At 43.4% G+C, this 288,358-nt stretch overlaps 2 protein-coding genes and 1 long non-coding RNA gene across 3 annotated transcripts; 2 read left to right on the top strand and 1 right to left on the bottom strand.

Moving 5' to 3' along the window:
• Positions 1-5,285: 5,285 nt before the first annotated feature.
• On the bottom strand, positions 5,286-36,978 carry GPRC6A (G protein-coupled receptor class C group 6 member A). The gene is made up of 6 exons (XM_063441790.1): positions 36,785-36,978; positions 33,290-33,593; positions 24,208-25,035; positions 21,100-21,315; positions 12,412-12,535; positions 5,286-6,400 (listed from the first exon to the last, which is right to left on the bottom strand). The coding sequence occupies exons 1-6, from the start codon at positions 36,976-36,978 to the stop codon at positions 5,286-5,288; spliced, it is 2,781 nt and encodes a 926-aa protein (XP_063297860.1).
• A 37,055-nt stretch (positions 36,979-74,033) lies between these two features.
• Positions 74,034-183,977, top strand: LOC134586309 (G-protein coupled receptor family C group 6 member A-like). The gene is made up of 9 exons (XM_063441789.1): positions 74,034-74,068; positions 74,194-74,488; positions 77,372-78,229; positions 102,477-102,692; positions 104,316-104,433; positions 110,996-112,002; positions 153,539-153,669; positions 183,361-183,655; positions 183,894-183,977. The coding sequence occupies exons 1-9, from the start codon at positions 74,034-74,036 to the stop codon at positions 183,975-183,977; spliced, it is 3,039 nt and encodes a 1,012-aa protein (XP_063297859.1).
• Positions 183,978-227,739: 43,762 nt separating this feature from the next.
• Positions 227,740-242,943, top strand: LOC134585804 (uncharacterized). The gene is made up of 3 exons (XR_010086546.1): positions 227,740-227,811; positions 241,077-241,194; positions 242,859-242,943. It is a non-coding gene; the product is annotated as an uncharacterized LOC134585804 (long non-coding RNA).
• The last annotated feature ends 45,415 nt before the right edge of the window (positions 242,944-288,358 follow it).

Here is a 288,358-nt window from a genome sequence, read left to right as displayed (position 1 = left end):
GAACTGAAATGTTGACTGTTACAATTTTTAGTAAAAGAAGTTCCTAAGAAAGCTACCTGGGAGTGCTGATTTTTTTATTTCATACATTTAGTGCAATCAAGCATCCGGTCAAATAACGTAGGAGTGCAAGGCTCTTTTTTTCAGTTTTTCATATATATATATATATATATATATATATATAGAGAGAGAGAGAGAGAGAGAGAGAGAGAGAGAGTTAATATAAAGTTCAACAAAAATCTACATACCAGTCAAGTCGTAAAACTTGATTTTCCCACAGAAATCACAAATCTGCAGTGATGTTACTACCGCAAAGGATTCTGGGTGGGAATATGCAAATTAGTTTAACAAAGATTCACATTTGCCACATTCCATTTTAAACATATATACAGGGCCGTCTATAATATGCATAGGCGAATTATAGACCCTAGGCGAAGCATTTTCTTGGGCCCATTGGGCCCTGCCCCTCCCACCCACCCCCTCACCATCCCCAATTACGCCCATCCCCCAATCACACAGACGGACATACTGACACATACACACACAGACAGACATATTAAAACATTCGCAGATACATGCTGACACACACATATATACTGGTAGACATATTGACACACATTCAGACATACTGACACACATAGATACACATACATTCATACATACACACACTGACACATACACTGACAGATATACTGACACACACAGAGACACATACACTGACAGAAATACTGAAACACACACAGACACATACACTGACAGACGTATTGACACATACACACAGACAGGCTGACACACACACAGGCATACTGACATACACACACACACACACACTAACACACACACAGAGGCATACTGACATACATACAGACAGACATACATACACACACACACACAGACACACTGACAATATACTGACACACACACAGACACATACACTGACAGAAATACTGAAACACGACACAGACACATACACTGACAGATGTATTGACACACACACACACACACAAACATACTGCCAGACATACTGACACACACACACAGACATACTGACATACTGACACACATACACACACACACATACTGACACACACGCACACGGGCATACTGACATACACACAGACATATTGACACACACACAGACATACTGACACACACTGACAGACATACTGACATAAGACAGACATACTGACATACACACACACAGACATACTGACATACACACACACACACCGCACACACAGACATACTGACATACATTTAGCCACCTCCCAGGTTCTTACCTTTTTCTGGAGGGTGGTTGTAAAGAATCCCTCTGTGTGAGAGATTTCCCTATATTTGCCTATGTGCATTCGGGTGTTTCCTGTCCCTGCTATTTAACTGACTTTACAGTATTCATTTTCTTATATGTTCGGCAAAATGGTTCGTTCTACCGAACGCAGACCACCCTGGGTAGCAATTAGAACTCAGAACACCAAGTATCCACACAAAATCGCAAGTAATTGAGTGCTCCTAGGTGGCTGCCATTCGGTAAACGAACACGTGGCGAGAACAATGGATGGTGGCCATCTTAAATCTCCCGAACACAGCCAGCGGGACTTAGTTGTTGAGTGCCTGGAACGGTTTTTGGCATGGCACTCACATGAACACCCGGTCTCTATGGAAGTCCCAGTTGACCTATTTCCAGGCACAGTACCAGACCGGCGTTCGGGAGTTTTAATCAACCGAACGAGGTCAGCATTCTCTGGTAACCAGCTGCATTATACCTATGGTGGTTTTCATGTAATTCTGCACGAACGGAGACCGGCTCTTGCTACCAATTTCATGGAACTCTAACTTGGATACAACCGCATGGCGAGCCAGTCAAACTTCCACACAATGCGACATGTAAACTACCAAACGGATTTTCGTGAAATTTGGATATGTTACTCCCAGTATCCTCAGCTACTGGCTTTATATTAATATGCCATGTATAAAGTATATTTCTGAAAATGTTGAAAATTGTGAATGTTTCTGGCCAGCAGATAATTGAGTTTAGTATGTTGCTGAAACTCAATTAGCTAGCCTGGCCCAGAGGAGGAATTTGTACTGTATATATTGAATGCCTGTTGCTTCTAGTAAATCAGTCTTGTTACAGCATTAAGCTTTGGCTCATGTGTGGATTATTTGGCGATACCAGCATTATTTTACCCTGTGCATTATTGTGGTTATTCTGCTATTGGAAGAAAGGGAATACTAGACGGTGATACAGATAACTACCGTCACAGTGGTTTCCCTGGGGTCCAGTGGCAGGCTGAGGCAGTTGGGAGTTATTCTTTGGAACTCCCCTCCTCCCTGCCTTCCTCCTCCGCGCGGCTCTTATCTCCGGTGGGAGGAGGTGACGTGTGGCACTCACTTCCTCCCAGCTGGCTGACGAACAGGAAGGGGCCCGGTCGCGCTGTTTAAGCACCACAGCGCCTGACTGGGCCCCTGCTGACACATATAGCAGCAAGTGAGATTTCGGGCGCTTGTTCCTTATGTGTACAGCAGCTAAAACTTTCCCAAACCAGAGTCTCTTCTTTCTGTTTGTTGATGCAAGTAAAACGGGGGATGTAGGGAAGCAGCGCTTAACAATTGAAGTCCTTGTGTGGAGTCCAATGGAGCCAATATAAGGGAGAAAACAAAATGGGACAGGGATACTAGTATTCCTGTCCCATTTTGTTTTCTCCTTTATATTGGCTCCATTGGACTCCACACAAGGACTTCAATTGTTAAGCACTGCTTCCCTACATCCCCCGTTTTCCCTGCTGACACATGCCCACTGGGTGGCCCTTGCATGGGTCACCCGGGGGCCTCCTTAGTGTGCAGCCCAGTACGGCTCTGGAGCCTGGTTATTGTAAATATAGTCATTCCACTTAAATCGGGTCTCGAACAGGTGCTTCCTAGGTGGATCTGTGTATGTGCCATGCATTCATAGTCCAAGTTCAAGGATATTTGACATTTTATGTCAACTAGTAGTGGTACATTAGTAGATTTCCACGCCCTTGCTAGGTTTGCTGCAATGAGGTTGTAGAAAAGGAGGCTAGAGTCAGTGAAAAGCCTGTCCAAGTCCATAAATAAAAGGCACACTTCAGGTGTGAGCATTATGGTCTCTCCTCGGAGATTCAATATGATTTCCACTAAAGGCCAAAAATGGCGGATGTTAGCACATGACCACCAACTGTGGTACATTGTTCCTCTCTTACTCAGGCACCTCCAGAATGTGCTAGACGTGTTAGGGTACATGCGGGCTAGTCGATCTGGTACCATGTACCACCAGTATTGTAATTTCTGAACTAGCTCCATGTGTTCTACCCTTATGGGCTAAGAAGGCTCTGGTCCATTGTGCTTTGTCAAACGTCTTACCTATGTCTGTTTGCCAGGCTACCATGTGAGAGTCATATGTAGTTGTTGTCGCTTTGTTTAGTAGGTTGTATGTCAAGGAGAATATCTTTTTTGGTGTAGTCAAGAAAGCCCATGTCCTTTCAAAGTGTGCCATTATTGGTGTCAAGTCTCACTGTAGTTTGGGTAGCAACATAGATTTAAGTTGTAATGTTTGGACCTTATTACAAATGGATGCATTCGCTCCCATCTACTTTTTAGGTGCCGAAGAATAGGCAAGAAGAAAACTAAGTTCAGGACAATTGACTAAGTAACCATGGATGTTATTTCTTTTTTTTATGGGAAATGGAAAATAGAAATTGAGTTTTGCTAAATTAAATCATTATACAAAATGTTTAAACCTATATTGCACTGATTGGAAAAACAAGACAAAAGTATAGTCAGGGTCTTAATTTAACAAGAAAGAAATCTGGAAATGACTAATCCAGTTAAAGAAACTATATTTCAACTTTTTTTGTTTTTGTTTTTTTGTTATAATAGGAAGACAGGTTCAGTTATCAATTAATTTATTATAACAACTATAAACAATCTAAATAGTGATAACCAGTGTACAATAAAACAGAATATGATACAATATATATTCATGACTAATATAATCAGTTGTCATATAGTAAATTACAAAAGAAGCTGTCATGTAAAGGTGTTTTTAGAGACATGCAGTTTTCAGTTACACACTGTATCTTTTATTTATACAATTACAGTATTGGGGATTCCAAAATGTGAGTGTTTAATGTTGAAAAAAAAAAAACGTATTTTCTCCAATCCAATACTTGTGGATATTTTGTTGGTAATTATTAGAATTAGTTGACAGCTTATCAGCAGGCATTAACACATCGATAAAAATCAAATATTTGATTTTAATTTAGAAAAAACATCAGGGAGGTAGAAAGAACCTTTTTAGGAGATCTTATTTTCTGATTTTTTTTATTAGTGCTTTTTAATATCAGTTCTTTTTACAGATCTGCCATTTTCGATTAAAAGCCATAACAAATCATGAAAAAATGTTGGGCTACTTCTGGCAGCAATTCTTGCAGCTTAATATTATTCCATACCCCATTTCCCAATATTTGCCAAAAAATCTATTTGCTTATTATAGACTTATAAAACATAAACTTTTTTTCCAGTGCAGTTATAAAACAATTTAGCATTAGAATTTAGCATTTTAACATGATATTTACATGCTTTTTATATGATAAGAGCTGAAGACTTCCCTGCAATGATAAAATGTAAGGAGACCTATAAGGGATACCATACAGTACCTAAAATAGGAAAATAATTGAACAGATGGGTACTTTGCACAAGAAAAACACACAATATACACAGGATGGACAAAATAATGGAAACACTGCGTGGATAAGGAGTTCGACTTCATAGTTACACAATCACATACATGTCTGAGTGCTGCCTGACGTTAATAGGTGTTACACTCCTGGGTGTCAGCTATTTCATTTGCTGTAGTTAATTCAGTTTGAGGACATTCTAAATTAAAATGTCAGCAAGCCTCATGGACCGTTGTAGTATATGGTGATATGCCGCATATTATTCACAGTGTATAATTGCAAAGCATGTCTTCATTTGTGCGCTATTGGATTCACATAATAGATGTGAAGATAATAAAGGTTATTACTATTTATTATTTTATATGATTACTATATTAACATAGTTATTCACTAAAGATGAGATTTCAAAACTAATTCAAGGTAAATATAACATTTTAGGTCAGAGTAGTCAGACCGAAGGCATAACTGGCTTAGATAATTTTTCTATTATTCTATTTTGATCTTAAATCTGAACTTCACTTTGAATTCACTTTCAATTCTCACTTTAGTAAATAACCCTGAAAGTATTTTCCTTTAACATTAATTATGCTATCAAATGCTTGATAACCTTTTTCGCACGAGACCCCTTTTCTCAGCAGAAAGCATATTAGCAGCTACAAGTCTCTCTTGAAAAGAGAAGCTGTTATTTACACAACTAACTGATGAAGACCTTCCACATATATCAGAAACAGAAGTAGGAGAGTGAGTAAGTGTAGAATTGGAAGAGACTTGGCTACTAACTGCCAGACTGCTAGCACTCTTGGAAGAATATTTATATATCATTTTAAGGAAGGCCGATTTTGTATTCGTATCTTGCTTGCATAAGATAATATAAGATTTTGGGAAAAATGTACATGCCAGTATTCCATAGCTTGATATTAATATTACAATCATTTCGACAGCTGGTAAATATATCCCAATGGTTGTGGCATAAACAGGGATAAACGTTATCCATGCTATGAAGTAAATTAGCATTCCAAAAGTAATAAATTTGCCTTCGTTGTAATTTTCTGGTAATTTCCTACCTCTAAATGCAAATATGAAACATACGAATGCCAGTAGGGCTATATAGCCTAACATTATGCCAAAAGCTACTGTGGAGCCTTCATCACATTCCAATATAATTGTCTTGGGCAGAGAGAAGTTTTCTCGAATACTTGGAGGCCAAAATACTAGCCACAGAGTGCAAATAATGACCTGGATCCCTGTACACACAAAGACTAAGGTGAAGGGTTTGTAAAGGCACTTCAGGAAGCATTGCACCCTTGGTTCAAAACTAAAGGCTAACAATATTTTTATGGACTTTAACAGGATACATGAAACCACCATGGTGAAACTAATGCCGAAGATAGCTTGACGTATTTTGCACTTGAAGTCTTCTGGTTTTCCAATAAAGAAGACGGCACTTACAAAGCTGAAAAATATGGATAGTAGAATAATATAGCAAAGGGTACCTCCAGATGCTTTTACAACGGGAGTATCAATATTTTTTGCAAATAACAAAGCTATCGCAACAATGACCGCTACTCCTGAAAAAGAAACAACGAGAAGAACTATAGCAAAACCATCTTTCCACCGTAGATATTCAATCTTCTTCTTGTAGCATGTAGAGCTGTTCACCGGAGCCCAATGAGTCTTGTTGTTGCAATGAATACAATAATCCATATCTAGAAAGCAATAATTAAACATTATTATAATAACAATAATAGAACAAATGCTACATGCTGTGAACTGAATAAAGCAGACATAGAAACTAAGCAGATATGGGAAAAAATACAATATATGTAACTGAAAATATTACAATCATTAATTAAAAAGAAAATAATTGCCTTAAACACAAGATGTCAAAGAACAGAGAATATGTCATAAGGTGTATAGAAAATGTTGCTGGTACTCTATTCTAAACATACATACATGTAGATTGTGGTGGAACCAAAAAAATATAAAACTCCCCATAATGAAAATTAGTGATGTGCATCATATGCATATTTCAACTTGGACTTTGATAAGTCCCTTTTGGGAACAAAAACTTAAGAAATTATGTTTCCACAACTATATACACAATATCATTCTGTATATATCTCTGACAAAGGTACCTCGTACAGTGAAACACGCATGAGGCATTTTTTATTTTATTTTTGCACTGTTATGCTGATGTAGTTTAGGGTGTTTAGACAGGTGGACTGGCTTAGCTTATCCACAGTAATGTAAGGAGTTCACTCTCAAGGGCTGAGGTAAAGGTAATATTAACTTGATCCAATAAGAATGATTGTTTTTTGAATACTGCCAGTGCCTGAAGATCTTCTTTTGTACTACTAAATTTTTCTGGATTTGCTGGTCCTGCTTCAGTTAAGGACACAGTGGTCATCTGTAATTGAGTGTAGTCCCCTTTGTCGCTTGAGGTAACATAAAGTTCTAAAAGTTGACCAATCTCCATTAAAAGAATTGTAATAATTCTACTGACTTATTGCTTTCTATACAGAACGCGCTACTTTATTACATGCCGGCTGGATCATTAATCAACACTAAATTAATGTTTTGCTTAGTCACCATTTTAAGAGTCCTCTTAGTAAATCTTAATCCTTATGGTAAATCTTAGGTATTTTTAATATATTTACATTTTTTAAAACTATTTTTAAAATCTTACCTTTTAAGCATGTTAACATTTTTACACATTTGTTTTTATAGTTGTATAGTTTTTATTATTTACATTAGTTCAGAATATTTGTTGTTACCATGTGATATGTGGCACTTTGTAAGTATAATTATTTGTAGATTTAGATCTATTATTCTTTCCACTTTCCATGGAAATTGAAGTATTTTTAGTTACATAATTACATAGTAAGCTAGTTCGAGACTTAATGTTTTTTTTTCCAATCCTATTTTTTTTAATTATGTGAATAATGCCCTACTGGCATTTTTGTTCAGAGTCCCCCCTTCCAAATGCTTAAAAAGCATTTGAAACCAAGTTTTTATTCACCTTAATCCAGTGTCGGGCAAAATTCCTGGTACTTCTCGACATGCTCCGTATGACGTCACAGGAGCTGCGCCGAGGTCCAATCAAAGGCTTCTCATAGAGAAGCCTTTGAGGGGACCATTTAACCAACTCAGAAAGCATGCATTTACTCTGAGTCAGCAAGGGGAGGGATAGAGGGAGGTTAAAGAAGGAGGAAGGAGAAAACACAAAATATCAGGTAAGATAGGGAGGTGAGAGGGCTATAATTAAGGAAGTTTGGAGGGAGAGGGAAGTAATCTTCCCCTTGGCAAGAAGAAGATTATTATGTCTGTCGGCAGTGTGCAATGTGTGCTGACGATAGATGAAAAATATGCACAGAATTTACATTTAGGCAGCTCAGAATGTCCTGGCTGCTGCTGCTGATGTGAAGTGTACTGGGGGTGCAACAAGCCCCCAGGACAGAAATAAATATAACTCTGTATGTGCAGTGAACTGCACATCCTGTCTACTACAACATGACCACTTCAAATCTTTTATGTGGTCATGGCGGTTGGAGTAACTCTTTAACTCCATCAAGTTTAAACATTAAAACATATTCCTCTATGCAAGGCATCCCTTCCAAACCAAAATTGTTCATTATATAATATTACTGATTGTAAAAAATAACAACAACATTTCAAACTTTGTGGTATCTAAGGAATTTTATATATTCAAGCATTAGATGCAAAACAAAGGGAAGCTTTAGGAAAAAGAACACTGAAATTAAATAAGTTATCCAGACTATCCATAACTTAATGTAAAAACGGAAAAGAAAGTATATACACTAAAAGTGAAAAACGTATAACTGGAAGTGATCCCAGGTGTACTTCACAACCACCTAAACAAATATACAGATATATAGGAAAAGTGGAAACCACCCAGAATATGTTAAAATGTATATGGAATAGAATAACCTGTATTCAGGTAGAATATCCAAAGGTATGCTCTGTATAAAAAAATCAAATAGCTAACATAGCGTAAAATAGTATAGCATTAATTGTGAATAAGTGAAGGTATGAATGCACTCACAAACGAATGGAAAAATCAGGCCTTTCACCCACTCAGGGGTACTGTGATGAGTATAAGTTGAGGTATCTTCCAACCAAGTATGTAAAATAAAGGAAATCAAATATGGTGAAGATTGTTATAAAATTGTATATGACACATTTATTGGTCTCACTTACACATAGAAGATATAAAAACAGCGTGTCTCCCAGTAATCATGGGACTCCTGGATGATGTTGTCAGAATATCCGTAGTGGGAGCCCAGGAGCAACGATCAGGATATAACAAAATACAAAATAAACAAATATCTGTATAAAAAGTACACAAGGAATTTTTATACAGATATTTGTTTATTTTGTATTTTGTTATATCCTGATCATTGCTCTTGGGCTCCCACTACGGATATTCTGACAACATCATCCAGGAGTCCCATGATTAACTGGGAGACACGCTGTTTTTATATCTTCTATGTGTAAGTGAGACCAATAAATGTGTCATATACAATTTTATAACAATCTTCACCATATTTGATTTCCTTTATTTTACATACTTGGTTGGAAGATACCTCAACTTATACTCATCACAGTACCCCTGAGTGGGTGAAAGGCCTGATTTTTCCATTCGTTTGTGAGTGCATTCATACCTTCACTTATTCACAATTAATGCTATACTATTTTACGCTATGTTAGCTATTTGATTTTTTTATACAGAGCATACCTTTGGATATTCTACCTGAATACAGGTTATTCTATTCCATATACATTTTAACGTATTCTGGGTGGTTTCCACTTTTCCTATATATCCATAACTTAAACATTAATACATCACTTGGCCCAGATGGCTTCTCTAATTATTTCTACACAAAAATGTCCCATATAATTTAATCTCATCTAACAAAAGTATTCAATGACATTTTGGAAAACAATTCATTCCCTAAATAAATGCTTCAAGCTGTAATCATTCTGATACCTAAACAAGGGAAATATATAAAACGTATCCAATTATAGAGCTATCTCCCTTATCAATAGTAATATCGAGATCTTTTCAGCAATATTGGCAGAAAATTCCATCTATAATTCATAAAGACCAAGTGGGGTTTGTCAGAGGCCGACAACCTTATGGTAATACAAGGAAGATCAAAGATATAACTGACTTTGCCATGACCAAATTAACCTCTCTGATCTCCCTCTCTCTAGATACGGAAAAGGCATTTGACTGGACATTTTAGACATTCAGACTAGACATTTTTGGAAGCAACCCTTAAAAGGCTTAACTTTGGCAAACATATAATGAAACTAATTATGACCCTGTATACAGACCTGTCGGCTAAGATAGTGGGGCAAGGTTTCTGATCCCAATGGTTTTGAGTTAGGACCGGAACTATACAGGGGTGCCCTCTGGCTTCCCTTCTCTATATCATGACTCTCGAACCATTGGCATCCAGAATGAGAAATAATAAAGAACTTACAGGGATATCTATTGTCAAAATTTAAAGCAAGGCTAGTCTCTATGCTAACAACATTCTGTTAATATTGACACATCCAGAGTCTTCATTAGAATCTCTTTTAAAGACGATAGAGTTATATAGGGAGTATTCTAATTATAAACTTAATATAACTAAATATCAAGCTGTGGCTATAGAAATCAATGAAAACAGAATGACAACACAAGTTCCCCTTTTATGTGGACGAACAATTTATTGACTATTTAGGTATTAAAATTACCAGGGACCCACTACAGATAATAGATTGGAACGATCAAAATCTAATAAACAAACAAATTAATAAATTGGGAGAATGGAAAAAACATCCTCTTTCATGGATGGGGAAAATGAATGTAACCAAATCTTATGTTTTACCCAGATGGCTATACTGTTTAACCCCTTAAGGACACATGACATGTGTGACATGTCATGATTCCCTTTTATTCCAGAAGTTTGGTCCTTAAGGGGTTAAGATTAATTCCACTTCAACTTACATCTTACCATGCCAAACAATTTCAATATATAGTAGAAAAATGTATATGGTCAAATAAGAAACCAAGAATTTCCCCAAAAAAATCGTATATAGAAGTCAATCTAATGGGGGCATGGGCTTTCCTAACTTAATGCAATATAGTCGAGTATGTGCATTGTTGCACGTATAAGCTATATATTCACATACTTCTAGAACTGAAGACTGGTTTTTGATTGAGCAAATACTCTTAGATATTAAGAATTGTTATAATACCTTATGGATAAACCAAGAAATAATAAAATAAAGAATAGCCCAATCTAAGGGGACTCTAATATTCCAGAGATGAAGAAGATGAAGTGGTACGGGAATAAGGATATAAAAGTGGCAGATTTCTTTGACTGATCTTATTTTATACCCTTTGAGCAATTAATATCAGACTTTGAAAAAACACGCAAAGATTATTACAACTTTATCCGTATTAAATATTATATAAGTGGTCACCTTTCAAACATGACAAATTTAAAGGTACTAGAAGCATTAGAAAATATCCTTGTTTCTCACTCCAATAGAAATATCCTGAAAAAATCCCAATGTTTCTTAAAAACATGAAACAGGGTAAATAAATCTAGAGCCCAAATTGTTTGGTCTAAAGACTATGGATTAGATATTGATATACCAGAATTGGGAAGAAGTTGGATACAGTTAGGGAAAGTCATGCATTTTCTAAATATTTAAGAGCTGCACTATAAAATAAAGCACAGTTGGCACTTTACCCCCACTAGATTACATAAAATAGATCCTATTCAACTCTCATTATGCTGGAGAAGCGGTATAAACGAAGGTACATATAAACATATATGGTGGTCATGCAGATTGGTTAAGAAAATTTGAAATAGAATTTTAAACATAATTTTGGACCTTTTAAAAGCAAATGTCTCTATATCTCCTGAAAAAAAAAAAAAAAATCTTACATTTACTTCTAGATAACATCAACAAAGAAATGGCAGATTTTTGACCATTCAAATTTGGCTATGAAATTAGTGATTGCAAGAATGTGGAAAAAAAAAATCAAGAAATTTCTTGGACAATGGTTATGAACCAAATAAAATTCCAATGGAAAATGGAAAAAGGTAACTTTTCCACTTTTCAAAGATTTGGATCCTTAATAGAAATTTGGAATCCCTGTTAACAAGCTATGCTAAAGAGGGTTAAAAAATTTAAAATTAGTTTTCTTTGTTTTTTTATTACAATGGGAGGGAGGAGACACACACTTTGGTTGCACAGACGTGCCTTTTGTTTATGTATCTGTTTTGTATATGGGGACTTAGAATAAGGTTTTAAATACATCCATAAATGGTAGAATTATTATATAGAATATATGTCCCTCAATTACTTGTAATATTTGTTTGTTGTGATTGAGGATGGGCGATAATGTCTTGCCTTTCACGAATTCCACATATACTGTGTCTTCTGACATGTGAAACAATACAAATTATTAAACAAACCCAAATGTAGTAATTTTCAATTATGTCATAAAAAGGGAAGAAAAACATTCTTGACTCCATAATGAAAAGCAGATTTATCCTTGGATGAACAACCTGTCCACATACATGTTAGTAACATTATTTTATATTCTATTTTACAAAAAAAGCTTCCAGGCAATATTTAAAAATATATCTATAGAACATATAGTTTTATGTCCATCTTTAAATATTGTCCTTACCTGGGATGTTAGTGTAGTGATTTTCTGGACAGCTAACACACTCATAGCAGCATGTATGAAGGCTTGCAGATGTTTTTTTCATTTGCCCTGGTTTGCATTCATCTGAACACTTGGACTTTATTTTCTGTATTTACACAATAACATAAACATACATTTATTGAACAAAATATTGTAAAATTTTGAAATTGTAAAACTACTAAAATATGCCAATGCCTTAAACAGGACACTCCACCAGTCATTGACAATATATAATGAGTATTCACTATTGCAAATATCCTATTAACCAGGATTCCAATATTCTATTATGTCTTCTTATTCTGTAAATGGCAGGGTGAGAACTCATTTTCTGTGAGATTATAGTTTCGCATGGGCAAGAAGGTCCTCTATCCCATGGTCCATAAATATGTCTATGCTAACCCCAATATAATCATTGTCATCCCCAATTTCTAGTGCCTTGACATGCCCTGTTCACCAGGAAAAAAATGTCAGATAATTAGACTTCTACTGCATTACCCATGGACCCCATTATATAAGGATATGGGATAACTGTCATAATATTTCTCTGTAAAATAAGATAATTTTATGTTTACACAGAAACTGAACCCATATACAATAAAATATATCTGATTTGCTTTAAAAGAAAAGCTAAAGAGGGGTTGGCGCCGGACTGCTCTGCTGACCGGTTGCACATCGGAGAGTCTCCTGTGAGAAATGTATTTTTTTTTTTTTATTATTCTTTATTTTTGTCGTGCAGGTGATTACAAAGCGTAGTCTTACACCACAACAGCGTGCATTCATAGTTAAACATAGGATAAAAAGTGGCATTAAGGGTTCGCACATTTTTGTTTTTAAAAGACACATAATAAGCCAGGTAAATATGTACAATCGAGTATAGATCAGTTGTAGTAACTGCAGTGGGTTAGCAACAATAGCTTCGTCAGGATGCCACAACAGTGTATTCATGCAGTCGTGTGCGGGTTAGTTAGTGGCATGTATTTTTATAAATTTTTTTATGTAAGTTAACAAGCTTAACCTCGTGAGTAGCCGGTATAGTTCCTGAGAGCCTATCTACTATGCTTATGGCACAGAAAGGCAATACAGGTCCGGTCGGTTACATTACAGGCAGAGACAAACACTAACAACATAAACAAACCAAATCATAACTGGTGGAACATACACAATAGATTGCTGTAAGTTACTGCTGACTAACCCTGCCCCCCTTTTATAGGTAGGGGGGGTCAATCAGCAGTATGATGTTGGTCAGGGCATATACATAAGGGGGTTAGTTACTATTCAGTACCTGACTTTGCTGTGGGAGATTACTGCGTGCCCTCCTTCCATCTCATAAGTTCTTTAGTTTGTGTAATGGCGATTAGACATCGCCACATCAGCTGGTGCGGTCTAAGCAAAGGCATACACAAACAGTTGCATGGCTTAAGAACATTGCTCTATTTTGTGTGTTTAATACAGGGGGATAATAACAGTTGATGATTGACAGGCTATGGTGGGTAATGTAGTCCAGGTTACCATTTAATTTGATGTTTCTACACATAGCCCTATAAAGTATGTGAGGGCCATAGTTTGCTGGAGGTATGGCCCACGTGGATGCTAGTGAGGTGTGCAGACAGTTTTTGTCCAACTTTCTGGGCTGGGAAAGGAGTGTTAACTGGGGAGAGATGGAGTAGTGTGTGACAAGAGGGTAGCTATACTGGCTGGTCATGTGGGGGGGGGGGGGTGCACGTACATGTTTTGTACTAGTGCCGGCATAAGGAGGTGCCCTATTGCATCTGCATCTGGTCATGGGACCAGCATCCAGGTAATGTCAGTACACATGCTGCTGTCTGGGGATGGGTGTCAGACCGTGAGCTGGTTAGCAGATGGTTAGTTTGCCCTTTAAACTAGTCTAAGTCAGTGTTGTTGGCACTCGAGAGCATGGCTTGTCTTGCGTGGGGAAGTTCCAGTAGCTATGTAGGTAGGAGCGGCTATTTGTGTTCATGTGTAGATCCCTAAGGGGTGCAGATAGCTAAAGTGTCCCCTGGGTTCCCATGTAATGTTGTGTGTAGGGGGGTGGGCGTCAAAGTGGACCTGGTAGGTCTATAGCTGGTATGGTGGAGAGTTCTGTTGAAGGCATGAGGACTAGTCCGCCTTTGTAGCTGTGGGAGTTCATGAGGTGGCTGCTTCGTAGGTATCGGCTGAGGTTCTCCGTGGAACAAACGGGGCCGTGTGTGCTGGGTCCCAGACATGTGTACCGGTCGTGGTTGGTCCTCTGCGGCTGAGGAATTCTCTCGGGAGACCTAAGGTCTCCAGGATAGTCTCTGCTCCGGCAAGGTTCCTGATCGGATAGGAGGTGTCTCCCTTCTGGACCACCAGTGTGCGGTTGGTCTTCCAGCGGTAAGTAATGTTGTTAGCTCGCAATACCTCTGTGAGTGGCTGTAGCGATTTCCTCCAGGCGAGGGTGCTCCCTGATAGATCGGCATAGAATGAGAGTGAGGAGCCTTCAAAGCTGTATGGGGAGTTTCCCCTGAGTGCACCCAACACCGCTGCCTTGTCTTGCCTGCTTTGGAATTTTGCTATCACATCCCGTGGAGCTGTGGCGGGTGCCTTGAGTGGTCGTGGGATCCGGAAGAGACCCACAGTTGTGATTGACTTGGCTTGTTTTGGGGTGAGTAGTGTGCCGAGTAGCCGCCTTAGAAAGTGCGGTAGCTCCTCATCGGGTACTGCCTCTGCTACCCCTCTGATCTTGAGGTTCCTACTGCATCTGGAGTCCTCAAGTATTGCAAACCTCTGTTCCATTGCGGTTTGTTGCTGGTGTAGTTAGGTAAATGTAGTTTACCTTTTAAAATGTAAATGCGGACTACAATATTTAGAAAAATCATCCAGAAGCTTAAAAACACGCATAAATGAACACATAGAAACATAAGAAAAGGGTTTTTAAATCATAGTGTGTCCAAACATTTTTTAGAGGTTCACCAATCTAATCCCAAAGAAATGGAATTCATGGCCATACAAAAAATAATAACCCACTTGAGGGGGGGAATGATGCTTTTAACTTAAGTAAAAGAGAGTGTTCTTGGATTTTTGAACTGCAGACTCTGCACCCTAAGGGACTTAATATAGATTTTGATATAGGTCCAATCTTGTAACCTCCCTATTTTAATATGGGTATTTGCATATCTCTCATTTTACTGTACTTTTCCTGGTAAAAACTTCTTCCTTTCTTTTTAAAACAATAACAAAAAAAGTTTTTTATTTATCAAATTGTTTTTATTAAGGTTTATTTATTTGAACTATAAAATGCCTTTTAGTAAAGTGGTTTGTTTATTTAATATATATGATGTAAACAGATAAAATAAGGTATACCACTTACTAACTCTATTATATTGTTTACTTGCCTTCAATTTTTCCCTCAATATATATGGCGATTGTTGAATTTCGCTTGAACTCAACACGCCCCCTTATTGATAGGGACGGCAAAGGGAAACCATACACCCTCCCCACATGACGCAAACCAGATATTACATCAGAAGCGAACAACGGAAGTGAGGCGAATACATGTGACCGACCGCAACGCGCAGCCATTTTGAGAAGGAAGTATCGCAAGTATCCACGCATAAGGAATCATTAACAGCCATCCATTAAAGTTGTGGCAATGAAAACCGTAACTCCATAAAAGGCAAAAAGGGGTGGGTTGTTTGGGAAATTGATAACATGTGCATTCTACTTGTACTAATTGTATATGCTATATATGTTTCTGGTATGTACCTGTTAAATATTGCACCTGAGGAAGACCGAATGGAATTGGTCGAAACGCATTGTGCTAATCTTTTAATGTAATAAAGAGTTATTTTATACTTTCAATTGGGTTCCTACAATTCTATCTAGAAGAGTATCGCCAAATCTCTGGGGGACCTCCATCATTTACAACACCTACAGTGGATGTTACTACATGCTGCCATAGTTTAGAGCCAACTTATATGGCTCTAAATATTGTGAGTGTTCCCTTTAACTCCGTATTGTCTTATTATACATTTTCATATTACACTATGATGTTTTTTTATGATTATACTTTCTAGATACCAGTTTCCATATCTACAATATACCATTGTGTGCGCAAGTACCCTGTAAGTGTTTTTTGGTGACTAAACACTGGAGTGTGTTCAGACACACTGGGATATATTATTTATTTTCCATATATCTTATTAGATTTCAAGCACCACTTATCCTTTTTGTGTATTTAAAAATTACTTAGTATTAGTAAATTCTGCCCCTACTCGCTATACCGCCAGTAGGGGCATGTCTAGTAAACAGTGAGCGGTGGGTGGGGACCCTAAATTACTTTAAGGGGGGGGGGACCTATTGTCCTCCCCCCTGGCCCCCACCCCCGAGCGGTGGGTGAGGGCTCTAAATTAGAATAAGGGGGGGACCTATTGTCCTCCCCCCGGCCACCACCCCTGAGCAGCGGGTGGGGGCCCTAAATTAGAATAAGGGCCTATTGTCCTCACCCCCAGCCCCCATTCCTGAGCGGTGGGTGGGGGCCCTAAATACCAATAAGGGGGGGACCTATTGTCCTCCCCCCTGGCCCCCACCCCCGAGCGGTGGGTGGGGGCTCTAAATTAGAATAAGGGGGGACCTATTGTCCTCCTCCCCGGCCCCCACCCCTGAGCAGCAGGTAGGGGCCCTAAATTAGAATAAGGGCCTATTGTCCTCACCCGCGGCCCCCATCCCTGAGCGGTGGGTGGGGGCCCCTCAAAACCAATAAGGGGGGACCTATTGTCCTCCCCCTTGGCCCCCACCCCTGAGCAGTGGGTGGGGGCCTTAAATACCAATAAGGGGGGGGGACCTATTGTCCTCACCCCTGGCCCCAACTCCTGAGTGGTGGGCAGAGCCAGATTAATATAGGGACTGATGGAGCTGCAGCTTCAGGTCCAGGCCCATGGAATAGGCCCATTTAAAAAAAGTAATATCGGCAATACAAATGCAAATATTTTTTTCAGTATAAACGGAGATTACTCTGCAATACCAGCACCAGCCAGTAGGGGTCACTGTGTATGGAGAGGGGCAGGGATAGGAAGTTACAGCATATCCCTCCCTGCCTCTCTTTACTCACTGATACGCAGGGGAGCATCTACACAGCACAGAGAGTTGAGACAGCAGCTACCAGCCTGCACAGACAGACTACAGCTCAGGGAAGTGAGAGATAAGGGGAAAGGCAGCAGGGAGACATGGGGACACTGAGACACTACGGGACACATGGGGACACTGATACACTATGGGAGACTGGGAGACGTGGGGACACTGAGACACATGGGGACACTGGGACACTGTGAGATGTGGGGACACTGAGACACATGGGGACGCTGTGAGACATAGGTAGAGATATTGGGACACGGAGAAACTAGAGACACAGTGTCCCCACGTCTCCGAACCAGCGTCCCACAGTCTCACAGTGTCCACTAAGGACACTGGCTGGGAGACATGGGGACACTGAGACACTGGCTGGGAGACATAGGGACACATAAATAAGAATAATAACAATAATAACAATTGAATTTGATTAGAATGATTGCTAAAGTTTAAATGTGTTTTTTTCTTCTTCAGAATTATAGATCACAGTAAAGACAAATTGAGATCTACTCTATGAAATGCACATCATGAGCTCTCTAACAAACTACTGAAAGAGAGGGAAAGTAAAGTTTACTTTGTCTCCCTGGTATCTCCAAAATCCTCACTATTGCCAGATAGTATGCTCAAAATGGGGACACTGTCATTCAGACAGACTAAGTGGAATGGGGAATAACATTTTGTTTGTAAATGTAGCAACTGCCAAAAAGACTGGAAGAAAAATATCCATGTATTTGCGAGCCCAGCACACAGTAAATAAAGACAATCTTAATTAGTGGATTTCAAGATCAGAGACAACATGGGTTTACTTCAGGGAGATCCTGCCAAACTAATCTCACTATTTTTTTTAATTGGGTAACAAAAATAATAGATCATGGTGGAGGAGGGGAGGGGGGGCAGTCCGTCCCTGGAGCACTTTTGTGGGGCAGCAAGAACTCTGCTCCCACCTTCTGAGGGAGACATGGCAGCGATCCTGCTTGGCATGTCTCTGTGTGGTGCAGAGAGAGAGAAAAAAGTGGGGCAGGAGGATGGGATATGAGGTCACTTCCTTTGCTTTCCTGTCCTCCGGAGTAACAAAGAAGTGCAGCCTGGTAGAGACACCAGGTAAGTTCTTCCCTGCACACAACCCCTCTCCCCCTCCCTCCCCTGAACAGATCCCCCTGCCTCCCTGACATCCCCCTACTAGTACAGATCCCCTCTCCCCCTGCCTCTCTAAAAAGCCCCCCCTCCCTGCACAGATCCCCTCTCCCCTGCCTCCTGTGCACAGATCCCCTCTCCCCCTCCTTCCCCTGCACAGATCCTTTCTCTCCCTGCCTCCTCTGCACATATCCCCTCTCCCTCCTCCCTCCCCTGCACAGATCTCCCTGCCTCCCTGACAACTCCCCTCCCTGTACAGATCCCCCTGCCTCCCTGACAGCGCTCCTACCATGTACAGATCCCCTCTTCCCCTGCACAGATCCCCTACCCCCCTCACCTGCACATATCCCCCTACTTACCTTACAGCCCCCTCCCTGCACAGGTCCACTCTTCCTGCCTGACCTGCACAGATCCCCTACCCCCGTCCTCCCCTGCATACATCTCCTCTCCCCCTGACAGCCTCCCTCCCTGTACATATCCCCTCTCCCCCTGCACAGATCCCCTGCCTCCTCCCTCCCCAGCACAGATCCCCCTGCCTCCCTAAGAGCTCCTCACTGTACAGATCCACTCTCCCCCTGCCTCCCTTGCACACAACCCCTCTCATCCCTCCATCCCCTCCCTGCACAGATCCCCTCGCCTCCTGCCTCTCCTGCACAGAACCATTCTCCCCTGCACCGCCCCCTTCCCTCCACAGATCCCACTCCATCCCTGCACCCTCCACACACACCCTCCCCCTCCAAAAAAGTATATATTTAAAAAAAGTGTAAAAAATGTAATTCAATAAGCTGCGTTTTATTTTCTCAGTGTTTCTTTCCTCACCAATAAAAAGTTAAATATACTGAAGCACTTCAGTAACAATACTTATTTAAAGGAACACTCTGTCCAAATGGGCAAACCCACCCTCCATAAAATCACTGTGTAGTAAATATGCCCCCAATTAATTACATGCATGCATTTATTTGGTGTATATATTTAAAAAGCTTGAAAAGGTTGTAAGGTGGCAACTGACATTTAACCCCTTAAGGACACATGACATGTGTGACATGTCATGATTCCCTTTTATTCCAGAAGTCTGGTCCTTAAGGGGTTAAAGGAACACTATAGTCACCTAAAATACTTTAGCTAAATAAAGCAGTTTTAATGTATAGATCATTCCCCTGCAATTTCACTGCTCAATTCACTGTCATTTAGGAGTTAAATCACTTTGTTTCTGTTTATGCAGCCCTAGCCACACCTCCCCTGGCTATGATTGACAGAGCCTGCATGAAAAAAAAAACTGGTTTCACTTTCAAACAGATGTAATTTTCCTTAAATAATTGTATCTCAATCTCTAAATTGAACTTTAATCACATACAGGAGGCTCTTACAGGGTATAGCAAGCTATTAACATAGCAGGGGATAAGAAAATCTTAATTAAACAGAACTTGTAATAAAGAAAGCCTAAATAGGGCTCTCTTTACAGGAAGTGTTTATGGAAGGCTGTGCAAGTCACATGCAGGGAGGTGTGACTAGGGTTCATAAACAAAGGGATTTAACTCCTAAATGGCAGAGGATTGAGCAGTGAGGCTGCAGGGGCATGTTCTATACACCAAAACTACTTCATTAAGCTAAAGTTGTTCAGGTGACTATAGTGTCCCTTTAATGTGGATAAGTACAAGATAATGCATCTTGGACATAAAAACCCAAGGGCAGAGTATATAATATTTGAGAGTCCTAACCTCAACATCTGAGGAAATGGATTTAGGGGTAATTATTTCAGATGACCTAAAGGTAGGCAGACAATGTAACAGAGCAGCAGGAAATGCTAGCAGAATGCTTGGTTGTATAGGGAGAGGTATTAGCAGTAGAAAGAGGGAAGTGCTCATGCCATTGTACAGAACACTGGTGAGACCTCACTTGGAGTATTGTACACAGTACTGGACACCGTATCTTCAGAAGGATATTGATACTTTAGAGAGAGTTCAGAAAAGAACTACTAAACTGGTTCATGGATTGCAGGATAAAACTTACCAGGAAAGGTTAAAGGATCTTAACATGTATAGCTTGGAGGAAAGACGAGACAGGGGGGATATTATAGAAACATTCAAATACATAAAAGGAATCAACACAGTTAAGGGGGAGACTATATTTAAAAGAAGAAAAACTACCACAACAACATAGTCTTAAATTAGGGGGGGCAACGGTTTAAATATAATATCAGAAAGTATTACTTTACTGAGAGGGTAGTGGATGCATGGAATCGGCTTCCAGCTGAAGTGGTAGAGGTTAACACAGTGAAGGAGTTTAAGCATGCGTGGGATAGGCATAAGGCTATCCTAGCTATAAGATAAGGCCAGGGACTAATGGGAGTATTTAGAAAATTGGGCCGAATGGTTCTTATCTGCGGTCACATTCTATGTCTATGTCTATGTGTTGAACATAGTACATTACCATCAAGAGTTTGAACTCATTCTCCTTTTCTTTATTGTGAAATATGAAAATGTCTTTCTGTGTATCATACTCTGCAATTGTTGTGATGTTAATGTTTCCAATTACACCCTCCTTCCAGAGTAACACGTCGTACCCAGTGTTTGCATCTCCATTGGAATCAAAATGAATATTTCTATCTCCGAAGGAGAAATTTACCTTTTTCAAAGCTTGTAAGAGCTGAAAACAAAACAAAACAATAATAATAGAAATATGTAATTACAATATACTTACAGTAAACTTTATAACTATATATATATTGTTTATCTTCAATTGGGTATAAGTCTAATCTATATGCTGTACTGGTGCAAACACTAAAAACTGTATAGCTTAAAATGCATATTTACTTGAAGGTAGATTACACTATCTTCTAAATTACATTGGAAAATAAAATTAAATTAGTGTATAGGACCCTTTGATAAAAAAAAACAAAACAAAAATAAAACTGCCACTCTGTTATCCATAAGTGAAGGACAAAATTGTCTGTGCTCGTTGATGCCATATTTATGTTATATATATGTTGTGTTAAAAATAAAGAACTTTTTTATTTACAAATTCATCTATATATTTCCTGTTATAAACTATGTATGTGTATATGTGCATACATCTCAGTATTCAAACACACTCCTGCATTAAACATTAATACTACATACAAACACACATCTGTGTTAAAAACACCCAAATTATATTCAAATGCCAGCACTACATACGAACACACCCCTACATTCACACAAACATACTCCATACAAAACATGCTTACATTCAAACACACAGACACTGCTCATTGCTAAACACAACGCTGCAAGCACGGGGCAATGATAGATCCCTAGGTGTCAAAGCATTCTTGGAATGGTATGACAGATGGGGATCTACCGTATGGCCACCCTTGCGATAGCAGGGCCCAAAATAAGCATTGCACCAGTACCCTTTCTAGTTCATTTCCTCCACTACATTGTGGTGGAGGGCGTGACTGCATGCCAGAGAGTGGGGTGGCGGGTAGGGGGCCCAAGTAAATGCTTGCCCAGGGTCCAATCAAAATTAAAGAGGACCCTGGCAAGGAGTGGTGCCTATCATTTAGTGGTTATAGTATTTACTTTGGTCCTTGAATTCATATACATTAAGAAACACAACATCTCTGTTTTATACAGGAATCGCTGCAGTAAACTCTGTGTACTCTGAGCCCTGCCCTTCTCTAGAATGCAGCCATAAAGTTTGACCTTCAAATGCTGCTGTAGAGTGACATTAATTTCCTTTTGCATGGAAGCAGAAGATCATAAAGAAGACCTGGCAGAAAGAAATAATTTCTTTTGCAGATCCAAAATTATTCACATCCTGTTAAATATTCACTTTGCATCCATATTTTCTCTTTAGCCCTATTCAGTTGTTTATTTTAGTTTAAGGCTCACTGACTTTACTCCAGGCAAAAGCTGTTCAAGTAGACAAGAGAATGCTTATATTGACAATTCTTTAGAGATAGTCTGATGCCTTCAGGGATTCAAGATCCTATAGTCCATGTCCAGAATACTCAATGTCTCAGCCCTTGAGAAGAGATAAATCCCATTTTGCAAGATGTTCCAGAGCTAATGGGTCTTATTCCTTGTATGGTTTTTTAGACAATTTTGGCTGTCATAAAACATGAGCAAGATTGCCATTAACAACGGGGCAGAATCCATATAGAATCAGGGGCCTTTCCATTTACAAATAAGATAGCATTTAGATGTCATCTTCCAAAACCAGAATACATCATGAAAACAAAAGGACAGCCTTGCTTGAATATGTATTCACACTCCTCAAAAGCAGACTTATTGATCTCTGGCTTGTATTCCTACTTGTTATTCTTCCCCAAGGGAACTAGAACTTGACACCTATCTTTTCAAAATTAACAAGTAACTTAATCTTACGAATTTTAAGTCATTGCAGATGCATGGCTCATCTTTAATTAGAAAGATACCTATTATCATATCCCTATCTTACAACTCCACCATAAAATTCACCAATGCAGGTTTGCATTTCCAGTTCAGGGTGATGCTATATAGAATAAATATAGCACCAGGAACCTACACCAACATTTGTCTCCTAGGTATAGATTTTTTTTTTCACTAGACAATATGCATATTAAACTCTCCAGAGCTTCTTAAAATTATTTTTTCTTGGTCAGCTTCATCAAGATCATTATCCTAAAAGCCAGGTTAAGGTTGCCCAGGGCACTAGGCATGATGCCAGATTGGGACCTCTCCCTAGAGCCTTGGGCTCTGATTCTGTGAGCGGTGTGATAGTGTCTAGCGGCGGATTCCTGTTTGCGTGTGGCAAGAGTTGCATGGTGGCTGACTGTCTGTGTACGCTGGTTGAGTGTTGTGTGTGTGTGTGGTTGCTGAATTTTGTTTGTGTGTGGCTGGTGGTCCAGTAAGGTATGAGCAGGATCCCTGGAGGTCCAGTGGAGGCTGAGTTCCATCATGGTTCCGCAACCGAGTCAATCACAAATGGGTTTCTGGCAACTTGCTACTTTTATTTCAGTAACACAGATAGAGAAATTATGTTTGCATACTTTTATTACAGCTGCTTTGAGCTGTTTCCCTTCTGTATACAAGGCTTGTTTACTGTCCTAAGGAAGGGAAAGATGCTTAGCATATGTAATCTATTTTATATTAATCTCCCTACCCCATCTTGGATGAGACACAAAATAGTGAAAAGGAGACAAAATATAAAATTTCAGGTGGCATCTCTCACAATTTTTCTCCTGTTGCCTCCTTATAATGTACCAATAATGCATTTCATTTCTCTCAGTTGCTTAATTCTGCAAACTCTCACAAGCTGCATGCATTTATATATGTTCAGCTATCTTGTATTCAAAATAACCACATATTTCTTGGTACCGTTACCCCAAGGCATAGCATAGAAAAGAGATTTACAAACAAATAATGTGTATGATGCTTTACAGTCTAAATGGAAATATGCATCACCATAAACCTTAAATTCCAAGATTTTGAATCAGTAAAGTGAAATCTAATTTTCTACTAATATATTTTAAATATGGCATTTGGTAAAATATAGCATTTAATGTAATCAGTTTACCTCCCAGGGAGCAAAAGCAGTTGGATTTGCGCAGTTTCGGTCCACACATATGTGTCGAATTGCATTTGCAATGGCAGTTACTGCTAGTTGAGTACTGTAAACCACCCCTGGCCGCACCATCGCAGTAAGAAAATCCTCCCTCAAAGTTTTGATTTTGTTCCTCTTTATGTTATATACTTGCTCCTTTGAATAATTGGTAATGCAGTTATATAATTCATTCAATTTTATTTTGGGGCAATCAGAAAGCAGTGCAGCATATTGGTCCAAAAGTCGATTCTCCTCAAACTGTTTGTGGTCTAGATCTCTGAGATACTTGTTAAATGATGAAGTGTCTCCACTTTTAAATATAAACCCAATCACTTGGCCAATTCGGTGGATGTTTGGAATAGAACTAATTCCAACAGCTGAAGACCAGCTGTCGCTCGCAATCCAGGTTTTTTGCATTCCCACTTCTAATACTTTTTTAAACAGTCTGATTAAAAGTGAAGGTTTCAAAAAGGCAACAATAACATTTACCCTGGTTTCTTGTTGTATTGTTTTGACTGTTTCGTCTATCTTAGATTGTATTGTACTATCAGATAAATGTGCAGGTATAACTTCTTTAAACGCAATGCATACATTGATGGTCATAGTCTGTGTTCCAAAGCTCTCTAAAGCTGAGCGGCCATATTCATCATCCATGACTATCATTCCAATCCAGTTCCAGCCAGATTTATCAATGAGTTTAGCCATTGCTCTGGTCTGATGGGCATCATTTGGTATCGTCCTCAGGAATGCAGGAAAGCGAAATTTGTCACTTAGAACTTCAGCGGATGAAGAATGGCTGATCTAGGAAGATTATAGTTAATGTTATTATATTTTAATGCAAATAGTTTCACCTGATAAGTCTGTGTAACTCTGATATAAAAAATAAAGTAAAAAAGAAATATATATATATATATATAATTGTATACATTAAATGAAAATCCTATCACATTTTCATTTGTTTAAACGTGTGAAAATTCGAAATTCTGAATCATTCTTAACTGTTGCCATGTAAACACAGAAAAGCATGTGACAGTGTCTGTGATATTTTTTATTTGACCACAATTGAGCACAGCGTTAATCGCACCTCAATTACCAATATTCACCCACTGACACCAGAATGTAGTGTAGTTTGTGTCAAAACAGTTTTGTTTTTTTTAAATAGTATAATACATTTGGGTGACCCATTCTTTCCATTCCATAATATATAATGAATAATATAAAACAATTGCTGCAAATTTGCCTTTCTTATGAGTCTTGACAATTTTGTTTATAACCCACTGCCAGGGTTATTTACTAAAATGAGAATTGTCCGGAATTCAAAGTGAATTTAAAAATTTAGGTCGCAATCAACAAAATGGAAACATGTCCAAGTCAATCTTGATTTACAACCCCAAAAGTTACAAGGTCCTTCCAACTGACCAATCAAAGTTTTAATTGGGCTACTTGAGAGATTAAGATGCAATGACATATACCCAGATATGTGAAATATCCCCAAATACTCAGTAAAATATTCTATAAAATGTCTAGCTGAACTGCAACTGAAGGGATGTGCCGTTTGTTTGTTTCATTTAAGATTTTACATTTCTCGAATAGAACCTGGATTACAAACCTAAATTATTGTGGTTGAATACAAGGCCATCGCTGCCATATATAATTAAATAATGTAGAGGAAAAAACTATTTTTTATAGAGAAGAAAACATGCAAAGATCTCAATCGATCACCTTGCAAGCATTGCAAAGGCATACGATCATAAGATGGCACCCTACTGTATACAAGTACAACTAAAGTCATTGAGTTTAGGGAAGAGCTAGTTTGTCCTTTGGCACTTTAACTTTTTATTCTAAGCAAAAATATATATACAATGTACTACTATAATAGATATATACACACACACACACACAGACACACTGTCAGGATCGGGACAGGGATCCAACACGCAGAGTACAAAGAGTGGAAAGGTACGTATACCGGGCCTTAGAATGGCCGGACTAACGTACCGAGAGTAATAGAGAATAGTCAGAGGCAAGCCGAGGTCGAGGGAACGAGAAGACAGATAAGCGAGAGACAAGCCGGGTCAAGGGATAACAGAGATAAGCAGGGTAGTACAACAAGCCGAGTCAAAACCAATAGAGCAAACTAGAATACCAGAGCACTGAGTGACTAGACAAGCTAGAACCACGACAGGGCAATGAGCTGAAGGGAGAAGTAAGCTTAAATACCCTGGCTCCGGATGGTAGACACGCCTCTGACAAGTACCGATTGGATATCGGACACTTGAGTGGCAGGTCGCTCGTGATAGCGTCATGACGTCACGTATTGAGCGTCCCGCTAGAAAAGGACGTGGATTCCTCGCGGTCGGTGTTTAAGTGACTGGATGAACCGCGAGGAACGAAGGAAACAGCTCGTTTGGAGGGATAAACTACTAAGTCTCTACCTCTTTTAGAGGTAGAGACCTCAGGTACCCTGACAGTACCCCCCCTCTCAGATACGCCCACCGGGCGGAAGGAACCGGGACGAGATGGGAAGCGGAGGTGAAATGCTCTGCGAAGGCGAGAAGCATGAACGTCCTCCTGAGGTACCCAACTCCTCTCCTCAGGACCATATCCCCTCCAGTTGACCAGATATTGCAATTTTCCCCTTGAAATTCTGGAATCAATGATGGAGCTGACCTCGTACTCCTCCCGACCCTCCACCTGAACAGGACGAGGTGAGGAAACCTTAGAGGAGAATTTGTTACAAATAAGAGGTTTCAACAAGGAGACATGAAAAGAGTTAGGAATGCGTAAGGCAGGTGGAAGAGCAAGGCGATACGCAACCGGGTTGATACGAGTGAGAACCCTGTAAGGACCTATGTAGCGAGGAGCAAATTTCATAGATGGAACCTTTAGGCGAATATTCTTAGTACTCAACCACACCCTATCCCCAGGAACAAAGACAGGAGCCGCTCTTCTATGCTTGTCAGCGTGTTTCTTGAACAACGAGGAGTTATGTAACAGAATTTGCCGAGTCTGATCCCATAATTTCCTCAGGTTGGCGACATGATCATCAACCGACGGTATCCCCTGAGAAGAGGAAACCGAAGGAAAAATTGAAGGATGAAAGCCATAGTTCATGAAGAAAGGGCTAGAGCGAGTTGAATCACAAACAAGGTTATTGTGTGCGAACTCCGCCCAAGGGATCAAACCGACCCAATCGTCCTGGTGTTCGGAAACAAAGCAACGTAGATACTGCTCGATCTTTTGATTGGTACGTTCAGCAGTTCCGTTAGACTGAGGGTGATAGGCAGAGGAGAAGTTCAATTTGATTCCCATTTGAGAACAAAAGGATCTCCAGAAACGTGAGACAAATTGAGAACCTCTATCAGAAACAATCTCCGAAGGAATCCCATGTAGGCGAAAAACTTCTCTCGCAAAAATCTCTGCCAATTCAGGAGAGGTCGGAAGTTTAGGTAATGGCACGAAATGGGCCATCTTAGTAAATCTATCCACCACCGTGAGAATAACAGTCTGTCTCTTGGAAGCAGGCAAATCTACGATAAAGTCTATGGACAAACAGGACCAAGGTTTCTCAGGAATGTCCAAGGGGTGTAACAGGCCACAAGGAGATGTATGAGGTTGTTTAGTCTTGGCACAAGTCTCACAAGCTGCGACGAACTCCTCAATATCTTTTCGTAGTGAAGGCCACCAGAAATCCTTGGATATCAGAGAGTATGTCTTGCGAATACCAGGATGGCCAGCTACTTTACTTTCGTGAAAACATTGTAAGAGCTCCAGTTGGAGTTCAGGAGGGACAAAGTTTCTTCCCTCAGGAGTGTTTCCGGGTGCCAGATGTTGTGACTTCAAGATCTGGTCAAGTAGCGGAGAATGGATTTTGAGACTGGTATTAGCAATAATATTGCATTTGGGTACAATGGAGGACAAAAGTGGTTCAACTGAAGCAGAAGGCTCATATTGGCGAGATAGCGCATCGGCTTTAGAATTTTTAGACCCAGGTCTGTAAGTCAGAACGTAATTGAAATGGGTAAGAAATAACGACCAACGAGCCTGCCTGGAGGACAAACGCTTGGCCTCTCTGATATAAGACAAATTTTTGTGGTCCGTTAGAATGGTAACAGGATGTAATGTACCCTCCAACAAATGTCTCCACTCTTTCAAAGCCTTGATAACCGCTAGTAATTCTCTGTCACCAATGTCATATCTGCTCTCTGTACCAGACAATTTTTTAGAGAAAAATCCACATGGATGTAATGGTTTATCAACACCCAACCTTTGAGATAGGACAGCCCCTAAACCAGTCTCTGATGCGTCTACCTCAAGTAGAAAAGGCAGGGAAGTGTCGGGGTGAACCAAAATTGGAGCGGAAGCGAAAAGCTCCTTAAGAGTTTTGAACGCAAGAAGAGCTTCAGTAGTCCAATTCTTAGTATCAGCCCCCTGTTTGGTCATATTAGTGATAGGTGCGATAATTGAAGAATAACCCTTAATAAAGCGCCTATAATAATTAGAAAAACCAATAAATCTCTGTACGGCTTTAAGACCCTTGGGCAAAGGCCACTCTAGAATGGACTGAAGCTTATCCGGATCCATCTTAAATCCCTCCCCAGAGATCACATAGCCGAGAAAGGTTACCTGGGTTTGATCAAAGCTACATTTCTCCAACTTGCAGTACAAGCCATGCTGGAGAAGCTTGTGCAAAACCCTCCTGACTTGCTTGTGATGAGTCTCAATCTCACTAGAATGTATGAGTATATCATCTAGGTATACAATGACGCAATCTTGCTGAAATTCCCTAAGAACCTCATTTATCAGATCCTGGAATACAGCTGGTGCATTGCATAACCCAAAAGGCATAACTGTATATTCATAGTGGCCATATCGAGTATTGAATGCCGTCATCCACTCATGTCCCTGCTGGATTCTCACCAAGTTATATGCCCCTCTGAGATCTAACTTGGTGAAAATTGTAGAGCCCTTCAAACGATCGAAGAGTTCGGTGATCAAGGGAATCGGGTAGGCATTTTTAATGGTTATCTTATTTAGGCCTCGGTAATCAATACAAGGTCTTAAAGAACCATCCTTCTTTTTAACAAAAAAAAATCCAGCCCCGGCAGGGGAGGAGGACCTCCTAATGAATCCCTTGTCTAAATTTTCGTGAATATACTCCTCTAGAACTGAGTTCTCTTTCGTAGATAACGGGTATACATGACCTCTGGGCGGCATGGTACCAGGGAGTAGGTTAATTTTGCAATCAAAGGACCTGTGTGGGGGTAAGGTATCGGCTTTCTTTTTGTCAAATACTGCCTTTAAATCTAGATACTGAGACGGAACTTGTGTCTCTGTAGGATTGTCAGAGTTAGCCGAGGTGTTGGTTAAGCAGAGAGGTGAGACCTTCCGCAAGCATTTCTCTTGACAATTCTGTCCCCATGAAACTATCTCCCCTGACTCCCAATTAATAATAGGGTTATGTCTCCTCAACCAGGAGTACCCCAGGACTATGGGAATAGACGGAGAAGAAATGAGCAGTAAGGATATGTCCTCTCTATGTAGGATGCCAGCAGTTAAGTTAATCGGTATGGTCTCACGGAAAATAACAGGCTCAAGTAACGGTCTACCATCGATGGCCTCAACAGCCAGTGGTGTCTCTTTTAACTGGGATGGAATAGCATGCTTGGCAGCAAAACCCTGATCTATAAAGCTCTCAGCAGCTCCAGAATCGATTAGTGCCATAGTCTTTACTACTCCCTTTTCCCACTTTAAAGAAACGGGTAACAGAAGCCTGAACTCTTTGTAGTTGTGAATAGAGGACAAAGTAGAAACACCCAAGGCCTGTCCTCTAGAGAAACTTAGGTGCGAGCGTTTCCCGAACGATTAGGACAATTTAGGCGTAAATGACCTCTGACTCCACAATACATACATAAACCCTCCCTTCTCCTGTACTGTCTCTCCCTCTCTGTGAGATGAGTACTGCCTATCTGCATAGGTTCAGAAATACGTAAGTCCTCGAACTCAGAATTTTGAAAGGTAGGCGCTAGTTTAAAGGAGGGTCTACGGGTCCTATCTCGAGTGTTCTGCCTCTCTCTTAGGCGTTCATCAATACGAGATATAAAAGAAATTAAATCCTCCAAATTCTCAGGGAGTTCTCTAGTAGCGACCTCGTCAAGAATTACATCTGATAACCCATTCAGAAACACATCTATATAAGCCTGTTCGTTCCACTTAACTTCTGCCGCCAAGGACCTGAACTCTAGTGCATAATCCACAAGTGTTCGATCGTCCTGTCTAAGGCGCAACAGTAATCTAGCTGCATTGACCTTTCTACCAGGAGGGTCAAAAGTTCTTCTAAACGCAGCTACAAAGGCATTATAATTATAGACTAGTGGATTATCATTCTCCCATAAAGGATTGGCCCATCTCAGAGCTTTCTCAATGAGTAAAGTAATAACAAATCCAACCTTCGCTCTATCTGTAGGATAAGAGCGGGGTTGTAATTCGAAATGGATGCTAATCTGGTTCAGAAAGCCACGGCACTTCTCCGGTGACCCGCCATAACGTACTGGTGGGGTAATACGGGAAGAAGCACCTACAGTGGCTACCTCTAGACCTGAGACTGCAGGAGAAATAGAAGGAGTACGTGTCTCCTCAGGTGGGTTACTAGCACGAGACAAAAGTGCCTGTAGTGCTAGGGCCATCTGATCCATCCTATGCTCCATGGCGTCAAACCTGGGATCAGAAGAACCAAGCTGACTGTTTGTACCTGCAGGATCCATTGGCCCTGTCGTAATGTCAGGATCGGGACAGGGATCCAACACGCAGAGTACAAAGAGTGGAAAGGTACGTATACCGGGCCTTAGAATGGCCGGACTAACGTACCGAGAGTAATAGAGAATAGTCAGAGGCAAGCCGAGGTCGAGGGAACGAGAAGACAGATAAGCGAGAGACAAGCCGGGTCAAGGGATAACAGAGATAAGCAGGGTAGTACAACAAGCCGAGTCAAAACCAATAGAGCAAACTAGAATACCAGAGCACTGAGTGACTAGACAAGCTAGAACCACGACAGGGCAATGAGCTGAAGGGAGAAGTAAGCTTAAATACCCTGGCTCCGGATGGTAGACACGCCTCTGACAAGTACCGATTGGATATCGGACACTTGAGTGGCAGGTCGCTCGTGATAGCGTCATGACGTCACGTATTGAGCGTCCCGCTAGAAAAGGACGTGGATTCCTCGCGGTCGGTGTTTAAGTGACTGGATGAACCGCGAGGAACGAAGGAAACAGCTCGTTTGGAGGGATAAACTACTAAGTCTCTACCTCTTTTAGAGGTAGAGACCTCAGGTACCCTGACACACACACACACACACACACACACACATATATATATATATATATATATATAAACAAGATTAACTTGGCACTCACCCTCTAATGTGGTAGGTAGTGGAAGTCTTGCCCAGGTGCATCCCCAGCATACAATATATAGGGGTCGAAACGTTAATCGATATCTTTTGCACAAATGTGATACAACAATAAAAGAAAATATAGAAAATAAGTCCTTTTGGGTGCTCCCACTACTCCTTGTTTGGATATATATAAATATAAATATATATATATATATATATATATATATATATATATATATATATATATATATATATATATATATATATATATATATATATAGGTGGGTGTGTGGATGTTGGATGTTACTTAAATAATTGTCATTAATGCCACTCATGGTATGTGAAATGAATTGACAGGTGTCATGTTTATGGTTCCTAACTATGGACTTATTTGTCATCCATGTCATACATTCTATATAATATGGAGTCATAAGTCCAACTATTGATGAGATAACTATTTCCTGTTCTGACCTCATGGTGTATACAGAGACAGAAAGTATAGACATGACAATTAAGTAGCATACATAATTATTTTTGCTGCAACAAATGAAGTCTACTGTGCAATAGACAGGTACCTTACCTAAAGCACATAGAATATGTTTGGACATGGCTTCCTACTATAAAACAGGGTGACATTCATAGAGTTCCCTCAGGTGAGTGCCAGGAACCTTAACCCCTTAAGGACCAAACTTCTGGAATAAAAGGGAATCATGACATGTCACACATGTCATGTGTCCTTAAGGGGTTAAAGGTGCCATAATGATAAACGGAGCTTCCCTTGAATCAAAGTGTTGCTTCTCTGTAAGGTGGCAAACCATTGTTACATTGCTTAACTTTTATTTAGCTTTTGTAATATAACAAATGGAGTCATATGTATTTAAGAAAATGACAGTATACATTTCCCAACATAAAAATATATATTATTTTTACTTTATTGAACACCCACATGTGGAATAAGTTGTGTGTTTAGCATTTTTGCAATAGTTATAGAAACTTCTGAACTAAATTTATGTGTGTGTTTATTTATACATAGTTTGTATATTGTATTTTTGCAATATTGTATCCTATTGTAACAATGCAATGCTTTGTGGACAAAGACCCAGGACATACTTGAAAACGAGAGAAACCTCAATGTATCCATCCTGGTGAAATATTTTATAAATAAATAAATATCACTGAGCCACTCTGGTGAGATTTCAAACGTGCGGTTTATGCAAGACGACCAAAGACTTTGCATGACCTGGAGGCATTTTGCCAAGACCAGTGGGCAGCTATACCGCCTGCAAGAATAAGGGGTCTCTTAGACAATTATTACTAAAGACTGCATGCTCTCATGCTAAAGAGGAAAATACACAGTATTAAGAACTAAGAGTATGCAGACTTTTGAACAGGAGTCATTTCATTTTTTTCTTTACCATATTTTCTTTTCTGAATGTGCCATTCTGTTATAACATACAGTAGAATATGAATCCCATAATAAATAAAATAAATTTGTTTTGCCTGCTCACTCATGTTTTCTTTGAAAATGGTACATCCATTAACAGTTCGCCAAGGGTATGCAAACGTTTGAGCACCACTGTACTACAGTTTAAATGCATTTAAGAAAATGACAGTATACATTTCCCAACATAAAAATAAACTATTACTTTATTGAACACCCACCTGTGGAATAAGTTGTGTGTTTAGCATTTTTGCAATAGTTATAGAAACTTCTGAATAACTGGCTCCAATGACGGCCTTAATTTTCGGTGTATTGTCCGTGTAGTTACATTGAAATTTTAAAGTGTCTTCCGTTGAATTAAATGTTGTAAGAAATCTCATTGTTGCCAATACACCCAGTCTAGTTTCAGAGCAAGTGTCATAAATTTCATACCCAAGTTTTATTCCTGGTATGAGTGAGGAATTGTTTATTGTCTCAATAGCATGAATCATAGCCAACATTTGCAGCAAGCCTTGTATTTCAAACCTAAAACAATAAAAAAGCAAAATAGTAAATGATCGTTCAAATGTCAAACATGCAAAGCAGAATTACACTGTTATTGAGATCATATTTTTAGTAAACAGTAATAATCCAAGCAGGAAAATGATGCCTTAACCCCTTAAGGACAGCGGGCGTACTATGCCGCCCTTGGGAATCGGGTCCTAAATGCGGTGGGCGGCATAGTACGTCCCTGACATCCTATGCACTTACAGTGCCTTGCAAAAGTATTCACCCCCCTTGGCACTTTTCGTGTTTTGTTGCCTCACAACCTGGAATTAACATGGATTGTTTGAGGATTTGCATCATTTAATTTACAGAACATGCCCACAACTTTGAAGATTTTTTTTTTTATTGTGAAGCAAACAATAGGACAAAATAACATAAAAAGTACATCTGCATTACTATTCACCCTCCTAAAGTCAATACTTTGTAGAGCCACCTTTTGCGGCAATCACAGCTCCAAGTCGCTTTGGATAAGTCTCTATGAGCTTGCTACATCTTACCACTGGGATTTTTGTCCATTCCTCCTTGCAAAACTGCTCCAGCTCCTTCAAGTTGGATGGTTTGTGCTTGTGAACAGCAATCTTTAAGTCTGAACACAGATTTCTATTGGATTGAGGTCTAGGCTTTGACTAGGCCATTCCAACACATTTACATGTTTCCCCTTAAACCACTCAGGTGTTGCTTTAGCAGTGTGTTTGGGGTCATTGTCCTGTTGGAAGGTGAACCCCCGTCCTAGCCTCAAATCAAGCAAAGAGTGGTACAGGTTTTGCTCAAGAATATCCCTGTATTTAGCACTATCCATCTTTCCCTCAACTCTGACCAATTCCCCAGTCCCGGCTGCGGGATGGTGTTCCTTGGGTGATGTGATGTGTTGGGTTTGAGACAGACATAGTGTTATCAATTTTAGTCTCATCAGGGCAGAGCACCTTCCTCCATACATTTTGAGAGTCTCCCACATGCCTTTTCGCGCCATTTAGTTTTTTGCTGAAAGTAATGGCTTTCTTCTGGCCACTCTGCCATAAAGCCCAACTCTATGGAGCGTACGGCTTATTGTCGACCTATGTACAGATACTCGAGTCTCTGCTGTGGAACTCTGCAGCTACTCCAGGGTTACCTTAGGTCTCTGTGCCGCCTCTCTGTTTAATGCCCTCCTTGCCCGGTCCGTGAGTTTTGGTGGGCGGCCGTCTCTTGGCAAGTTTGCTGTTGTGCCATGTTCTTTCCATTTGGTTATGATAGATTTGATGGTTCTCTTGGGGATCATCAAAGTTTTGGATATTTTTTTATAACCTAACGCTGACTTGTACTTCTCAACAACATTGTCCTTTACTTGTTTGGAGAGTTCCTTGGTCTTCATGGCAGTTTTTGGTTAGTGGTGCCTCTTGCTTAGGTGTTGCAGCCTCTGGGGCCTTTCAAAAAAGGTGTGTATATGTAATGACAGATTATGTGACACTTAGATCGCACACAGGTGGACATCCTTTCACTAATTATGTGACTTCTGAAGATAATTGGTTGCACCAGAGCTTTATATGGGCTTCATGACAAAGGGGGTGAATACATACGCACATGCTAATTTTCTGTTTTCTATTTCTAAAATATAGTTTATGTATATATTTTTCTCATTTCACTTCACCAACCTGGACTATTGTGTTCTGATCCATCAAATAAAATTCAAATTAATAAAACATTGAACTCAAGGCTTTTATGTAACAAACTAGGTAAAAAGTAAAGGGGGTGAATACTTTTGCAAGGCACTGTACTGGCTCACCGGCGATCCCCCATCGACGGTCGTGATGGGGGGGGCTTGCCTGGCATCCCAGGGAGTCCCCCTGCTGCTGATTGGCCCTCCCGGGCCATGTGATCACTATGAGGTCGCTATCACATGGACAGAATAGCCGTCCACAGCAGTGCCTGCAGGGGGCCTGTCTGGAATTACAGGCAATCCCCCTGATGCCTGGAACAAAGTTCAATAAAATTTTAAAACAGTGTAAAAGTAAATTATATATATGATCCTGACGAAAGTTCCATTAGTGAACTGAAACGTTGATCCACCTAGGCTGATGCCTGAATAAAGCTAAGTTTTTTCACCATATTTCTGAAGTCCTTGGAGTGCTATCTTTACACTACTTATTTTATATTTATTGCTGACCAGCACCAGGCAGATTATCTCTTAATAGGAGTGCAAGCATTGGATTATATATATACATACATACAAACATACATACACGTACACTATGTCTCTAAGTGTATGTTAATATTAATATATATATATATATATATATATATACACACACACATTTTAAAATACACTTAGAATGATACTAATTTAACATATATATATATATATATATATATATAAAATATACGTTTACGTTTTGATCACAACTTGTACAACTGCCTTAGCCCTTAAGGGGTTAAAAGACATGGGCTGCACCTTATTTATATTTTATTTATTTAGAAATAATCAGGATCAGTGGTATCTAATCATTATTAGTCAAATTGATTTGATTTTTGAAAAACTTTTTTACTACTGGGTTGTAACAAATATTTGAATAAAACCCATGATTATTTTTAAATTAAAAACAAATCTGATTTAAAAATATTTTTTAAAATTTATTTTGAAGGAGAAATCAATCTAAATATAGTTTTCTATTTATGACACATGATAGTCTAAATGTTACTCAGCATGAAATATTTAATAGTTATATAGCATGTATATTCAAATAATATTTACATATTCGTAATTGAATTCCATTAATCCAAGTTAATTACATTTGAGGTCAGCAGAGATACCATGCACTATTTCACAGCATAAATGTTATAATACCAAGATACAAAGTCAGAAAAGGATCTTAATCCAAATGTTTTTTTGCAAATCTATGTATACAATGAATACCTTTAATATAATTTGTTCTTTAAAAAGGAGTGATTAACTTGTCAAACTGGAAATCATTTACCTTGCAATAATTTCATCGTTATCTATTTATTTTTAATGCTAAAACAAAATCAGTCTTAATATAACTGTTAACCAATCTGAAAAGTAAATATTCTAAATGTGAAATCTTCGTCTGGTTGCAAATATTAAAAATTATTGAAACCAGCAAAAATGAGTATTTACGTTAAAAAATCCACATATCTATTCTACAACGCCACCCATGTCAGAAAATGATACTTACCCTGCACAACTCTCTATAACAGGTATTCTTGGATATCCTTTATGTGAAGTCATCATTCTACCATGTACGGCTAACAAGCCACCAATCATAATGTCCCCTCGAGATCTAGCTCCAACAAAATCATTTGGGGTCTTGCAGCAGAATATCCCATTACGAAATATCCCAATGATGATTAGTAGTCCGCACAGTGCCATGTCTATGTAGCATGCTCTTTTCTCTGGATACACAGCAAAGTATACAACTGTCTAGCTTAGTGCACTTAGTAAGTCACCTGCAAGCAAGCAGCAAAAGCCGGATACACCTTGCTTAAGTTAATACTCTTTGTATGGGGACAGCTGCTTCTGTATTCCTGTCATAGCTCTAAAACACTCTGATAAGGATTTTAGATTAAGATAACACCACATTGAATAGCTTTATTTACAAATAACAGTACACTGTACAAAATATTAAAATTGCTATTGAATAGTTGGCAGCTGTTCCATTGCTTGTATGCAGTGTCAAATGCACTAAATTGAACACGATAATTTTGCCTGTTATCTAACATTGATTTCGTTTACAGTCTTTCTTGTACTTATTACCAATGAAAGTACTTATTAGCTCCAAAGTAAATCTAGTGCAATAAAATGACATATCTTGTAAATCCCATAGCATGCATCGCTATTGACAACAGATCCATTATTTTTATTAAATAAACACTATAGTTGATAAGGTTATCTATGAGTGAGTCACTACACTAATACATATTTTAAGAAGCATCCTTGATCTATGTGATTTTAAATAGACAAGACAATAAAGAGAATATATCACTAACAAAACTTTAGCTTCTTTAAAGGAACGACATTTTTAATCTTTCCATGAACAAGGATTTTGAAAAGAAAATACAAACAGAAAATGGAAATAAAATTATATGCTTTATGTTTTATACCACATCTACCAGGACTCCAGTATTTTAGTGTTCTATTTTCTGTTTGTCAATACTGATGTCTTGGTAGACATGGTATGACACATAACGCATATAATTTAATTAATTTTTATTTTGTTTTTAATTTGGGCATTGGAGTGCCCAAATGTCATGTGTCCTTAAGGGGTTAAGCTCTGTTTCACAGAATGCACAATTAAAGTTTAGCTCTCCATTTCGATTTTCAGGATGGCATAAGAGGATAAAGTAATGCATGTTGCCTTTTGTCTCAATACATAAATGAGCACAGTTAAATAGCTAGATAAAAAAAAAAAATACTTCTAATAAATACTATATGTAATTTACTAATCATTTATGTTTTTGTGGATTTCCTTGAGCGGAATTTTAAAGGTCATTCAATGGATTTATGATTTGTTTACATTGCAATTTTTATTACAGTTTGATTAGTGGGTTTAGGGTTTGTTGCTGTCACAAGTCAGTCATAACAAGCAGTTTATGCTCATCGCTAGAAATAACTGGTTTTGTAGATCGTCTAAGAAATATATAAACTGTCAATGTTTTTGACTATTTACATGCCAAGAATGATCTAAAAAGTTAATTGTGTATTTCCTAGACATATTAATAAATACTTCCAATGTACACCAATGTTAAGCTGTCTGGCAGCATTTACTTTTTTTCAAATTGTTGATGCTTGGTAAAACCCACCAGATACTAAGCAGAGGTGCAGATGCAACCAGGTAAAGAACAACCCTAGCTACATACATAATGAATCCTTGTCAGAGAACCTTACCAGTAATTGTCCTGTGGCATGACACCTAAAGATATATATTTGTCTACCTCAACTGCTCATAGATATCAGCTAATAATAATAAACCCTACTCAGACTAACCATTATTTTAGAGCCACCATGTCACAGTCCTCAACATCACAGAAGTCAAACTCAACATAAACACGACAAGGAAGAAGATGATAGAATGGAAAAGTAAAGGAGAGAGAAGAAGGAAGGAGAAGGACAGAAAGGAAGGGGTGTGATGTATCTCTCTAAGAACCTTAAAGGTACACATAAAATAAAATAATAATCCAATTACTGTTCAGTAGATATACTCCCAATAAAACTACGCAAACAGCTACCAAAAGCTGACAATCTCTTGTCTGCAGCCTTTGCAAGCCCTCCCCTTCTAACCCCGCCCAAACTTTCTGTGGTTGTCCAATCACTTTCTTTCTAATGCAGTTCAATGAGAAGTTTTGCAAAGCAGGTGCTCTGAACATTTGCCGCCCCTTGATTCTAGCTCCACTCAGATAAGCAACCAAGAAGTACCAGGACTGGTTGTCTGATTGACATACAGGGGGTGAAACAAGATTAATTTATAAAACTGACCATTTCTATTGAAAACTGCATTTTTTGTAAAAAGAAAAAAAGAGGACATACTTTTCACACATAAAGCACATCAGCAAGCTCAAGTGCTTTAAGGGTCTCTAAGTGTCTTTCTAAATAGATAATTTATGGAAGCTGGTGATGAAAATGAATACGAGGATTATTATTATTATTATTGCCGTTTATATAGCGCCAACAGATTTTGGAGCGCTTTACAGTATTATGAGAGGGGAGATTTAACTATAAGAAAACTTACAGGAACAATAGGTTGAAGAGGACCCTACTCAAATGAGCTTAAGCTATAATTAAGCTATACCTATGGCTCTGTGAAGAGATATAAGAGGGGCTAGAATTGTTCAGTGCTTTATATGTATGGGTTAGCACTTTGAATTGACTCATATAGGATACAGAAAGCCAATGTAAGGACTGACAGAGGAGTGAGGTGTGAACGTACCGATTAGAGAGGGAAATCAGTCTGGCGGCAGCATTCATTACAGACTGTAGTGGGGCAATAAGGCTTTTGGGAAGACCATTCAGGAGAGGGTTACAATAGTCCATGCGGGAAATTACTAGAGCATGGACAAGATTCTTGGTAGCATCTTTGGTAAGAAAGGGGCAGATGCAGGCTATGTTTTTAAGTTGGAATCTACAGGATTTGGCAACATACTGGTGTGAGGCTCAAAGGTGAGGCCAGAGTCAAGTATGATGCCAAGACAGTGTGCGTGCAAGAATGGATACCACTGACTTGAAGGGAGAGCGATCATATCTTTAGTAGGATGCACATAGGATACGGTGTTAAATGCCAGCACTGCTTAGAAAAATACTTATCTTTGCCACTTCCACAATGTATATTCCTGGTATTGTGCCAATTTAGGATTCACTCTGGTTAAAAACACTGTAAGTAATATGTAGCACTCAGTCGACAGCCCTTGAATCATACTTAAAAAGCATAGTTTGTTTCTAAACATTGCTTATTTTATAAGCTGTATGCCAAATAGTAAATTAAGCAGAGAATGCCCATTTGTGATTATATATATAATATATAATATATATATTTAAATTCTTTATTTTTTTGTGCATTTTAGCTAGCAATGCCACAACAGCAGTGGCGTACACATGACCCATGGGGCCCCGGTGCGAAAATTGATCCGTGGGCCCCCCCCAACCCCCCGCGCTTACTCTGGCGGACCGGGGCCGCAACACATTGCGGCGGGCACCTGGTCGCAGGGGTTGCAGGGCTGCGAACCCTGCGACCGCGGTATGTACGCCAGTGCATACAGATGCACACACTTAAAGGACCACTACAGACACCCAGATCACATCAGCTCAATGAAGTGGTCTGGGTGTCAGGTCCCTCTGGTTTTAACCCTGCAGCTGAAAACATAGCAGTTTCAGAGAAACTGCTATGTTTCACTGAGGGTTAATCCAGCCTCTAGTGGCTGTCTCACTGACAGCCGCTAGAGGCGCTTCCGCGATTCTAAGACACTGAACGTCCATAGAAAAGCATTGAGTAATGCTTTCCTATGGGCGGTTTGAATGCGTGCGCGGCTCTTGCCGCGCATGCGCATTCGGAGCTGAGAGGCGGAGGGTTCCCCTGCGCCAAGGGAGTCCAGCGCTGGAGAAAGGTAAGTGCTGAAGACACACACACACTCTCACGAACAGACGCATACACACTAGCTAACAGACACACACATTTACTGACAGAGACACACTCAGCGACAGACATACATACACACTCACTTACAAAACATACACTCTCACTGACAAACACACACTCACTAACAGACATCAAACAGACTCACTAACACACACACAAACACACTCAGTAACAGACACACACAGTAACACAATCACTGACACTCACTAGCAGACACACACTCACTCACTGACACTAGCAGACACACACACTCTAACACACACACAAACACACACAGTAACAGACACACACAGTAACACACTCACTGACACTCACTAGCAGACACAAACACTAACACTAACACACACTAACACTCACACACACACTAACACTAACACTCACACTCACACTAACACACACTAACACTCACACTAACACTTACACACACACACACAGACACACTAACACTCACACACTAACACACACTAACGTTTTTTTGTATTTAATCCCCCCAGCCTCCTTACCTTTTGGAGTGCTGAGGGGATTCCCTGGGGTCCAGTGGTGCTGCTGGGCTCCTGGGGGTCCGGTCACCCGGCGGGCAGTCAGGCTGGCGGGCGCGCGAGGGAGCACTCTCCCCTGAGTGCTTCCTCTTCAGCTCCCTCGCGCGCCACGTACTGATACCGGCGCCAGAAGATGACGTCATCTTCCGGCGCCGGCATCCCTACGCGGTGCGCGAGGGAGCTGAAGAGGAAGCACTCAGGGGAGAGTGCTCCCTCGCGCGCCCGCAGGACCGGCCAGCCGGGTGGCAGCAGGGCCAGCCTCGGGGGGGCCCGGAGGTGGCCGGCTCTAGGGCCCCCCAGGAGAAGAGGCTGGTCCAGTGGCTACATACCGGGTCGCAGGGGCGGCCGGGCCCCCTGGTGGGCCGGGCCCGGTCGCAGCCGCGACCCCTGCGACCCTGGTATGTACGCCACTGCACAACAGCTATCACCCCAGATTCAATAGACAAATAAAAACAATTGCATGGCGTGAGTAACTGTGCACATTTTTAAAAGTAAGAAAAGTAGACAGTAGTGTGGTTTTGGGTCAAAGCATTTGTGTCAGAGGCTGTAATGCGTAATCAAGATTTTGTGTACAAGAGTTGTTTAGGCACGGTCTATCATGGCCTGTGTAAGTAATATGAAACAAGCTAGTACGGAAATATATATCACTATGTGATGATCGTTAACATGCTTAATTGTTGCTTCAAACTTCTGAACAGGTATTTTATCTAAACATTCAAGATTGTGTTAGCCTAATGAACGTAGATTGATAGTGGATTCAGGAGTTAAGCAGAGAGTATTACGTTAAATGAGAAGTTAGCTAGCAAGCAAACTAACAGATGATCAAATGTATAGTTCTCACGGTATGTATGTGGGCAAAGAATGTAAGTAGCTTGATAGGTCAGTCCACACATGTCTAGCCAATGCCCAATCTGGAGGCCTTGGCTGTAAGCCCAGGATGGTCGTCTGTTATGCTTCCTTGCTGAACTCAAGCACCCTGTGCCCATGCGTGTTCTTTGCAGCGCCGGCGTCGCAGTCGCCCCTCCCGCCTTGGGATCTACCAAGGGCCTGTGCCATTTTTCCCAGGACTCTGTGCCATCTTGTGGCCGAGGCCTTCCCCGATGGGGGTATGTGCAGGGTTGCATTCCACCGCTTCCGCCTGTGTCTTGGACTTTTCGGCAAGTGTGGGTGGACATTTGGGGTTGAGCCCTATGCGGCTTTGTTCCTGGGTGGGCCAGCATTCAAGACTGGTGTGGTTGTTGCTTTGCTCAGTTGGGGCCTTTCCAGCAGCACCTACATGTGTTGCCCTTTGCTGGATGATATTCTGGCCGGCAGTCGTGCAGTTGGTGCTTTAGGCTGGTTACTAATTGGTGTTAATGCAGGAGGCTGTCGCTTGCTCTCCAGACACTCCCAGAATCGCCTACATATAGCGTTGAATTTTGCCTGCAAGGCTGCTGTCCAATCGCTGGGTGTCAGTCGCTCTTTGTGGACCAGGGTGCTGTTGGCCATCTTTGCACGGTCTCGTGGGTCCCGTCCATCAGAGTTTCTCCCTGGGCCATTTTTAAGGTAAGTGCTTGCTATGTGGGGGTAGACCGGGATGTCCTCCACCGGTCCAGTGGGGGGGACAGGGAAAAGGGCCTTTGTTCAGATTTGCAGCTACCACGCGTGTAGGCCTCTGACACTTGTCTAGTGAGTAATGCTTGTAATGTCACTTGGGTGGTGTCATTTTGTTCTTCTCAGTGTCACCTCACGTCTGGTGGCCTGTTTGTCTCGATGGGTCGCCATGTGAGCAGCGAAAATCAGCTTTGTTTGTTAATCGCTGCAGGAGCTGCTGAGGAAAGCATCTTCTCGGCTCAGCGGTCAGGCCCTGCCCCCCACATTTGTGAATTTTGAAGAGTCAAACTATGTAAAATTATTTTCGGATTAGTTTCTTTTTATAAAGTAATATATTCGGTAAGAACAAAACCAAAACAAAATCATTAGAAAGCGAGTAATTGGTGGTAATACATTTAAAGTGCACATAACTTTGTGTAAAACATGCAATACAGTGATACAAATAACATGATTTTAGTACAAATATAAATTCTCATGCAGCACCATCTGTGTTTCAACATCCATAAAGGAATAGAAAGATAAATACAAGGTGTAATGAATAACAAATACTAAAAGTTGGCGGCTACATACATTCACAAGCGTCTGGACTTGAGTGATAGCTCAAAGAATAAAAGAGTATGTGCGCTCAGAAGTAGATACTTTGGATAACATATATGGTGTATTTATTGAGATAAAACTCATATACAATAAATCTAATAAAATAAATCAAAATAAACACTAAATAAATAAAAAAATAAAAATCACAATAAATACATGAACCCACTGTTATAAATGATACACCAATGAACTCTATATTATAGGTACATAGTGTGAAGTAAAACATCAAAGAAGCTGCCTAAAAAGTAACACAATATATGTAAAAAAGAAACAACAAAAAAATTATATATATTTATAAAAATGGGCCCCCCACCGAGGTATATGTGAATGGAAATCGGTACTTGAAGAAAGAACCACAAAAAAATGATGAAGGAGAGTGGGAGTTCTGTGCAGCAAGCCTTCGACACACTCCAAAGGGGATCCGTCAAAAAACGCTGATCTACACCGCGGTCGAGATCTTCAAAAAAGACCGCGGTGTAGTTGTGGCAGACCACCCACAGATGCAGCTGATAGATCACACACGAGCTGGGAGCATATACTAGATAGCTGCAAAAAAGACCTGATTTAAATACCTCCAAGGTAATGAGGTAATTAAACATGTAAGAGGAAAACACCCTAAAATAGGGATGTTAATCAAATATACTAAACAAAATAGCAAGGAATAATAATATACATATGTGAGTGAAAGGTAAAAATACACTTTCCACAAAAACAAAATAAAAATATATAACAGTTAGGCAATACAATATAGATAACTAAGGAACATAATAATCAAAAAATACAAAATTATATGTATATGCATAAAAACTCGATCACATCACCATTTAAAGGGACAGACTTCATTCTTACAACATATAATTGGAAACCCTTGATAGATCTTAGGATGTTACTACCAGTGACCAAAAACAATGTATACATTGATGAAATAAACGTGGGAATAATTCTCCCCACTAAACATAAATGTTAGGAAAACTCAGGGTGGACTTGGATACCTGTCACCCATGAAACAAAGAGGTAGAGTGGACATGGGTCCTCTTGGGATGTCACTACCAGTGACCAAAAACAATATATACATAACATCCATAAAACACAAATAATAAATGAAATAGTACACAATACTCTATTTTTGTATATTTCTTTACATCAAATCAAGCTTCCTTTTTATCTGAAACAAGAAATAGTGTAACTCTGTATTATTAAAAGCTTGTTTTGGTAAAACTCACAAATAATGAGTGGTTATGTGCCACATAAACAATCCAGCTCTGGGAGAAAAGGCCCCTAGAATGTGTGAAATGTGCTCGATATCGAAATGTGCTTGAAGAAATCCTTCTTCCAAGGATGGAAAATCGACAGGTGTCCAGATTTTTTTTTATTTCTGTGTAAGCATTAATACAAGTTTTTAATCTTTATTTGTAAAGCTTTGTATAGGTTTATAAAGTTTGTATGACAAGAAAGCTTCATTTGATGTATATGTATACACAAAGATAGAGATAAAGATAAAGATATTGTGCACCATTATTTTTATCAATTTTTTTCAAGTATTTTTCATAATACAACAAAAAGTTGCACTTTTACATATTTTACATAGCTATATCTTTACCTGTAAAATAAATTAATCATTAACAGATAGAGAAGTGCATTTTAATTAAAAGTAGAACAGGCCAGATATTTTCAGAAATTGTAAACCGGTAGTGGATCACGTCTTATTTTTCAGACCAGTTATTTCACAATCATAAAGCGTTCTGTAATTCCCTGAGGGCCAACAACATGTCATGACTGTCAAGAAAGGATTTCCCTAATCGTGCTCCTAAAGTAGGTAGGGGACTGCTAAGATTAGGGTTTGATACAACCCTCCTTCATTTTCAAAACAGAAATATTGTAGGAAGCAAAATGCATTATGTCGTAATGACTGGTCATAAATTTAAGTTGCAAAAATTTTGATTATTAAACATTCCATGCACCACAACCACTGTGCTAGGGGCTATGGTGCCCAGAGTGCCCTACTACTCCCCCAATGTAGCTAGTCCAAACATTTAGTAACAGTTTGACATCTTACCTGACGTCCACCTGCACCATTCTAAGCTTTCTCTCTAGTCGGAAGCTCTCTTCATTGAGCTAAGAAGTAGGACTTAGCTTATTTACAGAAGAATAAGATAGTCCTGTACGGCAAGGCTATAATGTTTAATTTTTATTTTCTGGATAATGAAATGGAGGGGAATGTGAAGTTGTTTGGGAATAATCATCTGATAAATGTGCTTCTGAAGCACATTTATCAGACTTTTTTTTAAATGACTAACCCTATTAGTTGTTAGAAACAAAATAAATAAAAGCATATAGTCCACCTGCTGCCCATGGTTGGTAGCTTGGGGGGGGGGGGGGAGGTATACAGTCACACACACAGGCGCAAGCAGACAGTCACACAAACAGTTACAAGCAGGCAGTCAGATACGCTCAGTTAGAGGCAGACAGTCACACACACACGTTACAGGCAGACAGTCACACATGCTCAGTTACAGGCAGACAGTCACAGAGTCAAACACACAGTTAAAGGCAGACAGTCACAAACAGTTACAGGCACACAGTCACTGGCAGACTGTCACTCACACAGTCACAAGCAGACAGTCACACATACTCCATTACAAGCAGACAGTCATACACACTCCGTTACAGGCATGCAGACACTCACGCATGGTGATAGGCACACACGCACTCAGTTAAAGGCAGATAGTCACACATTCAGGCACAGGCACGCACAACGACACAGCTACAGCGACACACACAATTGGAGTCTCACACAGGCAGACAGTCACACAAACACACATACAGGCAGAGAGTCACACACACACACACACAGGCAGAAAGTCACACACACACACACAAAGGCAGATAGACAGTCACACACACAGACAGTCAGACAGGCAGTCACACACATACACACACACACACACACAGGCCAGCAGTCACACAGGCAGGCCCCCTGACTACATATAGATACACACAAATACACTACCTAACACGCATGCAGATACACACTGACCGCATATAGATACACACAAGAACATACAGATACACACAGACTACATATAGATACCCTGACAAACACACAGACACACACAGATACACAACCTGACACACATGCAGATACACAGATACAAACACTGACATACATGCAGATACAAAAGTACACACACTGACTACATATAGATACACCGACACACACACTGACCTACATACAGACACAACCTGACACACATGCAGATATACAGATACAAACACTGATTATATACAGATACACACACATAAACACAAACGGGCAACATACAGATAGAGACACATTCTGACAGACTTACTGACACCGAGACACACACAGACAGCCATACACACATACATAAAGACCTACTGTTCCACACAGACACTGACAGACTCACACACACACAGACATACAGATACACTGACAGACATACTAGCACATATACACACAGACAGACGGGCATACTGAAACACACATACACACAGACACTGACAGACATATTGATAAACACAGACATACAGAACCACACGGACACTGACAGACTCACACAAATACTTACTGACACACTGACAGACATACACACAGACAGACATTCTGGCACACATACATACTGAAACACACATACACACAGACACTGACAGACACACACACATACAGACATTTTGACACACACAGACAGGCATACTGAAACACATATACATACTGGACCACACAGACACTGACAGACTCACACACAGACATATTGACACACTGACAGACATACTGAAACACACATACACTGACAGACTCTTGCACACACAGACATACAGATACACTGACAGACATACTGAAACACATACACACAGACACTGACAGACAAACACACATACAGACATTTTGAAACACACAGACAGCCATACTGAAACACACATACACACATACATACTGAATCACACAGACACTGACAGACACACACACACACACACACACACACACACTGATACACTGACAGACATACACACAGACAGACATACTGAAACACACATACACACATACAGACATATTGACACACACAGGCATACTGAACCACACAGACACTGACAGACACACACACAGAGACAGACATACTGACACACTGACAGACATACTGAAACACACATACACTGACTCACACACACAGACATACAGATACACTGACAGACATACTGGCACACTAACAGACATACACTGACAGACAGACATACACACATACAGATACACACTCATGCAAAATTTGATAACCACCCTCAGGTTTCTTACCTTTTCCTGGAGGGTGGCTTCCCTGGGGTCCAGTGGGCTGGCTGGGGTGGCTGGGAGTTAAGCTCTCACTCTCTCACGGCCTGGCCCCCTCCGGAACAGCTCCTTCCTCCCGCACGGCTCCTGTTTCTGTGTAAGGAAGTGACTGTCACTTCCTCCCAGCCGGCTGCCGAAAAGGCCCAGTCACACTGTAAAAGCGTCACTGCGCACTGCGACCGACCGGGCCCCTGCTAACACAGTCCCACCGGGTGGCCCTAAGTGCATGGGCCACCCAATGGGCCCCCATAGTTTGCGGGCAGAGGGCAAACGGGGCAGCTGCCTTGGGCCTCCGACAGGGCCGTTTGCCCCGCATTAAAGATGGCCCTGGTAGGAACAAAACAAAAATTGTTGAAGGCAGCACTTGTCATTGTTAAGTGGAAAGTTTAATACCCATCTATACCGTGTAAAGGAGAGCAAGGAATATCATGAAGTAGGTTTATGAACAATGTTTAGAAGCAGACCAGCATTCTACTTTATATTTGGCTTTAACCTTGGCATGGCATCAACATTGTGCAGTCCAAATTACATTGTTGCTAGGTTTCAAGGGGACATAATGATAGGAGGACTCTTTCCAATCCATAAAGAAATATCGAACTTGGAGAACTATACAATGCCACATGATATCCACTGTAAAGGGTAAGTAATAATTAGTTTTCACCTATTAAAATGTTGTTTAAATCAAACTTTAGGTTTAAGGGAACAGTTATGGCACCAGAACCACTACAGCCCTCTGTAGCTTTTATGGTGCAAGGAGTGCCCTTGCACCCCTGTTAAAACGAGTCAAACAGTTCTAGAATGGATTTACTTTTTACCTGGGGTCCGCTTGGAATATCGCTAGTATGTCCTTTGATATCAGCTTTAGTGGCAGGGGCTTCATCTCCTGGGGTTAGAGGGTGGGGTGGATAAACCCATTTGTTTGTTGGAGCTGGTAAGTCGTCTTCCAGGCTGTAGTCCTCTGAGGATGCTGAATAATAGGCCACATTGGTCCCCATTTTTGGTGGAGTAGGCCTCTGTGTCTGACAGTGCTATATTGCAGGACCCAGAGCTAGGCCGATGCTTCTGGGATTTTCTCCCCATGGTCTGTAGGTAAGAGCCAGCCATATAATGTGCAAGGAGGGAGTGCAATCTCGTTGTGACATGCTATACCAAGGCATAAAGCATGAAGCTCGGAAAAGACACACCGTCTCAGTTGAGTGCAGGTTCTGCCCCCTTAGAGAAAACATTGAGTGAGAGATTGTCAATTGGGATGACAGGCAATTTGTAATTGATCGTAGTGTGTGCCAATTTTCTCAATATACAGCTTGGAAGTAGAAAAATCTTCTTTTGGGGAGTATGGTTACAGAAAACAAAATTCTTAGCCTTGGTCATTGAGTCTAGCTAATAGATTACCAGTATTCTGTGGTTAAAAGTTATGTTTTGGAAATGTGTTCACTCCAGTGTGTGCTGTGCAAGTTTGTGAACACTGTGTACTGTTTTTAATGTCAAATACAACAACGTTACAGCAGTAAATCCACCAATCATTATCTAATTTTGTAACACAAGCACCAATTTTTGCTGAATAATGTGCTACGTTGCACAAAACACAATCATTCATATACATTACCAAAATTATTGAAATAATAAAATTAAATGTCACATACCACTCCCACGGTACAGGTAGTTAGGCCTAAAAGACCTCCATTAGAAAGTCAGCTTGTGTGTCCAATAATCTACTTAGTCCAGTGATCATGTATGGTTTCCTGATAGAGAGCCGAAACCTGATGTGGATATGGAGACTGCTTTGTCTCTGTATATCTCTTTATATAAAAAAACAAGCAAATATAGGCGCTAGTGATTCAGTAATACAATATTTACATATATATAGTGATGTCGCGAACCCGAAATTTTCGGTTCGCGAATGGCGAACGCGAACTTCCTCAAACGTTCGCGAACCGGCGAACCGGGCGAACCGCCATTGACTTCAATGGGCAGGCAAATTTTAAAACCCACAGGGACTCTTTCTGGCAACAAAAGTGATGGAAAAGTTGTTTCAAGGGGACTAACACCTGGACTGTGGCATGCCGGAGGGGGATCCATGTCAAAACTCCCATGGAAAATTACACAGTTGATGCAGAGTCTGGTTTTAATCCATAAAGGGCAGAAATCACCTAACATTCCTAAATCACAATGGATATGGATTGACACCTGACATATTGACACCTTGACATATGGATTGACACCTGTCCTCAGAGACCCTGATACACACTGACACAGAGCAGAATAGGGACTGTTCCCCTTACATAGGGTCACTTGGCAGGTATGGATTGACACCGGTCCTCAAAGCCCCTGATACACACTGACACAGAGCACAATAGAGACTGTTCCCCATCCTCAGAGACCATGATACACACTGACAAAGAGCAGAATAGAGACTGTTCCCCGTCCTCAAAGCCCCTGATACACACTGACAAAGAGCGGAATAGAGACTGTTCCCCCTACATAGGGTCACTTGGCAGGTATGGATTGACACCTATCCTAAGGACCCCTGAAAAACACTGACACAGAGCAGAATAGAGACTGTTCCCCCTACATAGGGTCACTTGGCAGATATGGATTGACACCTGTCCTCAGGGACCCTGATACACACTGGGGGGGGGGGGCTACTGTGGGGGCCATAAATCACAATGGGGGGACCTACTGTCCTCCCCCCCGGCCCCCACCCCTGCACGGTGGGTGGGGGGCATAAATCACAATGGGTGGGACCTACTGATAAAGAGTGGTGTACTATTCTGATCATTTTAATACCTTTCGTGTCTCCTATCAGTGGACGTGTATATAGCAGCCATTTTAGGAACCGCACACCTGGGACCCGAGCAAGGTCACCTCGTTCAACAGGCGACAACATTTGTCCCTGGAAAACTATCCTGGACATTATGTACAATTTGTATGGATATGGCAGTGATTCCTGTAACAGGGAGATGGAAGAAGATGCTTGGTCGGTCCTCTTACTTCAAATTTGGGGCACTGCGCGGGCAAGCTAATGTGCCACCAGATAGGAGTGGTGTGTTTAGTATTGTTCTGATCAGTTTAATACCTTTCGCGTCTCCTATCAGTGGACGTGTATATGGCAGCCATTTTAGGAACCGCACACCTGGGACCCGAGCAAGGTCACCTCGTTCAAGTTTCTCTGGTTCCTTGATGAGCCAGCTGCCCGTGAGTTAACATGTCCCGTGTTGAAGCACTCTGTCCTGTAAAGCCTCACCAAAAAAAATTAAAATAAATGGTTCTGCTCGTGGCCATGGTACCACTAGTGTGAGATGGGGGAAAACTCTAGTTCTCAACCCACTCCAAGTGCTGGAGTGGGTTGAGAACTAGAGTTTTCCCCCATCTCACACTAGTGGTACCAGGGCCGCGAGCAGAACCATAGAGTTTCCATATTGGAGGCGTATCTGAGGAAGGAGGAGGAGGGGGTCGTGTTAGAACAATAACATATACACGAAGGATGAATAGTACCACTCCTAAGACCTAACTGCTCTGACGCAGAGAGACGACGACTCCAAACACCATGGTACAACAGCCAACATTGAGGTATACCAAGCTGAGGTTAAACAATCTACAGGGCATAACGCAACAAACACCCACATTGTATATAGTTAAGTAGTTAGATAAGGGAATAGACCCGGTGACCGCACACAGCGTGCTAACTAAGAAGGAGACAAAGGGAGATGAGGGGCTTCTGACGTAGCCTGTCCCTAGGTTTCCCCCTTCCCATACCCCGGACCAAACCCAGGTTTAGGAGAGAAAAACAACCCTGACATGGTACTAGACCGAAGGCACAAGGGCAGCGGAAAAACTCCCACGAGAATGAATAACCAGTTTGCTCTTGAATGTACCTTAACCGCTTACCCTCCCTTTTTTCCTTTCTGTATCCCGAACAAGTTCTCTGATAAAATAGAAATTGTCAGATTCAAGTTCTTGTGCCCCACAGTTCAAATTAACATTCCAATGAAAATTCATGACAGATCACACAAGTGAATAGCCCTGCCAACGTCGTCTCAGAATTTTTTTGTTATCTAAGAAGAAATAGAAATGCAAGAGCAGAATAGAGACTGTTCCCCGTCCTCAGAGACCATGATACACACTGACACAGAGCAGAATAGGGACTGTTCCACCTACATAGGGTCACTATGTGCCTTTTTTTGGTTTGGTTTTTGAAGCCACAGTGCAGCACCAGTGGGCCTAAAAATTAGGCATGTACACATGCCTGAAAAATTTGGTATTGTTGCAGCCGCTGCTGTAGCAGCGGCCAGAAAAATTGATGTTTGTTTCACAGGCAGAAAGTGCCCTAAAACATGGCGGCTTGAACCCTAGTTGGTGGCGGATAAGTCACGCAAGTCAACCGGCATTCAGAGCTAAAATACAGCAGCGTGTGGACAATTTTTAGCCCAAGGCAGGTCATCTCATCAGGCCTTTTTAAATCGAATGTATCGCCCAGTGTCAGTCCCTTCGGGATCCATCCCTCATTCATCTTAATAAAGGTGAGGTAATCTAGACTTTTTTAACCTAGGCGACTTCTCTTCTCAGTGACAATACCTCCTGCTGCACTGAAGGTCCTTTCTGACAGGACACTTGAAGCGGGGCAGGCCAGAAGTTCTATCGCAAATTGGGATAGCTCAGGCCACAGGTCAAGCCTGCACACCCAGTAGTCAAGGGGTTCATCGCTCCTCAGAGTGTCGATATCTGCAGTTAAGGCGAGGTAGTCTGCTGCCTGTCGGTCAAGTCGCTCTCTGAGGGTGGATCCCGAAGGGCTGTGGCGATGCGTAGGACTTAAAAAAGGTCCGCATGTCCTCCATCAACAACACGTCTTTAAAGCATCCTGTCCTTGCCGGCGTGGTCGTGGGAGGAGGAGGATGACTTCCACCTCTCCCCTTGTTAGATTCCCGTTGTGCTGTGACATCACCCTTATACGCTGTGTAAAGCATACTTTTTAATTTATTTTGCAAATGCTGCATCCTTTCCGACTTGTTGTAATTCGGTAACATTTCCGCCACTTTCTGCTTATACCGGGGGTCTAGTAGCGCGGACACCCAGTACAGGTCGTTCTCCTTCAGCCTTTTTATACGAGGGTCCCTCAACAGGCACGACAGCATGAAAGACCCCATTTGCACAAGGTTGGATGCCGAGCTACTCATTTCCCGTTCCTCCTCCTCACTGATGTCAATGAAGGTATGTTCTTCCCCCCAGCCACGTACAACACCATGGGTACCAGATAGGTGACAACGAGCACCCTGGGATGCCTGTTGTGGTTGGTCTTGCTCCTCCTCCTCCTCAAAGCCACATTCCTCCTCTGACTCCTCTTCCTCACAATCCTCTTCCAGCGTTGCCGCAGGTCGAGCAAGCGATGCCGATAAGGCTGTTTCTGGTGGTGATGGTGACCACAACTCTTCCTCTTCCTCTTCACGCTCATCTATGGCCTGATCCAGCACTCTTCGCAGGGCACGCTCCAGGAAGAAAACAAATGGTATGATGTCGCTGATGGTGCCTTCGGTGCGACTGACTAGGGTTGCCACCTCCTCAAAAGGACGCATGAGCCTACAGGCATTGCGCATGAGCATCCAGTAACGTGGCAAAAAAATTCCCAGCTCCCCAGAGGCTGTCCTAGCACCCCAGTCATACAAATATTCATTAACAGCTTTTTCTTGTTGGAGCAGGTGGTCGAACATTAGGAGTGTTGAATTCCAACGTGTCGGGCTGTCGCAAATCAATCGCCTCACTGGCATGTTGTTTCGCCACTGGATATCGGCAAAGTGAGCCATGGCCGTGTAGGAACGCCTGAAATGGCCACACACCTTCCTGGCCTGCTTCAGGACGTCCTGTAAGCCTGTGTACTTATGCACAAAGCGTTGTGCGATCAGATTACACACATGTGCCATGCACGGCACATGTGTCAACTTGCCCAACTTCAATGCCGCTAACAAATTTGTTCCGTTGTCACAAACCACTTTGCCTATATCCAGTTGCTGCGGAGTCAGCCACTTTTCCACCTGTGTGTTCAGGGCGGACAGGAGTGCTTGTCCGGTGTGACTCTCTGCTTTCAAGCAAGTCAAACCCAAGACGGCGTGACACTGCCATATCCGGGATGTGGAATAGTACCTGGGGAGCTGGGGGGTGCCGTTGATGTGGAGCAAGACGCAGCAGCAGAAGAGGACTCAGCCGAGGAGGTTATGGAAGAGGATGGAGTAGGAGGAGTAGAAGAGATGGCAGCAGGACAGCCTGCAAGTTGTGGCGTGTCACCAACTCCTCTGCAGAGCCACGCATTCCATGCTTGTCAGCCATTAGCAGGTTTACCCAATGCGCAGTGTAGGTGATATACCTGCCCTGACCATGCTTTGCAGACCAGGTATCAGTGGTCAGATGGACACTTGCCCCAACACTGTGTGCCAGACATGCCACTACTTCCTTTTGCACAATTGGGGATTGCCTTTTGTGAAAAGAAATTTCGGGCGGGTACCTTCCACTGCGGTGTCCCAATAGCTACAAATTTTTTGAACGCCTCAGACTCCACCAGCTTGTATGGTAAAAGCTGGCGGGCTAATAGTTCGGACAAGCAAGCTGTCAGACGCTGGGAAAGGGGGTGACTTTGTGACATTGGCTTCTTACGCTCAAACATGTCCTTGACAGACACATGACTGTGGGCAGATGAGCGGGAACTGCTCAAGGCGGGAGACGGAGTGGCGGATGGTTGAGAGGGGGCAAGGAGGACAGCGGTGGTTGACGTGGCTGAAGATGCTGGACCAGGAGGAGGATGGCGGCTTAGAGTAGGCGTGCTGCTTGTACTCATGTGTTGATCCCATAGGCGTTTGTGATGTGAGATCATGTGCCTACGCAAAGTAGTTGTACCTAGTTGGTTGTTGGACTTCCCACGACTCAGTTTCCTTTGGCACAGGTTGCAAATGGCATCGCTGTTGTCAGAGGCAGACACACAAAAAAAATTCCACACTGCTGAACTTTCGCCCTGTTCTTCTTCTTGCCGAGCGGGCACCCACGTGACATCCATGGACGCATCGTCATCATCAACCGCTTCTGACAACTCAGAAAAGGAAGCAGCAGCGGGTACAACATCATCATCATCATCACACCGTACGTCCATGTGTGTAATGCTGCCTGCCTTAGACATATCCCTGTTATCTACATCCTCTGGCAATAATGGTTGCGCATCACTCATTTCTTCAAACAGATGTGTGAATAACTCCTCTGACATAGCAAGTAAAGCGGCTGTGGTGCTAGTTTTGGTGGTGGCGGCAGGCGGGTGAGTGGTATCTTGAGAGGTGCCTGAAGCTAAGCTGGAGGAGGATGGTGCGTCAAGGTTCCGAGCGGAGGCTGTAGAAGATTGGGTGTCCTGTGTTAGCCAGTCAACTATGTCCTCAGAACTTTTCAAGTTCAGGGTACGTGGCCTCTGAAAACTGGGCATTATTCTAGGGCCAAAGGGAATCACAGCACCACGACCACGATGGCCCCTGCGGGTTGGCCTGCCTCTGCCTGTCATTTTTTGGGGGATTAGTGGTACTATGCGTGCAAGCTACTGTGAGACCAGATATGAGTGGCAATGTGCACTGGCACAGGTCTGCAGAGCACAGGCTGTAGGCCTAACACAGCCGCTTAAAGGACACTGACTGGCTGCTATTAGCTTACACTGGAAGCCTTTTTTCTTTGTAAAAGCACGCTACAGAGACACCAGATATGAGTGGCAACTGTCAAAATACGCTGGCAGGGTTGTGCAGGGCACACGCTGAAGGAAAGCCTGACACAGCCGCTTGAAGGACACTGACTGGCTGCTATTAGCTTACACTGGAAACATTTTTTCTTTGTAAAAGCACGCTACAGAGACACCAGATATGAGTGGCAACTGTCAAAGTACGCTGGCAGGGTTGTGCAGGGCACACGCTGAAGGAAAGCCTGACACAGCCGCTTGAAGGACACTGACTGGCTGCTATTAGCTTACACTGGAAACCTTTTTTCTTTGTAAAAGCACGCTACAGAGACACCAGATATGAGTGGCAACTGTCAAAGTACGCTGGCAGGGTTGTGCAGGGCACGCGCTGAAGGAAAGCCTGACACAGCCACTTGAAGGACACTGACTGGCTGCTATTAGTTTACACTGGAAACCTTTTTTTCTTTGTAAAAGCACGCTACAGAGACACCAGATATGAGTGGCAATGTGCACTGGCACAGGTCTGCAGAGCACAGGCTGTAGGCCTGACACAGCCGCTTGAAGGACACTTACTGGCTGCTATTAGCTTACACTGGAAACATTTTTTCTTTGTAAAAGCACGCTACAGAGACACCAGATATGAGTGGCAACTGTCAAAGTACGCTGGCAGGGTTGTGCAGGGCACACGCTGAAGGAAAGCCTGACACAGCCGCTTGAAGGACACTGACTGGCTGCTATTAGCTTACACTGGAAACCTTTTTTCTTTGTAAAAGCACGCTACAGAGACACCAGATATGAGTGGCAACTGTCAAAGTACGCTGGCAGGGTTGTGCAGGACACACGCTGAAGGAAAGCCTGACACAGCCGCTTGAAGGACACTGACTGGCTGCTATTAGCTTACACTGGAAACATTTTTTCTTTGTAAAAGCACGCTACAGAGACACCAGATATGAGTGGCAACTGTCAAAGTACGCTGGCAGGGTTGTGCAGGGCACACGCTGAAGGAAAGCCTGACACAGCCGCTTGAAGGACACTGACTGGCTGCTATTAGCTTACACTGGAAACCTTTTTTCTTTGTAAAAGCACGCTACAGAGACACCAGATATGAGTGGCAACTGTCAAAGTACGCTGGCAGGGTTGTGCAGGACACACGCTGAAGGAAAGCCTGACACAGCCGCTTGAAGGACACTGACTGGCTGCTATTAGCTTACACTGGAAACCTTTTTTTCTTTGTAAAAGCACGCTACAGAGACACCAGATATGAGTGGCAACTGTCAAAGTACGCTGGCACAGGTCTGCAGAGCACACGCTGAAGGAGGCCTGACACCCAGACGCTTGCAGACAACTAACTGCATTTTTTTTTAAATGTAAAGCTTAAGCTATTGTGACAACAGATATGGTGGCACTGACTGTGCAAATGGGTACAGCATCCAGCCTGACACAGAAGCTGGCAGGCAGGCAACTGCTCTTCTATTACAGTGAAAAAAAAAAAATAATGTAAAGCTTAAGCTATTGTGACAACAGATATGAGTGGTGGCACTGACTGTGCAAATGGGCACAGCAGCCTGACACAGAAGCTGGCAGGCAGGCAACTGCAATTACATTACACAGAAAAAAAAAAGCGCAGACTGATGTTCTAGCCCTAAAAAGGGCTTTTTGGGGTGCTGTCCTTACAGCAGAGATCAGATGAGTCCTTCAGGACTGTAGTGGACACTGAATACCCTAGCCTAGCTATCAATTTCCCTATCTAATCAGCAGCAGCTACCCTTTCCCTCCTCTCGGTAAGCATGCAGCTTCAGAATGAATCGAAAATGGATGCTGGGAGGGAGGTGGGAGGGTGTGGAAGGGAGGGTGCGCTGCTGATTGCCTGGAATGTGTCTGCTGACCGAGAGGCACAGGGTCAAAGTTTGCTCAATGATGACGAATAGGGGACGGATCGAACCGTGCATGTGTCCGCCCGCCGTGGCGAACGCGAACACGCTATGTTCGCCGGGAACTATTCGCCGGCGAACAGTTCGGTACATCACTAATTGGCACTGTTGACTGGTCAGTAGTGGTAGGTCTATGTCTTTCAGGAAAGAGGTGATTTCGTCATGATTAGGTTTATATGTGCCTTTGTAAAGTCGTAAGTTGTAAAGTGTGTTGTAAAAGGAGGCGAGCTCTTTAACTATGTCTTGAGGATTGTACAATTTGGTGTTGTTAGCAGACGTCATGTAAGGTAATTTGGACTGTAGGTATTGGGATTTCAAATTCCTTGTGAGCATTCTGCCTGCTTTGTTTCCCTGCTCATAGCAGGATAGTTTGTTTTCTTTGTTGTCTCTCATTAATAGTTAGGGGCAACATCTGTAGTTCAGTTTTGATCCTATTGATTTGTTTTGTCAGTTTTTTTTTATGGATTTATTTTGATTTTAGATTCTGTTTTGTCAATGTCTTTAAGAGTCGCTTCCTGTCCTCGTTCAAATTTTTTATCAAATAACACTTGTTGAACATTCTAAAATATGAGGCTGAGCGGTCTCCCTTTCGGACTTGAGAATTTGAGGCACACGGTCCTCCCATTATCGTATATATAGTAGACTCTCAGGTCTCACATTCCTGTCGAGCATTTAATCCCACTGGGACGCGCAGGTCCCTGTCATTATGGTGAACAGTGAAGCCGTTGTCACCTATCTAGTGGTCGGGTGCAGTCAATGTCGTTGCCCTAGGTGTTTAGTGCCTGTAAGATGAAGCCGGTGGGCAGTAAGGGCAGTTCAAAGCTTAGGTTAGGGCAGGACTCTTGGGTCCGACCTATGATGTAACTCGGGTGAGGGCTCTCCAGCCTCTGTGGTTTCACATTGCACGTCATGGTAGACTCCCGGGTCTCAAGCGTTCAACGTGGCGTGCATCGTCTCGGGACCGAAAGTCCTGATGCGTCTCTATAGGGGTCTCATCAGATATCTGTGTATGTTTATGCGTTTGGTCTCGTTATGTCAGCTTTCGATGTTTACGGAGCAAGGTTGAGCGAAAGAACGGGTGTGATTCCGCCCATCGGTCGGTCAGGCGTTTGTCGGTGTTGGGTGGGGTGGGTAGAGGGGGGGAGGGAGGGGTGTTCCCTAGGGAGCCATCTGTCGGGGTACGGTAGGCCGGCATGGTTGCCTTGCGTGGATCTCTCTAGGGCTGTCAACCCATGCTTTCAGAGGTCTGGGGTCGTAGTGTTAACCAGTCTCCCCCAGTGCGTCCAGGAGTTTGTCTCCAGTCATCGTCAGAATCCAGTGTGTCGCTGTGCCCTGTCTGTAGCCGTCAAGTGTAGGTCTTCCGTCACCCTGAGGTCCTCCATTTTCGCAAACCATTCCCTAAGGGTAGGGGCCTCAGTGTCCCTCTAGTATAGGGGGATGAGTAATTTGGCGACGTTCAATATCCTAATAGTCATTGATCGTTTGTATATGTTGCTAGGCACCGTAGTATGGTGTAGGAGCATTGCTGCCGGTTCAAAAGGTGGGGGGTGGTCAGAGAATTTCTGTATCAATTTGTAAATCCCCCGCCAGAAAGGTTGTATCTTCTCGCAGAACCACCAGATGTGTATATGTGTCCCCGTTCCAGTCCCGCAACCCCAGCAGTGTGCGGCGTGAGCTGGTTGTATGTTGTGTAGTATGTTTGGAGTGCGATAGCATTGTGTGAGCAATGTATATGCGGCCTCCTGGTGTCTGCTGAAGGGCGCGCAGTGGTGTGTCAGTGTGCATATTTTGTCCCATTCCCCGTCGCTTAACTTCTGGTTCAGGGCCATTTCCCATTTTCCCTTAAATCTAGGTGTTTCTACGGGAATCTGGTTTTCTAGCAGGCCGTAGAGTTTGGATATCCCATGTGGGAGTGGTTCCGGGTCGAGGCACAGTCGCTCGAACTCCGTGGGGGTACGATGCAGGGCCCTACCTTGCGGCAGAGTCTGGAGATAGCTTGTCAATTGTGCGTGTGTGAATGTCTGTAAGAAGGTCGGGGGCCGATCACCCTGAGAGGGTCTTCCGGCCTGATGGTGTGCGGAGGTGGTGGAGCCTAGGTAGTTGGTCTGGGATAACGCTCCTGAGAATTAGCGGGTCAAGTCCCGGAGGGAAATCTTCATTATGTGACAAAGGAAGTAGGGGAGACGGGTACGGGGTCAAGCCGGCTCTGTCTGCTATACCGTACCATACCTGTAGGGTGTTCCCTACATATATGGGTGTCTCGACTCTCTCCCCTCTAGGTAACCATGGGGCCAGCGCTATGGGGATTCGCAGGTCTGACTCCTCCACAACCTTCCATTGTTTGTGGACGTTGAATTTTGACCATTCCAATATTCTAAGGAGATGGCACGCTAGATAGTAGAGGTGGAAGTCTGGCAATGCCATGCCTCCCCGCTCCCTCGGCTGGGTGAGTTGAGAGAATTTGAGCCTAGGCTTTTTCCCTTTCCACACGTATTCTCTTAGGGTCCTATGTAGGGTCGCAAAGTATGTCCTGGGGATACGTATGGGTATCGTCTGCATCAGGTACAGCAGTCGTGGCAGGAAATTCATTTTAATGACTTGGACCCGGCCAAACCAGGAGATGTGGGGGTATGACCATTCCCCGGCATCTCTCTTGAGCATGGCCAGCATCTGGGCAAAGTTTTCCTTAAAAAGGTCCGTGCTGTTTCGAGTGAGCCAAATTCCTAGATACCTGATTTTAGAGTCTGCCCATTGGAATGAGAAGCTCTGGCGGAGAGGTGTTTCCCTCTGTTGGGGTATGGAAATGTTAAGGATGTATGATTTGGCGAAGTTAATTTTCATATTTGAGATCTCTCCGTATTCTCTAAAGGCTTTAATAATATTGGGAAGCGAGAGTTCGGGTTTGGAAACAAAGAAGATAAGGTTGTTGGCGTAAGCCGCAACCTTGTGCTGTGTGCAGCCTCTAGTTACCCCTGTGATGTCCGGGTTGGTTCTGATTGCCTGTAAGAATGGCTCTAGTGCTAAAACGAAGAGAATCGGCGACAGGGGACATCCCTGTCGAGTGCCGTTCTGTATTGTGAAGTCGTCTGTGAGGGCCCCATTCACGAGTATCTGGGCTTTGGGTTGCCTGTAGAGCGCCTCTATCCATCTTCTCATGTGTGCCCCCATGCCCAGGTGTGTAAGGGCCTGGAATAGGAATGTCCATCCGATCCTGTCGAAGGCCTTCTCCGTGTCCGTGGATAGCAGGAGAATGCCCCCGACTCACCCCTGCTCCCCGTGTGCTATTGACAAAGCTCTGATCGTGTTGTCTCTGGCTTCCCGCGCCATCACGAACCCCACCTGGTCCGGGTGCACCAGGGTGGGGACGTGTGGTTGCAGGCGGGTCGCCAGTATTTTCGCTAAAAGCTTTGTATCGCTGTTTATGAGGGAAATAGTTATGGCAGTAGTCGCCGTCCCTCCCTTCTTTTGGGATGAGCGTGACGTGTGCCCTGGGGGACTGTGGGGGTAGGTGGTGTCCTTCCCTAATCGCGTTGAAGGAGGACAGCATCCGCGCGTATAGGGTCCCCGCGAAGCATTTGTAGTAGCGCAATGGGAGGCCATCGGGCCCCGGGCTTTTGCCCAGTTTGGATGTTTTGACAGCCATTGCTATCTCCTCCACAGCGATGGGTTCATCTAACGCTTCAGCTACCTCTGGTTCCAAGTGTGTGTGCGTGTTGGTTTGGTGGAAGTTAGTTATCCGTGTCATGAGGTTGGCTCGTGATTGTACGTCTTGTGGGGTCGGTAGGGAGTAGAGTTCTTTGTAATAGGAGCGTATGATTTTATGTATTTCGGTAGGGAGGCGATGCACCGTCCCCTTTCCGTCCTTGATTCTGTGTATATATGTCAGCTGTCTACGTTTGATCAGCATTCTTGCTAGCAGTGTTCCACTTTTGTTGCTGTTAGCCTCAAAAAATGCTTTTTGTCTGGCAGCCTCTCTATGGTGTATAGCGTTCAGGAGTGTGGACAGTTCCCTTCTCAGCTGGAGTAACTTGGCCTGGTGTGTGGGGAGGTTGTCCCTTTTGTTAGAGTCGTCTGTCGTCTGTATGTCTTGTATAAATGTCGTGATGCGTGCCTCTCTTTGTCGCTTTAACAACGACCCCTGTTGTATGAGCTGTCCCCTTATCACGCATTTATGTGCCTCCCAGATGTATGTGGGTGAGGTTTGGTCTGGTGTGTTAGTCGTGAAGTAATCTGTCAGTATCCTCTCCGTCTCAGTCCGGACTTCAGGTATGGAGAGCAGGTAGTCATTCAGTCTCCATTTGGTCACCCTTGGCCTATATAGTGGTGAGGAGAGTGTGAGTATTGCCGGCGCATGGTCCGACCACGTTGCTGTTCCCAGCCCCGTTGTCTTCACTAGGGTTAGGTGATGGTGTGTCGTGAAGAGATAGTCGAGTCGTGAATATGTGTTGTGTGGGTGGGACAGGAACGTATAGTCCCTTTCATCCGGGTGGTGTGCCCTCCAGCAGTCTATCAGTTGCGAGCGTTTGAGTAGGGCTTTTATGAGGGTTAGGTGCTGAGTCGGGACCCTGGATGACCCAGAGGACGAGTCCCATTTAGGGTCCAATGTCAAGTTAAAGTCCCCTCCTAGAATTAGTACACCCTCTGTGAAGGTTTGTAGTTTGCGTAAGGTGCGGTTGAGGAAACTATAGTGCCGTTGATTAGGGGCATATATGTTTGCGAATGTATATGTAGTTTCGGCTATGGTGCCCTTTAGGAACAGATATCGTCCGTCCGGGTCCGACTTGGCCTCCGTTTCACGGAGTGGTACCCGCTTGTGGATTAATATGGCGACCCCTCTCGATTTGCTTGTCTTATAATCACTATAGTACCCCCTGGTGTATCTGTGGACTGTCATTTTGGGCCGGAGTCCTTCTTTAAAGTGCGTTTCCTGGATATAGACCACGTCTATTCTGGATTTATGGAAGTCTCTCAGTGCGCTCGTGCGTTTCTCGGGTTTATTCAACCCCCTCGCGTTTATGGTGCTGATGTTGAGGTCTGCTTGGCGAAGCGCCATTTTAGGTCCCTTGGGGGACCCCATGGTGGCGGTCTAGGGAAGATAGTCTGAGGAAAAAAAGGGGGGAGGGGGAGAATAGGGGTGGATAGTCGGTCTGTGGTAAACCAGTGTCCGTCAGGTCGCTGTCTAGGATGTGGGTTGCCCGGGACGGGTTATTCACCCTCCCACCAGGGGCGTGGGGTGACCCCCTGCCCGGGGTCGGTTACCCCCTCCTGTTAGGAGTCGAGGGGGGTCGCAAGTCTCGTGGCAGCACTCGTGAGTGTGTGGACTAATGTGGCACCAGTCCCCTAAGTCCTGGGGTTCGTGGCCCATGTCGTCCCCTATCGGCTCATTGTGTGTCTTAGTAGCCTATGTGTTCCTCGCTGTCTAGAGCGCGGCCCTGGGCCGTGTAGCCTCCGTGCGTGTCAGATCTCTAGTGGGTCAAGAGATAGCGTGTGTGGGGGGTCTATAATAACCATTCAACATTTGAACATTTGAACATTAGCAGAAACAGAAATATAAATAATAAAGAAAGAAAACCTGCAGTATCTTGGGCCTTTTCGCAGCCCAGTAGTATGTGCCCAGTGCCCCCGTGAGGGGCCCACCCCACCCCCCCATCCCTGTCAGCCTTATCCTCCTGATCACATTAGCCTGTGTGTGTCAGCCGTCAAGGCCCGCAGCTCCCTCCCCGGGAGCCTGGGCCCCCCCCGGGCTCGGCCAGGGGCGTCCCCCTGCGCGCTCTCCTACACGGGTCGTCACGCAGCGGAGTGGGGGACCCCAACCCCGTTTGCCCCCAGTTCCCCCCCCTCCAACCCGGATCCCCCCCCCAGTGGCCTTGCGGCCCTCACCAGTCTAATTATCAAGAAAACTTTTACTGCTGGTGCGAGGTCCCTCCGGCCTCCCGGCTGGGCGGCCCATGTCAGTCCCCAGGGTGCCACTGTATAGCTCTGGTGGTCCGCTAGCATTGATAGTTCAGATAGAGTCGTTGGCGGACTGGTCGGGCCTGACCCTCCATCTTGTGCCAATTTGTCATCTGGGGTGCCTGGTGAGTGTTAGTGTCACGTCTAAACATTTGTTATGAAGGAACACAACTGCAGATTTCTTATAGTTTGAACATTTCTTATAAAAAGTAAAAGGTATTGACTTTAATTCCAATTTACAGGTACTGTAGCTTTAAGTAGTAAACGATAACTGAAGTCCACAATTATATGCACTGTAGCTTTTAGTAGTAAACGATAACTGAAGTCCACAATTATATGCACTGTAGCTTTAAGTAGTAAACGATAACTGAAGTCCACAATTAGATGCACTGTAGCTTTAAGTAGTAAACGGTGACTGAATCAGAAAGAGTCCTTTAGTAGTATTAATCAATTAGGTGATAAGAAGTTACAATAGCTGTTCCATAGACTTTAACTGAAGTAAGACAGATGCAGCTAACTGAGACAAAGTATGAGTTGAAGTTAGCTGTAACGGGTTGGCTTTAACGAAGGACTTTGGAGACAGGAAATAACAGCTTTGAGATGCAACGCTTATCACAGAGGTTTTACTTAGCTTCCGGCACATAGAACACTGGTTCCCGGGATTTCCTCAGAGGCGGTTTATCCTGAATGGTGAGAGTTCAGCTTCAGTCGTGGATGAGGAAAGGTGAAGGGAACTTGAAGGCTTCCAGTCCGGTCCGGTAACAGAGGGCTTTCACAACGATGTTGCAGCCGGTTCGTGAGTACGGAACGTAGTTCATTAATCCAGCCTCGATCAGCTGGTGCGGTCAGATTAAATAGGGAGACCGTGTCATAAAGAGGTGTGGCTAAGCTCCGTGGAACCAGGAAGTAAGAGGATATCATAATTAAGGCATGACAGTTAGGATGAACTGGGGCATGGTGTCTGGGTGCCAGTGGAAGGTCTTACCCGAGGTCGGGTGAGTAGGGCGTGGGCAGGCCCTGGACCCCAGCGGGGCTCGGGCGGCATACCTGGCGTTCTACACGGAGACCCCGAACGGGCGCATCGCCTGTTGTCGGCCCCGTCGTTGTCTTTGTGGTCTCTGCTGAAGCAATTGGGCATTATGGCAGGTAGGTAGAATGCCAGTGGGTCCGGCCATGGCATCTGGATCGGAGGGAGCTGCAGTTCCCGAATCAGCTCTGGTAGATCTGGTAGGGGCCTGTCGGTGTAAAAATTTGTAATCCGGTTGGGAATGTCCAGCGGTAGCGGTGTTTGTTGGATTGCAGGACATAGTTGTATCAGTGTTTCGTTCAGAGGTATTCGGTCCATCTCCCTGGCCCTTTGAAGGACCTCCTCTTTGAGTGGATAGCTGGCCAGACAGCATATAATGTCTCTAGGGGGATCTTCAGGAGTCCCCCTGGGGCAGAGAGCCCTGTGAGCTCTTATGAACTCTATAGTGGAGGCCTCTGGTCTTCCGAGGATCTTGTTAAAGAGGCCTGTCAGAATCTCCTTCACTGATTCTGAATTTGTCGTGCTCTCAGGGACACCCCTGACTCTGATATTTTGCCTTCTGCCTCTGTTGTCGAGGTCTTCGATGTGGTGGGCCATCTGCCAGAGTTGGGCCGCTTGTTTATTTATGGTGTCCGAGTTCGCCTTTTGCACTGATTGCACGTGGTCGGAGTCCGCCTCCAGTTGCGAGACTCTGTGGTTGAGGCCTTGCAGGTCCTCCCTCATGGCGTGCAATTACTCCGTGATGGAGCGTTGTAGGGCTTTGTTCGCCTCTCTTAAATCCGCCTTTGTCGGGATGTTGCTGAGCATTTGCATCCATTCCGGGGGCATCGCTGGCGCCCCATGTGGGGCAGGATCCCCCCCCAGGTAGGTGTTGGAGTGAGGTCCGTGGCCTCGGAGTCGTTAGAGGCCTGTGAAGTGAGGTCGGCCGGTGTGGTTCGGCCGGTGTGGTGAGGTATTGGAGGGAATGCACGCCTGCCAACGTCAAAGCAGACCCCCCTAGATGGGTCCTACTCTGACCCTTCACCTTGCTTCATGGAGCTTCTGGCAAAGATATCTCTAATGGCCATTGACGTTGGCAGGCGGGCATTCCCTCCAGTGGCCATTGGAGTAACTAAATAACCTCCATTTGTTTAAATATACATAGGGATTAAGGAGAGAGCGCAGGTAACCTTTTTTCCTTTGGTTTTTACTATATGTATTGGAGCTGATGTGTACTGTGGTCGTTGCTGCTGTCCAGGAATGATGGGAGTGAGTGCAGGACTTTTCTTTTTGAATTTGTAATCACTTTTTGTATCTCACAGCTAGGTTACAATGCTGCTGCCCATCCCATGTGTTCCCAAGGGTTAACAAGTATATATGGGTGTATATAAAAAATACCCCTTTTGTCTCATTAGAGATATCTTTGCCAGAAGCTCAAGAAAGCAAGGTGAATGGTCAGAGTAGGACCCGTCTAAGGGGGATCTGCCTTGACATTGGCAGGCGGGCATACCCTCCAGTGGCCATTGGAGTAACTAAATGACCTCCATTTGTTTAAATATGGGGATTCAGTTACACCATATGGCCATATTGTGTTAAGCCCACCACTACTTCACAATACCCCAATATCGGGGGGTCCTACACTAATCCCAGCATGGGAGACTCTGGCAAGTGGATTCTGGCAGTGGAGAGGGCAGGGCCATGCTGTGACATCCTATGCCTGCCTCTCTCCGCACATAGCACAGAGTACCAATGAGTCAGGCATGGTCTGAGAACACTACACACCCTTGTGGCTGGTGCTCGTAAAGCAAAACATTCTCCTGTCAGAAAAAAAAACTGGCACTGGCTACACTACCTCAGGAATGAGGTATGGGGGAAGGAATGAGACACATAGACACATAGAGGAGATGGGTGAAGAGAGTATGAGACACATGGAGGGACTGGAGGAAGGGAAAGATACACATGGAGGGGCCATGGGGAGGGAGGGAATGAGACATATGGAGGGGCTCGAGGAAATTAGACACTTGGGGGAGGCAGGGAATGAGGCTAGGAGGGGGAGGGAATGAGACACATGGAGGGGCATGGGGGAGGGACATTGAAGGGTTACAAGGAGGAAGGGAATGAGTCACATAGAGGGGCTGGGGGAGAAAGGTAATGAGACACATGGAGGGGTTGGGGTGGGGGGGAGTGAGTGAGACCCAAGGAGGGGCTGGGGGGAAGAGATGCATGGAGGGCCTGTAAAGGGAATGGAGGGGCTGGTGGAATTAAACACATGGGGGGGGAGCAGTGCATTTTTCGCTCCTGAGCCCGGTAGTTTCTAGTTACGCGTCTGAAATTGAATATGCAGTGCAATATTTGGCACTAGTTTTAAAGAAGGATATTACATATTTTAAAAAAATGCATTGGTAATCTACAAAAGAAACAAAGGGTATGGAAAACATTAGTGATAAAGAAAGGCTAGAAAATCAGCATTTGTTTTCTTAAGAAAAAAAAAGGCGCCTCAGATGGGATATGATAGCACTATACAAAAATTAGGATTCCTGCACCAAATGTCGATTAGTATTAGAGCCCATAGCATATTCCCCTGAGGCGAATTTCTGCTCACCATGGGGACTTCATTTCACTTTCACCTAAGGGTTAAGAATGGGCTAAGTGGTGGAGCAATATATATATGTATTATGTGTGTATATATATATGTGTGTGTGTGTGTGTGTAAACTGCTAGTTCCCTTTTTCTAATAAGAGGTTACAGGAGGCCTAATATTATTTACTTGATCCTCTTAAAATTTAGTATATTTGAGGGGCTATTTTGCCTTCATATGTTTTACCAATATGTTGTCAAATATACGAATGAAGTTGCAATTTGGAGTATTTGCTAACTGTCTGAATTTAGGGAAAAATATTAAATAGTCATTGTAATAAGGGGCAATCTTGATTTGAACACTAATTGCCTTTAATAAATTGCAGTTTAAATATAGATTTCTGGTCTTTTAGTGAATTTTCAAAATCAGATGTACAAGCACATTACATGTCGGCTAGAGCTCGGAGAACTACACCCGTGAATATAGGGTATTATTACAGTCCATGTCACATTTCTCTGGGGTGAATTTCTGAATCACCATGTTAATATGTATATTTACAGTTAAAAATAAGCATAAACAATTATTTAATTTGTATTTATTAATAATGAATTAAATAGTAAAACTACAAATGTACTGAATCATAATTACCTGCCATGTGGAATGTATGCTCTAGAATTTCATAATCATATTCATAATTTACTTACGCAATCAATTTGGCCTAGGTTGAAAGCACTTTGTTTTCACTCCTCCTGAGCATTGAGTAAAAATATTTTTAAGGAAGACAATCTCTGCATGCACAGCTACGATGAATATTTTCCAGAAACTCCTATTTTATATACTTTCTACATGTTTTCTTTGGAAGTATCTTTTGTTATGCGATATCAATGAGATTCCAGCAGCTCGGCTACCTGGGGATATTATGATAGGAGGAATTTTTCCCATTCATGAAGGATTTGCTAACTTGTCAAACCGTACAAACAATGATTTTAAATGTAGCAGGTATGTGATTTTTCTGTTTTGCAATTTAAGAATTGGATGCTTCAATGCTATCTGTCTGTCTGTGTCTGTCTGAACTTTGGATACACGGTTAGCATATGGACTTTTAACAAAGTAGCATTTATGTGTAAATATCAATCTTTCTCTCTTTCCATCCAACCATTTAAAATTTGGATGCATATGGAATTTGGACAAATCAGCAGTTTTGTGTAAAACATGTATTGTACTTAGTGGTTGTCAATGACAGTAATATAACTGTAATTGTTACTGCAATAATGTCACATTACATTCATTTTTATTTTTGCTTATTGTTCATGCATAGAAAAAAATCTGAAATCAGAAATCAATGTAATTAATTAAGTCTTAATGTGATTTAATCCCTTGTAAATATTTAATTAAATACAGCATTTATCCCTAAACAGAGCTAAAAAAAAATCCACTTTCCATGTGCCACTGGTGAGCAAACATTCAGCCTTGGCAAGTAGAAATGTATTCCTGATAAGTGACCCATGGACCCTACAGGCTTGCACTGTCAAGTACATTTTCAGCCTGGCTAGTAGATCATGGCTTGCAATTTTAATACCTGCCGAAAGTACATACTACTCAACTTGAGCTTCTATATTATGTGAAGTAACATTTGTATAGGCTTTAAAAGTATTTTTAATGTATTCACTTACTGTGTTTCAACATGCTTACAATTTAGCCACAAATATACAATCATGGGGAAAAAGTGCACTCTCTTTGAATTTGATGACTTTACATATCATGACATAATAAAAATCATCTGTTCCTCGTCAGGTTTTAAAATTAGGTAAATACAACATCAGATGAACAACAATACGTGATATATTACACTGTATCATGATTTATTTAACAAAAATAAAGCCAGAATGCCAAAAGTCACATGTGAAAATGAAATACACCCTTATTGCTTGCATAGGAATTAAGAGGCTAAGTAGCAGACAGGTGCTGCTAATCAAATGCCTTTGATTAATTTAGCAAATTAAAACTTACCAGTTTGCTGGTCTGCAGAATTCAGGTGTGTGTAAACACAATGCCAAGGAGGAAAAACATCAGAAGTGATCCAAACAATTTCAAGTCCATCATTCTACAGTGAGAAAGATTATTCAAAAGTGGAAAACAGTCAAGACACCTTCCAAGGAGTGGACGTCCCAGTGAATGCACCCCAAGGTCAGAACATGCAATGTTCAGAGAAATTGCAAAAATAAAAAAAAGGGTTACATGTTAGACTCTACAGGCCTCAGTTATCATGTTAAATGTTATGACAGTACAATTAGAAAAATACTTTATTAGTATGTGTTGTTTGGAAAAGTTGACAGAAGAAAGCCTCTTCTCTCTAAAAAGAATATGGCCGCATGGCTTAGGTTTGTAAAATTGCATCTGAACAAACCACAAGACTTCTGGAACAATGTCCTTTGGACAGACAGAACCAAAGTGGAGATGTTTGGCCATAATGCACAGCACCACGATCAGCAAAAACTAAAGCATATCTGCACAAACACCTCACACCAACTGTCAAGCACGGTGGTGGAGGGGTGATGATTTGGGATCGTTTTGAGCCACAGGATCTTGAAACCTTGAAGTCATTGAGTTGACCATAAACTCTTCTGTATATCAAAGTATTCTAATGTCAGATGTGAGGCAATCTGTCAGACAGCTAAAGCTTGGCAGAAATTGGGTCATGCAACAGGACAATAATCCCAAGCATACCAAATAATCTGCAACAGAATGGCTGAAAAAGAAACAGTGTTGCAACGGCCCAGTCAAAGTTCAAACCTGTGGCAAGAACTTAAAGAAACAAATGCCAGCAAACCTCAATGAATTAAAGCAACGTTGTGAAAGAGTGGGCCAAAATGCCTCCACAATGATGTGAGTGACTGATAAAGACATACAGAAAACAATAACTTCAAGTATGCTACTAAAGGTGGTTCTACAAGCTATTGAATCATAAGGTGTACTTAGTTTTTCCATCCATGGCTTCTCCATTTTGGTTTTATTTTTGTTAAATAAATTATGATTCAGTGTAATAGGTCATGTGTTGTTCATCTGAAGTAAGGACGTCCTGCTAAGGATGAGATAATTGTTATTATGTGTTATTATTATTAAAGAGGGTGTGCTTTCTTTTTCGCATGAATTTATAAAAGGAGAACTCTAAGAAAAATAACCACTAAATAGAATGTCAATGCTTTATGCGCTACGTGCCAACCTTAGTGAGAAATAAGTCATTTGGGAGTACCTTGAATACAAAAAATGTCACTCTAATTAAAATGACTTCAAGAGGAAAAAAGGCATATGTTTGCAATTATTACCCAGAAGTCATGAGCCTGCATGTGTCATGTGCCAGTTCCAATGAAGTTATACTTGACAAAGATATAGTATTTCAACTTTATAAAACTATAACAAATATCACTACTCATATTTCTAAAGCTTTGCCATATTTAAACTGACATAGCAAATATGTAAATTGAGCTTACCATAGATATAGAACACCTACAAAGTGTTCTCTTACAGAGAAAACAATACACATACAAAAATTCAAATTTAAATCAGATCTGTCACTTTTCAGTATTTCATGAAAAAGATCTTTATGAAATACAGATTAAGACTATGTTTTAATTTCACTGGAATGTCAATGTAAGTCAGTAGGGACAACTTTGTCTTATGGTAAAGCCTAAGGTTGACAAAAGTTAATGGCGGATTTCCGCTGTCAACTTTTGTCCAATAACAGGAGCTGTCACAAATGAGAGCTTTGGGATTCAGGCTCTATCGTGGGATCCTCCATAGACCTCAGTGTTTACTCTAGCTAGTTCTAGCTTGCAATAGTGGAGGTGTAATGCTGCACCTGGCGGTAAGAAGTCAAAGCACAGTTTGTCTCCTATTGAGGGTCAAACAGGGAGACTACCTCTTGCGCCAAAGACAACCAAACAAGCCAACATGTTGTAGTGGATAGTTATGGTCCTTGGAGTATCCCTGTTCCTTATCATATGTCTGCAGTGGACCAGTCAACCACTTTCTCTTCTTTGAAGCAAGCAGTGCTTGCAAGCTCATTGGCTGAGAGAGGGCACCCATTAAGTGACAGCAATGCTATTGGTCTGGCCTTGGCCTTGGCCTCTAGCCCTGTCGGGCCTGGCTCAAGGAAGTTAATGCTCTGTACATGACTGGTATCCAGCAGAAAGTATTAGTTTGACTAATTACACTGGGAGCCAGTGCTGGAATGCAACTCTCTGCTTTCACTAGATTAGATACAAATATTTAAGTGCAAAAGTGTAAGGTTACTCTTAGTAACCCCTTAAGGACACATGACATGTGTGAAATGTCATGATTCCCTTTTATTCCAGAAGTTTGGTCCTTAAGGGGTTAAATAAATGGGGGATAAAAAGACATAAAAAATCCCTAAAAAAGAGCAACCCAAAAATAAAACATAACGTTTATTAAAGTCCTTAAAAAACTATAAATCAAGTGATGATTATTATAAGTCCATTGTATTGAAAAAATGTAAAAATAAAATTGCAAGTATAGGCTATGATAATTATAGATGGAATGAAAACATTGTCTTGATACAAATCTGTCCAATCACACTGGTAAGTGTAAGAACAAAGTATCAAGCCGCTATTAGCCAATACCAGGTAAACAAAATATTCCCACAGTTACCCGAAAGTGTATGTTAACTATTGCAAAAAACATACTCCTGGGTTAATAATAAGGAGAGGGAAAGAGGTATGAGAAAAACATACATGGTCTATAAAGATAGTTAGGTACTGCCAGAAAGGGATAAATCTGAAAATAACCTAAAGCGGTAACTATACTGTTGTGCCTTCGAGGGCACCCCTTAAAAAGGTCTACCTCCAACCAGCTCTATATTAGAGTAGCTAAGTCTAAATATAGAAGAAAAACATTGGAAAGAATATAAACTAATATCCAACCCCTCCTGGAAAAACAAGGAATACAAATATTAATGTTAAAACCAAAAACAGAGATTGCAGCTAAAATATCTGAAAGAGTATATGATGTATATCTCTATAATAGTCAAATACTATAGCATCGTCCCGTGTCTACAGAACACCATAATATTGAACCGTCCCAACGCACGTTTCGCCACTAACTAACTCTTCCATGGGAACAGAGTATTACAAGGACGGAGGCTTATATCGGAAACCACCAACGTTGATAGGGTCAAGCCCTCCACCACTCCGGAGTGGTGTAATCCAGGGGTGGGCATGATATGTGTGAGAGGACCGACTAGAGTGGAAAATCAGTCTGGCGGAAGCATTCATTACAGACTGTAGAGGGGCAATATGGCTTTTGGGAAGACCAATTAGGAGACAGTTACAATAATCCATGCGGGAAATTACTAAAGCATGGACAAGCTCCTTAGTAGCATCTTGTATTAGAAAGGAGCGGATGTGGGCTATGCTTTTAAGATGGAATCTACAGGATTTGTCAACATACTGGATGTGAGGCTCAAAGGTGAGGCCAGAGTCAAGTATGACGCTAAGACAGAGCGCTTTGAAAGATGGACCTGATACCACTAACTTGGAGGGAGAGTGAAAGAGGAGGAAAGTAAGTAGGAGTAGGAAAGACAAGGAGCTCAGTTTTAGAGAGATTGAGTTTCAGAAAGAGGCAGGACATCCAGTCAGAGATGGAAGAAAAGCAAGCAGGATGGCAGGGGAGAGGTCCTGGGAGGAGAGATATATCTGGGTGTCATCAGCATACAGGTGGTAGTGGAATCCAAAAGTGGTAATAAGATAGGCAGTATAAAAAGAAAATAGGAGGGTACCAATGACAGAGCCTTGGGGGATTCCAACCGAGAAAGGACGAGGGGAGGAGGTATGATTAGGAAAGGAGACACTGAATGAGCGTTGGGAGAGATAAGAGGAAAACCACGAGAGGACAGATACCAAGTGATTGAAGAGTTTAAAGAAGGAGTGCATGATCAACAGTGTCAAAGGCAGCAAAGAGGTCAAGAAGAATTAGTATGGAGTAGTGGCCTTTGGATTTAGCTGCGATTAGGTCATTAATAACTTTGATAAGAGCAGTCTCAATAGAGTGGAGAGGGCGGAAGCCAGATTGAAGAGGGTCAAGGAGAGAATTAGAATTGAGGCAGTGAGACACACAGGCACAGGTTGTGAATCAATCTCAGTTGACAGTTGCTGAAGGTCAATAGAATTAAGGTTCCTCCTGAGTTTAGGGGGGTTAGGCTGAGGTTGTTGGGTGAGGGGGTACTCAAGAGAAAACGATAAGAGGTGGTGATCAGAGAGAGGAAATGGAGTGTTGCAGATATTAGATACTGTACATGCGTATGAGAAATTGAGGTTAAGGTTGTTGCCAGCTACATGGGTGGGAGAATTAGCCCACTGCATTAACCCGATTAAGGAAGTAATTGAAAGTAGTTAGAGGTTGCTGAGGTCAAAGGTGGATTAATCAGAATATTGAAGTCCCTGAGAATTAGGGATGGAATATTAGAAGAGAGGAAGTAGGTTAGCCAGGAAGCATGTTAGCAGAGAAAGGTTTGACAAGGCGATTGAATGAATTTCGATGTGTTTTTTTTGCAATAGTTAACACACTCTTTTGGGTAACTGTAGGAATATTGTTTACCTGGTATTGGCTAATAGCGTCTCAAGTTTTATTATTGGGTTGATTCTTTTTCTAAAGAGATTTTCTATGTCTTTTTACCCCTAACCTCCTTTTCCCTTTTCGCATGTCTCTGCTATCACTTTACCACTACAGTGAACTCAGTCAATGTAGGGGTTATGGTGCTTGGAGTATTCATAACTATATATATATATATATATACATACACATTTATACATGGAAAATGCATACACAGGCATATTGTAAAATACATGAAAAATATAAACATTTAAACATTATCCAAAAGTTTAACATAAAGGGAAAACCCATATCTAATGGTAGGGCAGTAGAAATTACTATAGTATTCATCAAATATATAGAACAAAAGCAAAAAGGTTACCTGTGCACTATTTACATATAAATAATTTAAATAACAGGTGGTTTTTAGTACCACTCCAATGTCCAAAATCCCATTAGAAATGTTGTATTCTAGAATAAAGCAGCAACGTGAATGGTTAGTGTAGGATGTACACTAATAATTTTAATGGTCATTGACATTTATGCTTTGATATTGACTTTAACTGTACAGTAATCAAACTATTATGTGTATTATTAAAGTTTAATTTATTTCTGTTTTAGGGTGACAATAGATGGAATGAGTCAAGCCCTAGCTATGATATACACAATAGAAAAAATTAACAATTCGTCATTGTTACCAGGGATCACTTTGGGCTATGAAATTTATGACTCGTGCGGTGATGTTTTGAAAGCCACTCAAGCAACATTGAGATTAATTCCAGAGACTGTTAGAAACAACTTTACTGAGAGTGGCAAAGCAGAGATGATACCTACTGTCAAAGCTATAATTGGAGCACAGTACTCAGACATTTCTATTGCAATTTCCAGAATTCTTAGCCTCAATTTTATTCCCCAGGTAATGTAACAAAGCTATTTGTATGAAAATAGTATGCATAGTCACAGTAATATAGGTTAATAGAAAAAAACAACAACAATATTTTCTGTTTGTGCAGGTTGAAGAAACACCTGAAAATGAAAAAACAAGAAATCAGGGAAATAGCCACTATAAAATAGCAACTTATAAAAGAGTACAGGGTTGTGGCATGTTGTTAAAGTAATTTAAACATTATTTAGGTCTAGTTCTTAAAAACAAACAAAAAAAAAAACATTTCAGCCACAAGGTCTTTAAATTATTTTAAAAAAATTATTACAATTATTACTTTAACCACATACTGTGTGAGTCTGTTGTTAACCTTATTACCTGGAAACTTTACTAATGTTAATTGCTCTTCTACCTATGTATTTCCATACTGTATGTTGTACATTAGTACCTATAAGAAATCCTAATCTTCAGGTTAGATATACCTTCACCAGAGTCTTTTCGCATTTAAGACTTCTTTGCCCTGGTGTTTTTCTTTTTAAGTAACAAGTTGATCCTTCTTCCCTTTACTTAATTATTGAGTTAATGTAAGCAGAGAGAATGTGTCAGGTTGCCAAAGGAAACAAGGGGAGGATCGGAGGTACAGACTATTTCAAACTTCAAACCTCACAAGCCTGACCTATAGAGATGGAAGAGCAACCCATAAGTAAATGATTAAAAAATATCCTTTAATAAGTATAATATATGTAAAAAAAAAAAAAACATGTGTGGGTTTGGAAAGTAGCTAAAAATAAGTCCTAAATGCTAAAAATAATAAATAGTTCTAACAAAAAGTAAAGTAACCAAAAAGTGGATATTGCTGAATAAAAGGGAGGGAGGGGGGAGGAAGAGTATGAGTACTGACTGCAAAGTCGCAGATAAAGAGTAAATGCTAGGAAGGTAGCAGTATGAACAGGGAAAAGGGACTGAAAGATAGCCAATATCTATACCCTAGCGTGCCTTCGAGGGCACCCCTTAAAAAAGTCTAAACCTCCAAGCCTCCCAGATACGTATAACATGAAGTGAAACAAACCCCTTTCCAGCTCACCCACAGCAACAAAAATTATAAAGGAAAATAAATATAAGTAAAGATCTTATACTAAAATCACAGCGTGGTGGCTTGTCTTAATCTTGTCTTAATCTTAGAAAATAGCTTCAGCATCATCCCTAGTCTCACTGCCAACCACTGCTAAATCTGTCCCGACACGCATTTCACCAAATAGTGGCTCTTCCCTTTACTTGTTGCTTTTCTCCATAGTCCTTTCCCATCTGTCTTTTTGCTTCTGCTGAGTTATTTTTCATTTTTATATGATATAGGTTTACCTATTTCCATTCTCCAACTCTTTCTTTCTTAATTTCACTATTTCTTTCTTTCTTTCTCTTTCTTTCAATCTTTATTTCCCCCTTTACTCTTTCTTTCACTCTTTCTTTCCTTTCTTTCTCTTTCTTTCCCTCCTTTTCCAATTCCTTTCCAGACGAGGAAGATAGAAATGATTCCAATATATATATATATATATATATATATATTATAAAACAATGAGTGAGAGAGATTTTTTTTCTTTCCCTTTCCTTCTTTTTCTAGTTCCTTTCAAGAGGAGGATGATAGACATTATTTCAATATTATTTATATAAATAAAACAATGAGTGAGGGATCATTCTAAAACATAATTAGCAGCCACAAGAGACCTGATGTATAGAACTTACAGGAAAAATTGCCCTTGATATTTGCCTTAAAAGGGTGGGGGGCAAATAGGTAATTTGCCTAAACCCTGTGCAATCTTAATCATTTTCTGCTCTTTCCATCTCTTGCACCATGAAGTAGGAAAATTGGCTTTGATTTAATAAGCTTTCAAAAGGATTCAATACTATTAAAAAAACTTTCCAATGTTTCATGAAAAATGCAAAAAAAAAAAATATGAACGCTAACTTTGGCCAGTGTTTGTGAGTAAGTGGCTACTAAGAACAAAATGATATGTAAAAAGTGTTTAATTTGAAAGATAAATTATGGTTGAACAGACATGTAGCGCAAATTAAAGTATTTGTTTACTTTATTTTTTTATCAGAACTTTTACAATTGCCTCCATCCTTAAGGGGTTAATTGAGGGCTTCTGTAGATAAATACATTGGAAAGTTTGCCTAACAGCATTGAGTCATTTGGAAGCTTATTAAATCAAGGCCATATTGTTCATTAGGCTAAAATGTTTTTCCTTGACCAATAGGTGAGACAATTCTTCCTAATAAAGATAACCAAAGACCAAAATATAATGTTAAGGGTTTTACAATCTAATATTGCTTATATTGCCCTCCAAATACAATTCCAGTGTAAGGATACATTCCCTTATGCTGTGCGATCACATAGTGCTCCAATCCCCCTCCCCCAAGTTGACTCCAAACCCTTTTTTAACCCTTTGGCTTCTTTGCTGGCTTTTCCTAATCTGTACACTCTAACTCCACCCCTTTTTTTTACACCGACTGCGTGCGGATATCATGACATCATCAACACAGAATTGTATAATTGTCGATATGTTTTGGGGTATGGCTACCAAGTCTACTCCCCAAATCTATAAATACTTGGATTTTGCATTTGTTCAGTGCTCTGTTGTGGTTTCCTTGTGTTCCTTGTTCCTGGGCTTGTTTTAACATTTTCTTTTGAAATGAACATTTGGATAGTAAATTAGACAGTAGAACTGCAATTGGATTATTCCATTAATTTAGTTAATATTCCACTATACTTGGATTTATGCATCAATGCTGTATTAATTTAAATAATGATCTAATGAATAAACCCCAAAAAGACACAAATTGTAATGTATACTATCCATCCTTCATAAAATAATGTATATTTATTTTTCTGCACTGTTTTTTTTTTTTTTTTTTAAGATAAGTCATGCATCAAGTGAGGATCTACTTAGCGACATGGTAAAATTTTCAACTTTTTTGCGGACTGTTCCAAGTGATATACATAAGATGGAAGCAATTGCTAAACTGATCAAAGCATTGGATTGGAACTGGATTGGAGTCATTTCAAGTAATAGTGTCCATGGGGAGTCTGCGTTACATTTCCTGAACACTTTTCTTGAACAGCAAAGGATATGTGTGAATTTTTCTAAATCCTTGCCTTTGTATGTTGATGATCCTTCACTGGATGAAAAACTTAATGATATTATTGATACCATTAACCGTTCTACTGCAAATGTAGTGGTTGTTTTTGCAAAAGTACCGATTGTCAAAAAACTTTTTGAAAAAGCTATCAGTAGGAATATAAACAGGACCTGGATTTCAGGTGACAGCAGGATTTATTCCAAAGAAATTTCAAATATTAAAAACATTGAGAAAGTTGGTACAATTTTAGGATTCAGTATAAAGGTCGGTGCCATTCCAGGATTTAATGAATATTTGGAAAACCTACAGCCACCAGAATATGGAACAATAAATAACTTTCTTAAAGAGTATAAGGAATTACGATTTGGATGTTCTGACCAGTACAGAAAATATATTGAATGCATTAATTCATCTTCAACAAACTGTGGATACAATGATTCTGTGCTGCAGAAATCCCCTTTAGCATGCAGATTGGACAATGTATCTACTGCCAATGATGACTATTTATCGAAGAATTTTGATTGCAATTTAGCATATACCACAGCTCTGGCTGTAACGGCTGCAGCTCAAGCTCTAAAACATATTGTGTGCAAAAATATAACTTGTGAAAAGGATATGATCGTGTCACCACGTCAGGTAAGGCAAAACATTTTGAAGAACAATTAACTGCTATAAAGCAACTTTAGCTAATTAAGTGTGTTTTTTTGTGTTTAGATCATGCATAGCTGCTCAATTCTCTGCCATTCAGGAGTTAAATATGTTTGTTTATGCAGTCCTAGCCATACCTACTGTTGAAGACTCACACAGCCTCCCTACAGACATCCTTAAAAAAAATAAAAATAAAATAGTCTAAATTATTTTAGCTTTCTTGTTGTATAGTGTGCTATCTTCTCCTGCTTGGTTAATTGACTGCTCAAGCCTGTACCAGCCACCTGTGTGTAGTTAAAGTACCATTAACAGAACACGAAAAAATAACTTTGAAAAGAAACACAGTATGCTGTAAAAAAAATACAAAAAAAAACTATATTTCTTCATGGAGGCTGTGTGAGGTGTAGCTAGGAGTACATAAATTAACAGGGTCATATTGGAAAATTTCTCTAAGTCAATTATGCTTCCAATTCAGCTACTTTGGCCCTAAAACCAAAATTTAATGAATAAACGTGTAGATGATTTAACCCTGAAAATGCAGAGAACTGAGCTATAAGACTGCAGAGGTATGATCTAATCACTGTTGCATTACGCTTAGAGTTATTTATTATTATTAGCAGATAATTAATAATAGTAGTTGTAAACAAAAGCTTACTGCAAGCCATGTAATTTTAACAGAGGTGAATATTATGTTAAAGGGACATTGTAGGCACTTAAACAACTTCACCTAATTAAATTTATTATAGCATCTTGAGTCCTGCCCCCCCATCCTATCCCCAAAACCCAATATTAAACCAATTAGAAGGTTTGGAAGCATGGTTTCAAGTCATGCCAATAGGCTCTCTGGGTATGAGAACTGGGACTCTTACTTCCTGGTTCTCATACTGTAACATACTGTGACGTGCTGTCACGGTCGGCCATAGAGAATTGTTGAGTACAATGATTCTCTGTGGAGGAATTGTAGGTACATCACGGTGCTGGTGTTCCCTAATGCTCCTCTATGAGGAGCATTGGATTGGTCCTTCATCCTGGAGAATGTTTACATAGGCAATATTAGTCAGAATTACCAGAAACAATTAGAAACAATAAGGATTACTATGACATGACTCAAGAAAGGGTTATTAAGAAGAGCTATCTCTCACTCTAAGACATTCTGCCAGGTATTCACTAAAATAAAGATGTTGGGAACTCAAAGTGAATTTTAAATATAAGTCCCAAATAGCTGAGCTGGAATCATAGCTGTCTTGGTGGATTTTTTTGAGTTAAGAATTTAGCCTTAAATTTGAAATTCACTTTGAATTCCCACAATTCTCTCTGTAAAGTATTGACAGAGGTCAGGGAAAAATATGTCAGATAGAGCATGTCTAGCACTGTTATTTTTAAAGTAAAACATATCTCCCTGACAGACAATAAAAAAGACAGCTTAAAAAGTTTGTTGTTACTTTTGTTTTCACAATTTCGCAGTATATACATACTTTTTAATTTAGGCACATACACATTCTCTGATATGTTACATATATAGTTGCATAGATACAGTTATATAGGCTGGAAAAAGACCTGTGTCCAGTTCAGCCTTTCTCACATCTACTTTTGCTGTGATCCAAAAGAAGGAAAAAAAACCCCAGTATAAAGTACTTTCCAATTTTACAACAAACTAGAGGAAAATTCCTTCTTAACCCCAGAATAGCAGTCAGATTTTTTCCTTGGAAGAAGCTGTTACCCACATATTAAAAAAATATATGATTATAATTATATCAATATACATATCTGCTCTTACAGTGAAAGGCCCTTGCCTTTGCCTTATACTAAATTTCCTTTCTTCCAGTCTAGATGGGCGACCTCGTGTCCTACGTATAGTCTTGTTTATGAACCAAAAGATGGTTTGTATTGGCCCTGAATATAGTTGTATAATTCTACAATAGCCTCTCTGGGCACTGTTTTTCTATTCTAAACAAATTAAAAAATGTTAAGCGTTCTTCATAACTAAAATCTTCCATTCCTCTTATTAGTTTTGTATGCCAGCACTGCACTTTTTCTAGTGCTATTATATCCTTTTTTTAGACCAAATGACCAAAATTGCATGGGATTTTTAATGTGTGTCTTGATTTATAAAGAGGTATTGTTCTTTTTTTCATCTCAATAATTAATGTCCTTTTTATGGATTCAAATATCTTACTGGCCTGAGCAACAGCTGATTGACATTGCACATTGTTGCCTAGTTTACTGTCTATAAGAATTCCTAAATCCTTCTCATGTGTTGCTATCCCTAATTCACTACCATTTAGGGTTTACGTTGCTTGTGCATTCTTCACACAGAAATGCATTACTTTGCTTTTATCAAAATTAAAATGAATCTGCCGTGTGAATGCCCAGTTGCCTAATCTATCTAAATCCCTCTGCAGCAAATAATAACCTGCTCACATTGTATTATTTTACAGAGCTTTGTGTAATTGGCAAAACACTGAAACATGACTTTCAATGCCTATTTCAAGATAATTTTTTTAAATATGTTGAATGGAAGTGATCCCAGAATAGACCCATGGAGGATACAACTTACCATGTTTGTCCAGTTTTAAAATTTACTATTATTATTATTATTATTATTATTGCCATTTATATAGCGCCAACAGATTCCGTAGCGCTTTACAATATTTTGAGAGGGGGGGATGTAACAATAAATAAGACAATTACAAGAAAACTTACAGGAATAATAGGTTGAAGAGGACCCTGCTCAAATGAGCTTACAGTCTATAGGAGGTGGGGTATTAGAAACATTAGGATAGGAAATATCAAGTAGGAGTGAAGCAGAGCTGGAGGAGAGAGCAAAGCACTATCCCATAGGGACAGGTATGTAAGGGAGAGATTACTCTGGGAGGCCATACGCTTTCCTGAAGAGATGGGATTTAAGGCCCTTCTTAAATGATTGAAGACTAGGGGAGAGTCTGATGGCAGTAGGCAAGTTATTCCATAGGAGAGGAGCCGCCCGTGAGAAGTCCTGCAAGCGTGAGTTGGCCGTACGGGTGCGAGCAGCGGTCAGGAGGTGGTCGCGGGCAGAGCGGAGGGTCCGAGGAGGGGCATACCTCTGGATCAGTGAAGAGATATAAGAGGGGCTGGAATTGTTCAGTGCTTTAAATGTATGGGTTAGCACTTTGAATTGACTCCTATAGGATACAGGGAGCCAATGTAAGGACTGGCAGAGGGGCGAGGTGTGAGAGGACCGACTGGATAGGAAAATCAGTCTAGCTGCAGCATTCATTACAGACTGTAGCGGGGCAGTACGGCTTTTGGGGAGACCAATCAGGAGAGGGTTACAGTAATCCATGCGGGAAATTACTAGAGCATGGACAAGCTCCTTGGTAGCATCTTGCGTAAGAAAGGGGCGGATGCGGGCTATGTTTTTGAGTTGGAACCTACAGGACTTGGCAACAAACTGGATGTGAGACTCAAAGGTGAGACCAGAGTCAAGTATGACTTTAACAACTATTAATTAACTTTTTGTATTCTATCTTTAAGTCAATGTTCTACCCCAAAACAAGAAATTTCATCTAGACTCCTAAGTTGTTTTAGTTTGAACACTATACTATCATGTGGAACTGAATCAAATACCTTGCAAAATCCAAGTAGATCACATCTACTGCAACAGCCTGATCTATATTTCTACGTAGAATGCAATTAAGTTTGTTTGACATCCTTGTTTTATGAATCTATGTTTCATGAAACCATGCTGATTTCTGCTAATACTAACCCATTATCCAACCTTCAAATACTTTATAAGTCACAGAAGTCAAGCTCACAGGTCTATAATTTCCAGGAAAAAAGTTGAACCTTTTTGAATATAGAAACCACATCTGCCTTCCTTCAATCTTCTGGTACAATTCCTGAATGAAAAGAATCCTGAAAGAATTAAAAAGAGAGGTTAGCCTTTCCCCCCGTGCCCCAATCCTTATGTGCTCATGGGTGAATACTATCAGGCCCTGTAAATTTGTTTCTATTAACTTTCTTTAGTTGCACCTTGTCTTGAGTCATCCAATAACTATTTCTTAGCAAGTTTTTTCTTTCTTTTTTGGCTTACCTTACCACTAAGCCACATTGGTTTCAATTTGTTCCTTTTACATTTTCTACCCAATGGCATATACTGATAATTGTTCATTTCTAATATTTGTTTGAATTATTTTTTTTTTTACAATGTTTGTAAGTGCATCAGTAGGGGCAATAAGATAGGCAGAGAAGACAGACCAAATGGGGACAGGACTAGGACAAAGGGGATCAGACACGATGCTAGGAAGGGATAGTAGAAGGTCCAGGAGCCTAAATTAACACAGCCAAAATCAGCATAGATAGAGCTACAGAGCACACAGATTTATATTGTTGAAGAGCCGGACAATGGGTGGCTGAACCCACAAATACTATTTTGCAATGTTAAGACTGTACTAGAGAGCTAAAGTTACTTATTTCACAAAAATAATTCTAAACGGCCAGCAAACTGCTTCAAGTGACGCATTGAAAGAAGGTTAAGAATGTGTCAGTAGTGTAGGAATTAACAAGAGGACAGTTGAATCCCACACGACAATGTTGGAATGACTTCAGAAGAACCATTTAAACAAAATGGAAAAGTGAGCCTGCATATGAAAGCAACGAGAAGAGGAGCACCAGTAGAAATAATGTTTCACACTTAAGCTGAGATTATTTACTGACAGAGGATCATGCAAGCTTTGGAAGAGCTTCCTGGTGTCATGGATACGAGTACAACCCATAGAAGCAGTAAGTTCACTATAAAACATCACTTACATTAAATCTTTCTCATTTCAAGCTGTCCTTCACTTTTACACTTAGAATGTTCTCTCTTTCTGCTCCCAAACCTTCAAATCTTTTCTTCTTTGTTGCATAAAACCACTAAGGATGTCGTCATATGTGTTAGGACAAGGAAAATGTACTCACGATTACCATAACTGGTAGAATGTGCAATTTAGTTGCATGTCATACACACACTATATAGGACAGAAAAAGCAAAAGAAGGCAAAAAAAATAAGCTTTTGTCAAGGTTCCAAAGCTCCAAATGTAAAGGCAAGCCTAAATTAGGAGCCATATATTGCCATAAGTAACTATTTACGAATACACTTATATATAAATAAGTATAAATTCCATTCTCAAGATTGACGTAACTAGAAGTGAGATGTCTGTAAAAAGTGACATTCTCAGGATACACATATAAACATTCTGTTGCTTTGAAAATATATAGAGCAGATCATAAAATAAATACCGGTAATAATTGCCAACCAAAGCACTCTCACAGCAGGGTGCAAAAATATCCATCCTTTAATGTTCAGCTTTCCTTGAAAAAAATATGGTATATGTAAAGTAAAATAAAAATTACAAACTAGGCAGATACAGAAGATACACTAGCACCTAATGACTAATAGGGAAAAACAGGAAAGACTACATACCAAACCCGAATATCACATCTCCCTGGATACTTCATCAGCACCTATATATCACCAACTCAAAATTTGAGCGTAAATACATTCAAACACACACAAAACATAATTAAAGAACAAATTAACCTTGTGTTAAGGGTTTAATACAGTTGCATTCAGCATCGATTAAAAAGAATGTTACAAAGGAAAACATTACCAAATTCACATTGATTCCTAAAATTGGAATGTCTCTTTGTTGCCATGATTGACGGTCAGGGCCGGCCCAAGACATTGTGCTGCCTGGGTCAAAGGATGAAATGTTGCCCCCCCCCCCCCCACACCACCCTTGCACACATCCAGGAAATGCAGTGTGTATTGTATGCAGTGTGTATAGGGAATGCAGATAACAGGATAACGAGTGTGTGTGTGTAGTGAATGCAGTGTTTAGTGGATGCAGTGTATGTCTGAGTGCAGTGTAGTGGGTGCAGTGTCATTTTTTGTGCAGTGGATGCAGTATAGTGTGTGCAGTGTCTGTGTAGTGAGTGCATTGTCTGTGATAGTGTAGTGGGTGCATTGTCTGTGTAGTTCATGCAGTGTAGTGTGTGCAGTGTAGTGCAAAGAGTGTGTGTAGTGTAGTAGATGCAGTGTATGTGTGTAGTGTATATATTGTGTATAGTGAATGTAGTGTGTGTAGTGGATGCAATGCATGTGTGTAGTGTTTGTAGTGGATGCAGTTTTTTGTCTTCGTGTAGTGTATGTAGTGTGTGTAGTGGATGCAGGTTTTTTTAAATGTAGTTCCCTCTCCCTGCCTCGTACCTGTGGTCAGGGAGGGGGCCACTAGTTTCCATGGTGGTCCAGTGGCCCATTTTGCTGTGTCCTGTGGAGAGGGGGCCCAGAAGTATGATCTTTCCCTCCTGCAGCTTCATGTCGCCTCCTCTCACGAGCCGAGTGAGCAGCATGTTGCCATGGCAACCTGCAGAAACTATCTTGCGGTTTGTGAGAGGAGCAGATATGAAGCTGCAGGAGGGGAATGTTAGACTTCTGGGCCCCCTCTCCACAGGACAATGTAGCAGGGGCCCATAACTGCACATATATATAGCCGTAATCATTATATATATATATACATACCTAGGCAGCCCAGGCCCCACAGCAGGCACACTACAGTGTACAGAGGTGGCACAATGACGTAATTGTAAAAGTGCCACCTGGAGCCATACCTGCAAAAAAGCAACATGTATGGAATAAATGATTTATCGACATTGCCAGCAAAGGGATTATTTATCTAATAACATTTTATTATTGTAAATCACGATATGTTGGTAGAACAAAGTGAAAATTAAAAACGAGAATTGCTGAGCACACTTATAGCATTTAAAGTAATGTCAACAAAACACCAGTTTCAAGGCAAAGAATATGTAGATGGAGATTTATCTAATTTTGTTGTGCAAGGTATTGAAAAATGTAGACTTGGACTCAGATCTTCCCCTTATAGAGCAGAGGAATTTAGATTGGATTTGTGTCCATCAATTAGGTTGAATTTATAAAATAAAATAAAGTGAATTTATATAATTTGTGATTATATAAATGTGGAGATCTATTTGGATTTGGTGTATTTCTAGTACATGGATTTTGATTTTAAATGTATTACATTGGTTGATTTTCAATTTTCACATAAGTAATCTTAATACTAGAAATTTAACCAGTTTACCATAAAAAAAGTGCATTATAATGATAAAGTAAAGGCAGTTCGTCCAAAACATTTACACATTTAGGACATAATATATTAAGGTATTATTGATTAGAATAGTTATATTTGAAATATTGTCCATGCAATTGGGATCTGGGCGCTTGGGTGCTTCTTATAGAGAAACAATTAATCCTAGACAGTTTGTGTCATCATATCATTGTTTTAAAGCAAGGGTGTCCACATGGTAGATCCCCAGATGTTTTAAAACTACAGCTTACATGATCCTTTGTCATTCTAAGGGAATTCTAAAGGCTTGCAAAGCATCAGGGGAATTGTAGTACTACAACATCTAAGGATCTACCTTTTGTGCACCACTATTTTGAAGGGTCAGTCTAAAGACCAGAACCACTACTGCACCAATTTTAATCAATACTTTGAATTAATTTGGGTAATTGTTGCAGATTTGTTTGGGTCGACCATATTCCAAACACATTTAGCTTTTGTAAATATGAATATAAGAATTGCCAATGATTTGAATTTAAACAAGATGTTATTAAGACAAATCAATATGGACACGTCTGAATACTCATTGTAATATTATAAACTTATAAAGGTTTAGCGATCTCTTCTTCCCTCCCGGGCACCCACGGTGCTCTAATTTGAACTTATAAATTATGGAACATATTATACCCATGACATCTTCTGTTGTTGATTACTGTAGGTTGATTTTGTTGTTATGTAAGTCTATGGCACTGTGAAATAGAATGTAAAGTTACTGACTAAAACTTTCTTCGGCTACATGAGATTGAAGGGAAATTGGAAGTACTACACATATTAATGTGAATGAAATGAAAATAAATTCAGAGTTCTTCCTCTCGCTCTTCTTAAGAATTGCCAATATGTGTATGTATGTATGTATGTATGTTATACTTTGTCTTTTATCAGGACTTTCAAGAAACTTTTCCCACATTGATATTTCTGATTGTATTTGTTATATATTTAAAATTAATAAAAAAATATTTAAGAAAGAAAAAAATTGCCAATGATGTTGGAATTTGGTCATTTTTACCCGATTTTGTCTATCTGGACAAAATACCATGTTCACTGATGAATGCCGACATTATTGAGATTGTTATATAAACACAAAATATAAATAAGCTAAACTCATCACATGTTTTTTGGGACTACTTTATGTAAACTTATGTTCTTTAGCGAGCAAAAAGAGGAATTAAAACAGTAGTTCGCAACATTTGCACAGACCCAAAGGCTTAATAACAAAATGTACTAAACAAGAGCAAAAGAGAAATAACAGCCTCTAGCATGGAGGTTCATGTCTCTGCCACACTTTGAGACTTGGCAAGTTAACACTCCAAATGCTTTGATGAGCATTTTCATCTCTAGATGGGAGATGTTGGTCAAACCATTGTCAATGAATACATTTTCCCAGATGACAGGCACCTAAACATGGATTTAATACCAGAATCCAGAATACAGAATCAAAGGGCAATATTTCTTAGTTGGATCTTTTGAAAAAGAGGCCTGATAAGTATAAAATACTTTATACTTTAAATATATTAAATATATTAAATATATTTCATGCAGTAAACAGGAAATACAGTGAGTGAGTGGAGCTGCTCAATTGCTCATGCTGTCAGGGAACTTAATTTAAAGCATTGTTACGTGGCTTTGCAATATAAGGCATATAATTAAGTATCAATATGTATGTTTAGCAAGCTCAGTAGACATTTTAAACGTTAAGATACTGATATATCAATCTATAATGTATAGATTAGGGCTATAAGGATAGAAGTTAAGCAATAATAGTGTAGTAATATCTCCTTTTCTTTTTGTTTCCCCAATAGAAAAATCTCAACACAAACTATTTCCATCCATGATATATAGATCAGAAAATTGTAGCAGTAGCCAGTACAGTTCAGCTGGTGCTCACTCACTGATACTGACATGGTCTTCCTGTCCTTCCACAAGCATGGCCTGGCAGGAAGAACAGAGAACTACAAGAGAGATGCTGTAACATCAACAAATTGCTCAAGGATGGCTGCAAAGTTATGAGGCAAGTACTGAATGGATGCAGCTATAGCTTAGAGCAGTTTTGAGTCAAGAATGGATAATGATACCAAGCCATGTGATGTCTCTTATCTCTCCTTACCACTCTGTGCCTATGGAGTCAAGTTCAGCCTACATCAAGCAGCTCCTTCCAGCAGATATGTAATTAGCCACCACAGTCTACATATGGCAGATACCAAGGCAACAAAAGCCTCAAACTGTAGCATATGTTTCCTCTCTTGCCCATACTCCTACAGTGCCTTCATCTGTGGCAGAGGGTGAATGAAGCATAGACCTGATAGGAGGAGATGGTGACAATGTTATCTTATCTTCAACCACATCTCATTCATATCTCAACTCTCTCATGAACATAATGAACATGAACTAAATCACCACATCATCAGATAAAACAGGAGAAAGGAAGTGATATCAATGACTGGCTCACCAACAAAACAACAATGCTGGGACATATTAATTTCACCATGATGGATTATCTGCTAAAGTTCTAGAATGGAATATATGAACAGTGGTGGTTCTAGACTTTGTGATGCCTTAGGCAAAACTCAACATTCTTTCACCCAAAGTGAAAACATATTGTAGTTGCATTGTGTGTATATAAGGAGCTGCAGTTATATTGAAGGGCGGCATGCAGTGCTGGATACAGAGAGAAAGTCTCTGTATTCATCATTCAGAGGCTTGCAGTGTTGCGGCTCCCTGTGCCGCTGTGTTGTCAGCTATCTGATTGTAGTTATGGCATAATTTATTTGCAATAAACAAATTCAATTTTCAATTATGCTAATCATTTATACATGATTGCAGGGTATGGCATAACCTGATAGTCATGTATACATAAATGCTGGTGTGAAGGGTTTATTGGAAACAAAAATGAAAAAAATAATTTACCAAATAACAAAGTTACAGACAAGAAAACAGTGTCATAGGCATTTCCCTCACATATTCTATAATCATTTTACATATTTTATCCTATATAACAGTGATTCCCACACTTTTATATTCAAGGCTCCTTTAATATTTCAATATTTTTCAAAGGCAACCCAAGTCAAAACAAGGTTCTAAGTTGTATATCTTTATAGTGCTGCGGCATATACAGGTGCTATAATATAATGTATAGTGTTGGTGTTTGATTGAAGGGGTACTTGTATATAATTTTAGTGTTTTAAAACAGGGGTGTGTTTGCATGTAATGCTTGCATTTGACCGCAGGTGTGCTTAAATGTAATGTTCGCTTTTAAATGCTGATGTACATTTGTGTGTAGTATTGGTGTTTGAGTGAAGGGGTGTGTTTGTATATAATTTGGGAGTTTGATGGCAGGGGTGTGTTTGTATGTAATATTAGAGTGTTAGATTTCAGGAGTGTGTTTGTATGTTGTGCTGGTGTTTGATTGCTTGGATGTATGCACATACACTGCCACATACATGCTTGCACAGATATACATAGACATTAACACACAGAAACATATAAATACACTGACACATACACACAAATTCATATTGACACTGACACACACACACATAGATACACACACACACCTTGACATACGCATACACCAACATACACACACATACAAAGGCACACCCTGACACACAGATACATATACACAGATGCACATCCTGACAAACAGATACACACACTGACACACAGATACATATACACAGATGCACATCCTGACACACAGATGTGTGCGCACACACACTGGCACATAGATACATACGCTGACATATATACACAAAAACACACTTGCACACACCCTGACAAACAGATACACACATTAACATATACACACAGATTATATACACACACAAACAGATGCGCACACACACAGGTGCATACCTTGAGACACACACACACACACACAATCTGACATACATTTAAGCACAAATATGTGATATTGTTTTATATCTACATCCATCCTCCTGTTAGCTTACCTTGTGTGTCCAGGAGGGTGGCTTGCTTGTAGTTCTGTTCCTGCTGCTGGCTGGTGAAAGTGAGACGTCTGGAGCAGCTCTTCTTGCTCCTTCTCATCTCCCATTCCGACATGCTGCCTGTCAGGATTGCAAGTTGATCAGGCACATAGAACTGTATCACACCTAGGACTAACAGGTAACGTTTTACCGGGCCTTAGAATGGCTGGACTTAACGTACCAGAGAATAGTCAGAATACTTGCCGAGGTTGGGGACACAGAATGAGACACTACGATGAGGGAAAGCCAATAGTTAGGGATACCAGAAAACAGGGAAGTCAAATGAAGCCAAAGTCAGTAACCAGAAATAAACTCCTGGACAACCACTAGGGAAACCATGACAGGACAATGAGGAAAAGTAGAAATGTGTTTAAATAAGCCTTTTACACTTCTGATTGAAATCAGCCTTTGACCCCAGAATGTGCCCGCGTGATGTCACACACATGCCAATGCCATTATTACGGTGGGCGGATGTGGGGCTATAATCTGGCGTGGATCCGCAGAGGCCAGAGTCCATCAACATGTTGCAGGAATCAGGTACACTGACGCATAGCCGCTAAGCGGAGATACTTTAAGGTGAGGCTGAATATGTTACATTATCCCCCACCTGAAGACCGCCCACCAGGCAGGCAGGACCCAGCTTGAGGGGAAACTTGGAGTGGAAATAACGAATCTTGCGACCAGCATGAATATCGGAGGCCGGAACCCAAGAACGTTCGGCAGGCCCATATCCCTTCCAATCAACCAAATACTGTAATGAACCACGAGAGAACCTGGAATCAATTATGGAAGGGACTTTATACTCCTCCTGTCCAGAAACAACCAACGGGGGTGATAGAACAGTTGGGACAGTATACCTGTTGCAAATAAGTGGTTTGAGCAAAGAAACATGAAATGTATTAGGAATACGTAAGGAGGCCGGGAGAGCCAAAGAATAAGAAACAGGATTAATTCTACGAAGGATACAAAATGGACCAAGGAATCTGGGAGCAAACTTCATGTTAGGAACATTAATTTTGATGTTGCGCGATGATAAACACACCCTCTCACCCACTTGGAAAACAGGGTTGGCACCCCGCCGTTTATCAGCATGGAATTTGAAACGATCAGCCGCAGTACTTTGAATGGAGTGAACTTTTGTCCAAGTATCACAAATTGAGGCAAGGTGATCATCCAAAGCAAGGATAGCTGTGTCAGAGAAAACAGCTGGCAGAACAGTAGGATGACGTACATTATTAACAAAGAAAGGACTACCAAAAGAGTCATGGGTAGCATTGTTCCTAGCAAACTCGGACCAGGGAAGTAATTCAGGCCAATTATCCTGAGTGCTATTAACATAACAACGCAAATATAATTCCAATGACTGGTTAGCCCTCTCATCCGTGCCATTGGTTTGGGGATGGTAAGAGGAAGAAAAAGACAATTCAATGCCCAACTGTTTATGGAAAGCCGTCCAAAACTGGGACAAAATCTGAGAACCTCTGTCAGATACAATATTGTGAGGAATGCCATGAAGTCAGACAATTTCACGTATAAAAATGAGAACCAGGTCTTGAGAGGATGGCAATTTCTTGAGCGGAACATAATGAGCTGTCTTGGAAAAGCGGTCAACCACCATAAGGATGGTAGTATAGCCATTAGAACTAGGAAGTTCTACAATAAAATCCATGGAAAAATGGGACCATGGCACACTAGGAACGGGGAGTGGATGCAATAATCCACATGGAAGCTTATGAGGAACCTTAGAAGCTGCACAGACAGGCCTGCACATATTCTTTAACATCTTTCCTGAGAGAATCCTACCAAAATGATATCACGATCAAGAATATGGATTTATTAATGCCTGGATGTCCAGCAGTTACGTTGTTGTGGAACACCCTCATGACATTTTCCCTTTCACCTAATGGAACAAATAATTTATCTAGTGGTTTATTGCATGGCACCTGAGAATGAGTCTCCATGATAGCTCCAAGCCTAGGAGATGACCAGGAAAGGACAGTGGAAGCGATGATACACTGAGGTGGTATAATAGAGGATATCTCTTGGCCCTGTAACTGATTCAGTACCAAACTGTCAAGATAAGGTGTCTGCCTTCACGTTTTTGGAAACAGGTCTGTAGGTAATCTGAAAGTTAAAGCGAGAACGGAACAAAAACCATCTAGCTTGTCTGGAAGATAGTCGTTTTGCATCCCCTGTATAAGCCAAATTCTTGTGGTCGGTAATGATCAAAAGGGGGTCCTTGGAACCCTCTAAAAGATTTTGCCACTTTTTAAGCGCTAGTCTAATGGCTAATAATTCTCTGTTGCCAATTATTAATTATGCTCAGCGGGAGATAACTTCCTAGAGCAGTACCCACATGGATACAAAGGGGTGTCCTGACTCTCCATCTGAGAAAGAACAGCCCCTACCCCAGTTTCGGAGGCATTAACCTCCATTATGAAGGGTTTGCTGGTGTCAGGATGTCTCAATATGTCAGCAGAAGCAAACCTTTGTTTAAGAAGTTCAAAAGCCTCTCTAGCTTCCTTAGACCATATCGTACTGCTAGCTCCCTTGCGTGTCATATTGGTGATGGGGGCTATCACAGAAGAGAACCTTCTTCTGTAATAATTGGCATTCAATAAATCTTTGAATGGCTTTTAGTCCATTCGGCAATTGCCAATGTAGAACAGCCTCTAATTTATGAGGATCCATCTGAAAACCGGGGGAAAAAAGGTTATACCCCAAAAACTGTAGTTCATTCTGATCAAATATAAATCCACCAGTTTGCAATAAAGTTGATTATTAAGTAAAGTTTGCAATACTTGACATGTTTGTAGTAAGTCTGAAGGTCAGGGGAATAAATAAGGATATCATCTAGAAAACTAGGACAAATTAATAAATATAGTCCCTAAGTACATCATTAATAAAGTCCTAGAACACGGCCGGAGCATTGCACAATCCGAAGGGCATCACCAAGTACTCATAGTGCCCACTCCTAGTGTTAAAAGCCATTTTCCACTCATGATTCCTCTTAATCCTTAACAAATTGTACACACTCCTGAGGTCTAGTTTAGTGAAGACTTTAGCACCCTGGAGTCTGTCAAACAATTCTGAAATGAGCGAAATAGGATAGGCATTTTTAATGGTGATTTTGTTTAATGCCCTGCAGTCAATACATGGACGTAATTCACCATCTTTTATAGACACAAAAAGGAACCCTGCACCAGCAGGTGAAGATGATTTACGTATGTGGCCCTTACTTAGGGAGTCTTTGATATATTCTTCCATTATTTTACTCTCCTGTGGAGATAGAGCATATACTGCTCCCTTGGGTGGCATAGCGCCGGGTAGCAATCATATGATCTGTGAGGAGGTAAAATATTGGTCTGACTCTTACTGAATATCTCCTTAACCTCACAGTATTGTATGGGAACTATGGAGGTCTGAGGAGTAGTAGTGGGTAATGTAATAATGCCCACTCTTTTCGTAATCCGCACCACACATCTCTCTGTACATTATTTACCCCATTCCAGTATTTCTCCCTTTGGCAAGTCAACATGAGGATTATGCTTAGCGAGCCAAGGAAATCCAAATATGATGGGAAGAGAAGGAGAAGCAATTATCTGGAATGTAATGTCTTCCTTGCGTAGCGCTCCAATAGAATTGTTAATAGGCAAGGTTTTCATGGGTAATCAAGGGTTGAGAGAGAGGTTTCCCATCGATAGCACCAACAGTGAGAGGTGATGATCTCTCCTTGAACGGTATTAACTGTTTTTTTCAACAAAATGTATGTCAATGAAGTTTCATCAGGGGTTTCCATGAAAAGTTATTTTTGTTACACAGGACCATAATATCAAGGAAAAAACTATTTTGAATGTTACCAAAAAAGACATATCCATTACATCGAAGACCTGTCCCCTTAAGGTTCTTAGGTACGGACATTTTCCAGATGTATGGGACAAGCACTCCTCATATGTCATTTTATACCGCAATATAGGCATAGACCTTCTTTTCTCTTATATTGTCTTTCTATCTCTGACAGTCTAGTGCTCCCCAACTGCATAGGTTCGTGTTCTACTGTGTAGGGAGGTCAGGGACAACAGGTCTCGAGGTGCCAATGACATAGTCATTCGTCTAGTTCTGTTTCTATTAATTTCTCTGATTATTAATCCGTTATCAATCTGCATAACAAATGTGATAAACTCATTAATTTTTTAAGGTAGATCTTTGGCAGCAATCTCATCCAGAATTGCCTCAGATAATCCTTTTTTAAATGCAGAGATTAACCCGCTATTAGTCCAGTCTACCTCAGAAGCCAAGGTGCAAATTCTATGGCATAGTCTGAGAGAGACCAGTTCCCTTGTTTAATATGCATTAGGGCAGTGGAGGTGTCATGATAATTTGAATTCTGCAAGGAATTCCTGGTAATTGTGTGCAATGCTCCTATTATTCTCCCATAACGGATTGGCCCAAGCTAAGGCTTTACCCTTAAGTTGGTTCATTAGGTAACCATTAGGTACCCTATCCGAGGCATAAGATACGGGTGAAGCCTCAAAGTGATATTCAGTTTGATTCAGGAATCCCCTGCATTCTTGAATATTACCATCAAAATGTGGTGGAGGCGATAGGGAGATAGTAGGAGTCTTACACTTCTGATTGGCCGAAATCGGCCTTTGACCCCAGAACGTGCGCGTGTCTCTCACATGACATCACATGCACGCTGACGTTGTTATTACCATGGGCGGACGTGGGGGGGTATAATTTGGCGTGGATTTGCAGCGGCCGGCGTCAATAAACATGTTGCAGGATTCAGGTACACTGGCGCATGGGAGATACTGTCAGGTGAGGCTGAATATGTTACACTGCTTCTGCAGCATACTCCTCTCCCTCCCATCATAGGCATGCGCACAAGGTGTGCCGGGTGTGTGGTGTGCCTCCATGGGCTGGTGTGGGAGATCAAAGATCTCCCTCACCGGCCCACAGGAAGGAAGGGAGGCAGGAGAGGACCCGGGGATCTCTTTCCAGCAGCTTCACGGGGTTCCTCTCGCGAGGTCGGAACGTTATCCTGTCTCAGATACCAGATGTCCACTCCCCATCTGTCAAGTAGAAAATAAATCCCAGGCCTCCCAAATCATATGATATGGAAACATTTATTTTATCCAGGTTGATCCTAATTTATCAACATTTCAATAATTTTACACATTGTGTATACTGTTTTTTATTTATTTTTTACAATGTATTAAAGTTTCTATGTTGGATTTATTATAGGGCTTTATAATGATATGTGACTTTGTAAAGGTAAAGCATTACTGAGTACTCTATATAGTTGTTTAGGTTTTACTCTTACACAGAGAACAATGCTTATGGACTTCGGGATAAAGAATGCACAAGCAACTTATACCCTGAATGGTAGTGAATTAGGGATAACAACAGATGAGACGGATTTGGAAATTGTTATAGACAACAATGTGCAATGTCAATCAGCAGTGGCTAAGGCCAGTAAGGTATTGTCATGTATAAATAGGGACATTAATTCTGAAGATATAATTTTGCCTCTTTATAATTCACTGCTAAGACCACACCTTGAATATGCTGTGCAATTTTGTTCTTAAGAAGGATATTATGGCACTAGAAAAAGGGCAGAGGCAGGCTACACAATTATTAAATGTGTGGAACATGTGACAAACTACACTTCGCCACTGGTTTTTGGAGGGGCCTGCTTGGGACTATGGACCCTGTGATAACCCATGTTCAAAAGTATTTTTTCTGCCCCTTGGACTTCTAACTGGAAAAGATTCAAACATGTGGCTGCGACCATCTTAAATTGTCCAGCAGTGTTTTGCCGTCGAGTGTATGGAACTGTTTTGGGCATGGGACCATGTGCACGGTGGGGCAACAATAAGACTTACAGGAAATTCCCAAACCCCTGAACCGATCTGGGTGATTTTTGGATATGTTGTTCACCCAGATCGGGGCTATCAGGGGATATGTTGTATTCTGGGGTACTTTTTGGGGTTTCTAAAATTGTATGTTGTTTTTCTTCTAAAGTTATTTTAGTTAGTCCATTGTCTTTGTTAATTATATCACAGGCAGAGGTGAGGTTTTGTGTACAGTAACTGGGAGTGTTCAAATGTAAAACTCTGTTTTTATTGGATTGTACATTTCATGACCTGTGCCCCACAACGTGGGCAGTAACCTTGTGGGGAAATACTGTATAAAAGAAAAGAAGCAGCTGTCCTACTAAACCTTCAGTTCCTCGTCTCATGTTTGGGGGGGAGGGGGCAGCTATGATCACTACAGGGATTGCTATGCTCTTCATACTCCCTTGAATAATCACTAAGCTTGTGTAAGAGCTTGTTCCTGTTCCTGCTTCACTCTTTGGGGAAAGAGAGGTTCATCCACTGGAACCTGGAGCCTTGTCGTAGGTCCAGGGTGGGTAGGAGACGGCGAGACCCCAACCAAGTATAAACTCTGCGTACCAAGTGGGCTCCGAAGGTAGCGTCCACGCCTGCTAGTGATAGCGAGGGTGGCCATTTAGCGAGGATGGTCGTCGAGATGGGAACATGTGGTCTAACATATGACAACAGGAGTTGACCCGAGGGCGAAGTCCGAATCAGTAGCATAACCTCCACATACCGTCGTAGGGTGGAAATGATGCAGAGTTGTGGATTGTTGAGAAAAAATGGGTAGAACACCGATGTAGAGTCAGTCTTTGTGTGACGGGATACCCGGAGCGTTACTCCTTCCGGGGAGACTGAGAACACGTATATGTCAAATGCTCAAATGTCCGATACCCTGCGGAAAGAGACCAGGCAGAGCAATACCGTGAGTTTTGCTGAGAGTTGTCGGAGAGAGAGCCTGTCGTTAGGTGGCCAGTCTCTCAGGAAGCGGAGGACTACTTCGACGTCCCAGAGTCGTGAGTATTTGGGGCCCGGCGGCCGTTGCTATCGGATGCCCCTTAGGAGTCGAAATACTAGCGGATCTTTCCCTACCGGGATCCCTAGTATGTGGACGTGGGCCGCTGAGATAGCAGAACGAACTACGTTAAGCGATCTATAAGATCGACCTGTGGGATAGGAAGTTCAAAATGGCTGGAATAGAGGCCGTAAATGGATCGAGGTTCCGTTCCATACACCAAGTGGACCAGGAATTCCAAGCAGATAGGTAACATCTTCTAGTTCCTGGAGCCCATGAGTCCCAAAGCAGTTCCTTAGCAGCCTGCGATAGTTCGCCGACTTGTCAGGCACCCCTGAAAGCGTCCAAGCCACCAGAGTGAGACAATTGTCTAAAATGAGTGGATGGGGGTTGCCTTTCGGATCTGTGAGAATGTATTGATGGTGAGGTAGTAGGACGGGATCCTTGTATGACAGGGCTAGGAGGTCCGGGAACCATGGCTGTCCTCTCCATAACGGAGTGATGAGTACTAGAGAGGCTTGTTAACTTCTCAAGTAGTGGATGGTCCTCGCTATCATGGCAAAGGGAGGGAAGGCGTATGCTCCCGTGTTCGGCCATGAATGTAGGAATGCGTCCACTGCTTCGCTTTCCGGGTCCGGGAGCCAACTGAAGAATAGTGTTGTTTGTCTGTTGTTGCGGGACACAAACAGATCTAGGTGACGTTCCGCTATGTGGTTGAAGATCTGTGGATCCAGTTTCCAGTCGTTGGTGGCCTGCCAGTGGCGTGAGAACCAGTCCGCCACGAAGTTCGTCTCCCCTGGGATGTATTCCGCTGTGAGGGAGATATTGTGGGGTAGGCAGAAGTCGAATATCTCTTTCGTTATTTCTGACGGGAGACGGGAGCGGGCCCCGACCAGGTGGTTGATATGGCAGACTGCAGAGATGTTGTCCATCCTGAGGAGGATGCAGCAGTCGGACTTGTCCTTTGTTAGGCTGCAGATAGCGAATTATTCCGCTAGAAGCTCTAGGCAATTTATGTGCATGTTGAGATCCTGATTGGTCCAGGCACCTCCTGTCAATGTACCTTCGCTTGTCGTGCCCCATCCCCAGAGGCTGGCGTCTGATTCCAAGACTATGTCACCATCTGAGATCGTCTCTGACTTCCTCTGTCATCGGGACCGATTGATCGTATGAGGGGTTTTCCCTGAGGAAGGAAGCTTTGAGGCGCTGCATTGCCCAGTAATGGAGTGGACCTGGGAAGATCGCTTGTATGGAAGCCGAGATCAGTCCCACAATTCGAGCGAGAGTGTGAAGTGGAATGGTGTGGCAACGAATGGCCCTGCGTAATTCTTTGCGAATGGCCGAGATGTCGGCAACCGCAGTGTGCTGGAGGTGGAATCTATCTCGAATCCTAGGAATTGTGCCGTTTTGAAAGTTCACTATAAAGCCCAGGGATGACAGGAGATCCGTGGTATAGCGGGTGTGTGTCGTACCAGTCTGGACTTGTCGGAACAGAACAGCAGGAGGTCGTCCAGGTAAATAATGCAGCGAATTCCTTGTGCTCGAAGGTGAGCGACCACGGGCTTCAGTAGTTTGGTGAAGCACCATGGGGCCGAGCTGAGGCTGAAGGGGAGGCACGTGAATTGCCAAGGGAGGCCTTGCCAGTGGAACCTTAGGAATTGCCGGCAGGAAGGTATGCGTCCTTCAAATCTATTCTTGTGAACCAATCCTTGTCATGTAATAGGTCCCTCAGAAGATGTATGCCCTCCATCTTGAAATGTCTGTACATGACGTATTCGTTGAGTCGTCTCAGGTTTATGACGGGGCGGAAGTCTCCCATTTTCTTCTTTACTAAGAAGATGTTGCTGAAGAAACCCCGGGGGTCGAAGGCGGGTTCGATCGCGCCTTTCGAAAATAGGGCTTGCAGCTCGTCGTTGATGAGGGAGGTGTCTTCTGTTGAGCAATTGATGGGACGTGGTAGCTCCCTCTGTCGTGGTTGATCTACGAAGTCGATGATGTAGCCCTGTATCGTCTGTAAGATCCATGCGTCCATGGAGATGGATGTCCATTCTTGGAAGAAAAGAGATATGTGACCTGCTGTACGCATTGGAAGAGAAAATTGTGTTAAGCGGGTGCTTACATGTGGAGTAGCGTACTCTGCCTCGGGTGCGTGGTCCAAGACCTCTGTCTGCACCTCGGGTGTAGGAGGACGGTCGGTATCCCACTTCTGGGTAGAAAGGTTGGGGTCTTGAAGTGCGGGGGCCTGAGGGCCAGAAACGGCTGGCAGCACGGCCCCTTTGGCGGCCAGCCCGTCCAAAAACACCCCTAGTGGGGTTGTATCTAAAGACTCTCCGCATTGAGGTCTGAGCCTTGTTTAAAGATGTGAAGAGGTTTACATGCCTGTTAAAATCTCCAAAGGGTCTCCAAATAGACTCCAAATAGTCTGCCCTGTGCCAATGGACCTAGTTCTTTGGTGCCCAATTCCACCAACTTTCCGTCAATGCGGAAAAGTGCTGCTTTATGTTGCTCGGATGATAGAGTGACATTGCCATTACCCACAAAGCAGAAACATCTTTGTGCCCACTCCCGTACGTCATGAGCCCATTCACGCACCATAGTGGTGTCAAACTGATCGGCTTTAGCCAGAGCATCGTCAGCCAAATACATTATTCTGGACAGTGGTCCCACGGAATCCAGAAGCTTATCTTGTACCCCTCTAAACCCTTTCTCCACTCCTTTGCGTGGGTCACGGCCACCTCGCGACATAAAAGTAGTCATCACCTGATCAAATTCGGGTGTTTCTGCAACGTGGTCGGGTAGAGAGGGTCGTGGACATTCAGACCGCAATCGGTTGCGAACTGTCTTGTCCATGGATTTACGTAGTCAGAGGTGCATGAACCTAGCTAGGTGGTCGGGGGGTGTCCAGTCCCCTGAACGTGGATGCCTGAGGTTTCTCAGGTCAAACAGTTTGTGGCCCGATAGGTCGAAGATGGTGTCTTCATCTTCCTGTGGTGGTTCCGCGGCATCTGGCCCTTGTGAGTCTCCCATCAACGTGTTTTGTGGGAAAAAGGATTGGGATCCGGAGTCCGAGCCCCATGCGTCCTCATTAGAGTCCGACTCGTTCGCTTGCCATTCATCTAGAATGGCCATGGATGTAGTGTGAGTCTCTCCTTCATCAGAAGAATAGTCGTGCTGCGGGTTCGGAGTGGTGGGCGTTGAGGGCTTGGTGCTTTTGGCAGGGTACTTGCCTTTGTTCGGGTTTTGATGACCCTTTTCCCCTTTCCAGTGGCATTTGCAAGTGTGGGGTTCATGGCTCTTATGTGATTTTAGGGCATCAGAATCTGAATCAAGGCGGGATTGGTGGGTTTTTGATGGTTTCCTCTTGTCGGAGCGGGAGGTCATCATTTTGGAGAGAACTTTCTCCATGTAGGCGGTTACGGCCTCATTTACCATAGTTTGGAGATCTGTCGGGGTTTGAGAGGTCTCCATAATGCCGACTAGGTGTATATTTATGGCACAGGGCGTAAGTGGCAGAGGTCAGTATGCTGTATAGTAGTCAGTGACTTGACTGTATGAAAATAGCACTATGCAGGCCCCAGAAGGGTGCAGTAATATGCAATTAGTTGTATCAAGTACAAGATTAACCCCAGCAGGGTGTGTAAATATGGTAGTACCCCAGCAGGGTGTTAGTATTGGTATGAGGGTTTCAGTGGACCCCAGCAGGGCCTTATAAGTGATTATAGACTGTTGATAAACCCCAGCAGGTATATAACTCGTATCTGGCACTTGCAGTGTCAGATAGCCCCAGCAGGGCATGAAAAAAACACTTAATTGGGATTTATTTATGTATTTATCTTGCTGGGCCTCACCCAGAAATATAGAGGTGGCCACAGGGCGACCTCAAGAAGCAGCACACAATAGAGGGGCAGCACCACAAGTAGGCACAGGGTAGTGAGCCCTATTGCGCCTATACAGCTTAGCAAACAAACTGACCTCTGTGTTGTAGCAGCTTCACTCCGTCTATCACTGCGCATTACTCGCGCCACTGTGGAGCTTCTGGAGATGGCGGCCGCGAACTCAAGAGATGCGAGATCGGGAAAATGGCTGCCGCGTCTGTGGTGCCGCGTGAGGGGGAGCCGGGAAGGCGGAATGCAGTGAGGAGGTAGCCGTCGAGGACGGCAATGAAAGGGGGGGAATGCCTGATGGCAGGTAGCTTGCGACGGTAGAATAAACCGTCTAGATAAGCGGGTCCGCCCGTGGGCGGGAAAAAGTAAGAAGAGGGCTAAATGCATATCCAGGCTAACGCGAAAGTATAATAAAATACTGGAAAGTGAAGCATATATAAGAACTAATAAGCAAACTATAGTAAGCCTTATAACCTACACATATAATAAAGTGACTATAGAATAAATAGCAAGTATAATATGAGACAATAGAGATAAATCAAGGGAAGAGCCAAAAACTCTGACCTGCCTGCGATGGAGCAGTAAAGAAAGAGGGGGATGAGCCTACTTACTGGGATACTATACTCCCTACTACATTGAGTTTAGAAAAGAGTTATGCAAAATAGGAAGCCTCCTGTCATGTGATAAAATTTGCTGCTCCAGGCAAAACAGAATTTCCACCCCATTAGCTCCACAATGGACTTGTAAGTTGAAACCCACAAGATAAAACATTGCTTTCCCTTGAAGGATTAAACAAGCCTCTAGTAGTTTTCACATCTACTAAAGGCACCTTCACTACAATGCCATGTTTAACTATGAGTGTTGGATGTGCATAGCGCTTCCGCATCAGCTCCTATATGAGGAACATTGGATTTGAGTAGCATTGCCCCACCAGTGACATTGTGCGAGGTAAGAAGGCAAGCAGTGGAGATATAGTCTTAGTGCTTTAAAAACATACGTATCCCGCACCCCCCTTTTAAATCATTTTTATGGTGAGGGGGGCTTGAATCTATGTAGGGACAGACACACTATAGTATTTGGAATACAGGTTTATATAGTGTTTTTTTATTTTTATTAAAATGGATAATAATGCAATCACTGATAGATAGATACATAAATACACTCATTCACTCACTCACACTCAATGGTCCACAAAATTGCAAACATAAATTCACAGGCCATGCAGACACACACACACACACACTGACTGATGCAGACTGACACACACACACTGACCCAATCAGACACACACACTGAACAATGCAAACACACATACACTGACCCAAGCAGACACACACATACCCAAACAGACACACACATTAGCTAAACACACACACACTAACCCAAGCAAACACACAGACCCAAGCAGACATACACACACACTGACCCAAGCACACACTGACTCAAGCAGACAAACACACACGTACTGACTCAAACAGGCTGATATGCTTGCTTTGATTCCCCCCCTGTGCTTGGCTGCCTTCACTCTCTGTCTCAGCCCGCTCCAGCTACCCTCCCACCCTTTTGACCCCCAAGTACAGGACAAGGGGCAGGAGCCCTTGCGCTGCTGGCAAGGGATGGTTTGGGGAGGGGGTTGGCTCTCTTTGATCTTTGCAGGCTAAGTTTGATGCAAGTGCTATGCAAGTACCCCTTTAGCGCAAAGTGCCATGACATACAGCACGCAATGCATAATTAGTCCCACATAGAGGGGCTGCTCATAGCACTTAAGAAGTGCCCTAGACGGCCACCTAATTGGCCTACAGAAAACGCCAGCCTTGTCCCAACCTCTGCCTGTAATTTGACTAGCTCCTGACTTTATAAAGACACTTGTGGCTCTCAAGCCTAGTTTTTTTTTACTTTGTATCATGCTACAGGGACCATGCAGCCAGCCAATAGGTCCAAAGACTCTGTTATAGGGATCCCTGAGCAATAAAATAATTTAATTTGCAATTATGAAAATCATGTATACACAATTGTGTAGCTATATTAATGCATACTCTGGCAATTATGTATACACAAGTGCCGAAGTGAATTGGTTAATAGGGCACTCTTAGTACTATAATGCATGCTGTAGTGGTAAGTATGCCAATACCAGGAGTCCATTTGTGCAATGTGTAATCAAGTTATATTTCAACAGTTCGACACTTACTAGGGTCTCACAGGCATACAGAAAACCAAAATAAGTGTCACATTGTTCAAAAACATTAGACAGAAATTATTTCAATTTACTCGTTGTAAATTACAGTCTTCTCATATTTTTCTCTCTTTCAGCTGCTTAATAGATTATTTAATGGCACGTTTGTCTACAATGGTGAACAATTTAAATTTGATCAGTTTGGCAACATCTCTACAAGTGAACTCGATATAATAAACTGGAAAAGAGTGAATGCCTCCACACAGTTTATTATTGTTGGAAATTATAATATAAATAAAAGTACTGTAACTGTAAACAGAGATCTAGTGTTGTGGAACACACAAGACAAAGAGGTATGCATCAATTATTTTAAAATAGTGTAGGAATCTACTGTGTTGTGGTTTACTAATTGTTAAACGAAACCTTACATATATTACACATAATTTATAGAAATTAATTATGTAATAATATATTGAAAAATATTAATGAATCCTATTATGTTAATACAGTTTGATAAATAAGCATTTCTATATTCCAGAAACATCTGGGGCTTTAGCTCAAAGGAACATTTAACAACTTTTCACTAAGCGAGTACTAAGAATATGTCATGACATGTCCCGGCATTTTTATGTCGGGCACAGTCATCTCAACCCATAAACAATGCGCTGTTTATGTTCTCTGGAATTTCAGTGAAAGCACAGCTTGTATATATTGTACACAAATATATGTGATTAATGCAATCCTGTCAAATGATCTAACTATAGAGGTGTGTGCAGCAAATTTCTGTTGGGAGGGAGGCTCGTAGACCTATATTAAAATTTAAAAAAAAATATTTGTGAGTGTGTGAGAAATGTGTGTGTGTGTGTCAGTTAGTATCAGTGTGTGTGTGACTTTCGGTATCAGTGTGTGTCTTTTTAAAAGTATCTGTGTGTCTGTGAGTGAGTGTGTCTGTCTGTCTAAATGTGTCTGTTTAGGTTACCATATTGATGATCTCAGCTAAGACAATGCTTTACCATAGAAAAAGATTAGGAGGATATTGCGCATGCATGTTAAAATCATGCAGCAATCGGCATCTCCTCCTAGAGATGCATTGAATGAATGCATCTCTGAGAGGGGAACATTCAGCGCCTTTACGCAGAGCTTTGAGACGCTGAACGTAGGTGCTGCACACTGTGCAGCACTGGACTATGAATCACCCCTAGTGGCCGTCTGAGTGACTTGCTAAAGGTGTTACTTGGCTGAAAAGGCAGTGTTTACAAAAAAAACCTACAGTGACAGATTATAGACACCAAAACCCCTATATTAAGCTGTAGTAGTTCTGGTGACTATAGTGCTCCTTAAAGAATTGTATTTTTGCAATTGAACATTTAAAAAAAAATAACTGGCTCCTAGATTCCAAGCAAATGTGTCAATCCCTGTGTTACACCCACATTATTCCAATATAAAACATGAACTGAGTTGCATTTTTATGTTGTCATAAATTTTGGGTGCGACACAGAGGCCAATCATAACTGTTCCCCCTATGATCCTCATTGATATGTTACTGCATATCAGTTAAATACAAGTAAACAGATTTGATGGGAAGGGACAGTGCTCATGGCTTAGTACAAAAGAAAAAGTCTCCATGTATTTTTGGAAATAAGGTATGACTCTAGTGCATCCAGGTCAAGTATACTGTATATAAGTACTATAGCTATGCCAATTTAAAAAACAAACAAACATTGTTATCAAATATTATCAGAATCTACACAAAGAATATCTTAAATGTAATACATGTCACATGCGGTTTAAACCTATGTATAAACATTACAACTGATGGGTATTAGTATATTTCAAGAAAGTATGGGAATAGAATTTTTCAGGGTTTGGTGACTTGGCACACATGCAAAAGAAGCATAATTTAAATTATACGATTACATTTTGTGATATAGATTGGTGAATCAATATTACTAATTCAGTTTTCTGTGTTTACTTAGGTACCTTTTTCAAATTGCTCCAAATCTTGTCCAAAGGGGTATTCCAAAAGTTCTTGCGATCACAGTTGCTGTCATGAGTGTGTTCCTTGTCCGGAAGGGTTCTATGCGAATGCAACTGGTAAGTATATCTTAGTTGACATCATAATCCTAGGAACATGGGTAGTCAACTAGCCATGAATAAAAACTCTGGCATTTTCATTGTGTCCTTATCCCCCTTTACAAAAATACATAATCCAACTCAGGGTGCATGGACCCAGACTCTGCTAAACATAATAAAATATTATGTCCAGCACACACCTATTGTTTTTTTTAAGGTGCCAAATAGAACAGATAGACCTGACACTAAAGGTTTGTGCTGAACATAATATTGTATCTGTATTTCCTCCAACTCTAAGCAGGCAAATTACCAGAACTGACCGCATTGTTCTAGCTTACATACAGAGCGTGTTTACATACGTGTAAAATTAATCTGTTAAGCATTATTAACGGAACTCTGCATGTACAAGGGGTGTGGAAATTGAAAAAATATATTTTTGCCCAAGTAGTAGACCAATCTTATCCTGACACCAATGCTTATCCTGACACCAAATTATTTTAATTTCTAAAGTTTAGACCTGGAAATTGGCAGGGCTATTCACTAACTCAGCAATTTCCCAAATTAAATCAAAATGGAAAAGCTGAGGAAAAATGAAATGATCGGGATAGATTCTTTAACTCTGCTTTAGCCACAGCTGGCTATTTTTGGCTCAGTTTTGCTATTCAGATTTAATTTGGGAAAATTTAAGTTTAGTGTCTTTCCCGCTGTCCTCCCCCATAGTTTGTGTGGTGTCTAGGTGTAATGAGTGTGCATGTTTTGTGTGTTGGCTGTATGTGATGTGTGAGTGTTGGTTAGATGTATGTAATTTGTCAAATATGTGTTGACTCTATGTAATGCCTGTAAATCAATATCACTTATAAGAATAAGATGAAGGGTTTCCAGGAGCTGAAATAAAATAGCACTATAGTATATGTCTCACAATAAGAGCACAACAATAAATAAATTCAATTCATATACATTTAAATGTATGCATGGTAAGTCCAGAATAAGTCCATATATAAAATCCCATAAATGAGAGAATTGAAAGTTGTAAATTAGTAATTAAAGTCCAATAGACCACAAAGTGTAGCACAAGGGTAATCACACTGAACTGTGTACATAGGGGATGTACAGTCGTGGAGACCTATCGGCAAGGCAATATAATTCACTGACTTTCAGTGAATATAAAAAGGAAAAACAAAAACAAAAGAAACAAACTACCGTATATACTCTAGTATTAAGTCGAGTTTTTCAGCACATTTTTTGTGCTGAAAAAACCCAACTCGACTTATACTCGAGTCACTGTCTGTATTATGGTAATATACATTGCCATAATACAGACAATGGGGCTGTGTAGGAGGGGGCTGTCAGGAAGCTCTTACTTACCTCTCCTGCAGCTCCTGTCAGCTCCCTCCTCCTCCGCGCCGGTCTGGTCAGCTCCCTCTGCAAGTCCCAGTGTAAGTCTCGCGAGAGCCGCGGGGTCAGAGTGCGGCCGCGAGACTTACACTGAGAGCTGACAGGGGAGCTGACCGGACAGGCGCAGAGGAGAAGGGAGCTGACAGGAGCTGCAGGAGAGGTAAGTAAACGCTCTGCCCTCCTACACAGTGCACACAACTGGACCAACAGGGAGTGAGAACCCCCCTGGCCAGCTAACAAGCAGGGAGGGGGGACGAAAAAATGAATACAAATTTAAATAATAAAATATTACTAATAATAATAAAATTAAAAAAATATTAATATAACAAAAAAAATATTAAAATTATAATAATTAAAAAAATAATAATAAAAATGCCCACCCCCCACCAAGGCTCTGCATCACACTCTGCATCACACACACACTGCATTCATACACACACACTGCATTCATTATATACACACACTGTAAATAAATATTCAATTAATATATTTTTTTTAGGATCTAATTTTATTTAGAAATTTACCAGTAGCTGCTACATTTCCCACCCTAGTCTTATACTCGAGTCAATAAGTTTTCCCAGTTTTTGGGGGTAAAATTAGGGGCCTCGGCTTATATTTGTCAGGGCACCGCGGGCGGCTGTAAGGGGAGGCTACAATCCACTTGCAACACTCACCCTCTGTCCCTCGCCGCCCGCGGTCTCCCCTTCCCCTACCTGTCAGCGAGCGGCGTCCTCTCTGCTCCAGGCGCCGCTCGCGTCCTCCTCCTCGCCTCCCAGCGGCAGCATGTATAACACTGCACGCTGGGAGCTTGCGCATTTATGCGAACACCAGGGTCGGTCACGCGACCCGGCGTTAAAGTCACAGTACCATAATCACAGTGGGAGGTGTAAATATCTCCCACGTGTGATTGTTAATTCTGATTGGAAGTTATCCAATCAGAATTAACCATAGGATTTATATACTTACCTTTCCTGTCTCTCAGTGCCCTGTTGTGGTCATGTGATACCTGTATTGCAGTCTGTTCGTGCGTCTCTCTCTGGTTACCGATTATTTGGCTTGTTATTCCGATTTTCCCGTATTCTCCATTCCTTCCTTTCCTCACTACATCAGAGGCTTCAATAATTGACAGATACGTGGGAAGATACTTATATATCCTGTTAAACAGCTGGTACAAATTACATTGCATCAAATAACCATGATGAAAATGTTTAAACTACGGATCTCTTAGGATGCATTAGAGAAGAAGGAGAAAAACTAAACTAGAAAGGTAAAGAATAATAGAAAATAAAAGTAAAAAACTAAAAATAGTAGTAATAGAAATAATAATAAAAAATAGAAATAAAAATAACAATAAAAATAAAATAAATATAAAAAATACATATAAAATAATATAAAAATAAAGTAAAATAATACAAAATTAAACCAAATATAAATATATATTATAGAGAATGTAAATACAAGTGCAAAGTACAATGTAGATAATATATAGTAGATAGCAAGTAATATATAATGGATAAGGCTTATACCTGACAAAAGGCAGATTATGAATACAGATCCAGAGACAAAGTATTAATACTAAATCTAAAGAGCAAAGGAAAATGAAATAGTGGAAAAATGAATATGCCATGATATACTAAAAATTAGTGAATTAATTAATTCATTCAACTAATTAGTAAAGTGGCCACAGGATAGTAAAATGTCAGAAAATGTGGCAAAGAGAAATATGTATAAAAACAATGTAAAAAATGGCTTTAAAAGAAGATGAAGTAAATTAGATCAAAAATAAAATAAAAATTCAAATAAAACAGATAAACAATAAATGACTGTGATGTAAAAAGAGAAGAGAAAGTAATCTATGGGAATACAAATAGAATAATATGAAATAGTGGACTGCATGTAGATAAAATATAACACATTTATTACTAATTAAATTAAAAACTGGAAATATCTATTATAAAAATATTACATAATAGTAATAATAAAATAGAATATTGGAAAAAACACTCATACTATAGTAATGTTGTTAATCTAAAAGAGAGGAATAGACATAATTATCATAAGAAGGCATTAAGTTCAAAATCAATGTTTAAGCCTCTTGGGGCTAGAGTGTTTAGGGTGAAGATCCATCTAGCTTCTGCTTGGTCTAGAACTCCCCCTCTACAATGTATTTTGACTTTCTCAATAGGTAAAAACTGCAAAGCATCTGGGTCTCTTCCATGAACATCATTAAAATGTTTTGACAAATTATGCGTGGACAATCCTTCTTTAATATTTCCTATATGTTCCGACACTCTTATTTTTAGGGATCTTTTAATTCTTCCTACATATTGTTTTGGACAAGGACATGTAAGTAGATAAATTACCCCTGTTGTGTTACAAGCCATACAAGATTTAACTAATTTTTTCTGGTTATCTAGACAAAGGAAATTATCTTGAATATGATCTAGGTTAGGATTATTCCTACATCCTATGTATTTCTTGCACCTTGTAGAGCCTTTAATGGATGTGTTTATGGTGTCATGAATATGATTTCTAGAACTGTCAGTTGGTGCCAACATAAGCTTTAAAGTGAGAGCTTGGGAAAAAATAATGTTAGGTTGTTCATTTAAAATTTGATTAAGCATATTTTAGTATATCCCAGTGTTTAACTAACACCTTTTTGATATTCTGGGATTGGTTACTATATTTCATTATGAAGGCCAGAGCTCTCTTATGTTCTTCTGGTTGTATTCTCTTCTCATAAAGGGTTTCTTCTCTTGTGATAGATAAGGCCTTCTTCATTGCTTGTTCAAGGAGCGGTTCCGGGTATCCTTTTACTGCAAATCTACTTAATTTCTTGCATTTGAGTTTGTCAAGTTTCCAATTCTGAACAATTCTTCCTTATTCTTCTAAATTGTCCATATGGTATATTTTCAAGCCAGGTGTGTTTATGGTAGCTGCTAAAAGTTATAAAACTATTACAGTTTACATTCTTCTTAAACGTTTTTGTGTGAATTTTCCCATTTTTAATATATATCTCAAGATCTAAAAATTGGATTCGGCTTGTAGAGTGACAGAATGTGAATTGTAAATTGTATGGATTGTTATTAAGATACAATTTAAAACTTTCAATGGATTTCATACTCCCCTTCCAGATAAAACAAACAATCATCAATGTATCTCCGCCATAGAAACAGTTTTGCGCCAAGTGGGCAGTGGTTCTAAATAAATTCGTCCTCCCACTTACCCATAAAAATTGGCATAGCTTGGCACAAACAGTGTTCCCATGGCAGTTCCTTCTAGTTGTAATTAAAAATGATCATCCGACCAGAAATAATTGTGGCTTAAAATAAATGCTACTCACTGTATTATAAAATCAATCTGATCATTCTTGAGTTCAGAATAAGTGGCCAATGAATACTGTATCACTTCACATCCCTGTGTACAGTGAGGTAACATCCGTTGTCACCAAGATCATGTCTGCTTCCCAGTTGATGTCTGCTAACAAGTTGAGGATTGAGTTGAGTCTTTAAGATATGACTTGAGATGGTGAACCAGGTTTTTCAGATATTGATCCACATATTCTGATAAATTAGAGGTTATGGAACCTATCCCTGATATGATCTGCCTACCAGGGGGATTATGAAGTCTCTTGTGTATCTTTGGTAGGTGATAAAAGATAGGGATAAGTTGTCCTGATGAAAGTTCCTGAATGGAACTGAAACATTGACTGTTACACTTTTTAGTAAAAGAAGTTCCTCCGAAAGCTACCTGGGAGTGCTGATTTTTTTCTTTCATACATTTAGTGCAATCAAGCACCGGGTCAAATAAGTGTAAGTAGGAGTGCAAGGCTTTTTTCATTATATATATATATATATATATATATATATACACACACACACACTTTTACTCCCTCTATCTTAGAGCCAGATCACAGTTTTTTTGAATTCTAAGCACTTAGCTTTCTTTTGTGCTTTCTATACTTTTATTTGTATTCCGTGTATCTTACTATTGTTTCTATGTAATGCCTGTCAGTATTGTATTTGATGTCTGCTGGCTGTATGTTTTGTGTTAAGTTTGTGCTGGATGTATGTAGTGGTGTAATGTGTGCTGCTTATATCTGTGTGTGTGGTTGGTGCAAGCTGACTATATGTAATGTATGTGAGTTTTGTGTGTACTGTATGTATGTAATGTGTCCATGATGGTTGTCTGTAATGTGTGTAGTGTGTGCTGGCAACATGTAATGCATGTCGTGTATATGGTGTGTGCTGGCTGTATATAATTGTGTACTGTGTGGTGTGTGCTGTTTGAATGTAATGTGTGTGTGTGTGTGTATATGTATGTTGGCTATATGTAATGTGTGGGCTAGCTGTATCCAGTGTGCTTGTGTGAGGGTTTTATCTAATGTGTGTGGTGTGTCCTTACTATATTTAATGTGTCTTTGCTGGGTGTATGTAGTGTGTCTGCTGGCTGTATGTGATGTGGGAGGGGCATGAGCTTTGCACCTAAAGTGGGTACAGACCACAGTAATCACTCCTTGCGGTTCCAACATTTATGGCGCTTAGAGTCTAAAGGCACTAAAGCTTGCATCAGTGCTAAACTGTTTACTCATCATGCTTTGTTGCTGGTCCAGTCTCCAATGATGATATGGAGGAGCTGTTTCTGCCTCTTTATACCAATTTATACCTGTTATATAGTCAGTGATTGGTTAAGAGAGCTGATGCTTTCAGCCTATAACTGCCTGCTAACCTTATAGATCTGGATACACCTCTGCCATTTTGTCATTGGAGGCTGAGCGTCAGGCTGCCAAGTATCAGCTATGGCACTAGGTAGGCTATGGTATAATTTTTATGATTGTCTCTGCTAAAGGGTGATTAAACTGTTTACCTAGGCTGCAGGACCCAGTGCTCATGGACTCCAGGCACTATAATCACTTAAATCAGTAAAGTGGTTCTGCTGCCTCCAATGTTTCTTTAAACCCAATGGCTGTTAGATGTCTGTGGCAACAAATACCATGTTAAAGTCTTATATTTAACAGCTGCATGCTACTCATGCTCCCCACCATGTTTTACTAAGCACAATGTCACTGATTTTGTAACTTATACTTGTGCCTAGCTATCAAATTAATGTTAATATAAATGTGTCATATTTCAGGAATCAGATTTGTATGGACACAATAGAAAACATTTTTCTTATTTTTCTATTACAGATATGGATGAATGTTTGAAATGTCCTCCAAAAACGTGGTCACATAGTCAAAGCTCTACTTGTGAGGAGAGGACAATCGAGTATTTTCCATGGGAAAATCCATTAGCTATTGCTCTTATGGCTTTGGCTTCATTTGGCTTTTTATTACTTTTAATTACAGGCTTCTTGTTTAGGAAGTATAAAGATACCCCCGCAGTTAAGGCAGCGGGGGGAAATTATAGTTATCTAATGATAACATCTTTATTATTTAGCCTGGCAAGCATCTTTTTTTTTATTGGTAAACCAAGTAATACAATCTGTCAGATCAGACAACCTCTCTATGGTATCAGCTTCACCCTCTGTGTATCTTGCATATTGATCAAATCTTTACGAATAATTTTAGCATTTGAGTTTGCCAAAAGATTCAAACATTTACCTAAAGTAGCTTATAAGCCAATAATTATTATTACTGTGCTAACCAGTTTGCAAATTAGTATTTGTATATTATGGCTGATATATCAGCAACCAACATACACAGAAAAATACGATATACCTCAAATTGTACGATTGCAGTGTAATGAAGGATCCTATGTTTACTTTGGTATCATGTTGGCATATATTGGATTCCTTGCATTGAATTGTTTCATATTAGCTTATAAAGGTAGAAAACTACCAGAGAAATATAATGAGGCCAGTCGTATCACATTCAGCATGCTTATATACATGTTTGTATGGATTATTTTCATTCCAGTCTACATGAAAACCAAAAGCAGGTATCGTTCAGCTGTGCAAGCTGTTGCAATATTCGCTTCTGTATATGGAGTGATTTCCTGCCATCTTTTATCTGTGTGTTATATCATATTATTCAAAAGGAAAATCAACAACAGACAAAAATATCTACAAAGTATCAAGTCATATTCCAGTGTCCAAAAAGCAACTTTAAATGGTACACCACTTTATCTTCATCCAGGGACTGAGAGAACAACTTTTACACAGCTAAAATCAAAGGGTTTGCACAATTCAGCTTCAGTAAGAAAAAGATGTTACAGTTGTTAGTGCTGTAAAATACTTAATACGTGATGATTGTTATTTCCTTAGATGAACACCCAAATCAAGTCAAAACACTTATGTTCATGTATTTTGCCTTATGAAATCTAGTTCACAAAAGCCTCACTCACCCTCAATTATACTGTATTTATGATTACCAGTCTGTAGAGTAACCAATTTTTCTGCCAGAAATCCCTGCTTTCAAACAGTACAGGAAGATTCTGAAGGTGATATCATTCCTACAGTCAAGGAGGGAGGGAGTGAATGGACACTGCCATTTCACTGTTAGAATTATAGTAGCAGTCCAGACATTTATAAAGATTGCTAAAATAACTTTATTTTAGAAATATATGATTTAACTGTATTATACAGTATGTGGACATAATGCAGACATTCTTTTTACATTCTAGTTTTAGTGAGCTGTACTGCTAGTAATGCCTTCATGATCCTTGCAAATACCTGTAAGCAAGGTATTTGATAATTATTATTTATATATTTTTGTTCTACTTACTGTTTTTGAGAAAGAAAAATTAGTTTTTATACTAACATTTCAGACTGTGTGAAATATTGCAAGATAAAGGACACTATGTACTGTGTAAAGCTTTTCATTTTCCAAATATGTTTTTTTTTTATAAATAATGATGAACTATATGTGAAAAATAAAAATTGTGTATATAATTTTAATTTTTACATTTGTCTGCAAAGTAATCTATAAACAAAATTGTGTTATAGTATGTTTACATGCTTGCTATGCATCCCTCGCTTTAAATAAATGTTATGCTGATATATATATTTTTTATAAAAAAAAGTGCTAAGTAGTGATAGGGCTAAATAACTTTTTTGATAATTACAGCACAAATTGTTTCTGAGCTAATTTATTATGTTTTATTATGTGCATAGATCATGCCGTGTAGCCTCAGTGCTTAATTCTTTGCTATTTAAATCACTATGTTTATTCAGCCCTAGTCACACATTTCTGGTTAAGACTCACACAGCCTTCCTAAACAAAACTCTGAATTTCTTTGCTTCCCTTATTCACAGGTCCCCCGCCAATATTGGTATTTAAGGCCTGCCGCTCAGGGGTGGGGGCTGAGGGCAGGACAATAGCCTTCCCCATATTGGTATTTAAGGCCCCCACCCGCTGCTCAGAGGTGGGGGGGGGGCAAGGGAGGAGGACAATAGGTCCACCCCCATATTGGTATTTAGGGCACCCACCTGCCACTCAGGAGTGGGGGCCGGTGGGAGGACAATAGGTCCACCCTGTATTCTAATTTAGGGCCCTCACCTGCCGCTCAGAGGTGGGGGCCAGGGGTGAGGACAATAGGTTCCCCCCCCCTTATTCTAATTAAGGGCTCCCACCCGCTGCTTTTTTTTTTGTTTTGTTTTTTAACAGTGAGTAGCCACAGGCTGCTCACTGTTTACTAGACACGCCCCTACTCGCGGTAACATGGTTTATGTTAGAAACCCAGCCACTGAATAGGATCGACCTAAATAAACTTATCTGGAATAGTAAAGGATATTTGGCACTGAAAGAAATCAAATATTAAATCCTAACACATTTTTGCAGTATGGTTTAAACTAAAAAAAATATGAAAAATACTGAAAAGATTTATGGATTTATGGAGTTAAAAATATTGGAATCTCTTACAGATGATTTAAAACTAGATCTGTGGAGAGAAAAAAAATGTACTAAATAACATAATGAAGGAGGGAAGAATGAAAACATTTGCATCATTGGTCTTAGAATACAATATACCAGAATCTGAAATATATAATTATTTAAGAGTTAATTCACTTGTCTCAAGAAATTTTGATAAGGGGAAAACCCCAAATTCCATATGTATGAAAAAGGTTTTTGAAATAAGAAAAATTACAAAACTTCTATCTAAGTGTTAAAGGCTGATTAAATCAATGGTGCAAACTAGTATGCCGAAACAGTTTAAAAAATGGGAAATTGAGTGTAATATTAATATTGATATTTGTGTATGGGGTGAAATATTAGTCAGAACAAAGAAAAATGTCCATAATACAATACTGATTGAAACGTTTTACAAAGTATGTAATAGGTGGTACCTAGTGCCAACAAGATTAAATAAAATTGATGCCATTGTCCCAAACTTGTGTTGGAGATGTTTGAATGCAGTGGGAAGGATGTTAAAAAACAAATATGGGATCAAATATATAAAAATGCATAAGATTGTAATAAGATCAAAACTAAATAAAACTCCGATAACAGCTTTATTACATTTGGGCTGGCCGGATCTAACAACAACATCTTAATATTATTTGACCACACATAGTTTTTTTTGGCTATGAAGATTCTCTTGACAAGAAACTGGAAACAGCCTTTAGAAATTAGCAATATTTGTTGAAAAAAAACAATTAACTTAACAACTAAAGATGGAAATGTTGGAGAAATAATATTTCGGCCAAGAATATATTGCTAAGAGGAAAATGTTTGTATCTAGTATTAACTTATATGTAAAGATTGAGTAAGCACTTTAGAGATATTCTTTTGTTTTAAATATGAAGAACAGATAAGATTACCTCTATTCACACTCAGGCACTTCACAGGTAGAAAGAAGTATGTATTTAGTTATGTCGGTCTCTGTTTGTGGAATGTTTTGTAATCTTATGTCTGTATGGTGTTTTATAAGATGGGAAATAAAGACTATTTGAAAATAAATAAATAATATTACTAGATAGAGTACACTCTATAGTACTAATTTAATAGTGAGTGAACTTTAGCATTTTATAAATAAATGTCTTTAAAAAAAAAACAGAAGAAAAAAACAGTTTGTATGAAAGAAAGAAAGAATACATTGGTTTAATTTTCCTTATCATTCTAATTATTATAAAGACAATATAGGAAAGTATCAGACTCAGAACTTTAAGGCTTCCTTACTGTCAAACTATTCAAGAACCATGAATCATCCAAAAAAAGAAATCATTAAACAAAAGGCCCGGTCCTTCAAACTAAGGAACCTAAAGTAAGCACTCAAATAGCAGACTCTCCAGAGACTCCTCAAAGCTTTGGTAAAAATCCAAGAGGACTATTTTGAGGGGAATATTCACTAAAAACTAGAAATGAAGGAAAAAAGTACAGACAAAAATATCAAAGTTTGAAATAAACATTGTCTGCTGAATTAGGGTTATTCCCCAAAGAGCAAATTTTGTAAACCTATTAACCTAACATAGTAAATGGCTATATGGAGAGTATACTATTGTTATCAAGGAGATATTGTGTTGGGAGTTTTTCCAAAACACGTATAAGTGCAGACAGTATCTGCATTTGGTTGTTTGGTTGACTGTTGTTCTACTGATATGTCTCTTTTGGTATTGTGGTTTAAAAAACATATATTTGGTTTAAAAAAAAAAAAAAAAAAAAAGAGAACTTCAAATGAGACCTCTGGAAGACTCTAAAACCATACTTGAAGTAAAAGTGAATCAACTAAAAAAACAAAATAAGTGTAAATTAGTGATGTCCCGAACTGTTCGCTGGCGAATAGTTCCTGGCGAACATCGCTTGTTCGCGTTCGCCACAGATGGCGAACACATGCGCTGTTCGGTCCACCCCCTATTCGTCATCATTGAGTAAACTTTGACCCTGTCACAGTCAGCAGACACATTCCAGCCATTCAGCAGCAGACCCTCCCTCCCAGACCCTCCCACCTCCTGAACAGCATCCATTTTACATTGTGAAGCTGCATTCTTAGTGAGAGTAGGGACAGTGTAGCTGCTGCTGATTTGATAGGGAAATTGATAGCTAGGCTAGTGTATTCAGTGTCCACTACAGTCCTGAAGGACTCATCTGATCTCTGCTGTAAGGACAGCAACCCAAAAAACCCTTTTTAGGGCTAGAACATCCGTCTGCTTCTTTTTTTTTTTTCTGTGTAATGTAATTGCAGTTGCCTGCCTGCCAGACAGCCTGTGTGTCAGGCTCACAGCATATACTGTGCCCACTTGCCCGGTCCCACCACTAACTCACTGGTGTCACAATAGCTTGCATTTAACCAAAAAAAAACTTTTTGGACTGTAATATAATAGCAGTCAGTTTCCTTCACTAGTGTGCGTTTCAGGGCCTGCCCAGTGCCACCACTCACTCACTGGTGTCACAATAGCTTGCATTTAACAAAAAAAAAAGTTTTTGGACTATAATTAATAGCAGTCAGTTTCCTTCACTAGTGTGCGTTTCAAGGTCTGCCAGGGCACAGTGTCACACCAGTGCAACTCATATCTGGTGTAACAGTAGTGTACATTAAAAAAAAAAAAAAATTGACTGTAATAGATTGAATAGCAGTTAGTTGTCTGCCAGCGTGTGTGTCAGGCTCGCAGCGTATACTGTGCCCACTTGTAAAGTGCCACCACTCATATATGGTGTCACAATAGCTTGCATTTAACAAAAAAAAACTTTTTGGACTGTAATATAATAGCAGTCAGTTTCCTTCATTGGTGTGCAGGGCCGGACTGGCAAAAAAATTTGGCCCGGGCATTTTTTATTCACAGCGGCCCACTGAAAAGGGGGCGAGGCCAGATAGGGTGTGTTTTGTCATCCCCAATGACAAGCACGCCCCATCTCAAAGTGAGCATGTTGGTTCAATGCTCTTCCAGGGCATGAGAAAATGGCCCTGTATTTGTTCTGCACAGCACAAGCAAATTTAATAACATGCTTGCGTTGTGTTTGCTTGAAACTTGTCTCAGGGGTTTCCATAATTGGGATACTCACGGTATCCCATTTATGGAGACACTATGTGTTTGCTTAAATGGAATCTAGTGTGTGCATAGGGTATCCAGAGTGTGTATGTCAGAAATGTAGTGTGTGTGTAGGTGGTGCAGCGTCTGTGTGTAGGGGATCTAGTGTGTGTGAAGGAGTGCAGTGAGTGTGTGTGTGAGTGGTGCAGCGTGTGTGGGGGCTGCTGTGTGTGTGAGGGGTGTAGTGTGCATTTGTGAGGAGTATAGTGTGTGGGAAGGTGCTGTGTGTGTGGGAGGGTGCAGTATGTGTGTGTGGGGGCGCTGTGTGTGGGTGCTATGTGTTAGGGTGCTGTGCGAAGGTGATGTGTGTGTGTTAGGGTGCTGTGTGAGGGTTCTGTGTATGTTAGGGTGCTATGTGAGTGAGGGTGCTGTTTGAGCTAGGGTTCTGTTTGAGCTAGGGTGCTGGGTGAGCGTTAGGGTGCTGGGTGAGTATGTTAGGGTGTTGGGTGAGTACGTTAGGGTGCTGGGTGAGTACGTTAGGGTGCTGGGTGAGTACGTTAGGGTGCTGGGTGAGTGTTAGGGTGCTGGGTGAGTATGTTAGGGTGCTGGGTGAGTATGTTAGGGTGCTGGGTGCTGGGTGAGTATGTTAGGGTGCTGGGTGAGTATGTTAGGGTGCTGGGTGAGTATGTTAGGGTGCTGTGTGAGTGTTAGGGTGCTGTGTGAGTGTTAGGGTGCTGGGTGAGCTAGGGTTCTGTTTGAGCTAGGGTGCTGGGTGAGTGTTAGGGTGCTGGGTGAGTATGTTAGGGTGCTGGGTGAGTACGTTAGGGTGCTGGGTGAGTACGTTAGGGTGCTGGGTGAGTGTTAGGGTGCTGGGTGAGTATGTTAGGGTGCTGGGTGAGTATGTTAGGGTGCTGGGTGCTGGGTGAGTATGTTAGGGTGCTGGGTGAGTATGTTAGGGTGCTGGGTGAGTATGTTAGGGTGCTGTGTGAGTGTTAGGGTGCTGGGTGAGTATGTTAGGGTGCTGGGTGAGTATGATAGGGTGCTGTGTGAGTGATAGGGTGCTGTGTGAGTATGTTAGGGTGCTGGGTGAGTGTTAGGGTGCTGGGTGAGTATGTTAGGGTACTGGGTGAGTATGTTAGGGTGCTGGGTGAGTATGTTAGGGTGCTGTGTAAGTGTTAGGGTGCTGTGTGAGTGTTAGGGTGCTGTGTGAGTGTTAGGGTGCTGGGTGAGTGTTAGGGTGCTGGGTGAGTGTTAGGGTGCTGGGTGAATGTTAGGGTGCTGTATGAGTGTTAGGGTGCTGGGTGAGGGTGATGTGTGTGTTTGCAAGGATTGTGTATTGGGGGAGGCAGGTAAATGCCAATATTGAGTTGGGGTTTTTTTTATTATAAAAATAAATAGATTATATCCCCCCCCCTTCCCTTCTTACCTGTAGCCTGAAAGGGGGGGGCGCTGACATCCATCCCTGGTGGTCCTCGTGGTAAGTGAACTCTAGCCTTCGGGCTAGAGTTCACTCTCGCGAGACCGGGCCGGTTGCCATGGCAACGGCCCAGATCTTGCGAGATAAACCCGGCGGAGCTGCAAGTTAGAGCTCCGCTGGGTCCGCCTCTCCAGGCAAGCTGGCTCCCTCCCTCTCTCTCCCAGCCGGCGGCCGCATTTGAGAGCATGTGGGCCGGTGAGGGAGATCTTCTATCTCCCCACTGGCCCTTCATGCAACACAGCGGGGCCGGTGCTCGGATAGCGCCGGCCCTGCATAGACCGGCTGGATCTCCCCGGCCTCGGCCCGTGGCCATCGCGGCCCACCGGGCATTTGCCCGGTTTGCCTGATGGCCAGTCCGGGCCTGCTGGTGTGCGTTTCAGGGCCTGCCAGGGCACCGTGTCACACCAGTGCAACTCATATCTGGTGTAACAGTAGTGTACATTTAAAAAAAAAAAAAAAAAAACATTTTGACTGTAATAGATTGAATAGCAGTTAGTTGTCTGCCAGCGTGTGTGTCAGGCTCACAGCGTATACTGTGCCCACTTGCCCAGTGCCACCACTCACTCACTGGTGTCACAATAGCTTGCATTTAACAAAAAAAAAAGTTTTTGGACTGTAATATAATAGCAGTCAGTTTCCTTCACTAGTGTGCGTTTCAGGGCCTGCCCAGTGCAACCACTCACTCATATATGGTGTCCCAATAGCTTGCATTTAATAAAAAAAAAAAAACTGTTTGGACTGTAATATAATAGCAGTCAGTTTCCTTCACGAGTGCGCGTTTCAGGGCCTGCCAGGGCACAGTGTCACACCAGTGCCACTCATATCTTCACAGTAGCTTGCACGCATAGTACCACTAATCAAAAAAAATAAATGACAAAATGGCAGGGGCCGTCGTGGTCGTGGTTCCGTGATTCCCTTTGGCCCTAGAATAATGCCCAGTGTTCAGAGGCCACGTACCCTGAACTTGAAAAGTTCTGAGGACATAGTTGACTGGCTAACACAGGACACCCAATCTTCTACAGCTTCCGCTCGGAACCTCGACGCACCATCCTCCTCCAGCTTAGCTTCGGGCACCTCTCAAGATACCACTCACCCGCCTGCCGCCACCACCAACACTAGCACCACAGCCGCTTCACTTGGTATGTCAGAGGAGTTATTTACACATCAGTTGGAAGAAATGAGTGATGCGCAACCATTATTGCCAGAGGATGTAGATAACAGGGATATGTCTCAGTCAGGCAGCATTACACACGTACGGTGTGATGATGATGATGTTGTACCCACTGCTGCTTCCTTTGCTGAGTTGTCGGATACAAGTGAAGCGCTTGATGATGACGATGCGTCCGTGGATGTCACGTGGGTGCTCGCTAGAAGAGAAGAAGAACAGGGGGAAAGTTCAGATTGGGAGACAGAGAGGAGGAGGAGGAGACAAGTTGGAAGCAGGGGGAGGTCGTCGCAAGGAGCTAGTGGCACAGTCAGACAGCATGCATCAGCACCCGGGGTCAGCCAGACAGCACGCCAATCAACGAATGCTGTTGCCACCACCAGAATGCCGTCATTGCAGAGCTCAGCAGTGTGGTATTTTTTTTGTGTGTCTGCCTCTGACAACAGCGATGCCATTTGCAACCTGTGCCAAAAGAAACTGAGTCGTGGGAAGTCCAACACCCACCTAGGTACAACTGCTTTGCGAAGGCACATGATCGCACATCACAAACGCCTATGGGATCAGCACATGAGTACAAGCAGCACACAAACTCAAAGCTGCCATCCTCCTCCTGGTCCAGCATCTTCAGCCACATTAACCATTGCTCTCCTCCTTGCCCCCTCTCAACCATCCGCCCCTCCGTCTCTCGCCTTGAGCAGTTCCTGCTCATCTGCCCACAGTCAGGTGTCTGTCAAGGACATGTTTGAGCATAAGAAGCCGAAATTTCTTTGCACAAAAGGCAATCCCCAACCTGTACTCGATTGTGCAAAAGGAAGTAATTGCATGTCTGGCACACAGTGTTGGGGCAAGAGTCCATCTGACCACTGATACCACATCAAAGGCACCCCCCCAGCTCCCCAGGTACTGTTCCACATCCCGGATACGGCAGTGACACGCCGTCTTGGGGTTGACTTGCCTGAAAGCAGAGAGTCACACCGGACCAGCACTCCTGTCCGCCCTGAATGCACAGGTGGATCAGTGGCTGACTCCGCACCAACTGGAGATGGGCAAAGTGGTTTGTGACAATGGAAGAAATTTGTTGGCGGCATTGCATTTGGGCAAGTTGACACATATGCCGTGCATGGCACATGTGTGTAATCTGATCGTACAACGCTTTGTGCATAAGTACCCAGGCTTACAGGACGTCCTTAAGCAGGCCAGGAAGGTGTGTGGCCATTTCAGGCATTCCTACACGGCCATAGCACACTTTTCCGATATCCAGCGGCGAAACAACATGCCAGTGAGGCGCTTGATTTGCGACAGCCTGACACGTTGGAATTCAACACTCCTAATTAGTGATGTACCGAACGGTTCGCCAGCGAATAGTTCCCGGTGAACATAGCGTGTTCGCGTTCGCCACAACGGGCGAACACATGCTCGGTTCGATCCGCCCCCTTTTCGTCATCATTGAGTAAACTTTGACCCTGTACCTCACAGTCAGCAGACACATTCCAGCCAATCAGCAGCACACCCTCCCTAGCAGACGCTCCCACCTCCTGGACAGCATCCAGTTTAGATTCATTTGGAAGCTGCATACATTTTTTTAATTTATTTTTTTATTGCTTTTTTTATTTTTTATTTTTTAATTTATTTATTTACTTATTTTTTAATGTCCTCCCCCCCGCCGCTCAGGGGTGAGGACAGTAGGTCCCCCCCCATTATTCTTTTATAGGGCCCCCACCTGCAGCTCAGGAGCCATGTTACTCTGTATATAGAGGGAGCCATGTTTACACTGTATATAGAGGGAGCCATGTTACTCTGTATATAGAGGCAGTGGCGTACTAAGGGGGGGGGGGGTAGTTCGCCCCGGGTACCACTCACTAGGGCGGTGCCCGGGGAGAACTTTCGCAGGGGTGGCAAAATGCCGCCCTGTGTCTTGTGTAAAGGGACCGGCTGCTAATAAGACTATCTACTGGAGTTTCCCATCCAGCAGCAGCAGGGTCCTCTGTTCTCGCGATCCGCGAGAGCGTTGCCGTGGGTTGCCATAGCAACGCTCTCGCGGATCGCGAGAACAGAGGACCCTGCTGCTGCTGGATGGGAAACTCCAGTAGATAGTCTTATTAACGAGCATGGAGAATACTGGGCCCCTCTAAACTGCCCAGTGATGCTGTGCCACCGGACCACCAGTCGAGGAGGACGGGAGGGACAGGTAAGTGGCAGCAATTATTCCACACAACATACACACTGCATCTGCATACACTCTACACACACTGCATACACTCTACACACACTCTACATACACTGCATACACACTGCACACACACTATACACACACTATGCACACACACTCTACACACACTCTACACACACTCTACACACACTATACACACACTATACACACTCTACAGACACTGCAAACACTGCAAACACACTGCACACACACTGCATACACTACACACACACTGCACACACACTGCATACACACTGCATACACTCTACACACACTAATATACAAAACACAACAAGGGAACCGGCTGGTAGCCTAAATAAAGATAAATACAAAGAAATATAGTGTAATACAGTTTTACAATATTGACATTGCGCAATATGAAATGCACTCACAGGATCTTGGACAGTTCAGGCATATATGGTGCCACCCCTGATTATGTGGGGGGCTGGGGGGATCCCCTGGACACTTCCACCCAAAAAGCAGGACTCCGGGTGAAGGTATGAAAAAAGCGGCTGCATACACTATACACACACACTGCATACACTCTACACACACTGCATACTCTCTACACACTACAAACACTGCACACACACTATGCACACACTGCACACACTATACACACACTGTACACACTGCATACACAATACACACACTGCACACAATATACACATACTACACACACTGCATACACACTGCACACACTATACACACACTACATACACTCTACACACTCTACACACACTATACACATTACACACACTGCATACACACTATACACACACTCTATACACACACTGCACATACTATACACACACACTATACACACACTATACACACACTACATACACTATACACACACTGCACACACTATACACACACTACATACACTATACACACTCTACACACACTATACACACTACACACACTGCACTAACTATACACACACTGCACACACTATACACACACTGCATACACCCTATACACACACTGCATACACCCTATACACAAACTGCATACACCCTATACACACACTGCATACACACTATACACACACTGCATACACACTGCATACACACTATACACACAATATACACACACACTATACACACAATATACACACACACTGTACACACTATACACACTATGCACACACTACATGCACTACACACACTACATACACACTATACACACACTCTATACACACACTGCACACACTATACACCCACTGCACACACACTGCATACACTATACACACTCTACACACACTGCATACACACTACACACACTGCACTAACTATACACACACTGCATACACCCTATACACACACTGCATACACCCTATACACACACTACATACACACTGCATACACACTATACACACACACTGTACACACTATACACACACTGTACACACTATGCACACACTGCATACACTATGCACACACACTACACACACTGCATACACACTGCACATACTGCATACACACTGCACACAATATACACACACTCTATACACACACTGCACACACTATACACACACTATACACACACTATACACACACTACATACACTATACACACACTGCACACACTATACACACACTACATACACTATACACACTCTACACACACTATACACACTACACACACTGCACTAACTATACACACACTGCACACACTATACACACATTGCATACACCCTATACACACACTGCATACACCCTATACACAAACTGCATACACCCTATACACACACTGCATACACACTATACACACACTGCATACACACTGCATACACACTATACACACACTATACACACACTATACACACAATATACACACACACTGTACACACTATACACACTATGCACACACGACATGCACTACACACACTACATACACACTATACACACACTCTATACACACACTGCACACACTATACACCCACTGCACACACACTGCATACACTATACACACTCTACACACACTGCATACACAATACACACACTGCACTAACTATACACACACTGCATACACCCTATACACACACTGCATACACCCTATACACACACTGCATACACACTGCATACACACTATACACACACACTGTACACACTATACACACACTGTACACACTATGCACACACTGCATACACTATGCACACACACTACACACACTGCATACACACTGCACATACTGCATACACACTGCACACAATATACACTCACTGCATACACACTGCACACACTACATGCACTACACACAATGCATATACACACTGCATACACTATGCACACACTGCACACACTATACACACACTGCATACACTCCATACACTATACACACACTGCATACACTGCATACACTCTACACACTGCAAACAATGCACACACACTATGCACACACTGCACACACTATACACACACTGTACACACTATGCATACACTGCATACACAATACACACACTGCAAACAATATACACATACTACACACACTGCATACACACTGCACACACTACATGCACTACACACACTGCATACACACTATACACATACTCTATACACACACTGCACACACTATACACACACTGCACACACTATACACACACTGCATACACTCTACACACTCTACACACACTGCATACACACTACACACACTGCACTAACTATACACACTGCACACACTATACACACACTGCATACACCCTATAAACACACTGCATACACCCTATACACACACTGCATACACACTATACACACACTGCATACACACTGCATACACACTATACACAATACACACACACACTGTACACACTATACACACACTGTACACACTATGCACACACTGCATACACTATGCACACACACTACACACACTGCATACACACTGCACATACTGCATACACACTGCACACAATATACACACACTGCATACACACTGCACACACTACATGCACTACACACACTGCATACACACACTGCATACACTATGCACACACTATACACACACACTATACACACACTGCATACACTATGCACACACTGCACACTCTATACACACACTGCACACACTATACACACACTGCATACACTTCATACACTATATAGAGGGGAGCCATGTTACTCGGCATATAGAGAGGAGCCATGTTTACACTATATATAGAGGGGAGCCATGTTACTCTGTATATAGAGGGAGCCATGTTATTCTGTATATAGAGGGAGCCATGTTTACATGGTATATAGAGGGAAGCCATGTTACTCTGTATATAGAGAGGAGCCATGTTTACACTGTATATAGAGTGGAGCCATGTTACTCTGTATATAGAGGGGAGCCATGTTACACTGTATATAGAGGGAGCCATGTTACTCTGTATATAGAGGGAGCCATGTTTACTCTGTATATAGAGAGAGCCATGTTACCACTATCTGAGGTGTTAAACAATGATTGGCCCTGGCATGTTTGTTAGCCTTGACTGCATGGTTGTCTGGCATGAATAAAAGTAGCATGTTTCAACTATATTAGTAGTTAGACTAGTTTGCACTAAAACATGTGCAAATGGGGAGTTTGCGGTTGTGCAAATGGACTGTTTGCAGTTGTTTGCGGTGCGTTAAACGGGGAGTTTGGTCTGTCACTGTGAAGCGGGCGTAACCCTTACACTACCTGAGCGATACAACATCATACCTGATGTTTCAAAGCACATTATTCAAAACAATTTAGGAATGTTAGGTGAGTTATGCCCTTTATGGATTAAAACCAGACTCTGCATCAACTATGTAATTTTCCATGGGAGTTTTGCCATGGATCCCCCTCCGGCATGCCACAGTCCAGGTGTTAGTCCCCTTGAAACAACTTTTCCATCACTTTTGTGGCCAGAAAGAGTCCCTGTGGGTTTTAAAAATCGCCTGTCCATTGATGTCTATGGCGGTTCGCCCGGTTCGCCCGTTCGTGAACCAAAAATTTTATGTTCGTGACATCACTACTCCTAATGTTCGACCGCCTGCTCCAACAAGAAAAAGCCGTTAACGAGTATTTGTATGACCGGGGTGCTAGGACAGCCTCTGCGGAGCTGGGGATTTTTTTGCCACGTTACTGGACGCTCATGCGCAATGCCTGTAGGCTCATACGTCCTTTTGAGGAGGTGAAAAACCTAGTCAGTCGCACCGAAGGCACCATCAGCGACATCATACCACTTGTTTTCTTCCTGGAGCATGCCCTGCGAAGAGTGCTGGATCAGGCCGTAGATGAGCGTGAAGAGGAAGAGTTGTGGTCACCATCACCACCAGAAACAGCCTTATCAGCATCACTTGCTGGACCTGCGACAATGCTGGAAGAGGATTGTGAGGAAGAGGAGTCAGAGGAGGAATGTGGCTTTGAGGAGGAGGAGGAAGACCAACCACAACAGGCATCCCAGGGTGCTCGTTGTCACCTATCTGGTACCCATGGTGTTGTACGTGGCTGGGGGGAAGAACATACATTCAGAGAGATCACTGAGGATGAGGAACAGGACATAAGTAGCTTGGCATCCAACCTTGTGCAAATGGGGTCTTTCATGCTGTCGTGCCTGTTGAGGGACCCTCATATAAAAAGGCTGAAGGAGAACGACCTGTACTGGGTGTCCACGCTAATAGACTCCCGGTATAAGCAGAAAGTGCCTGAAATGTTACCGAATTACGGCAAGTCGGAAAGGATGCAGCAGTTCCAAAATCAATTAAAAAGTATGCTTTACACAGCGTATAAGGGTGATGTCACAGCACAATGGGAATCTAACAGGGGAAGAGGTGAAAGTAATCCTCCTCCTCCCACGACCACGCCAGCAAGGACAGGACGCTTTACAGACGTCTTGTTGATGGAGGACATGCAGAGCTTTTTAAGTCCTACGCATCGCCACAGCTCTTCGGGGTCCACCCTCAGAGAACGACTCGACCGACAGGTAGCAGACTACCTCGCCTTAACTGCAGATATCGACACTCTGAGGAGCGATGAACCCCTTGACTACTGGGTGTGCAGGCTTGACCTGTGGCCTGAGCTATCCCAATTTGCGATAGAACTTCTGGCCTGCCCTGCTTCAAGTGTCCTGTCAGAAAGGACCTTCAGTGCAGCAGGAGGTATTGTCACTGAGAAGAGAAGTCGCCTAGGTCAAAAAAGTCTAGATTACCTCACCTTTATTAAGATGAATGAGGGATGGATTCCGTAGGGACTGACAGCGGGCGATACATTCGACTAAAAAAGGCCTGATAAGGGGGACTACTTAACACACCACTCCTATCTGGTGGCACATTAGATTGCACGCGCAGTGCCCCAAGCATGTTTTTCCATCTCCCGCTTCCTAAAATCGATGCCTTATATACACGTCCCCTGATAGGGGACATAACAGGGATTAAACTGATAGGAATAGTACTACTTAACACACCATTCCTATCTGGTGGCACATTAGATTGCATGCGCAGTGCCCCAAATTTGAAGTAGGAGGACCGACCAAGCATCTTTTTCCATCTCCCGCTTCCTAAAATCGATGCCTTATATACACGTCCCCTGATAGGGGACGTAACAGGGATTAAACTGATAGGAATAGTACTACTTAACACACTACTCCTATCTGGTGGCACATTAGATTGCACGCGCAGTGCCCCAAATTTGAAGTAGGAGGACCGACCAAGCATCTTTTTCCATCTCCCACTTCCTAAAATCGATGCCTTATATACACGTCCCCTGATAGGGGACGTAACAGGGATTAAACTGATAGGAATAGTACTACTTAACACACCTTATAATAACGCAGAGAGTGGCGACGCAGAGAGAGGAGTCTGAAGAAGAGGAGTCAGAGGAGGAAGGTGGCTTTGAGGAGGTGGAAGACCAAACACAGCATTGTCCCAGGGTGCTTGTTGTCACCTTTCGGGGACCCTTGGTGTTGTACGTGGCTGGGTGGAGGAAGAGACCTTCAATGAGACCTTCAGTGAGACCTTCAGTGAGGACAAGGAATGGGACATGGCTAGCTTGGTATCCAACCTTGTGCAAATGGGGAGTTTGCGGTTGTGCAAATGAACTGTTTGTGGTTGTTTGCGGTGCGTTAAACGGGGAGTTTGGTCTGTCACTGTGAAGCGGGCATAACCCTTACACTACCTGATCGATAGAACATCATACCTGATGTTTCAAAGCAGGTTATTCCAAACAATTTAGGAATGTTAGGTGATTTATGCCCTTTATGAATTAAAACCAGACTCTGCATTAACTATGTAATTTTCCATGGGAGTTTTGCCATGGATCCCCCTCCGGCATGCCACAGTCCAGGTGTTAGTCCCCTTGAAACAACTTTTCCATCACTATTGTGGCCAGAAAGAGTCCCTGTGGGTTTTAAAATTCGCCTGCCCATTGAAGTCTATGGCGGTTCGCCCGGTTCACCCGTTAGCGAACATTTGCGGAAGTTCGCGTTCGCCGTTCCCGAACCGAAAATTTTATGTTTGCGACATCACTAGTGTAAATGAAGATAGATCAAGAAGATCAAATATACGTTTTCAAAATATCCCAGAACAAATCTCACAGGAAATTTTCTCAAATTTCTTAGGCCTGGGTCCAGATGTTCATGATCAAAATATTGACAGATGCCATGAATTAATTAAACCCAAAACTCTGGAACATATCCCAAAAGAAGTGATCATCTGTTTACACTCGTATTGCTTCAAGGAGTTACCGTATATACTCGAGTATAAGCCGAGTTTTTCAGTCCATTTTTTGGGCTGAAAAACCCCAACTCGGCTTATACTCGAGTCAAGGTCTGTATTATGGCAATTTGCATTGCCATAATACAGACCGGGGGAGAGGGGGGCTGGCAGAGCTGTACTTACCTGTTCTGCAGCTCCTGTCAGCTCTCTCCTCCTCCGCGCCGTCCGTTCAGCACCTCGGTCAGCTCCCAGTGTAAGTCTCGCGAGAGCCGCGGCTCTCGCGAGACTTACAGTGTGAGCTGATAGAAGGAGCTGCACGGACGGCGCAGAGGAGGAGAGAGCTGACAGGAGCTGCAGAACAGGTAAGTACAGCTCTGCCAGCCCCCCTCAACCCCCCACTGAACTGCCACTGGACCACCAGGGAAGGAGAGCCCCCCTCCCTGCCATGTATCAAGCAGGGAGGGGGGACGAAAAATAAATAAAATAAGAAATAATAATAATAATAAAAAAAAATAATAATAATAAAAAAAAAGGGGGTATAAGGACCACTGTGGGAGGGGGGGGGGTATAAGGACCACTGTGGGAGGGGGGGGGGTATAAGGACCACTATGGGAGGGAGGGGGTGGGATAAGGACCACTATGGGAGGGAGGGGGGGTATAAGGACCGCTATGGGAGGGAGGGGGGGGATAAGGACCACTATTGGAGGGAGGGGGTGGGATAAGGACCACTATGGGAGGGAGGGGGGTATAAGGACCGCTATGGGAGGGAGGGGGGGGATAAGGACCACTATGGGAGGGAGGGGGGGGATAAGGACCACTATGGGAGGGAGGGGGGGATAAGGACCACTATGGGAGGGAGGGGGGGATAAGGACCACTATGGGAGGGAGGGGGGGGATAAGGACCACTATGGGAGGGAGGGGGGGATAAGGACCACTATACCACTATGGAAGGGAGGGGGGGATAAGGACCACTATCGGAGGGAGGGGGGTGGGATAAGGACCACTATGGGAGGGAGGGGGGATAAGGACCACTATGGGAGGAAGTGAGGGGGGGATAAGGACCACTATGGGAGGGAGGGGGATAAGGACCACTATGGGAGGGAGGGGGGGGATAAGGACCACTATGGGAGGGAGGGGGGGGATAAGGACCACTATGGGAGGGAAGGGGGGGATAAGGACCACTATGGGAGGGAGGGGGGGGATAAGGACCACTATGGGAGGGAGGGGGGGGGGATAAGGACCACTATGGGAGGGAGGGGGGGATAAGGACCACTATACCACTATGGAAGGGAGGGGGGATAAGGACCACTATCGGAGGGAGGGGGGTGGGATAAGGACCACTATGGGAGGGAGGGGGGGAGAAAAGGAACACTATGGGAGGGAGGGGGGATAAGGACCACTATGGGAGGAAGTGAGGGGGGGATAAGGACCACTATGGGAGGGAGGGGGATAAGGACCACTATGGGAGGGAGGGGGGGGATAAGGACCACTAGGGGAGGGGAGGGGGAAGTAAGGACCACTAGGGGAGGGGAGGGGGAAGTAAGGACCACTAGGGGAGGGGTGAGTCAGGACCACTGGGGGAGGGGGGTGAAGGAACACGGGGGTGGGGAGGTAAGGACCACTGAGGGAGGAGGAGGGGAGGTCAGGACATATGGGGGGGGCAAATATCCTTGCACCGGCCCTGCACACACTGCATTCATACACTGCATTCATACACACACTGCATTCATACACACACTGCACTCATACACACACACTGCACTCACACACACACACTGCACTCACACACACTGCATTCATACACACACACACTGCATTCATACACACACACTGCACTCATACACACGCTGCACTCATACACACACACGCTGCACTCATACACACACACGCTGCACTCATACACACACACGCTGCACTCATACACACACTGCACTCATACACACACACGCTGCACTCATACGCACACACTGCATTCATTATACACACACTGTAAATAAATATTCAATTAATATATTTTTTTAGGATCTAATTTTATTTAGAAATTTACCAGTAGCTGCTGCATTTCCCACCCTAGTCTTATACTCGAGTCAATAAGTTTTCCCAGTTTTTTGGGGAAAAATTAGGGGCCTCGGCTTATATTCGGGTCGGCTTATACTCGAGTATATACGGTAACTTTGAAAGTAAAAAGAAATACAAAATTAAAGCGGCACTGTCATGCCGAATCCCGTTTTTTTTTTAACCCCCCTCCCGCCTCCACTACATCCAATTGACCCCCTAGTCACCCCCAAATGCCCCTAAGCCCCCATATTACCTATTTTTAATCTTTATTTTCTGCCCCGATCTATATTCAGGGCGCCGCCATCTTTGTGTGGGTAGGTGAAGTCCCTGTGGGACGCGTCATCTGCCCACACTAGATAGCACTGAGATTCCTGCACATGCCCAGTGATACACCTGGACATGCGAACGGGAATTTCATCTATTCATTCATTAGTCAGACAGACGAATGAATGAATAGAAAAAATCAGACGAACACCGTTTGTTTGCTCGTTCGGTTTATTACAAGGAGGGAGCTACCGGCACGCAGCTCCCTCCTTGTAATATGTAAAAATAGAAGCGGCAGGGAGCAGTGATACCCACCACTTCATAAGCCCCCCATGCCACCCCCCCCCCCTCACTCTTGCCTGTGGCTGCTCACTGTAGAAAAAAAATTACATAAATTACAATAAGGGGGCGGACCTATTGTCCTCCCCCCCTCCCCCACCATGAGCGGCGGGTTGGGGCCATGAAGATAATAAAGGGGGGACCTACTGTCCTCCCCCCCAGGCCCCCACCCCAAAGGCCAGTTCAAACTAAAAGAAATTGATATAGATGAACATTCTTGTTCTTGGATAGAACATTGGCTTAAAAATAGAGTACAGCGAGTTATTCATGGTATATTTGCAAGCTGGACAAAAGTGGTAAGTGGTGTGCCTCAGGGTTCTGTTCTGGGACCTCTTCTATTTACCATATTTATGTGTTTGCAGATGACACAAAACTCTGTAAAGTAATACAATGTGAGCAGGGTATTGCTTTGCTGCAGAGGGATTTAGATACATTAGGGGACTGGGCATCCAAATGGCAGATTACATTTAACCCCTTAAGGACACATGACATTTGTGACATGTCATGATTCCCTTTTATTCCGGAAGTTTGGCAGTTATGCACTTTGGGGTTAAGAATGCACAACTAACTTACACCCTGCATGATAGTGAATTAATGATAACAACCCATGAGAAGGATTTGGTAATTGTTATATACAATAAACTAGGCAACAATTTGCAATGTCAATCAGCAGTCACTAAGGCCAGTAAGGTATTGTCATGTATAAATAGGGGCATTCATTCTTGGGATGAAAATATAATTTTGTCTTTTTATAAATACCCGGTAAGACCACACCTTGAATATGCTGTGCAATTTTGGGCACCCGGTCTAAAGAAGGATATTATGGCACTAGAAAAAGTGCAGCGCCAGGATAAGGTGAAGGAAAGTTTCACTTCATTAATTAGCAAGAATAGCAAAAGGGTAGTATACACTGCACAAATTGGAGCTCACAGTCTGGCCTCACATTCTGACAGCTGACTAACAATCTAGGTAAACTAAACTAATGTGGTGCTACACCTATACGAGGGAAAATGGAAAATACCTATACTGGCTGCATGGGGACACTGAGACACTAGGGGACACACGGGGATGCTGTGAGACATAGGGACATTGGGAGACACTGAGACATTGGGACATGGAGACACTATGTCCCCATTTCTCCCAGTGTCCCCATGTCCCCCATCCAGTGTCCCATGTCTCTCAGTGTGCCTAGTGTCCCCATGTGTCCCAGTGTCCATATATGTCCCAGTGTCCCCATGTCTTTGTCCACAACTGTCCCCATGTCTCCCAGTGTCCCCAAGTGTCTGTCTCCCAGCCAGTGTCCCCCTAGTCTCCCAGTGTCCCATAGTCTCCCAGTGTCCCTATGTCACTGTGTCACTAGTGTCTTAGTGTCCCTAAATGTTTCAGTGTCCCCATGTCTCCCAGTGTCCCTATATGTCCCAGTGTCCCCATGTCTATGTCCACAACTGCCCCCATGTCTCCCAGTGTCTGTGTCCCTAGTGTCTCAGTGTCCCCATTTCTCACAGTGTCCCTAAATGTTTCAGTGTCCCCATGTCTCCCAGTGTCCCCATGTCTCTGTGTCCCCATGTCTCTGTGTCCCCATGTCTCTGTGTCCTCGGGTCTCTGTGTTCCCATGTCTCTGTGTCCCCATGTCTCTCGGTGTCCGTAGTATCCTAGTGACATGGGGACACACTGAGACATTGGGACACTGGGAGAAATGGGGATACTGAGAGACTGGGGGATTGGGCGACATGGGGACACTGACACTGTTATACATAGGGACACTGAGACACTGGGTGACTTGTGAGACTGAGACACTGGGAGCAATCCATCTATACAGCAGAATCAAACTGTGAGTAATTTGTTGGTGATTTTACAGAATTTTCTCTGATGTCATTCCTTGTGATTAAACAAATGATTTTTTTCCAAGAAAGGTGGCAACCCTAACTACGCTTCACATACTCACTCTTGCTTAAAGGAACACTATAGGGTCAGGAACACAATCATGTATTTCTGACCCTATTATGTTAAAACCACCACCCTGGCCCCTTCTTGCCTCCCTAAGTATAGTAAAATATAACTTGCATTCAAGTCTGCAGCTGCTGGCTCTGCCTCTGAACTGACTGTCTGCTGACATCATCAGAAGTGGTGGTCTAAGCAAATTACAATACTTCCCCATAGGATTGGCTGAGACTGTCAACTAGGCAGATCAGGGGCAGAGCCAGCACAATTCCAATCAGCAACTCCTCATAAAGATAAATTGAATCAATGCATCTGTATGAGGAAAGTTCAGTGTCTGCATGCAGAGGGTGGAGACACTGAATGGCAGTGCTGCACACTACGCAGTACGGCCGCAGGAAGCACCTCTAGCAGCCATCTAAGGAGTGGCCAGTGGAGTTATTTTCTCTGAAAAGACAGTGTTTACTGCAAAAGGCCTGAATGGAATGATTCTACTTACCAAAACAAATACAACAAGCTATAGTTGTTCTGGTGACTATAGTGTCCCTTTAAGTTTGAAAGCTTAAGAGGGATGTATGAGAACAAAACTTGTGTGGACTGGCTGACAATAAAATTAGTTCAGGTAATGCAGACGCTGGTCTCTCTAACACTGTGGCATGTCCCCTTTCGTCTACACTCACTACATACGCATTTTCTCTGTTTCAGACTATATACCAGGAACTTCTGCATGCTAGTAAGAATGTAAGAAGACAAGTGGACATGTGAGTGCTAGGGGACAGTCCTTAGAAAGCATGGAGTGAGCGCAACATTAGACGCATTTATGTCAAGCTTAGGGTGCTGCCTGCATAGTATTCCCTTAGTTGGACAGCCTGTAGGATTGGCGGGCAGCCTGACATGCATTCATGCCAGGCTGTCCTTCAAATTCTTTGGACAGACATGCCCCTTTTTTGGGCATGTTCTCCCCTTTTGGCAGGTCTGGTCACGTGATTCGCACCAGTGGCCCACCTTTTACCCCGCCTATTGACTTCCTGCTTCCCTGGACACTGCTGTTAGGGTTTATGGATTTACTTGAAAGATTAGAGAGAGATTAGAATAGAGTATGTGTTTTCTTATAGCCGCATCCTATGAGTTTCCCTCCAGCACCATCTCTATCAGATACATGACGCTTGGGAGGTATGACTGTTTTAGTGTTTTTGGTATATTAGATTCCGTAATTAGGCCCATCATAATTGTCAGCACCAGGCCCAGTGTGCTCTTAATCCGGCCCTGCACTTACAGCCACAGTCGTGCAGTTGTAATTACTAATGTCACCGGGGAAGACCTCTGACAAGGGCAGAACTGAGAAGACGCTGATTGGTTCCCCCTGAAAACCCTATGCAGTACAAAAACTGACTGCAGATGGTGATCAGCTTTGGGCTATGCAGGCTGCCCAGTGCTGATCACTGTAGGTGATCACTGCTGCAGGGGGAATATCAATTATATTGTGACAATTTGTGAGGGAATCTGCGCTCTAAGAGAATGTATTGATGCCAGCATAGGGATTACCTCTGCTGATATCAGAAGGTTATTTTACAGATTTCCTAACAATGCAGATTTTTCTACATATAGTAAAAAAAAAAAATCTGCACTGTAAAGCAGGGCCAGACAGGCCAACCAGGAGACTGGGAAATTTCCTGTTGGACCATGGCACCTGGGGCCGGGCAGACAGCCCTAATCATTCAGATAATGCCCTTGAACTGTTTTCCCCTTGGATTGTCAAAGCCTTTATACATATGCATATACACACACACAATTTGTTTTTCCAAAACAAAAAAATGCAGACCCATTCATCCGGACAATAAAAAGATAATAAAGGCTATATATAAGTATTACAAATATATACATACACACACAAGGCACAATGACTTATGGGGCTGGCACACATTTTTTTTCCACGGCTACTTTGTATCCCCAGATCGGCCCTGCTGTAAAGCCCTCTGCAGTGTGATCATGTAAGGGAATTTGCTGACATTACCAGGGGTTTCTTCCAAGTCCTCTCCACTGTGATTATTGGCTGCAGAGTGTGATCAGCGCATGGTTATGCAGGCTGCTCAACGCTAGTCACTGTAAGTGCAGGGGGAATTTAAATGTAGATGCTGAGATGGAAATACTGCCTCTTGTGCGGCAATATTAAAGTGCACTGTAAGAAAATCCCACTGCTGATGTCAGCAAGGGAATCCCTCTGCTGTTAACCCCCCTTTCTGCTTCAAGGCCAATTTCCTCAATGCAACTTGTGTCCCTTCATATACAGACATTTTAAATATGTTTGGGGTATATCATTGGATTGGTGAATGGGGCTAGTTTGTTGTAGGTGATTGGGTGGATGAATCGGTCTTGTTTTGGGATATATGATTATAGGTAAATACAGCTAGTTTAGTGCATAGTTGGATCATAACTGGGAAATGGAAACAAGAGGGTATGTGTGTGTGAATGTGTGTGCAGAGAGCTTGTGGGGTGGGGTGGGGGGTAGGGTTTTGATGGATTGTGTGTATAGGTGGGTCTGTTTCTTGCGTAGTGTGTGTTCATGTGATTAAGGCCTGTTTGGCAAACCTAGCCACTTCTGGACACTAATAACTGGACAAATATATTAATTTTGCTATGTTCTTCTTTGTCTGCAGTAAGGAGCATTCGTATGCTAGCGGCACGAAAGCCGCAAGTATTCAAATGGTAGTTTTCACGAACAGTTGAAATCCACTGTTCGTGAAACAAATATAACTACCAAATGGGAAACCACACAAGGGGGGTCGTGTGTCTCCCATTAACGATAGCAACAATGTATCCGCAGTTAATTAATGGGTTTTGCCGCCGTAATGGGGGGCCGCCGTTCGTATGACCGAACACGTGGCGGCGGCCATCTTTGCTCACGAAAGCCCAGCGGTGTTTGGTCGTCGAGTGCCTGGAACTAAAATCGGCTACTCGACTTCACGAACACCGCTAGACTCCCAGGTCTTTCGTTTAATAATGTGCATTCGGTTAAATCAACCGTCATTTGTTAAATTAAGCTCCATGTCTAAGGTATATTTGTACTGATTTCATATGTTGCACCTATGAACAGTGATGGCTAACATGTCACCACATTTGTTTCCTATCCTTTAGGCTGGCTGTGCATGTTATAAAATGGAGTTGAGAAACAGTTGATCTGCTGAGGTTAGCTATCACATCCCAAGGACTACACACATGGTGCCCACCACCATTTATGCCCTCAGTCTGCCTCCTGCATTTGAAAGGGGTACATCTTAAACCCTAAATAGTCACAGGGTCACATGAGATCCACATGGGTCACCATAACACCTCCCAGGCTGCTGCTGCCCTCTACTGATAGCCAGCTTCCGCATTCCCCTACAAATTGTTAGTCTCCGGCAACGATGTAATTGCACTGCAGCCTACAGCTCCCAGCATGCTACTGAGTGGAGAAAGCATACTCTAGTGGTGGAACAGGAAGCCTGTGGGGGCAGACCAGTGCTGTAAGAAATTCTGATTCCACATGGAACTGTGTTTCTCTCAGCAATTGCTGATGGCTGAGGAAAACATAGTTCAAATGGGAGACAGAATGAGAATGGGCTGGCCGGTGAGGGAGATTTTTTATATTATCACTGGCTGTGCCACCCCTCTACTGTCTGCCAACCCAAAGCCATGGCCACGGTGGCCTTATGACAAATGTGGCTCTGAACAAGGGAATCCAGAGGTACATTTGCAAGAGATGGAATCCCTTTGCTAACATCACCTTACCTTAAGAGAATCTGCAATATAAGTGAACCATTTGATCTAGGCAAAGGGATTGCCAGTCCATCTAGTCCATAAAGATAAATTATTGTTTATATATATTTAAAGTCCTAATATATATTTCCTAATCTTCTAATACATTATAATAAAATATCCTTTAGTATTTTGAATTATTTAAGTGTTTACCTAAAGTAATTAAATATAGTAAGGATCCTTGGCATAAAGCACGTACTCTCCTTTAGCAAACAGTAAGCTTTGCATTCTTTTTTACTGATTACCATTTTTCCTATTGTATCATCCCATTTAATTGGTTTATAATTTCTAAAAAAAATATCTTATGCAATATTGCGACCTGATTTATGCCTCTGTTCGTGAACACATCTATCATTATTTCTTGAAATACAATTCTGATTAATTGGAAAACAACTTTGTATTGTTTGAGTTATTCATTGAAACAGTTAGGAGCAGATTGTTCTGTTCTAAGAAAAGTAGAAACGAAAATAGTTTACTAACTGATGGAGCACTAGACATTTGGAGAGCTTTGGTGTTCAGAGACATTAAAACAATATTCAGCTTGAACTGGGGTGTTGCCACATTTATCTCCCAGTTAAGGTCTCAATTACATTTAAGTTGATCATGTGTATCTCCAGTTTTTTAGGCCCCCGATAAGCCTTCTTATGGTCTAGATCAGTTTCATTACAGCAGTTATACGTTACTATAATTTTAACCACCATAAGATGAATATAGGTGGGTGCAGGGGGAACGGACACTAAGATTCCCCTCCCACACCTTTTTTTTTTAAATCATTCTTTATTTATTGGTTTTGTATATACACCAGTATTCAGGGAAGGGGATACAGGAAAGAAGAGGGGTGGGGGGGTATAACAGTGCCATCTGTTCACATTTGTACCATCGCAGGGTACGCTTTGATATATTTTAGTACAGTTGTGTATTTTAGCAGTTTGACAATGGGTTGTAGTCCCACTTGTAGGGTTGATGCGTTGTCCCCTTGTCATTCACATGTTTGTGGCTGTGTATGTCTGTATTTCCTCCGTGTGAGGATACTTTTGGGGTGGGGAGGGGGGAGTCCGTTCGGGTCATGAGACTGTGTGGGGTGAAAGTGTGTCTCCGGGTTGTGCCCGTTGGTTCACCGGGTTTGGTGGTTTGCTCTACGGGTGTCGGGAAAGGGTCCCGAAGGTGGCCCAGTTGCAGGTCCTATTGGTCACCTGTTGTAGGGGGGGTGCCTAGGGTGGTCTCTGTTGTGATCTATCTTTCTTGTTATCATTTCCTGTGACGGGATGCGGGTCGTGGACCAGAGCTCCGCTATGGTTCTGCAAGTTGCTAAAGCGATGCGGGCGGTCAGCTTGTTTTCTGATCTTGTGAATGGGTCTATGGGTTTAGATAGCAACAGGGCCCAAGGGTCTACTGGGCATGGTTTGTTCAGTAGTTTAGTGATTGAGTGGTGCTCTGCCACAACGGTCGGAGATTCGGGCACGTCCAGCAGTGGAGGAACGTCCCTGTCTCCCCGCATTGTTTCCAGCATGTGTTAGATGGTGTCTGGTGCATGGAGGCAAGGCGTTGCAGTGTGAGATACCACCGAAAAAGCATTTTATATGCTTGTTCCGTGTGTGTTACGCATATGGAAATGGAGGCTGTTGCCTCCCATATGTCTGACCAGTCCGTCGTTTCAGTTGGTGGGCCCAAGTCTTTCTCCCATGCTGATATGTATGGGAGGGAGCATTGCGTGGGGTGGTTGGCAATGGTCATGTATATGTCCGAGATTTGGCCTTGTCTGTTTGGGTGGATCGTGCATTCACGTTTAAATTTGGTGAGCAGGGCTGTCCCCGCTTGCTTGATACTCGGGATTGCTGCGAAACTGCGTAATTGAATATATCGAAAATGGTCGAACGTCGTAAGGGAGGATGACTCTTTAATATCTGTGAATTGAATGATTTCGCTGTCCTGATAGAGGTGTCCTATTCTAGAGATGTCTCTATGTTCGAACTTGGAGAAGTGTTTGGGTGTGAGTCCTGGGGGGAACAGTTTGTTCCTCCAGATCGGGGTCATCGGGGAGAGGAAAGATGATAGGTCATATTTGTCTTTCATCTTATCCTATAGGTGGTTGATTGTGGGTGCGGTTGGCCTCCCACACCTTTTTAAAGGGAAACTCCAGTGCCAGGAAAACAATCCGTTTTCCTGGCACTGCAGGTCCCCTCTCCCTCCCACCTCCCAATCCCCAGTTACTGAAGGGGTGAAAACCCCTTCAGTCACTTACGAGAGGCAGCAACATGTCCCACGTCGCTGCTTCTTCCTCTGCCGCCTCTCCTCCTCTGCATTACGTCGGGCGGTGCGCGAGACTGATCCCGCCCGCTGGTTGGGGAGACCTAATTAGAGCTTTAGAGTGCTTTTCAATGCTTTCTTATGGGGAATTGAGCGACGCTGGAGGTCCTCACACAGCGTGTACTTGCACAATCTGTGCTAGAGACACGGAAGTGCCCTCTAGTGGCTGTCTAAACGACAGCCACTAGAGGTGGAGTTAACCCTGCAAGGTAAATATTGCAGTTTATACAAAAACCGCAATAATTACACTTGCAGGGTTAAGGGTAGTGGGAGTTTGCACCCAGACCACTCCAATGGGCAGAAGTTGTCTGGGTGCCTGGAGTGTCCCTTTAATGTAATAGTCACAACCTGATAAGTGGAAGCATTGGAGGGTGGACAGTGGCCTGTCCATGGCCCATACTTTAATTTGGATCCCCCACTTAATATCCACAGGTGTCAGCACAGGGGAACATGTTCCAGCTCCTTCACCCCCTCTGCCCCCTAACTCCTGTATGTAGCTCACAAGCAAACAGGCAACAATAGCTGCCCATTTTCTAGTCTTTTATGACAATGAGCAGCTGCTGGCTGCTCACTGTGTAGTAGACACGAGCACACCTCTCTAATTGTAATATGTGAGTTAGAATGACCCCCAAAGCACATTTATCAGCGGTTTTATTTGGGTTTATATTGGGTTCAGCTGTTGGATTGCAGCTGGAATTAAATCTAGTCAGACTTAAAAAAAAAAAAAAAAAATCATCTAAAACAGTTGCCATTTTACAGAAAAAAAGAATAAATCCCAGATCTTTGGGTTGCTTTAAAATTTGAGGACTGAAAGAGTCTACGAATCTTTTTTTTGCTTTTGGAATACTACAAATGGACAAATAACCATGCAATAACAGTTGTATTATAATAATTGTTATATCACAGAACTACTGGATTTGTAAACTATACATGATCTCTTTTTTCTACGATTAATGGTCACTCTCTTCAATTTTTGGTTTAATTTATGAAGATACATGTCATCTGACTTCATTAAAGGCCCACTTCACCCGTATAACAACCTCATCTCAGGTACTGTTACTCACACAGAGCATTCAGAGATAGTCTGAGAGCATCATTAAACAATGCCTATTACCGGCACCCAAGGCAAACCTTGCAGATCAATGTGATGCCTGGGAGGAGGACAAAGGAGGCAGTGCTCAGGGGTAAATGTCAGTATTAAACCTTTCAAGAAAGGTTTAACCAGTTTAGATGAAACCAGTTTAGATTAAAGTGCTTTTTAATTAGCATTATTCAGATATAACCTGCATTATTCAGATATAACCTGCCATTGGCTTTGCAGACCACCTTATTATGTGCAAATTCAGCACAGGAAACAAGGTCAACCCAGTTGTCCTGATGTTCATATACAAAACAACTTAAGTATTGTTCCAACTTTTAGTTGGTTCGTTCTGCTGCCCCATTGGATTGGGGTTGATAAGCTGATAAAAAAAACAAGTCTGATACCAAACTATGTACAGAAACAAGAAATAAATTGCGTTCCTCTATCTGATACAATTTCCATCGGTATGCCATGCAACCTAAAGACATCTTTGCCAAATATGTTAGCCAAGTCTGGCGAAGAAGGCGGCTTTTTCAAGGGGATAAAATGAGCCATTTTAGAACACTTGTCTACTATCGTTAAGATAACAATTTTCTTATCTGACAATGGTAAATCCACAATAAAATCCATTGCTATACTAACACGGCTCGTTAAGTATATCCAAGGTTTGTAACAGACCACAAGGGAGATCACGGGTCCGTTTTTGTTTTAGCACACACGTCACATGCCAAAACATTATCCATCACGGTAAAAGGAAAGTATGTCTTTTTGATGTTCAGGAGGTATGTATTTCTTGTCAGTAGTACATTTAGGTGCTATATTTTGGTTGGCTTCTATAATAGTACTTAGATCAGAACTTATCTTAACACACGTATTAGCTACAATATTTTGTCTGGGCACAATGGCTGTTTCAAAAGCTTGCAATGCGTCTATTATAGATGATAAACTTTTTATAAATCTCCTATAATAATTAGAAAAGCCTATGGACATTTGTATGGCTTTCAGTCACTTCAGCAGAGGCCATTGCAGAATGGATTCAAATTTCATAGAATCCATAGAAAACCCTTTATCAGAGATGATTAGACATGTGCAATTCGTTTCGGTCCGAATTTAAATGCGGATGAATTTCGGCAATTCGGACATTCGGAAGCTTCTGAATTGGCAAAGTGCAGAATTTCAGAAGTGCCAAAGCAAACCAAATTGCCTTAGTCCCGAATTGCCAAAGACCCGAATTGCCTTAGTGCCAAATTTTGGAAGTGCCAAACCGAACCAAACTGAACCGAATTGCCAAAGTGCCGAATGTCGGAAGTGCCGAAGTGCTTCTGATTTCTGAAAAGTGGCAAGAGGGAGGGAAAATTAACTCTACCCCTAACCTAACCTCTAACCTCTAACCTTACCCCTAACCCTAGCCCTAACCCTACCCTTAACCCTACCCTTAACCCTACCCCTAACCCTACCCTTAGCCCCAACCCTAACCCTAGCCCTACCCCCAGTAGGGTTAGGCTGTAGGGTTATGGGTAGGGAATTTCCAAAGTCCCGAAGTTACAAAGTCCTGAATTGCCGAATTACCGAATTGCCGAAGTACCGAATTTCAGAAGTGAAAAACAGACCGAAGTGCCAAATTGCCGAAGTCCTGAATTTCGGAAGTGCTGAACCGAACCAAAATGCCAAATTGCAAAAGTCCCGAATATCAGAAGTCCCGAATTTCAGAAGTGTCAAATCAAATTTTTTGCCCATGCACATCCCTAGAGATGATGTATCCTGGAAAAGCGATTTGAGTTTTATTGAAAAGACACTTCAAGTATAAACTGTTTTGTAGTAATCTGGTTAGTACCTTCTTAACATGTACATGATACGATTCCTTGTCTTTGCAATAAATCAGAATGTTATCAAGATCGACAATAGCACAGTAATGGAAGAAGTCCCTTAGTACATCATTAATTAGATCCCAGAGAGCAGAAGGAGCTTTGCATAAGCCAAAGGGTATTACAGTATACTCGTAATGCTTAAAACGGGTGTTAGAAGCTGTCTTCCAGGGCGGAGTTTGGTGGCCAACCTGAATGGATGCTCGATCAACAGGCTCCGCATTTCCACTAGAGATATTAGCGACACAAGATATGGTGTGTCCTGGAGGACATCCCCTTAGCGAAGTTTCTGCACCAGATCTGGAGACTGATTGGAGTCCTACTGGTACCAAAGCAGGCAAAAAACATCGCCCTTGATGGGATCTTCCAAGTTCCGAAGCCACGGAGAGCACCCAGAGACCTGGTGGTGCAATTCTGCAGTGGGGCTGATAGAGCAGAGCTACAGCATCGGGACTGCAGAGATGAGAGAAGGGTTCCTCCAGTGGCGTACACATGACCCATGGGGCCCCGGTGCGAAAATTGATCCGTGGCCCCCCCCAACCCCCTGCGCTTACTCTGGCAGACCGGGGCCGGCGGGCACCTGGTCGCAGGGGTTGCAGGGCTGCGAACCCTGCGACCGCGGTATGTACGCCAGTGCATACAGATGCACACACTTAAAGGACCACTACAGACACCCAGATCACATCAGCTCAATGAAGTGGTCTGGGTGTCAGGTCCCTCTGGTTTTAACCCTGCAGCTGAAAACATAGCAGTTTCAGACAGCCGCTAGAGGCGCTTCCGCGATTCTAAGACACTGAACGTCCATAGAAAAGCATTGAGTAATGCTTTCCTATGGGCCGTTTGAATGCGTGCGCGGCTCTTGCCGCGCATGCGCATTCGGAGCTGAGAGGCGGAGGGTTCCCCTGCGCTGGAGAAAGGTAAGTGCTGAAGACACACACACACTCTCACGAACAGACGCATACACACTAGCTAACAGACACACACATTTACTGACAGAGACACACTCAGCGACAGACATACATACACACTCACTTACAAAACATACACTCTCACTGACAAACACACACTCACTAACAGACATCAAACAGACTCACTAACACACACACAAACACACTCAGTAACAGACACACACAGTAACACAATCACTGACACTCACTAGCAGACACACACTCACTCACTGACACTAGCAGACACACACACTCTAACACACACACACAAACACACACAGTAAAAGTCACACACAGTAACACACTCACAGACACTCACTAGCAGACACAAACACTAACACACACACTCACACTAACACACACTAACACTCACACACACACACTAACACTAACACACACTAACACTCACACTAACACACACTAACACTAACACTCACACTCACACTAACACTTACACTAACACACACTAACACACACTAACACACACACGCACACACACACTAACACACACTAACACTCACACACTAACACACACTAACACTCACACTAACACACACTAACACTAACACACACTTACACTAACACACACTAACACTCACACACACTAACACTAACACACACACACACACACACACACACACACTAACACTAACACACACTAACACTCACACACTAACACTAACGTTTTTTGTATTTAATCCCCCCAGCCTCCTAACCTTTTGGAGTGCTGAGGGGATTCCCTGGGGTCCAGTGGTGCTGCTGGGCTCCTGGGGGTCCGGTCACCTGGCGGGCAGTCAGGCTGGCGGACGCGCGAGGGAGCACTCTCCCCTGAGTGCTTCCTCTTCAGCTCCCTCGCGCGCCGCGTACTGATACCGGCGCCAGAAGATGACGTCATCTTCCGGCGCCGGCATCCCTACGCGGCGCGCGAGGGAGCTGAAGAGGAAGCACTCAGGGGAGAGTGCTCCCTCACGCGTCCGCAGGACCGGCCAGCCGGCTGGCAGCAGGGCCAGCCTCGGGGGGGCCCGGAGGTGGCCGGCTCTAGGGCCCCCCAGGAGAAGAGGCTGGCCCAGTGGCTACATACCGGGTCGCAGGGGCGGCCGGGCCCCCTGGTGGGCCGGGCCCGGTCGCAGCCGCGACCCCTGCGACCCTGGTATGTACGCCACTGGGTTCCTCTCTACCTGATGGACCTCCCCAGGCTATGTCATTGCCTGGGCAACAAAAGATGTGGGAAGGGTTCCTCTCCACCTGATGTTCTCTGAAGTGCAGCCTTAACATCCTTCATGGATCTTTCAGGGGATACCCTTAAGTGGAGATGGAGCATGCAGCCCTTAACTGCCTTACTCCGAGGCCACGGCATCAACTACAGGTGGCAGTCTTCAAGAGCCCTTCAAGTCGTCCAAAGGGATACCTTACACTCTGTACAAGATCTGCAGGGAGCGGCTGCCTTCCTAGGCACACTGGGCTTGCCGGAAGACTCCTTGACGCAGTCTATGTCCTGAGAACCTACCCCGGCAACACACAGATAGGACCCGGCGACTGGTTGGTCAATTCAATTTAAATGTCAATTCAGTGAGTGTGTGTGTGTATGTATATGTCAGTCAAAATGTATGTTAGTCTTTAACAGGAAAGGTGGGGCAAATTTAAATTAGAGGGTTCCCAAGTTCATCATGCCTTAGGCAGCACAAATCCAAAATACGCCACTGAATACATTAATACACTCCATACATAGTTTGAGACCTGTGATAAAATGTCAACTGAGCACTCTCAGTCAATAACTGTCTTAATCTCTGTTATGGCTTGAGATGGAAGCATAGTTCTGTCTCCTCTGCATCATCATTGGAGGCCGGGTTACTGGGGACCAACCTGCACTGCTAAATGGTGAGCAAACCATTTAGTAGTGACGTGGATCCTGGCACCCACGGACTCCAGGTAACATAACCACTTAAATAGATTTAAGTGGTCATGGTTGTTATTTTAGGGACCCTGCTGGGCCCTGCCACGCTCTAAATCAATATTGCAGTAGCTCTAACCTGTGCTTACCTGACTATTGTCGACAAGCTGTGATTATGGCTGACACAGTCCTGGAGGGGGCTCTGAGTACATTGCGGCCTGGTGTGCAGCGTGGAAGGGAGATGCGGCCAAATCTCCCACCTGGAGCAGCCTGTGCCAAGCCAAACCAGCTTGCGCCCTGTCCTCCCTCCTTTGGACCTGCGGGATGATCCCGGAAAGGACCCAGGAGGTTTCTCAGTGAGCTGGGAGCACACGACACCACCACAAAGCCGACACCATTTGGCAACTAAAATGACAGCCACCGTGTGTGCTTCTGACCCAGGCAGTGGAAAATGGGATGTGCAGTATCGGCTGAACCGGCTCTGACGCCTTTTGAGAGAAGCTGGCAGCTTGCCTAGAACCAGTGGCCCCAGCCGCAGTGATCACACACAGGGTCTCTCACTCAGGAAGATGCAGAGGGCAGTGGACACAACACTTCCGAACCGAACATTGCGGAGATGCCGATGGCAGGTCAGAATGGCTGTGAGAAGGAGCAACACTCCACATGCCTACATCCAAGCTGGTTATGCTCTACTGCACCGGAGGGGCAAAAGGAGCAGCAACTCAGCCTATTTTCAAATCTTTGCTGCATACTGCTTAGGCCTCTAACTGGGACTCTGACCTGTTGAAATGCAACTTATTGAATTGAAGGCATCAGAATTCTGGAGAACAAAATTTGAAGAACTGCGGAAAACTCTGGAGGGAAATTGCACAGATAGATCAGCTGCCATTGTGCAATGTTGAACCAGTCTACCTGAAAAATGTATCTGCTTAAAGAAAATTGCATGTGCGTTGCTTTCAGCCTTTGGGTCAACATATATCTGTGAGCAAATCTTTTCACACATGAAGATCATTTTGAATCCACATCAAAGCCGTCTTACAACTGCTCATTCAGAAGCCTGGGTGAAACTTAAAGTTACAAAGTATGTTCCTGACATAGAGGAACTAATCAAGGAAAAGCTGTAAAAAAAATAAAAATAAAATGCTGTTGTTGTATGTTCTTTATTACGTTTTAAATACATTTTCAGCAAGTGTAAATGTAATTAGAAATTATTTGTTCTCTTAAAACAGACCTTCTTTATTTGTTATCATTAATAAAACATTTAACTTTCTTAACCATGCATTACGGCATTCCTCCATTCTAACCATGCATTACATTTATACACCAAGGCACGTCAAAGTTTTATTTTGGTATAGCGCTACCAAAAGGCTGCCTACCCCTGACCTAGGAGGCAGGCAAAGCTAGCCTGACCAAGTAGCATATGTGAGTGTGGGTGGTGAAAGTGATAGGGTGGGCCTGGGTGTTGTCAGCAGTGAGTGATTGGCAGGATGAGGGGTATAAATAGGAGACATGTTCTGTCTTTTCCCCCCTGCCATTTTATAATTGGCTAGGAATTGTGTGACAGATCCATCTGTATAGACTGAGATTGCTGGTTCGTCTGTTTGCCCCTTTTTCGTTTATTTGCCTGTCTGTATGCCCCTGTTCGTTTATTCCAGGAAATACCGATTGAAACTACCGAATGGACGGCCACCCAGGAGAGAAGTGTGCTGCTGGTTAACCTCTTGGCCCCAATTAGAACATTGTGGTTAACCGCAGACACCTCTCCATTCTATCTGTATGCAGGGTGGTCATCGTTCGTATGCCGACCACGAGGCGGCGGCCATTTTAAACACACGAAAGACCAGCGGTGTTCGGCGAGGATTCTATGGAACTATAAACGGACACTTTATGTGCCAAACACCGCTGAAACTACCGATCGTCCGTCGTTTTCCTCGAGACATACGAACACCGGTCCGTTCGGGAGTTTGGAACGTATGCATGGACTTAGCCCAGATAGCCATCCCATGGAGTCAATCGTATACCGAAAGACATATGAAAGACTTTGACCACCAAACACTAAATAAAAAACACCAAGGAGCAAAGCCCAAAGCAGGTCACACGTAAATAAGGCAGCATGGTCAGAATCACTGGAAATGAAGTATAGGCAGGAACACTGCAAGCGGACACTGGAACAGGAGGCCCAGGACACAGGACCAGACAGAGACAAGAACGCAGGACCATAAGGACATCGGGACAGGAACACAGGATCAGGATACACAGGATACAAGACACAGGAGCAAGGAGCAAGGAGTCAGAATCACAGGAACCAGGAAACAGCAGGTACAGGATAAAGGATAATAATCTGACAGGGAGTGAGGAGAGAAACCAGAATATATAGGTGCTAAACAAGGGCCAGGTGTAGTGCTTAACAAAAAGAAATGAGAAACAGTGGTGAGTGTGAGTACTGCACGAGGGTATATTAACTAAGGAGTGTCTTGACACAGATGCAGACAGGTTCCCCTGCCCAGCGGAACTGTGGTCCCTTGGGCAAGTAGCAGCTTGGATTCAGGCATCGGTTTCAGAGGTTACTTTTGGAGGCTTGGGGGGGATGGTTTGCTTTCGAACAGGCTTCGGGATGCTTTGGGACGCTCGCTGTCTTCAGTTTCGGCTAAACTATCAAGGCTTAGTTTCTGTTCAAGTTGTCCAGGGTTCCAAATGTGACTAAGGATGTGATGGTCACGTTGGCGATTAGAGTGTGGAGGCCCATGTCTGTTTTTGGTTCTGCCTGTGGTGTGTTTTCCCGATTTTTAAAGTGGCGCTCTTTCGACTCCCTGTACTCTTGCCTATTTACAGACATCGTGAGACGTACCATTTTGCATGTTAGTATGATTGAGATGTTTTTACCGTCTCAATATTCATTATTGCGGGTGTCGGGCTTTTGGTGAAGGCTTTATGGTGCTGTTTTTCTTTGTGGGCATATCGATGTCCGTTTTTGAGGTTAGGTACAGCCCCTCTAGGGGAACAGGTTCCCTTCTGTTCATTTTTTATTGTCGGTTCTCATTTTTCCGTGTGGCTACTAGCATGCGTTTTTCTGCCGGTAGCCACCCGGGCGTGTTTCCCTTTGTAAGTCATCTGTCGCCCCATGTTGCATGGTTTGCCATATTTGGGGTATTTTTGTTTGTGTGTTTGCTATTTTTTGGTTTGCTGATTTTATTGGGCGAGATCTGTGTGTGTGTTCTGTAATTGAAGTTTCTTCCTATGTTTGTTTAGTGTTAGTATGTCCGATAATAAGTGTGCCATATGGAGGTGTCATTTGTTTCTTTGTGAGGTGCATGAGGGTTAGGGTATACGTCTGTCCAAAAAGGGGGGTGGGGAGGGAACGAGGGTAACAGGTGGGGGGGAGGGTGAGCAGGGCTGTTTTGCCTTGTGCTTCCGCGACGTCGAGTGGCCGTAGCCCGGTCCCGTGTGCCGGCCCACCCGCCAGGTAGCTCTGTCATTATCCTCCTAGAGGCCCCTAGAAGTGAACATGAACCATGGCAACCAAGTCTCTGCGTGTTTGGTGGCTCTGGCCAGGAGAGATGCGTGCATCGCCTCTGCTCCTTGAATGTCCTCCACTTTGCGCATCCATTCTTCCCTCCGTGGTATTTCCGTTTTTTTCTAGTATACTGGTATGAGCGCTTTATAGGTGTCATAGGATCGATCTTTTATATCAGGAGATTGGCATCAGCGATATGTGGAGTAGGGCTAGTTCGGGTGTCCATTCAGTCACCTCACCCAGGATCTCTCGTATGTCGAGTTTGATCATCTCCCAATAAGGAGCGATCATCCCACATTCCGACCAGATGTGGATCGTGGTGTCCTGTTCAGTCAGGCATCTCCAGCACATTGGCGATGTCGCTGGGTATATCCTATGGAGGAGTGAAGGAGTTCTATACCAGGTTGCCAACAGCTTGTAGTTCGTTTCCTGAAATTGTGAGCTAATAGTGCTTTTATGGTGCCAGAGTAACGCTTTGTCCCACTGTTGTTGTGTGAGTGGTCCTACAAGGAGTGTCTCCCATTTTCTGCGGAACATGTCGTGTTCAGTGAGATGTCCAGTTAGGAGGTGTTGGTATAATGTGGAGATCGTTTTGTCGAGTTCGATGGCCTTTGCGCAGCATTCCTCGAACCACTTGAGCTCACGGTTTAAACGTTCTCTATTGCGGAGCGTGTCGTGGAAGTGTTTCAATTGGAGATATCGGAGATATCGCTGTACGGTGCAAGGTTTGCCGTTTAGTAGCGAGTTTAGGGGACATATCCTCCCATTCTGAAGAACTGTGTGTATAGGGAAATGTCCCTGTTCTTCCGAGAATGGCCATGTTCTTTTGGGGATTCCTCCTCCTATTTTGTGGTTTTAGGTGATTGGTAGTAAAGGACTTGGTGTTGGTGATATGTGTTTTTGCTCTCTAATTGGTCTCCAGCTGTGTAATGTCTGGGCCACCAGTCCAGTGTCTTCCCCTTGCATCGCTGCGTTGTGCCTCAACGTGTCCCATATGGTGTGGGGTGTAGAGCTGCGCTGTTCCCTTCGGTATTCAGAGTTACCCATCGTTTCTGCTCGGTGTTCGAGTGCCAGTTTAGTATACGCTATAGGACTGTGGCTTGGTAGTATTTTTTAAAATCGGGTAAGGCTAGTCCCCCGTAGTGTCTGGGTAGGCAAAGCGTTTCGTGTTTAAGTCGTGAGCGCTCGCCTCTCCATACATATCGTAGAACTGCTGACTTCAGTTCGGCAAAGAATGAGGTTGGTATAGCGATCGGAATTGTCTGGAAGGGGTAGAGGAGACGTGGTAGGACGTTCATTTTCAGGACCGCTTTGCGTCCATGCCAGGAGATGTGCGGGTATGACCAATTTGCTAGGTCCATGATTAACGTCTTTAATAAGGGAGTGTAGTTGTGGTGGTATAAGTCTCTCGGGTCTGGAGTTATCCCTATTCCAAGGTATTTCATTTTATTACTGCACCATTTAAAAGGGAACATCGTCTCCAGTGCGCTATATTCCTCCTCTGGGATCGTTGAGTTCAACACCTCGCACTTGGATAGGTTACGTTTGAATCCCGAGATTAGGCCGAATGTTTTGAATTCTGCCAATAGGCATGGTAGCGTGGTTCTTGGGCTGCTGACGAAGAAGAGAACGTCATCCGCATATGCGGCCACCTTATGCGTCACTCCCTGCCAGGGGAATCCCTGCACATCCTGATTTTGGCGGATCGTTTGTAGCAGGGGTTCTAGAGTCATGGCGAAAATCAATGGGGATAGGGGACACCCTTGTCGCGTGCCATTAGATATCGGAAAGTCGGCTGTGAGTGCCTTGTTGACTCTAACTGCTGCTCGGGGGTTGCTATAGAGGGCTCTGATCCACGTGAGGAATTTTCTCTGTCCTCTAATTTGAATCCAATGTTCTACCCAAGAACAAGAATTTTCATCTTGACTAATTTCTTTTGAACACTAACTTGTTGTGTGGAACTGCATCAAACATCTTGGCAAAAGTAGATCAGATCCACTGCAACACCCTGATCTATACTCCTACTTACTTTTTCAGAGAATGCAATTAAGTTAGTTTTACATGACCTCTTTTCATAAAACCATGCTGATTTTTGCTGATAACAATGTTCTTCTCAATGAATTCCAGAATAATATCCTTTAATAACCTTTCAAATACTTTCCCAGCCACAGAAGTTGAGCTCACAGGTCTTTAATTTCTAGGCAAGGATTTTGACACATGTTTGAATATAGAAGCCAAATCTGCCTTCCTTTAGTCCTCCGGTACATTTCTTGAAAGAAAAGAATCTTGAAAGATTAAAAACAGAGGTTCACTTATTTCCACACTTAGTTCCTTAAGTACTCATGGGTGAATAATCAATAAGTATTTGTGGGTGAATACCTTCATGTTCTGGAGTTTTGTTTATATTAATTTTCTTTAGTTGCTGCAGCAACTTGACTTGCGTCATCCTATCACAATTTTTCTGCAAGTGAATGACAATTTATCAATGTGCATCTTGCCGGTGTCTCTTTGGTCAACCATAGGGTCATTGATAAATCTCTGATACCTGTGCTGTAAATTGGTTCAGATGCAGACATTTATGATTTCCTGATTGCTCCTGACCAAATGGTACAGAATAGGTTGGACTGACTGAATTCCTGACTGCATTTGGCTTTAGTGAATCTGTGAATTGCCAATGCAGTAGGAATTTTTTCATTTTCATCTGATTTTGGCCATTCGTTTGTCAATAGTTCAGTAATCCCAAATAATACAGGACACTTTAACTCTGCACTACAGTATAATTTATCTCTAATTTAATGCACTCCTCAAGCAGCATATTCTGCACTTACCAGAACAACTCACTGTAAGTGCATGCACACTTTCTGATTTTATCATTATTTCTCTATTTAATCTTTCATCTCCCAGTTTGGTCACCCTATCATGGACTCTGGTACCCTTCAGATACTCTACATGTTTTGTGATTTTCTGATATCCTTGACCTTCGGTAATGATTTTATTGTGATATGCTAGTACCTTAGACCTTGGCTAGTTTACTGACTTTTCTCATTTCTCTCTCTGCATTTCTCTACTGAAGATCTGTGTTTCAATCTACCATAAGGACTATGAGGACCAATAATAATACACCTGGATTTATTTTTCCTACCTTATGATTTTTCATCATGCAGAAATCGGTCCTATACTAGGTTAACTTCCTGACATGTTGCTGGGTTTTACACAAATTCAGTTCTGCCATGGTTTGATTAAGAAAATAGAAAGATCTTTTATTTATGAAATAATTGACTACATTCTTTAAAATACACCCTCTCCCCATGGAGACATCAAACAGTATATTCAGAATATAATTTAATTCCATTTTGCTAAATCTATCACATATTTGTGTTTCCCTGTGTAGCAAGCACTCTGTACACCAGCTGGGTACCTCCATCAAGCATCACTTCCTTGCTGGAACCGGGGAAAGCTCAGCACTTCTGCCCCAGTCCCCGTGACTTGACTTGAGTCCTCCTGGAACCTCTCCTTCCTGGAACAGGGCAGGGAACTATCTCCATCCCCCTCCCCCAGGAACTGGATGACACACAGTCCTGGGAGCTATAGTCCTTACAAGGACGTTCCCGGCTGGATCCTCCATGAATAGTGAATAGCCTTTTAGCATCCCAGTAACTGAACAATACTAAGTTCTGAGAGTTCAACTGACTGACTTCAAACTCGGCCATTTAAGCACATACCCCAGCAGGGTGTCTCCATACAACACAAAACAAGCCCCTCCCAGGCGCCTATGTTCCTGGGAGATAATTGAGTTAAGTACCGGTAAGTTAATTATCTTGCAGATACAGAAAGCCAAACATAAAACATAAAAGTACCCCAAAACAGAGTCAAAACATACAGGAACCCCACATATATGCTTTATCCCCAAACAACCCTGATTTGAGCACCCAAGCTGTCCATATAGCGCTTAGACCCATGCAGTGTATGGGAATCACTACCAGGACACGTGGTCCTATGCCCAAAATAGTTCCAGAGCGATTAGTGCTTTGACTGGTCAACTTTCGGCGGCTCCTGCAGACGAAATACGAGGTGCTCCTACTGGCTTTCAGGAAGCATTTGTTCCTCATAGCCTGGGGCACCTTCCCTCCAAAAAGCACTCTCCTGGCGGGTCAGCAAGTGGGTCAAAATACGCAAACAAGATGACCGGGAACCACAAAGTCCTCATGCCAAAAATAATTCCATAGCGGTTGCTGCTAAGTACCGCTGCAGACCTTTCATGGGTTTGTTTGTGCAAAACGCCTGGGAGCGAGCGTTCATTTTAGTTTGGGAGAGCGAAAGTGACGAACCAGGGAAAATCCCCTGGGGGAGGCCGGGCAGGTTAATTCCCGAACTGGGTCTCCAGTCCCAGATCAAAGTCAGTGGGCAGGAGGCCAGTTTCCACACTCCTCCAGGAGTTTGTGGCAAACGTTCATGGAAAGTAGCGTTTGTCACACCCTGTTTCAGGGTATGGGTAGCGGTGAGTGGTTTTATTGATCATGCATTAGCCGCACTCTTTTACTTATATGGGATAATGATGGCACAAAACAAAATGTGCTTGACCGATTTCTTTTTTTTTGTTGTAATATTTTATTAACACAAGGATTTTTATAGATAAAATAAAGTGGTGCTCACTATGCAAACTGTGTAAGGTAACATGTGTAATCATAACAAAAGAGAAAAAAAGTGGGAAAAAAAGTAATTGATGCCACTTTCCAGTTGGAGGGTAAGGAAAGATAGTCATAATACTTTTTTTTCAATCATGCATTTGGTTTCAAGCAATATTTTTCAAAATACATATCATTCACAGGTTGCCAAGATATGCAACGTCTTACAGAAATTCAGTAATGTAAAAATGTATTTATAAATCATTTATTCATTTACTGTTGAAATTTGATATAAAAAAGTAATAAAAAAAATAAATATAAAAATATTCTTCCTAGTACAATTTGTTTTAAATAAATCGATATTGCTGTGATAGTCTATACAAAAAAAGTATTAAGTGCACATTTTTATATTTTAGAGATACTGATCACAAAATCGTTTCATGTTTGAACTTGACACTCATAGGATTATGTGAATTAAAACCTAGATCTTGTTATACAGGAAATATGTATAATTATAAATATACGCAATACTCTAGAATACAATTTGTTCTTACAATAATTAGGTCACTCCACTGTATCTGAGAGGGTTTTGTTCATAGTAATGCATACTGAAGGCTTTGCTCTACATATCTAAAACAGACATGCTTCACAGTGTCTTTTTTAGTCTTTTTGTGCATATTTTATTTGTCCAGTCCTATGGCATTAAAGAAGATGCTTCAGCTTATATGGATGGGGATATCATGATAGGAGGCATCTTTCCAATTCACAATGAGGTTTCGAATTTACTAAACCGCACTAATTCTGATGACTATATTTGTACTGGGTGAGTACTTTTACATTTTTTCATATCTAGATTTTCCATGTGATGTCATTTTTTCATTAAGTGATGCCAGTAAAAATATAAAAAAAACAAATAAAAAAACAAAAAAACAGAAAACAGTTTTAATGATCATTTAAAAGGTGGGCGTTCTAGGTAAATAGATGCCAATTAAGTGTTAGTGTAAATTTACAGATTTGATCTATGTGGTGTTTGTCTATTCAAATGGTAAGTACTAATGGATACAATTAAACATTGACTATAGTAAATGATACTATAATGCTAAAATAACAAGAAAAAAATGACTATTGAAAAATATACTATTATACTAACATAACTAAAGTAAATTTAAAGTGCTAACAAAACAGAAATAAGTCAAAATATAAGTTGACATCTATGTGTGCATTTACTAAACAGAGACATGAACTGACAATCGAACTGCAAAATTCAGGTAAAATAGATAAGCTGTGACTATAGTTGTTATAGATTTTTCTAGATCAGCTATTTTTGCCTTAAATTTGTGATGCACATTTTGATTGGCTACAACCCAGACAATAATGAATAGATCAGCACATTATTGGAGGTTAGGATCCTAAAAAGAGCCTAAAAAGTATCCTGTGTAAGCACTTCTGTGTTGCTGTCACCCCAACCTCCTCATGCAGTAGGGGAATACTAAATACCGAATAGAAAACAAATTAGTTGCAATGCTTCATCAATGCAAATGCCCTTCAGAAAGTTATGTACATTCACTATGAAAATAGGAACCACCTCCCACCCAAACAAATGCCTCATCCACAGTGAAGAAGTTTGACATGAGTAAATTGGCGTCTCCGGTGCCATCTTGTCACTTGATTCTGGGAAGTATTGCAATGGCATGTGACGTCCTACATGAGGTGCGCCTCATCGGTTTCTAGGTAGGAGATGTAAATTCACAGTAAAAGTAAAACTAATAATGGGGTAAAGAGCTGGAACACACTAGCCATGCAAACTTAAACGGCGTAAAACTGTGAAACTTGTAGAATCAACAAAATGAATCTTGGCGCTGCTAGGCAACAAAGGTGTAAATAGTAAATGCAGCCTGGTGACACTATAATTATGCAAAACTGTGTGGTTATGCACAGTGGCATACTAAGGGTGGGGGCGGAGCGGGCGGTCCACCCCGGGTGCCACCAGGTAGGGGGTGCCATGACCCTGGTCTGGGGGCTGGAGGGGGCTGTGTGAGCTGTACGGCCGTACAGTGTCTGATGGGAGTTAGGGTGCTGGGCAGCAAGAACAGCTCACACATGCAAAGACCAGCTGAACTGGGAAAGTGGGTTCGGAGCTAAGCAAAATCGGGGGCGGAGCCAAACTGGCTTACCCGCTGCTGTTACTGCTGCACATGGAGGTGCAGCAAGAAGGAATCCCTCCTTCTCCAACTAACAGGCTCCAGGGAAGGACTTCAGTGAATCCACTCCTCCAGGCCACACTGTAAGTAAGAGTGTGTGTGTGACTGTGTGTGTAAAACTGTCTGCCTGTAACTGTGTGTAACTGTCTGCCTGTAACTGTGTGTATTTGTGTGTTAACTGCATGACTGTAACTGTGTGTGTGTCTGCATGCCTGTAACTGTGTGTGTGTAACTATCTGCCTGTAACTGTGTATCTGTGTGTGTGTGACTGCATGCCTGTAACTGTGTGTGTGTGTGACTGTCTGCCTGTGACTGTCTGTGACTGTGTGTGTGTGTTTGTGTTTTGTGAGTGATTGTATATGTGACTGTCTGCCTGTAACTGTGTGCATGACTGTCTGGTAGTGATGTCCAGAACAGTTCGCCGGGAACTGTTCGCCGGCGAACATAGCATGTTCGCGGTCGCGAACACGCGCGATGTTCGGTCCGCCCCCTATTCATCATGAAGGTGGGAGGGTCTGGGAGGGAGGGTCTGCTGCTGATTGGCTGGAATGTGTCTGCTGACTGTGAGGTACAGGGTCAAAGTTTACTCAATGATGACAAATAGGGGGCGGACCGAACATCGCGCGTGTCCGCGACCGCGAACACGCTATGTTCGCCAGCAAACGGTTCCCAGCGAACTGTTCGGGACATCATTACTGTCTGGCTATGACTGTGTGTGACTACCTGTAACTGACTGTGTGTGTAACTGTCTGCCTATAACTGTGTGTGTGACTGTCTGCCTGTTACTGTTTGATGTTGCCTGTAATCGTGTGTGTGACTATCTGTCTGTGACACTGGGCATGTGACTGTCTGCTGCTTCCTTTAACTGTGTGTGTGTAAACGTATATGTGACTTCTCTGCCTGTGACTGTGTGCATGACTGTCTGTGACTGTAGGTGTGACTGTCTGCATGTGACTGTGTGCGTGTGACTGTCTGCCTGTAACTGTGTGTGACTGTATGCCTGTAACTGTCTGCCTGTAAATGTGTGTGTGTGTGTGTGTGTGTGTGGCTGCAGGGATTTTGTAGAAGGGGGCAGGTTTTTTTTATTGGGACAGGAGTCTTCATAAGAGGGGCTGAGCAGGGGATTTGTGGAAGGGGGTTGCAGGGGTTTTGTAGACACGGGGGCAGTACAGGATTTGTAGAATGGGTGGGACATGGGTTTTGTAGGAGGGGGCGGGGCAAGACAAGGGGGCTGACAGCGGTTTTGCAAAGTTTAAGAAGGGAGCTGACAGCGGTTTTGAAAAGTTTAAGAAGGGGGCTGACAGTGGTTTTGCAAAGTTTCCAAATATGTTCAATACATAAAAAAAAAAGAAAACATTTAAAAAAATTTAGTGGTGTTTTTTTTTTCTTTTGGGGGATGGGGGGGGGGTCGTTAGGGGATGTGGGGGTGGCAAGCACAAGATCCACCCTGGGTGCCAAAAGCTCTAGGTACGCAGCTGGTTATGCACCAGATGGATCCTGGTGATAATAGTGTCAGGATTACAAGTTGATCCAGCACGTAGAATTGTATCACACAGGGGCGGACTGACAACTCACAGGGCCCTCGGGCAATAGGAGACCAAGGACCCCCTTCTGGTGCAAAGTTTTTTTCCCCTGTGTTTGCTGGTGACATCACAAGCAGCATCCCCCACATTTGTTTTCAGTCATACAAGTCCATACAAGTAGCCTGCAAACGTTTGTAGGCGACTTGTGGGGTTCAGTGTGTTGTGTACATTTTTTTGCCTTTTACCTATTGTACTGCACTGCAGAATATGCTTGTGCTATATAGATGGTTGTAATTATGGTGTGTGTGTGTGAGTGTGTAAGGAGGCTGTATGCAGTATTGCAATAGTAGGAATGCTGCTTGTGATAACTGTAGGGAGGCTTTGTGTAGGGAGGCTGCATGTTGTTTTCCATGTGTGGGGATGCTGCTTGTGGGATTGTGTGCATACAGTGAGGCTTCTGGTGATTTAAGTGAGACTGTTTGCAGTGCAGTATGTGAGTTGAGACAGCTGGTTGTGTTGCAGTGTGTGTGGTAGGGGCTGTAGTAGGCGTCTGGGGTTTACTAGGGCTGTAATGTGTGTTTGTATGGATAATAGATATTAAAGGGACTCTCCAGTGCCAAGAAAGCAAACCGATTTCCTGGCACTGCAGGTCCCCTCTCCCTCCCACCCTCCATCCCATGTTGCTGAAGGGGTTAAAACCCCTTCAGTGACTTACCTGTATCCAGCGTCGATGTCCCTCGGCTCCTGGTCAGGATCTGCCCACGCGGCCGGGGAGACCTAATGCGCATGCCGCGCACGCACATTAGACCTCCCCATAGGAAAGCATTGAATGCTTTCAAATGGGGATTTCAGCAACGCTGGAGGTCCTCACATAGCGTGAGGACGTCCAGCTATGTTATAGCACACTTTTCGTGTTCTATGAACACGGAAGTGTCCTCTAGTGGCTGAGGACTTAACCCTTCAAGGTAAATATTGCAGATTATGAAAACTGCAATAATTACACTTGCAGGGTTAAGGGTAGTGGGAGTTGGCAACCAGACCACTCCAATGGGCAGAAGTGGTCTGGGTGCCTGGAGTGTCCCTTTAAGGCTGTGTGTGTGGATAGTAGCTGCAGTGTGTGCGTGTGGGGATATGGGCTCTAGTAGGTGCAATGGGGCATAGGGACCGTAGTAGGTGCATGGGGAGATAGTGCCTGTAGAGAATGGAAGAGTGATAGGTGGTATAATGGGTGCAGGAAGGTATAGGGGCTGTAGTGGGTGCAGTGAGGGCTGTGATGGGTGTAGGGATGGATAGGTGTTGAGATGGGTAAACGGGGCATTAGGGCTGAGGTGGGTGATGGGGGAGATGGGTGCTGAGGTGGGCATGGGGCCCAGGTGGGACCTAAGGGAGATGGGTGCTGAGGTGGAGCGGGACATGGGGCTGAGGTGGGTGCTGAGGTGGAGGGTGGCATTGGAGATGAAGTGGGTGCTGGGGTAGATGGGGGGCATGGGAGATGAGATGAGGTGAGTGAAGCAGGAGATGGGTGCTGAAGTGGGTGGAGGGAGGCATGGGGCTAAAGGAGGTGGGTGCTGAGTTGGAGAGGGGCATGGGAGATGAAGTGGGTGCTGAGGTGGAGGGGGCATGGGAGATGAAGTGGGTGCTGAGGTGGGTGGAGGGGGGCATGGGAGATGAAGTGGGCACTGATGTGAGTTAAGGGGGAGATGGGTGCTGAGGTGGAGGCGGCATGGAAGATGAGGTGGGTACTGAGGTGGGTGGAGGGGGAATGGGGGCTGAGGTGGAGGGGGCATGGGAGATAAAGTGGGTGCTGAGGTGGGTGGAGGGGGCATGGGAGATGAAGTGGATGCTGAGGTGGGTGGAGGGGGCATGGGAGATGAAGTGGGTGCTAAGGTGGGTGGAGGGGGCATGGGGCTGAGGTGGAGTGGCATGAGATATGAAGTGGGTGCTGAGGTGGGTGGAGGGGGCATGGAAGATGAAGTGGGTGCTGAGGTGGGTGGAGGGGGCATGGAAGATGAAGTGGGTGCTGAGGTGGGTGGAGGGGGCATGGGAGATGAAGTGGGTGCTCAGGTGGGTGGAGGGGGCATGGGGCTGAGGTGGAGGGGGCATGGGAGATGAAGTGGGTGCTGAGGTTGGTGGAGGGGGTATGGGGCTGAGGTGGCATGGGAGATGAAGTGGGTGCTGAGGTGGGTGGAGGGGGCATGGGGCTGAGATGGAGGGGGCATTGGAGATGAAGTGGGTTCTGAGGTGGGTGGAGGGGGCATGGGGCTGAGGTGGAGGGGGCATGGGAGATGAAGTGGGTGCTGAGGTGGGTGGAGGGGGCATGGGGCTGAGGTGGAGGGGGCATGGGAGATGAGGTGGGTACTGAGGTGGGTGGAGGGGGCATGGGGCTGAGGTGGAGGGGGCATGGGAGATGAAGTGGGTTCTGAGGTGGGTGGAGGGGGCATGGGGCTGAGGTGGAGGGGGCATGGGAGATGAGGTGGGTACTGAGGTGGCTGGAGGGGGCATGGGAGATGAAGTGGGTGCTGAGGTGGGTGGAGGGGGCATGAAAGATGAAGTGGCTGCTGAGGTGGGTGGAGGGGGCATGGGAGATGAAGTGGGTGCTGAGGTGGGTGGAGGGGGCATGGGGCTGAAGGAGATGGGTGCTGAGGTGGAGATGGTTGATTTACATACCTGCTGACTCTGACAGGCTGCTCACTCAGTATATTCTGCAGGAGGAGAGGAGAGGAGGAGGCAGGAAGTGATGTCACTTCCCCTCTCCTGGGCTCCGCCTCCTCCCCTCACGGAGCTCCGCGCAGAGAGGATGGAGGAGACCTGGCAAGAGCAGGATTGCTGCCAGGTCTCAGTAGGTGAGGGGGAACACATATCATGTTAATTGTGCCTCTCTGGCTGGGGAGATCTCTGAACTCCCCAGCCAGAGAGAGTATGACTGTTAAGGCAGCCGGGCCCCTGACTGCCTCGGGCCCTCGGTCCATGACCGATCTGCCCGAGTGGTCAGTCCGCCCCTGGTATCACACCTAGGACTAAAAGGTAACATCTTACCGGGCATTAGAATGGCCAGACTAGAATAGTCAGAATACTTGCCGAGATCGGGGATACAGAAAAGAGACAAAACGATGAGGGAAAGCCAAAAGTCAGGGATGCCAGAATACTGGGAAGTCAAACAAAGCCAAAGTCAAATACCAGAAATAAATGCTCAGGAACACGCTCTCGGACAACCACTAGGGGAAACCACGACAGGGCAATGAGTAGAAGGAGTAGGTAAGCTTAAATACCCTTCTTGTGGATCCGATTGGCCGTAACCGACCTTTGACCCCAGAACATGCCTGTGCGTTCTTTACGTGACTTCACACACATGTCAACATTGTCCATACCGTGGGTGGACGTGGGCTTACAAATTGGTGTAGATCCACAACAGCCGGCGTCCATCACATATTGACCCATGGCCGCTGAACGGCACTACGGCACTTGTTGGCAAGGCAATTTTATTTAATGTTGCAAGGTGAGGATGAGCATGTTACAAATAGGAACTCCCACAAAACTAGGCACTAAGTGACACTAAGTGACTAAGTGAACATTAAGTATATGATATATATATATATATATATATATATATATATAAATATACATTTGTGCTCGGAATTTAATAGGTTATGGAATGTGTAAGAAGATGCAGTAGTAGGCCTGTAATAAAAGAGGGCCCACAAAGGTGAAATGTAATGTTTAGATTGTTGTAGGTGGGTGCGGTCAATCAGCTTGAACGGCAGAGGTGAGTAGGGTCTGGGAGTTTAAGTAGGGGCCATATCTCCTCCCACAAATTCAGGCCTAATGGCCTTTAACGAGTTTGCGCTAGATGCTAATGCTGCTGCTCCTGTACGGAAGGAGAAGGAAGCTGGGTTGCAGCCTAGCCTGGAGACTAATGATCTGCCCTGTGGAATGATCCGCATTGCAAAGTTAAGGGACCCCAATAATGACTGGAGTCCCTTTCTGGTGCACGTATCACTCCGCAGGAACAGACTGATTTCGTCCCTAATTTCTCTGGTGGTAGGCTGACTTGAAATTACTCTGTGTCCAAAACGATGCTTTGTGGAGGGCACGAGTGTTTTGCTTGGTGACAGGGGATCCCCTATTGTAGTGAAGAAGGCTGTGGTGCTGTAAATGTAAACCCTGTACTAGGTGCATGGGAGTCTGGTTCTACCAACAAAAAAATGGTCCAAATAGTGAATAACGGACGGTCACCTAACTATGTTTAGGAGCAGCCAGCAGAGCGTTTCTGCGAATATGTCAAACAGCTTAGGGCTGCTCCTACAACCAAAGGTGAGCCGGGGAAAAAAACAATACCTGTCCTGCCATTTAACACCGTGTAAGTGCCATAGTGAGGGGTGAATGGGTAAGAGGTTGAAGGCATTGGAAATGTCAGTTTTGCTTAGCCATGCCTTGCTGCCTGCTGTGATGATGGCTTGCATAGCGTTGTCGATTTTTGCATAATGTAATGAAAACTCCTCAGCGGGTATGAGAGAGTTAATGCGAGGGGTGTGCGAAGAATGAGGTGCTGAGAGGTCAATAATCAATCTTTTTTTATTAGAGTATTTGTGCACAGCCACCCTGATAGGGTTGGTATGCCAGGATGAAAAAGGGGATACTGTGAATGGGCCAATTATTAAACCTGCCTTAGTTTCTGTGGACAGGAGGTGGTCCACCGTGAGAGGATCATTAGATGCTGACAGCAGGTTTGAGCATTCGAGAGTGCCTGTGGGAATGGCAATGAGGCCCGTGTGAAAACCCTGTGAAAATCCCTTGACCAAAAATTCCACTAAATGCCTCGTTGTGTGGGAACATAGGTCATAGGCCACAACATCTATGTTGACCTCGGTCAGTCATTTTCTAGGGGAAAGTCTGGCTGGGCACATGGTCTTGGTATGCGCTCTGAAGCAAATGGAGCAGACGTGCAACAACCTGCATGCGCTGAAGCTCCATGACCCAGCGTCAAAATTATTGCACACCTGCGCCTTGCTTTGAAATGCAATAGGTCTGCCCAGCTTGTCCCTCTGCCTGCCTTCTTGCCTAGTGTGTGGGGTGAAGGAGTGGTGAGAAAAGGAAAGGTTGGCCTCGCAAGGGCACAAATTTGTGGAGTGGGACATAGAGCTACATGCGGCACAGGACAGGGGCCTCAATCCGGCAAAGTTTGGCAGAACAACTCCGTGTCCATCTAGCACCAGTCGATTCGGATATTAAATTGGGCCAGACGAGTTGCTGCCTTGGTTGATATGGACTTCTGATAGTTGTAGAAAGAGGACCCCCCATACTTAATTCCTAGGTCAACCACTTTATGCATGTAAAGAACAAGCTCCTCCCTTCTATGCGGATACACAGAACAAATGACGTCTCTATATATCCCGAAAGCGATAACGAATTGCGGGATAGATAGCTTCTTGTTAACACATGGGTCTCTAGTTTTTAAAACCAAATGGTGCTCAGATCACCTACATACAGTTCAATCGCCATGGAGCCAAAGTCTTTTCCATAGTCTTTTGTTACACAAATAGGTTCCATGGCATAGCTATCTGGGGTAGCACTACTCACATACTGAAAGTCCCGAACGCCCCAGCAGAAATACACAAATAAACCTTTCTGCAGGAGAAAATACTGCTATCAGCACAGGGGCCATAGTCACATGGCAGGAGGCTAGCCAGTAGTCCCCTCCAGGCACAAGTGGCGAATGGCACTTCGTCACAGTGTGAATTTCATCCAATGGTAGGTAATCGATGGGAATGGATTCTTGTGACATTCTGAAAAAGGAATAATTAATTAATTTGGTAGGGGGGTGGGAAGGAAGAACGAGACCTTCACAGAACTATCTTGCTGCCTAGTGCCAAGGCGAAGAACTTAACTATAGCCAGGTGAGGCCCTGCTAATGCCAAGTGGCGGTGAGAGACTCTACCTATTATTTGGACCCAGGGGAATTGTGGCCATGAAATGTGGTGGCAGGATGTTGGCCTCTCGATGACAATAAAAGATTCAAATACGTGTGGCCGTGACCTGGGAAGCCCTAGCTGTAGCCCTAAAGGAGGGTGAACGAGGCGGCTAACTATGATTTTGGCCATGGGGCGGAACCTCCATGGTGAGATGGGGAGTAGGCCTCGGGGGACTGGTGAACTTACTTTGGGTTGCTAACGCCTGCACCTATCCCTGTATGCCAGTTCACTAAACCTGTTGGGGCTTGTCTCCTAATGAGGTGACCGAACACATGTAGATACTAACCTTGCGTATTTCTCTTTCAGCTTATTGCGTGATACAATAGTTCATTGATGCCAATTGCCCTGGAAGAATATACTGGTCCGGCCAAGGTATCCTAGGGATAAGATAGATGCTAGTGGGCCCTGAGCATGCCGCTGGTATGCATGATGTACATAAAGATGGGCAAACGTATGGAAAGGTGTGTACAAAGTTACTGTAACGTGAGAACCCGTGTAAGATTAGGGACCTGCACATTGGTCCACACATAGAGACAAGCCCTGATTACCATTATTTGGGAATGTAATGAAGGAAGGCTGAGTGAGGCCTTGAGGAGAATCGTAAACGTAGTGAGTAAGATTAATAATACCTGGTGCTGACAGACAGGATACTAGGTTGACAGTTGGTGGTTGAAAGCGTAATAACTTGGAGAGTCTGCAGTATTGAAACAACAAGACAAGTGATGCACAGTTGTTATATGTCGATGCAGAATAGAATTGGTGGGGAAGGGGGGTTATGGGTGAGTCCGTAGTGATGGACTTGACCGTTGGTCTGTGCAGAAGTTTATAGAAACCCGCATGGGGGAGGGGGGTGTCCCTTGGAGGCTGAATGAGGCCTCAGGGGGCAAGATAAATGTAACAAGTAAAAACCACTATACCTGATACTGTATGACAGGAAACCAAGTTGATACTTCCTGAAGTCTACTTGATAAAATGCAGAAGAGCCTAAAATCATGACATAGAGCTAAGTACCGTAACAAGGAAAAAATGCTGAGAGATAAAGTGAGTGACCAGTCATGCCTTTGGACAGTAATGTGCGTGACTTAAATGAACCGTGGTTGTTGAATTAGGGAAACAGACGTGAGAGGTGTGCGTGCTTACACTATAGGCATGCTTTTAATGGAAAATAATAAACGTATCGTATATTACAGGAGAACTATGTTAAAGCCAGAACAGTTACCTGCTGCATAAGGAACGGGTAAGTATGCACGAATAGGTAAAGTATTAGTAAAGGGAGTCTACCCCCACGTTTTTAGGCCCGAACGTGGGAAATAGCCGAACGCTATTTCCCACATTATACTTATGTAGACGTGCCGGAAGCCGGGTACCGTGACTAGGGAGAAGCCGGGTGGCAGGACAGGGGGTCGGAGGCAGAGGATACTGCTGGCGACAGGACTCCTGCTGGCGTCTGAAACTTTTTGGGTGTAAACTCGGACCAGAAGTGCTAGTTGCTAAGGTGAGTCAATCAGCTTGAACGGCAGAGGTGAGTATTGGCTGGGAGTTTAAGTAGGGGCCATAACTCTTCCCACAAATTCAGGCCTGATGGCCTTTTAACAAATACAAAGATAATGCACAAATGTAAGCAATCATGTAGTGCTCAAATAAAGAAAAACAGAGATTACACCAGGGAGATTATATTAAGAAACTGGTTTAGGAACACATACAGATATGGAAAAATGGGTTCCATGACTCACCTTGTAATGGACACTAGAAGCTGTACTGAATGTACATTACAGGAACTGATGTCACTCAAGCTTCTCATTCAGACCATGAGGTAAAACTGTATCCAGTATCCATAGTATCCATATTCACTTAACTTCCCTTTGTAATAAGATTTTCTCTGTATTTTCCCCTTCTTCCCCGTTTGGAGTTCGCAACCTGTCCAAGACTTGAAATTGTAGTTGAGACACATTTTGCGCATCTTCCTGAAATGCCTTATGACTAATAGATCTGAGATGCTGTTATATATAGATGTTTTATGTTTAGATATACGGTGTTTGGTTTTTCCTACCTAGCCCAAACCACAAGGGCATTTCAAGAGATGTCCCTAAGTTTGATCTGTTCATCAGTTCTAGGGTGAGTATACAACCCCTCTGATGATCCTTCTAGAGAAATTGCAGTTCAAGCATGGGTATGTACCATGCATTGGTTTAGAGAGAAACAACTGCTTCTTTTGTATGTGGGTTTCAGCTCGTACCGGTGGCAGAACTACTGCAGTCGAAGGGGTTGCAGCTGCGACCGGGCCCGTCACTCCAGGGGGCCTGTCCGCCCTACAGACTCCTGTGACCCTGGTGCCCGACGGCCATGTAATCCAGCCCTGGTCCGCATGGTATAGCTGCCAAGCCTGCACGTTCAGGGGCCCATCGGGTGGCCCATGCTGTTGGGGCCACCCGTTGTCAATGAACTTCTAGGGGACCCGGTCATTGCTGCGGTGCTTTAGCGGCGTGACCAGGACCCCTGTAATGAGGTCAACATGGGAGGAAGTGACTGCCCCAGTTACTCCACCTAGAAACCACCGAGCCGCGTGGGAGGAGGAAAGAGAGGAGGATGTCAGAGTGGGAACTCTGACTCCCATCAGCTGAACCTCAAGGAAAGTCACTCTTCTGCATGTAAAAGGTAGGAATTAGGAGGGTGACTAAAACATTTAGCATGTGTGTGTTTCTGTATGTATGTGTGTGTGTGTATATGTGTCTCTGTATGTGTGTGTGCATGTGTGTCTGTATGTATGTGTCTTTGTATGTATGTCTCTATATGTGTCTGTATGTATGTGTGTGTTTATATGTATGTGTCGTGTGTGTCTGTGTGTATGTGTGTGTCTACCAATGTATCTGTATGTGTGTCACTGTTTGTATCTGTATGAGTGTCATTGTGCGTATCTGAATGTTTGTCATTCAGTGTTTGTGTATCTACATGTGTGTCCATGTATGACAAATTGAAGGGCTGGGGGAGGGGGGAGAGAAGTAAACGGGGGGGGGGGGGCAATTTAAGCCCTGTGGTTTCTAGTTACACCTCTGGCTCATACTACCATGTCCAAATTGCCTCTCACGCTGTAGAATATACCAATTAAAATGAATTACGTTTTGTTTCTTAGCTGTCAATGGGCAATAGGTGCATACAAATTGGATGTGATTAGACTGGGTGGAGGTTGTAAGAGGTAGTCCCATTAAGAGAATTGGCCCTTTGTCTGGCTTTATTGAGAACATCTTGACTATAGCCCTTCTCCTAAAAAATCTTTCAGACATAGAGGATAAGCATTGTGCAAGTCCTTGCTAACAATACGGTGTACATGTAGAAATTAACTCTAGGGAATTGAATAGAAGGATGGAAACTGTGTGCATTCAATAGGTATTTGCATCCGTAGGTTTAGTATACACACCTGTACTTGCACCATTTGTTTGTTTAGAGGCAATCACATTTAGGATACTCATGTATGTACGTAGTGGGGAATCGCGATGCAGCATAATACATAAACCAACCCAATTCATCCCCCTTCTAAAATAATGACAGACAACGTAGTATGGATGAAACAGGCCACAGCATTTATTATAACATATAACAAATACTGTATGACACATCCATAATTTATTTAACCCCTTCAGGACCGGACTGTTTTTGCGATGTTTGTACGTTAAGGACCAGAGCTATTTTAACACTTGTGTGGTGTTTGTGTATAGCTGTAATTTTCCGCTCTCTCATTTACTGTTCCGATACAAATTATATATTATTTTTTTCAGGAAAATAAGGTCTTTCTTTACATACTATTATTTTTATCATGTCATATAATTTAATTAAAAAATAATAAAAAATATGGTTAAAAATTTTAAAACAAAAATTTTTTTTGACTTTTACTTAAAAAATCTTTTACTGATCTACAAAATTGAATGAAACAAACTGCTAAATAGATTCAAAATGTTGTCCTGAGTTTAAAAAAACGCAATGTTTATGTGTTTTTTGCTTTTATTTGCAAGTTATATGGCCATAAGTACAAGTAGGAAATTGCGGTTTCAAAATGTAAATTTTTCAAATGTATCAATAGTGACATTGTAACACTGTTATGTCATAAATCTCCAAAATTCACCTCACATGTATATATTTTTCTTAAACTAGATAACCCGGGGTATTCATCTAAAAATATTTTGATACTTTCTATGCAGCCATTTTACCACAAACCTTTGCCAAACTTTCCATAGGTAGTTTATTTATTTTTATTTTTTTTCACATACATTGCAATTCAGGTATAAATTCACAGATTCTGTTAGGTGTCACTACAAAACAACACCCCAATATGTGTTCAGCAACATCTCCCGAGTACAGGGACACCCCATGTTTAGGTGTGTTGGGTTGTTTGGGGGCTTAAAGGCCACATTTTGCAGGTGTGCATATCAGTTTCCCAGCTTGGAATTTTGACATGTAATCAACCTGCATGCATGTCCTATTTGGGACGTTTTTGAAGCTGGCCAATGTAATTTACTCCCATCAAACCATATATTTTTGAAAAGTAGACACCCTAGGGTATTTCACATGGTGGTATTTTTACACTTTCCATGCACTAATTCTACCACCAGGCTTTGTCAAATATTGAGTAAGTAATTTTTTTTCTGTTTTTTTCACACACATTGTACTTTAGGCATGAATTAACAGATCCTGTTATGTGTCATTGCCAAACAACACCCCGATATGTGTTCAGCAACATCTCCTGAGTACAGGGATACCCCCCATGTATAGGTGTGTTGGGTTGTTTGGGGGCTAAAAGGCCACATTTTGCAGGTGCGCATATCAGTTTCCCAACTTGGAATTTTGACATGTAGTCAACCTGCATGCATGTCCTATTTGGGACGTTTTTGAAGCCAGCCAATGTATTTTACCCCCATCAAACCATATATTTTTGAAAAGTAGACATCCAAGGGTATTTCACATGGTGGTATTTTAACACTTTCCATTCACTAATTCTACCACCAGGCTTTGTCAAACATTGAGTTAGTACATTTTTTTATGTTTTTTTCACACACATTGTACTTTAGGCATGAATTAACAGATTCTGTTATTTGTCACTGCCAAACAACACCCCAATATGTATTCAGCAACATCTCCCGGGTATAGGGATACCCCCCATGCAGGGCCGGCCTTAGGCATTTAGACGCCCTGTGCGAAAAATCTTCACAGCGCCCCCCCTCCCCCCCTCATCCATGTATGCTGTAATGTTTGTGTTGTCTGTGTATGTGATAGTAGGTGTGATGACTGTGTGTGATATGTATGCTATGTGTGATATTTGTAATGGGTGTATTAACAGTGTGTGATATACGTGTATTGGTTGTATGTGACACACACACACACACACACACACACACACAGAGTCAGACGGCCATACACACACACAGGCAGACAGTCATACACACACACACACAGACACACAAAGGCAGACAGTCAGTCATACACACAGACACAGACAGTAATACACACAGACACACACAGAGGCAGTCAGTCATACAGACAGTAATACACACAGACACACACAGAGGCAGACAGTAATACACACAGGCACACACACAGTCATACACACAGAGGCAGACAGTCATACACACACACACACGCAGACAGTCCTACACACAGAAACACACAGGCAGACATAGGCGTGCGCAGCCTATTGCATTAGGGTGTATATGTATGTGTGTATATATATATATATATATATATATATATGTATTTATTTACACACACACACACACACACTGCTGTGTGTGTGTGTGTGTGTGTGTGTGTGTGTGTGTAAGGGCGCTGTGTGTGTGTGCTGTATGTGTGTGGGTGCTGTATGTGGGTGTGGGTGCTGTGTGTGTGCTGTGGGGGTGCTGTATGTGTGTGTGCATGTGTGTAGGTGCTGTATGTGTGTGTGCGCTGTGTGAGGGTGCTGTATGTGTGTAGGTGCTGTGTGTGTGGGTGCTGTATGTGTGTGTTTGCGCTGTGTGAGGGTGCTGTATGTGTGTGGGTGCTGTATGTGTGTGGGTGCTGTATGTGTATAGGTGCTGTGTGTGTGGGTGCTGTATGTGTGTAGGTGCTGTGTGTGTGGGTGCTGTATGTGTGTGCTGTATGTGTGAAGGTGCTGTATGTGTGAAGGTGCTGTATGTGTGAAGGTGCTGTATGTGTGAAGGTGCTGTATGTGTGTGTGCTGTGTGAGGGTGCTGTGTGAGGGTGCTGTATGTGTGAAGGTGCTGTATGTGTGTGTGTGCTGTGTGAGGGTGCTGTATGTGTGTAGGTGCTGTGTGTGTGTGTGTGTGTGCTGTATGTGTGTGGGTGTTTGTGGGGGGTGGAGGTGGGGGTACATGACTCAATATCCCCCCTCCCTTCTTACCTTATGTAGGGAGGGGGGATTCTTCTTCCTGCTGCCTTCCCTGGTGGTCCAGTGGAGGTGAGGTGAGGTGCCGTTTAGTTAATATCCCCCCTCCCTTGTTACCTTATGTAGGGAGGGGGGACCATGCTACCGCCATCCCTGGTGGTCCAGTGGAGAGTGAACTCTACCCTGCGGGGCTAGAGTTCACTATCGCGAGATTTGAGCGTTGCTGCGGCAATGCTCAAATCTCGCGAGAGGAACCCGGCGGAGCTGCTGGCAAGACCTCCGCCGGTCCTCTCCTGCCTCCCTCCCTGCCTGTGGGTCGGTGGGGAGGGAGGCTGAGAGCAGAGCCGGCGCTCGGATAGCGCCGGCTCTGCATGAGCCGACAGCGGAGATCCTGAGATCTCCCCTCACGGTCTCAATACATAGGCGTGCTGCGGGGATTAGGGTGTGCCCAGGCACACCCGGCACACCCCGTGCGCACGCCTATGCAGGCAGACAGTCATACACACAGACACACAGAGGCAGACAGTCATACACACACACACAGACAGTAATACACACACAGAGGCAGACAGTCATACACACACACACACAGACAGTAATACACACACAGAGGCAGACAGTCATACACACAGACACACACAGGCAGACAGTCATACACAGACACACAGAGGCAGACAGTCATACACACACACACAGACACACACAGGCAGACAGTCATACACAGACACACAGAGGCAGACAGTCATACACACACACACACAGGTGTTCATTGTGGAGGCAGTGCAGCTCCTGGTGACTGTTTGGTGGGGAAGCAGGAACTCCTTCCTGCTTCCCCTGCATCAGTTTTCCGGCGCTTTTAGCTCCGCCCCCGCCGCACGGTAAGCTCCGCCCCCGCTGCAAATTAAAAAAAAAAAAAAAAAAAAAATTTTTTTTTTTTAAAATCCCGGCCGGCTGTGCGGCCGCACGGCGCCCCCTGCTCCATGGCGCCCTGTGCGGCCGCACAGCTCGCACACCCCTAAGGCCGGCCCTGCCCCCATGTATAGGTGTGTTGGGTTGTTTGGGGGCTAAAAGGCCACATTTTGCAGGTGCGCATATCAGCTTCCTAGCTTGGAATTTTGACATGTAGTCAACCTGGGTGCATGTCCTATTTGGGACATTTTTGAAGCCGGCCAATGTATTTTACCCCCATCAAACCATATATTTTTGAAAAGTATACATCCTAGAGTATTTCACATGGTGGTATTTTAACACTTCCCATACACTAATTCTACCACCAGGCTTTGTTAAAAATTGAGTTAATAATTTTTTTTCAGTTTTTTTCACACACATTGTACTTTAGACATGGATTAACATATGCTGTTATGTATCACTGCCAAACAACCACAATATGTGTTCAGCAAGATCTCCTGAATACAGTGATACCACCCATGCATAGGCTTGTCGGTTTCTATGGGGGCTAAAAGGCCACATTTGGCAGGTGCGCTTATCAGTTTTCCAAATTGGAATTTTGACATGTAATCAACCTGCGCCCATGTCCTATTTGAGCCAACGTATTTTACCCCCATCAAACCATATATTTTTGAAAAGTAGACAACCCAGGGTATTTTAAATAGTGGTATTTTAACACTTTTCATGCACTGAATTCTACCACCAGCCTTTGTCAAACCTTTGGGTAGTAATCTTTTTTTGTTTCTTTGTCACACACATTGTACTTTAGGCATGATTTAACAGATCCTGTTATGTGTCACTGCCAACACTGCCCAATATGTTCAGCAACATCTCCCAAGTACAGTGATATCCCCCATGTATTATGAAGTCTGAGATTTGTAAATTATCTGGTAAACAAACTCAGGCTGGAACTGCTGCAAAGCCACTGCCGCAGAGACATACTAGGAATGGCAAATGGATTACTGTAGGATCTGGTAGACTTGGAGTTGTGGATAAAAGGCATATTGCACAGTCTGTTGCTCTACATAATTCATTTTCTGCACTTTCAGAGTGTAGTGGTGTCATGGAGAGAGGCACTGAGGCTAGTGGTGTTGTGCAGAGAGGCACTGAGGCTAGTGGTGTTGTGCAGAGAGGCACTGAGGCTAGTGGTGTTGTGCAGAGAGGCACTGAGGCTAGTGGTGTTGTGCAGAGAGGCACTGAGGCTAGTGGTGTTGTGCAGAGAGGCACTGAGGCTAGTGGTGTTGTGCAGAGAGGCACTGAGGCTAGTGGTGTCGTGGAGAGAGGCACTGAGGCTAGTGGTGTTGTGCAGAGAGGCACTGAGGCTAGTGGTGTTGTGCAGAGAGGCACTGAGGCTAGTGGTGTTGTGCAGAGAGGCACTGAGGCTAGTGGTGTTGTGCAGAGAGGCACTGAGGCTAGTGGTGTTGTGCAGAGAGGCACTGAGGCTAGTGGTGTTGTGCAGAGAGGCACTGAGGCTAGTGGTGTTGTGCAGAGAGGCACTGAGGCTAGTGGTGTTGTGCAGAGAGGCACTGAGGCTAGTGGTGTTGTGCAGAGAGGCACTGAGGCTAGTGGTGTTGTGCAGAGAGGCACTGAGGCTAGTGGTGTTGTGAAGAGAGGCACTGAGGCTAGTGGTGTTGTGAAGAGAGGCACTGAGGCTAGTGGTTTTGTGAAGAGAGGCATTGAGGCTAGTGGTGTTGTGAAGAGAGGCATTGAGGCTAGTGGTGTTGTGCAGAGAGGCACTGAGGCTAGTGGTGTTGTGCAGAGAGGCTTGAAGACTATGGTGAGGCCTAATAGAAAGCAGTTGTTGGTGGGGGATTCCATCATAAGAGGTGTGGAGATGGACAATGGTGGTCTTGTGAGGTGTCTTCCCGGAGCTACTGCTCACAGAGACAGGAGACGTATCTGTAATATTGTTAAGCAAGCAAAGCAGGAAGGGGAATTGGATGTACTTGTCCATTTAGGGACAAATGACTTGGCTTTAAATGAGGTTTCAGAGGTTAAGGAAGTTTTTAGTGTTTTTGCCAATGATATACGGCAGGTTGCTTCCACATTGTCATTCTCTGAAGTTCTGCCTGTGCATAACACTCAGAATGACAGGCGGATGCGTATTAGGGACTTTAACTTGTGGCTTGGTGAATGGTGTCGGGAGCAAGGATTTGGCTTTATTGCTCATGGTAGCTCTGTTTGGAATGGAAATAAACTGTACAAAAAAGATGGTTTGCTTCTTTCTCAAAAGGGAACAAATGTTCTCAGTGAGCAGTTCAGAGGTTTTGCTAGGATGTATTTAAACTAGGAGGGGGGGCAAAAGGGTGATAAAACATCAATCCAATTGTCCCCCAAAACAAGGACAGAAGGTGCCTGTAGCAAGTGTGTTAAAAAATGATAAGCTTAGAGTCATGTCTACAAATGCTCGCAGTTTAGGGAATAAGATCCATGAACTTGTGGCAATAATGGCAACTGATAGTGTAGATTTAGTCGCTGTTACTGAGACATGGTATAATGAGAAAAATGACTGGGACATAGCAATACCAGGGTACTCTTTATATAGAAAAGACAGGGAAGGCAAGAAAGGGGGAGGGGTGGCCCTGTATGTAAAGAATAGCATAAAATCTAGCCTAATAAAGGTTAGTGAGGCGAACATAGAGTCAGTTTGGGTTACGTTAGAATTTGGTAATCACACAGTAACTCGTGTAGGTGTGATTTATAGGTCCCCAGGACAAATTGAAGAGTTAGATAATCTACTAGTTGAAGAAATAGCTAAAATGACAATGAAGGGGGAAGTTATCATCATGGGTGACTTTAATCTTCCTGATGTAAATTGGAAAACAAAAATAGCTACTTGTGCCAGGAGCACACATATTCTAAACTCCCTACTGGGATTGTCTCTAAAACAAGTCGTTGAGGAGCCAACTCATAAAGAGGCCATACTAGATTTAGTGTTAACAAATGGAGATTTGGTATCAGATATTACTGTAGGTGAAAGTTTAGGATCCAGTGATCATCAGTCAGTGTGGTTTAATATAAGAACAGTGACTGAGTCACACCACACAAAAACAAAAGTTTTAGACTTTAGAAAAACAGACTTTTCCAAAATTAGAATATGTGTAAAGGAGTCATTATCAAACTGGAGCAATTTAAATGGAGTCCAAAAGAAATGGGATTATTTAAAAGTTGCACTACTGAAGGCAACAGAAAATTGCATTAGGCTTGTCAGTAAAAGCAAAAAACTCAAGAAACCACTGTGGTACTCCACAGATGTAGCCACAATAGTAAAAAACAAAAAGTTAGCATTTAGTAATTATAAAAAAACCCAGAGTGAGGAAGACAGAATGACCTATAAGATTAGGCAGAAAGAGGCTAAGCAAGTTATAAGAGCTTCCAAATCACACACAGAAGAGAAAATAGCACAGTCAGTAAAAAAGGGGGACAAAACCTTTTTTAGATACATAAATGAGAAAAGAAAAGTAAAACAAGGATTAGTTAGATTAAAAACAAAAGAAGGAAGGTATGTAGATGAGGATAAAGGTCTAGCTGACTGCCTCAATGAATATTTTTGTTCGGTATTTACAGATGAAAATGAAGGAAAGGGACCTCAGTTAAGAAAAAGGATAAATGAGTCATTTATTACACGTGAGTTTACAGAGGAAGAGGTTCTATTTCAACTGTCAAAAGTAAAGACAAATAAGTCAATGGGACCTGATGGAATACACCCAAAGCTATTAAAAGAGCTTAGTGGTGTACTAGCAAAACCATTAACAGATTTATTTAACCAATCATTGATAACAGGAGTAGTCCCAGAAGATTGGAAGTTAGCGAATGTTGTGCCCATTCACAAGAAAGGTAATAGGGAGGAGTCGGGCAACTATAGGCCAGTAAGCCTAACTTCAGTAGTGGGGAAAGTGATGGAAACCATGTTAAAGGATAGGATTGTTGAACATCTAAAAACACATGGATTTCAAGATCAGAGACAACATGGGTTTACTTCAGGGAGATCATGCCAAACTAATCTTATTGATTTTTTTGATTGGGTAACTAAAATAATAGATCAGGGTGGTGCAGTAGACATTGCTTACCTCGATTTCAGTAAGGCTTTTGACACTGTTGCACATAGAAGGCTTATCAACAAACTACAATCTTAATCTTTGAGTTTGGATTCCAATATTGTTGAATGGGTAAGGCAGTGGCTGAGTGACAGGCAACAGAGGGTTGTAGTCAATGGAGTATATTCGAAGCTTGGGCTTGCCACCAGTGGGGTACCTCAGGGGTCTGTACTTGGACCCATTCTCTTTAATATTTTTATTAGTGATATTGCAGAAGGTCTTGATGGTAAGGTGTGTCTTTTTGCGGATGATACTAAGATATGTAACAGGGTTGATGTTCCAGGAGGGATAAGCCAAATGGAAAATGATTTAGGTAAACTAGAAAAATGGTCAGAGTTGTGGCAACTGACATTTAATGTGGATAAGTGCAAGATAATGCATCTTGGACGTAAAAACCCAAGGGCAGAGTACAGAATATTTGATAGAGTCCTAACCTCAACATCTGAGGAAAGGGATTATTTCTGATGACTTAAAGGTAGGCAGACAATGTAATAGAGCAGCAGGAAATGCTAGCAGAATGCTTGGTTGTATAGGGAGAGGTATTAGTAGTAGAAAGAGGGAAGTGCTCATCCCATTGTACAGAACACTGGTGAGACCTCACTTGGAGTACTGTACACAGTACTGGAGACCCTATCTTCAGAAGGATATTGATACCTTAGAGAGAGTTCAAAGAAGGGCTACTAAACTGGTTCATGGATTGCAGGATAAAACTTACCAGGAAAGGTTAAAGGATCTTAACATGTATAGCATGGAGGAAAGACGAGACAGGGAGGATATGATAGAAACATTTAAATACATAAAGGGAATCAACACAGTAAAGGAGGAGACTATATTTAAAAGAAGAAAAACTACCACAACAAGAGGACATAGTCTTAAATTAGAGCGACAAAGGTTTAAAAATAATATCAGGAAGTATTACTTTACTGAGAGGGTAGTGGATGCATGGAATAGCCTTCCAGCTGAAGTGGTAGAGGTTAACACAGTAAAGGAGTTTAAGCATGCGTGGGATAGGCATAAGGCTATCCTAACTATAAGATAAGGCCAGGGACTAATGAAAGTATTTAGAAAACTGGGCAGACTAGATGGGCCGAATGGTTCTTATCTGCCTTCACATTCTATGTTTCTATGTTTCTATTAGGTTGCTGGGTTGTTTGGGGGCCAAAAGGCAACAATCAGAACTTGTACATGTCAGTTTTTCAACTTGATATATAGGTATGCTTGGTCTATCTTCAGTTGGACATATTTTTGCACCCCCTAGTTAATGTTACCATCATGACAGTATATATAGTATACATTTTTTTAACGTAGACATAAAAAGTTATAGAAGATGGGGTGTTTTGACTTCTTTCCCCCAACCATTTTGCCACCCAAAGAAAGTGTAGTGGTAATTTTTTTAATTCTGGTTTTTATGCACACGTCATCTGGTTTTGACCAGCTGGTTATGTGTTACTGCCAGAAAACTTGTTAGACCAAATGTGCAGGTAGCAAATGTACATTTAGCAGCAATCTTTAAACTGACTCCCGCAAATAAAATCTAACTGGAGATTTGGGGGAAGGAAACTAACTAACAAAAAATGGCTGCTTTCCAAAGAAACAAAAAATCTAATAAAAATTCAGGAACACTTCTTAAAACTGTTCTGTGTGGTACAGCTTGAAACATGTTCCTACACACAGTCCTGGTTTCGAAGGGCAATCAGGACAGGGAAAAGTGGTGTCTGTCCTTTTCCTGTTATACAGACCCGGCAACATTTCTGTGGGGGGGGGGGGGGGAGGGGGAGGGGGAGGGTTTCTAGCAGTTGGCAGTAACTTAAAAATAAAATGTCTGGACTCAGCTTGTACCGTTGTTGGTGCTTGTCCATCTCCATAAATTGTTAAAGAAATTATTTTCAACTGAAATTGGAGAAAGGTGGTTTTCCCTGGGTTATTTAAAAAAAAAAATGAGTTGGGGTTGCTATTTGCATCAGATAGCCACCTTTTTATACCATGCTTTGGTTTTTCCTAAGATAAGATATGGCTGCATCAGCTGATCAGCCAAATCAACACCCCCATGTACTTATAATACGCCCTGATGCAAAACGGTTTGGATGGTGGTTAGCATGTTGACATCCTTCCTGTCCCTAAATTTTAGTGCAAGCACTTCAGCTTTGCGAAGTGCTTTACATTCGATTTTTTTTTACATTTTGCCACTATGAGAGATCGTGGAAAGTCTTTGGAATTTTTTCTGGCAGTGCCGCAGGCCAGTGTTTTAAACAGACGGACACTACTATAAAAATTATCACCATAAAGGTGGTAACCTTTATTAAACAAGGGGTTTAGTAGGTCCCATACAAGTTTCCCACTTGTCCCCAGGGAGTGAGGACAGCCAGGAGGGTCCAGTTGACCATCTTTCCCCTCATATACACGAAAGGCAAACGTGTATCCACTTTCGCTCTTGCACAGTTTGTACAGTTTTATGCCATACCTAGAGCGCTTTGAGGGGATGTATTGTCTGAACCCTAATCTCCCTTTGTATTTCATTAGAGACTCATCTATGGATACATTTTGTTGGGGGGTATAAACATCTGAAAATTTGTCCTGAAAATGGTCTAGCAGTGGGCGTCTTTTATAAAGCCTATCGTATTGGGGGTGATCTCTAGGGTGACAGAGGGTATTGTCACTGAAATGTAAACATCTCAGCAGTAATTCGTATCTGGCTCTAGGCATGGTTTGGGAGAATACTGGACTAGACATTATTGGGTTGGTGCTCCAGTATGAGCGAATCGATGGCTTCTTTATAATCCCCATGAGCATTGTAAGAGCCCAGAATTTTTTAAGCTCTGGGACATCTGTGGGATGCCAGTCATGCTCCCTGACTGTATAGCTACCTGGATTGTTATCAATAAATTGGGTAGCATACAAGTTAGTCTGGGAAGCAATCTCCTCCCAGATGGTATCCCCTTAAAAATAGTTCTACATACTGCATTGGGGAGAAGCCATCCACATTAACATTAATGCCTGCGTTGGCACTAAGAGGGGGGACGTTGGGTTCGGCTAACTGTGGAGGTATCCAGTCCTCCTCCACATTCGGCGTAGCAGAGGAAGCACAGCTTCTTTCTTCAGCCAGCTCACACACAGATGGCATGTCGTCTTGACTAGACGTGTCAGAAAACTGACCTGGGTCAAAATCTGACGCAGTGTCAGTGGCGTCAGAGTCTGACGCCAAGAAGGCTTATGCCTCCTGCAAGTTATACATACGCTGAATGTTTTACACACGACTAAAACAAATTACAAACACACAAAAAAAAATTATACTTTTTTTTATACTAAAATTGACTTGACAGCAATCCCTAAACTAACTCCTGTCACAAAAATCTAATGGAGATTTGGGGGAAGGAAACTGACTGACTAAGACAGACCAACACAGACCAAAACAGACCAAGACAGACCAAAACACAGATTTTTAAAACAAATGTAACCCTTTAAGGGCAAAAAAAAAAAAATACAGACAGTACAAATGCACTGCTGTAACAGATCTGGCAGGGAAGGGGTTAAAAAGGATTTGTTATTCACTTTAGATACTGTATAAAGCTCTGGAACACTTCTGCTGCAACAAACTATCATGATCTCTGTCCCTCTCGCCTCACAAAACGCTACAGAGGAGAGAGGGGCAGAGATCACTGTCAAAGTGAGTGTTTGTAACACCCACTTTGACAGCAGCCAATTGTGAGCGATCGCGGATCGCTCACATGCAGGAATTGGCTGTTACTATCTGCCTGGGATGTCTGCAGATAGTTACAGCGTTATACTGGAGGGAGCGATCTTTGATCGCTTCCCGCAGCCCGTTTTTCGCTATGACGGTTCAGGACCGTCAGCGGTCCAAACGCACGTTTTACCACTGACGGTCCTGAACCGTCAGTGGTCCTGAAGGGGTTAATACTTTCTCTTGTTTTCTGTAACCAAAACGTTAAACATAAATAACCATAACTTAACATATATATGCATATAACTTAAACATAGTGTCATACAGTAAACCCAACCATCCTTGCCAATAAACTGACCATGTGCCTATGTACCACTTCCTCTCACCTCCCCCCTCGTCATACAAATAATTTCCTTCCAGTGCCTGCCATCAGCCAACCTGATCTACGCTCGATGGGCACGACATCACAGGTAACCTAAGGTTAACCCTTTAAAGCAGGGGAAGTTGAGACCTTAAAAACCTTAAAAACGTGTTCATCTCATTCCATATACTTAAACGTAACCCCTCAAACTCAATTGGCAAGGACATACCCCCGGCTAGCTAGACTAAACATACTAATAGGGAGGGAAGCTGTTTGCTGGCCCGAATCCCAAGTGGCACTGAGATAAGACCTCCCCCACACTAACTTACACTGAACATAATCCCACCCACACATTCTTTCCCAGAACATAATCCCACCCACACATTCTTTCCCAACCAATCCCCTGCATCTATCCCCACACTCATACTTAGCTGCGCTATCTCCCCAGGGCCTTACTCGTGATATTGTCAACTGTATGGGTTAACTTGAAGGTGAACTTGATAGATGTTTGAGTTCATCATATGCCTTTTGGACCCATTCCGATGCATTTCTCCAGTTTCACATATAGGTTATAGGTTTTGTTTATGTTGTTTATTGAGAACTTTACATCCATGATAATGGTAAATCTCTATAGTTTAGGAGAATTTTAAAATGTAGTCCAGGTACACAACCAGGGGCATATTAGCCGCGAGGCAAACAAGGCATTTGCCTTGGGCGGCATTTTTCAGGGGGCGGCAAAAAAAGCCGCCCCCAAATGCCCAGGGCAAATGCCTTGTTAGCCTTGCGGCTAACAAGGCATGCTGGGCGGCCGGCGGGCTGCTGGGCAGTGCGGGTAGGTGGGCGGCCGGCGAGGGAGCACTTCCTCTGAGCGGTCTGCTCAGCTCCCTCGCGCGCCGCAGAGTGAGGCTGGGAGCCGGAATATGACGTCATATTCCGGCTCCGCCTCCCAGCATCACTCTGCGGCGCGCGAGGGAGCTGAGCAGACCGCTCAGAGGAAGTGCTCCCTCGCCGGCCGCCCACCTACCCGCACTGCCCAGCAGCCACTGGACCACCAGGGAGACAGATACCCCCCCCCCCCAGCATTCCCAAAGGTAAGGAGGCTGGGGGGGTTAAATTTAAAAAAAAATGTATTAAATATGTGAGTGATTGAGTGTGTTTGTATGTCTGTGTATGTCTGTTAGTGTGTCTGTGTGTGTGTGTCTGTTAGTGTGTGTGTGTGTATGTCTGTAAGTGTGTGTCTGTTAGTGTGTGTATGTCTGTAAGTGTGTGTGTGTATGTCTGTTAGTGTGTCTGTGTGTGTGTCTGTTAGTGTTTGTGTGTGTGTTTGTGTATGTCAGTGTGTGTGTGTATGTCAGTGTGTGTGTGTCTGTTAGTGTGTGTCTGTTAGTGTGTGTGTGTGTATGTATGTCAGTGTGTGTGTGTGTTAGTGTGTGTGTGTTAGTGTGTGTGTGTGTGTCTGTTAGTGTGTCTGTGTGTGTGTGTCTGTTAGTGTGTGTCTGTTAGTGTGTGTGTTAGTGTGTGTGTGTGTCTGTTAGTGTGTGTGTGTATGTCTGTTAGTGTGTGTGTATGTCTGTTAGTGTGTGTATGTCTGTAAGTGTGTGTGTGTATGTCTGTTAGTGTGTCTGTGTGTGTGTCTGTTAGTGTGTGGGTCTGTGTGTGTGTCTGTTAGTGTGTGTGTTTGTGTGTGTGTGTGTGTATGTCAGTGTGTGTGTGTGTGTTAGTGTGTGTGTATGTCTGTTAGTGTGTGTGTGTTTGTGTGTGTGTGTGTGTGTGTGTGTCAGTGTGTGTGTGTGTTAGTGTGTGTGTATGTCTGTTAGTGTGTGGGTCTGTGTGTGTCTGTTAGTGTGTGTGTGTGTGTGTGTGTATGTCAGTGTGTGTGTATGTCTGTTAGTGTGTGTGTGTATGTCTGTTAGTGTGTGTGTGTATGTTAGTGTGTCTGTGTGTGTGTGTCTGTTAGTGTGTGTGTGTGTGTGTCTGTTAGTGTGTGGGTCTGTGTGTGTGTGTGTGTGTGTGTGTGTTAGTGTGTGTGTGTGTGTGTATGTCAGTGTGTGTGTGTGTGTGTTAGTGTGTGTGTCTGTAAGTGTGTGTGTATGTTAGTGTGTTTGTCTGTTAGACTGTGTGTGTGTCTGTTAGTGTGAGTGTGTGTGTGTGTGTGTATCTGCTAGTGAGTGTGTGTGTCTGTTAGTGAGTGTGTCTGTTAGTGTGTGTGTGTTTCTGTTACCTAGTGTATGTGTATTTGTCAGTGAATGTGTGTGTGTGTATTTAGAAGGCGGGACGGGGGAAGGGTTGGGTGGGGGTGGCGCGGGTGGGGGGGAGGGTTGGGTGGGGGTGGCGTGGGCGGGAGGGGGGTGCCTGAGTTTTGTCCTGCCTAGGGCAGCACAAAACCAGGATACACCACTGTACACAACCACATATTGATCAAGCAAATCACTAAATATATATAAGTGGCAGGGGCATTACACAGTCCACAGGGCATGACAAGTACTCAAAATGATCATATCTGGTTCTGAAGATTGTTCTCTTTTCATCCCCTTTCCTTGCTGAGAGTAAGTTATAGGACCCTCGTAGGTCTAGCTTGGCATATACAGAAGCTGTCTTGAGTTGTTTAATCAATTATGGTATGGATAGTGATTTTCTTTTATTGAAATATTATTCAAGTTTCTGTAATCCACCTGTGGTCTTGGGCCACCAATAAGATCTGTATAGCAAAATTGGTCACAGGAACTGCACTCACTCCCAGCGGCCACAGGTGCTCTGGAACAGGACCAGCAATCCCAACACGTTAAGGCAGCAAAAAAGATTTCCAGGCACTCAGAGTGTAAAAGCCGCAGGCAGATTTATTGTAACAAAACAGACAGCAACGTTTCGACCTACCAAGAGGTCTTTGCATAAAGACCTCTTGGTAGGTCGAAACGTTGCTGTCTGTTTTGTTACAATAAATCTGCCTGCGGCTTTCATACTTTGAGTGCCTGGAAATCTTTTTTTGCCGCCATTAAGATCTGGACTTTTTTTTTTTGTATACAAGATTTTACCATTATATGAGAAAGCAGAGTACAACTAAAGTGACACGAGTAATATACTTACCTTGACAGAAATTAGCAGCACCTTCCATGTTATAGCGCTCATACTAGGTGAACTGGGCCTGTTCTGAAACTAGAAGAGATATCACTTTACATCAGTGATGACCACTATATAGTTCACATATCACTATAGAGGTGCAGTTCATGTAGCGATACTCTAATACGGGCAAACAGGAAAGTATAGTTAAAGGTTTCATGAATACTAACATGTCACTTCGTTAATGCTACTGGCTGCTTAGGTGGAACACTTGCTACATTGCTCCACTCTAGATCTGCCCCTTTGATATATAGAACTATACACAAATAACTATAACATTCACCAAGTGTCTTAGCATTTTCCAGCAATCAATATATTTCTAATGTGTTTAACAATTTTTTAAAGTTGTTGTTTGTAGCGGAGAGCTGATATTCCACAGCTATTCTCCACTTAAGATCCCAGTGAGGAACAAGTATTATAGATCCATAGAGTAGTACTTCCAGCAGGTAAAACAATACAGAAATATCCCAATAGCACTCCCAATAACTGGACGACACACAGTATCAGGAGCAGAACTCAAATCTTTTAATCACACACTTTCTTATAAAGGGTTCTCCCTTGCAAGGGAGGGATTTACAATAATTAGTACAGTGTCCAATAGTACAGTAGTTACCTTCCATACCTCTCCTCCCCTCAGTGTGACACATAATCCACTTATAACTATTCCACTATTACCCCGATTCTGGATATACCCCAAAACAGCCTGGTACAGTTATTTAAATGGAACCCCCTGGTAGCCTTGATATGGGTGACTAACATATCCAAAATTCACCCAGATCGGACCAGGGGTTCGGGAGTTAGGTGGAGGGTGTAATTTGACCGAAAGCACACGAGGTGGTATCCGAAAAGGGTTCCATGCATTTTGGCCCTGCGGTCGGTCTTCGTTCGGGAGGTGAATTACCTAGAAAATACTGCCATCCATGGTTAATTTTCCCTTTGTACGAATTCCCTCGTTCGGCACTTTAAAACTACCGAACGGGGTTCTGATTAATCTTCCCGTTCAGGAGTTATGGAGCTCTGGAGGTCTCAGCGGTGTTCGGGTAATCGAGTGGCCGATTTGAGTTCCAGACACTGGACGGCCAAACACCGCTGAGATTCGTATGCGTAAGATGGCCGCCGCCACGTGTACGCATACGAATGGTGGCCACCCAGATACATACGTAACGAGCCTATTAACTTGCGGTCAGCGAAAGTGTGAACCTTAATAGCTGCCACACTTCTCTCTGGGGTGGTCCGTCAGTTCGGTAGTTTCCATTCGTATAGCGTATGGATGGAAACTACCAAATAACATACGTTAAATACATAGAAATACACTAGCAATGCGAAAAATACTATACGAATAACATACTGAGCACAGTTACATACGAATGGTACAGGACAGGCTTAATGTATTCCGCTACATTGTTCTATAAGAAGTCATAGATTCCAACCTATCATACACGCCTAGTGATCAGGCAACTCCATTCGAGATGGATCCAACCTTGTGGGCGCTCTCTAAGGAGGGGGTAATATATCATGCCTTTCACTCAAATTTATTTTAAAAGCAGTTATATCTAAAGGTCTATTCATAAGCCCGGTCACAAGCTTGTGTGTCCTACTTAATATGTTACTTAAGAAATGATTAACCTGGTTTATGAATGTAATGTATTGTTATGGACGTAAATTAGGATTAGTAAAATGTCTATTTACTTTGTGCATTTGTGCTCATTATTTACTGTTAACCTGGCTGCTAGAGCAACCCCTCCCCTCCTGTGTTCACTAACTGCTCCCCCTCCCATCGACTAACTACCTTGTGTAACAAGATGGCGCTGGAATCTGGAGAACTCCATGATAACAGTAACATCACGCCCTGTAGCTTGTGCATTAAATAAGACACTTAACACTTAACCAATTAAAGATGTATTTTCTCTGAAATCTTGCTTTCTGCATATGACGTATTTCTGTCTTTATAAGGGGCTCCCCGCCCCCCTGATTAAAACATTCCGAAATGTTTCATCAACCTGAAACTTGTGTCTGGTGTGATTTACTTCAGAGCGTGCACACATTTTATTTTAACAATTTGGACAGGGGTAGATATTCAAATAATCAAACACTTGATTTGATCCACAACAGTATGAAAAATAACAAAATATATTCAGTATATGTTTTATGTAGATATTCTGTTAGCTAAAGAATTTATGCATGCATACTTCATGGACATTCTCTGCAACTCAATTTTTTTTTTCTTTATTTCTAAATATCTTTTCTAGCTTAAACGAAGACATGGTTGTTAATGCCTTTGCTATGATGTATTCTATTGAAGAGATTAATAATTCCACTCTCTTGCCTGGGATTAAATTGGGTTATGCAATCTATGACTCGTGTTCTGATGTCTCCAAAGCCATTCAGTCAACAATAAAACTATTTCCAGAATTGAACTCACTGTACAACTCTCCAAAATGCAGCTCTGAAATAATGCCTACTGTGAAAGCAGTCGTAGGAGAAATGAATTCAGAAATTTCTATTGCAATTTCTCGCATTCTCAGTCTTCACTCTATACCTCAGGTAAAAACACAAAAATGGACATTGATGTAATGTGTTTCCTATATACAGAAAAATGCAGACAGAAATTATAAGTCAGAGTATCAAAATAAATTATTGTCAGCCACAGTCGTCTTTAACTCAGGGCAAAAAGGGCACCTGTCCATGGACCGGGACATCTGCAGAGGATCAGGGCAGTTAATCCTTGTGTCAAGCATTTTCTGCTTCTTTTCTTTCTTTTTTTAACACCCTCCTTCCCCAGAGCTCCTGTTCTAAATTTACTGAGATCCATTTCTGTCTAGTGCTAAGAGAGAAAGGGAACCTGCGCTTTGTGAGAATGAGGTAATCATTGGTACACATCTGTTGGCTGAAGCCCTGAGGAAAACATACTGGGTTATTCACTAAGGTGGGAATTGTCAGAAATTCACTAGAGATTAAACTAGTCTCTGTAGCTTGAATGAGATCCCTATTCAGAGGGAAACCAATCAGAGGGGAATTAATCCATAATTTTACCAAAACCTGGATTGCTAGTGATGGCTGGTCTTGCTCAAGCAATATGGCTAACATTCCAGATATTAAAAAGGATAGAACTATACTTGTAGTAAATGTCTGTGGAGAAATATTTTAGATTTTAAAGATTATCTACAAAATCTTGCTTCAGAGGAAGAACACCTCTCTTCCTTTTTCTAGTTGGGGAAGTTTCTGTTTCATGTTGCATTATTAATAGACTTTTTTTTCTAAAGTAGCTTATTGTGCTAACTTGTGCCCATTTATCTACTGTGTATTTAAAGGAATAACATTGTGTCTGCATTTTCTTAGCTAATTTTGTATTTGGTTGTAATATGTGCTGCTATTTTGAACAATGCTTGTTTGACAAAATGTATTCCTCACAACAAAACAAAACAGCTTAATGTGGTTGTTCTGGTGAGTATACTCAGTCTCTGCATGCTTTTTGTTTGGTTTTTTTATTAACTCCTTAATGACGAGTGACGGACGAGGTCCGTCACTCAGGGGAAACCCTTAACGACGAGTGATGGACCTTGTCCGTCACGCGGCAAAATTAACCCCAGATCGTCACAATCGCGGCGATCGCGGAGTTAATGGTGCTCCGGTCTTATTGTTGGCCCAAGTTTAGGAAAGTTTAAAAAAATTAATAAGCAAAACAAAAGTTTAAAAAATAGTTTTAAAAAGTAAAATAAAGTTTTAAAAAGTTAAAAAATACATTTAAAAATGCTCATTACCACTACACCTGGAACAAACTAGAGAAAAAATGATCCCACACTAAGGTTCAAATTATGCCTTTTGAATTACCCCAGGGTGTATACCCCAGGGTGTATAAATGGCATATATTGGTGAAAAAATGGGGGCATGCTAAGGCACAATATGCACCTTATGAGATACCCTGGAGTGTCTACTTTTACAAATGGTAGGCCTTTGTGGGGGTTTTTTTGAACAGTCAAACTGTTATAATACCCCAAATGGAAGCATAGGCTTATTAAATCCGTCTCTCAAAATTCTACTGTGAATACTGAAAAGGACAAGTCTCCTATATGGCACTGTAGCTTCACAAATAGTGCCAAAGACATACAATGGGGGGTGTCCTTTTACTCAGAAAACTTAGCTGAGCATAATTTGGGGGGTTTGAACTTAGTGGCACATATGAAATATACAAAATGACCAGAAAAAATGCAATCCGTATGTAAAAAATGCACAAAATTATTTTTTACCACATACTTTGGCATATATTGGTAAAAAAAATGGGGGAATGTTAAAGGGACTCTCCAGGCAGCAGTTTTTACTCACCTGGTTCCAGCGCCGGGAGCCTTGTGAAGCCGCGCCCCCTATTTCGTCAAAATGACGAAATAGGCAGGCGCGAGCAGGGAGCAATCAGACGCTTCCATTTGGAAGCGTCATTGCTCCCTTGTGCGCAAGCGCGGCTTCGCCACACATGCGCACATACTTTGTGTTTTTTTTTGAACAGTCAAACTACTATAATACCCCAAATGGAAGCATAGACTCATTAAATCCGTCTCTCAAAATTCGACTGTGAATACTGAAAAGGACAGGTCTCCTATATGGCACTGTAGCTTCACAAAATAGTGCCAAAGACATACAATGGGGGTGTCATTTTACTCAGCAGATGTAACTGAACACAAAATAAAACTTTGTAAAGGAATAGCACACACCAACTTTACAAAAGAGAAGTTCTTTGTTATAAGTTTGTGTGCCAAAACCCCCAAAAAACTAAATTTTACTCCAATATTTAGCAGAGGTTAGCGGTGAAATGGCTATGTAGAAAGTGTAAAAACAACCTTAGGTAAATAGCCTGTGGTGTCTACTTTATATAAATATATACTTTTGTGTGGCAATTTTGTTTTCTTTTATGGCTATTAAGCTTACAAGACAAATACACCAAATTCTAAAATCACTCCACTTTAAAAGTTTATTTTACTCCTTGTGCTTTGTGACCTGTAACGACCAAAAAAAACTTAAAATCCCAGACACATTATATATTCTGTAAATCAAAACAACTAAATTAATTTATTTTTAATTACTTTCCTTAACCTGCACTAATTGTGCACACATTATTATTGCATAAACTGTAAAACAAACACATTTTTCATTTTTTTGCATTTTTCTGTATTTTTTTTATAATAAATAAGCATTTATATATATAAATGTTACATCAAATTAAAGCCCTTTCTGTCCTTTAAAAAACGGTATATCATATGCGTCGGTACAATAAAGTAGTAAAATGCAAATTGCAGTTGAACGCAAACAGCAAAAAATGCAAAAAATGCTGTTGTCATTAAGTGAAAGACAAGCTTCTGAAGCTCTCTCCTTAAAGGACCACTCTAGTGCCAGGAAAACATACTCGTTTTCTTGGCACTAGAGTGCCCTGAGGGTGCCCCCACCCTCAGGGTCTCCCTCCCCCTCCCGGCTCTGGAACCAGCTTACCCTTGTCCAGCGCTGGGCGGGGAGCTCTCCTCCTCCTCTCCGCCTCCTCTCCGCACCGTCGGCTGAATGCGCACGCGCGGCAAGAGCTGCGCGCGCATTCAGCCGGTCGCATAGGAAAGCATTTACAATGCTTTCCTATGGACGCTTGCGTGCTCTCACTGTGATTTTCACAGTGAGAATCACGCAAGCGCCTCTAGCGGCTGTCAATGAGACAGTCACTAGAGGATTAGGGGGAAGGCTTAACCAGTTTATAAACATAGCAGTTTCCCTGAAACTGCTATGTTTATGAAAAAAATGGGTTAACCCTAGCTGGACCTGGCACCCAGACCACTTCATTAAGCTGAACTGGTCTGGGTGCCTAGAGTGGTCCTTTAAGGGGTTAAACACTGCCTTTTCAGTGAAAAGGCAGTGTTTACATTACTGCCAAGGGACACCTCGAGTTCCAGTAACTCAAACAGTCTGCATGGAGGCTCTGAATTTCCCCATAGAGATACTTTGATTCAATGCACCTCTACGAAGAGATGCTGATTGGTCAGGGTGGCGTTTGGCTCTGCTCCCACCCCGCCTCCTTGGCTAAGATCATCAGAATTGACAATATCAGCTAATCCAATATTTTCCCATAGGAAAGCATTAAATTGTCCCGGATCGTCAATTCTGATGATTCCTGACCCTGTAGTGTTCCTTTAAAAAATACAATAGGTACAACCCAGAAAATGAATCTGAACTGGAAGGGCAGACAAATACAAAAGTCACACGTTTAGTTAGTGTGTGAAATGTTTTTCTTATTATGAGCTTAGTAGGTGTAAGACAAGCACGTCAAACTTACTTCCCACAATGAATATATTTGCGGCCCACCTGCCATGGTCCCGCTTTGTGCTGTGGTTGCGAGTTGAGGGGCCAGTGTATTAATTTGAGGGAGAGAGGTGGCCAGGGTATTAAATTGGGGAGGTAGTGGGCAGTGTATTTATTTGAGTGAGGGAGAGGGCCAGTGTATTTATTTGGGTCTGAATTTGGGGGAGTGAGAGGTCCAGTGTAATAGAGTGGTGAGAGGGGAGGTAATGTGTTAAATTGAGGGGAGGGCAGTGTATTAATTTGGGGAGGGAACAGGGCAGTGTATAAAATTAGGAAGGGGGGAGTATATTAATTTGAGGGAGGGAGGGGGCAGTGTATTAAATTGAGGGGGGTAGAGGTCCAGTGTATTAGAGTGGTGGGAGGGGGCAGTGTGTTAAATTTGGGTAGAGGCAGTATGTTAATTTAGGGAGGGAGGGGGAGTGTATTAGAGTGGTGTTAGGGGGGCAGTGTATTAAATTAGAGTGGTGAGAGTGGGAGCAGTGTATTCAATCAGGGATCCGGACTGGCCCACCGGAATACCAGGAAATTTCCTGGTGTGCCGTCGGCAACTGGGGCCGGGCAGACACCTGGGTGTGCTGGCAGCCGCAGGTGGAGCTCTGATGGCGGTCGCAGGTGGAGCTCTGATGGCGGCCGCTGAGGGAGCTCTGATGGCAGCCGCTGGGGTTGCTCTGATGGCAGCAGCAGGTGGAGCTCTGATGACATCTGCAGGGGGAGCTCTGATGGCGGCCGCTGGGGATGCTGTGCGGTGTCTGCTCCCCCTGTCCACGCGCACTAGTTAATGAGACTAATGAGACTTTTTTTGCCAGCCACATAAACTTAAAACTTGTTTATTTGGCCCGTGTTAGCTTTTGACATGCTTGGTGTAAGATAAGTGTATATTAGTATAAACTCAATATTTGAGATTATTGTGTAGTTTAGTGCAGACTCGGTAAGTTTAAAATTAGTGTGCATTTTAGTGTGAACTCCACACTAGTCAGATAAGAGGCATGTGTGGGTAAGTGTAGGTGTAATATGGGGGAGTGGTAAAAGAAGGGAAGAAGGACCTTCTGACTTCAGCCATCTAAGAATAATGGCTTGGTAACAGCTTCCAGTGTTTACTGTTCCTGGGATTGTGTTGCCAGTGCTAACCAGATGGGCAGGGCATGTATATTGATTGTATTCTTGCTGCTCTTAGGGTTAAGGCCCTCTGTGACGGTGGGCGGAACCTGCAGGCCCAACTGGAGCATCTGCAGGGTGCCGCCATGTTTGCCGTCTCCCCCACTGGTGGGCGGTCCCCCTGCCCGTTTTAATCCCTCTCGAGAGGACCGGGCTAGGGGGTGCAGAATGAGACCTCCCCAGCCCCCACTCTCACCAGGGCCAGGCACCATGCGGCCATAAGTACTCCTAGGGCCAGGAGGCGGAGCAGGACCCCGATATCAGGCTCACCATGCCCCTACCTGCTCCGAGTGCCCAACCTTCACCTGCCTTGCAGCCCAGGGGGGTGCCCACTGTGGGCCCGGCTCCTGCGTTTCAGGTCATTCCGCCTGTGGTTCTGGTGTTGGTTACCTAGCATCCTATGGCGGCGATGACAGCCTCCGGCAGCGAGGTGGCCAAAGCTGCCCATGGTGCAGCTTACATTTGTTGGTCTGGCCCACTGGGGTTCTGGATCCCTCACCGGGACAGGGTAGCTCCTGCTTATTTTCGGAACCTTCGGTCTGGGGGGGAGAAATTGGCTAAAAAAGTGGTGCTGGGACACATGGCGGTTCCTTTTCGGGAGCCGCCTCTTCCCCCACCTCAGGGTTTCAACCCTGGGGGTCATTCCAAAGAAGGGACAAGTTTAGATTGATTCATCATTTATCACATCCTCATGGTCGTTCGGTAAATTATGAAATTTCAGCAGAGCTGTGTAGGGTGTCATATGCTTTGCTTGATGCGGTGGTACGGATGGTGCAGGCAGCGGGTCCGGGGGCATTAATGGCAAAAAATGGATGTGGAATCAGAGTTTCGAGTCCTCCCGGTTCACCTGGAATGTCATCACCTCCTGTGTTGTGCTTTCGAGGGGCAATACTATTTGGACATGTGCCTCCCAATGGGGAGTTTTGCTATCCCCATTTTGTTCCTTGGTGTCCCACATCCAATTGCCCCAGTCAGCTAAGTGCTATTATGTGCTGTGCTACAGGCACTAGGGTCATACACAGGATCCTTTAGATATGCATGATCCTCTGAGCAGGGAGGCTGTCAGTCAAGTAGTGTCACTATCATGTCCTTTTAGGCCGACTCACCACTGTCCCGATTTCATAACTCCCAATGGTGGATAGATTAGATAGATAGGCTAAACAAGAGTAAATTAAATATACATTTAATATAAAAGTTCCTTCATTTGCTATGAGAGCTTTTGCCTTACACTTCTCCACAGACTAGTAAATAACAGATAACAGTAATGCTGCTTTAACTTTCTATATAGCTATGCACAGCAGTTCTTATGTATGAAAACAGCAGATATTTCTATGTGTTTTACTTTCATCAGCTTTCCAGTATAGAAAGGATCAACTGTTGTTATTCAATAATACAGCTGTATTGTTGAATTATAAATTGAAGCACTGCAGCTTGTGAGGGACAGGAAGGCAATGAGACATTATATATAAAAAAAACAGCATGATTAATTGTAACCTAACCTACCAACTGCATATTAAATGTAGGTGTTAGCTAATGTTGTTTAAAACACAAACATACACACACCAATAGACATTCCAAATATTTAATGTTATGAAAAACATATTTAAATACACATTGTGTAAGTTTTCTTGTAATTGTTCTAATTATAGTTAAATCCCCCCTCTCATAATATTGTAAAGCGCTACAGAATCTGTTGGCACTATATAAATGGCAATAATAATAATAATAATAATAATAATAATAATAATAATAATTAATAATAATATATTTAAATAGATTTACTGAATTTGTTTTATTTTATTTTAGGTAAGTCCTGCATCATCTGCTGCAGATCTTAGTGATACCACGCAATTTACTTCATTTCTGCGCAGTGTTCCAAGTGATGTGTACCAAACAAAAGGGATTGTCAAAATGATAAAAGAATTTCAGTGGAATTGGGTTGCAGTAATTGCAAGCAATGATGATTATGGAACATCTTCTGTTAAATATTTAGATGAATATTTTGGAGACAATGGAATATGCATTGCATTCATAACATTTGTTCCTTCAAATATTAGAGATCCTAAAATGCAGGAAGCGATAAGCAGTGTAATGGATAATCTTCAAAAGTACACTGCAAATGTTGTTGTCATTTTTGCAAAAGATTCTTGCGCCATTAAAATTTTGAAAGAATCCATTATTTATAACATAACCAGAATCTGGATTGCTAGTGATAGCTGGTCTTATTCAAGAGACGTGGCAAACATTCCAGATATTAAAAAGGTTGGAACTATACTTGCAATAAACTTCCTTGGGGAAGTTCTTCCAGATTTTAAAAATTATCTACGATATATCCAGCCTCACAGAGATCAGAAAAAAAATCAAATTCTTCAAGAATTTATAAAGGAACACTCTGTATGCATCAGGGATTTCAAAGAATATCATAAATGCAATGATTTGTTGTCTAACTGTTCTATTACTGAAGATTCTATAAAACAAAACTTTTCTCAGAGCTGCAGGATAAATAATTCAGCAATCGATGACTATATTATATGGAGCCAAGTATTCAGCACAAATTTGGCTGTAAAATCCATAGTATATGCTTTGAAAAACATTTTGTGCAAGGATGAAACATGTACAATCGATACAAAGTTTGCACCACAAGAGGTAAGACAACCATTCAAAAAATAGCTAAAAAAAAAAAAGAAGACACAAATGTGTTCATAAATTATCATGGGTTTCACCATTCATTATAGTTAAATGTAACCGGTTAGTGACTGGGCTTTTCTAAGATTCGTGACGCATTTGAGTACTTTGGTAGTTTGCTCTGTGTTTTTTCTACCGTTATTTTGTGCTTTATCATTAAAAGAACACTCCTATCCCCATAACAACTTACACTGGAAGCCACAATCAGAGTGCACTATGCTCCTGGTCAGGGCCGTCTTTAATATTGATTGGACCCTGGGCAAAGCATTTGCTTGGGCCCCCTGGTACCCTCTCCCCAGGTGTGCAATCCTCCACCCCAACGCAGTGGCAGTCCTAATGTAGAGAGGTGCAAGAATTTTTTTGAGCCTCCCTATCGCACGGGTGATTAAAAGGTAGTTCCCCATCTGTCGTGCAACTCCAGCAATGCATTGACAGCTGGGGCTCTACCATTTACCCATGTTTGAAGGTTTGTATTTAGCACTAAGCTGTTTTTATGTGTTTGAATGTAAACAGGTTTTTGTATGGAATGTATGTGGTGTTGGCGTACTTGCATGCATGTATTTATGTGTAGTGTTGGTTTTTGAATGCAGGGGTGTGTTTACATATAATTTTGGTGTGTGTTTGTACGTAGTGTTGGAGTTTGAATGCAGGGGTGTATTTGTATGTAGTGTTTGTATATGTGCATACATCTCAGCATTCACACACTCACACACATAGATATTTATACACACACACACACACACACTGAAAAACATGCAGACACACCGATATACACACTGGCACACATGTAGATATACAGACACATATACACACATGCAGATACACAGACACACACACAGATACACTGAAACACACAAAGACAGCATACAGATACACACTGATACACATACAGACACACAGATATACAGACACATATAGACAGACAAACTGACACATACATACTGACATATGGATACCGACACATACACTGACAGACATGCTGACACACACACAGACACATACTGAGACATACTGACATACATTCACAGACACACACACAGACCTACTGACAGACACACATACATACACACAGACATACATAGTGGCACACACACACAGACATACTAATACCCAGGCAGACATACTGGCACACTGACACACACACAGACAGACCTACTGACAGACACACACACACAGACCTACTGACAGGCACACAGACAAACTGACACACATACACATACCTACTGACACACACACAGACCTATTGACAGACACAAACACAGACCTAGTGACAGACACACACACAGACCTAGTGACAGACACACACACAGACCTAGTGACAGACACACACACAGACCTAGTGACAGACAGAAACACAGAACTAGTGACAGACAGAAACACAGACCTAGTGACAGACAGAAACACAGACCTAGTGACAGACAAAAACACACACCTAGTGACAGACAAGACACACACACACACACACACACACACACAGACTGACACACACACACCTATTGACAGACAAAAACACAGACCTAGTGACAGACAGACTGACACACACACAGACAGACTGACACACACACACACTGACACACACAGTCCAACTGACAGACATAAACACACACATACTGATGGTCAAACTGTAAATACACATGGGCAAACTGTAAAGCCCCCCTCCAGTTTCCTACCTTCCCTGGGGTTCAGTGTGCTGCCTTGGGTGGTTGGGAGTTGGGGACTGGCTCTCTTTGCTCAGTCCCCCTCCTCGCTGCCTCCTGGCTCAGCCTCCCTCCCGCGCGGGTCATCATCTCTGAGGGAGGAAGTGACTCCCGGACGTCACTTCCTCCCAGGCTGCCGTAAAGCAGGAGGCCCGGTCGTGCTGTTAAACGGCCACAGCATCCGACCGGGCCCGTGCTGAAAAGTGCTCACCGGGTGGCCCTAAGTGTATTGGCCACCCGGTGAGCACCCTTAGAGTATGGGCCCCGGTGCAGCTGCAATACAAGCACCGCGGGCCCATGGGTAGGGAGGGAATTTTTCTTATGCAGGCTATGGGCGGCGGGGCCACGGGGCAGCTGCTTTGGGCCCCCCAGGAGTAACTGGGCCTGGGGCAGCTGCCCCGTTTGCCCCGCGTTAAAGACGGCCCTGCTCCTGGTCCCTCAAAGCATTTCTTGTAACTTTTTCTTCTACAGCTTAGAGCAGAGGTGCCCAAAAGGTAGATCCCCGGATCAGTGGCATTGCTAAAGTTTTTGCCGCCCGGGTCTGTCCTTGAGTTTGCTGCCCCTATCTCGACCCATGTCATGTCCAGTGCCATCGCGGACATCTGTGTCTGCACCAGACATACCTCTTAAGTATTCAACGCCTCTAACCCAAACAGTTTACAACCTTTTCAAGCATTTTTAAGATATACACCCACTGAATAATAATGCATGTAATAAATTGGGGGTATATTTATTAAACAATGATTTTAAAGGGGGTGTGGGATTTGCCCATTTGGGCAGAGTGTTCCTTTAAATAATGATTGTTACTGAAGCGCTTCAGTAGAATTAACTTTTTATTGGTGTGAAAAGAAACATTTAGGAGTGAAGCGCAGCTTATTGAATTACATTTTTTACACTTTTTGAAAAAATATATACTTTTATTTTTTGGGAGGGAGGGCATGTGTGGAGGGTGCAGGGATGGAGTTGGATCTGTGGAGGGAGGGGGATGGTGCAAGGGATCTGTGCAGGGGAGGGATGGGTAGAGGGCAGGCCCAGACTGGCCATCGGGCACACAGGGCAAATGCCCAGTGGGCCGCGATGGCCGTGGGGCCGAGGCCGGCAGGGGAGATCACAGGATCTCCCCTGCCAGCTCCAGCAGGGCCAGTGCTATCCGAGCGCCAGCCCTGCTGTGTGCCTCCATGGGCCGGTGGGGAGATCAAAGATCTCCCTCACCGGCCCAAAGGCACTGTAACATGCGGCTGCCGGCTGTGGGGTGTGAGGGAGGCAGCAGAGAGGACCGGCGGAGCTCTATCCAGCAGCTCCGCCGGGTCCTCTTGCGAGGTCTGAGCGTTGCCGCGGTTACCGCGGCAACGCTCAGATCTCGCGAGAGTGAACTCTAGCCGTCAGGTTAGAGTTCACTCTCACCACTGGACCACCAGGGAAGGAAGTAGGCAGAATGGCTCCTCGCAGGCAGAACGGCTCCCCCCCTCCCAGGCTAAAGGTAAGAAGGGAGGGGGGGATATAACTTTTTTTTTTAAATTATTAATAAAAAAAATATTTAAATTTAAAAAAGAATCACACTAACAGACCCCTCACACACACACAGCACCCCCAGACACACACATCACCCAGACACACACATCACCCAGACACACACAGCACCCCCAGACATACACAGCACCCAGACACACACAGCACCCCTAGACAGACACAGCACCCCTAGACACACACAGCACCTCCAGACACACCGCACCCAGACACACACAGCACCCAGACACACACAGCACCCCCAGACACACACAGCAACCCCAGACACACACAGCAACCCCAGACACACACAGCACCCAGACACACACAGCACCCAGACACACACAGCACCCCCAGACACACACAGCACCCCCAGACACACACAGCACCCAGACACACACAGCACCCCCAGACACACACAGCGCCCTCAGACACACACAGCACCCACACACACACAGCACCCCCAGACACACACAGCACCCCCAGACACACACAGCACCCCCAGACACACACAGCACACCCAGACACACAGCGCACCCAGACACAGCGCACCCAGACACACAGCACCCTCAGACACACAGCACACATCACCTTCAGACACACACAGCACCCTCACTCACACACAACACCCTCAGACAGACAGCACCCTCAGACAGACCGCACCCTCGCTCACACACACATACACATATATATAATATATAAAATAACCCTCCGTGAGTTAACAGACAAAGAAAATTAGAAACCTAGAATTTGACGGCAGATAAAAACACCCTCACACACAGCGCCCCTCACACATACAATACGTCCAAATATATATATATATATATATATATATATATATATATATATACATATATATATATATTTGTGTTAAGGGCTCATGATAGTACAGAAGATACAAACACTGATAGGTGTGGGATGGTATTAAAAGAGCAAGTCGGTTGTGGTGTGCCGGAACCAACGATGAGGTAGGCCTGTAAATAAAGAGGGCCCACCAAGAAGAAATGTAAGGGAAAAAGAGTTAATAATGAGGAGTGGGTGGGAGCAGAGGCGGCTCTAGACTTTATGAGGCCTTAGGCGAAACACAAACATGAGGCCCCACTAACAAAAAAGTGTCACATATACACATTGATGCACTGTCTACCTGTGTATGTGCCTGAGAGTGTGTCTGACAGAGAGTATCCTTGTGTGTGCGAATGTATGTCTCTGTGAGCATGTTTGCGTTTTTGTCTGAGACCCTATGTGTATGGGGTAGCTGATGGTGAGAGGGAGCGGGGGGTGTGATGGTGAGAGGGAGCGGGGGGTGTGATGGTGAGAGGGAGCGGGGGGTGTGATGGTGAGAGGGAGCGGGGGGGGGTGATGGTGAAAGGGAGCAGGGGGGTGATGGTGAAAGGGAGCAGGGGGGTGATGGTAATGTGAGCGGGAGCGGGGGTGATGGTAATGTGAGAGGGAGTAATGTGAGAGTGAGAGGAGGTAATGCGAGAGTGAGAGGGGGTAATGCGAGAGTGAGAGGGGGTAATGCGAGAGTGAGAGGGGGTAATGCGAGAGTGAGAGGGGGTAATGCGAGAGTGAGAGGGGGTAATGCGAGAGTGAGAGGGGCTAATGTGAGAGTGGGGGGCTAATGTGAGAGTGGGGGGCTAATGTGAGAGTGGGGGGCTAATGTGAGAGTGGGGGGGTAATGTGAGAGTGGGGGGGTAATGTGAGAGTGGGGGGGTAATGTGAGAGTGGGGGGGGTAATGTGAGAGTGGGGGGTAATGTGAGAGTGGGGGGGGTAATGTGAGAGTGGGGGGGGTAATGTGAGAGTGGGGGGTAATGTGAGAGTGGGGGGTAATGTGAGAGTGGGGTGTAATGTGAGAGTGGGGTGTAATGTGAGTGGGGGAGGCTGAGGGTGGTGACGGAGGGTTATGCTGAGGGTGGTGATGATGAGGGTGGTGGGGGGTAATGCTGAGGGTGGTGAGGGGCGATGCTGAGGGTGGTGAGGGGCGATGCTGAGGGTGGTGAGGGGCGATGCTGAGGGTGGTGATGCTGAGGGTGGTGGGTGGTGAGGCTGAGGGGGGTGAGGGGGGTGATGTTGAGGGTGGTGGTGGGTGGTGAAGCTGAGGGTGGTGAGGGGTGATGCTGAGGGTGGTGGGAGGTGAGGCTGAGGGTGGCGGGGGTTTATGGGGGATGGTGAGGCTGAGGGTGGTGGGGTGAGGCTGAGGGTGAAGGGGTAATGGTGAGGGTGGTGGGGGTGAGGCTGAGGGTGGGGAGGGGTTATGGTGGTGGGGGTGAAGCTGAGGGTGGTGGGGGGTGATGGTGGTGAGGCTGAGGGTGGTGATGGTGGGTGATGGTGGTGGGGGTGAAGCTGAGGGTGGTGGGGGGTGATGGTGGTGAGGCTGAGGGTGGTGATGGTGGGTGATGGTGGTGGGGGTGAGGCTGAGGGTGGTGGGAGTGAGGGTGGGGAGGGGGTGAAGCTGAGGGTGGTGGGAGTGAGGGTGGGGAGGGGTGATGGTGGGGAGGGGTGATGGTGAGGGTGGTGGGGGGTGATGGTGGTGAGGCTGAGGGTGGTGGGGGGTGATGGTGGTGGGGGTGAGGCTGAGGAGGGGTGATGGTGGTGGGGGTGAGGCTGAGGGTGGTGGGGGTGGGGGGTGAATCTGAGGGTGATGGTGGTGGGGAGTGAGGCTGAGGGTGGTGGGGGGTGATGGTGGTGGTGGGTGGTGAGGCTGAGGATGGTGGGGGGTGATGGTGGTGGGGGGTGAAGCTGAGGGTGGTGGGGGTGATGGTGGTGGTGGGGGTGAGGCTGAGGGTGGTGGGGGGTGATGGTGGTGGTGGGGGTGAAGCTGAGGGTGGTGGGGGTGATGGTGGTGGTGGGGGTGAAGCTGAGGATGGTGGGGGGTGATGGTGGTGGGTGGTGAGGCTGAGGGTGGTTGGGGGTGATGGTGGTGGGGGTGAGGGTGGTGGAGGTGATGGTGGTGGTAGTGGGGGTGAGGCTGAGGGTGGTGGGGGTGAGCCTGAGGGGGTGGGGGAAGATGGGGAGGGAGAGCCTACCTTTCCCTGGTGGTCCAGTGGGCTCCCTGGTGGTCCGGTGGCCACTGCTCACGGTCTGCAGCTCCTCAGAGCTGCAGACTGTGTAATCTCGCGAGATTTCAGAGCGTTGCCGTGGTAACCCGCGGCAACGCTCTGATTGGCCAATTCTCGCGAGTCACATGGTCTGCAGCTCTGTGTCTGCGGTGGCTGGCCGGGCAGCCAGGAGGGGCCTCGCACCCGGCGGCATACCGGGCAAGCCGCCGGGCCCCCTCCTGGTGTCAGGTCCTCGGTCACTGACCGAGGACCTGACACACTCTGCCCACAGGCGGTTTAGGCGGCCGCGAGGCCCCCGCCAGCGCGAGGCCTTAGGCGGCCGCCTAAACCGCCTAATTAGAGAGCCGCTTCTGGGTGGGAGGGTGATGCAGCGCTGACCTCGAACGGTATGGAGCCAGGTAAGGGGTGTCCCTTAAGTAGGGAGAAGGTGAGTCATATGCCCCTCCCACAAAAGGCCTTAATACTTGTGTTAAGGGCTTATGATAGTACAGAAGATGCAAACACTGATAGGTGTGGGATGGTATTAAAAGAGCAAGTCGGTTGTGGTGTGCCGGAACCGACGATGAGGTAGGCCTGTAAATAAAGAGGGCAAAAGTCGAAAATCTAATTTATTACGAAACGAGCAATATACATACTTTAACCAGACATGTCTTGAAAGGCGTTTCTAACTTCTTGTACCGGGTTAGGTATGTATCTAGAGTATTCAGAAGACTTCCGCCGCCCTAGTGACTTGATAAGATGTACTGGAATGTTTGCACTGGACGCTGTGGAGGCTGATCCTTTGCGGAAGGAGTGGCCCAAATAGTTATCTGATTTTAGGCCTAGTTGTGTAAGTAAAGACCTGACGTGGGTCATGAAGGTGGTGGTAGTGAGTACCGAACCTTGTAGACAGAAAAGTGGTTGAGATGGTGATGCTGGGTATGGGGGGGGGGGGCATGGAGGGGGTATGGGGGGGGGGGCATGGAGAAGAGCTCCGTACTAAAAACTGTGGAAAACGCACGAAATTGGCGGAATTTGGGTGCCCATCATACTCAAACCTCACCCACCGACTGCGGAGGAGACAATGGGCAAGAAAAATAAAAAATTAAAGCCGGACAAGCCGCCATACAGCCGCGACATCGGCGAACTCCTGCGGAACTCGCAGAAGGCCGCATGGGAGAAAATGGCGCTGGGGAAGACACATACTCTGACTCTTCAGGCGACTTCTACCCAGACCTGGGGGAGGGCGCACCGAGGACCCGTCCCCCAGGACCTATACCCCAGTCACCCCGGCGGAAGAACCGGCAACAGCAGCCCTGCTAACCAAAATTTTACCGAACTCAGACAGGACCTGGCAGCGGACCGGGCAAGCTTTAAAGAGGCCATAGAGGGGGCCACCACAAGGCTCACCCATCTGGAGGCCAAGACAAGCACCCAGGACCAGCGCCTACATAACTTGGAACGGAAAATGGAGGACCTCCACAGACAACAGCTGAGTACAATAGAGAAAGTGGAGGCCTTAGAAGATCATAGGAGAAGAAATAATGTGAAGATCAGGGGGATACCCGACAACATAGGGCTAACTGACCTCCCACACTATGTGAGACGCTTAATTGCCACACTTTTGCAACCCAAACAAGCTAAACTCGTAAAGATTGACGGAGTGTTCAGATTGCCCAAGCCGAAAACAGTGACTGCAAATGCCATGGCCGATGTTATCGTCAAATTTCAGACCCACCAGGACAAGTCAGTGTCAGGGTACCTGAGGTCTCTACCTCCGAGAGAGGTAGAGACTTAGTCGTTCATGCATCCGGACGGCCTGTTTTCCCCCTTCCTCGCGGTCCATCCTGTCATGCTAAGCCGCCCGCGAGGGAGTGACTCCCTTTTATAGCATGACGCCTGGAAGTGACGTCAGGACGTCTAACCGGAACGACCTGTCACTCAATTGGTTCAGGACCTATCAGGACTCATCGGAGGTGTGTCTACTTATCTGAACAGGGTATTTAATAGTGCTTCTTTCATTAGCTCATTGCCCTGTCGTGGTTCTAGCTTGTTCTAGTCACTCAGTGCTTGTGTTTTCTCGTTATCCCTTTTGGTTTTGACCCGGCTTGTTTGCTCTACTCTGCTTATCTCTGTTACCCTTGATTCGGCTTGTCTCTCGCTTACCTGTCTTCTGTTACCCTCGACCTCGGCTTGTCTTTGACCATTCTCTATTGTACTACTTACGTTAGTCCGGCCATTCTAAGGTCCGGTATACGTATCTGGCTACTGTTTGTACTCTGCGTGTTGGATCCCTGTCCCGATCCTGACATTACGACAGGGCCAATGGATCCTGCAAGTACAAACAGTCAGCTTGGCTCTCCTGATCCTAGGTTTGAAGCCATGGATCACAGAATGGATCAGATGGCGCTAGCGCTACAGGCATAATTATCTCGTGCCAATAGTCCACCAGAGGAGTTACGTACTAACCCTATCTCTCCTGTAAGTTCTGGTCTAGAGGTAGCCACTGTAGGTGCTTCTTCTCGCATTACCCCACCAGTACGTTATGGTGGTACTCCTGAGAAGTGTCGTGGGTTTTTAAACCAAATTAGTATTCACTTTGAATTGCAACCTCGCTCCTATCCTACGGATAGGGCAAAGGTGGGATTTATTATCACCTTACTCATTGAGAAGGCTCTGAGATGGGCCAACCCATTATGGGAGAACGATAACCCGTTAGTATACAATTATAACGCATTTGTAGCTGCTTTTAGAAGAACTTTTGATCCTCCAGGTAGAAAGGTTAATGCAGCCAGATTACTGTTACGCCTGAGACAGGAGAACCGAACACTAGTGGATTATGCACTAGAGTTCAGGTCTCTGGCATCAGAAGTCAAGTGGAACGAGCAGGCGTATATGGATGTATTTTTGAATGGGCTATCAGATGTAATCCTTGACGAGGTTGCTACTAGAGAACTTCCTGAAAATTTAGAGGATTTAATTCCGTTCATTTCTCGTATAGATGAACGTTTAAGAGAGAGACAGAACACTCGAGAGAGGAACCGGAGACCTTCCTTTAAGTTAGCCCCTGCATTTCTAAGTCCTGACTCCACGGTCTCATTGTGTTGCGGTCACCGGCCCGCCGAGCCTCACGGTCGTGCCCGACCGGCACGACCGCTCCGACTACACGAGCTTACCTGCTCGTCGGCGAGCCGGGAACCGCGCACGTAGTTCTTCCGGGCATCGCGCCCAGATCCAAGATGGCGCCGACCGCGTGGTCGCGTCTATTGCTAGCCCCGCCCCCGAGAATTATACCAACGTGTGCGTGACGTCACGACGTCAACGCACACGCACGTTTTGGGGTCAGAGGTCGCCCTCTGACCAATCATAGCCTAGAGAGGGGTATTTAAACCCCTAGCTTTCCCCATTACTTTGCCATGTCGTGGTTTCAGTTTCCTGGTTTCCTGAAAGTGCTGATTCTGTGTTTCTGATTTCCTGGTATCCTGATCCTTGGCGTTTCCCTGGTTATTCTGATCTCTGGTTTCCCTGACTTGGCTTGTTTTATCGGTATTGAGTATTTTCTGGCTTCCTTGACCTCGGCTTTCCCTTTGACCATTCTCTGTCTCTAGCGTATTAGTCCGGCCATTCTAAGGTCCGGTTTACGCTCTATCCTATTATTTTCCTTTTCTTACTTATGTATATGTTTACATAGTTTCTGCGTGCTGGACCACATTACTAGTCGTGACATTACGACATGGCCATGGATCCTGCAGAACTATGCAAGCATATGATCGCATGTGAGAGTAGGGTGGAGGATATGGACCACAGGTTAGACCAATTTGCCCAGGCATTTCAGACCTTGCTCCAGAGGACTGCCTATTTAGAGGTTCCTCCGGTACCACCTGTGGTTCCGCCACCTGTAGTGGTTCCCGTACCACATAAACCACCGTCCATAACCTTGTCACCGCCCCCTCGCTATGGAGGTGATTCCAAGGAATTCAGAGGTTTTTTAAACCAAATTGAATACCACTTTGAGGCCTCCCCAGGTTCATTCCCAACAGATAGATCGAAAATTGGCTATCTGATGAACCAATTAACAGGAAAGGCCTTAACCTGGGCTAACCCCTTATGGGAAAGTGGTGACGCAGTAGCCCGTGATTACAATACTTTTCTTACGGCCTTTAAGGCTACGTTTGAACCTAAAGGCAGGGAGAAGAACGCTGCCAAAGCCCTTATGAGAATCAAGCAAGGCAGTCGTTCTGTAGCCGATTATGCAATAGAATAATACATACATAAAACAAGTGGAGCTTTTAGATTTCAGCAGGCGTTCTGTAAAAGTAAAATACATACAGAAAATAGTGCAATATGTCTATAACACAGTATATAGAAAAGGGTTAAAATATTTGTCAAACTCACAAGCCTGGAGTCATACCCTCATATGACTCTGGTGGTATAAGCCTCTGGACCATTTGGGGGTTGTCCAGACCCTTCTTTGGCAGCGTGCTGGATGTTGAGTAATTCCTTTGGTGTCTTTCTGACTGGTTTCCAAAATAGGAGTAAGTACCCAGTGTGTCAGGATTTAAAAAACGATTTATTCCAAAGAAATATAAAAACAAGATATATATATAATAAAAAATACTTATCCCAGGTAATACTGGGTAGACTCAATAGTCTCAAGTTCAAGTAGATAGTCCAAAACGCGTTTCGCCTTCTCATAAGGCTTCCTATTATATATATATCTTGTTTTTATATTTCTTTGGAATAAATCGTTTTTTAAATCCTGACACACTGGGTACTTACTCCTATTTTGGAAACCAGTCAGAAAGACACCAAAGGAATTACTCAACATCCAGCACGCTGCCAAAGAAGGGTCTGGACAACCCCCAAATGGTCCAGAGGCTTATACCACCAGAGTCATATGAGGGTATGACTCCAGGCTTGTGAGTTTGACAAATATTTTAACCCTTTTCTATATACTGTGTTATAGACATATTGCACTATTTTCTGTATGTATTTTACTTTTACAGAACGCCTGCTGAAATCTAAAAGCTCCACTTGTTTTATGTATGTATTATTCTATGTTTTAAGTGGTGTAGGGGATACCACTTTACAGGTGTTTTTGAGCTAGTACACTATACCTACTTCCACGTTGTGCATATTTTCTGTTGTAGATTATGCAATAGAGTTCAGGACATTAGCATCTGAGGTTGATTGGACCAATTGTGGTCTGGTGGCTGCTTTCTCTGAGGGTCTAGCTGAGAGTATACAAGATGAGACTGCAGCTAGAGACCTTCCGGTTAATCTTAACGAGTTTATTGCATACATGATAGACATTGATAACCGGCTCAGAGAGAGAGAGAAAAACAAACAACGTAACAGACGTTCTAATTTGTCCATAGCCCCTCGTTTCTCTAACCCAGTGGTGAGTAGCCAAACTCCTCTTCCGGAACCTGAACCCATGCAATTGGGTAGCGCTAAACTCACTGAGGCAGAGAGACAACACAGACGTAACGAGGGGTTATGTATGTATTGTGGCAAGAAGGGACATCTAAGATCGTCATGCCCGGTTCGGCCGGAAAACTTGCACACCTAAGGCACGTACGGGGACCGACCTTAGGTGTGATGTATATGTCCCCTAAATTGACTAAGAACCGTTTCCTTGTCAAAATAACCTTATCTTTCAAGAACACTACTGTTCAGTGTGAGGCTATGATTGACTCTGGGGCAGCGGAGAATTTCCTAGACAAAGAATTCTCTGCAAAACATCTCATGCCCTTAAGACATAAAGAGAAACCTATAGCAGTCGAGGCCATTGATGGAAGGCCTCTTACCCAGCCTTTCATCACACACGAAACTCTGCCAATCACTATTTCAGTGGGTATTCTCCATACTGAAGAAATGACCTTTCAAATTATATCTTCACCTACAGTGCCGATAATACTCGGTTTTCCTTGGCTCCTGAAACACAATCCACGTTTGGATTGGATTGAAGGAGAGATTGTGAGTTGGGGTGAGAGATGCAAAGGTGTTTGCTTTAAGCAAATCCCACAACCTATTTGCACCATCAATGTTCCTGTTACACCTCCCTTGACCACACAAATTCCACAGCAGTATATGGATTTGAAAGAGGTATTTAACAAGGTCCAGTCAGAAGGGTTACCTCCTCATAGACCTTATGACTGTACTATAAACTTATTACCAGGGACTATGCCTCCCAAGGGAGGAATCTATGCCTTGTCCCCCCAGGAAAATCTTTGTTTGGAGGAATATATTAAGGATGCTCTCAGAAAGGGTCATATCCGTAGGTCCTCCTCACCAGCCGGGGCTGGATTCTTCTTTGTCTCTAAAAAAGAAGGAGACCTATGCCCTTGTATTGATTATAGGGGTTTGAATAGGATTACCATTAAAAACGCCTACCCTATTCCCCTTATATCAGAGCTATTTGACAGATTGAAGGGAGCTCGAGTCTTTACCAAGCTCGATCTCCGAAGTGCATACAATCTAGTCAGGATTAAGGACGGTCACGAATGGAAGACCGCATTTAACACCAGAATGGGACATTACGAATACCTGGTTATGCCGTTTGGATTATGTAACGCTCCAGCGGTATTCCAGGATTTTATTAACGATGTCCTAAGAGAGTACTTTCACATGTTCGTTCTAGTGTATTTGGACGACATTCTCATCTATTCCCCAGATCTAGAGACACATCACAATCATGTGAGAATTGTACTGAAAACCCTGTTACAAAACGGCCTTTACTGTAAACTGGAAAAATGCCAGTTTGACCAAACGGAGATACAATTCCTTGGATACGTTATATCTCCGTCTGGTTTCCAGATGGATCCTCGCAAACTGGAGGCAGTCTTACAGTGGCCATTACCCAAGGGCCTTAAAGCTACTCAACGCTTTATAGGTTTTGCAAATTACTACCGCAAATTCATAAGGGGATTTTCCTCCGTGATTTCCCCTATAACCAATTTAACAAAAAAAGGAGCAAATTGTATATCTTGGCCCAAAGAAGCAAGAGAGGCATTTGAACAATTAACATTTTTATTTTCCTCAGCACCTGTCCTGACCCATCCCGATCCATCCAAACCATTTATCCTCGAGGTGGATGCATCAGAGACAGGAGTTGGAGCCATTCTGTCTCAAAGAGAAAGTCCTGATACGCCTTTACATCCCTGTGGATTTTACTCTCGCAAACTCACACCTGCAGAGAGGAATTACGACATAGGGAATAGGGAACTTTTGGCCATTGTACTTGCCCTTAAGGAATGGAGGCATCTCTTGGAAGGTTCCAAAGAGCCACTTTTGATCTTTACTGATCATAAGAATTTGGCTTATATTGGGGACGCTAAGAGACTGTCCTCTCGTCAGGCTAGGTGGTCATTGTTCCTCTCCCGATTCAATTTCGTAATTACGTACAGGCCTGGTACTAAAAACACCAAGGCAGATGCACTTTCTCGGCAGTTTGAGACAGATGAAGTACCAGAACAGGTGATATATCCTATTGTACCTCCTGAATGCCTCATTGCCACTACTGTTTCCGAAGTGTCTTCTCCACTCTTCTGTGCCATAATAGCAGATCAAACTCAGGCACCTGTGGGAAAACCCCCGGACAAACTGTATGTGTCACCTCAGTTTCGAAAGAAGGTACTAGATTTGTTCCATGACAACCTCACAGCGGGCCATCCTGGAGTCCATAAAACTCTCTCAGCCGTCTCCAGGAGATTTTGGTGGCCTGCTCTTAGAAACGATATCAAAGATTATGTTGGGGCATGTCAAATATGTGCCGTTTCTAAAGTTCCTCCTAGGTCACCTCCTGGACTGTTACAACCACTGCCCATACCTAGTGCTCCATGGACCCACTTGGCCATGGATTTCATTGTGGATCTACCCAGTTCTAACGGGTTTAATACAGTTCTTATGATTATTGATAGATTCACGAAGATGGCACATTTCGTCCCACTTAAAAAATTACCATCTGCCCAAGATCTAGTTCAAATATTCTTGAGAGAGATCTTTCGGTTGCACGGTGTACCCAAAAACACAGTATCTGACAGAGGTACCCAGTTTGTTTCTAGGTTTTGGCGTTCCTTTTGCAAACAATTGGGCGTCGAACTCTCCTTTTCGTCAGCATATCACCCTCAAACAAATGGAGCAGCAGAGAGGGCGAATCAGTCTTTAGAAGCTTATTTACGTTGCTTTATAAATGCCAATCAATCTAACTGGTATGAGCTCTTACCCATGGCTGAGTTCGCCAGAAACAATGCCACTCATGAATCTTCTAATCACAGTCCATTCTTTGTTAATCAGGGTTATCACCCCACTGTTTTACCTTCTGCATTCTCAGACACAGATATCCCCGCTTTGAACACCCGTTTAGAATCAATTCATGATACCTGGGATTCCGTCCATTCAGCTCTGCAAAAAGCCTCATTCCGAGCAAAGGTCCAAGCTGACAAGAAACGGGGCGCTAATCCTGTCTATCTTCCAGGTGACAGGGTGTGGCTCTCCACAAGACATATCAAGCTTAAGGTTCCATCCATGAAATTTGCCCCTCGGTACATTGGTCCCTTTCGAGTTACCCAACGTATTAATCCAGTGACCTATTCTTTGGCACTACCGGCTCATATGAGAATAGCGAATACTTTCCATGTGTCTCTGCTCAAGCCCCTTACTTGCAATCGCTACACCAGGGTATCCACTCCTCCTCCGCCCTTGGTAGTGGGTGATCAAGAAGAATACGAAGTCCATTCTATCATGGACTCCAAATTATCCAGAGGTGTCTTGTCCTATCTCGTTGACTGGAAGGGTTATGGTCCCGAGGAACGTTGTTGGGTTCCTGCTGACCGGGTCCATGCGCCCCGTCTTATCCGGTCATTTCACAACCGCTTTCCTCTTAAGCCGGGTCCTTCCCGCCCGGTGCGCGGTCTTCGAGTGGGGGGTACTGTTGCGGTCACCGGCCCGCCGAGCCTCACGGTCGTGCCCGACCGACACGACCGCTCCGACTACACGAGCTTACCTGCTAGTCGGCGAGCCGGGAACCGCGCACGTAGTTCTTCCGGGCATCGCGCCCAGATCCAAGATGGCGCCGACCGCGTGGTCGCGTCTATTGCTAGCCCCGCCCCCGAGAATTATACCAACGTGTGCGTGACGTCACGACGTCAACGCACACGCACGTTTTGGGGTCAGAGGTCGCCCTCTGACCAATCATAGCCTAGAGAGGGGTATTTAAACCCCTAGCTTTCCCCATTACTTTGCCATGTCGTGGTTTCAGTTTCCTGGTTTCCTGAAAGGGCTGATTCTGTGTTTCTGATTTCCTGGTATCCTGATCCTTGGCGTTTCCCTGGTTATTCTGATCTCTGGTTTCCCTGACTTGGCTTGTTTTATCGGTATTGAGTATTTTCTGGCTTCCTTGACCTCGGCTTTCCCTTTGACCATTCTCTGTCTCTAGCGTATTAGTCCGGCCATTCTAAGGTCCGGTTTACGCTCTATCCTATTATTTTCCTTTTCTTACTTATGTATATGTTTACATAGTTTCTGCGTGCTGGACCACATTACTAGTCGTGACACATTGCTTCCTGAACCTATGCAGATAGGCTATACCCGTCTCTCTGAGGAGGAGAGACAGTACAGGAGAAGTGAGGGGTTGTCAGGATCGGGACAGGGATCCAACACGCAGAGCACAAACAGTAGCCAGATACGTATACCGGACCTTAGAATGGCCGGACTAACGTAAGTAGCACAGTATAGAATGGTCAAAGACAAGCCGAGGTCGAGGGTAACAGAAGACAGGTAAGCGAGAGACAAGCCGAATCAAGGGTAACAGAGATAAGCAGAGTAAGGTAAACAAGCCGGGTCAAAACCAAAAGGGATAATAGAATACACAAGCACTGAGTGACTAGAACAAGCTAGAACCACGACAGGGCAATGAGCTAATGAAAGAAGCTCTGTTAAATACCCTGTTCAGAGCAGTAACCACGCCTCCGAGGCGTCTTGATTGGTCCTGCAGCAATTGACTGACAGGTCGTTCCGGGGGAGTGTCCTGATGACTACTTCCTGCCTAGATGCTGTAAAAGGCAGTCACTCCCTCGCGGCCGGCCTAGCATGACCGGATAGACCGCAGGGAAGGGAGCCATCAGACCGTCTGGATGGAGGAACAGCTAAGTCTCTACCTCTTTCGGAGGTAGAGACCACAGGTACCCTGACAGTACCCCCCCTCTCAGATACGCCCACCGGGCGGAATGAACCGGGACGAGATGGGAAGCGAGAGTGATACGCCCTGCGGAGACGGGGAGCAGGACCATATCCCTTCCAATCAACCAGATATTGTACTCTCCCCCGGGAGATTCGAGAATCAATAATAGAGTTAACCTCATACTCCTCCTGACCCTCCACCTGAACGGAGCGAGGAGGGGCTATTGTGGAGGAAAATCTGTTACATATGAGTGGTTTCAGCAATGAAACGTGAAACGAGTTCGGGATGCGTAAGGTATTAGGAAGAGCTAAACGATACGCAACTGGATTGATACGGGTCAGCACCCTGTAGGGTCCAATATAACGAGGAGCGAACTTCATGGATGGCACTTTTAAATGGATGTTCCTCGTGCTCAGCCATACCCTATCACCTGGAACAAAGACCGGAGCCGCCCTTCTACGTTTATCAGCGTGTTTCTTAACCAACATAGAGTTGTGCACAAGGATTTGTCGAGTTTGATCCCACAACTTCCTCAAATTGGCAACATGAACATCAACCGACGGCACCCCCTGGGAAGGAGAATCCGAAGGAAGAATAGACGGATGAAAACCATAATTCATGAAGAAGGGGCTTGAATGAGTAGAATCGCAAACGAGATTGTTGTGTGCAAACTCCGCCCAAGGAATCAAACCGACCCAATCGTCCTGGTGTTCTGAAACGAAACAACGTAGATATTGCTCAACTTTTTGGTTAGTGCGTTCAGCAGCTCCATTGGACTGAGGATGATAGGCAGAGGAGAAATTCAATTTGATGCCTAGTTGGGAGCAGAATGATCTCCAAAAACGGGAAACAAATTGGGAGCCTCTGTCAGAGACAATTTGGGAAGGTATCCCATGCAACCGGAAAATCTCCCTGGCGAATATCTCCGCTAATTCGGGCGAAGATGGGAGTTTAGGTAAGGGAATGAAGTGAGCCATTTTAGTAAATCTGTCTACCACAGTGAGGATGACAGTCTGCTTTTTAGAGATAGGCAAATCAACAATGAAGTCCATTGCCAGACAGGACCAAGGCTTTTCAGGAACCTCTAAAGGGTGCAGAAATCCGCATGGAAGCGAATGGGGTAGCCTGGTCTTGGTACAAACTTCACATGCCCCGATGAATTCTTTAATATCCTTGCGTAAGTCAGGCCACCAAAAATCTTTAGAGACCAGCGCATAAGTCTTGCGGATACCAGGATGCCCAGGCACCTTGCTGTTATGGAGACAGCGTAGCACCTCCAGTTGGAGAGCGGCAGGAACGAAGTGTCGATCCCCAGGAGTCTGTTTGGGTGCCAAATGCTGAAACTTCATGATCTCAGAAAGCAATGGAGAGTGAATCCTGAGATTCGTGTTCGCGATGATATTCCCCTTAGGAACTATGGATGACAGAAGTGGTTCAGTTATAGTGGATGGTTCATATTGACGAGACAAAGCATCGGCTTTAGAGTTCTTAGAACCAGGTCTATACGTAAGTACATAATTAAAGTGAGTGAGGAACAAAGCCCAGCGAGCCTGCCTGGCGGACAAGCGCTTAGCCTCCCCAATATAAGACAAGTTCTTATGATCCGTTAGGATAGTAACAGGGTGTAGTGTCCCTTCCAGTAAATGTCTCCACTCCTTTAAAGCCTTAATGACCGCTAACAGTTCCCTCTCCCCGATGTCATATCTGCTCTCAGGCCCAGAAATTTTTTTAGAGAAGAAACCACAAGGGTGTAACGGTTTATCCACCCCTAACCTTTGAGACAGAACAGCCCCAACTCCTGTCTCAGAAGCATCGACCTCGAGCAGGAAAGGCAGAGTCGTATCAGGATGAACTAGAATGGGAGCTGAGGCAAAAAGTTCCTTGAGAGTCTTAAAAGCACCAAGAGCTTCCTCAGACCAGAACTTAGTATCAGCCCCTTGTTTCGTCATATTGGTAATAGGCGCAATGATAGAGGAGTAACCCTTAATGAAGCGCCTATAGTAGTTGGAGAAACCAATAAACCTTTGGATAGCCTTGAGTCCTTTGGGCAAAGGCCAGTCTAAAATAGATTGGAGTTTACCAGGATCCATTTTAAAACCTTCCCCAGAAATCACGTACCCAAGAAAGTCTACCTGAGACTGATCAAAACTGCACTTCTCCAATTTGCAGTATAGACCATGTTGCAGAAGTTTGAGTAACACCTTTCTGACCTGTCTATGGTGAGTCTCAATCTCCTTAGAGTGTATTAGTATGTCGTCCAGGTAAACAATAACACAATCATGCTGAAACTCCCTAAGTACCTCATTAATCAACTCTTGAAATACTGCAGGAGCATTGCATAGTCCAAATGGCATAACAGTGTACTCGTAATGGCCATACCGGGTATTGAATGCCGTCATCCACTCGTGACCTTGCTGGATTCTCACCAAATTGTAAGCCCCTCTGAGATCTAACTTGGTGAAGATTTTGGAGCCCTTAAGACGATCAAATAACTCGGTAATCAGTGGGATGGGATAGGCATTTCTGACAGTTATTTTATTTAAGCCTCGGTAATCGATACAAGGTCTCAGCGTGCCATCTTTCTTTTTAATGAAAAAGAACCCCGCCCCGGCCGGAGAAGAAGACCTCCTGATGAATCCCTTTTCTAAATTCTCCTGAATATACTCCTCTAGAACCGAGTTCTCCTGAACAGACAAAGGATATACATGGCCCCTCGGAGGCATAGTCCCGGGTAGAAGCTTAATTTTACAGTCAAATGACCTGTGTGGCGGCAAAGAATCGGCATTCTTCTTGTCAAACACTGCCCTTAAGTCTAGGTAAAGGTCTGGTATTTGTCTTTCTGTGGACTGAGTAGGATTCTCCTGTATGTTAATATTAGCTAATGGAGAAACCTTGCACAAACACCGATCCTGGCAGCCCTGGCCCCACGAGAGTATCTCCCCTAACTCCCAATCAATAATAGGGTTATGTTCCTTCAACCATGGGTACCCCAGAACTATGGGAACGGAAGGAGACGAAATGAGCAGAAGAGATAAATTCTCCACGTGTAGGATGCCAACATTTAACTCAATGGGTATGGTTTCACGAAAGATAACAGGGTCTAGTAGTGGTCTACCATCTATGGCCTCAACGGCCAAGGGTGTCTCCCTTAGCTGGGATGGGAAATTGTTTTTACTGGCAAAGGCTTGGTCGATAAAATTCTCAGCAGCACCGGAATCTATCAAAGCCATAGCCCTTACTACTTCCCTCCCGCAAGTTAAGGAAACTGGTAGCAGAAGCCTGTGATCTTTATACTTAGGATTAGAGGACAAAATAGAAACACCCAAGGCCTGTCCTCTAGAGAGACTTAGGTGCGAGCGTTTCCCGGGCGGTTAGAACAGTTTGAGAGTAAATGACCCTTAGCTCCACAATACATACACAAACCCTCTCTTCTCCTGTACTGTCTTTCCTCCTCAGAGAGGCGGGTATACCCTATCTGCATAGGTTCAGGAAGCAAAGATACCGTGGAGTCAGGACTTGGAAAAGCGGGGGCTAACCTAATAGAAGGTCTCCGGTTCTTCTCTCGAGTGTTCTGTCTCTCTATTAAACGTTCATCTATACGAGAGATGAACGAAATTAAATCCTCTAAATTCTCAGGGAGTTCTCTGGTTGCAACCTCATCAAGGATTACTTCAGATAAGCCATTCAAAAATACATCCATATACGCCTGCTCATTCCACTTGACCTCTGACGCCAGAGACCTGAACTCTAGTGCATAATCCACCAGTGTTCGGTTCTCCTGTCTCAGACGCAACAGTAGTCTGGCTGCATTAACCTTTCTACCTGGAGGGTCAAATGTTCTTCTAAAAGCAGTTACAAAGGCGTTATAGTTATAAACTAATGGGTTATCGTTCTCCCATAATGGGTTGGCCCATCTCAGAGCTTTCTCAATAAGTAGGGTGATAATAAATCCTACCTTTGCCCTATCTGTAGGATAAGAGCGAGGCTGCAATTCAAAATGGATACTAATTTGGTTTAAGAAACCACGACACTTCTCAGGAGCCCCACCATAGCGTACTGGGGGGGGTAATGCGAGAAGAAGCACCCACTGTGGCTACCTCTAGACCTGAACCGGCAGGAGAAACAGGGGTATTACGTATCTCCTCTGGTGGGTTATTGGCACGAGATAATAGAGCCTGTAGCGCAAGCGCCATCTGATCCATTCTGTGATCCATGGCTGCAAACCTAGGATCAGGAGAGGCAAGCTGACTGTTTGTACTCGCAGGATCCATTGGCCCTGTCGTAATGTCAGGATCGGGACAGGGATCCAACACGCAGAGCACAAACAGTAGCCAGATACGTATACCGGACCTTAGAATGGCCGGACTAACGTAAGTAGCACAGTATAGAATGGTCAAAGACAAGCCGAGGTCGAGGGTAACAGAAGACAGGTAAGCGAGAGACAAGCCGAATCAAGGGTAACAGAGATAAGCAGAGTAAGGTAAACAAGCCGGGTCAAAACCAAAAGGGATAATAGAATACACAAGCACTGAGTGACTAGAACAAGCTAGAACCACGACAGGGCAATGAGCTAATGAAAGAAGCTCTGTTAAATACCCTGTTCAGAGCAGTAACCACGCCTCCGAGGCGTCTTGATTGGTCCTGCAGCAATTGACTGACAGGTCGTTCCGGGGGAGTGTCCTGATGACTACTTCCTGCCTAGATGCTGTAAAAGGCAGTCACTCCCTCGCGGCCGGCCTAGCATGACCGGATAGACCGCGGGGAAGGGAGCCATCAGACCGTCTGGATGGAGGAACAGCTAAGTCTCTACCTCTTTCGGAGGTAGAGACCACAGGTACCCTGACAGGGGTTATGTATGTATTGTGGGGCCAGAGGTCATTTACTCTCGAACTGTCCTAACCGCCCGGGAAACGCTCGCACCTAAGTTTCTCTAGAGGACAGGCCTTGGGTGTTTCTATTTTGTCCTCTACTCCTAATTATAAAGATCACAGGCTTCTGCTACCAGTTTCCTTAACTTGGGAGAGGGAAGTTATAGAGGTTATGGCTTTGATAGATTCCGGAGCTGCTGAGAATTTTATCGACAAAGTCTTTGCCACTAAACACAATATCCCATCCCAGTTAAGGGAGACACCCTTGGCCGTTGAGGCCATAGATGGTAGACCATTACTGGATCCTGTTATCTTTCATGAGACCATACCCATTAACTTAAATGTTGGGATCCTACACGTGGAAAATTTATCTCTTATGCTCATTTCATCCCCTTCTGTTCCCATAGTTCTGGGGTATCCTTGGTTGAAGACACATAACCCTATTATCGATTGGGAATTAGGGGAGATACTCTCGTGGGGCCAGAACTGCCAGGAGAGGTGTTTACGCAAGGTTTCTCCATTGGCTAATATTAACACACCAGGTAGTCCTACTCAGTCCACAGAGAAACAGATACCATCCCTGTACCAAGACTTAAAGGCAGTATTCGACAAGAAGAATGCCGATTCATTACCTCCACACAGGTCATTTGATTGTAAAATTAAGCTTCTACCTGGTACTATGCCCCCGAGGGGTAATGTATATCCTTTATCTATTCAGGAGAACACTGTTCTAGAGGAATATATTCGTGAGAATTTAGAAAAAGGATTCATTAGGAGGTCTTCTTCTCCTGCCGGGGCTGGTTTTTTTTTCGTTAAAAAGAAGGATGGCACGCTGAGACCTTGTATTGATTACCGAGGTCTGAATAAAATAACTATCAGAAATGCCTATCCTATTCCATTGATTACCGAGTTGTTTGATCGTCTCAAGGGCTCCAAAATCTTCACCAAATTAGATCTCAGAGGGGCATATAATTTGGTAAGAATCCAGCATGGACACGAGTGGATGACGGCGTTCAATACTCGGTATGGCCACTATGAATACACAGTTATGCCATTTAGACTTTGCAATGCTCCTGCAGTATTTCAGGATTTAATTAATGAGGTACTTAGGGAGTTTCAACATGATTGTGTTATTGTTTACCTGGACGACATACTGATACACTCTAGGGAGATTGAGACTCACCATAGACAAGTCAGAAAGGTACTACACAAACTTCTGCAACACGGTCTATACTGTAAATTGGAGAAATGCAGCTTTGACCAGTCTCAGATAGACTTTCTTGGTTACGTGATTTCTGGGGAAGGCTTTAAGATGGACCCTGACAAACTCCAATCTATTTTAGATTGGCCATTGCCTAAAGGACTCAAGGCTATTCAGAGGTTTATTGGGTTTTCCAATTATTATAGGCGTTTCATTAAGGGATACTCTTCTATTATTTCGCCTATTACCAATATGACCAAACAGGGGGCTGATACTAAGACCTGGTCTACAGAGGCTCTTGTTGCTTTCAAGACTCTCAAATAACTTTTTGCTTCTGCTCCCATTCTAGTCCACCCTGATACGACTCTGCCGTTCTTACTTGAGGTCGATGCCTCTGAGACGGGAGTTGGCGCTGTTTTGTCTCAAAGGTTAGGGGTGGACAAACCATTACACCCTTGTGGGTTCTTCTCTAAGAAATTATCTGGTCCTGAAAGCAGATATGACATCGGTGACAGGGAACTGTTAGCGGTCATTAAGGCTTTAAAGGAGTGGAGACATTTACTAGAAGGCACATTACACCCTGTTACTATTTTAACGGATCATAAGAACTTGTCTTACATTGGGGAGGCTAAGCGCCTGTCCGCCAGGCAAGCTCGTTGGTCCTTGTTCCTCACTCACTTCAATTATGTACTTACTTATAGACCTGGTTCTAAGAACTCCAAAGCTGATGCTTTGTCTCGTCAATATGAACCGTTCACTATAACTGAGCCAGTCCTTTCTTCGATAGTTCCTAAGGGTAACATCATCGCTAACACGAGTCTCAGGATTCACTCTCCGTTGCTTGGTGAGATCATGAAATTACAGCATCTTGCGCCCAAACAGACTCCTGGGGATTGACACTTCGTTCCCAGCACTCTCCAACTAGAAGTGTTACGCTGTTTCCACAACAGCAAGGTGGCTGGGCATCCTGGCATTCGCAAGACGTATGCTTTGATCTCTAAAGATTTCTGGTGGCCTGATCTACGGAAAGATGTTCAAGAATTCATCGGGGCTTGTGAGGTTTGTACCAAGACTAAGCAATCTCATTCGCTCCCATGCGGATTTCTGCATCCTTTAGAGGTTCCTGAAAAGCCATGGTCCTGTTTAGCTATGGACTTAATTGTTGATTTGCCTATCTCTAAAAAGCAGACTGTTATCCTCACTGTGGTGGACAGATTTACTAAGATGGCTCACTTCATTCCCCTACCTAAACTCCCATCTTCGCCCGAATTAGCAGAGATATTCGCTAGGGAGATCTTCCGTTTACATGGGATACCTTCACAAATTGTCTCTGACAGAGGTTCCCAATTTGTTTCCTGTTTTTGGAAATCCTTCTGCTCTCAACTAGGCATCAAATTGAATTTCTCCTCTGCCTACCATCCTCAGTCCAATGGAGTTGCTGAACGCACCAACCAAAAGGTTGAACAATATCTACGTTGTTTCGTTTCTGAACACCAGGACGATTGGGTCGGTCTGATTCCTTGGGTGGAGTTTGCACACAACAATCTCGTTTGTGATTCTACGCATTCTAACCCCTTCTTCATGAATTATGGCTTTCATCCTTCCATTCTACCTTCGGAGGCTTCTTCCCAAGGGGTACCGTCGGTTGATGTTCATGTGGCCAATTTAAGGAAGTTGTGGGACCAGACTCGACAAATTCTTCTGCACAATTCTATGCTGGTTAAGAAACACGCTGACAAACGTAGAAGGGCAGCACCGGTGTTTGTTCCAGGCGATAGAGTATGGTTAAGTACTAAAAACATTCGGTTAAAAGTGCCTTCCATGAAGTTCGCTCCTCGATATATTGGACCTTACAGGGTGTTGACTCAAATTAACCCAGTTGCGTATCGTCTAGCTTTGCCTACTACCTTACGCATTCCTAACTCGTTTCATGTTTCGTTGCTGAAACCTTTAGTATGTAACAGATTCTCCTCCACGATCGCCCCTCCTCGCTCTGTTCAGGTGGAGGGTCAGGAGGAGTATGAGGTTAATTCCATAATCGATTCTCGAATCTCCCGGGGGAAAGTACAATATCTGGTCGATTGGAGAGGATATGGTCCTGAGGAGAGAAGTTGGGTACCTCAGGAGGATGTTCATGCTCCCCGTCTCCGCAGGGCTTTTCACTCTCGCTTTCCTTCTCGTCCTGGTTCCTTCCGCCCGGTGGGCGTATCTGAGAGGGCGTATCTGTCAGGGTACCTGAGGTCTCTACCGTCGTTCATCCATCCGGACGGCCTGTTTTCCCCCTTCCTCGCGGTCCATCCTGTCATGCTAAGCCGGCCGCGAGGGAGTGACTCCCTTTTATAGCATGACGCCTGGAAGTGACGTCAGGACGTCTAACCGGAACGACCTGTCACTCAATTGGTTCAGGACCTATCAGGACTCATCGGAGGTGTGTCTACTTATCTGAACAGGGTATTTAATAGTGCTTCTTTCATTAGCTCATTGCCCTGTCGTGGTTCTAGCTTGTTCTAGTCACTCAGTGCTAGTGTTTTCTCGTTATCCCTTTTGGTTTTGACCCGGCTTGTTTGCTCTACTCTGCTTATCTCTGTTACCCTTGATTTGGCTTGTCTCTCGCTTACCTGTCTTCTGTTACCCTCGACCTCGGCTTGTCTTTGACCATTCTCTACTGTACTACTTACGTTAGTCCGGCCATTCTAAGGTCCGGTATACGTATCTGGCTACTGTTTGTACTCTGCGTGTTGGATCCCTGTCCCGATCCTGACAGTCAGCTCTCTTGGCAGCGACTCGAGGAAAAAACGCCTTAACATTTGAAGACTCACAACTACAACTATTCCCTGACCTCACAAGAACCACTCTAAGCTGGCGGAAAATGCTCCAACCTAGTCTACATATACTGAGATCAAACAACATCCTGTACCGCTGGGGCACACCACGGATGCTCACATTCACCGCCAACGGGACTGCATACAGGGTGAAAAGCCCACAAGATCTGGACGTCTACCTGGGCCATTTGGGCTTGAAGGCCCCGCAAGCGGAATCCACGACCACCTCCATCGGACTGAATCCTACCACTGCCAAGGAGTTCGTACCCAGGTCAGCCAGACACGCCGCATCAGCAGACGATGCGACCTGACAACACCAGATTCGTTGCAGGACTCTCCACCTCATTGGAGGCCACAAAACCCGCTACTGAAATATGTGACTAAGATCACTATAAGTTTTACTGTTTTTGCGTTCAACTGTTTTTTGTTTGTTGGACTCCACTGTAACACACTGCTGTGGAGCACGTAACTCCGCCTGGACTCACTGTAAGGGAACGCATCTTCATTTGAGTGCCTTATTTCATATTATATGCCTTGTTTCCCCTCCCCTTCTCTATCTTTTTCAAAGCTACATCCTTAGACAACCCGAAGGGAGTACATAGCTGAGGGATGCGCTCTTAGAACAGAGCAGCCAACCCAGACAATGGCCGAGCCTCTCCTATAAGGTCCTCCAGGCCCACCCAGGCTCCAACCCCCCCCCCCATATTGCTGTACCCAACAGGTAAAAATATTAGAACCCCGTGGGGGGCTATTATCCTCCCCCTAGAGCACTCATGCCTACATACCCTGATTCATCCCTGTTTTACAATTGCCCGTGTGCTAAGGGGACCACCTTAATCTTCTTGTAGCATTCACTCGCTGTTAACCTAAGACTCATAATCCACTCAGCATAAGACCGCACAGTAGATAGCCTATATACCTCCTTCCCTATATGAAGACCGTATGGGCTAAGGCTTTCCCTGTTGCCTCTTTGCCGATAGCATTGCTACACCAATCTGCTGAGGGAGTATAATCTTTAGTTTCAATTTTCATTACAATTTACTTTACCAGTTGGTGTTGCCTGGACTTGAACCAACCTTGAGTCTCTTAGTTTGCTAAAACTGACTATACACACTCAGGTGATCTTTTAGACAACACCCACGAACCTCATCTAAATGCTCATAATATAATTAAATGTTTTATAGCTATGTTTCCTTCTATATGCAGTATGCATGTCTACAAAAAAAATGTGCAGTATTCCATGTACAATTTTTAGACTCGACAAACGTTTTATTCTCTGTTATATTCTGTATATAGTGCAATTTTTGAATCTACACGTGCACATCAAAAATAAAGAATTAAAAAAAAAAAGCTGGGTATATGTGTCCAGTAATGTGACGGGGCACCACTCGTTGTGGGTAGGATAGTATCTAACCTCTACCGGAGGTGCGTGTTGATTGGTTTTGGAGTGATGCAGAGCCAAGATATAGTAATCCATGTGTTTTGTTAAGTGTGAATGAAGCAGAATGTGAGTGGACTGGGTTGTGTTGATGGCGGTAAATTCTCTTGGTCTTAAAAACCCATAAAAGGCCACATATATGGTGGTTTTTATAACAAGGTTTGTGTTGTTGGCAAAGGGTTTTAAATCTAGTAGTTTGGATAGATCTTTGAAACTATTGAAGTCTATGGGTAGCCTTTGCGCAGTACGTGGGGGTTCGGATCTCTGAATACCCCTAAGGATGTTCTTGATCTGGTAGGAGTACATAAAATGTGTGTTGTTTGGTTGTAAAAAAAAGAAATTGTGCAGTATTCCATTTACAATTGTTTAGACTCGACAAACTTTTTATTCTCAGTTATATTCTATATATTGTGCAATTTTTGAATCTACACGTGCACATCAAAAATAAAGAATTAAAAAAAAAAAAAAAAAGCTGGGTATATGTGTCCAGTAATGTGACGGGGCACCACTCGTTGTGGGTAGGATAGTATCTAACCTCTACCGGAGGTGCGTGTTGATTGGTTTTGGAGTGATGCAGAGCCAAGATATAGTAATCCATGTGTTTTGTTAAGTGTGAATGAAGCAGAATGTGAGTGGACTGGGTTGTGTTGATGGCGGTAAATTCTCTTGGTCTTAAAAACCCATAAAAGGCCACATATATGGCGGTTTTTATAACAAGGTTTGTGTTGTTGGCAAAGGGTTTTAAATCTAGTAGTTTGGATAGATCTTTGAAAATATTGAAGTCTATGGGTAGCCTTTGCGCAGTACGTGGGAGTTCGGATTTCTGAATACCCCTAAGGATGTTCTTGATCTGGTAGGAGGACATAAAACTTGTGTTGTTTGGTTGTACTGTTAGCATGTGATGTTGTATGCCTGTTAGATATCGCTTGATTGTGTTGTATGATAACTTGAGTTTGAGGTGTCAAAAAGAAGCACAACCCAACAAGGATGTCATGATGAAAGGTTGTGTGATGTTGTGTACCGACAGGAATCTTTTAAATAGAAGGAAAGCCCTGTCATAGGTTCTCCGGTTATTGGTGGACAGTGCTAATTGTGACAATGTTCTGCTATGTTGCATGATAGCGTCTGGTCCATTACTAGCTGGTGGAAAGGTGGAGTGGTCGTGGCTGTGCATGCAGCTGACGGAAGTATTTGTCGAAAAGCCTGTAAATTGAAATGAGACAAATGGTCAGCCGCCGTGTTACATACACCTGGGACATGAACACAAAACAAGAAGAAATTATGACACGCAGCCAGCCTTTGTTTATGATGTGGCATGTTGCTTGGTTGTCTGAGTAGCAACGTACTGACGAACCTGCCCATAGATGCCCCCATGTCACGGCAGCTGCCACAATGGGATATATCTCAAATAGAGCTGAGGTAGTGGAAAAACTCTCCAGGTCCTGAACCTCTGGAGGCCAGCTACCCCAAAGCCATTCATTCCCGTAAATTGCTGCAAAACCTGTGGTAGACGCCGCGTCTGACCAGATGGTAGGTGAGGAGTCAGACAATTTAGGGAGGAACATGCTTTTCCCATTCCAGGTGGTAAAAAAGTTTCTCCACATAAGTAGGTCTGCCGTGGCCTGGGTATCCAGGGGTAACCTGTGTGCATCATGGCTAAACAGTGGGAACATGTATAGGAGCCGTGAGATGAAAGCCCGGCCTTGAGGTATAATGCGCATGGCAAACTTCAGTGACCCAAGTAGAGATTGCAATTCTTTGCGGTTGCAAGTACCGAGGTGTATGTAGAGGTTAATGTTGGTAAGAATGTTCTCTATCTTGGTGCGTGGCAGGCTGGCTTGCATGGTGGCTGAGTCTAGTATGATTCCCAGAAAGGTGATGACTCTATTTGGTCCTTCAGTTTTGGTGGGGGAGACTGGAACGCCCACCTGTTTAAAAAGACTGATGGTTTCCATGAGGCTACTGGGAGGGGAAATATTCTCTTCGATCAGTAAGAAATCATCCAGGTAGTGTATAACTGTAGGGCATCTGGCAACATTTAATAATACAAATACAAAAAGAGAAGTCCTGCGCTAAAGCAGCAAGGACTACAACACACATCAGCCCCAATATGTAGTAAAAACCAAAGAAAAGAAAATGTTACTTGCGCTTTTTCCTTAATCCCTATGTATATTTAGACAAATGGAGGTCATTTAGTTGCTCCAATGGCCATTGGAGGGATGCCCGCCTGCCAACGTCAAGGCAGACCCCCCCTAAGCGGGTCCTAACACTGACCCTTCAGCCTGCTTCCTTGAGCTTCTGGCAAAGCTTTGCCAGAAGCTCAAGGAAGCAGGCTGAAGGGTCAGTGTTAGGACCCGCTTAGGGGGGGTCTGCCTTGACGTTGGCAGGCGGGCATCCCTCCAATGGCCATTGGAGCAACTAAATGACCTCCATTTGTCTAAATATACATAGGGATTAAGGAAAAAGCGCAAGTAACAACATTTAATAATAACCAGCATAGTGTTTCGACGAATACATCGAAAATGGCCGGACTACTTTTTGAACCAAACGTTAAGCGTGAGAAAAAGTAGTAGTGCCCGGCCCACTTAATGCCATGCAGGTGCCATAGTGTGGGGTGGATAGGCAATAATTTGAAGGCATTTGTTATGTCAGTCTTGCTGAGCCATGCTCCGACCCCTGCCTGCATGATAGCCGTAATGGCGTGATCTATGGTGGAGTATTGAAGTGAAAATTCCTCGGAGGGGATAAGGGAGTTCAGACTCAGTGTGGCAGAGGTGTGAGGTGCAGACAGATCGATGATAAGTCTTTGTTTGTGGGAAGATTTCCCCGTGACAATACCGATGGGATTTGTCCGCCATGTGGTAAAAGGAGGGGACTGAAAGGGTCCTAATAAGAAGCCCTCTGCCACTTCTTTGGCTATAAGTGCGCTAACCGCTGTAGGGTTTTGTTGTGCAGATTGTAAATTAGGACATTCAAGGATTCCTGAAGGCATGTGTATGAGACCAGTATGGAATCCTTGTGATAGACCAGTGATGATGAAGTCTACCAAATGTCTAGATGGATGTTGTGACAGTAATGCCGTGAGTACAGAAATATTTATCTCAGTTAAGTATTGCTTAGGGTACATTTTATTCGGACACATAGTTTTCGCATGTGCCCTAAAACATTTTGAACATATATGCAATAACCGACATCCACTGTAATTACATGCACCGACATTGAAGTGCAGGGGGAGAGGGGGGAATGTAAGGGAGGCAGTGAGCAGGGGAGCTGTGCAGGGAAGACCTTACCAAATGTCTCTGCCAGGCTGCTCTCCCTTTTCACTACGCAGGACAGAAGAGCACAGGAAGTGACCACACTTCCCCTTCCTCCTGCCCCGCTTCTTCATCTCTCTCTCTCTGCACCGCACGGAGACCTGGCAAGCAGAGCAGGATTGCTGCCAGGTTTCCCTCAGAAGGTGGGAGCAGGTACCTTGCTGCCTCACAAAAAGTGCCACCCCCCCTCCTACCCCCTCGCTACGCCACTGCCCCCGATGTTTTAAAACTACACCTATATGATGCTTTGTCATTATAAAGGCATTCTAAATGCATGCACAGCATCATAGGAGTTGTAGTTCCACAACATCTGGGGATCTACCTTTTGGGCACCCCTGGCTTAGAGTAATCTGAATTGGAGAAGTGATATGAGAAGTCCAGTTCTCTGCAGCGGTCCTGTTTGCTACGAATACGAACTGACGGCTTTTGAAGACAGTGAATTGTACCAAAGTAGCTTGGAAGTGGGCTACTGTGTTTTGAAATACCTTCAACTGTATTTTGTAACAGTCTGGATCAGAAAAAAGGATATCAGTAGGGCAAAGTGATAAATAAACAAAATAATGTAATAAAAAAGTGCAATAAAAAAAAATATAAAAAAACTGTTTGTGGTAGTAAAAAAAATTACTACACTCAAATAAAAGTGTTTCCCTAACCAAAAACACTAACAAGTATATACTCGAGTATAAGCCGACCCGAATATAAGCCGAGGCCCCTAATTACCCCCAAAAACTGGGAAAACTTATTGACTCGAGTATAAGACTAGGGTGGGAAATGCAGCAGCTACTTGTAAATTTCTAAATAAAATTAGATCCTAAAAAAATTATATTAATTGGATATTTATTTACAGTGTGTGTATATAAGGAATGCAGTGTGTGTGTGTGTATGAGAGCAGTGTGTGTGTATGAGTGCAGTGTGTGCATGAATGCACGGTGTGTATGAATGCAGTGTGTGTATGAGTGCAGTGTGTGTATGAGTGCAGTGTGTGTGTATGAGTGCAGTGTGTGTATGAGTGCAGTGCGTGTGTATGAGTGCAGTGTGTGTGAGTGCAGTGTGTGTATGAGTGCAGTGTGTGTATGAATGCAGTGTGTGTATGAATGCAGTGTGTGTATGAGTGCAGTGTGTATGAGTGCAGTGTGTGTATGAGTGCAGTGTGTGTATGAGTGCAGTGTGTGTATGAGTGCAGTGTGTATGAATGCAGTGTGTATGAGTGCAGTGTGTGTGTGTGTAATGCAGAGCCTCGGTGGGGGGACGGGCATTTTTATTATTTTATTATTATTATTATTATTATTTGAATAAGAATTTTTTTGTTACATTTTTTTTATTATTATTATTTTTTTATTATTATTATTATTTATATTTTTATTATTGTTTTTGTCCCCCCTTCCCTGCTTGATACATGGCAGGGAGGGGGGCTCTCCTTCCCTGGTGGTCCAGTGGCATTGGTAGTTCAGTGGGGGAGGAGGGAGTGGGCAGTGCTGTAACTTACCTCTCCTGCAGCTCCTGTCAGCTCCCTTCTCCTCCGCGCCGGTCCGTGCAGCTCCTCTGTCAGCTCACAGTGTAAGTCTCGCGAGAGCCACACTATGACCCCACGGCTCTTGCGAGACTTACACTGGGAGCTGACCGAGGTGTTGAACGGACCGGCGCGGAGGAGAAGGGAGCTGACAGGAGCTGCAGGAGAGGTAAGTAACCGCACACAGCCCCCAGTCTGTATTATGGCAATGTAAATTGCCATAATACAGACATTGACTCGAGTATAAGCCGAGTTGGGTTTTTTCAGCACAAAAAATGTGCTGAAAAACTCGGCTTATACTCGAGTATATACGGTAAATAGGAATACTCCACTCTGGAATCATCTGACCACTAGGGTTGCCATTAGAAATTTTGGGGCCCCTAAAAAAGCTCAAGGTCTGGGCCCCCGGGGCCCGTCCCTGAGTCCACCCACATGGCTCTTCATGAGACCGCACACGAGGATGCAGGACTAAATGTGGTGTGTGTACAGTGGATGTAGAATTAGAATGTATGTAATGGATGCCGAGTATAATGAATGCAGTGTGTTTAGTGGATGCAGATTTTACATTTGTGTAATGGGTGTAGTGTTTGTGTGTATTAGATGCAGTGTGTGCAGCGGATGTAGTGTGCGTGGTGTATACAGTGTTTTTTTGTAGTGGATATAGTGTGTGTTTGTGTAGTGGATGTAGTGTGTGTTCAGTGAATATAGAGTGTGTTTGTGTAGTGGATGTAGTGTGTGTATTAGATACAGTGTCTGTGCATAATTAATGCAGAGTGTTTGAATGTGTGGTGGGTGTAGTGTGAGCATAGTGAATGCAGAGCGTGTGTGTAGTGGATACTGTGTGTATAGTGAGTGATGAGTGTGTGTTAGGGTAGTGTATGCAGCATATGTGTTAGGGTGGTGTATGCAGTGTGTGTGTTGTACTGGTGCATGCAGAGTGTGTTGCACTGGTGCATGCAGAGTGTGTTGCACTGGTGTCTGCAGAGTGTGTGTTGTACTAGTGTATGCTGTGTGTGTGTTGTACTGGTGTTGTACTGGTGTAAATGTGCAAACCTGGGCCTGCAATCTGCAGGGGAAAAAGGGGCATTTTTTTTTCACATTAATTTTAAATTACGTTTAATTCAATTAAAGTGTATCCCCCATCCCCCCCCCCCCCTGCTTCTTACCTGGTCCAGAAAGGGGCGTGATTCCAGGACCGCTGGGCCCGTCACTACCGTCATGGTTCTCACCACCTGATGGCAGCTCTGCTCACCACATCAAAAAAAGAAAGAATATATCATAGTTTAGATTGTCATAATATAGCTAATGTATAAATACTCAAGTACCACATAGACTAGAAGCTAGGATGGGGCTCTGCCTGGTAAACAACCAGATGTTGTTTGGTTCTCAGGTACAACCTCATAAAACCAAGAGACACTTTTGGGTAGGCAATAGAAGTAAATAAAACACTTTAATAAATAGAACAAATACAACATATTTGCCAATTCTTCAATTAGTACATCAAAAGTGTCCAGTGCACATTTAAATACATATACCCATCCAATAGAAAAATGCAGAGCCCCTTCCTAGGCTCTTATGTGATTAGCTACATCATTAAAACCAGTGACAGGTGAAGTGAATAACATTGATTATATTATTATAATAGCACCTGTTAAGTGGTAGGATATATTAGGCAATGTCAGTATTGGCTGGAGCAAGCATATCAAACTCGAAGGCTAAAATGGGCCAAATAAACAAGGTTTAAGATTATGTGGGCCGCAAAAAAAACAAAAACTTTAGTTTTCATGGAAACGTTGATTTAGAAAAGTACAGTTTAAAAAAAAAATTGCTTCAAAGTAAAAAAAAAAAGCTAATTTATTTTACGGAGACGTGCATTTGCATATAACCAATGTTTCAGTCCAACTACCTTGATAGATTAAGAAAAGTTTGGTAATGGGACTGAAATGGTGAATGTATACTGTTGCACCACTGTAAAAAACAAATGACATTATCTTGTTGATTTTAAAGTCCCTTGAGTGTGTTTTTCACTTAGGCTGAGATCTCAGCCAATCCAATGTTTTCCCATAGGAAAGCATTGGATGCTTTTGTGCATGTGTGGCAAAAAGCTGTGTGGCAAATCAGCATATCCATTCAGCTCCTCCATGCAGACCCAATCTAATACACTGCCCCCTACCCCTATTCTAATACACTGCCTACAAATACAAAAAAATGCCTCCAAATCCAACACGCTGCACCCCTTACCTCCACTCTTATACCCTGCCCCCTCCACCCAACCGAATACACTGCCCCATCTACCTCCACTCTAATTGTATACACTGCCCCCATTCACACCACTCTAATCTAATTCACTGCCCTCCCCCCAAATAATACACTGCCCTCCCACAATTTAACACACTGCCATCCCCTCATTTTAACACACTGCCCCATCCCTCACCCAAACTGATACACTGCCCTCCCCCCAATTCAACACACTGCCCCCTCCCACCACTCTAATACACTGCCCACTAACCCCGCCCCTAAATTTAACACACTGGCCCACTCCCTCCCCCAAATTAATACACTGTCCCCCTCCTCAATTTAATACACTGGCTCCCTCCCTCCCCAAAATTAATACACTGCCCCCTCCCTCCCTCAAATTAATACACAGCCCCTCCCACCCTCAAATTAATACACTAGCCCCCTCCCTCCTTTAAATTAGTACACTGGCCCCCTCCCTCCCTCAAATTAATACACTGCTCCCCTCCCCAATTTAGCACACTACACAGGAAGGTCCCCCAAGCTCCTCTTCTCCTACCTTATGATGAGCTTCCCATTCTCCAATTCCAGCCCTGCTCTTCTCTGCTCAAGGGAAGGGGGAGTGCCTGCCTTGCTCTGCTAACAGACAGCTACACTGCGCTCTTGCAGCTGCGGGAGCCTGCGATTAGCCGTGAATCAGACTGGAAAGATCTTTCCTGTCTTGTGGCTGGTCGCAGCCACAGCACAAAGCGTTCCCAGGGCAGACAGGCCACAAATATTTCATAGTTTGACATGCTTGGGCTAAAGGATTCACAGCCAGGTGAGAGTCAGCGACCTAATAAAAGCAAAGACAGAGGAAAAGGAAGCAATATATTACCAAACTTAAGAGTGACTAACGTAAAGATAGAATTAAGAAGTAACAGGACTAGAATAACAGAATGCTGCAGAGCAGAAGAGGAACAAAATACAAAAAATACAACACACAAAACCAGACACAGGCAGATAACAAAGACTAAGGCATAGTCAAGACAAGCAAGGTCAGAAGCATGGAGAAAAGCAATGCAAGGAACAAGCAAGGAACTGTAAATGTTCCAGGTAGTCAGACAAACCAGGTTCCAGGTAGTCATACAAATCAGGGATTGGAACATAAATCAGGCAAGAATGTAATCAGGCTAGGTCAGATATGCAAGGTCAGCAGAGCAGAAACATAGTCAGGCAAGGTGGGTCAAAATATTAGAGAATCGGGACAAACTATAAATAAGGATTCTGGAACAAAGAGCAGCCAGAAAGCCCTCCTTAAGTAGTATAGTACCATAATTGGCTCTTGCCTACTGGGAGCAATCAGCACAGAAAGGTAGCACCTGTGTTATCCACAGGTGCCCTACAAAAACAAGCAATCAAAATATTTCAGGTAGCTCAGAAGCAACCAGACAACCCTCTCAATACTTCCCAGGATAGCAGATTCCACAGTGTCACAACAAGCAGTGTGCTGAGGTAGAAAGTGGGAAACAGGGGATAAAATCCCACCAGAATAAGTCAAAGCATATTTCCTGATATTACCCCCCAATTACTCACAAAACTGGCTGTTTCCTGCTGTGCTTCATCCTGTGCTTCATCCTGTGCATGTCCAAGATCTCTTCTCCTCTGGTCCATACCCCATCCAATCTAAAAGGTTTTGCAATCTGTCTCTCTAAACCCGACAGCTGATAATCTCCTGAATGTTGTATTTTTCACGTTCATCGACAAGGACAGAGGTAATGAACTTATTGCAAAGCAAGCGTTTAAAGTGAGACATGAAAGTTGGGAATGCAGAGGAAAAGGCCACTGGGTTGACCATCTTGATGAAAAGAGCCTTGCTTACAAAGAAGCAAAGACCCGGCAGCAGTGGCTGTGCACCCTGGTGGGTCAAAAACCCTCCTGGGCATCTCTAAAAAGAAAGGGTTAGCCCAAATAAACGCCCGTAAACGCCCGTAGTAGATATTGTAGCATGGGAAAGCCTATAAAAGAGCCCTCCATGGGTAAAGATGGATTATTTTTAGTTTGCTGTGTGTGTCTTGTTTTTTTTCTGTGTTTTTCTTGTGATTTGGCTCTCTTTTATTTTTCAAATTATCATTTGCTTTCAGATTGCCAGGGAATTATAATTTGCAAACGTGCATCCTACTGGATGCATTCATTTTATTATTGGCCACCATGCAGTCATTGATAAATCTCACATTTCCGTTGTTATAGATTGATTCAATTTCAGAACAAATGTGACAGAATCGGTCATACCAACCGAATCCTGACCGCAGTTGGCTTTAGTAAACATGAGAATTGCCAATATGGTCAGAAATAGGTAATTATTTACTGGATATTGTCCATTCGGACAAAATCCGGTGTTTAGTGAAAAATCCTGAATATTTCTTAAAAGGTTTGCTTTTATATATTTTGCTTTGATATTGTGCTTTACATGTTTAATATGTAATAATATTATTTGTTTTAATTATTTTTTTCTTCCTTTGCAGCTGGTCAATGAAATTAAAAAAGTCAAGTTCCCCTTTTTTGGACATATGTTTAAATTTGATAAAAATGGTGACTTTGTGACTAATTATGAAATTATAAATTGGTATTTTGATGACAATGGGGCATCATTCAAAATAATTGGATATTATGATTTTATTAACAATAATCTTACACTAAATTATAGTCTCATCATGTGGAACACAGAAAACAACACGGTATGTAACAGAATGTATACAAATTTACATATGATAATGCAAAATGTGCAGTTGCCAACAGCCACATTAAAATAGTAAAATGATCAAATAAAGCCAATGGTTTTCAATAAAACCCACATATTGCTATAGTGGAGGTTGTAAATCTCTATATGCCTTTACTTGCTGCCACTAAAACAGGTGCACTTTATACAGAAAACATCTAACAATTTGGAGGAGACTCACCATTTTATCTTCAAGAAACTTTATTGCAGCATATAAGTCTAGTATATTTGTCTCAGAGATATATGAGTAAAAGGTTACTCTAAGCATCATGATTTAAAGTTGTCATAGTTCATGGATCCTGTATATGCAGGGTTACATAGATACATAGCTGAAAAGCCACTGCTGATTGACATTGCCCATTGTTGTCTAGTTTGTTGTCTATAACAATTTCCAAATCCTTGTAGTGTGTTGTTATCCCTTCCTTCATTAACTAATACTCTCATATCTGTTTTCAGTGTACCTGCACTTTAATTTTTTATTTTTTTATTTTTTTGAGAATTTATAGGGTTGGTTTTGGTTTCATTAGCTATCAATTTCTCATTTTTTATTTTAGCCACTCTAATTGTCTTTTTGCATGCATTAATACCCTTTCCTTATTTTTAATCTCTTGGTTTACTTTTTCAATAAACCACATTTGGTTCCAATGTGTTGGTTTTATATTTATTGCCCCATGCTTCATACTGAGAAATGTACCTTTCAAATAGTCAATCAGAGAAGAGATCTCTCATCTTTCTTCTTCCCCTTACAATACTTCCCCTAACTTCACTCCCTCTGCTATTCTATGTTCATTCGCACCCGGTACATTGGAAGAGGTTTCTGCTCTGCTCCAGTCCTCCCGCCCCACCACCTGCTCCCTTGATCCTAATCCCTTGCATCTCATCCGTACTCTGTCTTCTTCTCTTTCTCCACCTCTCACTAAAATTCTCAATCTCTCTCTCTCCTCTGGTATATTTCCATCACCCTTCAAACATGCAACTGTAACCCCAATTCTAAAGAAGCCCAATCTTGACCCTAATTCCCCATCCAACTATCGTCCTATCTCGCTACTGCCTTTTGGATCCAAGATCCTTGACAGAATTGTGTATGCGAGATTGACAGACTTCCTCGAGTCCATCTCTCTGCTAGATCCGCTTCCGTCTGGTTTCTGCGCTAAGCACTCTGTGGAAACGGCACTGACCAAAGTATCCAATGATCTACTCGCTGCAAAATCTCATGGTCACTACTCTATCCTAATTCTCCTTGACCTGTCTGCGGCTTTTGACACTGTTGATCATCAACAGCTTCTTCTCATCCTCCGCAATATCGGTCTACAAGATATTGCTCTCTCCTGGTGCTCCTCCAACCTCTCCCAGCGCTCTTTCAGTGTTTCTTTCTCTGGCTCTGCTTCTTCTCCCCAACTCCTCTCTGTTGGTGTCCCTCAAGGTTCAGTCCTTGGTCCCCTACTGTTCTCCATCTATACTGCCTCCCTTGGTAAACTCATTAGCTCCTTTGGCTTCCAATATAATTTCTATGCAGATGACATGCAAATCTACCTGTCCTCTCCTGATCTCTCCCCGTCCCTCTTGACTAGTGTCTCTGACTGCCTCTCTGATATTTCTAACTGGATGGCTGCCCACTTCCTTAAACTAAACTTGACCAAAACTGAAATTCTGGTCTTTCCTCCCTCAAGTGTTGTTACTCCTGTGTCTGTCTCCCTCCAAGTCAACGGTGCTACCATCAGCTCCACCATGCAGGCTCGCTGCCTAGGTGTTCTCTTTGACTCTGACCTCTCCTTCAGGTCTCATGTTCAATTTATCGCCAAATCCTGTAATTTCCATCTCAAAAACATTGCGCGCATCCGCCCCTACTTGATGCGACTAAAGTGTTGGTCCATTCCACTGTCCTTTCTCGCCTTGACTACTGTAATTCACTTCTCAGTAGTTTTACGTGCTCCCAACTTGCGCCGTTACAGTCCATAATGAATGCGGCAGTGAGGCTCATCTTCCTGTCCACCCGCACCTCCCATGCCCTTTTGTCAGTCCCTACATTGGCTTCCTATGAAATATAGAGTTCAATTTAAAATTCTGGTTCTTGCTTTCAAATCGCTACATAATGCTGCTCCCACCTATCTATCCTCCCTTATACACAAGTATGTCACGCCTAGGCCCTTACGATCTGCTGAAGACTTACGTCTATCTTCTGTCCGTACTCCCACCTTTGATGCTCACCTTCAAGATTTCTCGAGGGCTGCACCGTTCCCTCCTCCATTAGATGCTCACCCAGTCTCCACTTCTTCAAAAAATCGTTAAAAACCCACTTCTTCATAAAAGCGTATCAATAAAACTGTTAATAGCTCCTGCCTGATTCCTCTTCTGCAACTGTCACTAGTCTAATATTATCCTGACTTTTTTGTGTAATTTTACCCCACTCTAGCATGTAAGCTCATTGAGCAGGGCCCTCAACCCCTCTGTTCCTGTATGTCCAACTTGTCTGGTTACAACTACATGTCTGTTCGTCCACCCATTGTAAAGCGCTGCGGAATTTGATGGCGCTATATAAATAACATAATAATAATAATAATAATAATAGTCTAACTCAACCTACAGTATCTTCAACAAGAGTTCCAGACTGACTAATGTTAATCTTGTGCATATTGGCATTTGTTATCAGTATGCATAGCAGGTTGATAACAATGACCGATGGTAACACCAGCGCCCTTCTCCGTGCTGCCCATGTTCTCCCCTCAGCTCATATTCTAGGATGCTTCTTTTCCCGGAGTGAGAGGAAGTGATCCTCAAAGTTGGATCAAAGTTGAGTTTTTCTTATTTTCTTAAATTTATTTTCACTGACCATGCCACTAAGACTAAGACTAAGACAACCAAAAACATGTTTTATTAATAAAAATGATTGAAGTAACTTTATTTCTTACTTTCTTTATCTGGGGTTAGTTTCTTGCCGATACCCATTATGTGAGGACCTTTGCTATTCCAACACTAGAACAATATGCCACCATGTCTTTGCATTTAGCTTTTTTCAGTTGCAGATTAAATCTGAAGCAATTGCATTTTCAGCATCTATTTGATTCTTTTGAAAACACTCTTTTGATATAATAGTCACAAGTTTCTATACATTATGTCCTAGCTCTTTACAAATGCTGCTTTTGTTTATTTGAATAAGGAGCACATCATAATTACCATATCTTACAACTGCTGAAGTCCAAACCCATTATTGTTAAGCTATTCTCTTGTTTTGGTTTTGTTATTCTTGTTGTTCTTGAGCTATTATCCTTGCTACGTGTCCTCTTGCAAAAGGGGCTTGTGCTGCATCTTTTGAGTCTAATGGCTTATTAGACCTAACATAGACCTACTATTTCTTAGTATGCAGCAATGATAGCTCTACCGCATCCAAAATTACCATTTCAATAGAAGTATTCACGTTTCATTTTTGAGTTTTCAATGTAGAGTGCAGCTTGTTACGTTACTTATGGGGATTAGAGATAGGTGCCCTCGAAGGCACAGGGGGTTATTTGCTGCCATTTACCAAGGAGACAGAGGATTAGGTTATAGGTACTAATGGACACCTTATATCATCTATATTGATTCCACAGTACCGTGAGTGTAGATACTTATTTTTCACTTGTGTTTCCCTTTTTACTACCGGAGGGTTGAACAGTCCTTTGTTTGCTGCTAAATCACAGTTTCTTCTTGTCTATCTCTCTCCCGAGTCCCCACTATTATATATATTTCCGAAGGGAGCTGGACATATATATATATATACAAATATATATCTGCACTCATATTACAGATCACTCATTCTAGCTATTGAGCTACACGCACAATGTTTGATATTACACTGGTGCTATTATAGACAAAACAGATAGGGGTCTTCTGTACACATTAACACTGAACATCCAGTGTAGGCATTTATAGATGAAGTCTCTGCTTGATTACAGTTACCTTACAGCCATTGAGTACTGAGTGTTTCATCATAATGTGGATCATTCAGTACCCAATCCTCTACTGACTGGTTTAGGTATCTCACAATAGCAGTTTGGAGGAGTAACTATGCCTCTACCTACACACTATAAGCTCTTTTTGTTGGAGCACATTTATAATTGGGTGTTCAATTTATTGTTTTTATTATGGACACAATATATATATTTTTTTGTTTGTTCCTATTTTATAAATACTAACCCCTTAACGACTGCGGACGTACTAGGTACATCTGACAAAAAAGTGCTACACTTACCTGGACCAGCGATCCCAGTCAAGGGGGACTGCCGAGACCCCAGCAGTCACCCTGCAGCAGTTCCGGCCACCCCGGCCCTCCAGGGCCATGATCACATGGCCGCAATAGAAGTCTATGGAGCTGCCTGCAGGGAGACGGTCCGAGCTGTCAGGCAGTCCCCAGGCAGCTAAAAGTTAAAAAATAAACAAATAATCAAATAAATATACTTTACATATTATTATTATTATCACCATTTATATAGTGCCAACAAATTCCATAGCGCTTTACAACATACACATATATCTCAAAATACACTTAGAATGTAATCATATATATTACATATAAACTATTATTGACCCCGCTACAGGGAGCACCCATTAAAGAATTACAGTCCCGCTATCTATTCCTTCATTAAATTAACCCACTAGGGCCCTGTCACAGCAGACCGACCTCCACCCCCCACCAGAGAGGTGCTTAGTAAACTACTTGGGGACACGACTTAGTCTCCCACAAGTGCAGCGCTAACTCATTGCCTATATGACGCCCTTGCATCATATTCATGTACATAGTTTTTACCTACCCATACCCCCCCTCCTCCCTAGTTCTTGCCTGCAAAGTCCTGCAGCACCACCATCAGGGCCGGCGCTACCTGTAAGGCGCACTAGGCAGCCAGGAGCGCCGGCCCCCCTCATGCTGCAGCCGCCCGAGCGCTCTGCAGAGAGCCTCAGGCGGCTGCAGCTTTAGCCCAGGCTGATGTATAGGTGCGGTAGACCCAACCCTCCCATCCCAGGTGTGAACGTTAAGGTGGAATAAGCTAGTCTCGCATGTTTGTGGCCCCATATGTAGTTCGTTATCATGGATTTCATGCGTCTGAAAAATTTGCCCGCGAGGGGGACAGGTAGGGCTTGGAATAAGTACAGCACTCTCGGTAGGACCATCATTTTTATTATGTTAACCCGGCCCATTAGGGAGAACTGGGGTAGGTCCCATTTTTGGAGATCCTGACCAATGTGGTCAGCGAGGGGTGGGTAATTCCGAGCGTATAGGCCTTTGAGTGTGGAGGTTAGGCGAATCCCTAAGTATGTTAGCCCCGTCTTTGTCCAGGTGAATTTGTGGAGCTGCCGGATGCGCGCCTGTAATGAGGGGGGGGGGGGGGGGGGGTGAAGATCCCCAGGATCTTCACCTTTCCCGGTATTAATTTTGAAGTTTGATAAGGCCCCAAAGGTCTCAATTTACGCCTGTATGTGAGGGAGTGTATGGAGTGGGTCCGTGATGGAGAAGAGGACATCATCCGCGAATGCGGATATTTTTACCTCACCTCCAGGGTGTTGGTGGCCTCTAATTTTGGAATTGCCTCGGACTGCTGTTAGGAATGGCTCTACTGCCAGAACAAATAAGAGGGGCGATAACGGGCAGCCTTGTCTGGTTCCATTGCTTATTTGGAAGAAGGCAGATGAGTAGCCATTTACCCTGACGGTGGCTGTTGGTCCTCTATATAGTGTGTGTATCCAATTCCTGAGTTTCGGGCCAAATCCCAGACCTTCCAGGACTCCAATCTACCCTATCAAATGCTTTTTCAGCATCTATGCCTAGCAGTAGTGTCGGTGTGTTTGTTGTGTTTGCTCCATGTATGATATTTATTATTCTTGTGGTATTGTCCCTGGCCTCGCGGCCGGGCACAAAGGCTGCCTGGTCTGGGTGGATCATATCTGGCAGTAGGGGTTTGATGCGGTTGGCGATTAGTTTGACTATCAATTTTAGGTCAAGATTGATAAGGGATATGGGCCTGTAGTTGCTGCATGCCCCAGGGTCCTTTCCCAGTTTGGGGATAATAGTGATAGATGCTTGTAGCTTTGGGGGGGGGGGGGTAAGGGGGAGTTTTGTCACAATTCGTTTAGCATTTTAAGAAAATGTGGTTCTAATTCCCCTGATAGTGTCTGATAATACCTTGCTGTCAGTCCGTCTGGGCCAGGGCTCTTGCCTTTTGGCATTGTTTTAATCGCCAAGGCGAACTCCTCATGGGAGAATGGCTCATCCATGGCATGTGCGGCCTCTTCTGTGATTTTGGAGGGGAGATTATTATTATTATTATTATTATTGCCATTCATATAGCGCCAACAGATTCCGTAGCGCTTTACAATATTTTGAGAGGGGGGGGGGGGGATGTAACAATAAATAAGACAATTACAAGAAAACTTACAGGAATAATAGGTTGAAGAGGACCCTGCTCAAATGAGCTTACAGTCTATAGGAAGTGGGGTATTAGAAACATTAGGATAGGAAATATCAAGTAGGAGTGAAGCAGAGCTGGAGGAGAGAGCAAAGCACTATCCCATAGGGACAGGTATGTAAGGGAGAGATTACTCTGGGAGGCCATACGCTTTCCTGAAGAGATGGGATTTAAGGCCCTTCTTAAATGATTGAAGACTAGGGGAGAGTCTGATGGCAGTAGGCAAGTTATTCCATAGGAGAGGAGCCGCCCGTGAGAAGTCCTGCAAGCGTGAGATTGGTGGTCAGGTATTCTTGGATGTTGAGGGGCGTTCCTTCTGGAGGTGGGAGATTATAAAGAGTATGGTAGAATTCGCGAAATGCTTCGGCTATATCGTTAGTGGTGTTACATTGTTTCCCTGTGTTGTCTGTTATATTGGCTATAAAGGATTTTTGCAGTTTGGCTTTCAGCGCACATGCTAACAGTTTCCCACTCTTATTACCATGTGCGTAAAAGGAGCTTCTCGTCAATTGGTCCGATCTATGCGCTTTCAGGGTCAACAGGGATTTGAGCTCGACTCTGAGAGCCGTTAGTTTTCGGAAAGTTTCCTGGGTGGGATTTTGTTTGTGTAGAGTTTCCTGCACGTGTATGGCGTTAGATAAAGTGACCTGTCTATGTAAACGTTCTTTCTTAATTCTAGAGCCTCATTTTATCAGGATCCCTCTAATAACTCCTTTGTGCGCTTCCCAGACCCAGGGGTCTGAGACGTCAGCTGTGGTATTGTCAATTAAATAGTCCTGTAGGGTCTTCTTTAGGTCCTCAACCACTCTGGGAGTCTCCAATGTGCTCTATGTTTAGCGGTGTTCGTTAGTGTTATAGTCAGAAATATTGGGGCGTGGTCCGACCAGGTGATATTGCCTATGGGTGCGTTTTGTAGCATAGGGAGATGTCTATGGCTCAGGAATAACATGTCAATTCTAGAGTAGCTTTTTGCAACCGGGGAGTAATAGGTGTAATCCCTATCTTGTGGATGTGCTAGACGCCAGCAGTCCATGAGTTGGTGGGAGAAGAGTGCATTTGCCAGCATGGTACGTTGGTGGCGCCTAGCGTCTGTGGTGTGGGATGAACTGTCTACTGAGTGGTCGAGTACCATGTTCCAATCCCCTCCTACAATCACTATTCCCTCGGCAAAGCTCTCCAGTTTGCTCAGGCAGGACCGAGCAAAGGATCCTTGATCTGAGTTCAGTGCAAATATGTTAGCGAGCGTTAGCAGGGATCCTTGACAATTCCCCATAACAAATATAAATCTCCCCCCTGGGTCTGTTTTGACGCTAGTATCTGTGAGGGCCGCCTGCGAGGTAAGTAGTATTGCTACTCCTCTGGATTTGCTCTTACCGTAATTGCTGTAATATGTGTGTTGGATATGTCGGGACCTGAGTTTTTGTTGGAAATCGCCTCTGTAGTGCGTCTTCTGAATGAATGTGATGTCGGCTCTCTGTCTATCAATTTCCTGCGCTTGTATATTAAGTTTTTCTGGGGTGTTGAGGCCCCTCACATTTAGGGACATTATTTTAATGTGTGCCATCAGTGGTTGGTCGTATGTCTTGGCGCTGAAGAGAATGGTGGTCAGGGCCGGTGCAAGGATTTTTGCCGCCCTGGGCAAAAGTAAAGTTTGCCGCCCCCCCATGTGACATCACAATGCCCCACCCATATGATCTGCCATGTTAACTAACGCAAGTGCTGCAGTGCCGGCGTGTTTACATTAAAAGGCCTGCAGGGACAGGCTATAGACACCAGAACCACTACATTAAACTGCAGTGGTTTGGGGGACTATAGTGTCCCTTTAATGTTATGTAAATTAGAGATTAGTGCCACGAATAATATGCTAGATTGCCTACTTACAACCAGATGAGGATGATGATGGGCTCTAGCTGCAGTCTGGCTCCACTGGTCTGGTGTAGAACAGGCTCTCTGGAGGCTGTTTGTAACTGTGGTCACAAAAATCAATGTTCTGGGAGAACGGGAAGCAGCTCCATTTTTTTAACGCCCTTTACACAGCTCAAGGTCTGGGTCCCAGGGTCCACCTTCATGTTCCACCAATGAGTTTGTTCACAGGAGGTGGAGTAGGGGATGTCATGATGTGTGTAAGGAATGCATTGTGTGAATCTGTGTTTGTATGTGTAAGGGTTGCAAGGTGTGTTTCTGTGTATGTACGGGATGCAGTGTGTGCGTCTGTAAGGGGTGCATTGAGTGTGTGTAAGGGTTGCATTGCTGGTGTGTGTGTGTTTGTGTGTGTAATGCATTGTGTTTTTCTGTGTGCAAGGGGTGCATTGTCTTTATGAGTAAGGGGTGCATTGTGTGTGTGTGATGGATGTCAATCTCTCCCCCCTCCCTTGTCACTCTCTTCTCCCCCTCTCCCTCCCCTGTCACTCTCTTCTCCCCCCTCCCCTGTCACTCTCTTCTCCCCTGCTTGTCACTCTCTTCTCCCTTCCCAACCCCGTCAATTCCCCTCCCTGTCAATTTCTTCCCCCTCACCCGGTCAATTTCTTTCCCCTCCCTTTCAATTTATTCCCCCCTTTCAAATGTTTCCGTAGCGGTTCTATTTACACGCATTAAGGAATGGACAGGTTCGGTTAAGACAAAGTCATGGTATGGCCTAGAACAGAACAATTCAGAAAATTGTGGTATTGTGTTTCTGTGTATGTACGGGATGCAGTGTGTGCGTCTGTAAGGGGTGCATTGAGTGTGTGTAAGGGTTGCATTGCTTGCATTGCTTGTGTGTGTGTGTGTGTTTGTGTGTGTAATGCATTGTGTTTTTCTGTGTGCAAGGGGTGCATTGTCTTTATGAGTAAGGGGTGCATTGTGTGTGTGTGATGGATGTTTCAAATTATTCCATAGCGGTTCTATTTACACGCATTAAGGAATGGACAGGTTCGGTTAAGATAAAGTCATGGTATGGCCTAGAACAGAACTTCGCAACAGTGCCACTCCGCACCCTACCCTGGCAGATGTGCCAAATTAACAAGCTATCCCCCACACATCACCCATTCATACACAACATACTCCGAATCTGGAGAAGGCACAAAGAGGACTTTGGCTTGTCCCCTGGTATGTCTCCGTACTTCCCAATAGCGGATAATCCAGACTTCCAACATGGACAAGGTAGCACCATACTAGCCCGAATGTTTGGGACCCCCAGCCCTGTTATAGCGGAAATTACAACAGAGGACATCCCACCCAAATTAAAAGCCTTCCCCAAACTCAATAGACAGGAGACACTCCTAGACACTATGGGCAAGGCACAACTAACCAACTTCCTGACCCATTCAGTCGTCCCGATTTGACGCAAGAGAGACAAGACTCCGTTCGAACAACTATGCTCACAGGGAAACACAACAAAACGACCATTATCTACCATTTATGCCATTCTACAGGCAGACATGGGGAAACAACCTAGACCCCCATTCCAACGCAAGTGGATGAGAGGACTCCACATTCACATGACCGATGAGGATTGGTCACACATTATGACCTCAGGGATAAAAACCCCGATCAGCATAGCTCGCAAAGAGACCTTCTACAAGAGAGCCACTAGATGGTATAGAACACCAGAACAGCTTCACACCTACTGGCCTACAGTCAGTGACTCCTGCTGGAGATGCGGGGAAGCACAGTGGGAAATGGAGCACATTTGGTGGAGATGTAGGAACATAGCGCCCTACTGGACGCAAATATTGACAGACATTAAAAATATAATGCTTATTACATTGTGGCCTTCCCCCTCCCAGGTGCTACTGGGATGGCCCCGATCATTCAAAGAAACTTCCAAACAGCAACTCCTGAACACACTCATAGGGGAAGCCAATGCCCTAATCCCAATGTACTGGAGACAAACCAGTGTGCCATCTAGGGAACAATGGGTACAGAGGGTGGAAAGGACGAGGGAACTAGAGGAGCTCCACTGGTCGACTCTGGGGAAGAGGGATAGATATCTCAAAACCTGGGACCCATGACTAGATTTCTGGAAAACCCCCACATAGGGAATACCACCCTTGGTCACCCTAAGTCAGTTATACATAGGAAACCGTACATAGCCATGAGAGTTATCTTTATGTCTCCGCTGAAGGGATTCCTGGTGGTCGCAGTGGTGAGAGGGAACTCTAGCCCCATAAACACACTGCCCCCACACACACACTCACCATACACATTCACACAATGCCCCCACACACCATACACATTCACACACTGCCCCCATACACACACACTGCCCCCACACACACCATACACATTTACACACATTGCCTCACACACAAACACACTGCCCACCCATACACTGCCCACCCATACACTGCCCACCCATACACACACAGCCCCCATACTAACATTGCCACACATACACAGCCCCCTCATACACACATTGCTCCACACACCCTACACATTCACACACTACACCCCCTCACACACACTGAACCTTTCACACACACTGCATCCCTCACACATTGCACCACTGCTCCTATACCCTACTACAGCCTCATATCCCAGCAGACCCCAGGTAAGTTGTCAAACTGTTCTTAAACGGTTTGACTACTTACTCTGGGAGGGGGGCCCGGCCCTCCTGGCACCATAACCACTACACAGAGCAGTAGTGGTTATTGTGCATGGATTATTTCTTTAAATAATCTACAAGTGCCCCAGTAGCCAGCAAGCCAGCCAGCCCACAGGCCAGCCAGCCAGCCCACAGGTCGGCCAGCCAGCCAGCCCACAAGCCGGCCAACCAGCCAGCCCACAGGCTGGTCAGTAGCCAGCCGGCCCACAGGCCACCAGTTAGCCCACAGGCCAGTAGCCAGCCCACAGGCCTACAGCAAGCCACAGGCTTACAGCCAGCAAGCCCACAGCCTGCCAGCTGCAGCCAGCAAGCCACAGCCTGCCAGTCAGCAAGCCCACAGCCTGCAAGCCGCAGCCAGCAAGCCCACAGCCTGCCTGCCGCAGCCAGCAAGCCCACAGCCTGCCGGCAGTAGCCAGCAAGTCCACAGCCTGCCAGCAAGCCCATAGCCTGCCAGCCGCAGCCAGTAAGCCCACAGCCTTCCAGCAAGCCCACAGACTGCCAGCCAGCAACAGTATTTAAGGTAAGAGGAGCCTACTTGGCCTAGGTATCAGCGAGCTATGTTGTTGCTATATTGTGAATAGGAACCAGAGTGTTCGAGAGACCCCCTTCCAAGCCTATTAGACTCCATTGTAGTCTCTAATGGGGCCTCGAAGGGATTATTGCACTTTTGTTCCTTGTGTCTAAAGATTGTGTAGGGTGTGGCTGGAGGCGGTGCATGGAGGCGGGACAAGGGTGGCGCTTGCTGCGGAGTATGGGTGGGGCCTGTAAGGGGGCCCTTGATTTATTTTGCCCGGGGGCCCTGAGGGTTCTTAGTCCGCCCCTGTATATATGAAACATGGGGGATGGTTGCACTCACCTGAACATGCTTAAATGGGGTGCTGCTGGGGGCCATATTATACAATAAACAATACACAAGATCCAGCGCACTCTCCTATCTACTAAACAGCAACTTCAATGTTGACAGATTTTATTAGTTTTTAAAAGTTTTTGAAAAAACACCTAATCTTTTTTTTTTTTTTGCCTAGATTAGGTGTTTTTAAAAAAAACTTTTAAAAACTAATAAAATCTGTCAACATTGAAGTTGCTGTTTAGTAGATAGGAGAGTGCGCTGGATCTTGTGTATTGTTTATTATATATATTTATATATATTTATATATATATTACACACACACACATTCATTCTACATATATGTTTAACTTTTAATTTTACATACTTATTTGATTTTATTAATTATAATTTGAGGGACCTACCTGACAACCCAGGCAGACAGTCCAGAGAATTTAATTGGCAAGCCCTATATTTAACCTCGTTACTTTCCAACAACACCATAAAACCTTTACATGGGGAGTATTGTTATACTCAGGATGCTACGCTGAACACAAATATGAGTGTTTTAAAAAGTAAAACCTAGTACAACGATGATATCACCAGTAAAAGTGAAGTTTTTTGCAAATAAATAAATAAAAATGCAAACTTTGGCCAGCGTTCGTGACTAAGTGGCTACTTCAAAAGACTAGACATACCCCATTTTGAATTCCCTAGGTTGTCTACATTTGCAAATGGTATGCCATGATGGGGTTAATTCACATTACTGGGCTACCAAATGGTCTCAAAAGGCAACATAGACCCAGCGAACCAATCTGGCAAACTGAAATGGGCAAGCACTATATTGACCCTGTAACTTTACAAAACACCATAAAACCTGTACATGGGGGGTATTGTTTTACTCAGGAAACTTTGCTGAACACAAATATAAGTTTTTCAAAACAGTATGACATATCACAGCAATGTCAGTGAAAGTTAAGTTTTTTGTCTTTTTCAGTACAGTACAGTAAATTAGTAAGAGGAAAATTACAGCTAAACACAAACACCACAAAAATGTAAAAACAGCCCTGGTCCCAAACGGTAAGAAAATGTAAAAAGTGTCTGGTCACTAAGGGGTTACATAAAGATTTTTCATAGATTGTTAGAACAATGTCTATTTGGTAGCCCAATATTCTACTGTTCCTCATGTGAATAGATATCTCGACTAAGCTATAAATTACGATTAGTTCCCCACAGGGTTACACTTTATGATTCTACTCTAGTTTAGTTACGTCTTAGGGGTTACCCCTCCCTGTTAAAAGTGTTATTTGGCTCACAACTTCTTTCTTTTCTCTTGCATCCTGTTTCAGTTTTGTTATACTTTAATATTCATACAGATTCCTTATTCCAATTGCTCAAAACTCTGCCCGCCAGGATATCATAAAACATGCGGTTTTCCATTTTGCTGCCATAATTGCACTCCTTGTGCAGAAGGTTACTTTTCACCAAATCCTGGTAAGTGCCACTAAGAAACAAGTCACTTAATTTTGTTTAGTTTTTTTTTTAAGTGATGCTAGACAAAGACACTTTTGGAGTAATCCCAAATATTGTAGGTATTATGATATAGATACACTCACATGGAGCAGAACTACAGAATATAGGCTCACTAAATGTGCAATTGTGACTTTCCAGGTACCCCCTACCTATTTTCCAACTGGACACTTCACATGCAGAAAGAACACAGGGACATCAGAAAAAAGTACAAAATGGAAGCTCACCTTATTTAGAGTCTTATAAGTCCTTATACACTTAGAGACAAATTCTGAAGTGACACCTCCCCTGATGTATGTCTGGATCCTTTTGCAATAAAGTGTTGGCAACAGTGCTCCAGTATTACATTTATTTAACCACAAATAACACATAAAAACAAACAGTTTGTCAGCTGGTAACTTTTGCCTTCCAGCTCTGCCGCATTGCACCAATCACAAGGGGGTGGAGCCTAATAAGAAGGGTGGAATCAAACATAGAAACATAGAAACATAGAATGTGACGGCAGATAAGAACCATTCGGCCCATCTAGTCTGCCCAGTTTTCTAAATACTTTCATTAGCCCTGGCCTTATCTTATAGTTAGGATAGCCTTATGCCTATCCCACGCATGCTTAAACTCCTTTACTGTGTTAACCTCTACCACTTCAGCTGGAAGGCTATTCCATGCATCCACTACCCTCTCAGTAAAGTAATACTTCCTGATATTAGTTTTAAAACTTTGTCCCTCTAATTTAAGACTATGTCCTCTTGTTGTGGTAGTTTCTTCTTTTAAATATAGTCTCCTCCTTTACTGTGTTGATTCCCTTTATGTATTTAAATGTTTCTATCATATCCCCCCTGTCTCGTCTTTCCTCCAAGCTATACATGTTAAGATCCTTTAACCTTTCCTGCAACATGAGGTGGCAAATCATAGCACTGCAAAGCCTCCCAAGCTGCCTCTACCTACAGAGCGCACCCACTTAGTATCGGCCCTCTGTATAGGCCTTGTTGTTTTATACGGTTCAACTGTTTCTAGGCTGGTAGGCTGGTAGCAGAGGGTGCTTGATATTTATTTTCCAACATAGAGAGTAGTTAGCACAGAAAGTAGGTTGAACAGAAAAGAGAGAGATGCTGAGGGGCTATTTACGACTGGCGCTGAGAGTTCTGTTTTAGTTTATTTTAGTGCTTTTTTTCTTTAAGTTGTTTATAATTTCTCTTGCTATTATGGGACAGTAAAGAAGGAGATAAGCATAACAGGAACCTCCATTTCTTGTCATATAATTTGAGGTTTATATTGATCACCATTTTCTTTTTGAAGACACCTGATGAACTGAAACAAAAATATTCAGACAGTTTCACCAACTAGTTTATATTTTTTTAAAAACACACTGTTCCTCTTAACTTTTCTTTTCTCTTCTTAATTTTCATTTAGTTATTTTGAAACTAATATTTAGGTACGAAAAATTTAAAAATTGGTCAAGTGTATGCTTTATTATTTGCTTACATTGTGAAATATTGAGATTTCATTAGTGCAATTCCAACTTAAGATTTGTGTTAAACATAAATGTAGATAGCTTCAATACCTCAATGCACATGTTAAAGTATTATCATTTAATAAAGATAACATGATTTTGTGTTTCTTTGTTTTAGATATGGACCGTTGTATTCCGTGTGGTGGCAACCAATGGTCATCTAATGGGAGTTCTCGATGTCAGGATCGGGAAATAGAGTTTTTTAATTGGAAAGACCCATTTGCAATTACACTGGTGGCTTTTGCTACTTTTGGTTGTATTCTAGTTTTAGCAACTGTCTACTTCTATATAAAGGATTTGAATAGTTCAGCAGTGAAGGCAACTGGAAGAAAGTACAACTATCTAATAATAATATCTTTATTATGCAGTCTTTCAAGTACATATTTATTCATCGGCAATCCAAGCAATGTTGTCTGTCAAATTAGACAACCTCTTTATGGTATTAGCTTTACAATATGTGTCTCATCCTTATTAATCAAGTCTTTAAAGTACAATTTACCGTACAAACCAATAGAAACTGTTAAATATACATTAAGAAACAAACCACCAATTATTATTGGTGCATTGACTATCTTCCAAATTTTCATCTGCATAATATGGCTTTCAACAAAAAGACCATTTCAAACAACTATCTACTCCATACCTGAAATCCTAGTTCTTGAGTGTGACGAGGGGTCCTATATTTTCTTTAGTATCATGTTGGCATATATTGGACTCATATCATTGGTTTGTTTCATTATAGCTTACAAAAGAAAGAAATTACCAGATAAGCATTATAATGCAAGAGGCATCTCATTCACTATGCTTATCTACATGTTTGTATGGATTATTTTCATTCCAATCTATATGAACACCAGTGGTATGTATCTTCCAGCAGTGCAAGTTGTAGCCATCTTAGCTTCAGTGTATGGAGTGATATTTTGTTGCCTATTACCAGAATGTCACAGTATATTGATCAGAAACAACCAAAGAGAAAACACTCAAGAGCCAAGGCTCTCTGTTTTACAAACCAACCTGGATCTGAATGCTCCAAATGCTAATGCACTGATTTGCGAAGTTAACTATAGCATACAGGAGAGAAACGAATCTACAAATGACATTATTTTATTAAGACGGCGGAGAAGAAGCATTTAGTAAATGAGATTTAACATATTGTGTTAAAAAAGACCCGCCAGGTTTAAAACGTGGGTCGATTTACAAATGTAAGTGTTTATATTTTTGATTAAAGTCACTATTAAAATTTCTAAGTCCTGTGAGTGCACCCTTTACAATATTTTGATATACACACACATACATATATATATATATATACACACACACACACACACACACACACACAAAGTCTGTCCAGAAACATACCCAGTTACTGTTAATATATTAAAATAACAAGAATGGTTTGTGTGACATTGATGTAACCTGGCAGCGAAGGAGGATGGACTGGCCAGTGGGGGACTCAACATCGTTGAGTGAGTATGTGTACTACGTGGCCATCTCACTCAAAATGATTGAGCGAGTAGAGCAATGAATCTGTATCAGATTTTGCTTTAAGTTTGAATATTTCTCCGCAGAAACTATTTGGGTAATTTAGAATGCTTTCGGGGATAATGCAATGAGTGTAGTGCAAATAAAAGTGTGGCACAAATGCTTCATAGGTCGAGAATCTGTTGCAAGATTTGGCATCATGCAACTTCTGGCTTTTCCCAAAACTAAAAGCACCATTGAAAAGGAAGAGATTCAGGTAAATACGACAAGGCAACTGAACCCAATAAAGGATTTTGCAGAGTTTTTTGAACAGTGGAAGAGATGCTGGAAGAACTTTGTGAAGTCCCAAGCCTACTTTGAAGGGGACTGAGGCATCATTGTCCTATGTATAATGTTTCTTGTATCTGTCTTCTCCTCTTATTTTCATATTACATAGCTGGATACTTCCTAGACAGACCTCGTATATATACTTTCATCCTTACAGGGTAATTAAATTGATAATAATAACATCTAGACCCAGAAATTATTATTGGCAACCCAAAAAGGGTTCACTTTAAGACTTGCAGTTAGGACATTGCAAGTTTTAAACCCACGATCCTCACTGCAGAATAATCTTTAGCTTATCAATATCTATTTTATTAACCCCTGCAGTCCCAAATAATGTTTACTTTGCTTCAATACTGGTCTTCACCAAATCGAGAAATGCATTATTAGGACTCCACTTTCTGCCTCACACCTTTTCCCCATTCCCAACAGCAACCTTTAAATGTTACATTTCATGATTTCATTCTAGGAGACCAGAAATAGAGGAAGGGGATTGAGTATACAGGCTGCAATAACAACCTGAAAATTAATTAGTAGCCCATATATTATCTGCAGATTTTTCTTGCCCTCTGTAGTTATTAAGCCTATACGTAAACAGTTTTTTTCAGTTTTTTTTCTAAATCTGGCATTATTTGGAAACAATTCCATTGAAATATGGTTTTGACAACTTTATCCAATTATTGTCAAACTGACTGTATGTTACAAAAATTCCCAGATTTTACTATTAACATGACGTAAAGTCATGATTTTATTAAAGACATGGAGGCGAGTATTGTGCATATCTCTTTCTTTATTACTGTCAGCAGCAAAGATAGAGAAATATAAATATATCAAAATGAAAGAAAAAACTGTATAGGCACACAGGCAACAAATCACATAACAGAGGAAGTGACTATAAAAGGCCTGTGTCACCCACAATCCCTCTCTTTCTTGCGAATCGAAGACCAGGAAACATGAACCGACATCACACACTGGTAAGAACAGGAAACAGCAACAAACTGAACTCCAAACTACAAAAGAGAGAGAAATATGGTAAAATCCAAACTCCAAACTGAAACTCACCAAATAAAATTTGTCAGGAGCAGTCTAGGAACTCAAACCTAGAATATAGAAAATTACCATTAGTACCAAAGCATAGAAACTTGAAACCTCATCAGTAAATATACACAATGAATATATACAATAAACAGACTGGATTGCAACATTCTGTCACGTTCACAGTAAATGATGTGGAACAAAACTGCAGATTTGTTAGGACTTTGATCTTTTATTAAGACACTTAGATGGAACTGAGACTTCAGTTCCAGAATTACAGTTACTGTTTCTTTAAATAATAAACGGTTTGTTTCATTTAGCATTGACAAGGTTCAGAATTCATTAGCATCCGTTATTCTTGTTAACAGTTCAAATTATAAGAGATTATATACATTGGAATTATCAGCAGCAAGACTGGTGCAGTATAACTTAAATAATACTTGTTTTGAGGGATGCTGTAGCAGGCTTGCTGAACAACTTGATAGCAGACTTTAGTATGAAGAAATAAGATTATCTGTAGCAAGACAGGTACAGCTGAACTTGAATAATACTTGATTTGAGGAAAGCTGTAGCAGGATTGCTGAACAACTTGATAGCAGACTTCAGTATGAAGAAATAAGATTATCTGTAGCAAGACAGGTACAGCTGAACTTGAATAATACTTGATTTGAGGAAAGCTGTAGCAGGATTGCTGGAGAACTTGATAGCAGACTTTAGTATGAAGAAAAAGGATTATCTGTAGCAAGACAGGTACAGCTGAACTTGAATAATACTTGATTTGAGGAAAGCTGTAGCAGGATTGCTGAACAACTTGATAGCAGACTTTAGTATGAAGAAATAAGATTATCTGTAGCAAGACAGGTACAGCTGAACTTGAATAATACTTGATTTGAGGAAAGCTGTAGCAGGCTTGCTGGAGAACTTGATAGCAGACTTTAGTAAGTTGAAATAAAACTTTAACATTGTTAGCTCTTAACTCAGAGACTGTAAATTACTTAACTTCTGGAAGTAGAGGGATTGTGTCCCCAGCTCTCCTCAGAGGCGGCAATGGGGGTGTGGCTAAGCTCCGTCAAACCCGGAAGCATGAGGAGACATCGGGAGGCTTAAGGCCTGACAGTACCCCCACCCTAATGAGCAACCTCAGGGTGCTATCTCAACATGGTTTAGAAGGGTAGCGTCTATGAAAAGCAGAAATCAATTTATCAGCATGGATTCCAGAGGAGTTTTCCCAAGTATCTTCATCAAGTCCATATCCCTTCCATCTAATGAGGTATTGTAATGAGCCACGATGAATCCTTGAATCAAGAATTTTCTGAATCTTGTATTCTTCTTCATCCTGGACTAAAACAGGATCAGGAGAAGTAGTTACAGCTCCATGGAAAGGATGAGGATGATGAGTTTTAAGTAAGGATACATGGAAAACAGGATGAATTTTCAAAGTAGATGGAAGCTTCAATTCAACAACATTACAGTTGATTATTGACTTAATTGGAAATGGACCATGAAAAAGGGAATTTAACTTCTTAGATGGCCAATTTATGAAAATGTCCTTTGAGGAAAGCCAGACAAGATCCCCAATCCCATAATCGGGGGAAGAATTTTCTTTAATATCAAAATTTTTTCTTTGAGTGGATGATGCAATTTCCAAAAGTTCATGTAAAAATTTGAATAGGGATGACATATGAGAGATTTGATTCGAAACAGAAGAATTAGACGAAAGATTTGTTTGAGCAGGAAACAAGGAGGGATGAAATCCATAATTGGAAAAAAATGGAGTCATCTTGCTATTAGTATGATAGGAGTTGTTGTATACGAATTCTGCCATGGGCAACCAGGTTATCCAATCATCTTGTAAGTGAGAACAATAACATCGTAGATATTGCTCTAAGTATTGGTTGACTCCTTCAGTTTGTCCATCAGTTTGGGGATGATATGCGGATGTCAGTTTACGTTGGATATGTAGAGAAGCACATAATGCGTTCCAGAATTTGGAGGTAAACTGAGTCCCTCGATCTGAAATGATTTCGTCGGGCAGTCCATGAAGTTTTACAATATTGTCAAGAAATAATTTTGAAAGTTCAGAGGATGAGGGTAACATCTTTAAAGGGATAAAATGGGACATTTTCGTGAAGCGGTCCACTACCACTAGAATGGCGGTATGCTGTTGAGAAGGGGGAAGATCCACCAAGAAGTGCATAGAAATGGATTGCCAAGGTTTTCCGAGAATCGGTAGGTTCAATAATTGACTACTTAGGTACTGAGGTCCTTGTTTGGATCTTTGGCAGATTGAACAGGTTTTAACATATGATTTAACGGTTTTGTCTTGATGAGGCCACCAATAATATCTCTTGGACAATTCAAGGGTCTTTTTTTATACCTGGATGATCTGCCAGGTTAGAATCATGAATAAAATTGAGCACTTGATTTCTGAAAGCAGGAGGTACATAAATTCGGTCTTTGAAATAGTAGAGACCGTCTTTCTTCGATAGTTTAACTGATGTAGGAAGATTAAGAGTATCTTTACTGAGTCCTTTTATGTCGTCGAGAAGGGAAGATAAAGTCCCAACGACTGTATGAGGAAGAGGCTCCAGTTCGGTGTCCGAATAACATGAGGTTATAGCTGGTTCTTTAGTAGGCTGAAGGATTGGAATATGTTGCAAGCATGTTTTCTTGCAATAATCGGAGTTAAAGGTAAGAGAAAAGGGGGACCAAGAGATTTGAGGGTTGTGGTTCCTTAACCAGTTGATCCCTAATATAATAGGAAAAAACGGTGATGAGATAACATCAAATATAAGATTTTCAGTATCAGTATGATTGGTGGTTACTTTTAGAGGGATGGTTTCATGAAGTATTGGTCCCGCTGTAATATGAGAATGATAGGGGACATTTGAGTATTTGCTGTAGAGGGGAGTGCACTTAGGATGGAAGAGGCATGAGTCTGCCTACTGCCCTTTATCCGTTTCAATAAAGGACAATCAGAGACCAAATGAACTTGAGAGGCACAATACATGCAGAGGTTTAATATACGTCTTCGATTTTTCTCTTCAGGAGTGAGGGGACTTCTTATTACCCCTATTTCCATAGGTTCGATTGGTAAGGATGGGTTGTCAGAAGGCTTTGGAGGATGAAATGATTTTTTCCCAGTTGAAGTTGAGAGAGCCTTTTCGGCCTTTCTTTCTCTAAGCCTTCTGTCAATGCTGATCGATAGATGAATCAGAGCATTCAAAGTAGTAGGGAGTTCTATTCTAGATAGTTCATCCTTTACAGCTTCAGATAAGCCGATTCGAAATTGGTTGCGCAATGCGATGTCATTCCATTGCGTTTCTACTGCCCATCTTTTAAACTCAGCGATATAATCTTCAACGGGTCTATGTTTTTGCAGCAAGGTTCTAATTGTTAATTCAGCAGTATTTTGTTTGTAAGGATCTTCATAGAGAAGAGACATGGCTTTAAAGAATTCCTCCAGTGAATCTAAGATGGGGTCATCATTGTCCAAAAAGGAATGGGCCCAGGACATAGGTTCACCTCTCAGAAATGAGATAACTGAAAATACCTTAGATCTTTCTGTGGGATAAGATCTAGGTTTTAAAGCAATCAATAATTTGCAGGAATTAAAAAACTCCCTATATTTGGAACGATCACCATAAAATTTTTCAGGGTTACATACAGCAGGATCGCTAGTTGAGTGCAGAACAGTATGAGGAGAATGCGTTTGTAAGTCTCTGACATAAGTGAGAATTCTTTCATTTGTAACCTGCAGGTCTTGCACACCTTGGTTAAGTGTATCGACTCGTTGATTCAGCAAAAATACTTTAGAATCGAAATCTGCTGGTTCCATTACAAAGGCTGGATTATTCTGTCACGTTCACAGTAAATGATGTGGAACACAACTGCAGATTTGTTAGGACTTTGATCTTTTATTAAGACACTTAGATGGAACTGAGACTTCAGTTCCAGAATTACAGTTACTGTTTCTTTAAATAATAAACGGTTTGTTTCATTTAGCATTGACAAGGTTCAGAATTCATTAGCATCCGTTATTCTTGTTAACAGTTCAAATTATAAGAGATTATATACATTGGAATTATCAGCAGCAAGACTGGTGCAGTATAACTTATAACTTGTTTTGAGGGATGCTGTAGCAGGCTTGCTGAACAACTTGATAGCAGACTTTAGTATGAAGAAATAAGATTATCTGTAGCAAGACAGGTACAGCTGAACTTGAATAATACTTGATTTGAGGAAAGCTGTAGCAGGATTGCTGAACAACTTGATAGCAGACTTCAGTATGAAGAAATAAGATTATCTGTAGCAAGACAGGTACAGCTGAACTTGAATAATACTTGATTTGAGGAAAGCTGTAGCAGGATTGCTGGAGAACTTGATAGCAGACTTTAGTATGAAGAAATAAGATTATCTGTAGCAAGACAGGTACAGCTGAACTTGAATAATACTTGATTTGAGGAAAGCTGTAGCAGGATTGCTGGAGAACTTGATAGCAGACGTTAGTATGAAGAAATAAGATTATCTGTAGCAAGACAGGTACAGCTGAACTTGAATAATACTTGATTTGAGGAAAGCTGTAGCAGGATTGCTGGAGAACTTGATAGCAGACTTTAGTATGAAGAAATAAGATTATCTGTAGCAAGACAGGTACAGCTGAACTTGAATAATACTTGATTTGAGGAAAGCTGTAGCAGGCTTGCTGGAGAACTTGATAGCAGACTTTAGTATGAAGAAATAAGATTATCTGTAGCAAGACAGGTACAGCTGAACTTGAATAATACTTGATTTGAGGAAAGCTGTAGCAGGCTTGCTGGAGAACTTGATAGCAGACTTTAGTAAGTTGAAATAAAACTTTAACATTGTTAGCTCTTAACTCAGAGACTGTAAATTACTTAACTTCTGGAAGTAGAGGGATTGTGTCCCCAGCTCTCCTCAGAGGCGGTTGCTTCAGTGAACGGTTGCCGAGAGTGCTGGTAGTTGTCTGTGATGAAGAGAGATGTTGGGGACTTGAATATTCCTCCAGTCCGGTCTAGTAGCGAGTGGTCGTCTCACCGAGGTATGTGAGCTGGTGAGTTTGGCGCGGTACGCGTTTCAATAATCCAGCGTCTATCAGCTGGTGCGGTCGCATTAAATAGCCGACCGCGGCAATGGGGGTGTGGCTAAGCTCCGTCAAACCCGGAAGCATGAGGAGACATCGGGAGGCTTAAGGCCTGACACATACCTGAAAGTCCAACAGCATCTCATCCCAAAACCCAACACCGGGAGGGTGGGTGGGAATAATATTCGCCTCCGCGTCTTTAATAAAATCATGACTTTACGTCATGTTAATAGTAAAATCTGGGAATTTTATTAAAGACACGGAGGCTCCTATTATGCAACTTCAAAGCTGAGCCACCATATGAGATGCAATGTGATCAATCGGTCTGAAATAGAAAATCACGAAACTGGATTCTTGCCACCGTAAAACAGCCCGTAAGGTATCCTCCAAACGACAACCGCCCTCCGAGGCCTTGGACATCATACCTCCATGTACCAAGTGGGATGTAACAAATGACATGTCGATACCAGCCAACAAGGCAGTCATTAAACCCATTGCGCCAATGTAGGAGTGGACACAGGTAGGTGGGGAGCGTGGAAGGAAAAGAACAAAGTGCACGATCCGGAGAATGTAGTGGCTGCGTAACCTCCAGGTAAGTCTTCAGACACTCCACCGGCCATAGTGTCAAAAAACGTCCTGAACGTAGGGTAAAAATTCCAGCTCCAGGTGGCCTAGCAAGGTGAATCCTCTACATAGATGACCTACGAAGAATGTCGACCGACTAGGAAATTCCCAAAATCCAATGTCGAGGGTTAGATACGGAAACCAGTGTTAGTCTCATGCATCAACCGGACCACACTTGTCATGATGACCGGAGGCCGATCGATTACCCGTCGTCCATGTGATACAGAGGAGATGGGGAGTTGATCACGGAACATCCAAGATAATCCAAGCACCACGAAAGGAGTCACTTCATCCGGTGTAAAAGGCCTTTGTCCACTAAGCATGTTCCCATTCAGTCTAGAAGGGCTCTGAATGCTTGGAATCAAACCTGGGCAAACTATCGCCATTCTCAGTAATCAAGGAAACCATGGGCGCGACCTCCGCAGAGTAGCAATCAACACCGACGCAACCTAGTGCTGGGCCAATTGCAAGAGCCTGCGAGCAACCAAGTCGAACGGAGGGAAGGCATACATCCAAGTATCCGGTCAATCCTGAATGAACGAGTCAATCGCTACAGTCGATAGGTACCATCCTCCAGCCGTAAAACTTCGGCAACTAGGTGTTAAGGCAAGATGCGTGTAAGCGCCAGTCTACAGAATCTCTTGAATAATCGTGAATTCCAATCGGCCCTAGAAGTGTCCAGGCCTGGAATGTGTTCTGCTGTCACCGGGATGTTGTGAAGACAAAATTGCTAGAGGTCCTATGCCACGATTAGCCACGTGCGCAGCTTCATGCCCCCTAGATGGTCGATGGAACTCATAGCTGACATATAGTCCACCCAGAGCCGGGGCAACACTGCGAAAAGCAAAAGGCTCCCGCCAAGAGTTACATGCAGTCGATGTGCAACATCTTCTCAAACTCGGACCACTTGACTCTGGAAGAAAAGGTTCATGGCTCGCAAAGGGTCCTGCTGATCCACGCCTCCCTATGAGCCAAGACATCGGATCAATCTCTTTCTGGAGCCATAGTCCAACTTCCGCTTTGCCACATAAGAGTGACCCGGACAGAGAAAGGAATCCTTCTGACTTGAAGGGGTCGAAAGTAAGGCGGTCCTAGAGATGTAGCCTGGATGGAAGTCGTAGGCAGGTCGAGTACCCTCACTAAACGCCTGATCAGCAGGTCCACTGCTCTAAGAGTCCATATCACTACGTTCGTCATGGCTTTCATCCTGGAGCCAGGGAGGAACAGGAACTGCCTGTTGTAATTCCACTGTGAAACCTAAGAAACTTCACCGCCTGTGAGGGATACAGAAACTGACTTTCCCGAGTGCTTTAAAAAAAAATAAAAAAATCTGAAGCACCGTAATTGGCTAGTTGACATGCAGCGGTAAGTGGTACCCTGAAAGGGACATGACCAGGATGTAGTCTAGGTAGATATTCAGACGGATACCCCTAGTACCTCTTGGTGGGACACCCAGAAACCGATGAGAGACCGAACAGTAGCCATTGAAAACTTTGAACGTTTCGTTCTCCAGGCAAAGAAACTGAGAAAAAATCCTTGGATTCCTTGTTTATAGGAACCGTGACGCAATGGTCCTTCAGTTCCAGATTGGCCAACCAATCTGACGCCTGGAGATGATCCCGGAGGCAGTGGATGCCCATCATATGGGAGTGTAGGTACCAAGGGAAAAACATAGAGAGGTCAGGGAAGTAGCGCAGGGTGAAACCCTCCTACCAAGATTAGGCTGACCTGAAGCTCGGTAATCGCACAACAACTCTCGGATCGCCCCTAAGGCGAGCAGATCGCAGGTCTCCGTGGAGAACAACAATTCCTGTCCCCCTGACAGGCAAGTGCTATGGGGACAAAAATGCTGAACAGGTTAGGATAGAAAAACTCTATATGGTAGCCCCACACTGCTCGGAGAGACCATGAGCCTATAGTCAAGGCAGCCCATCCGTAATAAAAATCTGGGCCAAACCTGCCCACCCATCCTCGGGGATGAGGGGAACAATGGGTATCCACCAAAAGGGCGTCCACCCGACGTGTTACCACGAAGGTGGTAGGGATTTAATGTTTTCCCCCTTGATGTGGAGGAGTGTGGAGGCTAGGGTTCGTGGTAATCCTGTAAAGGGAGGAAGGAGCCTTGACATGTTCGGAACGAGTCCCGCAAATCACAGCCAGACGTGCGGCTCCTGTCACGCCCGGTCCCACCAAACCTTGGAAAAAAATCCATTCCTATTTTCCTGGGGTTCATCAATCGCTGTGAATGTCTCCACGTAGGACCCCAGTTCCTTAACAAAATTTTGCTCCCGAACAGCAGCCCTTCAGCTGAGGGTCCGGTTCGGAGATGGCCACCAATTGGGGCCAACTTTCAAAAGAATCGCCTTCTGGCGTTCGGCCATTACGGCCATAGAAATAATGGCACTAGTGCCAATAGTTGATGCACCCAGCCGTTCAGAGTCCCCGCGGTAGCGGAATCAAGTAGTACATACACATTGTACAAGAAAGGGGGTGGGGGCCCCAGCGTGTCCATAAGTAAAACTGAAATTCTCCAGGGAGAAGTCAGATCTATTGCGGTTACCAGCCTGATTCATTAAGAACTGGGGATTACCCCGAGGACCCAAAAGGGGTCAGACCCCTAACACCCGCCCTAGCGGGAGTACCTGAACGGGGGCAGTAGCCCCAGTAAGGGTCTCCATGGTCGGGGGGGGAACTATCCTACCATAACCTCAGAATCCTTTTCCTCACTCCGGTCGGTGACCGACCTCTTATCACGAGGACTATCCCGTATTCATTGTCTGGTCTTTTATGCCCGACCAGGGGCTCATTTGCGCGGTGGTAGCGCGCCATCTTTGACTGCCTCAGCGAGTCCGTCATAACAGGCAGGGCCTGCATCAAGGAGTGGGAGATGAGGAGATAAGCCTCCGTTGTAGCCTTACGGGCCCAGTGCTAGTCGCAGGAGGCACTAAGGGAGCTTGCCTCAAAAAAACTGGGAAAGCGAAGACGACTCCGTTCCCAGGGCTGAGGTAAAAAAGCTCCTTGGCATGGAATATGCTATATTGGAGACTAGTAAGGCCTGACAAACTTCCCAGAGGTCACAGTCTCCCCAGTTGCACCTGAGGAAAATCATCAGAATGGCCCTAGGGCCAATCACCCTGAGCCTGCAGAGCAAGATGGGTTAACATATAAAAGATAAAAAAGCAATGCCTATTTGACAAAGCAGACTTGCAAGCCTGTAATAACCCATATAGGTCTAAAGGAGAATATTTTAATACATTTTAAACAAATAAAATAAACAGTCAGAAACACATTGTAAGATCAGATCCCTCTTGCAAGTAAAGTTAACTTTGCAAATAAAAACCCCATGCGATCTGGACACACATATGAATTTTACTATATCACTTATAGATGGCAAAGCACAAACTCTAGGAGCAGGAGAAAAATATAAAATGCATTCTCTGCACAACAAGAAAAAATAAATAAGAAAAAATAAATAAGTATGTACCTAGCAAGACAGGTTTGAGTAACCCACAGGAGAGAAAAAGGTTAATAGGCATAAAAATAATAGCAACACAGAATACCTGAACGGTGGTGTGCCCAGGAAAAGACTCAGAGGCTGGCAGGGTGTGGAGGAGGAGGGCCGGGTAAGAGGAGAGGGAACCCTGCAAGCTCGCGGTAAAACCACGGAAAAAACTCCGGTCCAAGATGGCCGCCGCACGAGGTATGGAGGAGCACCTCATGGAGAGCAAACAGCAGGGGAAGGTCACGTGCACACTACCTACGCGGCCGACCCATCTGCATCAGGGAGCCACCACTGAAATGAGCGGAAGGCTCGCAAGTGCCTGCCCAACCGCAAAACCACATGGCCACCCACAGGAGGCCACCCACGACCTGAGGAGAGGGGCAGGGGAGGGGAAAAACGGCAGGGAAAAGGCTTGACCGGTCGGGAGGGGAGAATCCCAGCTGGGGCACACCACACAGGCACAGGATAGGGCAACAAGTCAAGTAAAAGCCCCAAACAGCACAGTAAAATATATGCAATAAAATATATAACAAATATACAATAGCCAGCACAGCAAAGCAAATGAGTACCGGTACTTATCTGGTCTGAGAGCAGCAAAGAAAGAGGGGGATTGTGGGAGACACAGGCCTTTTATAGTCAATTCCTCTGTTATGTGATTGGTTGCCTGTGTGCCTATACAGTTTTTTCTTTCATTTTGATATATTTATATTTCTCTGTCTTTGCTGCTGAGAGTAATAAAGAAAGAGATATGCATAATAGGAGCCTCCGTGTCTTTAATAAAAATATATTTATACTTCTATACAAAATGTCAGTCCTGTTGCAATAGATATCCACATAATATCTCAAATGTTTTTTAAAAGAATGCATAAAAATACAGCTGTGCAAATGTATACAGTTTAATTAGTTTTATTTTAAATTTTTAGAGGTTATAAATAAGCAGCAATTTAAATACAAATGTGTGTTTACTTTACATTCATGTGCTCAATATACATCTCATGTTTCAAGAAAATAATGGGGGTTTTGTTACAGTATATGATCACACATTGCATAAACCTGCCACAACGCAGGTCCTACTCTAGCACCCTAATGCCTGCTCTTATAAGATTAATCCAATTACGTTGAAATGCTTCCTCATGGGACTCTCTGCAGGGCAAGGTTAAAAAGAGTGCTGACATTATATATAATTGTGTTACTGCAAAGAATTAAAGACCTTGTTAGTAATGAAAAGTAATCTCACCTAATTTTTTACCTAAAGCTTTGAGAGGCTGCAAGTTGGCTCCTGCATTATCCTTGACTCTAGAGGGCTTTTTGTGTTTTTAGATTGTAAGCTCTTTTGGGCAATGCCTTCTCCACTTACTGTTCCCATATGTCCTCTGTTTTTATTAGAATTACTTAATCCCTTAAGGAATGGGGGGACTTGCCTGGCATCCCAGGCAGTCCCCCTGCATCTGACCCGGCCCTCCTGGGCCATGTGATCCCGAGGTCCTTGCGAGGACCTCACTATCACATGGACGGAATAGCTGTCCATAGCAGTGCCAGCAGGGGGAGTGCCTGGAATGACAGGTAGTCCCCCTACTGCCTGAAAAAAGTTAAATAACAGTTAAAAACCATTTAAAATTACATTTTATATATAAATATATGTATATATATATTATGTATATGATCTAAGTATATATATATATACACACACATACACTATCTAAGTGTATTTTAATATATATATATATATATATACATATATATATACATATATATATATATATATATATATACATATATATATATATATATATATATATATATATATATATATATATATATATATATATATATATATATATATATATCCTAAATCCAGGATGCACACTCAGGGCTTATAAAATAGTATAATGTGATTTATTGTGATTTATTGTGATTAAGTGAACATACAGCAAAAAATCTACATTTCGACCCTATCGGGTCTTTTTCAAGATTACTGCATATGCAAACAAACTGTACATATATATCAAAATATTTAATAAGCTTTCCAATCCTTGTAGTGTAGTCCCTCTCTCCGATACCACCCGGACGTGTGCTAAGAACGCCAGTGACGTCATCACGTGTTGACGTACCGCGGATAGGTTAGTGGTTCCCATAGTTACCAGGATACAAAACATGCAGGAAGTGACTCCTGTGTTGAGTGAAAAAGAAAACCATGCCGTATGAAGTGCAACTATACTGACAGAGGATCAGATGCATAACAACCAGATAAAAGTCTGGAACATCTCCATAATTTGTATATATTTAATGATTATAGTATAATAAAGTGCCACATCTGGGGAAAGTGAGGAAGGTGCAAAAAAATGTGATATCAAGTGATCATGTGTGACCAAAAAGATTCCATATACACACAATGCAGTGCTAAGAAAATAAGTGATGATTCATAATGTGGCATGTATATATACAAAGTATACACACCAAGTATATACAATCATACATAGAACTAAGTATTATAATATATATTATTATTTGTACAAATACAAACAAATCAGGTACCTATATTTATCATAGCATAGTACCAAACTTACAAATGCCCTCTATATTAGTCATGGACTTAAATTAATAATTAGTCAAACGAAACTTGCTTAAGAAAACTTAGGGAAACATAAGACATCCATTTGTCTGAACAGAACTATAATATTGTGTAAATACAAAACAAGCATATAAGTGCTTACTACACTGCAAACAGGGAAAATAACTGAGGAACAAGCTACAGCAGTCCTTTGGCCTCGCACAACAAAGGACCTTTCACATACCAACACTGCAAAGGAACTATATAACGATTAAATTAAATTAAAATAATGTGAGATAGACCTGGATTTATACGGAATATTTATTTCAGACTATTATCGCGCAAAGAGAATACCTAGGGGCTTTCACGTTTGGAATGCCCCAACTATTGGCAGACAGAACCCGGACTTTTGCGGATGTTGGATGCAAATAGCCAATAAATGCTCTTTAGACTGGGTGGTCGTAGTGGTGGAAGAAGTTGGTAAATAGTTCATTAAAGTCAAACAAACAATTCAAGAATTTGAAGTCAGTAATGTTACTACACTACAAGCACCATCAACACACGATATCATGATTAAACTCCAAGATGAGATACAAAAATATCAGAATAATTTAATTAGCTTTAAAAAACAAAAGTTGAGTAAGGTTAATCATGATTATACACACCATCACGTGTATAGATGTCTAAGTGGTTCTGAACCCATAAATAGAAACATAATACCCAAATTCAAACCACGAATCACAAGACCTCAATTTCAAACTATAGATATCAGTTCTGGAGAGTCGGCTTCGGATGCAGAATCCAAAGATATGGCATCTCAAATACACACAGCGCCTTTTTTAGAAGGAGGTCCACAACCCAAAGAATCACCTGATATACCCAGAGAAAGGAGAGATATAAGAAGAAGAGACCCCCCCTGGAGAGGACAGAAGGGTAACAAGGTATGCAAACACATCTGGGAAGCCCCCGGCACAGAGAACACGTCAGTAGTGTTTAACTTGTCTGACAAAACACTTACCAATGACCACCTTTCTGTTCTGAATAAGGGCCTTACATTTATACCAAGCAAAAAACCTAATGCTTTTGCAATGGAGATTGAAATGTATAAAATACATTGTACCCTGAATAGCAATGAATTTTAGAAAGAAAATATTACTAGTCAATCTTGTCCATTCTCCTCACGGGAAAGAAGGTCATCCAGTCCAACAATATTGATATCACAGAGCTTATACAAACTATCCATAAAGATGTACAAAAAATTATCAAATTACCACCCACGACCAGACATAATCTTTCTATGAAAGAAATGAAAGCCTTGAAGGACCTACAACAAGATCCTAATATTGTGATCCGTCCTGCGGACAAAGGAGGAACAATTGTCATCCAATTATACTATCAATATAAGAAAGAAATTATGAGGCAATTACAAGATGGAAATACGTATAAAAAAAACTCACTTTCGATCCAGTACAGAATTTCCAAAAGAAAATTAATCAATTGACATTGGTCTTCAAGCAAATTACATTGATCCAAAAACAGCAAAATTCTTAAACGTGACCCATCCGATCCTTCCAGTTCTCTACACGTTAACCCAAAGTCCATAAATCTAAGCAGGATCCTCCAGGACGACCTATTGTATCCGTGAGAGGGGAACTGTTGGAACCCATAGGGAAATTTGTGGATTACCATTTACAAGGATGTGTCAAAGAATTCTCCACTTGCCTAAAAGACACTCAGGATTTATTACAACAACTAAGTGAACTCAAAATTGACAACTCTATGGACTTTATTTTTACAACCATGGATGTACAAAATTTGTAGACAGTAATACCAAAAAAATGAGGGCATACAGGCAGTTAGAGAAACTCCTTAAATCAAAGTCTTACAGTGGACCACCCATAGAGTGCCTTTTGGAATGGCTATCTATACCACTATCTTGTAATTACTTTAAATTTGAGGACAATTTTTACCTACAGACCTCTGGAACAGCTATGGGGGTGGCTATGGCGCCCTCATATGCTAACATCTTCATGGCATGGTTTGAACACAATCCTATTCTTTCTATATACAAAGCAAAAATAATTAAATACTTTAGTTTTGTGGACGATATCCTTTTGATCTGGAAAAGCACAATAGAAGATCTATGTGAAATGGTTCAAAGAATCAATGCCCTACCATTACCCATTAAACTTACGTTGACCTATGACATCAACAGCATCCAATTTTTGGACGTCTCATTGTTTAAAACTGAGGAGGGGATATGCTACACTCTATACCGAAAAGAAACAGACAGAAACACGCTACTTTTGCCCACAAGTTTCCACCCGCAACATCTCAAGGATTCTCTGCCTATTTCTCAGTTCATACGAGTTCTAAGATATAACTAGACACATGCAATTAGTTTCGGTCTGAATAGGAATTCAGGACAAATTTCAGACAATTCAGACAATCGGGTACTTCCAAATGTCCGAATTGCCGAAGTCCCGAATTGCCGAAGTGCCGAATTGCCGAGGTCTCGAAGTTCCGAAATTACCGAATTTCTGAAGTGTCGAAGTACCGAAGTTCCGAAGTGCTGAAGTGCTGAAGTGCCGAAGTTCTGAAGTTGCCGAAGTTCCGAAGTATCAAAGTGCCGAAGTTCCGAAGCACAGTATTGCCTAAGTACTAATATACTTACCCAGTGGAAGAAGAAGAATGTTACATTGCATACAATTTTACATAAAAAGTATACAAACATAGCCAGGATTCAGCTGTAAGCATTTGCAACACTTACAACAATCAAGTAACATACATTCATATAAAATGTAAGTTACTTAGCCAGTCATGTAATGACAGGAATGAATAAGTAGATAGATCCCTAATTCCCATGGTATTAGGGAGCTATCTACTAAAAGGCTGAAATACCTAAATTGGTCTTTCAGCCAAATTTACTGATACTAAGTAAAGATTACTTATTATTAGTAAATTATGCCCCTACTCGCTATACCGTGAGTAGGGGCATGTCTATTAAACAGTGAGCAGCCTGTGGCTGCTCACTGTAAAAAAATAAACAATATTTATTTAGTCTTGAAGTGCCTATTGCCCCCCTCCGGCCCCCACCCCTGAGCGGCGGGTGGGGGCCCTAATGTAAAATAATGGGGGGGACCTATTTTCCTCCCCCCGGGCCCCCACCCTTGAGCGGCGGGTGGAGGCCCTAAATCAGAATAGGGGGAGGGACCTAATGTCCTCCCACCTGGCCCCCACCCCTGAGCGGTGGGTGGGGGCCCTAATGTAAAATAATGGGGGGGGACCTATTGTCCTCCCCCTGGGCCCCCACCCCTGAGCGGTGTGTGGGGGCCATAAATTATAATAGGGGGGACCTAATGTCCTCCCCCCAGGACCCCACCACTGAGCGGTGGGTGGGGGCCCTAAATTATAATAGGGGGGGACCTAAAGTCCTCCCCCCTGGCCCCCACCCCTGAGTAGTGGGTGGGGGCCCTAAATACTAATAAGGGGGGGACCTAATGTCCTCCCCCCTGGCCCCCACCCCTGAGCGGGTGGGGGCCCTAAGTTGGAATAAGGGGTACTTAATATCCTCCCCCCTGGCCCCCACCCCTAAGCGGCGGGTGGGGGCCCTAAATTGGAATAAGGGGGGGACCTAGTGTCCTCCCCCCTGGCCCCCACCCCTCAGCGGCGGGTGGGGGCCCTAAATACTAATAAGGGGGGCCTAAGGTCGTCTCCCATGGCCCCCACCCTTGAGCGGTGGGTGGGGGCCCTAAAAAAAATGTCCCCTCCCCCCCAGGTGACTAGGGACCCACCCCTGCCCTAAATGAACCCCCCCCCCATCAAGGTGACTAGGGGTCCCAAGCCCCTAGTCACCCCCTCCACCCAAAACATTCTATCCCCTACCTACCCCCCTTACCCTAAAAATAGTGAGGGGGGAATAAAATAACTAACCTGTAAAAAAAAAAATTCAACTTACCATTTGACGTCTTCTTTTTTATAAATTCTTCTTTCTTCAGCCCCCCAAAAGGCCAAATAAATCATACCCGTCGCACTTTAAAAAAACAAACAAAAAAAAAATGAGCGCAAACAAAAATTAATCCATGTTCACCCATGGAGGGCACACCGCGCACTGAGCTCCACAGGGCGGGTCAAGGCTTATAAATTAGGCTGCAATTAGGCTTAGAACACACTGATTGGTTGGTTTAAGCCAATCAGAGTGCTCTGTGAACTTTCCCACGCTGTGTAAAATGACATAGATCACTGTGATTGGATGGTTTTCAAGCCATCCAATCACAGTGATCTGTGTCATTTTACAAGCGTGGGAAAATTCCAAAGAACTTTCCCACGCTTGTAAAATGACACAGAGCACTGTGATTGGATGGATTTCAAACCATCCAATCACAGTGCTCTGTGTCATTTTACAAGCGTGGGAAAGTTCTTTGGAATTTTCCCACGCTTGTAAAATGACACAGAGAACTGTGATTGGATGGCTTGAAAACCCTCCAATCACAGTGATCTGTCACCCACCGCTCAGGGGTGGGGGCCAGGGGGGGAGGACAGTAGGTCCCCCCTTATTTTGTTTTATTAGGGCCCCCACACACCGCGCAGGGGTGGGGGCTGGGGGGAGGACAATAGGTCCCCCCCTTATTGTTTTATTAGGGCCCCCACCCACCGCTCAGGGGTGGGGGCCAGGGGGGGAGGACAGTAGGTCCCCCCCTTATTGTTTTATTAAGGCCCCCACCCACCGCGCAAGGGTGGGGGCCAGGGGGGAGGACAGTGGGTCCCCCCTTATTGTTTTATTAGGGCCCCCACCCACCGCGCAGGGGTGGGGGCCAGGGGGGAGGACAGTAGGTCCCCCCCATCTTTAACCCCCGTGCGGGGGGGGGGGTGTTTATTAGTTTTGTTTTTTTTTTACAGTGAGCAGCCACAGGCTGCTCACTGCTTACTAGACATGCCCCTACTTGCGGTATAGCGAGCAGGGGCATATTATTTACTAATACTAAGTAATCTTTACTTAGTATTAGTAAAGTTGGCTGAAAGACCAATTTAGGTCTTTCAGCCTTTTAGTAGATAGCTCCCTGATACCGTGGGAATTAGGGAGTAATCTACTAAGCGGCTGCAAGATGCAGCCGCGGCAATGAATAGGATCGGAGTTTCATTCATTAGAATGAAATTCCGATAAGATCAAAGTACCGAATTGCATCCTAACACCAATGGAGAAACAGTGCTCATTCTGTTTGGATGCAATTCGGCAGTTTTGCCGGCGTTCTGTCTAAGTGACAGGACGTTCGGCAATACTGACAGGAAGCATTGTGGGAACAGGGAGGAAAGCTAGGGATCATGGGAAAATTGCTCTGACCAGCGGAAATGAAGCACACTTTGCTCCTCCGCTGGTCTGAGCTGGTCAAGCGGAGAAATCCTCCATAAGACAAAGAGTCCCTACTTTGTCTTATGATTTTAAAGAAAACTAAAGAAGACAAGAAGAAAAGAAGAACAGATCCTGAGAGAGGGGGAGAAGAGGAAGAGATTGAGGAAAGGTAAGTTCGGCATGACAGTGCCGCTTTAAGTGTGCAGGTTGTGTAACCTGTAGTCATATGCTTTCTAGCACAACCTTTGCCCACCCACATACAGGCAAGCATATACATATCAATTATTATATTACCTGTACCACAGACCACGTAATTTATATGATCACATGCCCATGTAGTTTTGCATAGGTGGGTAAGACTGATGTAACGGAGCTCCAGTACTCCGACCAAGTACCTCTGCCAAGTCTGCTTCCTTGTAGCTTTCAGGGACCCTGAAACACTTCAGACCCAGACGCCGAGGCTTGACTGGGATCACTTAGGGCCTTTTCCACCCTGGACCAAACACCAGACGACACATGGTGAAGGTTAAACAGCAACTCTTTAATGAATACATCACACATAGTTTTAAGCCCCCAACAGCCTAATTTACATACAATTGGTTACATAGATTACTATTAGTGATGTACCGAACTGTTCGCTGGCGAATAGTTCCTGGCGAACATAGCGTGTTCGCGTTCGCCGCCGCGAACACATGCGCGGTTCGATCCGCCCCCTATTCATCATCATTGAGCAAACTTTGACCCTGTGCCTCACGGTCAGCAGACACATTCCAGCAAATTAGCAGCAGACCCTCCCTTCCAGACCCTCCCACCTCCCTCCCAGCATCCATTTTAGATTAATTCTGAAGCTGCATTCTTAGTGAGAGGAGGGAAAGTGTAGCTGCTGCTCATTAGATAGGGAAATTGATAGCTAGGCTAGGGTATTCAGTGTCCACTACAGTCCTGAAGGACTCATCTGATCTCTGCTGTAAGAACAGCACCCCAAAAAGCCCTTTTTAGGGCTAGAACATCAGTTTGCTTTTTTTTTTCTGTGTAATGTAATTGCAGTTGCCTGCCTGCCAGCTTCTGTGTCAGGCTCACAGTGGATACTGTGCCCACTTGCCCAGTGCCACCACTCATATCTGGTGTCACAATAGCTTAAGCTTGCATTTAAAAAAAAAAAATGTTTTCACTGTAATAGATTGCAGAGCAGTTAGTTGTCTGCCAGCTTCTGTGTCAGGCTCACAGTGGATACTGTGCCCACTTGCCCAGTGCCACCACTCATATCTGGTGTCACAATAGCTTAAGCTTGCATTTAAAAAAAAACATTTTTCACTGTAATAGATTGCAGAGCAGTTAGTTGTCTGCCAGCTTCCGTGTCAGGCTCACAGTGGATACTGTGCCCACTTGCCCAGTGCCACCACCAGGGCCGGACTGGCCCACCGGGATACCGGGAAATCTCCTGGTGGGCCGCACAGTGCTGCCCCCAGTAGACACACTCATGTCAGGGCTGCATGAGCGATGAAGGTCCTCTCTCACCTCTAAAAGGTACTTTATCCACTCTGTCTGTCTCGAGCTAGACATAAGGAGCAGGAAACCAGCAGCCGGCAGGAGCCTGGGGTAAGTGCAGGAAGGATGGCAGTCCCGGTCCCTGCCTGACAGCCTGCACACACAGGAATCATGTGACCTGGTAATCAGGCACAGTAGGGCAGCCCACGCGGGTCTACTTAAAGTTTTGCTTCCTGTGTGTAAACTGCGGGAGGAGAGGAGTCATCAGGGAGTTATGGCAGAGCTGCTGGCTTGGAGTGAGCAAGAAGGTATGTCAGAGCTGCTGGCTGGGAGTGAAAGGGGTGAGCATGGAGGCCTGTCAGAGTTGCTGGCTGTGAGTGAAAGGGGTGAGCATGGAGGCCTGTCAGCTGCTGGCTGGAAGTGAAAGAGGTGAGCATGGAGGCCTGTCAGCTGCTGGCTGGGAATGAAAGGGGTGAGCAGGGAGGCCTGTCAGAGCTGCTTGCTGGGAGTGAGCAAGGAAGTATGTCAGAGCTGCTGGCTGGGAGTGAGAAGGGTGAGCAAGGGGCCTGTCAGCTGCTGGCTGGGAGTGAGAGGGGTGAGCAGGGAGGCCTGTCCAAGAGCTGCTGGGATTAAGCCTCCCTGTCTTATTTGTCATCAGCATGCTTTCAGAGGATTTTAGCAGTACCCTTAACCCCCCATGTACAAATTATCACTGTGCTTTGGATTCCCCCTTCTGCTGGATTAAAGCTTTCAGCCAGGAGCTGAGTACAGACCATCTGAAAGAGCAAAGTCATTTTACTGATTCTTAGGGTAAATATTCTGTGTATATTGGAGAGTGTAATTGTATGCTTACTGGTGTTTTGGTCAGTGAACCTGTGAGGGAGTAACTATGAGTGTTCGTTTTCTGTATTTGTGAAGGTATAACGCGTTTCAGTATGGATCCAGTGTGTGCGTGTACGTTATATAGTTTTGCTTTATCTGAGAGTTGTTGGAGTATTATGCATCTATACATATGCACAAATGTATATATATTTTTAAATTAGAAGTGAAATTCTAAATACCGGTACCTGTATATTTGTCCCCGCTGGCACAATTATTGATAGGGCTGGTATAAAAATTTTCCAGGGCTGATTTTTACTCCCAGTCCAGCCCTGGCCACCACTCATATCTAGTGTCACAATAGCTTAAGCTTGCATTTAAAAACAAAAAATGTTTTTTCACTGTAATAGATTGAAGAGCAGTTAGTTGTCTGCCAGCTTCTGTGTCAGGCTCACAGTGGATACTGTGCCCACTTGCCCAGTGCCACCACTCATATCTGGTGTGACTATAGCGTGCCTTTAAAAACAAAAAAAGTGTTTCACTGTAAGCGAATAGCAGTTAGTTGTCTGCAAGCATCTGGGTGTCAGGCCTTTAGCATGTGCTCTGCCTGTCAGGGTACCTGTAGTCTCTACCTCTGATAAGAGGAGAGACTTAGACGTTTTCCCGTTCAGAAGGGCTGTTTCCTCCGTTCCTCGCGGTTCCTCCGGTCGGTTACACGCCGGCCGCGAGGGATCCACGCCCTTTTATGACGTGACGCTCAGTAGCCGACGTCATGACGCCAAGCCTGCTCGACCTGTCACTCAAACCCTGAACACGAACCAGGACTCGTCGGGGGTGTGATTACCTCCTAGAACCGGGGTATTTAATAGAGCTTCCCGCATTTGCTCATTGCCCTGTCGTGGTTCTAGCCAGTCTAGTCACTCAGTGCTCTTGTATGTATATTGTCTCTTTGGTTCTGACCCGGCTTGTTTGTATTACTCTGCTTATCTCTGTTATCCTTTGACCCGGCTTGTCTCTCGCTTACCTGTCTTCTCATTCCCTCGACCTCGGCTTGTCTCTGACCATTCTCTACTTACTCCTTACGTTAAGTCCGGCCATTCTAAGGTCCGGTATACGTACCTACTACACTTTGTACTCTGCGTGTTGGATCCCTGTCCCGATCCTGACATTACGACAGGGCCAATGGATCCTGCAGGTACAAGTAGTCAGCTTGGTCCTTCCGATCCTAGGTTTGACGCCATGGAACATAGAATGGATCAGATGGTCTTAGCGCTACAGGCGTTATTATCTCGTCCTAATAATCGACCAGAAGAGATGCGTAATAATTCTATCTCTCCTGTAAGTTCAGGTTTAGAGGTAGCCACTGTAGGTGCCTCCTCCTGTATTACCCCACCTGTACGTTATGGTGGTTCTCCTGAGAAGTGTCGAGGTTTTTTAAACCAAATCAGTATCCACTTCGAATTACAACCCCGTTCCTATCCTACAGATAGGGCGAAGGTCGGATTTATTATCACCTTACTCGTTGAGAGAGCTCTGAGATGGGCCAATCCGTTGTGGGAAAACGATAACCCGTTAGTATATAATTATAATGCCTTTGTAGCTGCTTTTAGAAGAACTTTTGACCCTCCTGGTAGAAAGGTCAATGCAGCCAGATTACTGTTGCGCCTTAGACAAGATAACCGAACACTTGTGGATTATGCACTAGAGTTCAGGTCCTTGGCGGCAGAAGTTAAGTGGAATGAACAGGCTTATATAGACGTATTTTTAAACGGATTATCAGATGTAATACTTGATGAGGTTGCTACTAGAGAGCTTCCTGAGAATTTGGAGGATTTAATTTCTTTTATCTCTCGCATTGATGAACGCTTAAGAGAGAGGCAGAACACTCGAGATAGAACCTGTAGACCTCCCTTCAAACTAGCTCCCTCATTTCTAAGTCCTGAGACCAAAACCTTACCTTTTCCAGAACCTATGCAGATAAGCAATACTCATCTCTCAGAAGAGGAGAGACAGTACAGGAGAAGGGAGGGGCTGTGTATGTACTGTGGAGTCAGAGGTCACTTACGCCTAAATTGTCCTAATCGATCGGGAAACGCTCGCACCTAAGTTTCTCTAGAGGACAGGCCTTGGGTGTTTCTATTTTGTCCTCTACTCATAATTATAAAGATCATAGGCTTCTGCTACCCGTTTCCTTAACTTGGGAGAGGGGAGTAGTAGAGACTGTGGCATTGATAGATTCCGGAGCTGCTGAGAGCTTTATCGACCAAGTTTTTGTCACTAAACACACTATTCCATCTCAGTTAAGGGAGACGCCCTTGGCCGTTGAGGCCATAGATGGTAGACCTTTAGTTGAGCCTGTGATTTTTCGTGAAACCATACCCGTTAACTTAACTGTTGGTATTTTACACGTGGAAGACATATCTCTGTTACTCATTTCATCTCCTTCTGTTCCCATAGTCCTGGGGTATTCTTGGTTAAAGAGACATAACCCTATTATTGATTGGGAATTAGGGGAGATAATCTCATGGGGTCAGAATTGTCAGGAGAAGTGTTTACAGAGAGTCTCACCGCTTTGCATAGTTAATACACCCACTCAGTCTACCGACTCTACAGAAGTACAAATACCGCCACTGTACCTGGACTTAAAGGCGGTATTTGACAAAAAGAAGGCCGATACTTTACCTCCACACAGGACCTTTGATTGTAAGATTAATCTACTCCCTGGTACTATGCCTCCCAGGGGCAATGTATACCCTTTGTCTACTAAAGAGAACTTAGTCCTAGAGGAGTATATTCGTGAAAATCTAGACAAATGATTCATTAGGAGATCTTCCTCCCCTGCCGGGGCTGGGTTTTTTTTTGTTAAAAAGAAGGATGGTACGCTGAGACCTTGCATAGACTACCGAGGTTTGAACAAAATAACCGTTAGAAATGCCTACCCGATTCCTTTGATTACCGAGCTCTTTGATCGTTTGAAGGGTTCCAAGATTTTCACCAAGTTAGATCTCAGAGGGGCATATAACTTGGTGAGGATTCAGCAGGGTCACGAGTGGATGACGGCGTTCAACACTCGATATGGGCACTACGAGTATACCGTAATGCCTTTTGGTCTCTGCAATGCGCCGGCAGTATTTCAGGACTTGATCAATGAAGTTCTTAGGGAATTTCAACATGACTGTGTTATTGTATACCTGGATGATATACTTATACATTCTAGGGACATTGAGACTCACAACAGACAAGTCAGAAGGGTTTTGCGCAAACTTCTTCAACATGGCTTGTACTGCAAACTGGAGAAATGTAGTTTTGATCAGTCTCAGACAAACTTTCTTGGTTATGTGATTTCTGGGGAAGGGTTTAAGATGGATCCGGATAAACTCCAGTCCATTTTAGACTGGCCCTTACCTAAGGGTCTCAAGGCCATTCAGAGGTTTATTGGATTCTCCAATTATTATAGGCGCTTCATTAAGGGTTACTCGTCAATTATTGCTCCTATCACCAATATGACCAGACAGGGGGCTGACACTAAGAATTGGTCTACTGAAGCACTTCTTGCTTTCAAAACTCTGAAAGAACTTTTTGCTTCCGCACCAATTTTAGTTCACCCTGATACTACTCTGCCTTTCCTACTCGAAGTAGACGCCTCAGAGACGGGTGTAGGCGCTATCCTGTCCCAAAGGTTAGGTGTGGATAAACCATTACATCCATGTGGTTTTTTTTCTAAAAAGCTATCTGGCCCGGAGAGCAGATATGACATTGGCGACAGGGAACTACTAGCAGTTATCATGGCTTTAAAGGAGTGGAGACATTTATTGGAAGGGACCTTACATCCTGTTACTATTTTGACGGACCACAAGAACTTGTCCTATATTGGGGAGGCCAAGCGATTGCCCTCCAGGCAAGCTCGTTGGTCTTTATTTCTCACCCATTTCAATTACGTACTCACTTATAGACCTGGTTCTAAGAATTCTAAAGCCGATGCTTTGTCTCGCCAATATGAACCTTCTACTGTATCTGAGCCAGTGTTATCCTCTATAGTTCCCAAGTGCAATATTATCGCCAACACAAGTCTTAAAATTCATTCTCCACTGCTTGACCAAATCATGAAGTTGCAACATCTGGCACCTGGGCAGACTCCAGTGGCAAGACACTTCGTTCCTCCTGAACTCCAACGGGAGCTCTTACAGTGTTTTCACGAGAGTAAGGTGGCGGGGCATCCTGGCATTCGCAAGACATATTCCTTAATCTCTAAAGATTTCTGGTGGCCTTCTTTACGAAAGGATATTAAGGATTTCATTGCAGTGTGTGAGATCTGTACTAAGACTAAGCAACCTCATACTCTTCCATGTGGTCTATTACAGCCCTTGGGCATTCCAGAGAGACCATGGTCCTGTTTGGCCATGGACTTTATTGTTGATTTGCCTAGTTCTAAAAGACAGACTGTTATTCTCACTGTAGTCGATAGGTTTACTAAGATGGCTCATTTTGTGCCTTTACCTAAACTTCCGACTTCTCCTGAATTGGTGGAAATATTCGCTAAAGAAATTTTTCGTTTACATGGGATACCTTCCGAAATTATTTCCGATAGAGGTTCCCAATTTGTTTCACGTTTCTGGAGATCCTTCTGTTCTCAATTAGGCATCAAATTGAATTTTTCTTCTGCTTATCACCCTCAGTCTAACGGAGCTGCTGAACGTACCAATCAAAAAAATTGAACAATATTTGCGTTGTTTTGTTTCCGAACATCAGGACGATTGGGTCAGTTTGATTCCTTGGGCAGAGTTCGCACACAATAATCTTGTTTGTGATTCCACTCGCTCTAGCCCCTTTTTCATGAATTATGGCTTTCATCCTTCCATTCTTCCCTCGGTCTCTCCTTCCCAAGGGGTACCGTCGGTTGATGTTCATGTTGCCAATCTGAGGAAGTTGTGGGATCAGACTCGACAAATTCTCCTACATAATTCCATGTTGTTCAAGAAACACGCTGATAAACGCAGAAGGGCGGCTCCTGTTTTTGTTCCTGGTGATAGGGTATGGTTGAGTACAAAAAACATTCGTTTAAAGGTTCCTTCTATGAAATTCGCTCCTCTTTACATTGGTCCTTACAGGGTCCTGACTCGTATTAACCCGGTTGCGTATCGCCTAGTACTTCCATCTGCCTTACGCATCCCTAATTCTTTTCATGTTTCCTTGCTGAAACCGTTCATTTGCAACAGATTTTCCTCCACTGTTTCCTCCCCTCGCTCTGTTCAGGTTGAGGGTCAGGAGGAATACGAGATCAACTCCATCATCGATTCTCGAATTTCTCGAGGGAGGTTACAGTATCTTGTCGACTGGAAGGGATATGGTCCTGAGGAGAGGACTTGGGTACCTCAGGAGGATGTACATGCTCCTCGCCTCCGCAGGGCTTTTCACTCCCGCTTTCCATCTCGTCCCGGTTGCTTCCGCCCGGTGGGCGTTTCTGAGAGGGGGGGTACTGTCAGGGTACCTGTAGTCTCTACCTCTGATAAGAGGAGAGACTTAGATGTTTTCCCGTTCAGAAGGGCTGTTTCCTCCGTTCCTCGCGGTTCCTCCGGTCGGTTACACGCCGGCCGCGAGGGATCCACGCCCTTTTATGACGTGACGCTCAGTAGCCGACGTCATGACGCCAAGCCTGCTCGACCTGTCACTCAAACCCTGAACACGAACCAGGACTCGTCGGGGGTGTGATTACCTCCTAGAACCGGGGTATTTAATAGAGCTTCCCGCATTTGCTCATTGCCCTGTCGTGGTTCTAGCCAGTCTAGTCACTCAGTGCTCTTGTATGTCTATTTTCTCTTTGGTTCTGACCCGGCTTGTTTGTATTACTCTGCTTATCTCTGTTATCCTTTGACCCGGCTTGTCTCTCGCTTACCTGTCTTCTCATTCCCTCGACCTCGGCTTGTCTCTGACCATTCTCTACTTACTCCTTACGTTAAGTCCGGCCATTCTAAGGTCCGGTATACGTACCTACTACACTTTGTACTCTGCGTGTTGGATCCCTGTCCCGATCCTGACACTGCCAACCTCAGCAAGTGTACCTTGCCACTCATATCTGGTGTCTCTATAGCGTGCTTTTACAAAGAAAAAAAGTTTTTCAGTGTAAGCTAATAGCAGTCAGTGTCCTTCAAGCGGGTGTCAGGCCTTCAGCGTGTGCTCTGCCAACCTCAGCAATTGTACTTTGCCACTCATATCTGGTGTCTGTATAGCGTGCTTTTACAAAGAAAAAAATAGTTTTTCAGTGTAAGCTAATAGCAGTCAGTGTACTTAAAGCGGGTGTCAGGCCTTCAGCGTGTGCTCTGCCAACCTCAGCAAGTGTACTTTGCCACTCATATCTGGTGTCTCCATATCGTGCCTTTACAAAGAAAAAACTTTTTTCACTGTTATAGATTGAATAGCAGTTAGTTGTCTTCAAGCTGGTGTGTCAGGCCTACAGCGTGTACTCTGACAACCTCTGCCACTGCACAGTGCCACTCATATCTGGTCTCACAGTAGCTTGCATGCATAGTACCACTAATCCCCCAAAAAATGACAGGCAGAGGCAGGCCACCCAGCAGGGGCCATCGTGGTCGTGGTGCTGTGATTCCCTTTGGCCCTAGAATAATGTCCAGTTTTCAGAGGCCACGTACCCTGAACTTGAAAAGTTCTGAGGACATAGTTGACTGGCTAACACAGGACACCCAATCTTCCACAGCTTCCGCTCGGAACCTTGACGCACCATCCTCATCCAGCTTAGCTTCAGGCACCTCTCAGATACCACTCACCCGCCTGCCACCACCACCAAAACTAGCACCACAGCCGCTTTACTTGGTATGTCAGAGGAGTTATTCACACATCCGTTTGAAGAAATGAGTGATGCGCAACCATTATTGCCAGAGGATGTAGATAACAGGGATATGTCTCAGGCAGGCAGCATTACACACATGGACGTACGGTGTGATGATGATGATGTTGTACCCGCTGCTGCTTCCTTTGCTGAGTTGTCAGATACAAGTGAAGCGGTTGATGATGACGATGCGTCCATGGATGTCACGTGGGTGCCCGCTCGGCAAGAAGAAGAACAGGACGAAAGTTCAGATGGGGAGACAGAGAGGAGGAGGAGACGAGTTGGAAGCAGGGGGAGGTCATCGCAAGGAGCTAGTGGCACAGTCAGACAGCATGCATCAGCACCCGGGGTCAGCCCGACAGCATGCCATTCAACGCATGCTGTGTCCACCACCAGAATGCCGTCATTGCAGAGCTAAGCAGTGTGGAATTTTTTTGTGTGTCTGCCTCTGACAACAGTGATGCCATTTGCAACCTGTGCCAAAAGAAACTGAGTCGTGGGAGGTCCAACACCCACCTAGGTACAACTGCTTTGCGTAGGCACATGATCGCACAACACAAACGCCTATGGGATCAACACATGAGTACAAGCAGCACGCAAACTCTAAGCCGCCATCCTCCTCCTGGTCCAGCATCTTCAGCCTTGTCAACCACTGCTGTCCTCCTTGCCCCCTCTCAACCATCCACCACTCCGTCTCCCGCCTTGAGCAGTTCCCGCTCATCTGCCCACAGTCAAGGTGTCTGTCAAGGACATGTTTGAGCGTAAGAAGCCAATGTCAGAAAGTCACCCCCTTACCCAGCGTCTGACAGCTGGCTTGTCCGAACTATTAGTCCGCCAGCTTTTACCATACAAGCTGGTGGAGTCTGAGGCGTTCAAAAAATTTGTAGCTATTGGGACACCGCAGTGGAAGGTACCCGGCCAAAATTTATTTTCACAAAAGGCAATCCCCAAACTGTACTCAATTGTGCAAAAGGAAGTAATGGCATGTCTGACACACAGTGCAGGGGCAAGGGTCCATCTGACCACTGATACTTGGTCTGCAACACATGGTCAGGGCAGGTATATCTGCGCATTGGGTAAACCTGCTGACGGCTGCCAAGCATGGAATGCATGGCTCTGCAGAGGAGTTGGTGACATCGCCACGACTTGCAGGCAGGCCTGCTGCCACCTCCTCTACTCCTCCTACTCCATCCTCTTCCATAACCTCCTCGGCTGAGTCCTCTTCTGCTGCTGCGTCTTGCTCCACATCAACGGCACCCCTCCAGCTCCCCAGGTACTATTCCACATCCCGGATACGGCAGTGTCACGCCGTCTTGGGTTTGACTTGCTTGAAAGCAGAGAGTCACACCGGACAAGCACTCCTGTCCGCTTGGAACGCACAGGTGGAAAAGTGGCTGACTCCGCAGCAACTGGATATCGGCAAAGTGGTTTGTGACAACGGAAAAAATTTGTTGGCGGCATTGAAGTTGGGCAAGTTGACACATGTGCCGTGCATGGCACATGTGTGTAATCTGATCGTACAACGCTTTGTGCATAAGTACACAGGCTTACAGGACGTCCTGAAGCAGGCCAGGAAGGTGTGTGGCCATTTCAGGCGTTCCTACACGGCCATGGCGCACTTTGCCGATATCCAGCGGCGAAACAACATGCCAGTGAGGCGCTTGATTTGCGACAGCCCGACACGTTGGAATTCAACACTCCTAATGTTCGACCGCCTGCTCCAACAAGAAAAAGCCGTTAATGAATATTTGTATGACCGGGGTGCTAGGACAGCCTCTGGGGAGCTGGGAATTTTTTTGCCACGTTACTGGACGCTCATGCGCAATGCCTGTAGGCTCATGCGTCCTTTTGAGGAGGTGACAAACCTAGTCAGTCGCACCGAAGGCACCATCAGCTACATCATACCATTTGTTTTCTTCCTGGAGCGTGCCCTGCGAAGAGTGCTGGATCAGGCCGTAGATGAGCGTGAAGAGGAAGAGTTGTGGTCACCATCACCACCAGAAACAGCCTTATCAGCATCGCTTGCTGGACCTGCGGCAATGCTGGAAGAGGATTGTGAGGAAGAGGAGTCAGAGGAGGAATGTGGCTTTGAGGAGGAGGAGGAAGACCAACCACAACAGGCATCCCACGGTGCTTGTTTTCACCTATATGGTACCCGTGGTGTTGTACGTGGCTGGGGGGAAGAACATACCTTCATTGACATCACTGAGGAGGAGGAACGGGAAATGAGTAGCTCGGCATCCAACCTTGTGCAAATGGGGTCTTTCATGCTGTCGTGCCTGTTGAGGGACCCTCGTATAAAAAGGCTGAAAGAGAACGACCTGTACTGGGTGTCCACGCTACTAGACCCCCGGTATAAGCAGAAAGTGGCGGAAATGTTACCGAATTACACAAGTCAGAAAGGATGCAGCATTTGCTAAATAAATTAAAAAGTATGCTTTACACAGCGTATAAGGGTGATGTCACAGCACAACGGGAATCTAACAAGGGAAGAGGTGGAAGTCATCCTCCTTCTCCCACGACCACGCCGGCAAGGACAGGACGCTTTAAAGACTTGTTGTTGATGGAGGACATGCAGAGCTTTTTAAGTCCTACGCATCGCCACAGCCCTTCGGGATCCACCCTCAGAGAACGACTCGACCGACAGGTAGCAGACTACCTCGCCTTAACTGCAGATATCGACACTCTGAGGAGCGATGAACCCCTTGACTACTGGGTGTGCAGGCTTGACCTGTGGCCTGAGCTCTCCCAATTTGCGATAGAACTTCTGGCCTGCCCCGCTTCAAGTGTCCTGTCAGAAAGGACCTTCAGTGAAGCAGGAGGTATTGTCACTAAGAAGAGAAGTCGCCTAGGTCAAAAACGTCTAGATTACCTCACCTTTATTAAGATGAATGAGGGATGGATCCCGAAGGGACTGACAGTGGGCGATACATTCAACTAAAAAAGGCCTGATGAGATGAGCTGCCTTGGGCTAAAAATGGTCTGCTGTATTTTAGCTCTGAATGCCGGTTGACTTGTGTGACTTATCCGCCACCAACTAGGGTTCAAGCCGCAATGTTTTAGGGCACTTTCTGCCTTTGAAACAAACATCAATTTTTATGGCCGCTGCTACAGCAGCGGCTGCAACAATACCTAATTTTTCAGGCATGTGTACATGCCTAATTTTACGGCCCTCTGGTGCTGCACTGTGGCTTCAAAAACCAAACCAAAAAAAAAAGGCACATAGTGACCCTATGTAGGGGGAACAGTCCCTATTCTGCTCTGTGTCAGTGTGTATCAGGGATTTGACTAACCTTATTCATTTTCAAAAATTACAATTCCAGGAAAAAATTTAACAAACATTTACAAGAACATGTTATTTGGTATCGGACAAAAATTATTTCCTTCAGAAACAGCTTTCTCATGATAGGATACACCGATATTGCCTTATGCTGACTTTCTTTGATATATAATCTATACAATACACATACAGATGCATGTGTACAGAACTGTAAGTCATTGATATATCCAAAAAGGACATTTGGAACAAAACTAAGTAAAATATGACAGATGTATTCAAATTTAGTCAATTGAAAGAATGACAAATATTGATATGTTAAAAGCAGTTTTAGTTCTAAATTTATACCTCCACTCCAAACACTAAGCCAATTAAGATATAAATGTTCAAATTGTACATAAAGTTGTTAGTTGTTTTACAACTAAAGGCAGTATTTAAATTTACCAGTTTAGTCAACATAAGTTGTGAGCAGTCCTTGTATCATGAGCAACATTTTCCTAGCATGGTAGACAGAGTGGATGGACTGAGCAAAAAAAATCTTATTAAACGATACAAAACCTGTACCAGCATGGAGTACTGATATAGGCTGAACATGGATAAAACAAACAAAAAAAATTAAAAGGTTACTTACATAAGTCTTCACAGAAAGATCATATCCCAATAAAAATGGGAAATGTTTGAAGTTAATTTGAAAACACACTAATAATCAGCCCATTATCAAACTAGTTTCATACATTTTAACATAAGTGAATGTTTATGTACAGCTGTATCTGAATTTATACTGAGCCAATTTACAATAGAAACATATTTACAGCTACCAGAAACTGCCATAGGTGGAAGGCACGCAAGTCTCTCTGGCAGTGGAGGGATTATGCAGACATTTTTGTAGGGGGAACAGTCTCTATTCTGCTCTGTGTCAGTGTGTATCAGGGATCCTTAGGACAGGTGTCAATCCATATCTGCCAAGTGACCCTATGTAGGGGGAACAGTCTCTATTCTGCTCTGTGTCAGTGTGTATCAGGGATCCTTAGGATAGGTGTCAATCCATATCTGCCAAGTGACCCTATGTATGGGGGAACAGTCTCTATTCTGCTCAGTGTCACTGTGTATCAGGGATCCTTAGGATATGTGTCAATCCATATCTGCCAAGTGACCCTATGTAGGGGGAACAGTCTCTATTCTGCTCTGTGTCAGTGTGTATCATGGTCTCTGAGGACAGGTGTCAATCCATATCTGCCAAGTGACCCTATGTAGGGGGAACAGTCCCTATTCTGCTCTGTGTGAGGAGGAGGAACGGGAAATGAGTAGCTCGGCATCCAACCTTGTGCAAATGGGGTCTTTCATGCTGTCGTGCCTGTTGAGGGACCCTCGTATAAAAAGGCTGAAGGAGAACGACCTGTACTGGGTGTCCACGCTTCTAGACCGCCGGTATAAGCAGACAGTGGCGGAAATGTTACCGAATTACAAGTCGGAAAGGATGCAGCATTTGCAAAATAAATTAAAAAGTATGCTTTACACAGCGTATAAGGGTGATGTCACAGCACAATGGGAATCTAACAGGCGAAGAGGTGAAAGTCATCCTCCTCCTCCCACGACCACGCCATAACTGCCAAGTGACCCTATGTAGGGGGAACAGTCTCTCTTCTGCTCTGTGTCAGTGTGTTTCAGGGATCCTTAGGATAGGTGTCAATCCATATCTGCCAAGTGACCCTATGTAGGGGGAACAGTCCCTATTCTGCTCTGTGTCAGTGTGTATCAGGGTCTCTGAGGACAGGTGTCAATCCATATGTCAAGGTGTCAATATGTCATATGTCAGGTGTCAATCCATATCCATTGTGATTTAGGAATGTTAGGTGATTTCTGCCTTTTATGGATTAAAACCAGACCCTGCATAAACTGTGTACTTTTCCATGGGAGTTTTGCCATGGATCCCCCTCCGGCATGCCACAGTCCAGGTGTTAGTCCCCTTTAAACAACTTTTCCATCACTTTTGTGGCCAGAAAGAGTCCCTGTGGGTTTTGAAATTCGCCTGCCCATTGAAGTCAATGGCGGTTCGCCCGGTTCACCGGTTCACGAACGTTTGCGGAAGTTCCCTTTCGCCATTCGCGAACCGAAAATTTTGTGTTCGCGACATCACTAATTACTATAGTACAAGGAAGGGTGGGGTCAGACAATAGCAAAGGCTGATGGGAGATTGAGGAGGGCAAGAGCAGCTAGTTTAAACTGGTCTGGCAGTGTCCCTGGGACAACGCCCTGCTGGGGAAACAATAGGACAGGAAAAAGGGGGGAGGGGGAGATGCACAGACCAGCAATACATTCAACATACCCTGCACAAATAATAGGCACAATGTGACAAAACACAAAAGGAATTTTGGAGCCCACCCATAGTGTCTGTCTTCCATCCCCAGTGATGGTGACTACCGTCACAACTGATCTTACACTTCGTGATAGGATCAGAGGCCATCGATCAGGAATTACGACGGCATTTCGAGATCAACATACAGATAAACCTGTAGCCAAACACTTTTTGGCAGTACAGCATCGATTACCTATGCTGAGGTTCGTCGCCATAGCTCATGTCCCACCTTTACCCCGTGGCGGTGACAGATCAAAGACTCTTTTACAAAGAGAAGCATATTGGATCCATCATTCGGACACAGTGGCACCTAAAGGCTTAAATGAAAGTGTAATATATTCTATGTTTTTGTAACTTAACATTATCGGTGACACCATTATTTGAAAATATTTTCTTTATAGATTTTGTATGGTGGATCGTTTTATGTTGATTTTTTTCTGCTGATCTTTTTGACATTGATTTTTTTATGTTGTTTTTTACGCTGAATTTTGAGTTGGTATGTGAAAGGTCCTTTGTTGTGCGAGGCCAAAGGACTGCTGTAGCTTGTTCCTCAGTTATTTTCTCCGTTTGCAGTGTAGTAAGCACTTATATGCTTGTTTTGTATTTATGCAATATTATAGTTCCGTTCAGACAAATGGATGTCTTATGTTTCCCTAAGTTTTCTTAAGCAAGTTTTGTTTGACTAATTATTAATTTAAGCACATGACTACTATAGAGGGCATTTGTAAGTTTGGTACTATGGTATGATAAATATAGGTACCTGATTTGTTTGTATTTGTACAAATAATAATATATATTATAATACTTAGTTCTATGTATGATTGTATATACTTGGTGTGTATACTTTGTATATATACATGCCACATTATGAATCATCACTTGTTTTCTTAGCACTGCATTGTGTATATGGAATCTTTTTGGTCATGCATGCTCACTTGATACCACATTTTTTTGCACCTTCCTCACTTTCCCCAGATGTGGCACTTTATTATACTATAATCATTAAATATATACAAATTATGGAGATGTTCCAGACTTTTATCTGGTTGTTATGCATCTGATCCTCCGTCAGTATAGTTGCACTTCATACCGCACGGTTTTCTTTTTTACTCAACACAGGAGTCCCTTCCTGTTTTTTTGTATCCTGGTAACTATGGGAACCACAAACCTATCCGCGGTACGTCAACACGTGATGGTACTTCCAGGTGGTAACAGAGAGAGGGATTACACTTCAAGGATTGGTAAGCTTATTCAATATTTTGTTATATATACACAGTTTGTATGTATATGCAGTAATCTTGAAAAAGACCCGACAGGGTTGAAACTTAGATTTTTTTGCTGTATGTTCACTTAATCTTAAATAAATCACATTATACTATTTTGAAAGCCCTGAGTGTGCATCCTGGATTTCGGATATATATAATTTTAGATGCAAGTGGATTGCACCTAGGCAGTTGGATACCAAGTCCTGGTAAGGAGAGTGCCAAGCTATCGCTTTATTTTATATATATATATATATATATATATATATATATATATATATATATATAATTTTATATTAATATCAGAATACACATAGAATGATATTAAATATATATATATATATATATAATTTTATATTAATATTAGAATACACATAGAATGATATTAAATATATATATATATATATATATATATATATATATAATTTTATATTAATATCAGCATACACATAGAATGATATTAAATATATATATATATATATATATATACACATACATACTGGAAATGACGCACTCTAAGGACTTTGTAAAGGTTATTATAAAAAATAACTTTTCATTTATATCATTAAAAAATCATCGACGTTTCAGCCCCAGTACATGGGCTATCTTCAGGATGGCGCAGGGCCCTCTGATGCGGCTGAGGGAGAGGGACACTTCACCTAGGTGAGGAATGGAAGTCCGCCTTTAGACTCCACACTGGACTCCTCAACAGGGGACATTCCCCTCCTAACCTCCAGGACGCTCTGCCTCCATGACTTCACAGCGGCCTTGGTGGGCTGTTGCAGAATGGACTGGATGTCTGCCATCTTAGATTCGACCTGGAGCAGGTTGCATGCAATATGTTGCTCCTTCTTCTTCTTCTGGGTGATGATGACCCTCATAGGGCCTCTCTTGTGGCTAGAGGCCCTGTTTGATTGATCCCTCTGCTCCTGGGGTTCTGCCTGGATCCCAGCCAGGCTGGAGTCTGCCTCAAGGTGCTTGGCCTTCAGGGACTTTAGCATTCCCTGGAGCCTGTCAGAATACTCTAGCCTCTACACCCCACCCTTCGCCACCTGAGCATAGGTGAGGGAGGCCTGAGGGGCATCGGTGGTACTTACCTCCTCATGGGGGGGTTGGGAATCACCTCCATAGGACGCTCTCTGACTTCCAGCGGCAGGGGGGGGGAGGGTGCTCCAGGAAGTGGAGGCCAGATTGGATAAGCTGGACTGGATGTCCACCATCTTAGATTCGACCTGGAGCAGGTTGCATGCAATATGTTGCTCCTCCAACTTCTTCTGGGCGATGATGACCCTCATAGGGCCTCTCTTGTTGCTAGAGGCCCTGTTTAATGTATCCCTCTGCTCCTGGAGTTCTTCCTGGACCCCAGCCAGGCTGGAGTCTTCCTCGAGGTGCTTGGCCTTCAGGGACTTTAGCATTCTCTGGAGCCTAAACAAACAAAATAAGTGCGCTAAAATTTAAAGTGCAAATTTTCCTTACTGCATTAATTTTTTGAGAGAAAGTGCAGAATGTGATATACCTTTAAGAAAGTGCAATGTGCATCTACATACCTTTTAAAAAGTGCAAATTGCAAAACAAGCCATTTACAAAGTGATCATGTGCATTGGTATATAAAATAAACTTACTATACTATTTCATCTGAAGTACCCTCAAATTCAGACAATAATACATAGAAAAGAAAAATACAAAAACCATATATAGTGAAGTATTGTTAAATAAAATCAATAGAAAAAATATTTAAATGGAGTTTTCACTCACAAACAGAGAGCAGATGAGCCGGCTCTACTTCGAATAGCCCCATTATGCAGAGATGTCCACTGCAGCCAGTAGGATAAAAAACAATTTATTTTGGTACATAAAACTTCAAACTTGAAAGAATCACCGGATCCTGAATGGAACTTATGCTTGTGGAGTCCGTACAGCTGCCGGCAAATGCAGAGTCTTTATGCACGCTCAGTTTTTCGTAAAGTCCACAGGATGCTTCCGGGAGGCGGGACGTGCATGATGACGCTACTTGAAGAGTCAGATGACGCGTTTCGTCGAAAGATCGGCTTCTTCAGATCTGACTCATAACCGGCACAATAGTCTTTTTATACCACCCACAGGGGTGTGACATAATATATAAATGTTTGCTAATTGGCTGCATTCGAAAATTAAATTGATGAAAAAACGAAGGATTTAAAACATAATGATAATACATTCATTAACCCCTTAACACCGCAGCCAAATGTACAAGTTGTGAACGAAACAAAATGTAAACAAAACCTGGCATTTGCGCTATATGTCTGTCCAACCGTAATTCACCTCTTTTATATTAAATGCACCCCCCCTTATTATATATCATTTTATTCAGGGGAAACAGGGCTTTCATTTAATATCAAATATTTAGCTATGAAACATAATTTAATATGAAAAAAATGGGAAAAAATAAGAAATGTTGCTATTTTTTTAGTTCTACATGACATTTTAACTGTCAATGTCATAATACTGTTTGCTTTAACTGCAATACACCTATTTGTATTCAGCAAAGTCTCACGTGTAAAACAGTACCCCCTATGTACAGGTTTTATGGTGTTTTGGGAAGTTACAGGGTCAAATATAGCGTGTTACATTTAAAATTGAAATTCGCCAGATTGGTTACGTTGCCTTTGAGACTGTATAGCAGCCCAGGAAATAAATTTACACCCATAATGGCATACCATTTGCAATAGAAGACGACCCAAGGTATTGCAAATAAGCAATGTCCAGTCTTTTTTAGTAGCCATTTGGTCACAAACACTTGCCAAAGTTAGCGTTAGTATTTGTTTGTGTGTGAAAAATGCAAAAAACGCCAATTTTGGTCAGTGTTTGTGACTAAGTGGCTACTAAAAAAGACTGGACATACCCCATTTGCAATTCCTTGGGTTGTCTACTATTGCAAATGGTGTGCCATCATAGGGGTAATTTTCATTCTTGGGCTACCATAGGGTCTCAAAGGCAACAAAACCAATCTGGCGAATTTAAATGTGAAAAAAATGAAACACAAGCCGCAGCAATAATATCGTCCGTGCAAGTGCTGTTTGTGCGTGAAAAATGCAAAAAACTTCACTTTTACTGGCGATATCATCGTTTTAATACATTTTACTGTTTTGAAACACTAATATTTGTGTTCAGCGAAGTCTCCCGAGTAGAACAGTACCCCCCATGTACAGGTTTTATGGTGTCTTGGAAAGTTAAAGGGTTAAATATAGTCCTAGTAAATTAAATTCCCTATACTTTCGGCATGGGTTGTCAGGCAGGTCCCGCTAATTGTAATTAATTAAGATACCTAATTATGTAAACATATTACATACATATGTGTAGAATTAATATATGTTTATATATACGTATGTGTATATATATGTATATATATATATAATATTTTTAAACTATTTTTATTTATATATAGGTATATATATAGTGATATTTATGTTTATAGATATATATATATATTATTTCGTTCCACGTGTATTTTGATATAAATATATATACCGTATTTATCGGCGTATAACACGCACCGGCGTATAACACGCACTTCATTTTTAGAAAGAAATTCCAGGAAATTCCCCCCCCCTCCCATAGTATTCCCCCCTCATCCCATAGTATTCCGCCCTCATCCCATAGTGTTCCCCCTCATCCCATAGTGTCCCCCCTTTCCATAGTATTCTCCCCCCATTTCCATAGTATTCCCCCCCTCCCATAGTATTCTCCCCCCCTCCCCTCCCATAGTATTCTCCCCCCTCCCCTCCCATAGTATTCTCCCCCCCTCCCCTCCCATAGTATTCTCCCCCCTCCCCTCCCATGGTATTCTCCCCCTCCCCTCCCATGGTATTCTCCCCCCTCCCCTCCCATGGTATTCTCCCCCCTCCCCTCCCATGGTATTCTCCCCCTTCCCCTCCCATGGTATTCTCCCCCCTCCCCTCCCATGGTATTCTCCCCCCCTCCCCTCCCATGGTATTCTCCCCCCTCCCCTCCCATGGTATTCTCCCTCCCCTCCCCTCCCATGGTATTCTCCCCCCTCCCCTCCCATGGTATTCTCCCCCCCTCCCATGGTATTCTCCCCCCTCCCCTCCCATGGTATTCTCCCCCCTCCCCTCCCATGGTATTCTCCCCCCCTCCCATGGTATTCTCCCCCCCTCCCCTCCCATGGTATTCTCCCCCCCTCCCCTCCCATGGTATTCTCCCCCCCTCCCATGGTATTCTCCCCCCTCCCCTCCCATGGTATTCTCCCCCCTCCCCTCCCATGGTATTCTCCCCCCCTCCCCTCCCATGGTATTCTCCCCCCCTCCCATGGTATTCTCCCCCCTTCCCTCCCATGGTATTCTCCCCCCCTCCCCTCCCCTCCCATGGTATTCTCCCCCCCTCCCCTCCCCTCCCATGGTATTCTCCCCCCCCTCCCCTCCCATGGTATTCTCCCCCCCTCCCATGGTATTCTCCCCCCCTCCCCTCCCATGGTATTCTCCCCCCTCCCCTCCCATGGTATTCTCCCCCCTCCCCTCCCATGGTATTCTCCCCCCCTCCCCTCCCATGGTATTCTCCCCCCTCCCCTCCCATGGTATTCTCCTCCCCTCCCCTCCCATGGTATTCTCCCCCCCTCCCCTCCCATGGTATTCTCCCCCCTCCCCTCCCATGGTATTTCCCCCCCTCCCCTCCCCTCCCATAGTATTTCCCCCCCTCCCCCCCCCTCCCCTCCCCTCCCCTCCCATAGTGTACTTTCCCCCCCCTCCCCTCCCATAGTGTACTTTCCCTTGTCCCATAATTACTTACCTGTCCTGAAGCGTGGGCCGGCTTCTCAGCGCGCGCCGCGGTACAGGAACTTTAATTTCAGGTTCCGGTTTCCGGCGGGACTGAAAGGAAGTGTGCACACTATTGTGCACACTTCCTTTCAGTCCCGCCGGAAACCGGAACCTGAAATTAAAGTTCCTGTACCGCGGTGCGCGCTGTGAAGCCGGCCCACGCTTCAGGACAGGTAAGTAATTATGGGATATCGGCGTATAACACGCACCCACGATTTTCCCCCTATTTTCAGGGGGAAAAAGTGCGTGTTATACGCCGATAAATACGGTATATTAATATTACAATACAGTTAGAACGAAATAACACACATCTATAGATTTTTTAATTACCGTATATACTCGAGTATAAGCCGAGTTTTTTAGCACATTTTTTGTGCTAAAAAACCCCAACTCGGCTTATACTCGAGTCAAATAATACAGACTGGGGGAGAGGGGGGCTGGCAGAGCTGTAACTTACCTTTCCTGCGGCTCCTGTCAGCTCTCTCCTCCTCCGCGCCGTCCGTTCAGCACCTCGGTCAGCTCCCAGTGTAAGTCTCGCGAGAGCCGCGGCTCTCGCGAGACTTACACTGGGAGCTGACAGAGGGAGCTGCACGGACGGCGCGGAGGAGGAGAGAGCTGACAGGAGCTGCAGGAAAGGTAAGTTACAGCTCTGCCAGCCCCCCTCTCCCTCCACTGAACTGCCAATGCTGGACCACCAGGGAAGGAGCCCCCCTCCCTGCTATGTATCAAGCAGGGAGGGGGGGACGAAAAAAAAATAATTAATAATAATAATTAAATAATAAATAATAATACTAAAATAATAATAATTAAATTAAATAAAAAATAATAAATAATAATACTAAAATAATAATAATAAAATTAAATAAAAAAATAATAAATAATAATAAAAAAAAATTAAAATAATAAAAAAAATTAAAAAAACATTGCCCACCCACCACCAAGGCTCTGCAACACACACACACACACACACACACACACACACACTGCATTCATACACACACACTGTATTCATACACACACACTGCACTCAGAAGCACACTGCACTCATACACACACTGCACTCATACACACACTGCACTCATACACACACACTGCACTCATACACACACTGCACTCATACACACACTGCATTCATACACACACACTGCACTCATAAGCACACTGCACTCATACACACACTGCACTCATACACACACACTGCGCTCATACACACACTGCACTCATACACACACACTGCACTCATACACACACTGCACTCATACACACACACTGCACTCATACACACACACACACTGCACTCATACACACACACACTGCACTCATACACACACACACTGCACTCATACACACACACTGCACTCATACACACACACTGCATTCATTATACACACACTGTAAATAAATATTCAATTAATATATTTTTTTTAGGATCTAATTTTATTTAGAAATTTACCAGTAGCTGCTGCATTTCTCACCCTAGTCTTATACTCGAGTCAATAAGTTTTCCCAGTTTTTGGGGGTAAAATTAGGGGCCTCGGCTTATATTCGGGTCGGCTTATACTCGAGTATATACGGTATTTATTTTTAATTATTTATTTAATTTTATTTTTTTACGTATTTACATATATTTTTTTATATTATATAAAAATATATATATAACAATAATTATATATATATTTAACCAGTATTTAATCAGTATCAGTCTACGTGTAATTTGATATTAATATATATATATATATATAATTATATATATTAATAGTAAAATACACCTAGACGGTGTATGTGTGTGTGTATATATGTGTATATATATACTTAGATCATATATATATATATATAATATATATACATGATCTAAGTATATATATATATATATATATATATATATATTTTTTTTTTTTACACTGATTAACTTTTAATTTAATGTATTTCCAGCCAGCAGGGGGACTACCTGTAATTACAGGCAGTGCAGCAGGCAGCTAACCCAGCCATGTGATTGTGAGGTCCTCGCAAGGACCTCACTCTCACATGGCTGGGGGGCTGCTGGAGGACGGACGTGCCGCAGGGGGCTCCCAGGGAGTCCCCCCAACCGCGATCGTGGGATCGCCGGCGACCGGGTAAGTAAAAAAAAAAACGGAGGGCGTACTATTACGCCCGGCGGCGTTTGGAGCCGCTTAAAATAGGGTGTAATAGTACACCCTCCTGCTTAAGGGGTTAATGAGCTGCATTAGAAGTATGTGATTGAACAGTATGAGCAGGGTAAGAAAGGGAGGGCTTGCATAGGCAGCAGACAAGAGAACTACAGCTTGTGTGAGCTGTTTTCAGATATACCCCCAATGAAAAAAATGCACAATTAAATGCATGCTGTCATTTATGGTATATCTACTAAACAGCCATTTTTATTTATTTTCTATTTAGGCACTGGATTGTCCTTTTAACTTAAAGCTTGTTTGGTCTGGCTCTAAATAAGATGAACAGTATAATATTGTCATTATTGATCAAGTTGATTTGTAATTACTGCACCATATGTGATTTGTTTGACCTGTTGGGCGCATACTTTACAAGCAACAAAAAAAAGGCGTTGCACAGCCTTCAGGTTGCATTAGCTATTAAGAATTGAACTGGTCATTATAGGTTCTGCCCAATGTGATTGAGCAGTGTGCTTTTTCAGTTTTGTTGTTCAGTCATGAATGTATGTCTTGAGGGAACATATTCACTCTTATGTTCTAGTCTATCTAGACAACATCTTCGTTTATTACCCAGACAATACAACCCACTATGTTCATGTATCTCAAGTACTCACAACACTGTTGTGCAATGGTTTATATTGTAAATTAGAGAAATGTTTATTTCATAAAACAGAGGTACAATTCTTGGGCTACATTAAATCAGCCAAGAGTTTTGAAATGGATCCCAAAAAACTTGAGGCAGTCTTGCAATGGCCCAGACCTAAAGGTCTTAAAGCCATTCAAAGATTCATCGGTTTCGCCAACTATTACTGCAGGTTTATAAAGGGATTCTCCTCAGCCATATATTCCATTACTAGTCTCACACGTAAAGGTGCTGAAACCCATATCTGGCCTCCTGCAGCCCTGTCTGCCTTTGAGAAACTGAAGTCTCTCTTTTCTACTGCCCTGGTTCTCATACATCCTAATACTTCCAAGCCTTTTATACTAGAGGTTGATGCTTCAGAGACAGGAGTTGGAGATGTCCTCTCTTTATGGAGTGGAGTTCCAAGACACTCCACTCCATCCTTGTGGCTTCTTCTCCAAAAAGTTATCCCCGGCAGAGGTTAATTATGATACAGGGAATAGGGAATCATTAGCTATAATCCTGGCTTTGAAAGAGTGGAGACATAGTAGAGGGAGCTAAAGTTCCCGTAATGATTATAACAGACCATAAGAATTTGGCCTACCGTATTTATTCGAGTATAACGCGCACACGTGTAAAACGTGCACCCCTAATTTTCGATTAAAAATCGGTATAAAATGTTATACCGATTTTTAATCTAAAATTAGGGTGCTTGTTATACTCGAATAAATATTCGAGTGGGTGCTCGATAATACCGACCGCCGGGCTTGTGCAGCTCCTCCAGCTTCCCAGTGTAAATCTCGCGAGACCCGCGGCCAGCTCTGACGACGTCAGAGCGTCAGAGCTGGCCGCGGGTCTCGCGAGATTTACACTGGGAAGCTGGAGGAGCTGCACGGAGGTGAGTAAACGCTTGCTGCCCGCCCCCCCAGGACCGCCGGGCTTGTAATGAGCCCGGCGGTCCTGGGAGGTATATTTATTCGAGTATAACGCGCACCCCTAATTTTAAATTAAAAATCGGTAAAAAAAATTGCGCGTTATACTCGAATAAATACGGTATATAAGTGAGGCTAAACGTCTCTCATCTAGACACGCTAGATGGTCCTTGTTTCTTTCTTGTTTAACTGTCATTTTATTATCACATTTAGGCCTGGTTCTCGTAATACTAAGGCTGATGCCTTATCGAAACAGTTTGAAACCGACTCTGATCAGGATCTAGAAGTTGTTCCTATCATACCACTAAAACGTATAGTGTCTACCACTATATTAACCATGTCCTCCTCATTGATGGAGAGGGTACATAATGCTCAAGGCTCCTGACCATAAACCCAAAGATAAATTGTTTGTGACACCCACAGAGAGAACAGAAATACTCTCCTTGTAACATGAAACCAAGTCAGCTGGCCATCCATGAATTCAAAAAACCTTGTCCTCCATATCTAGACAGTTCTGGTGGCCTTCTATACATACGGATGCTACTGATTATGTCCAAGCATGTACTGTTTGCGCTATGACCAAAACCCAAATAAACTGTAATAAAAGTGCAATGAAAGTGACAGTTATATAATTGCTACAAAAGAGCACATAACAATACACCAGAGAAATATAAGAAGGCACAAAAAACAGCAGCATTGGGGAAACATTAGAACATGGGGAGAGAAAATGAAACCCCAAGATGATAGTAATAGTTAGAATAATTCTGAACCCATAGAATAAACATATAAAATAGATGAATAGAATAGATGAAAGATGCGTTACTGTGTTTAATAATGGAAATTTTATAAGAAGGCATTCAACTCAAAATCTACATTAAGACCCTTTGGTACTAAGGTGTTGAGGGTAAAAATCAATTTTGCTTCTTTTTGATCTAGATTCTTCTCTAAATCTCCCCCTCTCCAATTAACCTCTACCTTTTCTATTGCCATAAACCCTAAACCTCCTGGATCTCCACCATGAACTTCTTTAAAATGCCTAGATAAATTAT

The sequence above is a fragment of the Pelobates fuscus genome, chromosome 2, assembly GCF_036172605.1.
Source record: "Pelobates fuscus isolate aPelFus1 chromosome 2, aPelFus1.pri, whole genome shotgun sequence".
Classification (NCBI taxonomy): domain Eukaryota; kingdom Metazoa; phylum Chordata; class Amphibia; order Anura; family Pelobatidae; genus Pelobates; species Pelobates fuscus.
The sequence above is the reverse complement of the archived record's forward strand: the minus strand, read 5'-3'. Positions and strand labels throughout refer to the sequence as shown.

What these genes read in the sequence shown, in the direction of transcription:
- GPRC6A (XM_063441790.1), bottom strand. Translation starts at nt 36,978, where the DNA reads ATGGCACTGTGCGGACTACTAATCATCATTGGGATATTTCGTAATGGG. An exon ending in ACACACAACTTATTCCACAG is followed by an intron (nt 25,036 to 33,289) that starts GTGGGTGTTCAA and finishes TAATCTTCCTAG; the next exon opens with ATCAGCCATTCTTCATCCGC. An exon ending in TCACTACACTAACATCCCAG is followed by an intron (nt 6,401 to 12,411) that starts GTAAGGACAATA and finishes ATTGCTTTCTAG; the next exon opens with ATATGGATTATTGTATTCAT.
- LOC134586309 (XM_063441789.1), top strand. Translation starts at nt 74,034, where the DNA reads ATGTTGTATTCTAGAATAAAGCAGCAACGTGAATG. An exon ending in ATAAAGCAGCAACGTGAATG is followed by an intron (nt 74,069 to 74,193) that starts GTTAGTGTAGGA and finishes TTTCTGTTTTAG; the next exon opens with GGTGACAATAGATGGAATGA. An exon ending in GATGACTATATTTGTACTGG is followed by an intron (nt 153,670 to 183,360) that starts GTGAGTACTTTT and finishes TATCTTTTCTAG; the next exon opens with CTTAAACGAAGACATGGTTG.